Source organism: Bombus terrestris, unplaced genomic scaffold, assembly GCF_910591885.1.
Source record: "Bombus terrestris unplaced genomic scaffold, iyBomTerr1.2, whole genome shotgun sequence".
Lineage (NCBI taxonomy): Eukaryota > Metazoa > Arthropoda > Insecta > Hymenoptera > Apidae > Bombus > Bombus terrestris.
Window position 1 is genome coordinate 3,486,541 of NW_025963549.1, and position 288,358 is coordinate 3,774,898.

Below are 288,358 nucleotides of genomic sequence, written 5' to 3' on the forward strand. Positions count from 1 at the left end.
CGCAAGAGGGATTGGTGTTAGCTGAGGCTATAGTTTTCGAGCGCAGCGAGCGAGGGACGCGTAAAGGTGTGTCACAAACCAACGGTTTGGCACATAGAGACATTGATATATTCGCACCAGCTCGAGGAACCGCAAGTCTTTATCGAATTGCGTACTGACAAAAGTTTACAGTTTATCAATAGTTTTACATAAGTAGTAATATTTGCACATAGTACAGTGCAACGTGTGGTCCGAAATCGCTGACAAAATTAGGCAAAGCAGGAAATATATGCAAGGCAATATAAGGTATATGTATAGCTCGGAAATTGTAATCGTTGCTCGCTCGCTCCGCTTGCTCGTAAAAATCTAGTCCAACCTCACAACCGATCCGACACGTTAGCAAATTTGAAATAAGTCGCCTCATTATCCAATAACGAACGCAAGAGGGCTTGGTTTTAGCTTAGGCTACAGTTTTCGAGCGCAGCGAGCGAGGGACGCGTAAAGGTGTGTCACAAACCAACGGTTTGGCACATAGGGACATTGAAATATTCGCACCAGCTCGAGGAACCGCAAGTCTTTATCGAATTGCGTACTGACAAAAGTTTAGAGTTTATCAATAGTTTTACATAAGTAGTAATTTTTGCACATAGTACAGTGCAACGTGTGGTCCGAAATCGCTGACAAAATTAGGCAATAACAGGAAATATATGCAAGGCATTATAAGGTATATGTATAGCGTGGAAATTGTAATCGATGCTCGCTCGCTCCGCTCGCTCGTATAAATCTAGTCCAACCTCACAACCGATCCGACACGTTAGCAAATTTGAAATAAGTCGCCTCCTTATCGAATAACGAACGCAAGCGTGCTTGGTTTTAGGTTAGGCTATAGTTTTCGAGCTAGCGCAGCGAGCGAGGGACGCGTAAAGGTGTGTCACAAACCAACGGCTTGGCACATAGGGACATTGAAATATTCGCACCAGCCCGAGGAGCCGGAAGTCTTTATCGAATTGCGTACTGACGAAAGTTTACAGCTTACCAATAGTTTTACATAAATAGTAATATTTCCACATAGTACAGTGCAACGTGTGGTCCGAAATCGCTGACAAAATTAGGCAATAACAGGAAATATATGCAAGGCAATATAAGGTACATGTATAGCTCGGAAGTTGTAATCGTTGCTCGCTCGCTCCGCTCGCTCGTAAAAATCTAGTCCAACCTCACAACCGAACTGACACGTTAGCAAATTTGAAATAAGTCGCCTCCATATCGAATAGCGAACGCAAGAGGGATTGGTTTTAGGTTAGTCTATAGTTTTCGAGCGAGCGCAGCGAGCGAGGGACGCGTAAAGGTGTGTCACAAACCAGCGGTTTGGCACATAGGGACATTGAAATATTAGCACCAGCTCGAGGAACCGCAAGTCTTTATCGAATTGCGTACTGACAAAAGTTTACAGTTTATCAATAGTTTTACATAAATAGTAAAATTTCCACATAGTACAGTGCAACGTGTTGTCCGAAATCGCTGACAAAATTAGGCAATAACAGGAAATATATGCAAGGCAATATAAGGTATATGTATAGCATGGAAATTGTAATCGTTGCTCGCTCGCTCCGCTTGCTCGTAAAAATCTAGTCCAACCTCACAACCGATCCGACACGTTAGCAAATTTGAAATAAGTCGCCTCATTATCCAATAACGAACGCAAGAGGGCTTGGTTTTAGGTTAGACTATAGTTTTCGAGCGCAGCGAGCGAGGGACGCGTAAAGGTGTGTCACAAACCAACGGTTTGGCACATAGGGACATTGAAATATTCGCACCAGCTCGAGGAACCGCAAGTCTTTATCGAATTGCGTACTGACAAAAGTTTACAGTTTATCAATAGTTTTACATAAATAGTAAAATTTCCATATAGTACAGTGCAACGTGTTGTCCGAAATCGCTGACAAAGTTAGGCAATAACAAGAAATATATGCAAGGCAATATAAGGTATATGTATATCATGGAAATTGTAATCGTTGCTCGCTCGCTCCGCTTGCTCGTATAAATCTAATCCAACCTCACAACCGATCCGACACGTTAGCAAATTTGAAATAAGTCGCCTCATTATCCAATAACGAACGCAAGAGGGCTTGGTTTTAGGTTAGACTATAGTTTTCGAGCGAGCGCGGGACGCGTAAAGGTGTGTCACAAACCAACGGTTTGGCACATAGGGACATTGAAATATTCGCACCAGCTCGAGGAACCGCAAGTCTTTATCGAATTGCGTACTGACAAAAGTTTACAGTTTATCAATAGTTTTACATAAGTAGTAATATTTGCACATAGTACAGTGCAACGTGTTGTCCGAAATCGCTGACAAAATTAGGCAAAGCAGGAAATATATGCAAGGCAATATAAGGTATATGTATAACTCGGAAATTGTAATCGTTGCTCGCTCGCTCCGCTCGCTCGTAAAAATCTAGTCCAACCTCACAACCGATCCGACACGTTAGCAAATTCGAAATAAGTCGCCTTCTTATCGAAGAACGAACGCAAGAGGGATTGGTTTTAGCTGAGGATATAGTTTTCGAGCGCAGCGAGCGAGAGACGCGTAAAGGTGTGTCACAAACCAACGGTTTGGCACATAGAGACATTGAAATATTCGCACCAGCTCGAGGAACCGCAAGTCTTTATCGAATTGCGTACTGACAAAAGTTTACAGTTTATCAATAGTTTTACATAAGTAGTAATATTTGCACATAGTACAGTGCAACGTGTGGTCCGAAATCGCTGACAAAATTAGGCAATAACAGGAAATATATGCAAGGCAATATAAGGTACATGTATAGCTCGGAAGTTGTAATCGTTGCTCGCTCGCTCCGCTCGCTCGTAAAAATCTAGTCCAACCTCACAACCGAACTGACACGTTAGCAAATTTGAAATAAGTCGCCTCCATATCGAATAACGAACGCAAGAGGGATTGGTTTTAGGTTAGTCTATAGTTTTCGAGCGAGCGCAGCGAGCGAGGGACGCGTAAAGGTGTGTCACAAACCAACGGTTTGGCACATAGGGACATTGAAATATTAGCACCAGCTCGAGGAACCGCAAGTCTTTATCGAATTGCGTACTGACAAAAGTTTACAGTTTATCAATAGTTTTACATAAGTAGTAATATTTCCACATAGTACAGTGCAACGTGTGGTCCGAAATCGCTGACACAATTAGGCAATAACAGGAAATATATGCAAGGCAATATAAGGTACATGTATAGATCGGAAGTTGTAATCGTTGCTCGCTCGCTCCGCTCGCTCGTAAAAATCTAGTCCAACCTCACAACCGAACTGACACGTTAGCAAATTTGAAATAAGTCGCCTCCATATCGAATAACGAACGCAAGAGGGATTGGTTTTAGGTTAGTCTATAGTTTTCGAGCGAGCGCAGCGAGCGAGGGACGCGTAAATGTGTGTCACAATCCAACGGTTTGGCACATAGGGACATTCAAATATTCGCACCAGCCCGAGGAGCCGGAAGTCTTTATCGAATTGGGTACTGACGAAAGTTTACAGAGTATCAATAGCTTTACATAAATAGTAATATTTCCACATAGTACAGTGCAACGTGTGGTCCGAAATCGCTGACAAAATTAGGCAAAGCAGGAAATATATGCAAGGCAATATAAGGTACGTGTATAGCTTGGAAGTTGTAATCGTTGCTCGCTCGCTCCGCTCGCTCGTAAGAATCTAGTCCAACCTCACAACCGCTCCGACACGTTAGCAAATTCGAAATAAGTCGCCTTCTTATAGAATAACGAACGCAAGAGGGATTGGTTTTAGGTTAGGCTATAGTTTTCGAGCGCAGCGAGCGAGGGACGCGTAAAGGTGTGTCACAAACCAACGGTTTGGCACATAGGGACATTGAAATATTCGCACCAGCCCGCGGAACCGCAAGTATTTATCGAATTGCGTACTGACGAAAGTTTACAGTTTATCAATAGCTTTACATAAATAGTAATATTTCCACATAGTACAGTGCAACGTGTGGTCCGAAATCGCTGACAAAATTAGGCAAAGCAGGAAATATATGCAAGGCAATATAAGGTATATGGATAGCTCGGAAATTGTAATCGTTGCTCGCTCGCTCCGCTCGCTCGTAAAAATCTAGTCCAATATCACAACCGATCCGACACGTTAGCAAATTCGAAATAACTCGCCTTCTTATCGAATAGCGAACGCAAGAGGGATTGGTTTTAGGTTAGGCTATAGTTTTCGAGCGCAGCGAGCGAGGGACGCGTAAAGGTGTGTCACAAACCAACGGTTTGGCACATAGGGACATTGAAATATTCGCACCAGCCCGAGGAACCGCAAGTATTTATCGAATTGCGTACTGACGAAAGTTTACAGTTTATCAATAGCTTTACATAAATAGTAATATTTCCACATAGTACAGTGCAACGTGTGGTCCGAAATCGCTGACAAAATTAGGCAAAGCAGGAAATATATGCAAGGCAATATAAGGTACATGTATAGCTTGGAAGTTGTAATCGTTGCTCGCTCGCTCCGCTCGCTCGTAAGAATCTAGTCCAACCTCACAACCGCTCCGACACGTTAGCAATTTCGAAATAAGTCGCCTTCTTATAGAATAACGAACGCAAGAGGGATTGGTTTTAGGTTAGGCTATAGTTTTCGAGCGCAGCGAGCGAGGGACGCGTAAAGGTGTGTCACAAACCAACGGTTTGCCACATAGGGACATTGAAATATTCGCACCAGCCCGCGGAACCGCAAGTATTTATCGAATTGCGTACTGACGAAAGTTTACAGTTTATCAATAGCTTTACATAAATAGTAATATTTCCACATAGTACAGTGCAACGTGTGGTCCGAAATCGCTGACAAAATTAGGCAAAGCAGGAAATATATGCAAGGCAATATAAGGTATATGGAGAGCTCGGAAATTGTAATCGTTGCTCGCTCGCTCCGCTCGCTCGTAAAAATCTAGTCCAATATCACAACCGATCCGACACGTTAGCAAATTCGAAATAAGTCGCCTTCTTATCGAATAGCGAACGCAAGAGGGATTGGTTTTAGGTTAGGCTATAGTTTTCGAGCGCAGCGAGCGAGGGACGCGTAAAGGTGTGTCACAAACCAACGGTTTGGCACATAGGGACATTCAAATATTCGCACCAGCCCGAGGAGCCGGAAGTCTTTATCGAATTGGGTACTGACGAAAGTTTACCGTTTATCAATAGTTTTACATAAAGAGTAATATTTCCACATAGTACAGTGCAACGTGTGGTCCGAAATCGCTGACAAAATTAGGCAAAGCAGGAAATATATGCAAGGCAATATAAGGTATATGGATAGCTCGGAAATTGTAATCGTTGCTCGCTCGCTCCGCTCGCTCGTAAAAATCTAGTCCAACCTCACAACCGCACCGACACGTTCGCAAATTTGGAATAAGTCGCCTTCTTATCGAATAACGGTCGCAAGAGGGATTGGTTTTAGGTTAGGCTATAGTTTTCGAGCGCAGCGAGCGAGGGACGCGTAAAGGTGTGTCACAAACCAACGGTTTGCCACATAGAGACATTGAAATATTCGCACCAGCCCGAGGAGCCGGAAGTCTTTATCGAATTGCGTACTGACAAAAGTTTACAGCTTATCAATAGTTTTACATAAGTAGTAATATTTCCACATAGTACAGTGCAACGTGTGGTCCGAAATCGCTGACAAAATTAGGCAATAACAGGAAATATATGCAAGGCCATATAAGGTATATGTATAGCATGGAAATTTTTATCGTAGCTGACTCGCTCCGCTCGCTCGTATAAATCTAGTCCAACCTCACAACCGATCCGACACGTTAGCAAATTTGAAATAAGTCGCCTCCTTATCGAATAACGAACGCAAGCGGGCTTGGTTTTAGGTTAGGCTATAGTTTTCGAGCGAGCGCAGCGAGCGAGGGACGCGTAAAGGTGTGTCACAAACCAACGGCTTGGCACATAGGGACATTGAAATATTCGCACCAGCCCGAGGAGCCGGAAGTCTTTAACGAATTGGGTACTGACGAAAGTTTACAGTTTATCAATAGTTTTACATAAATAGTAATATTTCCACATAGTACAGTGCAACACGTGGTCCGAAATCGCTGACAAAATTAGGCAATAACAGGAAATAAATGCAAGGCAATACAAGGTACATGTATAGCTTGGAAGTTGTAATCGTTGCTCGCTCGCTCCGCTCGCTCGTAAGAATCTAGTCCAACCTCACAACCGCTCCGACACGTTAGCAAATTCGAAATAAGTCGCCTTCTTATCGAATAACGAACGCAAGAGGGATTGGTTTTAGGTTAGGCTATAGTTTTCGAGCGCAGCGAGCGAGGGACGCGTAAAGGTGTGTCACAAACCAACAGTTTGGCACATAGGGACATTGAAATATTCGCACCAGCCCGAGGAACCGCAAGTATTTATCGAATTGCATACTGACGAAAGTTTACAGTTTATCAATAGCTTTACATAAATAGTAATATTTCCACATAGTACAGTGCAACGTGTGGTCCGAAATCGCTGACAAAATTAGGCAATAACAGGAAATATATGCAAGGCCATATAAGGTATATGTATAGCATGGAAATTTTTATCGTAGCTGACTCGCTCCGCTCGCTCGTATAAATCTAGTCCAACCTCACAACCGATCCGACACGTTGGCAAATTTGAAATAGGTCGCCTCCTTATCGAATAACGAACGCAAGCGGGCTTGATTTTAGGTTAGGCCATAGTTTTCGAGCGAGCGCAGCGAGCGAGGGACGCGTAAAGGTGTGTCACAAACCAACGGCTTGGCACATAGGGACATTGAAATATTCGCACCAGCCCGAGGAGCCGGAAGTCTTTATCGAATTGGGTACTGACGAAAGTCTACAGTTTATCAATAGTTTTACATAAATAGTAATATTTCCACATAGTACAGTGCAACACGTGGTTCGAAATCGCTGACAAAATTAGGCAATAACAGGAAATATATGCAAGGCAATATAAGGCACATGTATAGCTTGGAAGTTGTAATCGTTGCTCGCTCGCTCCGCTCGCTCGTAAGAATCTAGTCCAACCTCACAACCGCTCCGACACGTTAGCAAATTCGAAATAAGTCGCCTTCTTATCGAATAACGAACGCAAGAGGGATTGGTTTTAGGTTAGGCTATAGTTTTCGAGCGCAGCGTGCGAGGGACGCGTAAAGGTGTGTCACAAACCAACGGTTTGGCACATAGGGACATTGAAATATTCGCACCAGCCCGCGGAACCGCAAGTATTTATCGAATTGCGTACTGACGAAAGTTTACAGTTTATCAATAGCTTTACATAAATAGTGTTATTTCCACACAGTACAGTGCAACGTGTGGTCCGAAATCGCTGACAAAATTAGGCAAAGCAGGAAATATATGCAAGGCAATATAAGGTATATGGATAGCTCGGAAATTGTAATCATTGCTCGCTCGCTCCGCTCGCTCGTAAAAATCTAGTCCAATATCACAACCGATCCGACACGTTAGCAAATTCGAAATAACTCGCCTTCTTATCGAATAGCGAACGCAAGAGGGATTGGTTTTAGGTTAGGCTATAGTTTTCGAGCGCAGCGAGCGAGGGACGCGTAAAGGTGTGTCACAAACCAACGGTTTGGCACATAGGGACATTGAAATATTCGCACCAGCCCGAGGAACCGCAAGTATTTATCGAATTGCGTACTGACGAAAGTTTACAGTTTATCAATAGCTTTACATAAATAATAATATTTCCACATAGTACAGTGCAACGTGTTGTCCGAAATCGCTGACAAAATTAGGCAATAACAGGAAATATATGCAAGGCAATATAAGGTATATGTATAGCATGGAAATTGTAATCGTTGCTCGCTCGCTCCGCTTGCTCGTATAAATCTAGTCCAACTTCACAACCGATCCGACACGTTAGCAAATTTGAAATAAGTCGCCTCATTATCGAATAACGAACGCAAGAGGGCTTGGTTTTAGGTTAGGCTATAGTTTTCGAGCGAGCGCAGCGAGCGAGGGTCGCGTAAATGTGTGTCACAATCCAACGGTTTGGCACATAGGGACATTCAAATATTCGCACCAGCCCGAGGAGCCGGAAGTCTTTATCGAATTGGGTACTGACGAAAGTTTACAGTTTATCAATAGTTTTACATAAATAGTAATATTTCCACATAGTACAGTGCAACGTGTGCTCCGAAATCGCTGACAAATTTAGGCAAAGCAGGAAATATATGCAAGGCAATATAAGGTATATGGATAACTCGGAAATTGTAATCGTTGCTCGCTCGCTCCGCTCGCTCGTAAAAATCTAGCCCAACCTCACAACCGCTCCGACACGTTAGCAAATTCGAAATAAGTCGCCTTCTTATCGAATAACAAACGCAAGAGGGCTCGGTTTTAGGTTACACTATAGTTTTCGAGCGAGCGCAGCGAGCGAGGGTCGCGTAAATGTGTGTCACGATCCAACGGTTTGGCACATAGGAACATTCAAATATTCGCACCAGCCCGAGGAGCCGGAAGTCTTTATCGAATTGGGTACTGACGAAAGTTTACAGTTTATCAATAGTTTTACATAAATAGTAATATTTCCACATAGTACAGTGCAACGTGTGCTCCGAAATCGCTGACAAAATTAGGCAAAGCAGGAAATATATGCAAGGCAATATAAGGTATATGGATAGCTCGGAAATTGTAATCGTTGCTCGCTCGCTCCGCTCGCTCGTAAAAACCTAGTCCAACCTCACAACCGCTCCGACACGTTAGCAAATTCGAAATAAGTCGCCTTCTTATCGAATAACGAACGCAAGAGGGATTGGTTTTAGGTTAGGCTATAGTTTTCGAGCGCAGCGAGCGAGGGACGCGTAAAGGTGTGTCACAAACCAACGGTTTGCCACATAGAGACATTGAAATATTCGCACCAGCCCGAGGAGCCGGAAGTCTTTATCGAATTGCGTACTGACAAAAGTTTACAGCTTATCAATAGTTTTACATAAGTAGTAATATTTCCACATAGTACAGTGCAACGTGTGGTCCGAAATCGCTGACAAAATTAGGCAATAACAGGAAATATATGCAAGGCCATATAAGGTATATGTATAGCATGGAAATTTTTATCGTAGCTGACTCGCTCCGCTCGCTCGTATAAATCTAGTCCAACCTCACAACCGATCCGACACGTTAGCAAATTTGAAATAAGTCGCCACCTTATCGAATAACGAACGCAAGCGGGCTTGGTTTTAGGTTAGGCTATAGTTTTCGAGCGAGCGCAGCGAGCGAGGGACGCGTAAAGGTGTGTCACAAACCAACGGCTTGGCACATAGGGACATTGAAATATTCGCACCAGCCCGAGGAGCCGGAAGTCTTTAACGAATTGGGTACTGACGAAAGTTTACAGTTTATCAATAGTTTTACATAAATAGTAATATTTCCACATAGTACAGTGCAACACGTGGTCCGAAATCGCTGACAAAATTAGGCAATAACAGGAAATAAATGCAAGGCAATACAAGGTACATGTATAGCTTGGAAGTTGTAATCGTTGCTCGCTCGCTCCGCTCGCTCGTAAGAATCTAGTCCAACCTCACAACCGCTCCGACACGTTAGCAAATTCGAAATAAGTCGCCTTCTTATCGAATAACGAACGCAAGAGGGATTGGTTTTAGGTTAGGCTATAGTTTTCGAGCGCAGCGAGCGAGGGACGCGTAAAGGTGTGTCACAAACCAACAGTTTGGCACATAGGGACATTGAAATATTCGCACCAGCCCGAGGAACCGCAAGTATTTATCGAATTGCATACTGACGAAAGTTTACAGTTTATCAATAGCTTTACATAAATAGTAATATTTCCACATAGTACAGTGCAACGTGTGGTCCGAAATCGCTGACAAAATTAGGCAAAGCAGGAAATATATGCAAGGCAATATAAGGTATATGGATAGCTCGGAAATTGTAATCGTTGCTCGCTCGCTCCGCTCGCTCGTAAAAATCTAGTCCAATATCACAACCGATCCGACACGTTAGCAAATTCGAAATAAGTCGCCTTCTTATCGCAGAGCGAACGCAAGAGGGATTGGTTTTAGGTTAGGCTATAGTTTTCGAGCGCAGCGAGCGAGGGGCGCGTAAAGGTGTGTCACAAACCAACGGTTTGGCACATAGAGACATTGAAATATTCGCACCAGCCCGAGGAGCCGGAAGTCTTTATCGAATTGGGTACTGACGAAAGTTTACCGTTTATCAATAGTTTTACATAAATAGTAATATTTCCACATAGTACAGTGCAACGTGTGGTCCGAAATCGCTGACAATATTAGGCAATAACAGGAAATATATGCAAGGCCATATAAGGTATATGTATAGCATGGAAATTTTTATCGTAGCTGACTCGCTCCGCTCGCTCGTAAAAATCTAGTCCAACCTCACAACCGATCCGACACGTTAGCAAATTTGAAATAAGTCGCCTCCTTATCGAATAACGAACGCAAGCGGGCTTGGTTTTAGGTTAGGCTATAGTTTTCGAGCGAGCGCAGCGAGCGAGGGACGCGTAAAGGTGTGTCACAAACCAACGGCTTGGCACATAGGGACATTGAAATATTCGCACCAGCCCGAGGAGCCGGAAGTCTTTATCGAATTGGGTACTGACAAAAGTTTACAGTTTATCAATAGTTTTACATAAATAGTAATATTTCCACATAGTACAGTGCAACGTGTGGTCCGAAATCGCTGACAAAATTAGGCAATAACAGGAAATATATGCAAGGCCATATAAGGTATATGTATAGCATGGAAATTTTTATCGTAGCTGACTCGCTCCGCTCGCTCGTATAAATCTAGTCCAACCTCACAACCGATCCGACACGTTGGCAAATTTGAAATAGGTCGCCTCCTTATCGAATAACGAACGCAAGCGGGCTTGATTTTAGGTTAGGCCATAGTTTTCGAGCGAGCGCAGCAAGCGAGGGACGCGTAAAGGTGTGTCACAAACCAACGGCTTGGCACATAGGGACATTGAAATATTCGCACCAGCCCGAGGAGCCGGAAGTCTTTATCGAATTGGGTACTGACGAAAGTCTACAGTTTATCAATAGTTTTACATAAATAGTAATATTTCCACATAGTACAGTGCAACACGTGGTTCGAAATCGCTGACAAAATTAGGCAATAACAGGAAATATATGCAAGGCAATATAAGGCACATGTATAGCTTGGAAGTTGTAATCGTTGCTCGCTCGCTCCGCTCGCTCGTAAGAATCTAGTCCAACCTCACAACCGCTCCGACACGTTAGCAAATTCGAAATAAGTCGCCTTCTTATCGAATAACGAACGCAAGAGGGATTGGTTTTAGGTTAGGCTATAGTTTTCGAGCGCAGCGGGCGAGGGACGCGTAAAGGTGTGTCACAAACCAACGGTTTGGCACATAGGGACATTGAAATATTCGCACCAGCCCGCGGAACCGCAAGTATTTATCGAATTGCGTACTGACGAAAGTTTACAGTTTATCAATAGCTTTACATAAATAGTGTTATTTCCACACAGTACAGTGCAACGTGTGGTCCGAAATCGCTGACAAAATTAGGCAAAGCAGGAAATATATGCAAGGCAATATAAGGTATATGGATAGCTCGGAAATTGTAATCATTGCTCGCTCGCTCCGCTCGCTCGTAAAAATCTAGTCCAATATCACAACCGATCCGACACGTTAGCAAATTCGAAATAACTCGCCTTCTTATCGAATAGCGAACGCAAGAGGGATTGGTTTTAGGTTAGGCTATAGTTTTCGAGCGCAGCGAGCGAGGGACGCGTAAAGGTGTGTCACAAACCAACGGTTTGGCACATAGGGACATTGAAATATTCGCACCAGCCCGAGGAACCGCAAGTATTTATCGAATTGCGTACTGACGAAAGTTTACAGTTTATCAATAGCTTTACATAAATAATAATATTTCCACATAGTACAGTGCAACGTGTTGTCCGAAATCGCTGACAAAATTAGGCAATAACAGGAAATATATGCAAGGCAATATAAGGTATATGTATAGCATGGAAATTGTAATCGTTGCTCGCTCGCTCCGCTTGCTCGTATAAATCTAGTCCAACTTCACAACCGATCCGACACGTTAGCAAATTTGAAATAAGTCGCCTCATTATCGAATAACGAACGCAAGAGGGCTTGGTTTTAGGTTAGGCTATAGTTTTCGAGCGAGCGCAGCGAGCGAGGGTCGCGTAAATGTGTGTCACAATCCAACGGTTTGGCACATAGGGACATTCAAATATTCGCACCAGCCCGAGGAGCCGGAAGTCTTTATCGAATTGGGTACTGACGAAAGTTTACAGTTTATCAATAGTTTTACATAAATAGTAATATTTCCACATAGTACAGTGCAACGTGTGCTCCGAAATCGCTGACAAATTTAGGCAAAGCAGGAAATATATGCAAGGCAATATAAGGTATATGGATAACTCGGAAATTGTAATCGTTGCTCGCTCGCTCCGCTCGCTCGTAAAAATCTAGCCCAACCTCACAACCGCTCCGACACGTTAGCAAATTCGAAATAAGTCGCCTTCTTATCGAATAACAAACGCAAGAGGGCTCGGTTTTAGGTTACACTATAGTTTTCGAGCGAGCGCAGCGAGCGAGGGTCGCGTAAATGTGTGTCACGATCCAACGGTTTGGCACATAGGAACATTCAAATATTCGCACCAGCCCGAGGAGCCGGAAGTCTTTATCGAATTGGGTACTGACGAAAGTTTACAGTTTATCAATAGTTTTACATAAATAATAATATTTCCACATAGTACGGTGCAACGTGTGGTCCGAAATCGCTGACAAAATTAGGCAAAGCAGGAAATATATGCAAGGCAATATAAGGTATATGGATAGCTCGGAAATTGTAATCGTTGCTCGCTCGCTCCGCTCGCTCGTAAAAATCTAATCCAACCTCACAACCGATCCGACACGTTAGCAAATTTGAAATAAGTCGCCTCCTTATCGAATAACGAACGCAAGAGGGCTTGGTTTTAGGTTAGGCTATACTTTTCGAGCGAGCGCAGCGAGCGAGGGACGCGTAAAGGTGTGTCACAAACTAACGGCTTGGCACATAGGGACATTGAAATATTCGCACCAGCCCGAGGAACCGGAAGTCTTTATCGAATTGGGTACTGACGAAAGTTTACAGTTTATCAATAGTTTTACATAAATAGTAATATTTCCACATAGTACAGTGCAACGTGTGCTCCGAAATCGCTGACAAAATTAGGCAAAGCAGGAAATATATGCAAGGCAATATAAGGTATATGGATAGCTCGGAAATTGTAATCGTTGCTCGCTCGCTCCGCTCGCTCGTAAAAATCTAGCCCAACCTCACAACCGCTCCGACACGTTAGCAAATTCGAAATAAGTCGCCTTCTTATCGAATAACGAACGCAAGAGGGATTGGTTTTAGGTTAGGCTATAGTTTTCGAGCGCAGCGAGCGAGGGACGCGTAAAGGTGTGTCACAAACCAACGGTTTGGCACATAGAGACATTGAAATATTCGCACCAGCCCGAGGAGCCGGAAGTCTTTATCGAATTGCGTACTGACAAAAGTTTACAGTTTATCAATAGTTTTACATAAATAGTAATATTTCCACATAGTACAGTGCAACGTGTGGTCCGAAATCGCTGACAAAATTAGGCAAAGCAGGAAATATATGCAAGGCAATATAAGGTATATGGATAGCTCGGAAATTGTAATCGTTGCTCGCTCGCTCCGCTCGCTCGTAAAAATCTAGTCCAATATCACAACCGATCCGACACGTTAGCAAATTCGAAATAAGTCGCCTTCTTATCGCAGAGCGAACGCAAGAGGGATTGGTTTTAGGTTAGGCTATAGTTTTCGAGCGCAGCGAGCGAGGGGCGCGTAAAGGTGTGTCACAAACCAACGGTTTGGCACATAGAGACATTGAAATATTCGCACCAGCCCGAGGAGCCGGAAGTCATTATCGAATTGGGTACTGACGAAAGTTTACCGTTTATCAATAGTTTTACATAAATAGTAATATTTCCACATAGTACAGTGCAACGTGTGGTCCGAAATCGCTGACAATATTAGGCAATAACAGGAAATATATGCAAGGCCATATAAGGTATATGTATAGCATGGAAATTTTTATCGTAGCTGACTCGCTCCGCTCGCTCGTAAAAATCTAGTCCAACCTCACAACCGATCCGACACGTTAGCAAATTTGAAATAAGTCGCCTCCTTATCGAATAACGAACGCAAGCGGGCTTGGTTTTAGGTTAGGCTATAGTTTTCGAGCTAGCGCAGCGAGCGAGGGACGCGTAAAGGTGTGTCACAAACCAACGGCTTGGCACATAGGGACATTGAAATATTCGCACCAGCCCGAGGAGCCGGAAGTCTTTATCGAATTGGGTACTGACGAAAGTCTACAGTTTATCAATAGTTTTACATAAATAGTAATATTTCCACATAGTACAGTGCAACGTGTGGTCCGAAATCGCTGACAAAATTAGGCAAAGCAGGAAATATATGCAAGGCAATATAAGGTATATGGATAGCTCGGAAATTGTAATCGTTGCTCGCTCGCTCCGCTCGCTCGTAAAAATCTAGTCCAATATCACAACCGATCCGACACGTTAGCAAATTCGAAATAACTCGCCTTCTTATCGAATAGCGAACGCAAGAGGGATTGGTTTTAGGTTAGGCTATAGTTTTCGAGCGCAGCGAGCGAGGGACGCGTAAAGGTGTGTCACAAACCAACGGTTTGGCACATAGGGACATTGAAATATTCGCACCAGCCCGAGGAACCGCAAGTATTTATCGAATTGCGTACTGACGAAAGTTTACAGTTTATCAATAGCTTTACATAAATAATAATATTTCCACATAGTACAGTGCAACGTGTTGTCCGAAATCGCTGACAAAATTAGGCAATAACAGGAAATATATGCAAGGCAATATAAGGTATATGTATAGCATGGAAATTGTAATCGTTGCTCGCTCGCTCCGCTTGCTCGTATAAATCTAGTCCAACTTCACAACCGATCCGACACGTTAGCAAATTTGAAATAAGTCGCCTCATTATCGAATAACGAACGCAAGAGGGCTTGGTTTTAGGTTAGGCTATAGTTTTCGAGCGAGCGCAGCGAGCGAGGGTCGCGTAAATGTGTGTCACAATCCAACGGTTTGGCACATAGGGACATTCAAATATTCGCACCAGCCCGAGGAGCCGGAAGTCTTTATCGAATTGGGTACTGACGAAAGTTTACAGTTTATCAATAGTTTTACATAAATAGTAATATTTCCACATAGTACAGTGCAACGTGTGCTCCGAAATCGCTGACAAATTTAGGCAAAGCAGGAAATATATGCAAGGCAATATAAGGTATATGGATAACTCGGAAATTGTAATCGTTGCTCGCTCGCTCCGCTCGCTCGTAAAAATCTAGCCCAACCTCACAACCGCTCCGACACGTTAGCAAATTCGAAATAAGTCGCCTTCTTATCGAATAACAAACGCAAGAGGGCTCGGTTTTAGGTTACACTATAGTTTTCGAGCGAGCGCAGCGAGCGAGGGTCGCGTAAATGTGTGTCACGATCCAACGGTTTGGCACATAGGAACATTCAAATATTCGCACCAGCCCGAGGAGCCGGAAGTCTTTATCGAATTGGGTACTGACGAAAGTTTACAGTTTATCAATAGTTTTACATAAATAATAATATTTCCACATAGTACGGTGCAACGTGTTGTCCGAAATCGCTGACAAAATTAGGCAATAACAGGAAATATATGCAAGGCAATATAAGGTATATGTATAGCATGGAAATTGTAATCGTTGCTCGCTCGCTCCGCTTGCTCGTATAAATCTAGTCCAACCTCACAACCGATCCCACACGTTAGCAAATTCGAAATAAGTCGCCTTCTTATCGCAGAGCGAACGCAAGAGGGATTGGTTTTAGGTTAGGCTATAGTTTTCGAGCGCAGCGAGCGAGGGGTGCGTAAAGGTGTGTCACAAACCAACGGTTTGGCACATAGAGACATTGAAATATTCGCACCAGCCCGAGGAGCCGGAAGTCTTTATCGAATTGCGTACTGACAAAAGTTTACAGTTTATCAATAGTTTTACATAAATAGTAATATTTCCACATAGTACAGTGCAACGTGTGGTCCGAAATCGCTGACAAAATTAGGCAAAGCAGGAAATATATGCAAGGCAATATAAGGTATATGGATAGCTCGGAAATTGTAATCGTTGCTCGCTCGCTCCGCTCGCTCGTAAAAATCTAGTCCAATATCACAACCGATCCGACACGTTAGCAAATTCGAAATAAGTCGCCTTCTTATCGCAGAGCGAACGCAAGAGGGATTGGTTTTAGGTTAGGCTATAGTTTTCGAGCGCAGCGAGCGAGGGGCGCGTAAAGGTGTGTCACAAACCAACGGTTTGGCACATAGAGACATTGAAATATTCGCACCAGCCCGAGGAGCCGGAAGTCTTTATCGAATTGGGTACTGACGAAAGTTTACCGTTTATCAATAGTTTTACATAAATAGTAATATTTCCACATAGTACAGTGCAACGTGTGGTCCGAAATCGCTGACAATATTAGGCAATAACAGGAAATATATGCAAGGCCATATAAGGTATATGTATAGCATGGAAATTTTTATCGTAGCTGACTCGCTCCGCTCGCTCGTAAAAATCTAGTCCAACCTCACAAGCGATCCGACACGTTAGCAAATTTGAAATAAGTCGCCTCCTTATCGAATAACGAACGCAAGCGGGCTTGGTTTTAGGTTAGGCTATAGTTTTCGAGCGAGCGCAGCGAGCGAGGGACGCGTAAAGGTGTGTCACAAACCAACGGCTTGGCACATAGGGACATTGAAATATTCGCACCAGCCCGAGGAGCCGGAAGTCTTTATCGAATTGGGTACTGACGAAAGTTTACAGTTTATCAATAGTTTTACATAAATAGTAATATTTCCACATAGTACAGTGCAACACGTGGTCCGAAATCGCTGACAAAATTAGGCAATAACAGGAAATATATGCAAGGCAATACAAGGTACATGTATAGCTTGGAAGTTGTAATTGTTGCTCGCTCGCTCCGCTCGCTCGTAATAATCTAGTCCAACCTCACAACCGCTCCGACACGTTAGCAAATTCGAAATAAGTCGCCTTCTTATCGAATAACGAACGCAAGGGGGATTGGTTTTAGGTTAGGCTATAGTTTTCGAGCGCAGCGAGCGAGGGACGCGTAAAGGTGTGTCACAAACCAACGGTTTGGCACATAGGGACATTGAAATATTCGCACCAGCCCGAGGAACCGCAAGTTTTTATCGAATTGCGTACTGACGAAAGTTTACAGTTTATCAATAGCTTTACATAAATAGTAATATTTCCACATAGTACAGTGCAACGTGTGGTCCGAAATCGCTGACAAAATTAGGCAAAGCAGGAAATATATGCAAGGCAATATAAGGTATATGGATAGCTCGGAAATTGTAATCGTTGCTCGCTCGCTCCGCTCGCTCGTAAAAATCTAGTCCAATATCACAACCGATCCGACACGTTAGCAAATTCGAAATAAGTCGCCTTCTTATCGAATAGCGAACGCAAGAGGGATTGGTTTTAGGTTAGGCTATAGTTTTCGAGCGCAGCGAGCGAGGGGCGCGTAAAGGTGTGTCACAAACCAACGGTTTGGCACATAGAGACATTGAAATATTCGCACCAGCCCGAGGAGCCGGAAGTCTTAATCGAATTGCGTACTGACAAAAGTTTACAGTTTATCAATAGTTTTACATAAATAGTAATATTTCCACATAGTACAGTGCAACGTGTGGTCCGAAATCGCTGACAAAATTAGGCAATAACAGGAAATATATGCAAGGCCATATAAGGTATATGTATAGCATGGAAATTTTTATCGTAGCTGACTCGCTCCGCTCGCTCGTATAAATCTAGTCCAACCTCACAACCGATCCGACACGTTGGCAAATTTGAAATAGGTCGCCTCCTTATCGAATAACGAACGCAAGCGGGCTTGATTTTAGGTTAGGCTATAGTTTTCGAGCGAGCGCAGCGAGCGGGGGACGCGTAAAGGTGTGTCACAAACCAACGGCTTGGCACATAGGGACATTGAAATATTCGCACCAGCCCGAGGAGCCGGAAGTCTTTATCGAATTGGGTACTGACGAAAGTTTACAGTTTATCAATAGTTTTACATAAATAGTAATATTTCCACATAGTACAGTGCAACACGTGGTTCGAAATCGCTGACAAAATCAGGCAATAACAGGAAATATATGCAAGGCAATATAAGGCACATGTATAGCTTGGAAGTTGTAATCGTTGCTCGCTCGCTCCGCTCGCTCGTAAGAATCTAGTCCAACCTCACAACCGCTCCGACACGTTAGCAAATTCGAAATAAGTCGCCTTCTTATCGAATAACGAACGCAAGAGGGATTGGTTTTAGGTTAGGCTATAGTTTTCGAGCGCAGCGGGCGAGGGACGCGTAAAGGTGTGTCACAAACCAACGGTTTGGCACATAGGGACATTGAAATATTCGCACCAGCCCGAGGAACCGTGAGTCTTTATCGAATTGCCTACTGACAAAAGTTTACAGTTTAGCAATAGTTTTACATAAATAGTAATATTTCCACATAGTACAGTGCAACGTGTGGTCCGAAATCGCTGACAAAATTAGGCAAAGCAGGAGATATATGCAAGGCAATATAAGGTATATGTATAGCATGGAAATTGTAATCGTTGCTCGCTCGCTCCGCTTGCTCGTATAAATCTAGTCCAACTTCACAACCGATCCGACACGTTAGCAAATTTGAAATAAGTCGCCTCCTTATCGAATAACGAACGCAAGAGGGCTTGGTTTTAGGTTAGGCTATACTTTTCGAGCGAGCGCAGCGAGCGAGGGTCGCGTAAATGTGTGTCGAAAATCCAACGGTTTGGCACATAGGGACATTCAAATATTCGCACCAGCCCGAGGAGCCGGAAGTCTTTATCGAATTGGGTACTGACGAAAGTTTACAGTTTATCAATAGTTTTACATAAATAGTAATATTTCCACATAGTACAGTGCAACGTGTGCTCCGAAATCGCTGACAAAATTAGGCAACGCAGGAAATATATGCAAGGCAATATAAGGTATATGGATAACTCGGAAATTGTAATCGTTGCTCGCTCGCTCCGCTCGCTCGTATAAATCTAGTCCAACCTCACAACCGATCCGACACGTTGGCAAATTTGAAATAGGTCGCCTCCTTATCGAATAACGAACGCAAGCGGGCTTGATTTTAGTTTAGGCTATAGTTTTCGAGCGAGCGCAGCGAGCGGGGGACGCGTAAAGGTGTGTCACAAACCAACGGCTTGGCACATAGGGACATTGAAATATTCGCACCAGCCCGAGGAGCCGGAAGTCTTTATCGAATTGGGTACTGACGAAAGTTTACAGTTTATCAATAGTTTTACATAAATAGTAATATTTCCACATAGTACAGTGCAACACGTGGTTCGAAATCGCTGACAAAATTAGGCAATAACAGGAAATATATGCAAGGCAATATAAGGCACATGTATAGCTTGGAAGTTGTAATCGTTGCTCGCTCGCTCCGCTCGCTCGTAAGAATCTAGTCCAACCTCACAACCGCTCCGACACGTTAGCAAATTCGAAATAAGTCGCCTTCTTATCGAATAACGAACGCAAGAGGGATTGGTTTTAGGTTAGGCTATAGTTTTCGAGCGCAGCGGGCGAGGGACGCGTAAAGGTGTGTCACAAACCAACGGTTTGGCACATAGGGACATTGAAATATTCGCACCAGCCCGAGGAACCGTGATTCTTTATCGAATTGCCTACTGACAAAAGTTTACAGTTTAGCAATAGTTTTACATAAATAGTAATATTTCCACATAGTACAGTACAATGTGCGGTCCGAAATCGCTGACAAAATTAGGCAATAACAGGAAATATATGCAAGGCCACATAAGGTATATGTATAGCATGGAAATTTTTATCGTAGCTGACTCGCTCCGCTTGCTCGTATAAATCTAGTCCAACCTCACAACCGCTCCGACACGTTAGCAAATTCGAAATAAGTCGCCTTCTTATCGAATATCGAACGCAAGAGGGATTGGTTTTAGGTTAGGCTATAGTTTTCGAGCGCAGCGAGCGAGGGACGCGTAAAGGTGTGTCACAAACCAACGGTTTGGCACATAGAGACATTCAAATATTCGCACCAGCCCGAGGAGCCGGAAGTCTTTATCGAATTGGGTACTGACGAAAGTTTACCGTTTATCAATAGTTTTACATAAATAGTAATATTTCCACATAGTACAGTGCAACGTGTGGTCCGAAATCGCTGACAAAATTAGGCAAAGCAGGAGATATATGCAAGGCAATATAAGGTATATGTATAGCATGGAAATTGTAATCGTTGCTCGCTCGCTCCGCTTGCTCGTATAAATCTAGTCCAACTTCACAACCGATCCGACACGTTAGCAAATTTGAAATAAGTCGCCTCATTATCGAATAACGAACGCAAGAGGGCTTGGTTTTAGGTTAGGCTATACTTTTCGAGCGAGCGCAGCGAGCGAGGGTCGCGTAAATGTGTGTCGAAAATCCAACGGTTTGGCACATAGGGACATTCAAATATTCGCACCAGCCCGAGGAGCCGGAAGTCTTTATCGAATTGGGTACTGACGAAAGTTTACAGTTTATCAATAGTTTTACATAAATAGTAATATTTCCACATAGTACAGTGCAACGTGTGCTCCGAAATCGCTGACAAAATTAGGCAACGCAGGAAATATATGCAAGGCAATATAAGGTATATGGATAACTCGGAAATTGTAATCGTTGCTCGCTCGCTCCGCTCGCTCGTAAAAATCTAGCCCAACCTCACAACCGCTCCGACACGTTAGCAAATTCGAAATAAGTCGCCTTCTTATCGAATAACAAACGCAAGAGGGCTCGGTTTTAGGTTAGACTATAGTTTTCGAGCGAGCGCAGCGAGCGAGGGTCGCGTAAATGTGTGTCACGATCCAACGGTTTGGCACATAGGAACATTCAAATATTCGCACCAGCCCGAGGAGCCGGAAGTCTTTATCGAATTGGGTACTGACGAAAGTTTACAGTTTATCAATAGTTTTACATAAATAATAATATTTCCACATAGTACGGTGCAACGTGTTGTCCGAAATCGCTGACAAAATTAGGCAATAACAGGAAATATATGCAAGGCAATATAAGGTATATGTATAGCATGGAAATTGTAATCGTTGCTCGCTCGCTCCGCTTGCTCGTATAAATCTAGTCCAACCTCACAACCGATCCGACACGTTAGCAAATATGAAATACGTAGCCCCATTATCGAATAACGAACGCAAGAGGGCTTGGTTTTAGGTTAGACTATAGTTTTCGAGCGAGCGCAGCGAGCGAGGGTCGCGTAAATGTGTGTCACAATCCAACGGTTTGGCACATAGGGACATTCTAATATTCGCACCAGCCCGAGGAGCCGGAAGTCTTTATCGAATTGGGTACTGACGAAAGTTTACCGTTTATCAATAGTTTTACATAAATAGTAATATTTCCACATAGTACAGTGCAACGTGTGGTCCGAAATCGCTGACAAAATTAGGCAAAGCAGGAAATATATGCAAGGCAATATAAGGTATATGGATAGCTCGGAAATTGTAATCGTTGCTCGCTCGCTCCGCTCGCTCGTAAAACTCTAATCCAACCTCACAACCGCTCCGACACGTTAGCAAATTCGAAATAAGTCGCCTTCTTATCGAATAACGAACGCAAGAGAGATTGGTTTTAGGTTAGGCTATAGTTTTCGAGCGCAGCGAGCGAGGGACGCGTAAAGGTGTGTCACAAACCAACGGCTTGGCACATAGGGTCATTGAAATATTCGCACCAGCCCGAGGAGCCGGAAGTCTTTATCGAACTGGGTACTGACGAAAGTTTACAGTTTATCAATAGTTTTACATAAATAGTAATATTTCCACATAGTACAGTGCAACGTGTGGTCCGAAATCGGTGACAAAATTAGGCAATAACAGGAAATATATGCAAGGCCATATAAGGTATATGTATAGCATGGAAATTTTTATCGTAGCTGACTCGCTCCGCTCGCTCGTATAAATCTAGTCCAACTTCACAACCGATCCGACACGTTAGCAAATTTGAAATAAGTCGCCTCCTTATCGAATAACGAACGCAAGAGGGCTTGGTTTTAGGTTAGGCTATACTTTTCGAGCGAGCGCAGCGAGCGAGGGACGCGTAAAGGTGTGTCACAAACCAACGGCTTGGCACATAGGGACATTGAAATATTCGCACCAGCCCGAGGAGCCGGAAGTCTTTATCGAATTGGGTACTGACGAAAGTTTACCGTTTATCAATAGTTTTACATAAATAGTAATATTTCCACATAGTACAGTGCAACGTGTGGTCCGAAATCGGTGACAAAATTAGGCAAAGCAGGAAATATATGCAAGGCAATAGAAGGTATATGTATAGCATGGAAATTGTAATCGTTGCTCGCTCCGCTTGCTCGTATAAATCTAGTCCAACTTCACAACCGATCCGACACGTTAGCAAATTTGAAATAAGTCGCCTCCTTATCGAATAACGAACGCAAGAGTGCTTGGTTTTAGGTTAGGCTATACTTTTCGAGCGAGCGCAGCGAGCGAGGGTCGCGTAAATGTGTGTCGAAAATCCCACGGTTTGGCACATAGGGACATTCAAATATTCGCACCAGCCCGAGGAGCCGGAAGTCTTTATCGAATTGGGTACTGACGAAAGTTTACCGTTTATCAATAGTTTTACATAAATAGTAATATTTCCACATAGTACAGTGCAACGTGTGGTCCGAAATCGCTGACAAAATTAGGCAAAGCAGGAGATATATGCAAGGCAATATAAGGTATATGTATAGCATGGAAATTGTTATCGTTGCTCGCTCGCTCCGCTTGCTCGTATAAATCTAGTCCAACTTCACAACCGATCCGACACGTTAGCAAATTTGAAATAAGTCGCCTCCTTATCGAATAACGAACGCAAGAGGGCTTGGTTTTAGGTTAGGCTATACTTTTCGAGCGAGCGCAGCGAGCGAGGGACGCGTAAAGGTGTGTCACAAACTAACGGCTTGGCACATAGGGACATTGAAATATTCGCACCAGCCCGAGGAACCGGAAGTCTTTATCGAATTGGGTACTGACGAAAGTTTACAGTTTATCAATAGTTTTACATAAATAGTAATATTTCCACATAGTACAGTGCAACGTGTGGTCCGAAATCGCTGACAAAATTAGGCAAAGCAGGAAATATATGCAAGGCAATATAAGGTATATGGATAGCTCGGAAATTGTAATCGTTGCTCGCTCGCTCCGCTCGCTCGTAAAAATCTAGTCCAATATCACAACCGATCCGACACGTTAGCAAATTCGAAATAAGTCGCCTTCTTATCGCAGAGCGAACGGAAGAGGGATTGGTTTTAGGTTAGGCTATAGTTTTCGAGCGCAGCGAGCGAGGGGCGCGTAAAGGTGTGTCACAAACCAACGGTTTGGCACATAGAGACATTGAAATATTCGCACCAGCCCGAGGAGCCGGAAGTCTTTATCGAATTGGGTACTGACGAAAGTTTACCGTTTATCAATAGTTTTACATAAATAGTAATATTTCCACATAGTACAGTGCAACGTGTGGTCTGAAATCGCTGACAATATTAGGCAATAACAGGAAATATATGCAAGGCCATATAAGGTATATGTATAGCATGGAAATTTTTATCGTAGCTGACTCGCTCCGCTCGCTCGTAAAAATCTAGTCCAACCTCACAACCGATCCGACACGTTAGCAAATTTGAAATAAGTCGCCTCCTTATCGAATAACGAACGCAAGCGGGCTTGGTTTTAGGTTAGGCTATAGTTTTCGAGCGAGCGCAGCGAGCGAGGGACGCGTAAAGGTGTGTCACAAACCAACGGCTTGGCACATAGGGACATTGAAATATTCGCACCAGCCCGAGGAGCCGGAAGTCTTTATCGAATTGGGTACTGACGAAAGTTTACAGTTTATCAATAGTTTTACATAAATAGTAATATTTCCACATAGTACAGTGCAACACGTGGTCCGAAATCGCTGACAAAATTAGGCAATAACAGGAAATATATGCAAGGCAATACAAGGTACATGTATAGCTTGGAAGTTGTAATTGTTGCTCGCTCGCTCCGCTCGCTCGTAAGAATCTAGTCCAACCTCACAACCGCTCCGACACGTTAGCAAATTCGAAATAAGTCGCCTTCTTATCGAATAACGAACGCAAGAGGGATTGGTTTTAGGTTAGGCTATAGTTTTCGAGCGCAGCGAGCGAGGGACGCGTAAAGGTGTGTCACAAACCAACGGTTTGGCACATAGGGACATTGAAATATTCGCACCAGCCCGAGGAACCGCAAGTTTTTATCGAATTGCGTACTGACGAAAGTTTACAGTTTATCAATAGCTTTACATAAATAGTAGTATTTCCACATAGTACAGTGCAACGTGTGGTCCGAAATCGCTGACAAAATTAGGCAAAGCAGGAAATATATGCAAGGCAATTTAAGGTATATGGATAGCTCGGAAATTGTAATCGTTGCTCGCTCGCTCCGCTCGCTCGTAAAAATCTAGTCCAATATCACAACCGATCCGACACGTTAGCAAATTCGAAATAAGTCGCCTCCTTATCGAATAACGAACGCAAGAGGGCTTGGTTTTAGGTTAGGCTATAGTTTTCGAGCGCAGCGAGCGAGGGACGCGTAAAGGTGTGTCACAAACCAACGGTTTGGCACATAGAGACATTCAAATATTCGCACCAGCCCGAGGAGCCGGAAGTCTTTATCGAATTGGGTACTGACGAAAGTTTACCGTTTATCAATAGTTTTACATAAATAGTAATATTTCCACATAGTACAGTGCAACGTGTGGTCCGAAATCGCTGACAAAATTAGGCAAAGCAGGAGATATATGCAAGGCAATATAAGGTATATGTATAGCATGGAAATTGTTATCGTTGCTCGCTCGCTCCGCTTGCTCGTATAAATCTAGTCCAACTTCACAACCGATCCGACACGTTAGCAAATTTGAAATAAGTCGCCTCCTTATCGAATAACGAACGCAAGAGTGCTTGGTTTTAGGTTAGGCTATACTTTTCGAGCGAGCGCAGCGAGCGAGGGTCGCGTAAATGTGTGTCGAAAATCCAACGGTTTGGCACATAGGGACATTCAAATATTCGCACCAGCCCGAGGAGCCGGAAGTCTTTATCGAATTGGGTACTGACGAAAGTTTACCGTTTATCAATAGTTTTACATAAATAGTAATATTTCCACATAGTACAGTGCAACGTGTGGTCCGAAATCGCTGACAAAATTAGGCAAAGCAGGAGATATATGCAAGGCAATATAAGGTATATGTATAGCATGGAAATTGTTATCGTTGCTCGCTCGCTCCGCTTGCTCGTATAAATCTAGTCCAACTTCACAACCGATCCGACACGTTAGCAAATTTGAAATAAGTCGCCTCCTTATCGAATAACGAACGCAAGAGGGCTTGGTTTTAGGTTAGGCTATACTTTTCGAGCGAGCGCAGCGAGCGAGGGTCGCGTAAATGTGTGTCGAAAATCCAACGGTTTGGCACATAGGGACATTCAAATATTCGCACCAGCCCGAGGAGCCGGAAGTCTTTATCGAATTGGGTACTGACGAAAGTTTACAGTTTATCAATAGTTTTACATAAATAGTAATATTTCCACATAGTACAGTGCAACGTGTGCTCCGAAATCGCTGACAAAATTAGGCAAAGCAGGAAATATATGCAAGGCAATATAAGGTATATGGATAACTCGGAAATTGTAATCGTTGCTCGCTCGCTCCGCTCGCTCGTAAAAATCTAGCCCAACCTCACAACCGCTCCGACACGTTAGCAAATTCGAAATAAGTCGCCTTCTTATCGAATAACAAACGCAAGAGGGCTCGGTTTTAGGTTAGACTATAGTTTTCGAGCGAGCGCAGCGAGCGAGGGTCGCGTAAATGTGTGTCACGATCCAACGGTTTGGCACATAGGAACATTCAAATATTCGCACCAGCCCGAGGAGCCGGAAGTCTTTATCGAATTGGGTACTGACGAAAGTGTACAGTTTATCAATAGTTTTACATAAATAATAATATTTCCACATAGTACGGTGCAACGTGTTGTCCGAAATCGCTGACAAAATTAGGCAATAACAGGAAATATATGCAAGGCAATATAAGGTATATGTATAGCATGGAAATTGTAATCGTTGCTCGCTCGCTCCGCTTGATCGCATAAATCTAGTCCAACCTTACAACCGATCCGACACGTTAGCAAATATGAAATACGTAGCCCCATTATCGAATAACGAACGCAAGAGGGCTTGGTTTTAGGTTAGACTATAGTTTTCGAGCGAGCGCAGCGAGCGAGGGTCGCGTAAATGTGTGTCACAATCCAACGGTTTGGCACATAGGGACATTCAAATATTCGCACCAGCCCGAGGAGCCGGAAGTCTTTATCGAATTGGGTACTGACGAAAGTTTACAGTTTATCAATAGTTTTACATAAATAGTAATATTTCCACATAGTACAGTGCAACGTGTGGTCCGAAATCGCTGACAAAATTAGGCAAAGCAGGAAATATATGCAAGGCAATATAAGGTATATGGATAGCTCGGAAATTGTAATCGTTGCTCGCTCGCTCCGCTCGCTCGTAAAAATCTAATCCAACCTCACAACCGATCCGACACGTTAGCAAATTTGAAATAAGTCGCCTCCTTATCGAATAACGAACGCAAGAGGGCTTGGTTTTAGGTTAGGCTATACTTTTCGAGCGAGCGCAGCGAGCGAGGGACGCGTAAAGGTGTGTCACAAACCAACGGCTTGGCACATAGGGACATTGAAATATTCGCACCAGCCCGAGGAGCCGGAAGTCTTTATCGAATTGGGTACTGACGAAAGTTTACCGTTTATCAATAGTTTTACATAAATAGTAATATTTCCACATAGTACAGTGCAACGTGTGGTCCGAAATCGCTGACAAAATTAGGCAAAGCAGGAAATATATGCAAGGCAATATAAGGTATATGGATAGCTCGGAAATTGTAATCGTTGCTCGCTCGCTCCGCTCGCTCGTAAAAATCTAATCCAACGTCACAACCGCTCCGACACGTTAGCAAATTCGAAATAAGTCGCCTTCTTATCGAATAACGAACGCAAGAGGGATTGGTTTTAGGTTAGGCTATAGTTTTCGAGCGCAGCGAGCGAGGGACGCGTAAAGGTGTGTCACAAACCAACGGCTTGGCACATAGGGTCATTGAAATATTCGCACCAGCCCGAGGAGCCGGAAGTCTTTATCGAACTGGGTACTGACGAAAGTTTACAGTTTATCAATAGTTTTACATAAATAGTAATATTTCCACATAGTACAGTGCAACGTGTGGTCCGAAATCGGTGACAAAATTAGGCAATAACAGGAAATATATGCAAGGCCATATAAGGTATATGTATAGCATGGAAATTTTTATCGTAGCTGACTCGCTCCGCTCGCTCGTATAAATCTAGTCCAACTTCACAACCGATCCGACACGTTAGCAAATTTGAAATAAGTCGCCTCCTTATCGAATAACGAACGCAAGAGGGCTTGGTTTTAGGTTAGGCTATACTTTTCGAGCGAGCGCAGCGAGCGAGGGACGCGTAAAGGTGTGTCACAAACCAACGGCTTGGCACATAGGGACATTGAAATATTCGCACCAGCCCGAGGAGCCGGAAGTCTTTATCGAATTGGGTACTGACGAAAGTTTACCGTTTATCAATAGTTTTACATAAATAGTAATATTTCCACATAGTACAGTGCAACGTGTGCTCCGAAATCGCTGACAAAATTAGGCAAAGCAGGAAATATATGCAAGGCAATATAAGGTATATGGATAGCTCGGAAATTGTAATCGTTGCTCGCTCGCTCCGCTCGCTCGTAAAAATCTAGCCCAACCTCACAACCGCTCCGACACGTTAGCAAATTCGAAATAAGTCGCCTTCTTATCGAATAACAAATGCAAGAGGGCTCGGTTTTAGGTTAGACTATAGTTTTCGAGCGAGCGCAGCGAGCGAGGGTCGCGTAAATGTGTGTCACGATCCAACGGTTTGGCACATAGGAACATTCAAATATTCGCACCAGCCCGAGGAGCCGGAAGTCTTTATCGAATTGGGTACTGACGAAAGTTTACAGTTTATCAAAAGTTTTACATAAATAATAATATTTCCACATAGTACGGTGCAACGTGTTGTCCGAAATCGCTGACAAAATTAGGCAATAACAGGAAATATATGCAAGGCATTATAAGGTATATGTATAGCATGGAAATTGTAATCGTTGCTCGCTCGCTCCGCTTGCTCGTATAAATCTAGTCCAACCTCACAACCGATCCGACACGTTAGCAAATATGAAATACGTCGCCCCATTATCGAATAACGAACGCAAGAGGGCTTGGTTTTAGGTTAGACTATAGTTTTCGAGCGAGCGCAGCGAGCGAGGGTCGCGTAAATGTGTGTCACAATCCAACGGTTTGGCACATAGGGACATTGAAATATTCGCACCAGCCCGAGGAGCCGGAAGTCTTTATCGAATTGGGTACTGACGAAAGTTTACCGTTTATCAATAGTTTTACATAAATAGTAATATTTCCACATAGTACAGTGCAACGTGTGGTCCGAAATCGCTGACAAAATTAGGCAAAGCAGGAGATATATGCAAGGCAATATAAGGTATATGTATAGCATGGAAATTGTAATCGTTGCTCGCTCGCTCCGCTTGCTCGTATAAATCTAGTCCAACTTCACAACCGATCCGACACGTTAGCAAATTTGAAATAAGTCGCCTCCTTATCGAATAACGAACGCAAGAGGGCTTGGTTTTAGGTTAGGCTATACTTTTCGAGCGAGCGCAGCGAGCGAGGGTCGCGTAAATGTGTGTCGAAAATCCAACGGTTTGGCACATAGGGACATTCAAATATTCGCACCAGCCCGAGGAGCCGGAAGTCTTTATCGAATTGGGTACTGACGAAAGTTTACAGTTTATCAATAGTTTTACATAAATAGTAATATTTCCACATAGTACAGTGCAACGTGTGCTCCGAAATCGCTGACAAAATTAGGCAAAGCAGGAAATATATGCAAGGCAATATAAGGTATATGGATAACTCGGAAATTGTAATCGTTGCTCGCTCGCTCCGCTCGCTCGTAAAAATCTAGCCCAACCTCACAACCGCTCCGACACGTTAGCAAATTCGAAATAAGTCGCCTTCTTATCGAATAACAAATGCAAGAGGGCTCGGTTTTAGGTTAGACTATAGTTTTCGAGCGAGCGCAGCGAGCGAGGGTCGCGTAAATGTGTGTCACGATCCAACGGTTTGGCACATAGGAACATTCAAATATTCGCACCAGCCCGAGGAGCCGGAAGTCTTTATCGAATTGGGTACTGACGAAAGTTTACAGTTTATCAAAAGTTTTACATAAATAATAATATTTCCACATAGTACGGTGCAACGTGTTGTCCGAAATCGCTGACAAAATTAGGCAATAACAGGAAATATATGCAAGGCATTATAAGGTATATGTATAGCATGGAAATTGTAATCGTTGCTCGCTCGCTCCGCTTGCTCGTATAAATCTAGTCCAACCTCACAACCGATCCGACACGTTAGCAAATATGAAATACGTCGCCCCATTATCGAATAACGAACGCAAGAGGGCTTGGTTTTAGGTTAGACTATAGTTTTCGAGCGAGCGCAGCGAGCGAGGTTCGCGTAAATGTGTGTCACAATCCAACGGTTTGGCACATAGGGACATTCAAATATTCGCACCAGCCCGAGGAGCCGGAAGTCTTTATCGAATTGGGTACTGATGAAAGTTTACCGTTTATCAATAGTTTTACATAAATAGTAATATTTCCACATAGTATAGTGCAACGTGTGGTCCGAAATCGCTGACAATATTAGGCAATAACAGGAAATATATGCAAGGCCATATAAGGTATATGTATAGCATGGAAATTTTTATCGTAGCTGACTCGCTCCGCTCGCTCGTAAAAATCTAGTCCAACCTCACAACCGATCCGACACGTTAGCAAATTTGAAATAAGTCGCCTCCTTATCGAATAACGAACGCAAGCGGGCTTGGTTTTAGGTTAGGCTATAGTTTTCGAGCGAGCGCAGCGAGCGAGGGACGCGTAAAGGTGTGTCACAAACCAACGGCTTGGCACATAGGGACATTGAAATATTCGCACCAGCCCGAGGAGCCGGAAGTCTTTATCGAATTGGGTACTGACGAAAGTTTACCGTTTATCAATAGTTTTACATAAATAGTAATATTTCCACATAGTACAGTGCAACGTGTGGTCCGAAATCGCTGACAAAATTAGGCAAAGCAGGAGATATATGCAAGGCAATATAAGGTATATGTATAGCATGGAAATTGTAATCGTTGCTCGCTCGCTCCGCTTGCTCGTATAAATCTAGTCCAACTTCACAACCGATCCGACACGTTAGCAAATTTGAAATAAGTCGCCTCCTTATCGAATAACGAACGCAAGAGGGCTTGGTTTTAGGTTAGGCTATACTTTTCGAGCGAGCGCAGCGAGCGAGGGTCGCGTAAATGTGTGTCGAAAATCCAACGGTTTGGCACATAGGGACATTCAAATATTCACACCAGCCCGAGGAGCCGGAAGTCTTTATCGAATTGGCTACAGACAAAAGTATACAGTTTATTAATAGTTTTACATAAATAGTAATATTTCCACATAGTACAGTGCAACGTGTGCTCCGAAATCGCTGACAAAATTAGGCAAAGCAGGAAATATATGCAAGGCAATATAAGGTATATGGATAACTCGGAAATTGTAATCGTTGCTCGCTCGCTCCGCTCGCTCGTAAAAATCTAGCCCAACCTCACAACCGCTCCGACACGTTAGCAAATTCGAAATAAGTCGCCTTCTTATCGAATAACAAATGCAAGAGGGCTCGGTTTTAGGTTAGACTATAGTTTTCGAGCGAGCGCAGCGAGCGAGGGTCGCGTAAATGTGTGTCACGATCCAACGGTTTGGCACATAGGAACATTCAAATATTCGCACCAGCCCGAGGAGCCGGAAGTCTTTATCGAATTGGGTACTGACGAAAGTTTACAGTTTATCAAAAGTTTTACATAAATAATAATATTTCCACATAGTACGGTGCAACGTGTTGTCCGAAATCGCTGACAAAATTAGGCAATAACAGGAAATATATGCAAGGCATTATAAGGTATATGTATAGCATGGAAATTGTAATCGTTGCTCGCTCGCTCCGCTTGCTCGTATAAATCTAGTCCAACCTCACAACCGATCCGACACGTTAGCAAATATGAAATACGTCGCCCCATTATCGAATAACGAACGCAAGAGGGCTTGGTTTTAGGTTAGACTATAGTTTTCGAGCGAGCGCAGCGAGCGAGGGTCGCGTAAATGTGTGTCACAATCCAACGGTTTGGCACATAGGGACATTCAAATATTCGCACCAGCCCGAGGAGCCGGAAGTCTTTATCGAATTGGGTACTGACGAAAGTTTACAGTTTATCAATAGTTTTACATAAATAGTAATATTTCCACATAGTACAGTGCAACGTGTGGTCCGAAATCGCTGACAAAATTAGGCAAAGCAGGAAATATATGCAAGGCAATATAAGGTATATGGATAGCTCGGAAATTGTAATCGTTGCTCGCTCGCTCCGCTCGCTCGTAAAAATCTAATCCAACCTCACAACCGCTCCGACACGTTAGCAAATTCGAAATAAGTCGCCTTCTTATCGAATAACGAACGCAAGAGGGATTGGTTTTAGGTTAGGCTATAGTTTTCGAGCGCAGCGAGCGAGGGACGCGTAAAGGTGTGTCACAAACCAACGGCTTGGCACATAGGGTCATTGAAATATTCGCACCAGCCCGAGGAGCCGGAAGTCTTTATCGAACTGGGTACTGACGAAAGTTTACAGTTTATCAATAGTTTTACATAAATAGTAATATTTCCACATAGTACAGTGCAACGTGTGGTCCGAAATCGGTGACAAAATTAGGCAATAACAGGAAATATATGCAAGGCCATATAAGGTATATGTATAGCATGGAAATTTTTATCGTAGCTGACTCGCTCCGCTCGCTCGTATAAATCTAGTCCAACTTCACAACCGATCCGACACGTTAGCAAATTTGAAATAAGTCGCCTCCTTATCGAATAACGAACGCAAGAGGGCTTGGTTTTAGGTTAGGCTATACTTTTCGAGCGAGCGCAGCGAGCGAGGGACGCGTAAAGGTGTGTCACAAACTAACGGCTTGGCACATAGGGACATTGAAATATTCGCACCAGCCCGAGGAACCGCAAGTCTTTATCGAATTGCGTACTGACAAAAGTTTACAGTTTATCAATAGTTTTACATAAATAGTAATATTTCCACATAGTACAGTGCAACGTGTGGTCCGAAATCGGTGACAAAATTAGGCAAAGCAGGAGATATATGCAAGGCAATATAAGGTATATGTATAGCATGGAAATTGTAATCGTTGCTCGCTCGCTCCGCTTGCTCGTATAAATCTAGTCCAACCTCACAACCGATCCGGCACGTTAGCAAATTTGAAATAAGTCGCCTCCTTATCGAATAACGAACGCAAGAGGGCTTGGTTTTAGGTTAGGCTATACTTTTCGAGCGAGCGCAGCGAGCGAGGGTCGCGTAAATGTGTGTCACAATCCAACGGTTTGGCACATAGGGACATTCAAATATTCGCACCAGCCCGAGGAGCCGGAAGTCTTTATCGAATTGCGTACTGACGAAAGTTTACAGTTTACCAATAGTTTTACATAAATAGTAATATTTCCACATAGTACAGTGCAACGTGTGGTCCGAAATCGCTGACAAAGTTAGGCAATAACAGGAAATATATGCAAGGCAATATAAGGTATATGTATAGCGTGGAAACTGTAATCGTTGCTGGCTCGCTCCGCTCGCTCGTAAAAATCTAGCCCAACCTCACAACCGCTCCGACACGTTAGCAAATTCGAAATAAGTCGCCTTCTTATCGAATAACGAACGCAAGAGGGATTGGTTTTAGGTTAGGCTATAGTTTTCGAGCGCAGCGAGCGAGGGACGCGTAAAGGTGTGTCACAAACCAACGGTTTGGCACATAGAGACATTGAAATATTCGCACCAGCCCGAGGAGCCGGAAGTCTTTATCGAATTGCGTACTGACAAAAGTTTACAGTTTATCAATAGTTTTACATAAATAGTAATATTTCCACATAGTACAGTGCAACGTGTGGTCCGAAATCGCTGACAATATTAGGCAATAACAGGAAATATATGCAAGGCAATATAAGGTATATGTATAGCATGGAAATTTTTATCGTAGCTGACTCGCTCCGCTCGCTCGTATAAATCTAGTCCAACCTCACAACCGATCCGACACGTTAGCAAATTTCAAATAAGTCGCCTCCTTAACGAATAACGAACGCAAGAGGGCTTGGATTTAGGTTAGGCTATACCTTCCGAGCGAGCGCAGCGAGCGAGGGACGCGTAAAGGTGTGTCACAAACTAACGGCTTGGCACATAGGGACATTGAAATATTCGCACCAGCCCGAGGAACCGCAAGTCTTTATCGAATTGCGTACTGACGAAAGTGTACAGTTTATCAATAGCTTTACATAAATAGTAATATTTCCACATAGTACAGTGCAACGTGTGGTCCGAAATCGCTGACAAAATTAGGCAAAGCAGGAAATATATGCAAGGCAATATAAGGTATATGGATAGCTCGGAAATTGTAATCGTTGCTCGCTCGCTCCGCTCGCTCGTAAAAATCTAGTTCAATATCACAACCGATCCGACACGTTAGCAAATTTGAAATAAGTCGCCTCCTTATCGAATAACGAACGCAAGAGGGATTGGTTTTAGGTTAGGCTATAGTTTTCGAGCGCAGCGAGCGAGTGATGCGTAAAGGTGTGTCACAAACCAACGGTTTGGCACATAGGGACATAGAATATTCGCACCAGCCCGAGGAACCGCAAGTCTTTATCGAATTGCGTACTGACGAAACCTTACAGTTTATCAATAGCTTTACATAAATAGTAATATTTCCACATAGTACAGTGCAACGTGTGGTCCGAAATCGCTGACAAAATTAGGCAATAACAGGAAATATATGCAATGCCATATAAGGTATATGTATAGCATGGAAATTTTTATCGTAGCTGACTCGCTCCGCTCGCTCGTATAATTCTAGTCCCACCTCACAACCGATCCGACACGTTAGCAAATTTGAAATAAGTCGCCTCATTATCGAATTACGAACGCAAAAGGGCTTGGTTTTAGGTTAGACTATAGTTTTCGAGCGAGCGCAGCGAGCGAGGGTCGCGTAAATGTGTGTCACAATCCAACGGTTTGGCACATAGGGACATTTAAATATTCGCACCAGCCCGAGGAGCCGGAAGTCTTTATCGAATTGGGTACTGACGAAAGTTTACAGTTTACCAATAGTTTTACATAAATAGTAATATTTCCACATAGTACAGTGCAACACGTGGTCCGAAATCGCTGACAAAATTAGGCAATAACAGGAAATATATGCAAGGCAATACAAGGTACATGTATAGCTTGGAAGTTGTAATTGTTGCTCGCTCGCTCCGCTCGCTCGTAAGAATCTAGTCCAACCTCACAACCGCTCCGACACGTTAGCAAATTCGAAATAAGTCGCCTTCTTATCGAATAACGAACGCAAGAGGGATTGGTTTTAGGTTAGGCTATAGTTTTCGAGCGCAGCGAGCGAGGGACGCGTAAAGGTGTGTCACAAACCAACGGTTTGGCACATAGGGACATTGAAATATTCGCACCAGCCCGAGGAACCGTGAGTCTTTATCGAATTGCCTACTGACAAAAGTTTACAGTTTAGCAATAGTTTTACATAAATAGTAATATTTCCACATAGTGCAGTACAATGTGTGGTCCGAAATCGCTGACAAAATTAGGCAATAACAGGAAATATATGCAAGGCCACATAAGGTATATGTATAGCATGGAAATTTTTATCGTAGCTGACTCGCTCCGCTTGCTCGTATAAATCTAGTCCAACCTCACAACCGCTCCGACACGTTAGCAAATTCGAAATAAGTCGCCTTCTTATCGAATATCGAACGCAAGAGGGATTGGTTTTAGGTTAGGCTATAGTTTTCGAGCGCAGCGAGCGAGGGACGCGTAAAGGTGTGTCACAAACCAACGGTTTGGCACATAGAGACATTCAAATATTCGCACCAGCCCGAGGAGCCGGAAGTCTTTATCGAATTGGGTACTGACGAAAGTTTACCGTTTATCAATAGTTTTACATAAATAGTAATATTTCCACATAGTACAGTGCAACGTGTGGTCCGAAATCGCTGACAAAATTAGGCAAAGCAGGAGATATATGCAAGGCAATATAAGGTATATGTATAGCATGGAAATTGTAATCGTTGCTCGCTCGCTCCGCTTGCTCGTATAAATCTAGTCCAACTTCACAACCGATCCGACACGTTAGCAAATTTGAAATAAGTCGCCTCATTATCGAATAACGAACGCAAGAGGGCTTGGTTTTAGGTTAGGCTATACTTTTCGAGCGAGCGCAGCGAGCGAGGGTCGCGTAAATGTGTGTCGAAAATCCAACGGTTTGGCACATAGGGACATTCAAATATTCGCACCAGCCCGAGGAGCCGGAAGTCTTTATCGAATTGGGTACTGACGAAAGTTTACAGTTTATCAATAGTTTTACATAAATAGTAATATTTCCACATAGTACAGTGCAACGTGTGCTCCGAAATCGCTGACAAAATTAGGCAAAGCAGGAAATATATGCAAGGCAATATAAGGTATATGGATAACTCGGAAATTGTAATCGTTGCTCGCTCGCTCCGCTCGCTCGTAAAAATCTAGCCCAACCTCACAACCGCTCCGACACGTTAGCAAATTCGAAATAAGTCGCCTTCTTATCGAATAACAAATGCAAGAGGGCTCGGTTTTAGGTTAGACTATAGTTTTCGAGCGAGCGCAGCGAGCTAGGGTCGCGTAAATGTGTGTCACAATCCAATGGTTTGGCACATAGGAACATTCAAATATTCGCACCAGCCCGAGGAGCCGGAAGTCTTTATCGAATTGGGTACTGACGAAAGTTTACAGTTTATCAAAAGTTTTACATAAATAATAATATTTCCACATAGTACGGTGCAACGTGTTGTCCGAAATCGCTGACAAAATTAGGCAATAACAGGAAATATATGCAAGGCATTATAAGGTATATGTATAGCATGGAAATTGTAATCGTTGCTCGCTCGCTCCGCTTGCTCGTATAAATCTAGTCCAACCTCACAACCGATCCGACACGTTAGCAAATATGAAATACGTCGCCCCATTATCGAATAACGAACGCAAGAGGGCTTGGTTTTAGGTTAGACTATAGTTTTCGAGCGAGCGCAGCGAGCGAGGGTCGCGTAAATGTGTGTCACAATCCAACGGTTTGGCACATAGGGACATTCAAATATTCGCACCAGCCCGAGGAGCCGGAAGTCTTTATCGAATTGGGTACTGACGAAAGTTTACAGTTTATCAATAGTTTTACATAAATAGTAATATTTCCACATAGTACAGTGCAACGTGTGGTCCGAAATCGCTGACAAAATTAGGCAAAGCAGGAAATATATGCAAGGCAATATAAGGTATATGGATAGCTCGGAAATTGTAATCGTTGCTAGCTCGCTCCGCTCGCTCGTAAAAATCTAGTCCAACTTCACAACCGATCCGACACGTTAGCAAATTTGAAATAAGTCGCCTCCTTATCGAATAACGAACGCAAGAGGGCTTGGTTTTAGGTTAGGCTATACTTTTCGAGCGAGCGCAGCGAGCGAGGGACGCGTAAAGGTGTGTCACAAACCAACGGCTTGGCACATAGGGACATTGAAATATTCGCACCAGCCCGAGGAGCCGGAAGTCTTTATCGAACTGGGTACTGACGAAAGTTTACAGTTTATCAATAGTTTTACATAAATAGTAATATTTCCACATAGTACAGTGCAACGTGTGGTCCGAAATCGGTGACAAAATTAGGCAATAACAGGAAATATATGCAAGGCCATATAAGGTATATGTATAGCATGGAAATTTTTATCGTTGCTCGCTCCGCTTGCTCGTATAAATCTAGTCCAACTTCACAACCGATCCGACACGTTAGCAAATTTGAAATAAGTCGCCTCCTTATCGAATAACGAACGCAAGAGGGCTTGGTTTTAGGTTAGGCTATACTTTTCGAGCGAGCGCAGCGAGCGAGGGACGCGTAAAGGTGTGTCACAAACTAACGGCTTGGCACATAGGGACATTGAAATATTCGCACCAGCCCGAGGAACCGCAAGTCTTTATCGAATTGCGTACTGACAAAAGTTTACAGTTTATCAATAGTTTTACATAAATAGTAATATTTCCACATAGTACAGTGCAACGTGTGGTCCGAAATCGGTGACAAAATTAGGCAAAGCAGGAGATATATGCAAGGCAATATAAGGTATATGTATAGCATGGAAATTGTAATCGTTGCTCGCTCGCTCCGCTTGCTCGTATAAATCTAGTCCAACCTCACAACCGATCCGGCACGTTAGCAAATTTGAAATAAGTCGCCTCCTTATCGAATAACGAACGCAAGAGGGCTTGGTTTTAGGTTAGGCTATACTTTTCGAGCGAGCGCAGCGAGCGGGGGTCGCGTAAATGTGTGTCACAATCCAACGGTTTGGCACATAGGGACATTCAAATATTCGCACCAGCCCGAGGAGCCGGAAGTCTTTATCGAATTGCGTACTGACGAAAGTTTACAGTTTACCAATAGTTTTACATAAATAGTAATATTTCCACATAGTACAGTGCAACGTGTGGTCCGAAATCGCTGACAAAGTTAGGCAATAACAGGAAATATATGCAAGGCAATATAAGGTATATGTATAGCGTGGAATTTGTAATCGTTGCTGGCTCGCTCCGCTCGCTCGTAAAAATCTAGCCCAACCTCACAACCGCTCCGACACGTTAGCAAATTCGAAATAAGTCGCCTTCTTATCGAATAACGAACGCAAGAGGGATTGGTTTTAGGTTAGGCTATAGTTTTCGAGCGCAGCGAGCGAGGGACGCGTAAAGGTATGTCACAAACCAACGGTTTGGCACATAGAGACATTGAAATATTCGCACCAGCCCGAGGAGCCGGAAGTCTTTATCGAATTGCGTACTGACAAAAGTTTACAGTTTATCAATAGTTTTACATAAATAGTAATATTTCCACATAGTACAGTGCAACGTGTGGTCCGAAATCGCTGACAATATTAGGCAATAACAGGAAATATATGCAAGGCCATATAAGGTATATGTATAGCATGGAAATTTTTATCGTAGCTGACTCGCTCCGCTCGCTCGTATAAATCTAGTCCAACCTCACAACCGATCCGACACGTTAGCAAATTTCAAATAAGTCGCCTCCTTAACGAATAACGAACGCAAGAGGGCTTGGATTTAGGTTAGGCTATACCTTCCGAGCGAGCGCAGCGAGCGAGGGACGCGTAAAGGTGTGTCACAAACTAACGGCTTGGCACATAGGGGCATTGAAATATTCGCACCAGCCCGAGGAACCGCAAGTCTTTATCGAATTGCGTACTGACGAAAGTTTACAGTTTATCAATAGCTTTACATAAATAGTAATATTTCCACATAGTACAGTGCAACGTGTGGTCCGAAATCGCTGACAAAATTAGGCAAAGCAGGAAATATATGCAAGGCAATATAAGGTATATGGATAGCTCGGAAATTGTAATCGTTGCTCGCTCGCTCCGCTCGCTCGTAAAAATCTAGTTCAATATCACAACCGATCCGACACGTTAGCAAATTTGAAATAAGTCGCCTCCTTATCGAATAACGAACGCAAGAGGGCTTGGTTTTAGGTTAGGCTATACTTTTCGAGCGAGCGCAGCGAGCGAGGGTCGCGTAAATGTGTGTCGAAAATCCAACGGTTTGGCACATAGGGACATTCAAATATTCGCACCAGCCCGAGGAGCCGGAAGTCTTTATCGAATTGGGTACTGACGAAAGTTTACAGTTTATCAATAGTTTTACATAAATAGTAATATTTCCACATAGTACAGTGCAACGTGTGCTCCGAAATCGCTGACAAAATTAGGCAAAGCAGGAAATATATGCAAGGCAATATAAGGTATATGGATAACTCGGAAATTGTAATCGTTGCTCGCTCGCTCCGCTCGCTCGTAAAAATCTAGCCCAACCTCACAACCGCTCCGACACGTTAGCAAATTCGAAATAAGTCGCCTTCTTATCGAATAACAAATGCAAGAGGGCTCGGTTTTAGGTTAGACTATAGTTTTCGAGCGAGCGCAGCGAGCTAGGGTCGCGTAAATGTGTGTCACAATCCAATGGTTTGGCACATAGGAACATTCAAATATTCGCACCAGCCCGAGGAGCCGGAAGTCTTTATCGAATTGGGTACTGACGAAAGTTTACAGTTTATCAAAAGTTTTACATAAATAATAATATTTCCACATAGTACGGTGCAACGTGTTGTCCGAAATCGCTGACAAAATTAGGCAATAACAGGAAATATATGCAAGGCATTATAAGGTATATGTATAGCATGGAAATTGTAATCGTTGCTCGCTCGCTCCGCTTGCTCGTATAAATCTAGTCCAACCTCACAACCGATCCGACACGTTAGCAAATATGAAATACGTCGCCCCATTATCGAATAACGAACGCAAGAGGGCTTGGTTTTAGGTTAGACTATAGTTTTCGAGCGAGCGCAGCGAGCGAGGGTCGCGTAAATGTGTGTCACAATCCAACGGTTTGGCACATAGGGACATTCAAATATTCGCACCAGCCCGAGGAGCCGGAAGTCTTTATCGAATTGGGTACTGACGAAAGTTTACAGTTTATCAATAGTTTTACATAAATAGGAATATTTCCACATAGTACAGTGCAACGTGTGGTCCGAAATCGCTGACAAAATTAGGCAAAGCAGGAAATATATGCAAGGCAATATAAGGTATATGGATAGCTTGGAAGTTGTAATTGTTGCTCGCTCGCTCCGCTCGCTCGTAAAAATCTAATCCAACCTCACAACCGCTCCGACACGTTAGCAAATTCGAAATAAGTCGCCTTCTTATCGAATAACGAACGCAAGAGGGATTGGTTTTAGGTTAGGCTATAGTTTTCGAGCGCAGCGAGCGAGGGACGCGTAAAGGTGTGTCACAAACCAACGGCTTGGCACATAGGGTCATTGAAATATTCGCACCAGCCCGAGGAGCCGGAAGTCTTTATCGAACTGGGTACTGACGAAAGTTTACAGTTTATCAATAGTTTTACATAAATAGTAATATTTCCACATAGTACAGTGCAACGTGTGGTCCGAAATCGGTGACAAAATTAGGCAATAACAGGAAATATATGCAAGGCCATATAAGGTATATGTATAGCATGGAAATTTTTATCGTAGCTGACTCGCTCCGCTCGCTCGTATAAATCTAGTCCAACTTCACAACCGATCCGACACGTTAGCAAATTTGAAATAAGTCGCCTCCTTATCGAATAACGAACGCAAGAGGGCTTGGTTTTAGGTTAGGCTATACTTTTCGAGCGAGCGCAGCGAGCGAGGGACGCGTAAAGGTGTGTCACAAACTAACGGCTTGGCACATAGGGACATTGAAATATTCGCACCAGCCCGAGGAACCGCAAGTCTTTATCGAATTGCGTACTGACAAAAGTTTACAGTTTATCAATAGTTTTACATAAATAGTAATATTTCCACATAGTACAGTGCAACGTGTGGTCCGAAATCGGTGACAAAATTAGGCAAAGCAGGAGATATATGCAAGGCAATATAAGGTATATGTATAGCATGGAAATTGTAATCGTTGCTCGCTCGCTCCGCTTGCTCGTATAAATCTAGTCCAACCTCACAACCGATCCGGCACGTTAGCAAATTTGAAATAAGTCGCCTCCTTATCGAATAACGAACACAAGAGGGCTTGGTTTTAGGTTAGGCTATACTTTTCGAGCGAGCGCAGCGAGCGAGGGTCGCGTAAATGTGTGTCACAATCCAACGGTTTGGCACATAGGGACATTCAAATATTCGCACCAGCCCGAGGAGCCGGAAGTCTTTATCGAATTGCGTACTGACGAAAGTTTACAGTTTACCAATAGTTTTACATAAATAGTAATATTTCCACATAGTACAGTGCAACGTGTGGTCCGAAATCGCTGACAAAGTTAGGCAATAACAGGAAATATATGCAAGGCAATATAAGGTATATGTATAGCGTGGAATTTGTAATCGTTGCTGGCTCGCTCCGCTCGCTCGTAAAAATCTAGCCCAACCTCACAACCGCTCCGACACGTTAGCAAATTCGAAATAAGTCGCCTTCTTATCGAATAACGAACGCAAGAGGGATTGGTTTTAGGTTAGGCTATAGTTTTCGAGCGCAGCGAGCGAGGGACGCGTAAAGGTGTGTCACAAACCAACGGTTTGGCACATAGAGACATTGAAATATTCGCACCAGCCCGAGGAGCCGGAAGTCTTTATCGAATTGCGTACTGACAAAAGTTTACAGTTTATCAATAGTTTTACATAAATAGTAATATTTCCACATAGTACAGTGCAACGTGTGGTCCGAAATCGCTGACAATATTAGGCAATAACAGGAAATATATGCAAGGCCATATAAGGTATATGTATAGCATGGAAATTTTTATCGTAGCTGACTCGCTCCGCTCGCTCGTATAAATCTAGTCCAACCTCACAACCGATCCGACACGTTAGCAAATTTCAAATAAGTCGCCTCCTTAACGAATAACGAACGCAAGAGGGCTTGGATTTAGGTTAGGCTATACCTTCCGAGCGAGCGCAGCGAGCGAGGGACGCGTAAAGGTGTGTCACAAACTAACGGCTTGGCAGATAGGGGCATTGAAATATTCGCACCAGCCCGAGGAACCGCAAGTCTTTATCGAATTGCGTACTGACGAAAGTGTACAGTTTATCAATAGCTTTACATAAATAGCAATATTTCCACATAGTACAGTGCAACGTGTGGTCCGAAATCGCTGACAAAATTAGGCAAAGCAGGAAATATATGCAAGGCAATATAAGGTATATGGATAGCTCGGAAATTGTAATCGTTGCTCGCTCGCTCCGCTCGCTCGTAAAAATCTAGTTCAATATCACAACCGATCCGACACGTTAGCAAATTTGAAATAAGTCGCCTCCTTATCGAATAACGAACGCAAGAGGGATTGGTTTTAGGTTAGGCTATAGTTTTCGAGCGCAGCGAGCGAGTGATGCGTAAAGGTGTGTCACAAACCAACGGTTTGGCACATAGGGACATAGAATATTCGCACCAGCCCGAGGAACCGCAAGTCTTTATCGAATTGCGTACTGACGAAAGTTTACAGTTTATCAATAGCTTTACATAAATAGTAATATTTCCACATAGTACAGTGCAACGTGTGGTCCGAAATCGCTGACAAAATTAGGCAAAGCAGGAAATATATGCAAGGCAATATAAGGTATATGGATAGCTCGGAAATTGTAATCGTTGCTCGCTCGCTCCGCTCGCTCGTAAAAATCTAGTTCAATATCACAACCGATCCGACACGTTAGCAAATTTGAAATAAGTCGCCTCATTATCGAATTACGAACGCAAAAGGGCTTGGTTTTAGGTTAGACTATAGTTTTCGAGCGAGCGCAGCGAGCGAGGGTCGCGTAAATGTGTGTCACAATCCAACGGTTTGGCACATAGGGACATTTAAATATTCGCACCAGCCCGAGGAGCCGGAAGTCTTTATCGAATTGGGTACTGACGAAAGTTTACAGTTTACCAATAGTTTTACATAAATAGTAATATTTCCACATAGTACAGTGCAACGTGTGGTCCGAAATCGCTGACAAAATTAGGCAAAGCAGGAGATATATGCAAAGCAATATAAGGTATATGTATAGCATGGAAATTGTAATCGTTGCTCGCTCGCTCCGCTCGCTCGTAAGAATAAGTCCAACCTCACAACCGCTCGGACACGTTAGCAAATTCGAAATAAGTCGCCTTCTTATCGAATAACGAAAGCAAGAGGGATTGGTTTTAGGTTAGGCTATAGTTTTCGAGCGCAGCGAGCGAGGGACGCGTAAAGGTGTGTCACAAACCAACGGTTTGGCACATAGGGACATTGAAATATTCGCACCAGCCCGAGGAACCGCAAGTCTTTATCGAATTGCGTACTGACGAAAGTTTACAGTTTATCAATAGCTTTACATAAATAGTAATATTTCCACATAGTACAGTGCAACGTGTAGTGCGAAATCGCTGACAAAATTAGGCAAAGCAGGAAATATATGCAAGGCAATATAAGGTATATGTATAGCATGGAAATTGTAATCGTTGCTCGCTCGCTCCGCTTGCTCGTATAAATCTAGTCCAACCTCACAACCGCTCCGACACGTTAGCAAATTCGAAATAAGTCACCTTCTTATCGAATATCGAACGCAAGAGGGATTGGTTTTAGGTTAGGCTATAGTTTTCGAGCGCTGCGAGCGAGGGACGCGTAAAGGTGTGTCACAAACCAACGGTTTGGCACATAGAGACATTGAAATATTCGCACCAGCCCGAGGACCCGGAAGTCTTTATCGAACTGCGTACTGACAAAAGTTTACAGTTTACCAATAGTTTTACATAAATAGTAATATTTCCACATAGTACAGTGCAACGTGTGGTCCGAAATCGCTGACAAAATTAGGCAATAACAGGAAATATATGCAAGGCAATATAAGGTATATGTATAGCGTGGAAATTGTAATCGATGCTCGCTCGCTCCGCTCGCTCGTAAAAATCTAGTCCAACCTCACAACCGTTCCGGCATTTTCGCAAATTCGAAAACTGTCGCCTCCTTATCGAATAGCGAACATAAGAGGGATTGGTTTTAGGTTAGACTATAGATTTCGAGCGAGCACAGGGAGCGAGGGACGCATAAAGGTGTGTCACAAACCAACGGTTTGGCACATAGGGACATTGAAATATTCGCATCAGCCCGAGGAACCGCGAGTCTTTATCGAATTGCCTACTGACAAAAGTTTACAGTTTAGCAATAGTTTTACATAAATAGTAATATTTCCACATAGTACAGTACAATGTGTGGTCCGAAATCGCTGACAAAATTAGGCAATAACAGGAAATATATGCAAGGCCACATAAGGTATATGTATAGCATGGAAATTTTTATCGTAGCTGACTCGCTCCGCTCGCTCGTATAAATCTAGTCCAACCTCACAACCGATCCGACACGTTAGCAAATTTGAAATAAGTCGCCTCCTTATCGAATAACGAACGCAAGCGGGCTTGGTTTTAGGTTAGGCTATACTTTTCGAGCGAGCGCAGCGAGCGAGGGACGCGTAAAGGTGTGTCACAAACCAACGGCTTGGCACATAGGGACATTGAAATATTCGCACCAGCCCGAGGAGCCGGAAGTCTTTATCGAATTGGGTACTGACGAAAGTTTACCGTTTATCAATAGTTTTACATAAATAGTAATATTTCCACATATTACAGTGCAACGTGTGGTCCGAAATCGCTGACAAAATTAGGCATAGCAGGAAATATATGCAAGGCAATATAAGGTATATGTATAGCATGGAAATTTTTATCGTAGCTGACTCGCTCCGCTCGCTCGTATAAATCTAGTCCAACCTCACAATCGATCCGACACGTTAGCAAATTTGAAATAAGTCGCCTCCTTATCGAATAACGAACGCAAGCGGGCTTGGTTTTAGGTTAGGCTATAGTTTTCGAGCGAGCGCAGCGAGCGAGGGACGCGTAAAGGTGTGTCACAAACCAACGGCTTGGCACATAGGGACATTGAAATATTCGCACCAGCCCGAGGAACCGCAAGCCTTTATCAAATTGGGTACTGACGAAAGTTTACCGTTTATCAATAGTTTTACATAAATAGTAATATTTCCACATAGTACAGTGCAACGTGTGGTCCGAAATCGCTGCCAAATTAGGCAAAGCAGGAAATATATGCAAGGCAATATAAGGTATATGTATAGCATGGAAATTGTAATCGTTGCTCGCTCGCTCCGCTTGCTCGTATAAATCTAGTCCAACTTCACAACCAATCCGACACGTTAGCAAATTGGAAATAAGTCGCCTCCTTATCGAATAACGAACGCAAGATGGCTTGGTTTTAGGTTAGGCTATACTTTTCGAGCGAGCGCAGCGAGCGAGGGACGCGTAAAGGTGTGTCACAAACTAACGGCTTGGCACATAGGGACATTGAAATATTCGCAACAGCCCGAGGAACCGCAAGTCTTTATCGAATTGCGTACTGACGAAAGTTTACAGTTTATCAATAGCTTTACATAAATAGTAATATTTCCACATAGTACAGTGCAACGTGTGGTCCGAAATCGCTGACAAAATTAGGCAAAGCAGGAAATATATGCAAGGCAATATAAGGTATATGGATAGCTCGGAAATTGTAATCGTTGCTCGCTCGCTCCGCTCGCTCGTAAAAATCTAATCCAATATCACAACCGATCCGACACGTTAGCAAATTCGAAATAAGTCGCCTTCTTATCGAATAACGAACGCAAGAGGGATTGGTTATAGGTTAGGCTATAGTTTTCGAGCGCAGCGAGCGAGGGACGCGTAAAGGTGTGTCACAAACCAACGGTTTGGCACATAGGGACAGTCAAATATTCGCACCAGCCCGAGGAGCCGGAATTCTTTATCGAATTGGGTACTGACGAAAGTTTACCGTTTATCAATAGTTTTACATAAATAGTAATATTTCCACATATTACAGTGCAACGTGTGGTCCGAAATCGCTGACAAAATTAGGCAAAGCAGGAAATATATGCAAGGCAATATAGGGTATATGTATAGCATGGAAATTTTTATCGTAGCTGACTCGCTCCGCTCGCTCGTATAAATCTAGTCCAACCTCACAACCGATTCGACACGTTAGCAAATTTGAAATAAATCGCCTCCTTATCGAATAACGAACGCAAGCGGGCTTGGTTTTAGGTTAGGCTATAGTTTTCGAGCGAGCGCAGCGAGCGAGGGACGCGTAAAGGTGTGTCACAAACCAACGGCTTGGCACATAGGGACATTGAAATATTCGCACCAGCCCGAGGAACCGCAAGTCTTTATCGAATTGGGTACTGACGAAAGTTTACCGTTTATCAATAGTTTTACATAAATAGTAATATTTCCACATATTACAGTGCAACGTGTGGTCCGAAATCGCTGACAAAATTAGGCAAAGCAGGAAATATATGCAAGGCAATATAAGGTATATGTATAGCATGGAAATTTTTATCGTAGCTGACTCGCTCCGCTCGCTCGTATAAATCTAGTCCAACCTCACAACCGATCCGACACGTTAGCAAATTTGAAATAAGTCGCCTCCTTATCGAATAACGAACGCAAGCGGGCTTGGTTTTAGGTTAGGCTATAGTTTTCGAGCGAGCGCAGCGAGCGAGGGACGCGTAAAGGTGTGTCACAAACCAACGGCTTGGCACATAGGGACATTGAAATATTCGCACCAGCCCGAGGAACCGCAAGCCTTTATCAAATTGGGTACTGACGAAAGTTTACCGTTTATCAATAGTTTTACATAAATAGTAATATTTCCACATAGTACAGTGCAACGTGTGGTCCGAAATCGCTGCCAAATTAGGCAAAGCAGGAAATATATGCAAGGCAATATAAGGTATATGTATAGCATGGAAATTGTAATCGTTGCTCGCTCGCTCCGCTTGCTCGTATAAATCTAGTCCAACTTCACAACCAATCGGACACGTTAGCAAATTTGAAATAAGTCGCCTCCTTATCGAATAACGAACGCAAGGTGGCTTGGTTTTAGGTTAGGCTATACTTTTCGAGCGAGCGCAGCGAGCGAGGGACGCGTAAAGGTGTGTCACAAACTAACGGCTTGGCACATAGGGACATTGAAATATTCGCAACAGCCCGAGGAACCGCAAGTCTTTATCGAATTGCGTACTGACAAAAGTTTACAGTTTATCAATAGTTTTACATAAATAGTAAAATTTCCATATAGTACAGTGCAACGTGTTGTCCGAAATCGCTGACAAAATTAGGCAATAACAGGAAATATATGCAAGGCAATATAAGGTATATGTATAGCATGGAAATTGTAATCGTTGCTCGCTCGCTCCGCTTGCTCGTATAAATCTAGTCCAACCTCACAACCGCTCCGACACGTTAGCAAATTCGAAATAAGTCGCCTTCTTATCGAATATCGAACGCAAGAGGGATTGGTTTTAGGTTAGGCTATAGTTTTCGAGCGCAGCGAGCGAGGGACGCGTAAAGGTGTGTCACAAACCAACGGTTTGGCACATAGAGACATTGAAATATTCGCACCAGCCCGAGGACCCGGAAGTCTTTATCGAACTGCGTACTGACAAAAGTTTACAGTTTACCAATAGTTTTACATAAATAGTAATATTTCCACATAGTACAGTGCAACGTGTGGTCCGAAATCGCTGACAAAATTAGGCAATAACAGGAAATATATGCAAGGCAATATAAGGTATATGTATAGCGTGGAAATTGTAATCGATGCTCGCTCGCTCCGCTCGCTCGTAAAAATCTAGTCCAACCTCACAACCGTTCCGACACGTTAGCAAATTCGAAATAAGTCGCCTCCTTATCGAATAGCGAACGCAAGAGGGATTGGTTTTAGGTTAGACTATAGATTTCGAGCGAGCGCAGGGCGCGAGGGACGCATAAAGGTGTGTCACAAACCAACGGTTTGGCACATAGGGACATTGAAATATTCGCACCAGCCCGAGGAACCGCGAGTTTTATCGAATTGCCTACTGACAAAAGTTTACAGTTTAGCAATAGTTTTACATAAATAGTAATATTTCCACATAGTACAGTACAATGTGTGGTCCGAAATCGCTGACAAAATTAGGCAATAACAGGAAATATATGCAAGGCCACATAAGGTATATGTATAGCATGGAAATTTTTATCGTAGCTGACTCGCTCCGCTTGCTCGTATAAATCTAGTCCAACCTCACAACCGCTCCGACACGTTAGCAAATTCGAAATAAGTCGCCTTCTTATCGAATATCGAACGCAAGAGGGATTGGTTTTAGGTTAGGCTATAGTTTTCGAGCGAGCGCAGCGAGCGAGGGACGCGTAAAGGTGTGTCACAAACCAACGGCTTGGCACATAGGGACATTGAAATATTCGCACCAGCCCGAGGAACCGCAAGTCTTTATCAAATTGGGTACTGACGAAAGTTTACCGTTTATTAATAGTTTTACATAAATAGTAATATTTCCACATAGTACAGTGCAACGTGTGGTCCGATATCGCTGCCAAATTAGGCAAAGCAGGAAATATATGCAAGGCAATGTAAGGTATATGTATAGCATGGAAATTGCAATCGTTGCTCGCTCGCTCCGCTTGCTCGTATAAATCTAGTCCAACTTCACAACCGATCCGACACGTTAGCAAATTTGAAATAAGTCGCCTCCTTATCGAATAACGAACGCAAGATGGCTTGGTTTTAGGTTAGGCTATACTTTTCGAGCGAGCGCAGCGAGCGAGGGACGCGTAAAGGTGTGTCACAAACTAACGGCTTGGCACATAGGGACATTGAAATATTCGCAACAGACCGAGGAACCGCAAGTCTTTATCGAATTGCGTACTGACAAAAGTTTACAGTTTATCAATAGTTTTACATAAATAGTAAAATTTCCATATAGTACAGTGCAACGTGTTGTCCGAAATCGCTGACAAAATTAGGCAATAACAGGAAATATATGCAAGGCCACATAAGGTATATGTATAGCATGGAAATTTTTATCGTAGCTGACTCGCTCCGCTTGCTCGTATAAATCTAGTCCAACCTCACAACCGCTCCGACACGTTAGCAAATTCGAAATAAGTCGCCTTCTTATCGAATATCGAACGCAAGAGGGAATGGTTTTAGGTTAGGCTATAGTTTTCGAGCGAGCGCAGCGAGCGAGGGACGCGTAAAGGTGTGTCACAAACCAACGGCTTGGCACATAGGGACATTGAAATATTCGGACCAGCCCGAGGAACCGCAAGTCTTTATCAAATTGCGTACTGACGAAAGTTTACAGTTTATCAATACCTTTACATAAATAGTAATATTTCCACATAGTACAGTGCAACGTGTGGTCCGAAATCGCTGACAAAATTAGGCAATAACAGGAAATATATGCAAGGCCACATAAGGTATATGTATAGCATGGAAATTTTTATCGTAGCTCACTCGCTCCGCTCGCTCGTATAAATCTAGTCCAACCTCACAACCGATCCGACACGTTAGCAAATTTGAAATAAGTCGCCTCCTTATCGAATAACGAACGCAAGCGGGCTTGGTTTTAGGTTAGGCTATAGTTTTCGAGCGAGCGCAGCGAGCGAGGGACGCGTAAAGGTGTGTCAAAACCAACGGCTTGGCACATAGGGACATTGAAATATTCGCACCAGCCCGAGGAACCGCAAGTCTTTATCGAATTGGGTACTGACGAAAGTTTACCGTTTATCAATAGTTTTACATAAATAGTAATATTTCCACATATTACAGTGCAACGTGTGGTCCGAAATCGCTGACAAAATTAGGCAAAGCAGGAAATATATGCAAGGCAATATAAGGTATATGTATAGCATGGAAATTTTTATCATAGCTGACTCGCTCCGCTCGCTCGTATAAATCTAGTCCAACCTCACAACCGATCCGACACGTTAGCAAATTTGAAATAAGTCGCCTCCTTATCGAATAACGAACGCAAGCGGGCTTGGTTTTAGGTTAGGCTATAGTTTGCGAGCGAGCGCAGCGAGCGAGGTGCGCGTAAAGATATGTCACAAACCAACGGTTTGGCACATAGAGACATTGAAATATTCGCACCAGCCCGAGGACCCGGAAGTCTTTATCGAATTGCCTACTGACAAAAGTTTACAGTTTATCAATAGTTTTACATAAATAGTAATATTTCCACATAGTACAGTGCAACGTGTGCTCCGAAATCGCTGACAAAATTAGGCAAAGCAGGAAATATATGCAAGGCAATATAAGGTATATGGATAGCTCGGAAATTGTAATCGTTGCTCGCTCGCTCCGCTCGCTCGTAAAAATCTAGTCCAACCTCACAACCGATCCGACACGTTAGCAAATTTGAAATAAGTCGCCTCCTTATCGAATAGCGAACGCAAGAGGGATTGGTTTTAGGTTAGCCTATAGTTTTCGAGCGAGCGAGCGAGGGACGCGTAAAGGTGTGTCACAGACCAACGGTTTGGCACATAGAGACATTGAAATATTCGCACCAGCCCGAGGAGCCGGAAGTCTTTATCGAACTGCGTACTGACAAAAGTTTACAGTTTACCAATAGTTTTACATAAATAGTAATATTTCAACATAGTACAGTGCAACGTGTGGTCCGAAATCGCTGACAAAATTAGGCAAAGCAGGAGATATATGCAAGGCAATATAAGGTATATGTATAGCATGGAAATTGTAATCGTTGCTCGCTCGCTCCGCTTGCTCGTATAAATCTAGTCCAACCTCAGAACCGATCCGACACGTTAGCAAATTTGAAATAAGTCGCCTCCTTATCGAATAACGAACGCAAGATGGCTTGGTTTTAGGTTAGGCTATACTTTTCGAGCGAGCGCAGCGAGCGAGGGACGCGTAAAGGTGTGTCACAAACGAACGGCTTGGCACATAGGGACATTGAAATATTCGCACCAGATCGAGGAACCGCAAGTCCTTATCGAATTGCGTACTGACAAAAGTTTACAGTTTATCAATAGTTTTAAATAAGTAGTAAAATTTCCATATAGTACAGTGCAACGTGTTGTCCGAAATCGCTGACAAAATTAGGCAATAACAGGAAATATATGCAAGGCCACATAAGGTATATGTATAGCATGGAAATTTTTATCGTAGCTGACTCGCTCCGCTTGCTCGTATAAATCTAGTCCAACCTCACAACCGCTCCGACACGTTAGCAAATTCGAAATAAGTCGCCTTCTTATCGAATATCGAACGCAAGAGGGATTGGTTTTAGGTTAGGCTATAGTTTTCGAGCGAGCGCAGCGAGCGAGGGACGCGTAAAGGTGTGTCACAAACCAACGGCTTGGCACATAGGGACATTGAAATATTCGGACCAGCCCGAGGAACCGCAAGTCTTTATCAAATTGCGTACTGACGAAAGTTTACAGTTTATCAATACCTTTACATAAATAGTAATATTTCCACATAGTACAGTGCAACGTGTGGTCCGAAATCGCTGACAAAATTAGGCAATAACAGGAAATATATGCAAGGCCACATAAGGTATATGTATAGCATGGAAATTTTTATCGTAGCTGACTCGCTCCGCTCGCTCGTATAAATCTAGTCCAACCTCACAACCGATCCGACACGTTAGCAAATTTGAAATAAGTCGCCTCCTTATCGAATAACGAACGCAAGCGGGCTTGGTTTTAGGTTAGGCTATAGTTTTCGAGCGAGCGCAGCGAGCGAGGGACGCGTAAAGGTGTGTCAAAACCAACGGCTTGGCACATAGGGACATTGAAATATTCGCACCAGCCCGAGGAACCGCAAGTCTTTATCGAATTGGGTACTGACGAAAGTTTACCGTTTATCAATAGTTTTACATAAATAGTAATATTTCCAGATATTACAGTGCAACGTGTGGTCCGAAATCGCTGACAAAATTAGGCAAAGCAGGAAATATATGCAAGGCAATATAAGGTATATGTATAGCATGGAAATTTTTATCGTAGCTGACTCGCTCCGCTCGCTCGTATAAATCTAGTCCAACCTCACAACCGATCCGACACGTTAGCAAATTTGAAATAAGTCGCCTCCTTATCGAATAACGAACGCAAGCGGGCTTGGTTTTAGGTTAGGCTATAGTTTTCGAGCGAGCGCAGCGAGCGAGGGACGCGTAAAGGTGTGTCACATACCAACGGCTTGGCACATAGGGACATTGAAATATTCGCACCAGCCCGAGGAACCGCAAGTCTTTATCGAATTGGGTACTGACGAAAGTTTACAGTTTATCAATAGTTTTACATAAATAGTAATATTTCCACATAGTACAGTGCAACGTGTGGTCCGAAATCGCTGCCAAATTAGGCAAAGCAGGAAATATATGCAAGGCAATATAAGGTATATGTGTAGCATGGATATTGTAATCGTTGCTCGCTCGCTCCGCTCGCTCGTATAAATCTAGTCCAACCTCACAACCGATCCGACACGTTAGCAAATTTGAAATAAGTCGCCTCCTTATCGAATAACGAACGCAAGAGGGATTGGTTTTAGTTTAGGCTATAGTTTTCGAGCGCAGCGAGCGAGGGACGCGTAAAGGTGTGTCACAAACTAACGGCTTGGCACATAGGGACATTGAAATATTCGCACCAGCCCGAGGAACCGCAAGTCTTTTTCGAATTGCGTACTGACAAAAGTTTACAGTTTATCAATAGTTTTACATAAATAGTAAAATTTCCATACAGTACAGTGCAACGTGTGCTCCGAAATCGCTGACAAAATTAGGCAAAGCAGGAAATATATGCAAGGCAATATAAGGTATATGTATAGCATGGAAAGTGTAATCGTTGCTCGCTCGCTCCGCTTGCTCGTATAAATCTAGTCCAACCTCACAACCGCTCCGACACGTTAGCAAATTCGAAATAAGTCGCCTTCTTACCGAATATCGAACGCAAGAGGGATTGGTTTTAGGTTAGGCTATAGTTTTCGAGCGCAGCGAGCGAGGGACGCGTAAAGGTGTGTCACAAACCAACGGTTTGGCACATAGAGACATTGAAATATTCGCACCAGCCCGAGGACCCGGAAGTCTTTATCGAATTGCCTACTGACAAAAGTGTATAGTTTATCAATAGTTTTACATAAATAGTAATATTTCCACATAGTACAGTGCAACGTGTGGTCCGAAATCGCTGACAAAATTAGGCAATAACAGGAAATATATGCAAGGCAATATAAGGTATATGTATAGCGTGGAAATTGTAATCGATGCACGCTCGCTCCGCTCGCTCGTAAAAATCTAGTCCAACCTCACAACCGTTCCGACACGTTAGCAAATTCGAAATAAGTCTCCTCCTTATCGAATAGCGAACGCAAGAGGGATTGGTTTTAGGTTAGACTATAGATTTCGAGCGAGCGCAGGGAGCGAGGGACGCATAAAGGTGTGTCACAAACCAACGGTTTGGCACATAGGGACATTGAAATATTCGCACCAGCCCGAGGAACCGCGAGTCTTTATCGAATTGCCTACTGACAAAAGTTTACAGTTTAGCAATAGTTTTACATAAATAGTAATATTTCCACATAGTACAGTACAATGTGTGGTCCGAAATCGCTGACAAAATTAGGCAATAACAGGAAATATATGCAAGGCCACATAAGGTATATGTATAGCATGGAAATTTTTATCGTAGCTGACTCGCTCCGCTTGCTCGTATAAATCTAGTCCAACCTCACAGGCGCTCCGACACGTTAGCAAATTCGAAATAAGTCGCCTCCTTATCGAATAACGAACGCAAGAGGGCTTGGTTTTAGGTTAGGCTATACTTTTCGAGCGAGCGCAGCGAGCGAGGGACGCGTAAAGGTGTGTCACAAACTAACGGCTTGGCACATAGGGACATTGAAATATTCGCACCAGCCCGAGGAACCGCAAGTCTTTATCGAATTGCGTACTGACAAAAGTTTACAGTTTATCAATAGTTTTACATAAATAGTAAAATTTCCATATAGTACAGTGCAACGTGTTGTCCGAAATCGCTGACAAAATTAGGCAATAACAGGAAATATATGCAAGGCAATATAAGGTATATGTATAGCATGGAAATTGTAATCGTTGCTCGCTCGCTCCGCTTGCTCGTATTAATCTAGTCCAACCTCACAACCGATCCGACACGTTAGCAAATTTGAAATAAGTCGCCTCATTATCGAATAACGAACGCAAAAGGGCTTGGTTTTAGGTTAGACTATAGTTTTCGAGCGAGCGCAGCGAGCGAGGGTCGCGTAAATGTGTGTCACAATCCAACGGTTTGGCACATAGGGAAATTCAAATATTCGCACCAGCCCGAGGAGCCGGAAGTCTTTATCGAATTGGGTACTGACGAAAGTTTACAGTTTATCAATAGGTTTACATAAATAGTAATATTTCCACATAGTACAGTGCAACGTGTGCTCCGAAATCGCTGACAAAATTAGGCAAAGCAGGAAATATATGCAAGGCAATATAAGGTATATGGATAGCTCGGAAATTGTAATCGTTGCTCGCTCGCTCCGCTCGCTCGTAAAAATCTAGCCCAACCTCACAACCGCTCCGACACGTTAGCAAATTCGAAATAAGTCGCCTTCTTATCGAATATCGAACGCAAGAGGGATTGGTTTTAGGTTAGGCTATAGTTTTCGAGCGCAGCGAGCGAGGGACGCGTAAAGGTGTGTCACAAACCAACGGTTTGGCACATAGAGACATTGAAATATTCGCACCAGCCCGAAGGAGCCGGAAGTCTTTATCGAACTGCGTACTGACAAAAGTTTACAGTTTACCAATAGTTTTACATAAATAGTAATATTTCCACATAGTACAGTGCAACGTGTGGTCCGAAATCGCTGACAAAATTAGGCAATAACAGGAAATATATGCAAGGCAATATAAGGTATATGTATAGCGTGGAAATTGTAATCGATGCTCGCTCGCTCCGCTCGCTCGTATAAACCTAGTCCAACCTCACAACCGATCCGACACGTTAGCAAATTTGAAATAAGTCGCCTCCTTATCGCATAACGAACGCAAGCGGGCTTGGTTTTAGGTTAGGCTATAGTTTTCGAGCGAGCGCAGCTAGCGAGGGACGCGTAAAGGTGTGTCACAAACCAACGGCTTGGCACATAGGGACATTGAAATATTCGCACCAGCCCGAGGAGCCGGAAGTCTTTATCGAATTGGGTACTGGCGAAAGTTTACAGTTTATCAATAGTTTTACATAAATAGTAATATTTCCACATAGTGCAGTGCAACACGTGGTCCGAAATCGCTGACAAAATTAGGCAATAACAGGAAATATATACAAGGCAATATAAGGTACATGTATAGCTTGGAAGTTGTAATCGTTGCTCGCTCGCTCCGCTCGCTCGTAGGAATCTAGTCCAACCTCACAACCGCTCCGACACGTTAGCAAATTCGAAATAAGTCGCCTTCTTATCGAATAGCGAACGCAAGAGGGATTGGTTTTAGGTTAGGCTATAGTTTTCGAGCGAGCGCAGCGAGCGAGGGACGCGTAAAGGTGTGTCACAAACTAACGGCTTGGCACATAGGGACATTGAAATATTCGCACCAGTCCGAGGAACCGCAAGTCTTTATCGAATTGCGTACTGACAAAAGTTTAGAGTTTATCAATAGTTTTACATAAATAGTAATATTTCCACATATTACAGTGCAACGTGTGGTCCGAAATCGCTGACAAAATTAGGCAAAGCAGGAAATATATGCAAGGCAATATAAGGTATATGTATAGCATGGAAATTTTTATCATAGCTGACTCGCTCCGCTCGCTCGTATAAATCTAGTCCAACCTCACAACCGATCCGACACGTTAGCAAATTTGAAATAAGTCGCCTCCTTATCGAATAACGAACGCAAGCGGGCTTGGTTTTAGGTTAGGCTATAGTTTTCGAGCGAGCGCAGCGAGCGAGGTGCGCGTAAAGGTGTGTCACAAACCAACGGTTTGGCACATAGAGACATTGAAATATTCGCACCAGCCCGAGGACCCGGAAGTCTTTATCGAATTGCCTACTGACAAAAGTGTATAGTTTATCAATAGTTTTACATAAATAGTAATATTTCCACATAGTACAGTGCAACGTGTGCTCCGAAATCGCTGACAAAATTAGGCAAAGCAGGAAATATATGCAAGGCAATATAAGGTATATGGATAGCTCGGAAATTGTAATCGTTGCTCGCTCGCTCCGCTCGCTCGTAAAAATCTAGTCCAACCTCACAACCGTTCAGACACGTTAGCAAATTTGAAATAAGTCGCCTCCTTATCGAATAGCGAACGCAAGAGGGATTGGTTTTAGGTTAGACTATAGTTTTCGAGCGAGCGAGCGAGGGACGCGTAAAGGTGTGTCACAGACCAACGGTTTGGCACATAGAGACATTGAAATATTCGCACCAGCCCGAGGAGCCGGAAGTCTTTATCGAACTGCGTACTGACAAAAGTTTACAGTTTACCAATAGTTTTACATAAATAGTAATATTTCAACATAGTACAGTGCAACGTGTGGTCCGAAATCGCTGACAAAATTAGGCAAAGCAGGAGATATATGCAAGGCAATATAAGGTATATGTATAGCATGGAAATTGTAATCGTTGCTCGCTCGCTCCGCTTGCTCGTATAAATCTAGTCCAACCTCAGAACCGATCCGACACGTTAGCAAATTTGAAATAAGTCGCCTCCTTATCGAATAACGAACGCAAGATGGCTTGGTTTTAGGTTAGGCTATACTTTTCGAGCGAGCGCAGCGAGCGAGGGACGCGTAAAGGTGTGTCACAAACGAACGGCTTGGCACATAGGGACATTGAAATATTCGCACCAGATCGAGGAACCGCAAGTCCTTATCGAATTGCGTACTGACAAAAGTTTACAGTTTATCAATAGTTTTAAATAAGTAGTAAAATTTCCATATAGTACAGTGCAACGTGTTGTCCGAAATCGCTGACAAAATTAGGCAATAACAGGAAATATATGCAAGGCCACATAAGGTATATGTATAGCATGGAAATTTTTATCGTAGCTGACTCGCTCCGCTTGCTCGTATAAATCTAGTCCAACCTCACAACCGCTCCGACACGTTAGCAAATTCGAAATAAGTCGCCTTCTTATCGAATATCGAACGCAAGAGGGATTGGTTTTAGGTTAGGCTATAGTTTTCGAGCGAGCGCAGCGAGCGAGGGACGCGTAAAGGTGTGTCACAAACCAACGGCTTGGCACATAGGGACATTGAAATATTCGGACCAGCCCGAGGAACCGCAAGTCTTTATCAAATTGCGTACTGACGAAAGTTTACAGTTTATCAATACCTTTACATAAATAGTAATATTTCCACATAGTACAGTGCAACGTGTGGTCCGAAATCGCTGACAAAATTAGGCAATAACAGGAAATATATGCAAGGCCACATAAGGTATATGTATAGCATGGAAATTTTTATCGTAGCTGACTCGCTCCGCTCGCTCGTATAAATCTAGTCCAACCTCACAACCGATCCGACACGTTAGCAAATTTGAAATAAGTCGCCTCCTTATCGAATAACGAACGCAAGCGGGCTTGGTTTTAGGTTAGGCTATAGTTTTCGAGCGAGCGCAGCGAGCGAGGGACGCGTAAAGGTGTGTCAAAACCAACGGCTTGGCACATAGGGACATTGAAATATTCGCACCAGCCCGAGGAACCGCAAGTCTTTATCGAATTGGGTACTGACGAAAGTTTACCGTTTATCAATAGTTTTACATAAATAGTAATATTTCCAGATATTACAGTGCAACGTGTGGTCCGAAATCGCTGACAAAATTAGGCAAAGCAGGAAATATATGCAAGGCAATATAAGGTATATGTATAGCATGGAAATTTTTATCGTAGCTGACTCGCTCCGCTCGCTCGTATAAATCTAGTCCAACCTCACAACCGATCCGACACGTTAGCAAATTTGAAATAAGTCGCCTCCTTATCGAATAACGAACGCAAGCGGGCTTGGTTTTAGGTTAGGCTATAGTTTTCGAGCGAGCGCAGCGAGCGAGGGACGCGTAAAGGTGTGTCACATACCAACGGCTTGGCACATAGGGACATTGAAATATTCGCACCAGCCCGAGGAACCGCAAGTCTTTATCGAATTGGGTACTGACGAAAGTTTACCGTTTATCAATAGTTTTACATAAATAGTAATATTTCCACATAGTACAGTGCAACGTGTGGTCCGAAATCGCTGCCAAATTAGGCAAAGCAGGAAATATATGCAAGGCAATATAAGGTATATGTATAGCATGGATATTGTAATCGTTGCTCGCTCGCTCCGCTCGCTCGTATAAATCTAGTCCAACCTCACAACCGATCCGACACGTTAGCAAATTTGAAATAAGTCGCCTCCTTATCGAATAACGAACGCAAGAGGGATTGGTTTTAGTTTAGGCTATAGTTTTCGAGCGCAGCGAGCGAGGGACGCGTAAAGGTGTGTCACAAACTAACGGCTTGGCACATAGGGACATTGAAATATTCGCACCAGCCCGAGGAACCGCAAGTCTTTTTCGAATTGCGTACTGACAAAAGTTTACAGTTTATCAATAGTTTTACATAAATAGTAAAATTTCCATACAGTACAGTGCAACGTGTGCTCCGAAATCGCTGACAAAATTAGGCAAAGCAGGAAATATATGCAAGGCAATATAAGGTATATGTATAGCATGGAAAGTGTAATCGTTGCTCGCTCGCTCCGCTTGCTCGTATAAATCTAGTCCAACCTCACAACCGCTCCGACACGTTAGCAAATTCGAAATAAGTCGCCTTCTTACCGAATATCGAACGCAAGAGGGATTGGTTTTAGGTTAGGCTATAGTTTGCGAGCGCAGCGAGCGAGGTGCGCGTAAAGATATGTCACAAACCAACGGTTTGGCACATAGAGACATTGAAATATTCGCACCAGCCCGAGGACCCGGAAGTCTTTATCGAATTGCCTACTGACAAAAGTGTATAGTTTATCAATAGTTTTACATAAATAGTATTATTTCCACATAGTACAGTGCAACGTGTGGTCCGAAATCGCTGACAAAATTAGGCAATAACAGGAAATATATGCAAGGCAATATAAGGTATATGTATAGCGTGGAAATTGTAATCGATGCACGCTCGCTCCGCTCGCTCGTAAAAATCTAGTCCAACCTCACAACCGTTCCGACACGTTAGCAAATTCGAAATAAGTCTCCTCCTTATCGAATAGCGAACGCAAGAGGGATTGGTTTTAGGTTAGACTATAGATTTCGAGCGAGCGCAGGGAGCGAGGGACGCATAAAGGTGTGTCACAAACCAACGGTTTGGCACATAGGGACATTGAAATATTCGCACCAGCCCGAGGAACCGCGAGTCTTTATCGAATTGCCTACTGACAAAAGTTTACAGTTTAGCAATAGTTTTACATAAATAGTAATATTTCCACATAGTACAGTACAATGTGTGGTCCGAAATCGCTGACAAAATTAGGCAATAACAGGAAATATATGCAAGGCCACATAAGGTATATGTATAGCATGGAAATTTTTATCGTAGCTGACTCGCTCCGCTTGCTCGTATAAATCTAGTCCAACCTCACAGGCGCTCCGACACGTTAGCAAATTCGAAATAAGTCGCCTCCTTATCGAATAACGAACGCAAGAGGGCTTGGTTTTAGGTTAGGCTATAGTTTTCGAGCGAGCGCAGCGAGCGAGGGACGCGTAAAGGAGTGTCACAGACTAACGGCTTGGCACATAGGGACATTGAAATATTCGCACCAGCCCGAGGAACCGCAAGTCTTTATCGAATTGCGTACTGACAAAAGTTTACAGTTTATCAATAGTTTTACATAAATAGTAAAATTTCCATATAGTACAGTGCAACGTGTTGTCCGAAATCGCTGACAAAATTAGGCAATAACAGGAAATATATGCAAGGCAATATAAGGTATATGTATAGCATGGAAATTGTAATCGTTGCTCGCTCGCTCCGCTTGCTCGTATAAATCTAGTCCAACCTCACAACCGATCCGACACGTTAGCAAATTTGAAATAAGTCGCCTCATTATCGAATAACGAACGCAAAAGGGCTTGGTTTTAGGTTAGACTATAGTTTTCGAGCGAGCGCAGCGAGCGAGGGTCGCGTAAATGTGTGTCACAATCCAACGGTTTGGCACATAGGGAAATTCAAATATTCGCACCAGCCCGAGGAGCCGGAAGTCTTTATCGAATTGGGTACTGACGAAAGTTTACAGTTTATCAATAGGTTTACATAAATAGTAATATTTCCACATAGTACAGTGCAACGTGTGCTCCGAAATCGCTGACAAAATTAGGCAAAGCAGGAAATATATGCAAGGCAATATAAGGTATATGGATAGCTCGGAAATTGTAATCGTTGCTCGCTCGCTCCGCTCGCTCGTAAAAATCTAGCCCAACCTCACAACCGCTCCGACACGTTAGCAAATTCGAAATAAGTCGCCTTCTTATCGAATATCGAACGCAAGAGGGATTGGTTTTAGGTTAGGCTATAGTTTTCGAGCGCAGCGAGCGAGGGACGCGTAAAGGTGTGTCACAAACCAACGGTTTGGCACATAGAGACATTGAAATATTCGCACCAGCCCGAAGGAGCCGGAAGTCTTTATCGAACTGCGTACTGACAAAAGTTTACAGTTTACCAATAGTTTTACATAAATAGTAATATTTCCACATAGTACAGTGCAACGTGTGGTCCGAAATCGCTGACAAAATTAGGCAATAACAGGAAATATATGCAAGGCAATATAAGGTATATGTATAGCGTGGAAATTGTAATCGATGCTCGCTCGCTCCGCTCGCTCGTATAAACCTAGTCCAACCTCACAACCGATCCGACACGTTAGCAAATTTGAAATAAGTCGCCTCCTTATCGCATAACGAACGCAAGCGGGCTTGGTTTTAGGTTAGGCTATAGTTTTCGAGCGAGCGCAGCTAGCGAGGGACGCGTAAAGGTGTGTCACAAACCAACGGCTTGGCACATAGGGACATTGAAATATTCGCACCAGCCCGAGGAGCCGGAAGTCTTTATCGAATTGGGTACTGGCGAAAGTTTACAGTTTATCAATAGTTTTACATAAATAGTAATATTTCCACATAGTGCAGTGCAACACGTGGTCCGAAATCGCTGACAAAATTAGGCAATAACAGGAAATATATACAAGGCAATATAAGGTACATGTATAGCTTGGAAGTTGTAATCGTTGCTCGCTCGCTCCGCTCGCTCGTAGGAATCTAGTCCAACCTCACAACCGCTCCGACACGTTAGCAAATTCGAAATAAGTCGCCTTCTTATCGAATAGCGAACGCAAGAGGGATTGGTTTTAGGTTAGGCTATTTTTTCGAGCGCAGCGAGCGAGGAACGCGTAAAGGTGTGTCACAAACCAACGGTTTGGCACATAGGGACATTCAAATATTCGCACCAGCCCGAGGAGCCGGAAGTCTTTATCGAATTGGGTACTGACGAAAGTTTACAGTTTATCAATAGGTTTACATAAATAGTAATATTTCCACATAGTACAGTGCAACGTGTGCTCCGAAATCGCTGACAAAATTAGGCAAAGCAGGAAATATATGCAAGGCAATATAAGGTATATGGATAGCTCGGAAATTGTAATCGTTGCTCGCTCGCTCCGCTCGCTCGTAAAAATCTAGCCCAACCTCACAACCGCTCCGACACGTTAGCAAATTCGAAATAAGTCGCCTTCTTATCGAATATCGAACGCAAGAGGGATTGGTTTTAGGTTAGGCTATAGTTTTCGAGCGCAGCGAGCGAGGGACGCGTAAAGGTGTGTCACAAACCAACGGTTTGGCACATAGAGACATTGAAATATTCGCACCAGCCCGAGGAGCCGGAAGTCTTTATCGAACTGCGTACTGACAAAAGTTTACAGTTTACCAATAGTTTTACATAAATAGTAATATTTCCACATAGTACAGTGCAACGTGTGGTCCGAAATCGCTGACAAAATTAGGCAAAGCAGGAGATATATGCAAGGCAATATAAGGTATATGGATAGCTCGGAAATTGTAATCGTTGCTCGCTCGCTCCGCTCGCTCGTAAAAATCTAGTCCAACCTCACAACCGTTCAGACACGTTAGCAAATTTGAAATAAGACGCCTCCTTATCGAATAACGAACGCAAGAGGGCTTGGTTTTAGGTTAGGCTATAGTTTTCGAGCGAGCGCAGCGAGCGAGGGACGCGTAAAGGTGTGTCACAAACTAACGGCTTGGCACATAGGGACATTGAAATATTCGCACCAGTCCGAGGAACCGCAAGTCTTTATCGAATTGCGTACTGACAAAAGTTTAGAGTTTATCAATAGTTTTACATAAATAGTAATATTTCCACATAGTACAGTGCAACGTGTGGTCCGAAATCGCTGACAAAATTAGGCAATAACAGGAAATATATGCAAGGCCATATAAGGTATATGTATAGCATGGAAATTTTTATCGTAGCTGACTCGCTCCGCTCGCTCGTATAAATCTAGTCCAACCTCAAAACCGATCCGACACGTTAGCAAATTTGAAATAAGTCGCCTCCTTATTGCATAACGAACGCAAGCGGGCTTGGTTTTAGGTTAGGCTATAGTTTTCGAGCGAGCGCAGCTAGCCAGGGACGCGTAAAGGTGTGTCACAAACCAACGTTAGCAAATTTGAAATAAGTCGCCTCCTTATCGAATAACGAACGCAAGATGGCTTGGTTTTAGGTTAGGCTATACTTTTCGAGCGAGCGCAGCGAGCGAGGGACGCGTAAAGGTGTGTCACAAACTAACGGCTTGGCACATAGGGACATTGAAATATTCGCAACAGCCCGAGGAACCGCAAGTCTTTATCGAATTGCGTACTGACAAAAGTTTACAGTTTATCAATAGTTTTATATAAATAGTAAAATTTCCATATAGTACAGTGCAACGTGTTGTCCGAAACCGCTGACAAAATTAGGCAATAACAGGAAATATATGCAAGGCAATATAAGGTATATGTATAGCATGGAAATTGTAATCGTTGCTCGCTCGCTCCGCTTGCTCGTATAAATCTAGTCCAACCTCACAACCGCTCCGACACGTTAGCAAATTCGAAATAAGTCGCCTTCTTATCGAATATCAAACGCAAGAGGGATTGGTTTTAGGTTAGGCTATAGTTTTCGAGCGAGCGCAGCGAGCGAGGGACGCGTAAAGGTGTGCCACAAACCAACGGCTTGGCACATAGGGACATTGAAATATTCGCTCCAGCCCGAGGAACCGCAAGTCTTTAACAAATTGCGTACTGACGAAAGTTTACAGTTTATCAATACCTTTACATAAATAGTAAAATTTCCATATAGTACAGTGCAACGTGTTGTCCGAAATCGCTGACAAAATTGGGCAATAACAGGAAATATATGCAAGGCAATATAAGGTATATGTATAGCATGGAAATTGTAATCGTTGCTCGCTCGCTCCGCTTGCTCGTATAAATCTAGTCCAACCTCACAACCGCTCCGACACGTTAGCAAATTCGAAATAAGTCGCCTTCTTATAGAATATCGAACGCAAGAGGGATTGGTTTTAGGTTAGGCTATAGTTTTCGAGCGCAGCGAGCGAGGGACGCGTAAAGGTGTGTCACAAACCAACGGTTTGGCACATAGAGACATTGAAATATTCGCACCAGCCCGAGGACCCGGAAGTCTTTATCGAACTGCGTACTGACAAAAGTTTACAGTTTACCAATAGTTTTACATAAATAGTAATATTTCCACATAGTACAGTGCAACGTGTGGTCCGAAATCGCTGACAAAATTAGGCAATAACAGGAAATATATGCAAGGCAATATAAGGTATATGTATAGCGTGGAAATTGTAATCGATGCTCGCTCGCTCCGCTCGCTCGTAAAAATCTAGTCCAACCTCACAACCGTTCCGACACGTTAGCAAATTCGAAATAAGTCGCCTCCTTATCGAATAGCGAACGCAAGAGGGATTGGTTTTAGGTTAGACTATAGATTTCGAGCGAGCGCAGGGAGCGAGGGACGCATAAAGGTGTGTCACAAACCAACGGTTTGGCACATAGGGACATTGAAATATTCGCACCAGCCCGAGGAACCGTGAGTCTTTATCGAATTGCCTACTGACAAAAGTTTACAGTTTAGCAATAGTTTTACATAAATAGTAATATTTCCACATAGTACAGTACAATGTGTGGTCCGAAATCGCTGACAAAATTAGGCAATAACAGGATATATATGCAAGGCAATATAAGGTATATGTATAGCATGGAAATTGTAATCGTTGCTCGCTCGCTCCGCTTGCTCGTATAAATCTAGTCCAACCTCACAACCGCTCCGACACGTTAGCAAATTCGAAATAAGTCGCCTCCTTATCGAATAGCGAACGCAAGAGGGATTGGTTTTAGGTTAGACTATAGATTTCGAGCGAGCGCAGGGAGCGAGGGACGCATAAAGGTGTGTCACAAACCAACGGTTTGGCACATAGGGATATTGAAATATTCGCACCAGCCCGAGGAACCGCGAGTCTTTATCGAATTGCCTACTGACAAAAGTTTACAGTTTAGCAATAGTTTTACATAAATAGTAATATTTCCACATAGTACAGTACAATGTGTGGTCCGAAATCGCTGACAAAATTAGGCAATAACAGGAAATATATGCAAGGCCACATAAGGTATATGTATAGCATGGAAATTTTTATCGTAGCTGACTCGCTCCGCTTGCTCGTATTAATCTGGTCCAACCTCACAACCGATCCGACACGTTAGCAAATTTGAAATAAGTCGCCTCATTATCGAATAACGAACGCAAAAGGGCTTGGTTTTAGGTTAGACTATAGTTTTCGAGCGAGCGCAGCGAGCGAGGGTCGCGTAAATGTGTGTCACAAACCAACGGTTTGGCACATAGGGAAATTCAAATATTCGCACCAGCCCGAGGAGCCGGAAGTCTTTATCGAATTGGGTACTGACGAAAGTTTACAGTTTATCAATAGGTTTACATAAATAGTAATATTTCCACATAGTACAGTGCAACGTGTGCTCCGAAATCGCTGACAAAATTAGGCAAAGCAGGAAATATATGCAAGGCAATATAAGGTATATGTATAGCATGGAAATTGTAATCGTTGCTCGCTCGCTGCGCTTGCTCGTATAAATCTAGTCCAACCTCACAACCGTTCAGACACGTTAGCAAATTCGAAATAAGTCGCCTTCTTATCGAATATCGAACGCAAGAGGGATTGGTTTTAGGTTAGGCTATAGTTTTCGAGCGCAGCGAGCGAGGGCCGCGTAAAGGTGTGTCACAAACCAACGGTTTGGCACATAGAGACATTGAAATATTCGCACCAGCCCGAGGACCCGAAAGTCTTTATCGAACTGCGTACTGACAAAAGTTTACAGTTTACCAATAGTTTTACATAAATAGTAATATTTCCACATAGTACAGTGCAACGTGTGGTCCGAAATCGCTGACAAAATTAGGCAATAACAGGAAATATATGCAAGGCAATATAAGGTATATGTATAGCGTGGAAATTGTAATCGATGCTCGCTCGCTCCGTTCGCTCGTAAAAATCTAGTCCAACCTCACAACCGTTCCGACACGTTAGCAAATTCGAAATAAGTCGCCTCCTTATCGAATAGCGAACGCAAGAGGGATTGGTTTTAGGTTAGACTATAGATTTCGAGCGAGCGCAGGGAGCGAGGGACGCATAAAGGTGTGTCACAAACCAACGGCTTGGCACATAGGGACATTGAAATATTCGCACCAGCCCGAGGAACCGCAAGTCTTTATCAAATTGCGTACTGACGAAAGTTTACAGTTTATCAATACCTTTACATAAATAGTAAAATTTCCATATAGTACAGTGCAACGTGTTGTCCGAAATCGCTGACAAAATTAGGCAATAACAGGAAATATATGCAAGGCAATATAAGGTATATGTATAGCATGGAAATTGTAATCGTTGCTCGCTCGCTCCGCTTGCTCGTATAAATCTAGTCCAACCTCACAACCGCTCCGACACGTTAGCAAATTCGAAATAAGTCGCCTTCTTATCGAATATCGAACGCAAGAGGGATTGGTTTTAGGTTAGGCTATAGTTTTCGAGCGCAGCGAGCGAGGGACGCGTAAAGGTGTGTCACAAACTAACGGTTTGGCACATAGAGACGTTGAAATATTCGCACCAGCCCGAGGAGCCGGAAGTCTTTATCGAACTGCGTACTGACAAAAGTTTACAGTTTACCAATAGTTTTACATAAATAGTAATATTTCCACATAGTACAGTGCAACGTGTGGTCCGAAATCGCTGACAAAATTAGGCAATAACAGGAAATATATGCAAGGCAATATAAGGTATATGTATAGCGTGGAAATTGTAATCGATGCTCGCTCGCTCCGCTCGCTCGTAAAAATCTAGTCCAACCTCACAACCGTTCAGACACGTTAGCAAATTTGAAATAAGTCGCCTCCTTATCGAATAGCGAACGCAAGAGGGATTAGTTTTAGGTTAGACTATAGTTTTCGAGCAAGCGAGCGAGGGACGCGTAAAGGTGTGTCACAGACCAACGGTTTGGCACATAGAGACATTGAAATATTCGCACCAGCCCGAGGAGCCGGAAGTCTTTATCGAACTGCCTACTGACAAAAGTTTACAGTTTACCAATAGTTTTACATAAATAGTAATATTTCCACATAGTACAGTGCAACGTGTGGTCCGAAATCGCTGACAAAATTAGGTAAAGCAGGAGATATATGCAAGGCCACATAAGGTATATGTATAGCATGGAAATTTTTATCGTAGCTGACTCGCTCCGCTTGCTCGTATAAATCTAGTCCAACCTCACAACCGCTCCGACACGTTAGCAAATTCGAAATAAATCGCCTTCTTATCGAATATCGAACGCAAGAGGGATTGGTTTTAGGTTAGGCTATAGTTTTCGAGCGAGCGCAGCGAGCGAGGGACGCGTAAAGGTGTGTCACAAACCAACGGTTTGGCACATAGGGACATTCAAATATTCGCACCAGCCCGAGGAGCCGGAAGTCTTTATCGAATTGGGTACTGACGAAAGTTTACCGTTTATCAATAGTTTTACATAAATAGTAATATTTCCACATAGTACAGTGAAACGTGTGGTCCGAAATCGCTGACAAAATTAGGCAAAGCAGGAAATATATGCAAGGCAATATAAGGTATATGTATAGCATGGAAATTGTAATCGTTGCTCGCTCGCTCCGCTTGCTTGTATAAATCTAGTCCAACTTCACAACCGATCCGACACGTTAGCAAATGTGAAATAAGTCGCCTCCTTATCGAATAACGAACGCAAGAGGGCTTGGTTTTAGGTTAGGCTATACTTTTCGAGCGAGCGCAGCGAGCGAGGGACGCGTAAAGGTGTGTCACAAACTAACGGCTTGGCACATAGGGACATTGAAATATTCGCATCAGCCCGAGGAACCGCAAGTCTTTATCGAATTGCGTACTGACAAAAGTTTACAGTTTATCAATAGTTTTACATAAATAGTAAAATTTCCATATAGTACAGTGCAACGTGTTGTCCGAAATCGCTGACAAAATTAGGCAATAACAGGAAATATATGCAAGGCAATATAAGGTATATGTATAGCATGGAAATTGTAATCGTTGCTCGCTCGCTCCGCTTGCTCGTATTAATCTAGTCCAACCTCACAACCGATCCGACATGTTAGCAAATTTGAAATAAGTCGCCTCATTATCGAATAACGAACGCAAAAGGGCTTGGTTTTAGGTTAGACTATAGTTTTCGAGCGAGCGCAGCGAGCGAGGGTCGCGTAAATGTATGTCACAATCCAACGGTTTGGCACATAGGGAAATTCAAATATTCGCACCAGCCCGAGGAGCCGGAAGTCTTTATCGAATTGGGTACTGACGAAAGTTTACAGTTTATCAATAGGTTTACATAAATAGTAATATTTCCACATAGTACAGTGCAACGTGTGCTCCGAAATCGCTGACAAAATTAGGCAAAGCAGGAAATATATGCAAGGCAATATAAGGTATATGGATAGCTCGGAAATTGTAATCGTTGCTCGCTCGCTCCGCTCGCTCGTAAAAATCTAGTCCAACCTCACAACCGTTCAGACACGTTAGCAAATTTGAAATAAGTCGCCTCCTTATCGAATAGCGAACGCAAGAGGGATTGGTTTTAGGTTAGACTATAGTTTTCGAGCGAGCGAGCGAGGGACGCGTAAAGGTGTGTCACAGACCAACGGTTTGGCACATAGAGACATTGAAATATTCGCACCAGCCCGAGGAGCCGGAAGTCTTTATCGAACTGCGTACTGACAAAAGTTTACAGTTTACCAATAATTTTACATAAATAGTAATATTTCCACATAGTACAGTGCAACGTGTGGTCCGAAATCGCTGACAAAATTAGGCAAAGCAGGAGATATATGCAAGGCAATATAAGGTATATGTATAGCATGGAAATTGTAATCGTTGCTCGCTCGCTCCGCTTGCTCGTATAAATCTAGTCCGACCTCACAACCGATCCGACACGTTAGCAAATTTGAAATAAGTCGCCTCCTTATCGAATAACGAACGCAAGAGGGCTTGGTTTTAGGTTAGGCTATACTTTTCGAGCGAGCGCACCGAGCGAGGGACGCGTAAAGGTGTGTCACAAACTAACGGCTTGGCACATAGGGACATTGAAATATTCGCACCAGCCCGAGGAACCGCAAGTCTTTATCGAATTGCGTACTGACAAAAGTTTACAGTTTATCAATAGTTTTACATAAATAGTAAAATTTCCATATAGTACAGTGCAACGTGTGCTCCGAAATCGCTGACAAAATTAGGCAAAGCAGGAAATATATGCAAGGCAATATAAGGTATATGGATAGCTCGGAAATTGTAATCGTTGCTCGCTCTCTCCGCTCGCACGTAAAAATCTAGCCCAACCTCACAACCGCTCCGACACGTTAGCAAATTCGAAATAAGTCGCCTTCTTATCGAATATCGAACGCAAGAGGGATTGGTTTTAGGTTAGGCTATAGTTTTCGAGCGCAGCGAGCGAGGGACGCGTAAAGGTGTGTCACAAACTAACGGTTTGGCACATAGAGACGTTGAAATATTCGCACCAGCCCGAAGAGCCGGAAGTCTTTATCGAACTGCCTACTGACAAAAGTTTACAGTTTATCAATAGTTTTACAGAAATAGTAATATTTCCACATAGTACAGTGGATCGTGAGGTCCGAAATCGCTGACAAAATTAGGCAAAGCAGGAGATATATGCAAGGCAATATAAGGTATATGTATCGCATGGAAATTGTAATCGTTGCTCGCTCGCTCCGCTCGCTCGTATAAAACTAGTCCAACCTCACAACCGATCCGACACGTTAGCAAATTTGAAATAAGTCGCCTCCTTATCGCATAACGAACGCAAGCGGGCTTGGTTTTAGGTTAGGCTATAGTTTTCGAGCGAGCGCAGCGGGCGAGGGACACGTAAAGGTGTGTCACAAACCAACGGCTTGGCACATAGGGACATTGAAATATTCGCACCAGCCCGAGGAGCCGGAAGTCTTTATCGAATTGGGTACTGACGAAAGTTTACAGTTTATCAATAGTTTTACATAAATAGTAATATTTCCACATAGTACAGTGCAACACGTGGTCCGAAATCGCTGACAAAATTAGGCAATAACAGGAAATATATGCAAGGCAATATAAGGTACATGTATAGCTTGGAAGTTGTAATCGTTGCTCGCTCGCTCCGCTCGCTCGTAAGAATCTAGTCCAACCTCACAACCGCTCCGACACGTTAGCAAATTCGAAATAAGTCGCCTTCTTATCGAATAGCGAACGCAAGAGGGATTGGTTTTAGGTTAGGCTATAGTTTTCGAGCGCAGCGAGCGAGGGACGCGTAAAGGTGTGTCACAAACCAACGGTTTGGCACATAGAGACATTGAAATATTCGCACCAGCCCGAGGAGCCGGAAGTCTTTATCGAACTGCGTACTGACAAAAGTTTACAGTTTACCAATAGTTTTACATAAATAGTAATATTTCCACATAGTACAGTGCAACGTGTGGTCCGAAATCGCTGACAAAATTAGGCAAAGCAGGAGATATATGCAAGGCAATATAAGGTATATGTACAGCATGGAAATTGTAATCGTTGCTCGCTCGCTCCGCTTGCTCGTATAAATCTAGTCCAACCTCACAACCGATCCGACACGTTAGCAAATTTGAAATAAGTCGCCTCCTTATCGAATAACGAACGCAAGAGGGCTTGGTTTTAGGTTAGGCTATAGTTTTCGAGCGAGCGGAGCTAGCGAGGGACGCGTAAAGGTGTGTCACAAACCAACGGTTTGGCACATAGGGACATTCAAATATTCGCACCAGCCCGAGGAGCCGGAAGTCCTTATCGAATTGCGTACTGACAAAAGTTTACAGTTTATCAATAGTTTTACATAAATAGTAATATTTCCACATAGTACAGTGCAACGTGTTGTCCGAAATCGCTGACAAAATTAGGCAATAACAGGAAATATATGCAAGGCAATATAAGGTATATGTATAGCATGGAAATTGTAATCGTTGCTCGCTCGCTCCGCTTGCTCGTATAAATCTAGTCCAACCTCACAACCGCTCCGACACGTTAGCAAATTCGAAATAAGTCGCCTTCTTATCGAATATCGAACGCAAGAGGGATTGGTTTTAGGTTAGGCTATAGTTTTCGAGCGCAGCGAGCGAGGGACGCGTAAAGGTGTGTCACAAACCAACGGTTTGGCACATAGAGACATTGAAATATTCGCACCAGCCCGAGGACCCGGAAGTCTTTATCGAACTGCGTACTGACAAAAGTTTACAGTTTACCAATAGTTTTACATAAATAGTAATATTTCCACATAGTACAGTGCAACGTGTGGTCCGAAATCGCTGACAAAATTAGGTAAAGCAGGAGATATATGCAAGGCCACATAAGGTATATGTATAGCATGGAAATTTTTATCGTAGCTGACTCGCTCCGCTTGCTCGTATAAATCTAGTCCAACCTCACAACCGCTCCGACACGTTAGCAAATTCGAAATAAGTCGCCTTCTTATCGAATATCGAACGCAAGAGGGATTGGTTTTAGGTTAGGCTATAGTTTTCGAGCGAGCGCAGCGAGCGAGGGACGCGTAAAGGTGTGTCACAAACCAACGGCTTGGCACATAGGGACATTGAAATGTTCGCTCCAGCCCGAGGAACCGCAAGTCTTTATCAAATTGCGTACTGACGAAAGTTTACAGTTTATCAATACCTTTACATAAATAGTAAAATTGCCATATAGTACAGTGCAACGTGTTGTCCGAAATCGCTGACAAAATTAGGCAATAACAGGAAATATATGCAAGGCAATATAAGGTATATGTATAGCATGGAAATTGTAATCGTTGCTCGCTCGCTGCGCTTGCTCGTATAAATCTAGTCCAACCTCACAACCGTTCAGACACGTTAGCAAATTTGAAATAAGTCGCCTCCTTATCGAATAGCGAACGCAAGAGGGATTGGTTTTAGGTTAGACTATAGTTTTCGAGCGAGCGAGCGAGGGACGCGTAAAGGTGTGTCACAGACCAACGGTTTGGCACATAGAGACATTGAAATATTCGCACCAGCCCGAGGAGCCGGAAGTCTTTATCGAACTGCGTACTGACAAAAGTTTACAGTTTACCAATAATTTTACATAAATAGTAATATTTCCACATAGTACAGTGCAACGTGTGGTCCGAAATCGCTGACAAAATTAGGCAAAGCAGGAGATATATGCAAGGCAATATAAGGTATATGTATAGCATGGAAATTGTAATCGTTGCTCGCTCGCTCCGCTTGCTCGTATAAATCTAGTCCGACCTCACAACCGATCCGACACGTTAGCAAATTTGAAATAAGTCGCCTCCTTATCGAATAACGAACGCAAGAGGGCTTGGTTTTAGGTTAGGCTATACTTTTCGAGCGAGCGCAGCGAGCGAGGGACGCGTAAAGGTGTGTCACAAACTAACGGCTTGGCACATAGGGACATTGAAATATTCGCACCAGCCCGAGGAACCGCAAGTCTTTATCGAATTGCGTACTGACAAAAGTTTACAGTTTATCAATAGTTTTACATAAATAGTAAAATTTCCATATAGTACAGTGCAACGTGTGCTCCGAAATCGCTGACAAAATTAGGCAAAGCAGGAAATATATGCAAGGCAATATAAGGTATATGGATAGCTCGGAAATTGTAATCGTTGCTCGCTCTCTCCGCTCGCACGTAAAAATCTAGCCCAACCTCACAACCGCTCCGACACGTTAGCAAATTCGAAATAAGTCGCCTTCTTATCGAATAGCGAACGCAAGAGGGATTGGTTTTAGGTTAGGCTATAGTTTTCGAGCGCAGCGAGCGAGGGACGCGTAAAGGTGTGTCACAAACTAACGGTTTGGCACATAGAGACGTTGAAATATTCGCACCAGCCCGAGGAGCCGGAAGTCTTTATCGAACTGCGTACTGACAAAAGTTTACAGTTTACCAATAGTTTTACATAAATAGTAATATTTCCACATAGTACAGTGCAACGTGTGGTCCGAAATCGCTGACAAAATTAGGCAAAGCAGGAGATATATGCAAGGCAATATAAGGTATATGTATCGCATGGAAATTGTAATCGTTGCTCGCTCGCTCCGCTCGCTCGTATAAAACTAGTCCAACCTCACAACCGATCCGACACGTTAGCAAATTTGAAATAAGTCGCCTCCTTATCGCATAACGAACGCAAGCGGGCTTGGTTTTAGGTTAGGCTATAGTTTTCGAGCGAGCGCAGCTAGCGAGGGACACGTAAAGGTGTGTCACAAACCAACGGCTTGGCACATAGGGACATTGAAATATTCGCACCAGCCCGAGGAGCCGGAAGTCTTTATCGAATTGGGTACTGACGAAAGTTTACAGTTTATCAATAGTTTTACATAAATAGTAATATTTCCACATAGTACAGTGCAACACGTGGTCCGAAATCGCTGACAAAATTAGGCAATAACAGGAAATATATGCAAGGCAATATAAGGTACATGTATAGCTTGGAAGTTGTAATCGTTGCTCGCTCGCTCCGCTTGCTCGTATAAATCTAGTCCAACCTCACAACCGCTCCGACACGTTAGCAAATTCGAAATAAGTCGCCTTCTTATCGAATATCGAACGCAAGAGGGATTGGTTTTAGGTTAGGCTATAGTTTTCGAGCGCAGCGAGCGAGGGACGCGTAAAGGTGTGTCACAAACTAACGGTTTGGCACATAGAGACGTTGAAATATTCGCACCAGCCCGAGGAGCCGGAAGTCTTTATCGAACTGCGTACTGACAAAAGTTTACAGTTTACCAATAGTTTTACATAAATAGTAATATTTCCACATAGTACAGTGCAACGTGTGGTCCGAAATCGCTGACAAAATTAGGCAATAACAGGAAATATATGCAAGGCAATATAAGGTATATGTATAGCGTGGAAATTGTAATCGATGCTCGCTCGCTCCGCTCGCTCGTAAAAATCTAGTCCAACCTCACAACCGTTCAGACACGTTAGCAAATTTGAAATAAGTCGCCTCCTTATCGAATAGCGAACGCAAGAGGGATTAGTTTTAGGTTAGACTATAGTTTTCGAGCAAGCGAGCGAGGGACGCGTAAAGGTGTGTCACAGACCAACGGTTTGGCACATAGAGACATTGAAATATTCGCACCAGCCCGAGGAGCCGGAAGTCTTTATCGAACTGCGTACTGACAAAAGTTTACAGTTTACCAATAGTTTTACATAAATAGTAATATTTCCACATAGTACAGTGCAACGTGTGGTCCGAAATCGCTGACAAAATTAGGTAAAGCAGGAGATATATGCAAGGCCACATAAGGTATATGTATAGCATGGAAATTTTTATCGTAGCTGACTCGCTCCGCTTGCTCGTATAAATCTAGTCCAACCTCACAACCGCTCCGACACGTTAGCAAATTCGAAATAAGTCGCCTTCTTATCGAATATCGAACGCAAGAGGGATTGGTTTTAGGTTAGGCTATAGTTTTCGAGCGAGCGCAGCGAGCGAGGGACGCGTAAAGGTGTGTCACAAACCAACGGCTTGGCACATAGGGACATTGAAATGTTCGCTCCAGCCCGAGGAACCGCAAGTCTTTATCAAATTGCGTACTGACGAAAGTTTACAGTTTATCAATACCTTTACATAAATAGTAAAATTGCCATATAGTACAGTGCAACGTGTTGTCCGAAATCGCTGACAAAATTAGGCAATAACAGGAAATATATGCAAGGCAATATAAGGTATATGTATAGCATGGAAATTGTAATCGTTGCTCGCTCGCTGCGCTTGCTCGTATAAATCTAGTCCAACCTCACAACCGTTCAGACACGTTAGCAAATTTGAAATAAGTCGCCTCCTTATCGAATAGCGAACGCAAGAGGGATTGGTTTTAGGTTAGACTATAGTTTTCGAGCGAGCGAGCGAGGGACGCGTAAAGGTGTGTCACAGACCAACGGTTTGGCACATAGAGACATTGAAATATTCGCACCAGCCCGAGGAGCCGGAAGTCTTTATCGAACTGCGTACTGACAAAAGTTTACAGTTTACCAATAATTTTACATAAATAGTAATATTTCCACATAGTACAGTGCAACGTGTGGTCCGAAATCGCTGACAAAATTAGGCAAAGCAGGAAATATATGCAAGGCAATATAAGGTATATGTATAGCATGGAAATTGTAATCGTTGCTCGCTCGCTCCGCTTGCTCGTATAAATCTAGTCCGACCTCACAACCGATCCGACACGTTAGCAAATTTGAAATAAGTCGCCTCCTTATCGAATAACGAACGCAAGAGGGCTTGGTTTTAGGTTAGGCTATACTTTTCGAGCGAGCGCAGCGAGCGAGGGACGCGTAAAGGTGTGTCACAAACTAACGGCTTGGCACATAGGGACATTGAAATATTCGCACCAGCCCGAGGAACCGCAAGTCTTTATCGAATTGCGTACTGACAAAAGTTTACAGTTTATCAATAGTTTTACATAAATAGTAAAATTTCCATATAGTACAGTGCAACGTGTGCTCCGAAATCGCTGACAAAATTAGGCAAAGCAGGAAATATATGCAAGGCAATATAAGGTATATGGATAGCTCGGAAATTGTAATCGTTGCTCGCTCTCTCCGCTCGCACGTAAAAATCTAGCCCAACCTCACAACCGCTCCGACACGTTAGCAAATTCGAAATAAGTCGCCTTCTTATCGAATATCGAACGCAAGAGGGATTGGTTTTAGGTTAGGCTATAGTTTTCGAGCGCAGCGAGCGAGGGACGCGTAAAGGTGTGTCACAAACTAACGGTTTGGCACATAGAGACGTTGAAATATTCGCACCAGCCCGAGGAGCCGGAAGTCTTTATCGAACTGCGTACTGACAAAAGTTTACAGTTTACCAATAGTTTTACATAAATAGTAATATTTCCACATAGTACAGTGCAACGTGTGGTCCGAAATCGCTGACAAAATTAGGCAAAGCAGGAGATATATGCAAGGCAATATAAGGTATATGTATCGCATGGAAATTGTAATCGTTGCTCGCTCGCTCCGCTCGCTCGTATAAATCTAGTCCAACCTCACAACCGATCCGACACGTTAGCAAATTTGAAATAAGTCGCCTCCTTATCGCATAACGAACGCAAGCGGGCTTGGTTTTAGATTAGGCTATAGTTTTCGAGCGAGCGCAGCTAGCGAGGGACACGTAAAGGTGTGTCACAAACCAACGGCTTGGCACATAGGGACATTGAAATATTCGCACCAGCCCGAGGAGCCGGAAGTCTTTATCGAATTGGGTACTGACGAAAGTTTACAGTTTATCAATAGTTTTACATAAATAGTAATATTTCCACATAGTACAGTGCAACACGTGGTCCGAAATCGCTGACAAAATTAGGCAATAACAGGAAATATATGCAAGGCAATATAAGGTACATGTATAGCTTGGAAGTTGTAATCGTTGCTCGCTCGCTCCGCTCGCTCGTAAGAATCTAGTCCAACCTCACAACCGCTCCGACACGTTAGCAAATTCGAAATAAGTCGCCTTCTTATCGAATAGCGAACGCAAGAGGGATTGGTTTTAGGTTAGGCTATAGTTTTCGAGCGCAGCGAGCGAGGGACGCGTAAAGGTGTGTCACAAACCAACGGTTTGGCACATAGAGACATTGAAATATTCGCACCAGCCCGAGGAGCCGGAAGTCTTTATCGAACTGCGTACTGACAAAAGTTTACAGTTTACCAATAGTTTTACATAAATAGTAATATTTCCACATAGTACAGTGCAACGTGTGGTCCGAAATCGCTGACAAAATTAGGCAAAGCAGGAGATATATGCAAGGCAATATAAGGTATATGTATAGCATGGAAATTGTAATCGTTGCTCGCTCGCTCCGCTTGCTCGTATAAATCTAGTCCAACCTCACAACCGATCCGACACGTTAGCAAATTTGAAATAAGTCGCCTCCTTATCGAATAACGAACGCAAGAGGGCTTGGTTTTAGGTTAGGCTATAGTTTTCGAGCGAGCGGAGCTAGCGAGGGACGCGTAAAGGTGTGTCACAAACCAACGGCTTGGCACATAGGGACATTGAAATATTCGCACCAGCCCGAGGAGCCGGAAGTCTTTATCGAATTGGGTACTGACGAAAGTTTACAGTTTATCAATAGTTTTACATAAATAGTAATATTTCCACATAGTACAGTGCAACACGTGGTCCGAAATCGCTGACAAAATTAGGCAATAACAGGAAATATATGCAAGGCAATATAAGGTACATGTATAGCTCGGAAATTGTAATCGTTGCTCGCTCGCTCCGCTCGCGCGTAAAAATCTAGCCCAACCTCACAACCGCTCCGACACGTTAGCAAATTCGAAATAAGTCGCCTTCTTATCGAATAACGAACGCAAGAGGGATTGGTTTTAGGTTAGGCTATAGTTTTCGAGCGCAGAGAGCGAGGGACGCGTAAAGGTGTGTCACAAACCAACGGTTTGGCACATAGAGACATTGAAATATTCGCACCAGCCCGAGGAGCCGGAAGTCTTTATCGAACTGCGTACTGACAAAAGTTTACAGTTTACCAATAGTTTTACATAAATAGTAATATTTCCACATAGTACAGTGCAACGTGTGGTCCGAAATCGCTGAAAAAATTAGGCAATAACAGGAAATATATGCAAGGCAATATAAGGTACATGTATAGCGTGGAAATTGTAATCGATGCTCGCTCGCTCCGCTCGCTCGTAAAAATCTAGTCCAACCTCACAACCGTTCAGACACGTTAGCAAATTTGAAATAAGTCGCCTCCGTATCGAATAGCGAACGCAAGAGGGATTGGTTTTAGGTTAGACTATAGTTTTCGAGCAAGCGAGCGAGGGACGCGTAAAGGTGTGTCACAGACCAACGGTTTGGCACATAGAGACATTGAAATATTCGCACCAGCCCGAGGAGCCGGAAGTCTTTATCGAACTGCGTACTGACAAAAGTTTACAGTTTACCAATAGTTTTACATAAATAGTAATATTTCCACATAGTACAGTGCAACGTGTGGTCCGAAATCGCTGACAAAATTAGGCAATAACAGGAAAAATATGCAAGGCTACATAAGGTATATGTATAGCATGGAAATTTTTATCGTAGCTGACTCGCTCCGCTCGCTCGTATAAATCTAGTCCAACCTCACAACCGATCCGACACGTGGGCAAATTTGAAATAAGTCGCCTCCTTATCGCATAACGAATGCAAGCGGGCTTGGTTTTAGGTTAGGCTATAGTATTCGAGCGAGCGCAGCTAGCGAGGGACGCGTAAAGGTGTGTCACAAACCAACGGCATGGCACATAGGGACATTGAAATATTCGCACCAGCCCGAGGAGCCGGAAGTCTTTATCGAATTGGGTACTGACGAAAGTTTACAGTTTATCAATAGTTTTACATAAATAGTAATATTTCCACATAGTACAGTGCAACACGTGGTCCGAAATCGCTGACAAAATTAGGCAATAACAGGAAATATATGCAAGGCAATATAAGGTATATGGATAGCTCGGAAATTGTAATCGTTGCTCGCTCGCTCCGCTCGCGCGTAAAAATCTAGCCCAACCTCACAACCGCTCCGACACGTTAGCAAATTCGAAATAAGTCGCCTTCTTATCGAATAACGAACGCAAGAGGGATTGGTTTTAGGTTAGGCTATAGTTTTCGAGCGCAGCGAGCGAGGGACGCGTAAAGGTGTGTCACAAACCAACGGTTTGGCACATAGAGACATTGAAATATTCGCACCAGCCCGAGGAGCCGGAAGTCTTTATCGAAATGCGTACTGACAAAAGTTTACAGTTTACCAATAGTTTTACATAAATAGTAATATTTCCACATAGTACAGTGCAACGTGTGGTCCGAAATCGCTGACAAAATTAGGCAATAACAGGAAATATATGCAAGGCAATATAAGGTATATGTATAGCGTGGAAATTGTAATCGATGCTCGCTCGCTCCGCTCGCTCGTAAAAATCTAGTCCAACCTCACAACCGTTCCGACACGTTAGCAAATTTGAAATAAGTCGCCTCATTATCGAATAACGAACGCAAGAGGGATTGGTTTTAGGTTAGGCTATAGTTTTCGAGCGCAGCGAGCGAGGGACGCGTAAAGGTGTGTCACAAACCAACGGTTTGGCACATAGGGACATTCAAATATTCGCACCAGCCCGAGGAGCCGGAAGTCCTTATCGAATTGGGTACTGACAAAAGTTTACAGTTTATCAATAGTTTTACATAAATAATAATATTTCCACATAGTACAGTGCAACACGTGGTCCGAAATCGCTGACAAAATTAGGCAATAACAGGAAATATATGCAAGGCAATATAAGGTACATGTATAGCTCGGAAATTGTAATCGTTGCTCGCTCGCTCCGCTCGCGCGTAAAAATCTAGCCCAACCTCACAACCGCTCCGACACGTTAGCAAATTCGAAATAAGTCGCCTGCTTATCGAATAACGAACGCAAGAGGGATTGGTTTTAGGTTAGGCTATAGTTTTCGAGCGCAGCGAGCGAGGGACGCGTAAAGGTGTGTCACAAACCAACGGTTTGGCACATAGAGACATTGAAATATTCGCACCAGCCCGAGGAGCCGGAAGTCTTTATCGAACTGCGTACTGACAAAAGTTTACAGTTTACCAATAGTTTTACATAAATAGTAATATTTCCACATAGTACAGTGCAACGTGTGGTCCGAAATCGCTGAAAAAATTAGGCAATAACAGGAAATATATGCAAGGCAATATAAGGTACATGTATAGCGTGGAAATTGTAATCGATGCTCGCTCGCTCCGCTCGCTCGTAAAAATCTAGTCCAACCTCACAACCGTTCAGACACGTTAGCAAATTTGAAATAAGTCGCCTCCTTATCGAATAGCGAACGCAAGAGGGATTGGTTTTAGGTTAGACTATAGTTTTCGAGCAAGCGAGCCAGGGACGCGTAAAGGTGTGTCACAGACCAACGGTTTGGCACATAGAGACATTGAAATATTCGCACCAGCCCGAGGAGCCGGAAGTCTTTATCGAACTGCGTACTGACAAAAGTTTACAGTTTACCAATAGTTTTACATAAATAGTAATATTTCCACATAGTACAGTGCAACGTGTGGTCCGAAATCGCTGACAAAATTAGGCAATAACAGGAAATATATGCAAGGCAATATAAGGTATATGTATAGCGTGGAAATTGTAATCGATGCTCGCTCGCTCCGCTCGCTCGTAAAAATCTAGTCCAACCTCACAACCGTTCCGACACGTTAGCAAATTTGAAATAAGTCGCCTCATTATCGAATAACGAACGCAAGAGGGATTGGTTTTAGGTTAGGCTATAGTTTTCGAGCGCAGCGAGCGGGGGACGCGTAAAGGTGTGTCACATACCAACGGTTTGGCACATAGAGACATTGAAATATTCGCACCAGCCCGAGGAGCCGGAAGTCTTTATCGAACTGCGTACTGACAAAAGTTTACAGTTTACCAATAGTTTTACATAAATAGTAATATTTCCACATAGTACAGTGCAACGTGTGGTCCGAAATCGCTGACAAAATTAGGCAATAACAGGAAATATATGCAAGGCAATATAAGGTACATGTATAGCTTGGAAGTTGTAATCGTTGCTCGCTCGCTCCGCTCGCTCGTAAGAATCTAGTCCAACCTCACAACCGCTCCGACACATTAGCAAATTCGAAATAAGTCGCCTTCTTATCGAATAGCGAATGCAAGAGGGATTGGTTTTAGGTTAGGCTATAGTTTTCGAGCGCAGCGAGCGAGGGACGCGTAAAGGTGTGTCACAAACCAACGGTGTGGCACATAGGGACATTCAAATATTCGCACCAGCCCGAGGAGCCGGAAGTCTTTATCGAACTGCGTACTGACAAAAGTTTACAGTTTACCAATAGTTTTACATAAATAGTAATATTTCCACATAGTACAGTGCAACGTGTGGTCCGAAATCGCTGACAAAATTAGGCAATAACAGGAAATATATGCAAGGCAATATAAGGTACATGTATAGCGTGGAAATAGTAATCGATGCTCGCTCGCTCCGCTCGCTCGTAAAAATCTAGTCCAACCTCACAACCGTTCAGACACGTTAGCAAATTTGAAATAAGTCGCCTCCTTATCGAATAGCGAACGCAAGAGGGATTGGTTTTAGGTTAGACTATAGTTTTCGAGCAAGCGAGCGAGGGACGCGTAAAGGTGTGTCACAGACCAACGGTTTGGCACATAGAGACATTGAAATATTCGCACCAGCCCGAGGTGCCGGAAGTCTTTATCGAACTGCGTACTGGCAAAAGTTTACAGTTTACCAATAGTTTTACATAAATAGTAATATTTCCACATAGTACAGTGCAACGTGTGGTCCGAAATCGCTGACAAAATTAGGCAATAACAGGAAAAATATGCAAGGCCACATAAGGTACATGTATAGCATGGAAATTTTTATCGTAGCTGACTCGCTCCGCTCGCTCGTATAAATCTAGTCCAACCTCACAACCGATCCGACACGTGGGCAAATTTGAAATAAGTCGCCTCCTTATCGCATAACGAACGCAAGCGGGCTTGGTTTTAGGTTAGGCTATAGTATTCGAGCGAGCGCAGCTAGCGAGGGACGCGTAAAGGTGTGTCACAAACCAACGGCTTGGCACATAGGGACATTGAAATATTCGCACCAGCCCGAGGAGCCGGAAGTCTTTATCGAATTGGGTACTGACGAAAGTTTACAGTTTATCAATAGTTTTACATAAATAGTAATATTTCCACATAGTACAATGCAACACGTGGTCCGAAATCGCTGACAAAATTAGGCAATAACAGGAAATATATGCAAGGCAATATAAGGTATATGGATAGCTCGGAAATTGTAATCGTTGCTCGCTCGCTCCGCTCGCGCGTAAAAATCTAGCCCAACCTCACAACCGCTCCGACACGTTAGCAAATTCGAAATAAGTCGCCTTCTTATCGAATAACGAACGCAAGAGGGATTGGTTTTAGGTTAGGCTATAGTTTTCGAGCGCAGCGAGCGAGGGACGCGTAAAGGTGTGTCACAAACCAACGGTTTGGCACATAGAGACATTGAAATATTCGCACCAGCCCGAGGAGCCGGAAGTCTTTATCGAAATGCGTACTGACAAAAGTTTACAGTTTACCAATAGTTTTACATAAATAGTAATATTTCCACATAGTACAGTGCAACGTGTGGTCCGAAATCGCTGACAAAATTAGGCAATAACAGGAAATATATGCAAGGCAATATAAGGTATATGTATAGCGTGGAAATTGTAATCGATGCTCGCTCGCTCCGCTCGCTCGTAAAAATCTAGTCCAACCTCACAACCGTTCCGACACGTTAGCAAATTTGAAATAAGTCGCCTCATTATCGAATAACGAACGCAAGAGGGATTGGTTTTAGGTTAGGCTATAGTTTTCGAGCGCAGCGAGCGAGGGACGCGTAAAGGTGTGTCACAAACCAACGGTTTGGCACATAGGGACATTCAAATATTCGCACCAGCCCGAGGAGCCGGAAGTCCTTATCGAATTGGGTACTGACGAAAGTTTACAGTTTATCAATAGTTTTACATAAATAATAATATTTCCACATAGTACAGTGCAACACGTGGTCCGAAATCGCTGACAAAATTAGGCAATAACAGGAAATATATGCAAGGCAATATAAGGTACATGTATAGCTCGGAAATTGTAATCGTTGCTCGCTCGCTCCGCTCGCGCGTAAAAATCTAGCCCAACCTCACAACCGCTCCGACACGTTAGCAAATTCGAAATAAGTCGCCTGCTTATCGAATAACGAACGCAAGAGGGATTGGTTTTAGGTTAGGCTATAGTTTTCGAGCGCAGCGAGCGAGGGACGCGTAAAGGTGTGTCACAAACCAACGGTTTGGCACATAGAGACATTGAAATATTCGCACCAGCCCGAGGAGCCGGAAGTCTTTATCGAACTGCGTACTGACAAAAGTTTACAGTTTACCAATAGTTTTACATAAATAGTAATATTTCCACATAGTACAGTGCAACGTGTGGTCCGAAATCGCTGAAAAAATTAGGCAATAACAGGAAATATATGCAAGGCAATATAAGGTACATGTATAGCGTGGAAATTGTAATCGATGCTCGCTCGCTCCGCTCGCTCGTAAAAATCTAGTCCAACCTCACAACCGTTCAGACACGTTAGCAAATTTGAAATAAGTCGCCTCCTTATCGAATAGCGAACGCAAGAGGGATTGGTTTTAGGTTAGACTATAGTTTTCGAGCAAGCGAGCCAGGGACGCGTAAAGGTGTGTCACAGACCAACGGTTTGGCACATAGAGACATTGAAATATTCGCACCAGCCCGAGGAGCCGGAAGTCTTTATCGAACTGCGTACTGACAAAAGTTTACAGTTTACCAATAGTTTTACATAAATAGTAATATTTCCACATAGTACAGTGCAACGTGTGGTCCGAAATCGCTGACAAAATTAGGCAATAACAGGAAAAATATGCAAGGCTACATAAGGTATATGTATAGCATGGAAATTTTTATCGTAGCTGACTCGCTCCGCTCGCTCGTATAAATCTAGTCCAACCTCACAACCGATCCGACACGTGGGCAAATTTGAAATAAGTCGCCTCCTTATCGCATAACGAATGCAAGCGGGCTTGGTTTTAGGTTAGGCTATAGTATTCGAGCGAGCGCAGCTAGCGAGGGACGCGTAAAGGTGTGTCACAAACCAACGGCATGGCACATAGGGACATTGAAATATTCGCACCAGCCCGAGGAGCCGGAAGTCTTTATCGAATTGGGTACTGACGAAAGTTTACAGTTTATCAATAGTTTTACATAAATAGTAATATTTCCACATAGTACAGTGCAACACGTGGTCCGAAATCGCTGACAAAATTAGGCAATAACAGGAAATATATGCAAGGCAATATAAGGTATATGTATAGCGTGGAAATTGTAATCGATGCTCGCTCGCTCCGCTCGCTCGTAAAAATCTAGTCCAACCTCACAACCGTTCCGACACGTTAGCAAATTTGAAATAAGTCGCCTCATTATCGAATAACGAACGCAAGAGGGATTGGTTTTAGGTTAGGCTATAGTTTTCGAGCGCAGCGAGCGAGGGACGCGTAAAGGTGTGTCACATACCAACGGTTTGGCACATAGAGACATTGAAATATTCGCACCAGCCCGAGGAGCCGGAAGTCTTTATCGAACTGCGTACTGACAAAAGCTTACAGTTTACCAATAGTTTTACATAAATAGTAATATTTCCACATAGTACAGTGCAACGTGTGGTCCGAAATCGCTGACAAAATTAGGCAATAACAGGAAATATATGCAAGGCAATATAAGGTACATGTATAGCTTGGAAGTTGTAATCGTTGCTCGCTCGCTCCGCTCGCTCGTAAGAATCTAGTCCAACCTCACAACCGCTCCGACACATTAGCAAATTCGAAATAAGTCGCCTTCTTATCGAATAGCGAATGCAAGAGGGATTGGTTTTAGGTTAGGCTATAGTTTTCGAGCGCAGCGAGCGAGGGACGCGTAAAGGTGTGTCACAAACCAACGGTTTGGCACATAGGGACATTCAAATATTCGCACCAGCCCGAGGAGCCGGAAGTCTTTATCGAACTGCGTACTGACAAAAGTTTACAGTTTACCAATAGTTTTACATAAATAGTAATATTTCCACATAGTACAGTGCAACGTGTGGTCCGAAATCGCTGACAAAATTAGGCAATAACAGGAAATATATGCAAGGCAATATAAGGTACATGTATAGCGTGGAAATTGTAATCGATGCTCGCTCGCTCCGCTCGCTCGTAAAAATCTAGTCCAACCTCACAACCGTTCAGACACGTTAGCAAATTTGAAATAAGTCGCCTCCTTATCGAATAGCGAACGCAAGAGGGATTGGTTTTAGGTTAGACTATAGTTTTCGAGCAAGCGAGCGAGGGACGCGTAAAGGTGTGTCACAGACCAACGGTTTGGCACATAGAGACATTGAAATATTCGCACCAGCCCGAGGAGCCGGAAGTCTTTATCGAACTGCGTACTGACAAAAGTTTACAGTTTACCAATAGTTTTACATAAATAGTAATATTTCCACATAGTACAGTGCAACGTGTGGTCCGAAATCGCTGACAAAATTAGGCAATAACAGGAAAAATATGCAAGGCCACATAAGGTACATGTATAGCATGGAAATTTTTATCGTAGCTGACTCGCTCCGCTCGCTCGTATAAATCTAGTCCAACCTCACAACCGATCCGACACGTGGGCAAATTTGAAATAAGTCGCCTCCTTATCGCATAACGAACGCAAGCGGGCTTGGTTTTAGGTTAGGCTATAGTATTCGAGCGAGCGCAGCTAGCGAGGGACGCGTAAAGGTGTGTCACAAACCAACGGCTTGGCACATAGGGACATTGAAATATTCGCACCAGCCCGAGGAGCCGGAAGTCTTTATCGAATTGGGTACTGACGAAAGTTTACAGTTTATCAATAGTTTTACATAAATAGTAATATTTCCACATAGTACAGTGCAACACGTGGTCCGAAATCGCTGACAAAATTAGGCAATAACAGGAAATATATGCAAGGCAATATAAGGTATATGGATAGCTCGGAAATTGTAATCGTTGCTCGCTCGCTCCGCTCGCGCGTAAAAATCTAGCCCAACCTCACAACCGCTCCGACACGTTAGCAAATTCGAAATAAGTCGCCTTCTTATCGAATAACGAACGCAAGAGGGATTGGTTTTAGGTTAGGCTATAGTTTTCGAGCGCAGCGAGCGACGGACGCGTAAAGGTGTGTCACAAACCAACGGTTTGGCACATAGAGACATTGAAATATTCGCACCAGCCCGAGGAGCCGGAAGACTTTATCGAAATGCGTACTGACAAAAGTTTACAGTTTACCAATAGTTTTACATAAATAGTAATATTTCCACATAGTACAGTGCAACGTGTGGTCCGAAATCGCTGACAAAATTAGGCAATAACAGGAAATATATGCAAGGCAATATAAGGTATATGTATAGCGTGGAAATTGTAATCGATGCTCGCTCGCTCCGCTCGCTCGTAAAAATCTAGTCCAACCTCACAACCGTTCCGACACGTTAGCAAATTTGAAATAAGTCGCCTCATTATCGAATAACGAACGCAAGAGGGATTGGTTTTAGGTTAGGCTATAGTTTTCGAGCGCAGCGAGCGAGGGACGCGTAAAGGTGTGTCACATACCAACGGTTTGGCACATAGAGACATTGAAATATTCGCACCAGCCCGAGGAGCCGGAAGTCTTTATCGAACTGCGTACTGACAAAAGTTTACAGTTTACCAATAGTATTACATAAATAGTAATATTTCCACATAGTACAGTGCAATGTGTGGTCCGAAATCGCTGACAAAATTAGGCAATAACAGGAAATATATGCAAGGCAATATAAGGTACATGTATAGCTTGGAAGTTGTAATCGTTGCTCGCTCGCTCCGCTCGCTCGTAAGAATCTAGTCCAACCTCACAACCGCTCCGACACGTTAGCAAATTCGAAATAAGTCGCCTTCTTATCGAATAGCGAATGCAAGAGGGATTGGTTTTAGGTTAGGCTATAGTTTTCGAGCGCAGCGAGCGAGGGACGCGTAAAGGTGTGTCACAAACCAACGGTTTGGCACATAGGGACATTCAAATATTCGCACCAGCCCGAGGAGCCGGAAGTCTTTATCGAACTGCGTACTGACAAAAGTTTACAGTTTACCAATAGTTTTACATAAATAGTAATATTTCCACATAGTACAGTGCAACGTGTGGTCCGAAATCGCTGACAAAATTAGGCAATAACAGGTAATATATGCAAGGCAATATAAGGTACATGTATAGCGTGGAAATTGTAATCGATGCTCGCTCGCTCCGCTCGCTCGTAAAAATCTAGTCCAACCTCACAACCGTTCAGACACGTTAGCAAATTTGAAATAAGTCGCCTCCTTATCGAATAGCGAACGCAAGAGGGATTGTTTTTAGGTTAGACTATAGTTTTCGAGCAAGCGAGCGAGGGACGCGTAAAGGTGTGTCACAGACCAACGGTTTGGCACATAGAGACATTGAAATATTCGCACCAGCCCGAGGAGCCGGAAGTCTTTATCGAACTGCGTACTGACAAAAGTTTACAGTTTACCAATAGTGTTACATAAATAGTAATATTTCCACATAGTACAGTGCAACGTGTGGTCCGAAATCGCTGACAAAATTAGGCAATAACAGGAAATATATGCAAGGCCACATAAGGTATATGTATAGCATGGAAATTTTTATCGTAGCTGACTGGCTCCGCTCGCTCGTATAAATCTAGTCCAACCTCACAACCGATCCGACACGTTGGCAAATTTGAAATAAGTCTCCTCCTTATCGCATAACGAACGCAAGAGGGATTGGTTTTAGGTTAGGCTATAGTTTTCGAGCGCAGCGAGCGAGGGACGCGTAAAGGTGTGTCACAAACCAACGGTTTGGCACATAGAGACATTGGAATATTCGCACCAGCCCGAGGAGCCGGAAGTCTTTATCGAAATGCGTACTGACAAAAGTTTACAGTTTACCAATAGTTTTACATAAATAGTAATATTTCCACATAGTACAGTGCAACGTGTGGTCCGAAATCGCTGACAAAATTAGGCAATAACAGGAAATATATGCAAGGCAATATAAGGTATATGTATAGCGTGGAAATTGTAATCGATGCTCGCTCGCTCCGCTCGCTCGTAAAAATCTAGTCCAACCTCACAACCGTTCCGACACGTTAGCAAATTTGAAATAAGTCGCCTCATTATCGAATAACGAACGCAAGAGGGATTGGTTTTAGGTTAGGCTATAGTTTTCGAGCGCAGCGAGCGAGGGACTCGTAAAGGTGTGTCACAGACCAACGGTTTGGCACATAGAGACATTGAAATATTCGCACCAGCCCGAGGAGCCCCAAGTCTTTATCGAATTGGGTACTGACGAAAGTTTACCGTTTATCAATAGTTTTACATAAATAGTAATATTTCCACATAGTACAGTGCAACGTGTGCTCCGAAATCGCTGACAAAATTAGGCAAAGCAGGAAATATATGCAAGGCAATATAAGGTATATGGATAGCTCGGAAATTGTAATCGTTGCTCGCTCGCTCCGCTCGCGCGTAAAAATCTAGCCCAACCTCACAACCGCTCCGACACGTTAGCAAATTCGAAATAAGTCGCCTTCTTATCGAATAACGAACGCAAGAGGGATTGGTTTTAGGTTAGGCTATAGTTTTCGAGCGCAGCGAGCGAGGGACGCGTAAAGGTGTGTCACAAACCTACGGTTTGGCACATAGAGACATTGAAATATTCGCACCAGCCCGAGGAGCCGGAAGTCTTTATCGAACTGCGTACTGACAAAAGTTTACAGTTTACCAATAGTTTTACATAAATAGTAATATTTCCACATAGTACAGTGCAACGTGTGGTCCGAAATCGCTGACAAAATTAGGCAATAACAGGAAATATATGGAATGCAATATAAGGTACATGTATAGCGTGGAAATTGTAATCGATGCTCGCTCGCTCCGCTCGCTCGTGAAAATCTAGTCCAACCTCACAACCGTTCAGACACGTTAGCAAATTTGAAATAAATCGCCTTCTTATCGAATAACGAACGCAAGAGGGATTGGTTTTAGGTTAGGCTATAGTTTTCGAGCGCAGCGAGCGAGGGACGCGTAAAGGTGTGTCACAAACCAACGGTTTGGCACATAGAGACATTGAAATATTCGCACCAGCCCGAGGAGCCGGAAGTCTTTATCGAACTGCGTACTGACAAAAGTTTACAGTTTACCAATAGTTTTACATAAATAGTAATATTTCCACATAGTACAGTGCAACGTGTGGTCCGAAATCGCTGACAAAATTAGGCAATTACAGGAAATATATGCAAGGCAATATAAGGTACATGTATAGCGTGGAAATTGTAATCGATGCTCGCTCGCTCCGCTCGCTCGTAAAAATCTAGTCCAACCTCACAACCGTTCAGACACGTTAGCAAATTTGAAATAAGTCGCCTCCTTATCGAATAGCGAACGCAAGAGGGATTGTTTTTAGGTTAGACTATAGTTTTCAAGCAAGCGAGCGAGGGACGCGTAAAGGTGTGTCACAGACCAACGGTTTGGCACATAGAGACATTGAAATATTCGCACCAGCCCGAGGAGCCGGAAGTCTTTATCGAACTGCGTACTGACAAAAGTTTACAGTTTACCAATAGTGTTACATAAATAGTAATATTTCCACATAGTACAGTGCAACGTGTGGTCCGAAATCGCTGACAAAATTAGGCAATAACAGGAAATATATGCAAGGCCACATAAGGTATATGTATAGCATGGAAATTTTTATCGTAGCTGACTGGCTCCGCTCGCTCGTATAAATCTAGTCCAACCTCACAACCGATCCGACACGTTGGCAAATTTGAAATAAGTCTCCTCCTTATCGCATAACGAACGCAAGAGGGATTGGTTTTAGGTTAGGCTATAGTTTTCGAGCGCAGCGAGCGAGGGACGCGTAAAGGTGTGTCACAAACCAACGGTTTGGCACATAGAGACATTGGAATATTCGCACCAGCCCGAGGAGCCGGAAGTCTTTATCGAAATGCGTACTGACAAAAGTTTACAGTTTACCAATAGTTTTACATAAATAGTAATATTTCCACATAGTACAGTGCAACACGTGGTCCGAAATCGCTGACAAAATTAGGCAATAACAGGAAATATATGCAAGGCAATATAAGGTACATGTATAGCTTGGAAGTTGTAATCGTTGCTCGCTCGCTCCGCTCGCTCGTAAGAATCTAGTCCAACCTCACAACCGTTCAGACACGTTAGCAAATTCGAAATAAGTCGCCTTCTTATCGAATAGCGAATGCAAGAGGGATTGGTTTTAGGTTAGACTATAGTTTTCGAGCAAGCGAGCGAGGGACGCGTAAAGGTGTGTCACAGACCAACGGTTTGGCACATAGAGACATTGAAATATTCGCACCAGCCCGTGGAGCCGGAAGTCTTTATCGAACTGCGTACTGACAAAAGTTTACAGTTTACCAATAGTTTTACATAAATAGTAATATTTCCACATAGTACAGTGCAACGTGTGGTCCGAAATCGCTGACAAAATTAAGCAAAGCAGGAGATATATGCAAGGCAATATAAGGTATATGCATAGCATGGAAATTTTTATCGTAGCTGACTCGCTCCGCTCGCTCGTATAAATCTAGTCCAACCTCACAACCGATCCGACACGTTAGCAAATTTGAAATAAGTCGCCTCCTTATCGCATAACGAACGCAAGCGGGCTTGGTTGTAGGTTAGGCTATAGTTTTCGAGCGAGCGCAGCTAGCGAGGGACGCGTAAAGGTGTGTCACAAACCAACGGCTTGGCACATAGGGACATTGAAATATTCGCACCAGCCCGAGGAACCGCAAGTCTTTATCGAATTGGGTACTGACGAAAGTTTACAGTTTACCAATAGTTTTACATAAATAGTAATATTTCCACATAGTACAGTGCAACACGTGGTCCGAAATCGCTGACAAAATTAGGTAATAACAGGAAATATATGCAAGGCAATATAAGGTACATGTATAGCTTGGAAGTTGTAATCGTTGCTCGCTCGCTCCGCTCGCTCGTAAGAATCTAGTCCAACCTCACAACCGCTCCGACACGTTAGCAAATTCGAAATAAGTCGCCTTCTTATCGAATAGCGAATGCAAGAGGGATTGGTTTTAGGTTAGGCTATAGTTTTCGAGCGCAGCGAGCGAGGGACGCGTAAAGGTGTGTCACAAACCAACGGTTTGGCACATAGGGACATTCAAATATTCGCACCAGCCCGAGGAGCCGGAAGTCTTTATCGAATTGGGTACTGACGAAAGTTTACCGTTTATCAATAGTTTTACATAAATAGTAATATTTCCACATAGTACAGTGCAACGTGTGCTCCGAAATCGCTGACAAAATTAGGCAAAGCAGGAAATATATGCAAGGCAATATGAGGTATATGGATAGCTCGGAAATTGTAATCGTTGCTCGCTCGCTCCGCTCGCGCGTAAAAATCTAGCCCAACCTCACAACCGCTCCGACACGTTAGCAAATTCGAAATAAGTCGCCTTCTTATCGAATAACGAACGCAAGAGGGATTGGTTTTAGGTTAGGCTATAGTTTTCGAGCGCAGCGAGCGAGGGACGCGTAAAGGTGTGTCACAAACAAACGGTTTGGCACATAGAGACATTGAAATATTCGCACCAGCCCGAGGAGCCGGAAGTATTTATCGAACTGCGTACTGACAAAAGTTTACAGTTTACCAATAGTTTTACATAAATAGTAATATTTCCACATAGTACAGTGCAACGTGTGGTCCGAAATCGCTGACAAAATTAGGCAATAACAGGAAATATATGCAAGGCAATATAAGGTATATGTATAGCGTGGAAATTGTAATCGATGCTCGCTCGCTCCGCTCGCTCGTAAAAATCTAGTCCAACCTCACAACCGTTCAGACACGTTAGCAAATTTGAAATAAGTCGCCTCCTTATCGAATAGCGAACGCAAGAGGGATTGGTTTTAGGTTAGACTATAGTTTTCGAGCAAGCGAGCGAGGGACGCGTAAAGGTGTGTCACAGACCAAGGGTTTGGCACATAGAGACATTGAAATATTTGCACCAGCCCGAGGAGCCGGAAGTCTTTATCGAACTGCGTACTGACAAAAGTTTACAGTTTACCAATAGTTTTACATAAATAGTAATATTTCCACATAGTGCAGTGCAACGTGTGGTCCGAAATCGCTGACAAAATTAGGCAATAACAGGAAATATATGCAAGGCAATATAAGGTATATGTATAGCGTGGAAATTGTAATCGATGCTCGCTCGCTCCGCTCGCTCGTAAAAATCTAGTCCAACCTCACAACCGTTCAGACACGTTAGCAAATTTGAAATAAGTCGCCTCCGTATCGAATAGCGAACGCAAGAGGGATTGGTTTTAGGTTAGACTATAGTTTTCGAGCAAGCGAGCGAGGGACGCGTAAAGGTGTGTCACAGACCAACGGTTTGGCACATAGAGACATTGAAATATTCGCACCAGCCCGAGGAGCCGGAAGTCTTTATCGAAATGCGTACTGACAAAAGTTTACAGTTTACCAATAGTTTTACATAAATAGTAATATTTCCACATAGTACAGTGCAACGTGTGGTCCGAAATCGCTCACAAAATTAGGCAATAACAGGAAATATATGCAAGGCAATATAAGGTATATGTATAGCTTGGCAATTGTAATCGTTGCTCGCTCGCTCCGCTCGCTCGTAAAAATCTAGTCCAACCTCACAACCGCTCCGACGCGTTAGCAGATTCGAAATAAGTTGCCTTCTTATCGAATAACGAACGCAAGAGGGATTGGTTTCAGGTTAGGCTATAGTTTTCGAGCGCAGCGAGCGAGGGACGCGTAAAGGTGTGTCACAAACCAACGGTTTGGCACATAGGGACATTGAAATATTCGCACCAGCCCGAGGAACCGCAAGTCTTTATCGAATTGCGTACTGACGAAAGTTTACAGTTTATCAATAGCTTTACATAAATAGTAATATTTCCACATAGTACAGTGCAACGTGTGGTCCGAAATCGCTGACAAAATTAGGCAAAGCAGGAAATATATGCAAGGCAATATAAGGTATATGGATAGCTCGGAAATTGTAATCGTTGCTCGCTCGCTCCGCTCGCTCGTAAAAATCTAGTCCAACCTCACAACCGCTCCGAAACGTTAGCAAATTCGAAATAAGTCGCCTTCTTATCGAATAACGAACGCAAGAGGGCTTGGTTTTAGGTTAGGCTATAGTTTTCGTGCGAGCGCAGCGAGCGAGGGACGCGTAAAGGTGTGTCACAAACCAACGGTTTGGCACATAGAGACATTGAAATATTCGCACCAGCCCGAGGAGCCGGAAGTCTTTATCGAACTGCGTACTGACAAAAGTTTACAGTTTACCAATAGTTTTACATAAATAGTAATATTTCCACATAGTACAGTGCAACGTGTGGTCCGAAATCGCTGACAAAATTAGGCAATTACAGGAAATATATGCAAGGCAATATAAGGTATATGTATAGCGTGGAAATTGTAATCGATGCTCGCTCGCTCCGCTCGCTCGTAAAAATCTAGTCCAACCTCACAACCGTTCCGACACGTTAGCAAATTTGAAATAAGTCGCCTCCTTATCGAATAGCGAACGCAAGAGGGATTGGTTCTAGGTTAGACTATAGTTTTCGAGCGAGCGCAGGGAGCGAGGGGCGCATAAAGGTGTGTCACAAACCAACGGTTTGGCACATAGGGACATTGAAATATTCGCACCAGCCCGAGGAACCGCAAGTCTTTATCGAATTGCCTACTGACAAAAGTTTACAGTTTAGCAATAGTTTTACATAAGTAGTAATATTTCCACATAGTACAGTACAATGTGTGGTCCGAAATCGCTGACAAAATTTGGCAATACTAGGAAATATATGCAAGGCCACATAAGGTATATGTATAGCATGGAAATTTTTATCGTAGCTGACTCGCTCCGCTCGCTCGTATAAATCTAGTCCAACCTCACAACCGATCCGACACGTTAGCAAATTTGAAATAAGTCGCCTCCTTATCGAATAGCGAACGCAAGAGGGATTGGTTCTCGGTTAGACTATAGTTTTCGAGCGAGCGCAGGGAGCGAGGGGCGCATAAAGGTGTGTCACAAACCAACGGTTTGGCGCATAGGGACATTGAAATATTCGCACCAGCCCGAGGAGCCGGAAGTATTTATCGAACTGCGTACTGACAAAAGTTTACAGTTTACCAATAGTTTTACATAAATAGTAATATTTCCACATAGTACAGTGCAACGTGTGGTCCGAAATCGCTGACAAAATTAGGCAATAACAGGAAATATATGCAAGGCAATATAAGGTATATGTATAGCGTGGAAATTGTAATCGATGCTCGCTCGCTCCGCTCGCTCGTAAAAATCTAGTCCAACCTCACAACCGTTCAGACACGTTAGCAAATTTGAAATAAGTCGCCTCCTTATCGAATAGCGAACGCAAGAGGGATTGGTTTTAGGTTAGACTATAGTTTTCGAGCAAGCGAGCGAGGGACGCGTAAAGGTGTGTCACAAACCAACGGCTTGGCACATAGGGACATTGAAATATTCGCACCAGCCCGAGGAACCGCAAGTCTTTATCAAATTGCGTACTGACGAAAGTTTACAGTTTATCAATACCTTTACATAAATAGTAATATTTCCACATAGTACAGTGCAACGTGTGCTCCGAAATCGCTCACAAAATTAGGCAAAGCAGGAAATATATGCAAGGCAATATAAGGTATATGGATAGCTCGGAAATTGTAATCGTTGCTCGCTCGCTCCGCTCGCTCGTAAAAATCTAGCCCAACCTCACAGCCGCTCCGACACGTTAGCAAATTCGAAATAAGTCGCCTTCTTATAGAATAACGAACGCAAGAGGGCTTGGTTTTAGGTTAGGCTATACTTTTCGAGCGAGCGCAGCGAGCGAGGGACGCGTAAAGGTGTGTCACAAACCAACGGTCTGGCACATAGAGACATTGAAATATTCGCACCAGCCCGAGGAGCCGGAAGCCTTTATCGAAATGCGTACTGACAAAAGTTTACAGTTTACCAATAGTTTTACATAAATAGTAATATTTCCACATAGTACAGTGCAACGTGTGGTCCGAAATCGCTCACAAAATTAGGCAATAACAGGAAATATATGCAAGGCAATATAAGGTATATGTATAGCGTGGAAATTGTAATCGTTGCTCGCTCGCTCCGCTCGCTCGTAAGAATCTAGTCCAACCTCACAACCGCTCCGACGCGTTAGCAGATTCGAAATAAGTTGCCTTCTTATCGAATAACGAACGCAAGAGGGATTGGTTTCAGGTTAGGCTATAGTTTTCGAGCGCAGCGAGCGAGGGACGCGTAAAGGTGTGTCACAAACCAACGGTTTGGCACATAGGGACATTGAAATATTCGCACCAGCCCGAGGAACCGCAAGTCTTTATCGAATTGCGTACTGACGAAAGTTTACAGTTTATCAATAGCTTTACATAAATAGTAATATTTCCACATAGTACAGTGCAACGTGTGGTCCGAAATCGCTGACAAAATTAGGCAAAGCAGGAAATATATGCAAGGCAATATAAGGTATATGGATAGCTCGGAAATTGTAATCGTTGCTCGCTCGCTCCGCTCGCTCGTAAAAATCTAGTCCAACCTCACAACCGCTCCGACACGTTAGCAAATTCGAAATAAGTCGCCTTCTTATCGAATAACGAACGCAAGAGGGCTTGGTTTTAGGTTAGGCTATACTTTTCGAGCGAGCGCAGCGAGCGAGGGACGCGTAAAGGTGTGTCACAAACTAACGGCTTGGCACATAGGGACATTGAAATATTCGCACCAGCCCGAGGATCCGCAAGTCTTTATCGAATTGCGTACTGACAAAAGTTTACAGTTTATCAATAGTTTTACATAAATAGTAAAATTTCCATATAGTACAGTGCAACGTGTTGTCCGAAATCGCTGACAAAATTAGGCAATAACAGGAAATATATGCAAGGCAATATAAGGTATATGTATAGCATGGAAATTGTAATCGTTGCTCGCTCGCACCGCTTGCTCGTATAAATCTAGTCCAACCTCACAACCGATCCGACACGTTAGCAAATTTGAAATAAGTCGCCTCATTATCGAATAACGAACGCAAAAGGGCTTGGTTTTAGGTTAGACTATAGTTTTCGAGCGAGCGCAGCGAGCGAGGGTCGCGTAAAGGTGTGTCACAAACCAACGGTTTGGCAGATAGAGACATTGAAATATTCGCACCAGCCCGAGGAGCCGGAAGTCTTTATCGAACTGCGTACTGACGAAAGTTTACAGTTTACCAATAGTTTTACATAAATAGTAATATTTCCACATAGTACAGTGCAACGTGTGGTCCGAAATCGCTGACAAAATTAGGCAATTACAGGAAATATATGCAAGGCAATATAAGGTATATGTATAGCGTGGAAATTGTAATCGATGCTCGCTCGCTCCGCTCGCTCGTAAAAATCTAGTCCAACCTCACAACCGTTCCGACACGTTAGCAAATTTGAAATAAGTCGCCTCCTTATCGAATAGCGAACGCAAGAGGGATTGGTTCTAGGTTAGACTATAGTTTTCGAGCGAGCGCAGGGAGCGAGGGGCGCATAAAGGTGTGTCACAAACCAACGGTTTGGCACATAGGGACATTGAAATATTCGCACCAGCCCGAGGAACCGCAAGTCTTTATCGAATTGCCTACTGACAAAAGTTTACAGTTTAGCAATAGTTTTACATAAATAGTAATATTTCCACATAGTACAGTACAATGTGTGGTCCGAAATCGCTGACAAAATTAGGCAATAACAGGAAATATATGCAAGGCCACATAAGGTATATGTATAGCATGGAAATTTTTATCGTAGCTGACTCGCTCCGCTCGCTCGTATAAATCTAGTCCAACCTCACAACCGATCCGACACGTTAGCAAATTTGAATTAAGTCGCCTCATTATCGAATAACGAACGCAAAAGGGCTTGGTTTTAGGTTAGACTATAGTTTTCGAGCGAGCGCAGCGAGCGAGGGTCGCGTAAATGTGTGTCACAATCCAACGGTTTGGCACATAGGGACATTCAAATATTCGCACCAGCCCGAGGAGCCGGAAGTCTTTATCGAATTGGGTACTGACGAAAGTTTACAGTTTATCAATAGTTTTACATAAGTAGTAATATTTCCACATAGTACAGTGCAACGTGTGCTCCGAAATCGCTGACAAAATTAGGCAAAGCAGGAAATATATGCAAGGCAATATAAGGTATATGGATAGCTCGGAAATTGTAATCGTTGCTCGCTCGCTCCGCTCGCTCGTAAAAACCTAGCCCAACCTCACAACCGCTCCGACACGTTAGCAAATTCGAAATAAGTCGCCTTCTTATCGAATATCGAACGCAAGAGGGATTGGTTTTAGGTTAGGCTATAGTTTTCGAGCGCAGCGAGCGAGGGACGCGTAAAGGTGTGTCACAAACCAACGGTTTGGCACATGGTGACATTGAAATATTCGCACCAGCCCGAAGAGACGGAAGTCATTATCGAACTGCCTACCGACAAAAGTTTACAGTTTACCAATAGTTTTACATAAATAGTAATATTTCCACATAGTACAGTGCAACGTGTGGTCCGAAATCGCTCACAAAATTAGGCAATAACAGGAAATATATGCAAGGCCATATAAGGTATATGTATAGCATGGAAATTTTTATCGTAGCTGACTCGCTCCGCTCTCTCGTAAAAATCTAGTCCAACCTCACAACCGTTCCGACACGTTAGCAAATTTGAAATAAGTCGCCTCCTTATCGAATAGCGAACGCAAGAGGGATTGGTTCTAGGTTAGACTATAGTTTTCGAGCGAGCGCAGGGAGAGAGGGGCGCATAAAGGTGTGTCACAAACTAACGGCTTGGCACATAGGGACATTGAAATATTCGCACCAGCCCGAGGAGCCGGAAGTCTTTATCGAACTGCGTACTGACAAAAGTTTACAGTTTACCAATAGTTTTACATAAATAGTAATATTTCCACATAGTACAGTGCAACGCGTGGTCCGATATCGCTGACAAAATTAGGCAAAGCAGGAAATATATGCAAGGCAATATAAGGTATATGGATAGCTCGGAAATTGTAATCGTTGCTCGCTCGCTCCGCTCGCTCGTAAAAATCTAGTCCAATATCACAACCGATCCGACACGTTAGCAAATTCGAAATAAGTCGCCTTCTTATCGAATAACGAACGCAAGAGGGATTGGTTTTAGGTTAGGCTATAGTTTTCGAGCGCAGCGAGCGAGGGACGCGTAAATGTGTGTCACAAACCAACGGTTTGGCACATAGGGACATTCAAATATTCGCACCAGCCCGAGGAGCCGGAAGTCTTTATCGAATTGGGTACTGACGAAAGTTTACCGTTTATCAATAGTTTTACATAAATAGTAATATTTCCACATAGTACAGTGCAACGTGTGGTCCGAAATCGCTGACAAAATTAGGCAAAGCAGGAAATATATGCAAGGCAATATAAGGTATATGGATAGCTCGGAAGTTGTAATCGTTGCTCGCTCGCTCCGCTGGCTCGTAAAAATCTAGTCCAACCTCACAACCGCTCCGACACGTTAGCAAATTCGAAATAAGTCGCCTTCTTATCGAATAACGAACGCAAGGGGGCTTGGTTTTAGGTTAGGCTATACTTTTCGAGCGAGCGCAGCGAGCGAGGGACGCGTAAAGGTGTGTCACAAACTAACGGCTTGGCACATAGGGACATTGAAATATTCGCACCAGCCCGAGGAGCCGGAAGTCTTTATCGAACTGCGTACTGACAAAAGTTTACAGTTTACCAATAGTTTTACATAAATAGTAATATTTCCACATAGTACAGTGCAACGCGTGGTCCGATATCGCTGACAAAATTAGGCAAAGCAGGAAATATATGCAAGGCAATATAAGGTATATGTATAGCATGGAAATTGTAATCGTTGCTCGCTCGCTCCGCTTGCTCGTATAAATCTAGTCCAACCTCACAACCGCACCGACACGTTCGCAAATTTGGAATAAGTCGTCTTCTTATCGAATATCGGCCGCAAGAGGGATTGGTTTTAGGTTAGGCTATAGTTTTCGAGCGTAGCGAGCGGGGGACGCGTAAAGGTGTGTCACAAACCAACGGTTTGGCACATAGAGACATTGAAATATTCGCACCAGCCCGAGGAGCCGGAAGTCTTTATCGAACTGCGTACTGACAAAAGTTTACAGTTTACCAATAGTTTTACATAAATAGTAATATTTCCACATAGTACAGTGCAACGTGTGGTCCGAAATCGCTGACAAAATTAGGCAATTACAGGAAATATATGCAAGGCAATATAAGGTATATGTATAGCGTGGAAATTGTAATCGATGCTCGCTCGCTCCGCTCTCTCGTAAAAATCTAGTGCAACCTCACAACCGTTCCGACACGTTAGCAAATTTGAAATAAGTCGCCTCCTTATCGAATAGCGAACGCAAGAGGGATTGGTTCTAGGTTAGACTATAGTTTTCGAGCGCAGCGAGCGAGGGACGCGTAAATGTGTGTCACAAACCAACGGTTTGGCACATAGGGACATTCAAATATTCGCACCAGCCCGAGGAGCCGGAAGTCTTTATCGAATTGGGTACTGACGAAAGTTTACCGTTTATCAATAGTTTTACATAAATAGTAATATTTCCACATAGTACAGTACAATGTGTGGTCCGAAATCGCTGACAAAATTAGGCAATAACAGGAAATATATGCAAGGCCACATAAGGTATATGTATAGCATGGAAATTTTTATCGTAGCTGACTCGCTCCGCTCGCTCGTATAAATCTAGTCCAACCTCACAACCGATCCGACACGTTAGCAAATTTGAAATCAGTCGCCTCCTTATCGAATAACGAACGCAAGCGGGCTTGGTTTTAGGTTAGGCTATAGTTTTCGAGCGAGCGCAGCGAGCGAGGGACGCGTAAAGGTGTGTCACAAACCAACGGCTTGGCACATAGGGACATTGAAATATTCGCACCAGCCTGAGGAACCGCAAGGCTTTATCAAATTGCGTACTGACGAAAGTTTACAGTTTATCAATACCTTTACATAAATAGTAATATTTCCACATAGTACAGTGCAACGTGTGGTCCGAAATCGCTGACAAAATTAGGCAAAGCAGGAAATATATGCAAGGCAATATAAGGTATATGGATAGCTCGGAAATTGTAATCGTTGCTCGCTCGCTCCGCTCGCTCGTAAAAATCTAGTCCAATATCACAACCGATCCGACACGTTAGCAAATTCGAAATAAGTCGCCTTCTTATCGAATAACGAACGCAAGAGGGATTGGTTTTAGGTTAGGCTATAGTTTTCGAGCGCAGCGAGCGAGGGACGCGTAAAGGTGTGTCACAAACCAACGGTTTGGCACATAGGGACATTCAAATATTCGCACCAGCCCGAGGAGCCGGAAGTCTTTATCGAATTGGGTACTGACGAAAGTTTACCGTTTATCAATAGTTTTACATAAATAGTAAAATTTCCATATAGTACAGTGCAACGTGTTGTCCGAAATCGCTGACAAAATTAGGCAATAACAGGAAATATATGCAAGGCAATATAAGGTATATGTATAGCATGGAAATTGTAATCGTTGCTCGCTCGCACCGCTTGCTCGTATAAATCTAGTCCAACCTCACAACCGATCCGACACGTTAGCCAATTTGAATTAAGTCGCCTCATTATCGAATAACGAACGCAAAAGGGCTTGGTTTTAGGTTAGACTATAGTTTTCGAGCGAGCGCAGCGAGCGAGTGTCGCGTAAATGTGTGTCACAATCCAACGGTTTGGCACATAGGGACATTCAAATATTCGCACCAGCCCGAGGAGCCGGAAGTCTTTATCGAACTGCGTACTGACAAAAGTTTAGAGTTTACCAATAGTTTTACATAAATAGTAATATTTCCACATAGTTCAGTGCAACGCGTGGTCCGAAATCGCTGACAAAATTAGGCAAAGCAGGAAATATATGCAAGGCAATATAAGGTATATGTATAGCATGGAAATTGTAATCGTTGCTCGCTCGCTCCGCTTGCTCGTATAAATCTAGTCCAACCTCACAACCGCTCCGACACGTTAGCAAATTCGAAATAAGTCGCCTTCTTATCGAATATCGAACGCAAGAGGGATTGGTTTTAGGTTAGGCTATAGTTTTCGAGCGCAGCGAGCGAGGGACGCGTAAAGGTGTGTCACAAACCAACGGTTGGGCACATAGAGACATTGAAATATTCGCACCAGCCCGAGGAGCCGGAAGTCTTTATCGAACTGCGTACTGACAAAAGTTTACAGTTTAGCAATAGTTTTACATAAATAGTAATATTTTACATAGTACAGTACAATGTGTGGTCCGAAATCGCTGACAAAATTAGGCAATAACAGGAAATATATGCAAGGCCACATAAGATATATGTATAGCATGGAAATTTTTATCGTAGCTGACTCGCTCCGCTCGCTCGTATAAATCTAGTCCAACCTCACAACCGATCCGACACGTTAGCCAATTTGAATTAAGTCGCCTCATTATCGAATAACGAACGCAAAAGGGCTTGGTTTTAGGTTAGACTATAGTTTTCGAGCGAGCGCAGCGAGCGAGTGTCGCGTAAATGTGTGTCACAATCCAACGGTTTGGCACATAGGGACATTCAAATATTCGCACCAGCCCGAGGAGCCGGAAGTCTTTATCGAATTGGGTACTGACGAATGTTTACCGTTTATCAATAGTTTTACATAAATAGTAAAATTTCCATATAGTACAGTGCAACGTGTTGTCCGAAATCGCTGACAAAATTAGGCAATAACAGGAAATATATGCAAGGCAATATAAGGTATAAGTATAGCATGGAAATTGTAATCGTTGCTCGCTCGCTCCGCTTGCTCGTATAAATCTAGTCCAACCTCACAACCGCTCCGACACGTTAGCAAATTCGAAATAAGTCGCCTTCTTATCGAATAACGAACGCAAGGGGGCTTGGTTTTAGGTTAGGCTATACTTTTCGAGCGAGCGCAGCGAGCGAGGGACGCGTAAAGGTGTGTCACAAACTAACGGCTTGGCACATAGGGACATTGAAATATTCGCACCAGCCCGAGGAGCCGGAAGTCTTTATCGAACTGCGTACTGACAAAAGTTTACAGTTTACCAATAGTTTTACATAAATAGTAATATTTCCACATAGTACAGTGCAACGCGTGGTCCGATATCGCTGACAAAATTAGGCAAAGCAGGAAATATATGCAAGGCAATATAAGGTATATGTATAGCATGGAAATTGTAATCGTTGCTCGCTCGCTCCGCTTGCTCGTATAAATCTAGTCCAACCTCACAACCGCTCCGACACGTTAGCAAATTCGAAATAAGTCGCCTTCTTATCGAATATCGAACGCAAGAGGGATTGGTTTTAGGTTAGGCTATAGTTTTCGAGCGCAGCGAGCGGGGGACGCGTAAAGGTGTGTCACAAACCAACGGTTTGGCACATAGAGACATTGAAATATTCGCACCAGCCCGAGGAGCCGGAAGTCTTTATCGAACTGCGTACTGACAAAAGTTTACAGTTTACCAATAGTTTTACATAAATAGTAATATTTCCACATAGTACAGTGCAACGTGTGGTCCGAAATCGCTGACAAAATTAGGCAATTACAGGAAATATATGCAAGGCAATATAAGGTATATGTATAGCGTGGAAATTGTAATCGATGCTCGCTCGCTCCGCTCTCTCGTAAAAATCTAGTCCAACCTCACAACCGTTCCGACACGTTAGCAAATTTGAAATAAGTCGCCTCCTTATCGAATAGCGAACGCAAGAGGGATTGGTTCTAGGTTAGACTATAGTTTTCGAGCGAGCGCAGGGAGAGAGGGGCGCATAAAGGTGTGTCACAAACCAACGGTTTGGCACATAGGGACATTGAAATATTCGCACCAGCCCGAGGAACCGCAAGTCTTTATCGAACTGCCTACTGACAAAAGTTTACAGTTTAGCAATAGTTTTACATAAATAGTAATATTTCCACATAGTACAGTACAATGTGTGGTCCGAAATCGCTGACAAAATTAGGCAATAACAGGAAATATATGCAAGGCCACATAAGGTATATGTATAGCATGGAAATTTTTATCGTAGCTGACTCGCTCCGCTCGCTCGTATAAATCTAGTCCAACCTCACAACCGATCCGACACGTTAGCAAATTTGAAATCAGTCGCCTCCTTATCGAATAACGAACGCAAGCGGGCTTGGTTTTAGGTTAGGCTATAGTTTTCGAGCGAGCGCAGCGAGCGAGGGACGCGTAAAGGTGTGTCACAAACCAACGGCTTGGCACATAGGGACATTGAAATATTCGCACCAGCCTGAGGAACCGCAAGGCTTTATCAAATTGCGTACTGACGAAAGTTTACAGTTTATCAATACCTTTACATAAATAGTAATATTTCCACATAGTACAGTGCAACGTGTGGTCCGAAATCGCTGACAAAATTAGGCAAAGCAGGAAATATATGCAAGGCAATATAAGGTATATGGATAGCTCGGAAATTGTAATCGTTGCTCGCTCGCTCCGCTCGCTCGTAAAAATCTAGTCCAATATCACAACCGATCCGACACGTTAGCAAATTCGAAATAAGTCGCCTTCTTATCGAATAACGAACGCAAGAGGGCTTGGTTTTAGGTTAGGCTATACTTTTCGAGCGAGCGCAGCGAGCGAGGGACGCGTAAAGGTGTGTCACAAACCAACGGTTTGGCACATAGGGACATTCAAATATTCGCACCAGCCCGAGGAGCCGGAAGTCTTTATCGAATTGGGTACTGACGAAAGTTTACCGTTTATCAATAGTTTTACATAAATAGTAATATTTCCACATAGTACAGTGCAACGTGTGGTCCGAAATCGCTGACAAAATTAGGCAAAGCAGGAAATATATGCAAGGCAATATAAGGTATATGGATAGCTCGGAAGTTGTAATCGTTGCTCGCTCGCTCCGCTCGCTCGTAAAAATCTAGTCCAATATCACAACCGATCCGACACGTTAGCAAATTTGAAATAAGTCGCCTCCTTATCGAATAACGAACGCAAGAGGGCTTGGTTTTAGGTTAGGCTATACTTTTCGAGCGAGCGCAGCGAGCGAGGGACGCGTAAAGGTGTGTCACAAACTAACGGCTTGGCACATAGGGACATTGAAATATTCGCACCAGCCCGAGGATCCGCAAGTCTTTATCGAATTGCGTACTGACAAAAGTTTACAGTTTATCAATAGTTTTACATAAATAGTAAAATTTCCATATAGTACAGTGCAACGTGTTGTCCGAAATCGCTGACAAAATTAGGCAATAACAGGAAATATATGCAAGGCAATATAAGGTATATGTATAGCATGGAAATTGTAATCGTTGCTCGCTCGCACCGCTTGCTCGTATAAATCTAGTCCAACCTCACAACCGATCCGACACGTTAACCAATTTGAATTAAGTCGCCTCATTATCGAATAACGAACGCAAAAGGGCTTGGTTTTAGGTTAGACTATAGTTTTCGAGCGAGCGCAGCGAGCGAGTGTCGCGTAAATGTGTGTCACAATCCAACGGTTTGGCACATAGGGACATTCAAATATTCGCACCAGCCCGAGGAGCCGGAAGTCTTTATCGAACTGCGTACTGACAAAAGTTTACAGTTTACCAATAGTTATACATAAATAGTAATATTTCCACATAGTTCAGTGCAACGCGTGGTCCGAAATCGCTGACAAAATTAGGCAAAGCAGGAAATATATGCAAGGCAATATAAGGTATATGTATAGCATGGAAATTGTAATCGTTGCTCGCTCGCTCCGCTTGCTCGTATAAATCTAGTCCAACCTCACAACCGCTCCGACACGTTAGCAAATTCGAAATAAGTCGCCTTCTTATCGAATATCGAACGCAAGAGGGATTGGTTTTAGGTTAGGCTATAGTTTTCGAGCGCAGCGAGCGAGGGACGCGTAAAGGTGTGTCACAAACCAACGGTTGGGCACATAGAGACATTGAAATATTCGCACCAGCCCGAGGAGCCTGAAGTCTTTATCGAACTGCGTACTGACAAAAGTTTACAGTTTAGCAATAGTTTTACATAAATAGTAATATTTTACATAGTACAGTACAATGTGTGGTCCGAAATCGCTGACAAAATTAGGCAATAACAGGAAATATATGCAAGGCCACATAAGATATATGTATAGCATGGAAATTTTTATCGTAGCTGACTCGCTCCGCTCGCTCGTATAAATCTAGTCGAACCTCACAACCGATCCGACACGTTAGCCAATTTGAATTAAGTCGCCTCCTTATCGAATAACGAACGCAAGCGGGCTTGGTTTTAGGTTAGGCTATAGTTTTCGAGCGAGCGCAGCGAGCGAAGGACGCGTAAAGGTGTGTCACAAACCAACGGCTTGGCACATAGGGACATTGAAATATTCGCACCAGCCCGAGGAACCGCAAGTCTTTATCAAATTGCGTACTGACGAAAGTTTACAGTTTATCAATACCTTTACATAAATAGTAATATTTCCACATAGTACAGTGCAACGTGTGGTCCGAAATCGCTGACAAAATTAGGCAAAGCAGGAAATATATGCAAGGCAATATAAGGTATATGGATAGCTCGGAAATTGTAATCGTTGCTCGCTCGCTCCGCTCGCTCGTAAAAATCTAGTCCAATATCACAACCGATCCGACACGTTAGCAAATTCGAAATAAGTCGCCTTCTTATCGAATAACGAACGCAAGAGGGATTGGTTTTAGGTTAGGCTATAGTTTTCGAGCGCAGCGAGCGAGGGACGCGTAAAGGTGTGTCACAAACCAACGGTTTGGCACATAGGGACATTCAAATATTCGCACCAGCCCGAGGAGCCGGAAGTCTTTATCGAATTGGGTATTGACGAATGTTTACCGTTTATCAATAGTTTTACATAAATAGTAAAATTTCCATATAGTACAGTGCAACGTGTTGTCCGAAATCGCTGACAAAATTAGGCAATAACAGGAAATATATGCAAGGCAATATAAGGTATATGTATAGCATGGAAATTGTAATCGTTGCTCGCTCGCTCCGCTTGCTCGTATAAATCTAGTCCAACCTCACAACCGATCCGACACGTTAGCAAATTTGAAATAAGTCGCCTCATTATCGAATAACGAACGCAAAAGGGCTTGGTTTTTGGTTAGACTATAGTTTTCGAGCGAGCGCAGCGAGCGAGGGACGCGTAAAGGTGTGTCACAAACCAACGGTTTGGCACATAGGGACATTGAAATATTCGCACCAGCCCGAGGAACCGCAAGTCTTTATCAAATTGCGTACTGACAAAAGTTTACAGTTTACCAATAGTTTTACATAAATAGTAATATTTCCACATAGTACAGTGCAACGTGTGGTCCGAAATCGCTGACATAATTAAGCAAAGCAGGAGATATATGCAAGGCAATATAAGGTATATGTATAGCATGGAAATTGTAATCGTTGCTCGCTCGCTCCGCTTGCTCGTATAAATCTAGTCCAACCTCACAACCGATCCGACACGTTAGCAAATTTGAAATAAGTCGCCTCCTTATCGAATAACGAACGCAAGAGGGCTTGGTTTTAGGTTAGGCTATAGTTTTCGAGCGAGCGCAGCGGGCGAGGGACGCGTAAAGGTGTGTCACAAACTAACGGCTTGGCACATAGGGACATTGAAATATTCGCACCAGCCCGAGGAACCGCAAGTCTTTCTCGAATTGCGTACTGACAAAAGTTTACAGTTTATCAATAGTTTTACATAAATAGTAATATTTCCACATAGTACAGCGCAACGTGTGGTCCGAAATCGCTGACAAAATTAGGCAATAACAGGAAATATATGCAAGGCCATATAAGGTATATGTATAGCATGGAAATTTTTATCGTAGCTGGCTCGCTCCGCTCGCTCGTATAAATCTAGTCCAACCTCACAACCGATCCGACACGTTAGCAAATTTGAAATAAGTCGCCTCCTTATCGAATAACGAACGCAAGCGGGCTTGGTTTTAGGTTAGGCTATAGTTTTCGAGCGAGCGCAGCGAGCGAGGGACGCGTAAAGGTGTGTCACAAACCAACGGCTTGGCACATAGGGACATTGAAATATTCGCACCAGCCCGAGGAGCCGGAAGTCTTTATCGAATTGGGTACTGACGAAAGTTTACAGTTTACCAATAGTTTTACATAAATAGTAATATTTCCACATAGTACAGTGCAACGCGTGGTCCGAAATCGCTGACAAAATTAGGCAATAACAGGAAATATATGCAAGGCAATATAAGGTACATGTATAGCTTGGAAGTTGTAATCGTTGCTCGCTCGCTCCGCTCGCTCGTAAGAATCTAGTCCAACCTCACAACCGCTCCGACACGTTAGCAAATTCGAAATAAGTCGCCTTCTTATCGAATAACGAACGCAAGAGGGATTGGTTTTAGGTTAGGCTATAGTTTTCGAGCGCAGCGAGCGAGGGACGCGTAAAGGTGTGTCAGAAACCAACGGTTTGGCACATAGGGACATTGAAATATTCGCACCAGCCCGAGGAACCGCAAGTCTTTATCAAATTGCGTACTGACGAAAGTTTACAGTTTATCAATACCTTTACATAAATAGTAATAATTCCACATAGTACAGTGCAACGTGTGGTCCGAAATCGCTGACAAAATTAGGCAAAGCAGGAGATATATGCAAGGCAATATAAGGTATATGTATAGCATGGAAATTGTAATCGTTGCTCGCTCGCTCCGCTTGCTCGTATAAATCTAGTCCAACCTCACAACCGATCCGACACGTTAGCAAATTTGAAATAAGTCGCCTCCTTATCGAATAACGAACGCAAGAGGGCTTGGTTTTAGGTTAGGCTATAGTTTTCGAGCGAGCGCAGCGGCCGAGGGACGCGTAAAGGTGTGTCACAAACTAACCGCTTGGCACATAGGGGCATTGAAATATTCGCACCAGCCCGAGGAACCGCAAGTCTTTATCGAATTGCGTACTGACAAAAGTTTACAGTTTATCAATAGTTTTACATAAATAGTAATATTTCCACATAGTACAGCGCAACGTGTGGTCCGAAATCGCTGACAAAATTAGGCAATAACAGGAAATATATGCAAGGCCATATAAGGTATATGTATAGCATGGAAATTTTTATCGTAGCTGGCTCGCTCCGCTCGCTCGTATAAATCTAGTCCAACCTCACAACCGATCCGACACGTTAGCAAATTTGAAATAAGTCGCCTCATTATCGAATAACGAACGCAAGAGGGATTGGTTTTAGGTTAGGCTATAGTTTTCGAGCGCAGCGAGCGAGGGACGCGTAAAGGTGTGTCACAAACTAACGGCTTGGCACAAAGGGACATTGAAATATTCGCACCAGCCCGAGGAACCGCAAGTCTTTATCGAATTGCGTACTGACAAAAGTTTACAGTTTATCAATAGTTTTACATAAATAGTAAAATTTCCATATAGTACAGTGCAACGTGTTGTCCGAAATCGCTGATAAAATTAGGCAATAACAGCAAATATACGCAAGGCAATATAAGGTATATGTATAGCATGGAAATTGTAATCGTTGCTCGCCCGCTCCGCTTGCTCGTATAAATCTAGTCCAACCTCACAACCGATCCGACACGTTAGCAAATTTGAAATAAGTCGCCTCATTATCGAATAACGAACGCAAGAGGGCTTGGTTTTAGGTTAGACTATAGTTTTCGAGCGAGCGCAGGGAGCGAGGGTCGCGTAAATGTGTGTCACAATCCAACGGTTTGGCACATAGGGACATTCAAATATTCGCACCAGCCCGAGGAGCCGGAAGTCTTTATCGAATTGGGTACTGACGAAAGTTTACAGTTTATCAATAGTTTTACATAAATAGTAATATTTCCACATAGTACAGTGCAACGTGTGGTCCGAAATCGCTGACAAAATTAGGCAAAGCAGGAAATATATGCAAGGCAATATAAGGTATATGGATAGCTCGGAAATTGTAATCGTTGCTCGCTCGCTCCGCTCGCTCGTAAAAATCTAGTACAATATCACAACCGATCCGACACGTTAGCAAATTCGAAATAAGTCGCCTTCTTATCGAATAGCGAACGCAAGAGGGATTGGTTTTAGCTTAGACTATAGTTTTCGAGCGAGCGCAGCGAGCGAGGGTCGCATAAAGGTGTGTCACAAACCAACGGTTTGGCACATAGGGACATTGAAATATTCGCACCAGCCAGAGGAACCGCAAGTCTTTATCGAATTGCGTACTGACAGAAGTTTACAGTTTAGCAATAGTTTTACATAAATAGTAATATTTCCACATAGTACAGTACAATGTGTGGTCCGAAATCGCTGACAAAATTAGGCAATAGCAGGAAATATATGCAAGGCCATATAAGGTATACGTATAGCGTGGAAATTGTAATCGTTGCTCGCTCGCTCCAATCGCTCGTATAAATCGAGGTCCAACCTCACAACCGATCCGACACGTTAGCAAATTTGAAATAAGTCGCCTCCTTATCGAATAACGCACGCGAGCGGGCTTGGTTTTAGGTTAGGCTATAGTTTTCGAGCGAGCGCAGCGAGCGAGGGACGCGTAAGGGTGTGTCACAAACTAACGGTTTGGCACATAGAGACATTGAAATATTCGCACCAGCCCGAGGAGCCGGAAGTCTTTATCGAACTGCGTACTGACAATAGTTTACAGTTTACCAATAGTTTTACATAAATAGTAATACTTCCACATAGTACAGTGCAACGTGTGGTCCGAAATCGCTGACAAAATTAGGCAAAGCAGGAGATATATGCAAGGCAATATAAGGTATATGTATAGCATGGAAATTGTAATCGTTGCTCGCTCGCTCCGCTTGCTCGTATAAATCTAGTCCAACCTCACAACCGATCCGACACGTTAGCAAATTTGAAATAAGTCGCCTCATTATCGAATAACGCAAGAGGGCTTGGTTTTAGGTTAGACTATAGTTTTCGAGCGAGCGCAGGGAGCGAGGGTCGCGTAAATGTGTGTCACAATCCAACGGTTTGGCACATAGGGACATTCAAATATTCGCACCAGCCCGAGGAGCCGGAAGTCTTTATCGAATTGGGTACTGACGAAAGTTTACAGTTTATCAATAGTTTTACATAAATAGTAATATTTCCACATAGTACAGTGCAACGTGTGGTCCGAAATCGCTGACAAAATTAGGCAAAGCAGGAAATATATGCAAGGCAATATAAGGTATATGGATAGCTCGGAAATTGTAATCGTTGCTCGCTCGCTCCGCTCGCTCGTAAAAATCTAGTACAATATCACAACCGATCCGACACGTTAGCAAATTCGAAATAAGTCGCCTTCTTATCGAATAGCGAACGCAAGAGGGATTGGTTTTAGCTTAGACTATAGTTTTCGAGCGAGCGCAGCGAGCGAGGGACGCATAAAGGTGTGTCACAAACCAACGGTTTGGCACATAGGCACATTGAAATATTCGCACCAGCCAGAGGAACCGCAAGTCTTTATCGAATTGCGTACTGACAGAAGTTTACAGTTTAGCAATAGTTTTACATAAATAGTAATATTTCCACATAGTACAGTACAATGTGTGGTCCGAAATCGCTGACAAAATTAGGCAATAGCAGGAAATATATGCAAGGCCATATAAGGTATACGTATAGCGTGGAAATTGTAATCGTTGCTCGCTCGCTCCAATCGCTCGTATAAATCGAGGTCCAACCTCACAACCGATCCGACACGTTAGCAAATTTGAAATAAGTCGCCTCCTTATCGAATAACGCACGCGAGCGGGCTTGGTTTTAGGTTAGGCTATAGTTTTCGAGCGAGCGCAGCGAGCGAGGGACGCGTAAGGGTGTGTCACAAACTAACGGTTTGGCACATAGAGACATTGAAATATTCGCACCAGCCCGAGGAGCCGGAAGTCTTTATCGAACTGCGTACTGACAATAGTTTACAGTTTACCAATAGTTTTACATAAATAGTAATACTTCCACATAGTACAGTGCAACGTGTGGTCCGAAATCGCTGACAAAATTAGGCAAAGCAGGAGATATATGCAAGGCAATATAAGGTATATGTATAGCATGGAAATTGTAATCGTTGCTCGCTCGCTCCGCTTGCTCGTATAAATCTAGTCCAACCTCACAACCGATCCGACACGTTAGCAAATTTGAAATAAGTCGCCTCATTATCGAATAACGCAAGAGGGCTTGGTTTTAGGTTAGACTATAGTTTTCGAGCGAGCGCAGGGAGCGAGGGTCGCGTAAATGTGTGTCACAATCCAACGGTTTGGCACATAGGGACATTCAAATATTCACACCAGCCCGAGGAGCCGGAAGTCTTTATCAAATTGGGTACTGACGAAAGTTTACAGTTTATCAATAGTTTTACATAAGTAGTAATATTTCCACATAGTACAGTGCAACGTGTGGTCCGAAATCGCTGACAAAATTAGGCAATAACAGGAAATATATGCAAGGCAATATAAGGTGTATGTATAGCGTGGAAATTTTTATCGTAGCTGACTCGCTCCGCTCGCTCGTATAAATCTAGTCCAACCTCACAACCGATCCGACACGTTAGCAAATTTGAAATAAGTCGCCTCCTTATCGAATAACGAACGCAAGCGGGCTTGGTTTTAGGTTAGGCTATAGTTTTCGAGCGAGCGCAGCGAGCGAGGGACGCGTAAAGGTGTGTCACAAACCAACGATTTGGCACATAGGGACATTGAAATATTCGCACCAGCCCGAGGAACCGCAAGTCTTTATCGAATTTCGTACTGACAAAAGTTTACAGTTTATCAATAGCTTTACATAAATAGTAAAATTTCCATATAGTACAGTGCAACGTGTTGTCCGAAATCGCTGATAAAATTAGGCAATAACAGCAAATATATGCAAGGCAATATAAGGTATATGTATAGCATGGAAATTGTAATCGTTGCTCGCTCGCTCCGCTTGCTCGTATAAATCTAGTCCAACCTCACAACCGATCCGACACGTTAGCAAATTTGAAATAAGTCGCCTCATTATCGAATAACGAACGCAAGAGGGCTTGGTTTTAGGTTAGACTATAGTTTTCGAGCGAGCGCAGGGAGCGAGGGTCGCGTAAATGTGTGTCACAATCCAACGGTTTGGCACATAGGGACATTCAAATATTCGCACCAGCCCGAGGAGCCGGAAATCTTTATCGAATTGGGTACTGACGAAATTTTACAGTTTATCAATAGTTTTACATAAATAGTAATATTTCTACATAGCACAGTGCAACGTGTGGTCCGAAATCGCTGACAAAATTAGGCAAAGCAGGAAATATATGCAGGGCAATATAAGGTATATGGATAGCTCGGAAATTGTAATCGTTGCTCGCTCGCTCCGCTCGCTCGTAAATATCTAGTCCAATATCACAACTGATCCGACACGTTAGCAAATTCGAAATAAGTCGCCTTCTTATCGAATAACGAACGCAAGAGGGATTGGTTTTAGTTTAGGCTATAGTTTTCGAGCGCAGCGAGCGAGGGCCGCGTAAGGGTGTGTCACAAACTAACAGTTTGGCACATAGAGACATTGAAATATTCGCACCAGCCCGAGGAGCCGGAAGTCTTTATCGAACTGCGTACTGACAATAGTTTACAGTTTACCTATAGTTTTACATAAATAGTAATACTTCCACATAGTACAGTGCAACGTGTGGTCCGAAATCGCTGACAAAATTAGGCAATGCAGGAAATATATGCAAGGCAATATAAGGTATATGGATAGCTCGGAAATTGTAATCGTTGCTCGCTCGCTCCGCTCGCTCGTAAAAATCTAGTCCAATATCACAACCGATCCGACACGATAGCAAATTCGAAATAAGTCGCCTTCTTATCGAATAACGAACGCAAGAGGGATTGGTTTTAGGTTAGGCTATAATTTTCGAGCGCAGCGACCTAGGGACGCGTAAAGGTGTGTCACAAACCAACGGTTTCGCACTTAGTGACATTGAAATATTCGCACAAGCCCGAGGAACCGCAAGTCTTTATCGAATTGCGTACTGACAGAAGTTTGCAGTTTAGCAATAGCTTTACATAAATGGTAAAATTTCCATATAGTACAGTGCAACGTGTTGTCCGAAAGCGCTGACAAAATTAGGCAATAACAGGAAATATATGCAAGGCAATATAAGGTATATGTATAGCATGGAAATTGTAATCGTTGCTCGCTCGCTCAGCTTGCTCGTATAAATCTAGTCCAACTTCACAACCGATCCGACACGTTAGCAAATTTGAAATAAGTCGCCACCTTATCGAATAACGAACGCAAGAGGGCTTGGTTTTAGGTTAGGCTATAGTTTTCGAGCGAGCGCAGCGAGCGAGGGACGCGTAAAGGTGTGTCACAAACTAACGGCTTGGCACATAGGGACATTGAAATATTCGCACCAGCCCGAGGAACCGCAAGTCTTTATCGAATTGCCTACTGACAAAAGTTTACAGTTTATCAGTAGTTTTACATAAATGGTAAAATTTCCATATAGTACAGTGCAACGTGTTGTCCGAAATCGCTGACAAAATTAGGCAATAACAGGAAATATATGCAAGGCAATATATGGTATATGGATAGCTCGGAAATTGTAATCGTTGCTCGCTCGCTCCGCTCGCTCGTAAAAATCTAGTCCAACCTCACAACCGCTCCGACACGTTAGCAAATTCGAAATAAGTCGCCTCCTTATCGAATAACTAACGCAAGAGGGATTGGTTTTAGGTTAGGCTATAGTTTTCGAGCGCAGCGAGCGAGGGACGCGTAAAGGTGTGTCACAAACTAACGGCTTGGCACATAGGGACATTGAAATATTCGCACCAGCCCGAGGAACCGCAAGTCTTTATCGAATTGCGTACTGACAGAAGTTTACAGTTTAGCAATAGTTTTACATAAATAGTAATATTTCCACATAGTACAGTACAATGTGTGGTCCAAAATCGCTGACAAAATTAGGCAATAGCAGGAAATATATGCAAGGCCACATAAGGTATATGTATAGCATGGAAATTTTTATCGTAGCTGACTCGCTCCGCTCGCTCGTATAAATCTAGTCCAACCTCACAACCGATCCGACACGTTAGCAAATTTGAAATAAGTCGCCTCCTTATCGAATAACGCACGCAAGCGGGCTTGGTTTTAGGTTAGGCTATAGTTTTCGGGCGAGCGCAGCGAGCGAGGGACGCGTAAGGGTGTGTCACAAACTAACGGTTTGGCACATAGAGACATTGAAATATTCGCACCAGCCCGAGGAGCCGGAAGTCTTTATCGAACTGCGTACTGACAATAGTTTACAGTTTACCAATAGTTTTACATAAATAGTAATACTTCCACATAGTACAGTGCAACGTGTGGTCCGAAATCGCTGACAAAATTAGGCAAAGCAGGAGATATATGCAAGGCAATATAAGGTATATGTATAGCATGGAAATTGTAATCGTTGCTCGCTCGCTCCGCTTGCTCGTGTAAATGTAGTCCAACCTCACAACCGATCCGACACGTTAGCAAATTTGAAATAAGTCGCCTCCTTATCGAATAACGAACGCAAGAGGGCTTGGTTTTGGGTTAGGCTATAGTTTTCGAGCGAGCGCAGCGAGCGAGGGACGCGTAAAGGTGTGTCACAGACTAACGGCTTGGCACATAGGGACATTGAAATATTCGCACCAGCCCGAGGAACCGCAAGTCTTTATCGAATTGCGTACTGACAAAAGTTTACAGTTTATCAATAGTTTTACATAAATAGTAAAATTTCCATATAGTACAGTGCAACGTGTTGTCCGATATCGCTGATAAAATTAGGCAATAACAGCAAATATATGCAAGGCAATATAAGGTATATGTATAGCATGGAAATTGTAATCGTTGCTCGCTCGCTCCGCTTGCTCGTATAAATCTAGTCCAACCTCACAACCGATCCGACACGTTAGCAAATTTGAAATAAGTCGCCTCATTATCGAATAACGAACGCAAGAGGGCTTGGTTTTAGGTTAGACTATAGTTTTCGAGCGAGCGCAGGGAGCGAGGGTCGCGTAAATGTGTGTCACAATCCAACGGTTTGGCACATAGGGACATTCAAATATTCGCACCAGCCCGAGGAGCCGGAAATCTTTATCGAATTGGGTACTGACGAAAGTTTACAGTTTATCAATAGTTTTACATAAATAGTAATATTTCTACATAGTACAGTGCAACGTGTGGTCCGAAATCGCTGACAAAATTAGGCAAAGCAGGAAATATATGCAAGGCAATATAAGGTATATGAATAGCTCGGAAATTGTAATCGTTGCTCGCTCGCTCCGCTCGCTCGTAAATATCTAGTCCAATATCACAACCGATCCGACACGTTAGCAAATTCGAAATAAGTCGCCTTCTTATCGAATAACGAACGCAAGAGGGATTGGTTTTAGTTTAGGCTATAGTTTTCGAGCGCAGCGAGCGAGGGCCGCGTAAAGGTATGTCACAAACCAACGGTATGGCACATAGGGTCATTCAAATATTCGCACCAGCCCGAGGAGCCGGAAGTCTTTATCGAATTGGGTACTGACGAAAGTTTACCGTTTATCAATAGTTTTACATAAATAGTAATATTTCCACATAGTACAGTGCAACGTGTGGTCCGAAATCGCTGACAAAATTAGGCAAAGCAGGAAATATGTGCAAGGCAATATAAGGTATATGTATAGCATGGAAATTGTAATCGTTGCTCGCTCGCTCCGCTTGCTCGTATAAATCTAGTCCAACCTCACAACCGATCCGACACGTTAGCAAATTTGAAATAAGTCGCCTCATTATCGAATAACGAACGCAAGAGGGCTTGGTTTTAGGTTAGACTATAGTTTTCGAGCGAGCGCAGCGAGCGAGCGTCGCGTAAATGTGTGTCACAATCCAACGGTTTGGCACATAGGGACATTCAAATATTCGCACCAGCCCGAGGAGCCGGAAGTCTTTATCGAATTGGGTACTGACGAAAGTTTACAGTTTATCAATAGTTTTACATAAATAGTAATATTTCCACATAGTACAGTACAATGTGTGGTCCGAAATCGCTGACAAAATTAGGCAATAACAGGAAATATATGCAAGGCCATATAAGGTATATGTATAGCATGGAAATTTTTATCGTAGCTGACTCGCTCCGCTCGCTCGTATAAATCTAGTCCAACCTCACAACCGATCCGACACGTTAGCAAATTTGAAATAAGTCGCCTCCTTATCGAATAACGAACGCAAGCGGGCTTGGTTTTAGGTTAGGCTATAGTTTTCGAGCGAGCGCAGCGAGCGAGGGACGCGTAAAGGTGTGTCACAAACCAACGGCTTGGCACATAGGGACATTGAAATATTCGCACCAGCCCGAGGGGCCGGATGTCTTTATCGAATTGCGTACTGACGAATGTTTACAGTTTACCAATAGTTTTACATAAATAGCAATATTTCCACATAGTACAGTGCAACGCGTGGTCCGAAATCGCTGACAAAATTAGGCAAAGCAGGAGATATATGCAAGGCAATATAAGGTATATGTATAGCATGGAAATTGTAATCGTTGCTCGCTCGCTCCGCTTGCTCGTGTAAATGTAGTCCAACCTCACAACCGATCCGACACGTTAGCAAATTTGAAATAAGTCGCCTCCTTATCGAATAACGAACGCAAGAGGGCTTGGTTTTGGGTTAGGCTATAGTTTTCGAGCGAGCGCAGCGAGCGAGGGACGCGTAAAGCTGTGTCACAAACTAACGGCTTGGCACATAGGGACATTGAAATATTCGCACCAGCCCGAGGAACCGCAAGTCTTTATCGAATTGCGTACTGACAAAAGTTTACAGTTTATCAATAGTTTTACATAAATAGTAAAATTTCCATATAGTACAGTGCAACGTGTTGTCCGAAATCGCTGATAAAATTAGGCAATAACAGCAAATATATGCAAGGCAATATAAGGTATATGTATAGCATGGAAATTGTAATCGTTGCTCGCTCGCTCCGCTTGCTCGTATAAATCTAGTCCAACCTCACAACCGATCCGACACGTTAGCAAATTTGAAATAAGTCGCCTCATTATCGAATAACGAACGCAAGAGGGCTTGGTTTTAGGTTAGACTATAGTTTTCGAGCGAGCGCAGGGAGCGAGGGTCGCGTAAATGTGTGTCACAATCCAACGGTTTGGCACATAGGGACATTCAAATATTCGCACCAGCCCGAGGAGCCGGAAATCTTTATCGAATTGGGTACTGACGAAAGTTTACAGTTTATCAATAGTTTTACATAAATAGTAATATTTCTACATAGTACAGTGCAACGTGTGGTCCGAAATCGCTGACAAAATTAGGCAAAGCAGGAAATATATGCAAGGCAATATAAGGTATATGAATAGCTCGGAAATTGTAATCGTTGCTCGCTCGCTCCGCTCGCTCGTAAATATCTAGTCCAATATCACAACCGATCCGACACGTTAGCAAATTCGAAATAAGTCGCCTTCTTATCGAATAACGAACGCAAGAGGGATTGGTTTTAGTTTAGGCTATAGTTTTCGAGCGCAGCGAGCGAGGGCCGCGTAAAAGTATGTCACAAACCAACGGTATGGCACATAGGGTCATTCAAATATTCGCACCAGCCCGAGGAGCCGGAAGTCTTTATCGAATTGGGTACTGACGAAAGTTTACCGTTTATCAATAGTTTTACATAAATAGTAATATTTCCACATAGTACAGTGCAACGTGTGGTCCGAAATCGCTGACAAAATTAGGCAAAGCAGGAAATATATGCAAGGCAATATAAGGTATATGTATAGCATGGAAATTGTAATCGTTGCTCGCTCGCTCCGCTTGCTCGTATAAATCTAGTCCAACCTCACAACCGATCCGACACGTTAGCAGGATTGAAATAAGTCGCCTCATTATCGAATAACGAACGCAAGAGGGCTTGGTTTTAGGTTAGACTATAGTTTTCGAGCGAGCGCAGCGAGCGAGCGTCGCGTAAATGTGTGTCACAATCCAACGGTTTGGCACATAGGGACATTCAAATATTCGCACCAGCCCGAGGAGCCGGAAGTCTTTATCGAATTGGGTACTGACGAAAGTTTACAGTTTATCAATAGTTTTACATAAATAGTAATATTTCCACATAGTACAGTACAATGTGTGGTCCGAAATCGCTGACAAAATTAGGCAATAACAGGAAATATATGCAAGGCCATATAAGGTATATGTATAGCATGGAAATTTTTATCGTAGCTGACTCGCTCCGCTCGCTCGTATAAATCTAGTCCAACCTCACAACCGATCCGACACGTTAGCAAATTTGAAATAAGTCGCCTCCTTATCGAATAACGAACGCAAGCGGGCTTGGTTTTAGGTTAGACTATAGTTTTCGAGCGAGCGCAGCGAGCGAGGGACGCGTAAAGGTGTGTCACAAACCAACGGCTTGGCACATAGGGACATTGAAATATTCGCACCAGCCCGAGGGGCCGGATGTCTTTATCGAATTGCGTACTGACGAATGTTTACAGTTTACCAATAGTTTTACATAAATAGCAATATTTCCACATAGTACAGTGCAACGCGTGGTCCGAAATCGCTGACAAAATTAGGCAATAACAGGAAATATATGCAAGGCAATATATGGTATATGGATAGCTCGGAAATTGTAATCGTTGCTCGCTCGCTCCGCTCGCTCGTAAAAATCTAGTCCAACCTCACAACCGCTCCGACACGTTAGCAAATTCGAAATAAGTGGCCTTCTTATCGAATAACGAACGCAAGAGGGATTGGTTTTAGGTTAGGCTATAGTTTTCGAGCGCAGCGAGCGAGGGACGCGTAAGGGTGTGTCACAAACTAACGGTTTGGCACATAGAGACATTGAAATATTCGCACCAGCCCGAGGAGCCGGAAGTCTTTATCGAACTGCGTACTGACAATAGTTTACAGTTTACCTATAGTTTTACATAAATAGTAATACTTCCACATAGTACAGTGCAACGTGTGGTCCGAAATCGCTGACAAAATTAGGCAAAGCAGGAGATATATGCAAGGCAATATAAGGTATATGTATAGCATGGAAATTGTAATCGTTGCTCGCTCGCTCCGCTTGCTCGTGTAAATGTAGTCCAACCTCACAACCGATCCGACACGTTAGCAAATTTGAAATAAGTCGCCTCCTTATCGAATAACGAACGCAAGAGGGCTTGGTTTTGGGTTAGGCTATAGTTTTCGAGCGAGCGCAGCGAGCGAGGGACGCGTAAAGGTGTGTCACATACTAACGGCTTGGCACATAGGGACATTAAAATATTCGCACCAGCCCGAGGAACCGCAAGTCTTTATCGAATTGCGTACTGACAAAAGTTTACAGTTTATCAATAGTTTTACATAAATAGTAAAATTTCCATATAGTACAGTGCAACGTGTTGTCCGAAATCGCTGATAAAATTAGGCAATAACAGCAAATATATGCAAGGCAATATAAGGTATATGTATAGCATGGAAATTGTAATCGTTGCTCGCTCGCTCCGCTTGCTCGTATAAATCTAGTCCAACCTCACAACCGATCCGACACGTTAGCAAATTTGAAATAAGTCGCCTCATTATCGAATAACGAACGCAAGAGGGCTTGGTTTTATGTTAGACTATAGTTTTCGAGCGAGCGCAGGGAGCGAGGGACGCGTAAAGGTGTGTCACAAACCAACGGTTTGGCACATAGGGACATTGAAATATTCGCACCAGCCCGAGGAACCGCAAGTCTTTATCAAATTGCGTACTGACGAAAGTTTACAGTTTATCAATACCTTTACATAAATAGTAATATTTCCACATAGTACAGTGCAACGTGTGGTCCGAAATCGCTGACAAAATTAGGCAAAGCAGGAGATATATGCAAGGCAATATAAGGTATATGTATAGCATGGAAATTGTAATCGTTGCTCGCTCGCTCCGCTTGCTCGTATAAATCTAGTCCAACCTCACAACCGATCCGACACGTTAGCAAATTTGAAATAAGTCGCCTCCTTATCGAATAACGAACGCAAGAGGGCTTGGTTTTAGGTTAGGCTATAGTTTTCGAGCGAGCGCAGCGGCCGAGGGACGCGTAAAGGTGTGTCACAAACTAACCGCTTGGCACATAGGGGCATTGAAATATTCGCACCAGCCCGAGGAACCGCAAGTCTTTATCGAATTGCGTACTGACAAAAGTTTACAGTTTATCAATAGTTTTACATAAATAGTAATATTTCCACATAGTACAGCGCAACGTGTGGTCCGAAATCGCTGACAAAATTAGGCAATAACAGGAAATATATGCAAGGCCATATAAGGTATATGTATAGCATGGAAATTTTTATCGTAGCTGGCTCGCTCCGCTCGCTCGTATAAATCTAGTCCAACCTCACAACCGATCCGACACGTTAGCAAATTTGAAATAAGTCGCCTCCTTATCGAATAACGAACGCAAGAGGGCTTGGTTTTAGGTTAGGCTATAGTTTTCGAGCGAGCGCAGCGGCCGAGGGACGCGTAAAGGTGTGTCACAAACTAACCGCTTGGCACATAGGGGCATTGAAATATTCGCACCAGCCCGAGGAACCGCAAGTCTTTATCGAATTGCGTACTGACAAAAGTTTACAGTTTATCAATAGTTTTACATAAATAGTAATATTTCCACATAGTACAGCGCAACGTGTGGTCCGAAATCGCTGACAAAATTAGGCAATAACAGGAAATATATGCAAGGCCATATAAGGTATATGTATAGCATGGAAATTTTTATCGTAGCTGGCTCGCTCCGCTCGCTCGTATAAATCTAGTCCAACCTCACAACCGATCCGACACGTTAGCAAATTTGAAATAAGTCGCCTCCTTATCGAATAACGAACGCAAGCGGGCTTGGTTTTAGGTTAGGCTATAGTTTTCGAGCGAGCGCAGCGAGCCAGGGACGCGTAAAGGTGTGTCACAAACCAACGGCTTGGCACATAGGGACATTGAAATATTCGCACCAGCCCGAGGGGCCGGAAGTCTTTATCGAATTGCGTACTGACGAAAGTTTACAGTTTACCAATAGTTTTACATAAATACGCAATATTTCCACATAGTACACTGCATCGCGAGGTCCGAAATCGCTGACAAAATTAGGCAATAACAGGAAATATATGCAAGGCAATATATGGTATATGGATAGCTCGGAAATTGTAATCGTTGCTCGCTCTCTCCGCTCGCTCGTAAAAATCTAGTCCAACCTCACAACCGCTCCGACACGTTAGCAAATTCGAAATAAGTCGCCTCCTTATCGAATAACGAACGCAAGAGGGATTGGTTTTAGGTTAGGCTATAGTTTTCGAGCGCAGCGAGCGAGGGACGCGTAAAGGTGTGTCACAAACTAACGGCTTGGCACAAAGGGACATTGAAATATTCGTACCAGCCCGAGGAACCGCAAGTCTTTATCGAATTGCGTACTGACAAAAGTTTACAGTTTATCAATAGTTTTACATAAATAGTAAAATTTCCATATAGTACAGTGCAACGTGTTGTCCGAAATCGCTGATAAAATTAGGCAATAACAGCAAATATACGCAAGGCAATATAAGGTATATGTATAGCATGGAAATTGTAATCGTTGCTCGCCCGCTCCGCTTGCTCGTATAAATCTAGTCCAACCTCACAACCGATCCGACACGTTAGCAAATTTGAAATAAGTCGCCTCATTATCGAATAACGAACGCAAGAGGGCTTGGTTTTAGGTTAGACTATAGTTTTCGAGCGAGCGCAGGGAGCGAGGGTCGCGTAAATGTGTGTCACAATCCAACGGTTTGGCACATAGGGACATTCAAATATTCGCACCAGCCCGAGGAGCCGGAAGTCTTTATCGAATTGGGTACTGACGAAAGTTTACAGTTTATCAATAGTTTTACATAAATAGTAATATTTCCACATAGTACAGTGCAACGTGTGGTCCGAAATCGCTGACAAAATTAGGCAAAGCAGGAAATATATGCAAGGCAATATAAGGTATATGGATAGCTCGGAAATTGTAATCGTTGCTCGCTCGCTTCGCTCGCTCGTAAAAATCTATTACAATATCACAACCGATCCGACACGTTAGCAAATTCGAAATAAGTCGCCTTCTTATCGAATAGCGAACGCAAGAGGGATTGGTTTTAGCTTAGACTATAGTTTTCGAGCGAGCGCAGCGAGCGAGGGACGCATAAAGGTTTGTCACAAACCAACGGTTTGGCACATAGGCACATTGAAATATTCGCACCAGCCAGAGGAACCGCAAGTCTTTATCAAATTGCGTACTGACAGAAGTTTACAGTTTAGCAATAGTTTTACATAAATAGTAATATTTCCACATAGTACAGTACAATGTGTGGTCCGAAATCGCTGACAAAATTAGGCAATAGCAGGAAATATATGCAAGGCCATATAAGGTATACGTATAGCGTGGAAATTGTAATCGTTGCTCGCTCGCTCCAATCGCTCGTATAAATCGAGGTCCAACCTCACAACCGATCCGACACGTTAGCAAATTTGAAATAAGTCGCCTCCTTATCGAATAACGAACGCAAGAGGGCTTGGTTTTAGGTTAGGCTATAGTTTTCGAGCGAGCGCAGCGGCCGAGGGACGCGTAAAGTTGTGTCACAAACTAACCGCTTGGCACATAGGGGCATTGAAATATTCGCACCAGCCCGAGGAACCGCAAGTCTTTATCGAATTGCGTACTGACAAAAGTTTACAGTTTATCAATAGTTTTACATAAATAGTAATATTTCCACATAGTACAGCGCAACGTGTGGTCCGAAATCGCTGACAAAATTAGGCAATAACAGGAAATATATGCAAGGCCATATAAGGTATATGTATAGCATGGAAATTTTTATCGTAGCTGGCTCGCTCCGCTCGCTCGTATAAATCTAGTCCAACCTCACAACCGATCCGACACGTTAGCAAATTTGAAATAAGTCGCCTCCTTATCGAATAACGAACGCAAGCGGGCTTGGTTTTAGGTTAGGCTATAGTTTTCGAGCGAGCGCAGCGAGCCAGGGACGCGTAAAGGTGTGTCACAAACCAACGGCTTGGCACATAGGGACATTGAAATATTCGCACCAGCCCGAGGGGCCGGAAGTCTTTATCGAATTGCGTACTGACGAAAGTTTACAGTTTACCAATAGTTTTACATAAATACGCAATATTTCCACATAGTACACTGCATCGCGAGGTCCGAAATCGCTGACAAAATTAGGCAATAACAGGAAATATATGCAAGGCAATATATGGTATATGGATAGCTCGGAAATTGTAATCGTTGCTCGCTCTCTCCGCTCGCTCGTAAAAATCTAGTCCAACCTCACAACCGCTCCGACACGTTAGCAAATTCGAAATAAGTCGCCTCCTTATCGAATAACGAACGCAAGAGGGATTGGTTTTAGGTTAGGCTATAGTTTTCGAGCGCAGCGAGCGAGGGACGCGTAAAGGTGTGTCACAAACTAACGGCTTGGCACAAAGGGACATTGAAATATTCGTACCAGCCCGAGGAACCGCAAGTCTTTATCGAATTGCGTACTGACAAAAGTTTACAGTTTATCAATAGTTTTACATAAATAGTAAAATTTCCATATAGTACAGTGCAACGTGTTGTCCGAAATCGCTGATAAAATTAGGCAATAACAGCAAATATACGCAAGGCAATATAAGGTATATGTATAGCATGGAAATTGTAATCGTTGCTCGCCCGCTCCGCTTGCTCGTATAAATCTAGTCCAACCTCACAACCGATCCGACACGTTAGCAAATTTGAAATAAGTCGCCTCATTATCGAATAACGAACGCAAGAGGGCTTGGTTTTAGGTTAGACTATAGTTTTCGAGCGAGCGCAGCGAGCGAGGGTCGCGTAAATGTGTGTCACAATCCAACGGTTTGGCACATAGGGACATTCAAATATTCGCACCAGCCCGAGGAGCCGGAAGTCTTTATCGAATTGGGTACTGACGAAAGTTTACAGTTTATCAATAGTTTTACATAAATAGTAATATTTCCACATAGTACAGTGCAACGTGTGGTCCGAAATCGCTGACAAAATTAGGCAAAGCAGGAAATATATGCAAGGCAATATAAGGTATATGGATAGCTCGGAAATTGGAATCGTTGCTCGCTCGCTCCGCTCGCTCGTAAAAATCTAGTACAATATCACAACCGATCCGACACGTTAGCAAATTCGAAATAAGTCGCCTTCTTATCGAATAGCGAACGCAAGAGGGATTGGTTTTAGCTTAGACTATAGTTTTCGAGCGAGCGCAGCGAGCGAGGGACGCATAAAGGTGTGTCACAAACCAACGGTTTGGCACATAGGCACATTGAAATATTCGCACCAGCCAGAGGAACCGCAAGTCTTTATCGAATTGCGTACTGACAGAAGTTTACAGTTTAGCAATAGTTTTACATAAATAGTAATATTTCCACATAGTACAGTACAATGTGTGGTCCGAAATCGCTGACAAAATTAGGCAATAGCAGGAAATATATGCAAGGCCATATAAGGTATACGTATAGCGTGGAAATTGTAATCGTTGCTCGCTCGCTCCAATCGCTCGTATAAATCGAGGTCCAACCTCACAACCGATCCGACACGTTAGCAAATTTGAAATAAGTCGCCTCCTTATCGAATAACGCACGCAAGCGGGCTTGGTTTTAGGTTAGGCTATAGTTTTCGAGCGAGCGCAGCGAGCGAGGGACGCGTAAGGGTGTGTCACAAACTAACGGTTTGGCACATAGAGACATTGAAATATTCGCACCAGCCCGAGGAGCCGGAAGTCTTTATCGAACTGCGTACTGACAATAGTTTACAGTTTACCAATAGTTTTACATAAATAGTAATACTTCCACATAGTACAGTGCAACGTGTGGTCCGAAATCGCTGACAAAATTAGGCAAAGCAGGAGATATATGCAAGGCAATATAAGGTATATGTATAGCATGGAAATTGTAATCGTTGCTCGCTCGCTCCGCTTGCTCGTGTAAATGTAGTCCAACCTCACAACCGATCCGACACGTTAGCAAATTTGAAATAACTTGCCTCCGTATCGAATAACGAACGCAAGAGGGCTTGGTTTTGGGTTAGGCTATAGTTTTCGAGCGAGCGCAGCGAGCGAGGGACGCGTAAGGGTGTGTCACAAACTAACGGTTTGGCACATAGAGACATTGAAATATTCGCACCAGCCCGAGGAGCCGGAAGTCTTTATCGAACTGCGTACTGACAATAGTTTACAGTTTACCAATAGTTTTACATAAATAGTAATACTTCCACATAGTACAGTGCAACGTGTGGTCCGAAATCGCTGACAAAATTAGGCAAAGCAGGAGATATATGCAAGGCAATATAAGGTATATGTATAGCATGGAAATTGTAATCGTTGCTCGCTCGCTCCGCTTGCTCGTGTAAATCTAGTCCAACCTCACAACCGATCCGACACGTTAGCAAATTTGAAATAAGTCGCCTCATTATCGAATAACGCAAGAGGGCTTGGTTTTAGGTTAGACTATAGTTTTCGAGCGAGCGCAGGGAGCGAGGGTCGCGTAAATGTGTGTCACAATCCAACGGTTTGGCACATAGGGACATTCAAATATTCACACCAGCCCGAGGAGCCGGAAGTCTTTATCAAATTGGGTACTGACGAAAGTTTACAGTTTATCAATAGTTTTACATAAGTAGTAATATTTCCACATAGTACAGTGCAACGTGTGGTCCGAAATCGCTGACAAAATTAGGCAATAACAGGAAATATATGCAAGGCAATATAAGGTATATGTATAGCGTGGAAATTTTTATCGTAGCTGACTCGCTCCGCTCGCTCGTATAAATCTAGTCCAACCTCACAACCGATCCGACACGTTAGCAAATTTGAAATAAGTCGCCTCCTTATCGAATAACGAACGCAAGCGGGCTTGGTTTTAGGTTAGGCTATAGTTTTCGAGCGAGCGCAGCGAGCGAGGGACGCGTAAAGGTGTGTCACAAACCAACGATTTGGCACATAGGGACATTGAAATATTCGCACCAGCCCGAGGAACCGCAAGTCTTTATCGAATTTCGTACTGACGAAAGTTTACAGTTTATCAATAGCTTTACATAAATAGTAAAATTTCCATATAGTACAGTGCAACGTGTTGTCCGAAATCGCTGATAAAATTAGGCAATAACAGCAAATATATGCAAGGCAATATAAGGTATATGTATAGCATGGAAATTGTAATCGTTGCTCGCTCGCTCCGCTTGCTCGTATAAATCTAGTCCAACCTCACAACCGATCCGACACGTTAGCAAATTTGAAATAAGTCGCCTCATTATCGAATAACGAACGCAAGAGGGCTTGGTTTTAGGTTAGACTATAGTTTTCGAGCGAGCGCAGGGAGCGAGGGTCGCGTAAATGTGTGTCACAATCCAACGGTTTGGCACATAGGGACATTCAAATATTCGCACCAGCCCGAGGAGCCGGAAATCTTTATCGAATTGGGTACTGACGAAATTTTACAGTTTATCAATAGTTTTACATAAATAGTAATATTTCTACATAGCACAGTGCAACGTGTGGTCCGAAATCGCTGACAAAATTAGGCAAAGCAGGAAATATATGCAGGGCAATATAAGGTATATGGATAGCTCGGAAATTGTAATCGTTGCTCGCTCGCTCCGCTCGCTCGTAAATATCTAGTCCAATATCACAACTGATCCGACACGTTAGCAAATTCGAAATAAGTCGCCTTCTTATCGAATAACGAACGCAAGAGGGATTGGTTTTAGTTTAGGCTATAGTTTTCGAGCGCAGCGAGCGAGGGCCGCGTAAGGGTGTGTCACAAACTAACGGTTTGGCACATAGAGACATTGAAATATTCGCACCAGCCCGAGGAGCCGGAAGTCTTTATCGAACTGCGTACTGACATTAGTTTACAGTTTACCTATAGTTTTACATAAATAGTAATACTTCCACATAGTACAGTGCAACGTGTGGTCCGAAATCGCTGACAAAATTAGGCAATGCAGGAAATATATGCAAGGCAATATAAGGTATATGGATAGCTCGGAAATTGTAATCGTTGCTCGCTCGCTCCGCTCGCTCGTAAAAATCTAGTCCAATATCACAACCGATCCGACACGATAGCAAATTCGAAATAAGTCGCCTTCTTATCGAATAACGAACGCAAGAGGGATTGGTTTTAGGTTAGGCTATAATTTTCGAGCGCAGCGACCTAGGGACGCGTAAAGGTGTGTCACAAACCAACGGTTTCGCACTTAGTGACATTGAAATATTCGCACAAGCCCGAGGAACCGCAAGTCTTTATCGAATTGCGTATTGACAGAAGTTTGCAGTTTAGCAATAGCTTTACATAAATGGTAAAATTTCCATATAGTACAGTGCAACGTGTTGTCCGAAAGCGCTGACAAAATTAGGCAATAACAGGAAATATATGCAAGGCAATATAAGGTATATGTATAGCATGGAAATTGTAATCGTTGCTCGCTCGCTCCGCTCGCTCGTAAAAATCTAGTCCAACCTCACAACCGCTCCGACACGTTAGCAAATTCGAAATAAGTCGCCTCCTTATCGAATAACGAACGCAAGAGGGATTGGTTTTAGGTTAGGCTATAGTTTTCGAGCGCAGCGAGCGAGGGACGCGTAAAGGTGTGTCACAAACTAACGGCTTGGCACATAGGGACATTGAAATATTCGCACCAGCCCGAGGAACCGCAAGTCTTTATCGAATTGCGTACTGACAGAAGTTTACAGTTTAGCAATAGTTTTACATAAATAGTAATATTTCCACATAGTACAGTACAATGTGTGGTCCAAAATCGCTGACAAAATTAGGCAATAGCAGGAAATATATGCAAGGCCATATAAGGTATATGTATAGCATGGAAATTTTTATCGTAGCTGACTCGCTCCGCTCGCTCGTATAAATCTAGTCCAACCTCACAACCGATCCGACACGTTAGCAAATTTGAAATAAGTCGCCTCCTTATCGAATAACGCACGCAAGCGGGCTTGGTTTTAGGTTAGGCTATAGTTTTCGGGCGAGCGCAGCGAGCGAGGGACGCGTAAGGGTGTGTCACAAACTAACGGTTTGGCACATAGAGACATTGAAATATTCGCACCAGCCCGAGGAGCCGGAAGTCTTTATCGAACTGCGTACTGACAATAGTTTACAGTTTACCAATAGTTTTACATAAATAGTAATACTTCCACATAGTACAGTGCAACGTGTGGTCCGAAATCGCTGACAAAATTAGGCAAAGCAGGAGATATATGCAAGGCAATATAAGGTATATGTATAGCATGGAAATTGTAATCGTTGCTCGCTCGCTCCGCTTGCTCGTGTAAATGTAGTCCAACCTCACAACCGATCCGACACGTTAGCAAATTTGAAATAAGTCGCCTCCTTATCGAATAACGAACGCAAGAGGGCTTGGTTTTGGGTTAGGCTATAGTTTTCGAGCGAGCGCAGCGAGCGAGGGACGCGTAAAGGTGTGTCACAAACTAACGGCTTGGCACATAGGGACATTGAAATATTCGCACCAGCCCGAGGAACCGCAAGTCTTTATCGAATTGCGTACTGACAAAAGTTTACAGTTTATCAATAGTTTTACATAAATAGTAAAATTTCCATATAGTACAGTGCAACGTGTTGTCCGAAATCGCTGATAAAATTAGGCAATAACAGCAAATATATGCAAGGCAATATAAGGTATATGTATAGCATGGAAATTGTAATCGTTGCTCGCTCGCTCCGCTTGCTCGTATAAATCTAGTCCAACCTCACAACCGATCCGACACGTTAGCAAATTTGAAATAAGTCGCCTCATTATCGAATAACGAACGCAAGAGGGCTTGGTTTTAGGTTAGACTATAGTTTTCGAGCGAGCGCAGGGAGCGAGGGTCGCGTAAATGTGTGTCACAATCCAACGGTTTGGCACATAGGGACATTCAAATATTCGCACCAGCCCGAGGAGCCGGAAATCTTTATCGAATTGGGTACTGACGAAAGTTTACAGTTTATCAATAGTTTTACATAAATAGTAATATTTCTACATAGTACAGTGCAACGTGTGGTCCGAAATCGCTGACAAAATTAGGCAATGCAGGAAATATATGCAAGGCAATATAAGGTATATGAATAGCTCGGAAATTGTAATCGTTGCTCGCTCGCTCCGCTCGCTCGTAAATATCTAGTCCAATATCACAACCGATCCGACACGTTAGCAAATTCGAAATAAGTCGCCTTCTTATCGAATAACGAACGCAAGAGGGATTGGTTTTAGTTTAGGCTATAGTTTTCGAGCGCAGCGAGCGAGGGCCGCGTAAAGGTATGTCACAAACCAACGGTATGGCACATAGGGTCATTCAAATATTCGCACCAGCCCGAGGAGCCGGAAGTCTTTATCGAATTGGGTACTGACGAAAGTTTACCGTTTATCAATAGTTTTACATAAATAGTAATATTTCCACATAGTACAGTGCAACGTGTGGTCCGAAATCGCTGACAAAATTAGGCAAAGCAGGAAATATATGCAAGGCAATATAAGGTATATGTATAGCATGGAAATTGTAATCGTTGCTCGCTCGCTCCGCTTGCTCGTATAAATCTAGTCCAACCTCACAACCGATCCGACACGTTAGCAAGTTTGAAATAAGTCGCCTCATTATCGAATAACGAACGCAAGAGGGCTTGGTTTTAGGTTAGACTATAGTTTTCGAGCGAGCGCAGCGAGCGAGCGTCGCGTAAATGTGTGTCACAATCCAACGGTTTGGCACATAGGGACATTCAAATATTCGCACCAGCCCGAGGAGCCGGAAGTCTTTATCGAATTGGGTACTGACGAAAGTTTACAGTTTATCAATAGTTTTACATAAATAGTAATATTTCCACATAGTACAGTACAATGTGTGGTCCGAAATCGCTGACAAAATTAGGCAATAACAGGAAATATATGCAAGGCCATATAAGGTATATGTATAGCATGGAAATTTTTATCGTAGCTGACTCGCTCCGCTCGCTCGTATAAATCTAGTCCAATCTCACAACCGATCCGACACGTTAGCAAATTTGAAATAAGTCGCCTCCTTATCGAATAACGAACGCAAGCGGGCTTGGTTTTAGGTTAGACTATAGTTTTCGAGCGAGCGCAGCGGGCGAGGGACGCGTAAAGGTGTGTCACAAACCAACGGCTTGGCACATAGGGACATTGAAATATTCGCACCAGCCCGAGGGGCCGGATGTCTTTATCGAATTGCGTACTGACGAATGTTTACAGTTTACCAATAGTTTTACATAAATAGCAATATTTCCACATAGTACAGTGCAACGCGTGGTCCGAAATCGCTGACAAAATTAGGCAATAACAGGAAATATATGCAAGGCAATATATGGTATATGGATAGCTCGGAAATTGTAATCGTTGCTCGCTCGCTCCGCTCGCTCGTAAAAATCTAGTCCAACCTCACAACCGCTCCGACACGTTAGCAAATTCGAAATAAGTGGCCTTCTTATCGAATAACGAACGCAAGAGGGATTGGTTTTAGGTTAGGCTATAGTTTTCGAGCGCAGCGAGCGAGGGACGCGTAAGGGTGTGTCACAAACTAACGGTTTGGCACATAGAGACATTGAAATATTCGCACCAGCCCGAGGAGCCGGAAGTCTTTATCGAACTGCGTACTGACAATAGTTTACAGTTTACCTATAGTTTTACATAAATAGTAATACTTCCACATAGTACAGTGCAACGTGTGGTCCGAAATCGCTGACAAAATTAGGCAAAGCAGGAGATATATGCAAGGCAATATAAGGTATATGTGTAGCATGGAAATTGTAATCGTTGCTCGCTCGCTCCGCTTGCTCGTGTAAATGTAGTCCAACCTCACAACCGATCCGACACGTTAGCAAATTTGAAATAAGTCGCCCCCTTATCGAATAACGAACGCAAGAGGGCTTGGTTTTGGGTTAGGCTATAGTTTTCGAGCGAGCGCAGCGAGCGAGGGACGCGTAAAGGTGTGTCACATACTAACGGCTTGGCACATAGGGACATTAAAATATTCGCACCAGCCCGAGGAACCGCAAGTCTTTATCGAATTGCGTACTGACAAAAGTTTACAGTTTATCAATAGTTTTACATAAATAGTAAAATTTCCATATAGTACAGTGCAACGTGTTGTCCGAAATCGCTGATAAAATTAGGCAATAACAGCAAATATATGCAAGGCAATATAAGGTATATGTATAGCATGGAAATTGTAATCGTTGCTCGCTCGCTCCGCTTGCTCGTATAAATCTAGTCCAACCTCACAACCGATCCGACACGTTAGCAAATTTGAAATAAGTCGCCTCATTATCGAATAACGAACGCAAGAGGGCTTGGTTTTATGTTAGACTATAGTTTTCGAGCGAGCGCAGGGAGCGAGGGTCGCGTAAATGTGTGTCAGAATCCAACTATTTGGCACATAGGGACATTCAAATATTCGCACCAGCCCGAGGAGCCGGAAGTCTTTATCGAATTGGGTACTGACGAAAGTTTACAGTTTATCAATAGTTTTACATAAATAGTAATATTTCCACATAGTACAGTGCAACGTGTGGTCCGAAATCGCTGACAAAATTAGGCAAAGCAGGAAATATATGCAAGGCAATATAAGGTATATGTATAGCATGGAAATTGTAATCGTTGCTCGCTCGCTCCGCTTGCTCGTATAAATCTAGTCCAACCTCACAACCGATCCGACACGTTAGCAAGTTTGAAATAAGTCGCCTCATTATCGAATAACGAACGCAAGAGGGCTTGGTTTCAGGTTAGACTATGGTTTTCGAGCGAGCGCAGCGAGCGAGCGTCGCGTAAATGTGTGTCACAATCCAACGGTTTGGCACATAGGGACATTCAAATATTCGCACCAGCCCGAGGAGCCGGAAGTCTTTATCGAATTGGGTACTGACGAAAGTTTACAGTTTATCAATAGTTTTACATAAATAGTAATATTTCCACATAGTACAGTGCAACGTGTGGTCCGAAATCGCTGACAAAATTAGGCAATAACAGGAAATATATGCAAGGCAATATAAGGTATATGTATAGCGTGGAAATTTTTATCGTAGCTGACTCGCTCCGCTCGCTCGTATAAATCTAGTCCAACCGCACAACCGATCCGACACGTTAGCAAATTTGAAATAAGTCGCCTCCTTTTCGAATAATGAACGCAAGCGGGCTTGGTTTTAGGTTAGGCTATAGTTTTCGAGCGCAGCGACCGAGGGACGCGTAAAGGTGTGTCACAAACCAACGGTTTGGCACATAGGGACATTCAAATATTCGCACCAGCCCGAGGAGCCGGAAGTCTTTATCGAATTGGGTACTGACGAAAGTTTACCGTTTATCAATAGTTTTACATAAATAGTAATATTTCCACATAGTACAGTGCAACGTGTGGTCCGAAATCGCTGACAAAATTAGGCAATGCAGGAAATATATGCAAGGCAATATAAGGTATATGGATAGCTCGGAAATTGTAATCGTTGCTCGCTCGCTCCGCTCGCTCGTAAAAATCTAGTCCAACTTCACAACCGATCCGACACGTTAGCAAATTTGAAATAAGTCGCCACCTTATCGAATAACGAACGCAAGAGGGCTTGGTTTTAGGTTAGGCTATAGTTTTCGAGCGAGCGCAGCGAGCGAGGGACGCGTAAAGGTGTGTCACAAACTAACGGCTTGGCACATAGGGACATTGAAATATTCGCACCAGCCCGAGGAACCGCAAGTCTTTATCGAATTGCGTACTGACAAAAGTTTACAGTTTATCAGTAGTTTTACATAAATGGTAAAATTTCCATATAGTACAGTGCAACGTGTTGTCCGAAATCGCTGACAAAATTAGGCAATAACAGGAAATATATGCAAGGCAATATAAGGTATATGTATAGCATGGAAATTGTAATCGTTGCTCGCTCGCTCCGCTTGCTCGTATAATTCTAGTCCAACCTCACAACCGATCCGACACGTTAGCAAATTTGAAATAAGTCGCCTCATTATCGAATAACGAACGCAAGAGGGCTTGGCTTTAGGTTAGACTATAGTTTTCGAGCGAGCGCAGGGAGCGAGGGTCGCGCAAATGTGTGTCACAATCCAACGGTTTGGCACATAGGGACAATCAAATATTCGCACCAGCCCGAGGAACCGCAAGTCTTTATCGAATTGCGTACTGACGAAAGTTTACAGTTTTTCAATAGTTTTACATAAATAGTAATATTTTCACATAGTACAGTGCAACGCGTGGTCCGAAATCGCTGACAAAATTAGGCAATAACAGGAAACATATGCAAGACAATATAAGGTACATGTATAGCTTGGAAGTTGTAATCGCTGCTCGCTCGCTCCGCTCGCTCGTAAGAATCTAGTCCAACCTCACAACCGCTCCGACACGTTAGTAAATTCGAAATAAGTCGCCTTCTTATCGAATAACGAACGCAAGAGGGATTGGTTTTAGGTTAGGCTATAGTTTTCGAGCGCAGCGAGCGAGGGACGCGTAAAGGTGTGTCACAAACCAACGGTTTGGCACATAGGGACATTGAAATATTCGCACCAGCCCGAGGAACCGCACGTCTTTATCCAATTGCGTACTGACGAAAGTTTACAGTTTATCAATAGCTTTACATAAATAGTAATATATCCACATAGTACAGTGCAACGTGTGGTCCGAAATCGCTGACAAAATTAGGCAAAGCAGGAAATATATGCATTGCAATATAAGGTATATGGATAGCTCGGAAATTGTAATCGTTGCTCGCTCGCTCCGCTCGCTCGTAAAAATCTAGTCCAATATCACAACCGATCCGACACGTTAGCAAATTCGAAATAAGTCGCCTTCTTATCGAATAACGAACGCAAGAGGGATTGGTTTTAGGTTAGGCTATAGTTTTCGAGCGCAGCGAGCGAGGGACGCGTAAAGGTGTGTCACAAACCAACGGTTTGGCACATAGGGTCATTCAAATATTCGCACCAGCCCGAGGAGCCGGAAGTCTTTATCGAATTGGGTACTGACGAAAGTTTACCGTTTATCAATAGTTTTACATAAATAGTAATATTTCCACATAGTACAGTGCAACGTGTGGTCCGAAATCCCTGACAAAATTAGGCAAAGCAGGAAATATATGCAAGGCAATATAAGGTATATGTATAGCATGGAAATTGTAATCGTTGCTCGCTCGCTCCGCTTGCTCGTATAAATCTAGTCCAACCTCACGACCGATCCGACACGTTAGCAAGTTTGAAATAAGTCGCCTCATTATCGAATGACGAACGCAAGAGGGCTTGGTTTTAGGTTAGACTATAGTTTTCGAGCGAGCGCAGCGAGCGAGCGTCGCGTAAATGTGTGTCACAATCCAACGGTTTGGCACATAGGGACATTCAAATATTCGCACCAGCCCGAGGAGCCGGAAGCCTTTCTCGAATTGGGTACTGACGAAAGTTTACAGTTTATCAATAGTTTTAGATAAATAGTAATATTTCCACATAGTACAGTGCAACGTGTGGTCCGAAATAGCTGACAAAATTAGGCAATAACAGGAAATATATGCAAGGCAATATAAGGTATATGTATAGCGTGGAAATTGTAATCGATGCTCGCTCGCTCCGCTCGCTCGTAAAAATCTAGTACAACCTCAAAACCGTTCCGACACGTTAGCAAATTTGAAATAAGTCGCCTCCTTATCGAATAGCGAACGCAAGACGGATTGGTTTTAGGTTAGACTATAGTTTTCGAGCGAGCGCAGCGAGCGAGGGACGCATAAAAGTGTGTCACAAACCAACGGTTTGGCACATAGGGACATTGAAATATTCGCACCAGCCCGAGGAACCGCAAGTCTTTATCGAATTGCGTACTGACAGAAGTATACACTTTAGCAATAGTTTTACATAAATAGTAAAATTTCCATATAGTACAGTGCAACGTGTTGTCCGAAATCGCTGATAAAGTTAGGCAATAACAGCAAATATATGCAAGGCAATATAAGGTATATGGATAGCTCGGAAATTGTAATCGTTGCTCGCTCGCTCCGCTTGCTCGTATAAATCTAGTCCAACCTCACAACCGATCCGACACGTTAGCAAATTTGAAATAAGTCGCCTCATTATCGAATAACGAACGCAAGAGGGCTTGGTTTTAGGTTAGACTATAGTTTTCAAGCGAGCGCAGGGAGCGAGGGTCGCGCAAATGTGTGTCACAATCCAACGGTTTGGCACATAGGGACAATCAAATATTCGCACCAGCCCGAGGAACCGCAAGTCTTTATCGAATTGCGTACTGACGAAAGTTTACAGTTTAGCAATAGTTTTACATAAATAGTAATATTTCCACATAGTACAGTACAATGTGTGGTCCGAAATCGCTGACAAAATTAGGCAATAACAGGAAATATATGCAAGGGCATATAAGGTATATGTATAGCATGGAAATTTTTAACGTAGCTGACTCGCTCCGCTCGCTCGTATAAATCTAGTACAACCTCACAACCGATCCGACACGTTAGCAAATTTGAAATAAGTCGCCTCCTTATCGAATAACGAACGCAAGCGGGCTTGGTTTTAGGTTAGGCTATAGTTTTCGAGCGAGCGCAGCGAGCGAGGGACGCGTAAAGGTGTGTCACAAACCAACGGCTTGGCACATAGGGACATTGAAATATTCGCACCAGCCCGAGGAGCCGGAAGTCTTTATCGAACTGCGTACTGACAATAGTTTACAGTTTACCAATAGTTTTACATAAATAGTAATACTTCCACATAGTACAGTGCAACGTGTGGTCCGAAATCGCTGACACAATTAGGCAAAGCAGGAGATATATGCAAGGCAATATAAGGTATATGTATAGCATGGAAATTGTAATCGTTGCTCGCTCGCTCCGCTCGCTCGTAAGAATCTAGTCCAACCTCACAACCGCTCCGACACGTTAGTAAATTCGAAATAAGTCGCCTTCTTATCGAATAACGAACGCAAGAGGGATTGGTTTTAGGTTAGGCTATAGTTTTCGAGCGCAGCGAGCGAGGGACGCGTAAAGGTGTGACACAAACCAACGGTTTGGCACATAGAGACATTGAAATATTCGCACCAGCCCGAGGAGCCGGAAGTCTTTATCGAACTGCGTACTGACAATAGTTTACAGTTTACCAATAGTTTTACATAAATAGTAATACTTCCACATAGTACAGTGCAACGTGTGGTCCGAAATCGCTGACACAATTAGGCAAAGCAGGAGATATATGCAAGGCAATATAAGGTATATGTATATCATGGAAATTGTAATCGTTGCTCGCTCGCTCCGCTTGCTCGTATAATTCTAGTCCAACCTCACAACCGATCCGACACGTTAGCAAATTTGAAATAAGTCGCCTCATTATCGAATAACGAACGCAAGAGGGCTTGGCTTTAGGTTAGACTATAGTTTTCGAGCGAGCGCAGGGAGCCAGGGTCGCGCAAATGTGTGTCACAATCCAACGGTTTGGCACATAGGGACAATCAAATATTCGCACCAGCCCGAGGAACCGCAAGTCTTTATCGAATTGCGTACTGACGAAAGTTTACAGTTTAGCAATAGTTTTACATAAATAGTAATATTTCCACATAGTACAGTACAATGTGTGGTCCGAAATCGCTGACAAAATTAGGCAATAACAGGAAATATATGCAAGGGCATATAAGGTATATGTATAGCATGGAAATTTTTAACGTAGCTGACTCGCTCCGCTCGCTCGTATAAATCTAGTACAACCTCACAACCGATCCGACACGTTAGCAAATTTGAAATAAGTCGCCTCCTTATCGAATAACGAACGCAAGCGGGCTTGGTTTTAGGTTAGGCTATAGTTTTCGAGCGAGCGCAGCGAGCGAGGGACGCGTAAAGGTGTGTCACAAACCAACGGCTTGGCACATAGGGACATTGAAATATTCGCACCAGCCCGAGGGGCCGGAAGTCTTTATCGAATTGCGTACTGACGAAAGTTTACAGTTTAGCAATAGTTTTACATAAATAGCAATATTTCCACATAATACAGTGCAACGTGTGGTCCGAAATCGCTGACAAAATTAGGCAATAACAGTAAATATATGCAAGGCCATATAAGGTATATGTATAGCATTGAAATTTTTATCGTAGCTGACTCGCTCCGCTCGCTCGTAAATATCTAGTCCAACCTCACAACCGCTCCGACACGTTAGCAAATTCGAAATAAGTCGCCTTCTTATCGAATAACGAACGCAAGAGGGATTGGTTTTAGGTTAGGCTATAGTTTTCGAGCGCAGCGAGCGAGGGACGCGTAAAGGTGTGACACAAACCAACGGTTTGGCACATAGAGACATTGAAATATTCGCACCAGCCCGAGGAGCCGGAAGTCTTTATCGAACTGCGTACTGACAATAGTTTACAGTTTACCAATAGTTTTACATAAATAGTAATACTTCCACATAGTACAGTGCAACGTGTGGTCCGAAATCGCTGACACAATTAGGCAAAGCAGGAGATATATGCAAGGCAATATAAGGTATATGTATAGCATGGAAATTGTAATCGTTGCTCGCTCGCTCCGCTCGCTCGTAAGAATCTAGTCCAACCTCACAACCGCTCCGACACGTTAGTAAATTCGAAATAAGTCGCCTTCTTATCGAATAACGAACGCAAGAGGGATTGGTTTTAGGTTAGGCTATAGTTTTCGAGCGCAGCGAGCGAGGGACGCGTAAAGGTGTGTCACAAACCAACGGTTTGGCACATAGGGACATTGAAATATTCGCACCAGCCCGAGGAACCGCAAGTCTTTATCGAATTGCGTACTGACAGAAGTTTACAGTTTATCAATAGTTTTACATAAATAGTAAAATTTCCATATAGTACAGTGCAACGTGTTGTCCGAAATCGCTGATAAAGTTAGGCAATAACAGCAAATATATGCAAGGCAATATAAGGTATATGTATAGCATGGAAATTGTAATCGTTGCTCGCTCGCTCCGCTTGCTCGTATAAATCTAGTCCAACCTCACAACCGATCCGACACGTTAGCAAATTTGAAATAAGTCGCCTCATTATCGAATAACGAACGCAAGAGGGCTTGGTTTTAGGTTAGACTATAGTTTTCGAGCGAGCGCAGGGAGCGAGGGTCGCGTAAATGTGTCACAATCCAACGGTTTGGCACATAGGGACATTCAAATATTCGCACCAGCCCGAGGAGCCGGAAGCCTTTATCGAATTGGGTACTGACGAAAGTTTACAGTTTATCAATAGTTTTACATAAATAGTAATATTTCCACATAGTACAGTGCAACGTGTGGTCCGAAATCGCTGACAAAATTAGGCAATAACAGTAAATATATGCAAGGCCATATAAGGTATATGTATAGCATTGAAATTTTTATCGTATCTGACTCGCTCCGCTCGCGCGTATAAATCTAGTCCAACCTCACAACCGATCCGACACGTTGGCAAATTTGAAATAAGTCGCCTCCTTATCGAATAACGAACGCAAGCGGGCTTGGTTTTAGGTTAGGCTATAGTTTTCGAGCGAGCGCAGCGAGCGAGGGACACGTAAAGGTGTGTCACAAATAAACGGCTTGGCACATAGGGACATTGAAATATTCGCATCAGCCCGAGGAGCCGGAAGTCTTTATCGAATTGGGTACTGACGAAAGTTTACAGTTTTTCAATAGTTTTACATAAATAGTAATATTTCCACATAGTACAGTGCAACGCGTGTTCCGAAATAGCTGACAAAATTAGGCAATAACAGGAAACATATGCAAGGCAATATAAGGTACATGTATAGCTTGGAAGTTGTAATCGCTGCTCGCTCGCTCCGCTCGCTCGTAAGAATCTAGTCCAACCTCACAACCGCTCCGACACGTTAGTAAATTCGAAATAAGTCGCCTTCTTATCGAAAAACGAACGCAAGAGGGATTGGTTTTAGGTTAGGCTATAGTTTTCGAGCGCAGCGAGCGAGGGACGCGTAAAGGTGTGTCACAAACCAACGGTTTGGCACATAGGGACATTGAAATATTCGCACCAGCCCGAGGAACCGCAAGTCTTTATCCACTTGGGTACTGACGAAAGTTTACAGTTTATCAATAGCTTTACATATATAGTAATATATCCACATAGTACAGTGCAACGTGTGGTCCGAAATCGCTGACAAAATTAGGCAAAGCAGGAAATATATGCAAGGCAATATAAGGTATATGTATAGCTTGGAAATTGTAATCGTTGCTCGCTCCCTCCGCTCGCTCGTAAAAATCTACTCCAGCCTCACAACCGATCCGACACGTTAGCAAATTCGAAATAAGTCGCCTCCTTATCGAATAACGAACGCAAGAGGGATTGGTTTTAGGTTAGGCTATAGTTTTCGAGCTCAGCGAGCGAGGGACGCGTAAAGGTGTGTCACAAACCAACGGTTTGGCACATAGGGACATTGAAATATTCGCACCAGCCCGAGGAGCCGGAAGTCTTTATCGAATTGCGTACTGACGAAAGTTTACAGTTTATCAATAGTTTTACATAAATAGTAATATTTCCACATAGTACGGTGCAATGTGTGGTCCGAAATCGCTGACAAAATTAGGCAATAACAGGAAATATATGCAAGGCAATATAAGGTATATGTATAGCGTGGAAATTGTAACCGTTGCTCGCTCGCTCCCCTCGCTCGTAAAAATCTAGTCCAACCTCACAACCGATCCGACACGTTAGTAAATTTGAAATAAGTCGCCTCCTTATCGAATAACGAACGCAAGAGGGATTGGTTTTAGGTTAGGCTATATTCTTCGAGCGAGCGCAGCAAGCGAGGGACGCGTAAAGGTGTGTCACAAACTAACGGTTTGGCACATAGGGACATTGAAATATTCGCACCAGCCTGAGGAACCGCAAGTATTTATCGAATTGCGTACTGACAAAAGTTTACAGTTTACCAATAGTTTTACATAAATAGTAATATTTTCACATAGTACAGTGCAACGTGTTGTCCGAAATCGCCGACAAAATTAGGCAATAACAGGAAATATATGCAAGGCAATATAAGGTATATTTGTAGCTTGGAAGTTGTAATCGTTGCTCGCTCGCTCCGCTCGCTCGTAAAAATCTAGTCCAACTTCACAACCGATCCGACACGTTAGCAAATTTGAAATAAGTCGCCTCCATATCGAATAACGAACGCAAGAGGGATTGGTTTTAGGTTAGTCTATAGTTTACGAGCGAGCGCAGCGAGCGAGGATCGCGTAAATGTGTGTCACAAACCAACGGTTTGGCACATAGGGACATTGAAATATTCGCACCAGCCCGAGGAGCCGGAAGTCTTTATCGAATTGCGTACTGACGAAAGTTTACAGTTTATCAATAGTTTTATATAAATAGTAATATTTCCACATAGTACGGTGCAATGTGTGGTCCGAAATCGCTGACAAAATTAGGCAATAACAGGAAATATATGCAAGACAATATAAGGTATATGTATAGCGTGGAAATTGTAACCGTTGCTCGTTCGCTCCCCTCGCTCGTAAAAATCTAGTCCAACCTCACAACCGATCCGACACGTTAGTAAATTTGAAATAAGTCGCCTCCTTATCGAATAACGAACGCAAGAGGGATTGGTTTTAGGTTAGGCTATATTCTTCGAGCGAGCGCAGCAAGCGAGGGACGCGTAAAGGTGTGTCACAAACTAACGGTTTGGCACATAGGGACATTGAAATATTCGCACCAGCCTGAGGAACCGCAAGTATTTATCGAATTGCGTACTGACAAAAGTTTACAGTTTACCAATAGTTTTACATAAATAGTAATATTTTCACATAGTACAGTGCAACGTGTTGTCCGAAATCGCCGACAAAATTAGGCAATAACAGGAAATATATGCAAGGCAATATAAGGTATATTTATAGCTTGGAAGTTGTAATCGTTGCTCGCTCGCTCCGCTCGCTCGTAAAAATCTAGTCCAACTTCACAACCGATCCGACACGTTAGCAAATTTGAAATAAGTCGCCTCCATATCGAATAACGAACGCAAGAGGGATTGGTTTTAGGTTAGTCTATAGTTTACGAGCGAGCGCAGCGAGCGAGGATCGCGTAAATGTGTGTCACAAACCAACGGTTTGGCACATAGGGACATTGAAATATTCGCACCAGCCCGAGGAGCCGGAAGTCTTTATCGAATTGCGTACTGACGAAAGTTTACAGTTTATCAATAGTTTTATATAAATAGTAATATTTCCACATAGTACGGTGCAATGTGTGGTCCGAAATCGCTGACAAAATTAGGCAATAACAGGAAATATATGCAAGACAATATAAGGTATATGTATAGCGTGGAAATTGTAACCGTTGCTCGTTCGCTCCCCTCGCTCGTAAAAATCTAGTCCAACCTCACAACCGATCCGACACGTTAGTAAATTTGAAATAAGTCGCCTCCTTATCGAATAACGAACGCAAGAGGGATTGGTTTTAGGTTAGGCTATATTCTTCGAGCGAGCGCAGCAAGCGAGGGACGCGTAAAGGTGTGTCACAAACCAACGGTATGGCACATAGGGACATTGAAATATTCGCACCAGCCCGAGGAACCGCAAGTATTTATCGAATTGCGTACTGACAAAAGTTTACAGTTTACCAATAGTTTTACATAAATAGTAATATTTTCACATAGTACAGTGCAACGTGTTGTCCGAAATCGCTGACAAAATTAGGCAATAACAGGAAATATATGCAAGGCAATATAAAGTATATGTATAGCTTGGAAATTGTAATCGTTGCTCGCTCCTCCGCTCGCTCGTAAAAATCTACTCCAACTACACAACCGATCCGACACGTTAGCAAATTCGAAATAAGTCGCCTCCTTATCGAATAACGAACGCAAGAGGGATTGGTTTTATGTTAGGCTATAGTTTTCGAGCGAGCGCAGCGAACGAGGGACGCGTAAAGGTGTGTCACAAACCAACGGTTTGGCACATAGGCACATTGAAATATTCGCACCAGCCCTAGGAGCCGGAAGTCTTTATCGAATTGCGTACTGACGAAAGTTTACAGTTTACCAATAGTTTTACATAAATGGTAATATTTCCACATAGTACAGTGCAACGTGTGGTCCGAAATCGCTGACAAAATTAGGCAATAACAGGAAATATATGCAAGGCAATGTAAGGTATATGTATAGCTTGGAAGTTGTAATCGTTGCTCGCTCGCTCCGCTCGCTCGTAAAAATCTAGTCCAACTTCACAACCGATCCGACACGTTAGCAAATTTGAAATAAGTCGCCTCCATATCGAATAACGAACGCAAGAGGGATTGGTTTTAGGTTAGTCTATAGTTTTCGAGCGAGCGCAGCGAGCGAGGGACGCGTAAAGGTGTGTCACAAACCAACGGTTTGGCACATAGGGACATTGAAATATTCGTACCAGCTCGAGGAACCGCAAGTCTTTATCGCATTGCGTGCTGACAAAAGTTTACAGTTTATCAATAGTTTTACATAAGTAGTAATATTTCCACATAGTACAGTGCAACGTGTGGTCCGAAATCGCTGACAAAATTAGGCAAAGCAGGAAATATATGCAAGGCAATGTAAGGTATATGTATAGCGTGGAGATTGTAATCGTTGCTCGCTCGTACCTCTCGCGCGTAAAAATCTAGTCCAACCTCACCACCGATCCGACACGTTAGCAAATTCGAAATAAGTCGCCTCCTTATCGAATAACGAACGCAAGAGGGATTGGTTTTAGGTTAGGCTATAGTTTTCGGGCGCAGCGAGCGAGGGACGCGTAAAGGTGTGTCACAAACCATCGGTTTGGCACATAGGGACATTGAAATATTCGCACCAGCCCGAGGAACCGCAAGTATTTATCGAATTGCGTACTGACAAAAGTTTACAGTTTACCAATAGTTTTACATAAATAGTAATATTTTCACATAGTACAGTGCAACGTGTGGTCCGAAATCGCTGACAAAATTAGGCAATAACAGGAAATATATGCAAGGCAATGTAAGGTATATGTATAGCGTGGAGATTGTAATCGTTGCTCGCTCGTACCGCTCGCTCGTAAAAATCTATTCCAACCTCACAACCGATCCGACACGTTAGTAAATTGGAAATAAGTCGCCTCCATATCGAATAACGAACGCAAGAGGGATTGGTTTTAGGCTAGTCTATAGTTTTCGAGCGAGCGCAGCGAGCGAGGGTCGCGTAAATGTGTGTCACAATCCAACGGTTTGGCACATAGGGACATTGAAATATTCGCACCAGCTCGAGGAACCGCAAGTCTTTATCGAATTGCGTACTGACAAAAGTGTACAGTTTACCAATAGTTTCACATAAATAGTAATATTTTCACATAGTACAGTGCAACGTGTGGTCCGAAATCGCTAACAAAATTAGGCAATAACAGGAAATATATGCAAGGCAATATAAGGTATATGTATAGCGTGGAAATTGTAATCGTTGCTTGCTCGCTCCGCTCGCTCGTAAAAATCTAGTCCAACCTCACAACCGATCCGACACGTTAGTAAATTTGAAATATGTCGCCTCCTTATCGAATAACGAACGCAAGAGCGATTGGTTTTAGGTTAGGCTATATTCTTCGAGCGAGCGCAGTGAGCGAGGGACGCGTAAAGGTGTGTCACAAACAAACGGTTTGGCACATAGGGACATTGAAATATTCGCACCAGCCCGAGGAACCGGAAGTATTTATCGAATTGCGTACTGACAAAAGTTTACAGTTTACCAATAGTTTTACATAAATAGTAATATTTTCACATAGTACAGTGCAACGTGTGGTCCGAAATCGCTGACAAAATTAGGCAATAACAGGAAATATATGCAAGGCAATATAAGGTATATGTATAGCTTGGAAGTTGAAATCGTTGCTCGTTCGCTCCGCTCGCTCGTAAAAATCTAGTCCAACTTCACAACCGATCCGACACGTTAGCAAATTTGAAATAAGTCGCCTCCATATCGAATAACGAACGCAAGAGGGATTGGTTTTAGGTTAGTCTATAGTTTTCGAGCGAGCGCAGCGAGCGAGGGACGAGTAAAGGTGTGTCACAAACCAACGGTTTGGCACATAGGGACATTGAAATATTCGTACCAGCTCGAGGAACCGCAAGTCTTTATCGAATTGCGTACTGACAAAAGTTTACAGTTTATCAATAGTTTTACATAAGTAGTAATATTTCCACATAGTACAGTGCAACGTGTGGTCCGAAATCGCTGACAAAATTAGGCGAAGCAGGAAATATATGCAAGGCAATGTAAGGTATATGTATAGCGTGGAGGTTGTAATCGTTGCTCGCTCGTACCCCTCGCGCGTAAAAATCTAGTCCAACCTCACAACCGAACCGAAACGTTAGCAAATTCGAAATAAGTCGCCTCCTTATCGAATAACGAACGCAAGAGGGATTGGTTTTAGGTTAGGCTATAGTTTTCGGGCGCAGCGAGCGAGGGACGCGTAAACGTGTGTCACAAACCAACGGTTTGGCACATAGGGACATTGAAATATTCGCACCAGCCCGAGGAACCGCAAGTATTTATCGAATTGCGTACTGACAAAAGTTTACAGTTTACCAATAGTTTTACATAAATAGTAATATTTTCACATAGTACAGTGCAACGTGTGGTCCGAAATCGCTGACAAAATTAGGCAATAACAGGAAATATATGCAAGGCAATGTAAGGTATATGTATAGCGTGGAGATTGTAATCGTTGCTCGCTCGTACCGCTCGCTCGTAAAAATCTAGTCCAACCTCACAACCGATCCGACACGTTAGTAAATTTGAAATAAGTCGCCTCCATATCGAATAACGAACGCAAGAGGGATTGGTTTTAGGTTAGTCTTTAATTTTCGAGCGAGCGCAGCGAGCGAGGGTCGCGTAAATGTGTGTCACAATCCAACGGTTTGGCACATAGGGACATTGAAATATTCGCACCAGCTCGAGGAACCGCAAGTCTTTATCGAATTGCGTACTGACGAAAGTATACAGTTCACCAATAGTTTTACATAAATAGTAATATTTCCACATAGTACAGTGCAACGTGTGGTCCGAAGTCGCTGACAAAATTAGGCAATAATAGGAAATATATGCAAGGCAATATAAAGTATATGTATAGCTTGGAAATTGTATTCGTTGCTCGCTCCCTCCGCTCGCTCGTAAAAATCTACCCCAACTACACAACCGATCCGACACGTTAGCAAATTCGAAATAAGTCGCCTCCTTATCGAATAACGAACGCAAGAGGGATTGGTTTTATGTTAGGCTATAGTTTTCGAGCGAGCGCAGCGAGCGAGGGACGCGTAAAGGTGTGTCACAAACCAACGGTTTGGCACATAGGGACATTGAAATATTCGCACCAGCCCTAGGAGCGGGAAGTCTTTATCGAATTGCGTACTGACGAAAGTATACAGTTCACCAATAGTTTTACATAAATAGTAATATTTCCACATGGTACAGTGCAACGTGTGGTCCGAAATCACTGACAAATTTAGGCAATAACAGGAAATATATGCAAGGCAATATAAGGTATATCTATAGCTTGGAAGTTGTAATCGTTGCTCGCTCGCTCCGCTCGCTCGTAAAAATCTAGTCCAACCTCACAACCGATCCGACACGTTAGCAAATTTGAAATAAGTCGCCTCCATATCGAATAACGAACGCAAGAGGGATTGGTTTTAGGTTAGTCTACAGTTTTCGAGCGAGCGCAGCGAGCGAGGGTCGCGTAAATGTGTGTCACAATCCAACGGTTTGGCACATAGGGACATTGAAATATTCGCACCAGCCCGAGGAGCCGGAAGTCTTTATCGAATTGCGTACTGACGAAAGTTTACAGTTTACCAATAGTTTTACATAAATAGTAATATTACCACATAGTACAGTGCAACGTGTGGTCCGAAATCGCTGACAAAATTAGGCAATAACAGGAAATATATGCAAGGCAATATAAAGTATATGTATAGCTTGGAAATTGTAATCGTTGCTCGCTCCCTCCGCTGGCTCGTAAAAATTTAATCCAGCCTCACAACCGATCCGACACGTTAGTAAATTCGAAATAAGTCGCCTCCTTATCGAATAACGAACGCAAGAGGGATTGGTTTTAGGTTAGGCTATAGCTTTCGAGCTCAGCGAGCGAGGGACGCGTAAAGGTGTGTCACAAACCAGCGGTTTGGCACATAGGGACATTGAAATATTCGCACCAGCCCGAGGAACCGCAAATATTTATCGAATTGCGTACTCACAAAAGTTTACAGTTTACCAATAGTTTTACATAAATAGTAATATTTTCACATAGTACAGTGCAACGTGTGGTCCGAAATCGCTGACAAAGTTACGCAATAGCAGGAAATATATGCAAGGCAATATAAGGTATTTGTATAGCTTGGAAGTTGTAATTGTTGCTCGCTCGCTCCGCTCGCTCGTAAAAATCTAGTCCAACCTCACAACCGATCCGACACGTTAGCAAATTTGAAATAAGTCGCCTCCATATCGAATAACGAACGCAAGAGGGATTGGTTTTAGGTTAGTCTATAGTTTACGAGCGAGCGCAGCGACCGAGGGTCGCGTAAATGTGTGTCACAATCCAACGGTTTGGCACATAGGGACATTGAAATATTCGCACCAGCCCTAGGAGCCGGAAGTCTTTATCGAATTGCGTACTGACGAAAGTTTACAGTTTACCAATAGTTTTACATAAATAGTAATATTTCCACATAGTACAGTGCAACGTGTGGTCCGAAATCGCTGACAAGGTTAGGCAATAACAGGAAATATATGCAAGGCAATATAAGGTATATGTATAGCTTGGAAGTTGTAATCGTTGCTCGCTCGCTCCGCTCGCTCGTAAAAATCTAGTCCAACCTCACAACCGATCCGACACGTTAGCAAATTCGAAATAAGTCGCCTCCTTATCGAATAACGAACGCAAGAGGGATTGGTTTTAGGTTAGGCTATAGTTTTCGGGCGCAGCGAGCGAGGGACGCGTAAAGGTGTGTCACAAACCAACGGTTTGGCACATAGGGACATTGAAATATTCGCACCAGCCCGAGGAACCGCAAGTATTTATCGAATTGCGTACTGACAAAAGTTTACAGTTTACCAATAGTTTTACATAAATAGTAATATTTCCACATAGTACAGTGCAACGTGTGGTCCGAAGTCGCTGACAAAATTAGGCAATAATAGGAAATATATGCAAGGCAATATAAAGTATATGTATAGCTTGGAAATTGTATTCGTTGCTCGCTCCCTCCGCTCGCTCGTAAAAATCTACCCCAACTACACAACCGATCCGACACGTTAGCAAATTCGAAATAAGTCGCCTCCTTATCGAATAACGAACGCAAGAGGGATAGGTTTTATGTTAGGCTATAGTTTTCGAGCGAGCGCAGCGAGCGAGGGACGCGTAAAGGTGTGTCACAAACCAACGGTTTGGCACATAGGGACATTGAAATATTCGCACCAGCCCTAGGAGCGGGAAGTCTTTATCGAATTGCGTACTGACGAAAGTATACAGTTCACCAATAGTTTTACATAAATAGTAATATTTCCACATGGTACAGTGCAACGTGTGGTCCGAAATCACTGACAAATTTAGGCAATAACAGGAAATATATGCAAGGCAATATAAGGTATATCTATAGCTTGGAAGTTGTAATCGTAGCTCGCTCGCTCCGCTCGGGTCGTAAAAATCTAGTCCAACCTCACAACCGATCCGACACGTTAGCAAATTTGAAATAAGTCGCCTCCATATCGAATAACGAACGCAAGAGGGATTGGTTTTAGGTTAGTCTACAGTTTTCGAGCGAGCGCAGCGAGCGAGGGTCGCGTAAATGTGTGTCACAATCCAACGGTTTGGCACATAGGGACATTGAAATATTCGCACCAGCCCGAGGAGCCGGAAGTCTTTATCGAATTGCGTACTGACGAAAGTTTACAGTTTACCAATAGTTTTACATAAATAGTAATATTACCACATAGTACAGTGCAACGTGTGGTCCGAAATCGCTGACAAAATTAGGCAATAACAGGAAATATATGCAAGGCAATATAAAGTATATGTATAGCTTGGAAATTGTAATCGTTGCTCGCTCCCTCCGCTGGCTCGTAAAAATTTAATCCAGCCTCACAACCGATCCGACACGTTAGTAAATTCGAAATAAGTCGCCTCCTTATCGAATAACGAACGCAAGAGGGATTCGTTTTAGGTTAGGCTATAGCTTTCGAGCTCAGCGAGCGAGGGACGCGTAAAGGTGTGTCACAAACCAGCGGTTTGGCACATAGGGACATTGAAATATTCGCAACAGCCCGAGGAACCGCAAATATTTATCGAATTGCGTACTCACAAAAGTTTACAGTTTACCAATAGTTTTACATAAATAGTAATATTTTCACATAGTACAGTGCAACGTGTGGTCCGAAATCGCTGACAAAGTTACGCAATAGCAGGAAATATATGCAAGGCAATATAAGGTATTTGTATAGCTTGGAAGTTGTAATTGTTGCTCGCTCGCTCCGCTCGCTCGTAAAAATCTAGTCCAACCTCACAACCGATCCGACACGTTAGCAAATTTGAAATAAGTCGCCTCCATATCGAATAACGAACGCAAGAGGGATTGGTTTTAGGTTAGTCTATAGTTTACGAGCGAGCGCAGCGACCGAGGGTCGCGTAAATGTGTGTCACAATCCAACGGTTTGGCACATAGGGACATTGAAATATTCGCACCAGCCCTAGGAGCCGGAAGTCTTTATCGAATTGCGTACTGACGAAAGTTTACAGTTTACCAATAGTTTTACATAAATAGTAATATTTCCACATAGTACAGTGCAACGTGTGGTCCGAAATCGCTGACAAGGTTAGGCAATAACAGGAAATATATGCAAGGCAATATAAGGTATATGTATAGCTTGGAAGTTGTAATCGTTGCTCGCTCGCTCCGCTCGCTCGTAAAAATCTAGTCCAACCTCACAACCGATCCGACACGTTAGCAAATTCGAAATAAGTCGCCTCCTTATCGAATAACGAACGCAAGAGGGATTGGTTTTAGGTTAGGCTATAGTTTTCGGGCGCAGCGAGCGAGGGACGCGTAAAGGTGTGTCACAAACCAACGGTTTGGCACATAGGGACATTGAAATATTCGCACCAGCCCGAGGAACCGCAAGTATTTATCGAATTGCGTACTGACAAAAGTTTACAGTTTACCAATAGTTTTACATAAATAGTAATATTTTCACATAGTACAGTGCAACGTGTGGTCCGAAATCGCTGACAAAATTAGGCAATAACAGGAAATATATGCAAGGCAATGTAAGGTATATGTATAGCGTGGAGATTGTAATCGTTGCTCGCTCGTACCGCTCGCTCGTAAAAATCTAGTCCAACCTCACAACCGATCCGACACGTTAGTAAATTTGAAATAAGTCACCTCCATATCGAATAACGAACGCAAGAGGGATTGGTTTTAGGTTAGTCTATAATTTTCGAGCGAGCGCAGCGAGCGAGGGTCGCGTAAATGTGTGTCACAATCCAACGGTTTGGCACATAGGGACATTGAAATATTCGCACCAGCTCGAGGAACCGCAAGTCTTTATCGAATTGCGTACTGACGAAAGTATACAGTTCACCAATAGTTTTACATAAATAGTAATATTTCCACATAGTACAGTGCAACGTGTGGTCCGAAGTCGCTGACAAAATTAGGCAATAATAGGAAATATATGCAAGGCAATATAAAGTATATGTATAGCTTGGAAATTGTAATCGTTGCTCGCTCCCTCCGCTCGCTCGTAAAAATCTACCCCAACTACACAACCGATCCGACACGTTAGCAAATTCGAAATAAGTCGCCTCCTTATCGAATAACGAACGCAAGAGGGATTGGTTTTATGTTAGGCTATAGTTTTCGAGCGAGCGCAGCGAGCGAGGGACGCGTAAAGGTGTGTCACAAACCAACGGTTTGGCACATAGGGACATTGAAATATTCGCACCAGCCCTACTAGCGGGAAGTCTTTATCGAATTGCGTACTGACGAAAGTATACAGTTCACCAATAGTTTTACATAAATAGTAATATTTCCACATGGTACAGTGCAACGTGTGGTCCGAAATCACTGACAAATTTAGGCAATAACAGGAAATATATGCAAGGCAATATAAGGTATATGTATAGCTTGGAATTTGTAATCGTTGCTCGCTCGCTCCGCTCGCTCGTAAAAATCTAGTCCAACCTCACAACCGATCCGACACGTTAGCAAATTTGAAATAAGTCGCCTCCATATCGAAAAACGAACGCAAGAGGGATTGGTTTTAGGTTAGTCTACAGTTTTCGAGCGAGCGCAGCGAGCGAGGGTCGCGTAAATGTGTGTCACAATCCAACGGTTTGGCACATAGGGACATTGAAATATTCGCACCAGCCAGAGGAGCCGGAAGTCTTTATCGAATTGCGTACTGACGAAAGTTTACAGTTTACCAATAGTTTTACATAAATAGTAATATTACCACATAGTACAGTGCAACGTGTGGTCCGAAATCCCTGACAAAATTAGGCAATAACAGGAAATATATGCAAGGCAATATAAAGTATATGTATAGCTTGGAAATTGTAATCGTTGCTCGCTCCCTCCGCTGGCTCGTAAAAATTTAATCCAGCCTCACAACCGATCCGACACGTTAGTAAATTTGAAATAAGTCGCCTCCATATCGAATAACGAACGCAAGAGGGATTGGTTTTAGGTTAGTCTATAGTTTACGAGCGAGCGCAGCGACCGAGGGTCGCGTAAATGTGTGTCACAATCCAACGGTTTGGCACATAGGGACATAGAAATATTCGCACCAGCCCGAGGAACCGCAAGTCTTTATCGAATTGCGTACTGACAAAAGTTTACAGTTTACCAATAGTTTTACATAAATAGTAATATTTCCACATAGTACCGTGCAAAGTGTGGTCCGAAATAGCTGACAAAATTAGGCAACAGCAGGAAATATATGCAAGGCAATATAAAGTATATGTATAGCTTGGAAATTGTAATCGTTGCTCGCTCCCTCCGCTCGCTCGTAAAAATCTACTCCAGCCTCACAACCGATCCGACACGTTTGCAAATTTGAAATAAGTCGCCTCCATATCGAATAACGAACGCAAGAGGGATTGGTTTTAGGTTAGTCTATAGTTTTCGAGCGAGCGCAGCGAGCGAGGTACGCGTAAAGGTGTGTCACAAACCAATGGTTTGGCACATAGGTACTTTGAAATATTCGCACCAGCTCGAGGAACCGCAAATCTTTATCGAATTGCGTACTGACAAAAGTTTACAGTTTATCAGTAGTTTTACATAAGTAGTAATATTTCCACATACTACAGTGCAACGTGTGGTCCGAAATCGCTGACAAAATTAGGCGAAGCAGGAAATATATGCAAGGCAATGTAAGGTATATGTATAGCGTGGAGATTGTAATCGTTGCTCGCTCGTACCGCTCGCTCGTAAAAATCTAGTCCAACTTCACAACCGATCCGACACGTTAGCAAATTCGAAATAAGTCGCCTCCTTATCGAATAACGAACGCAAGAGGGATTGGTTTTAGGTTAGTCTACAGTTTTCGAGCGAGCGCAGCGAGCGAGGGACGCGTAAAGGTGTGTCACAAGCCAACAGTTTGGCACATAGGGACATTGAAATATTCGCACCAGCTCGAGGAACCGCAAGTCTTTATCGAATTGCGTACTGACAAAAGTTTACAGTTTACCAATAGTTTTACATAAATAGTAACATTTTCACATAGTACAGTGCAACGTGTGGTCCGAAATCGCTGACAAAATAAGGCAACAACAGGAAATATATGCAAGGCAATATAAGGTATATGTATATCTTGGAAGTTGTAATCGTTGCTCGCTCGCTCCGCTCGCTCGTAAAAATCTAGTCCAACCTCACAACCGATCCGACACGTTAGCAAATTTGAAATAAGTCGCCTCCATATCGAATAACGAACGCAAGAGGGATTGGTTTTAGGTTAGTCTATAGTTTTCGAGCGAGGGCAGCGAGCGAGGGTCGCGTAAATGTGTGTCACAATCCAACGGTTTGGCACATAGGGACATTGAAATATTCGCACAAGCCCGAGGAGCCGGAAGTCTTTATCTAATTGCGTACTGACGAAAGTTTACAGTTTATCAATAGTTTTACATAAATAGTAATATTTCCACATAGTACGGTGCAATGTGTGGTCCGAAATCGCTGACAAAATTAGGCAATAACAGGAAATATATGCAAGACAATATAAGGTATATGTATAGCGTGGAAATTGTAACCGTTGCTCGCTCGCTCCCCTCGCTCGTAAAAATCTAGTCCAACCTCACAACCGATCCGACCCGTTAGTAAATTTGAAATAAGTCGCCTCCTTATCGAATAACGAACGCAAGAGGGATTGGTTTTAGGTTAGGCTACTTTCTTCGAGCGAGCGCAGCGAGCGAGGGTCGCGTAAATGTGTGTCACAATCCAACGGTTTGGCACATAGGGACATTGAAATATTCGCACCAGCTCGAGGAACCGCAAGTCTTTATCGAATTGCGTAGTGACAAAAGTGTACAGTTTACCAATAGTTTTACATAAATAGTAATATTTTCACATTGTACACTGCAACGTGTTGTCCGAAATCGCTGACAAAATTAGGCAATAACAGGAAATATATGCAAGGCAATATAAGGTATATGTATAGCTTGGAAGTTGTAATCGTTGCTCGCTCGCTCCGCTCGCTCGTAAAAATCTAGTCCAACCTCACAACCGATCCGACACGTTAGCAAATTTGAAATAAGTCGCCTCCATATCGAATAACGAACGCAAGAGGGATTGGTTTCAGGTTAGTCTATAGTTTTCGAGCGAGGGCAGCGAGCGAGGGTCGCGTAAATGTGTGTCACAATCCAACGGTTTGGCACATAGGGACATTGAAATATTCGCACCAGCCCGAGGAGCCGGAAGTCTTTATCGAATTGCGTACTGACGAAAGTTTACAGTTTATCAATAGTTTTACATAAATAGTAATATTTCCACATAGTACGGTGCAATGTGTGGTCCGAAATCGCTGACAAAATTAGGCAATAACAGGAAATATATGCAAGACAATATAAGGTATATGTATAGCGTGGAAATTGTAACCGTTGCTCGCTCGCTCCCCTCGCTCGTAAAAATCTAGTCCAACCTCACAACCGATCCGACACGTTAGCAAATTTGAAATAAGTCGCCTCCATATCGAATAACGAACGCAAGAGGGATTGGTTTTAGGTTAGTCTATAGTTTTCGAGCGAGCGCAGCGAGCGAGGGACGAGTAAAGGTGTGTCACAAACCAACGGTTTCGCACATAGGGACATTGAAATATTCGTACCAGCTCGAGGAACCGCAAGTCTTTATCGAATTGCGTACTGACAAAAGTTTACAGTTTATCAATAGTTTTACATAAGTAGTAATATTTCCACATAGTACAGTGCAACGTGTGGTCCGAAATCGCTGACAAAATTAGGCAAAGCAGGAAATATATGCAAGGCAATGTAAGGTATATGTATAGCGTGGAGGTTGTAATCGTTGCTCGCTCGTACCGGTCGCGCGTAAAAATCTAGTCCAACCTCACAACCGATCCGAAACGTTAGCAAATTCGAAATAAGTCGCCTCCTTATCGAATAACGAACGCAAGAGGGATTGGTTTTAGGTTAGGTTATAGTTTTCGTACGCAGCGAGCGAGTGACGCGTAAAGGTGTGTCACAAACCAACGGTTTGGCACATAGGGACATTGAAATATTCGCACCAGCCCGAGGAACCGCAAGTATTTATCGAATTGCGTACTGACAAAAGTTTACAGTTTACCAATAGTTTTACATAAATAGTAATATTTTCATATAGTACAGTGCAACGTGTGGTCCGAAATCGCTGACAAAATTAGGCAATAACAGGAAATATATGCAAGGCAATGTAAGGTATATGTATAGCGTGGAGATTGTAATCGTTGCTCGCTCGTACCGCTCGCTCGTAAAAATCTAGTCCAACCTCACAACCGATCCGACACGTTAGTAAATTTGAAATAAGTCGCCTCCATATCGAATAACGAACGCAAGAGGGATTGGTTTTAGGTTAGTCTATAGTTTTCGAGCGAGCGCAGCGAGCGAGGGTCGCGTAAATGTGTGTCACAATCCAACGGTTTGGCACTTAGGGACATTGAAATATTCGCACCAGCTCGAGGAACCGCAAGTCTTTATCGAATTGCGTACTGACAAAAGTGTACAGTTTACCAATAGTTTTACATAAATAGTAATATTTTCACATAGTACACTGCAACGTGTTGTCCGAAATCGCTGACAAAATTAGGCAATAACAGGAAATATATGCAAGGCAATATAAGGTATATGTATAGCTTGGAAGTTGTAATCGTTGCTCGCTCGCTCCGCTCGCTCGTAAAAATCTAGTCCAACCTCACAACCGATCCGACACGTTAGCAAATTTGAAATAAGTCGCCTCCATATCGAATAACGAACGCAAGAGGGATTGGTTTCTGGTTAGTCTATAGTTTTCGAGCGAGGGCAGCGAGCGAGGGTCGCGTAAATGTGTGTCACAATCCAACGGTTTGGCACATAGGGACATTGAAATATTCGCACCAGCCCGAGGAGCCGGAAGTATTTATCGAATTGCGTACTGACGAAAGTTTGCAGTTTATCAATAGTTTTACATAAATAGTAATATTTCCACATAGTACGGTGCAATGTGTGGTCCGAAATCGCTGACAAAATTAGGCAATAACAGGAAATATATGCAAGACAATATAAGGTATATGTATAGCGTGGAAATTGTAACCGTTGCTCGCTCGCTCCACTCGCTCGTAAAAATCTAGTCCAACCTCACAACCGATCCGACACGTTAGCAAATTTGAAATAAGTCGCCTCCATATCGAATAACGAACGCAACAGGGATTGGTTTTAGGTTAGTCTATAGTTTTCGAGCGAGCGCAGCGAGCGAGGGACGCGTAAATGTGTGTCACAAACCAACGGTTTGGCACATAGGGACATTGAAATATTCGTACCAGCTCGAGGAACCGCAAGTCTTTATCGAATTGTGTACTGACAAAAGTTTACAGTTTACCAATAGTTTTACATAAATAGTAATATTTTCACATAGTACAGTGCAACGTGTGGTCCGAAATCGCTGACAAAATTAGGCAATAACAGGAAATATATGCAAGGCAATGTAAGGTATATGTATAGCGTGGAGATTGTAATCGTTGCTCGCTCGTACCGCTCGCTCGTAAAAATCTAGTCCAACCTCACAACCGATCCGACACGTTAGTAAATTGGAAATAAGTCGCCTCCATATCGAATAACGAACGCAAGAGGGATTGGTTTTAGGCTAGTCTATAGTTTTCGAGCGAGCGCAGCGAGCGAGGGTCGCGTAAATGTGTGTCACAATCCAACGGTTTGGCACATAGGGACATTGAAATATTCGCACCAGCTCGAGGAACCGCAAGTCTTTATCGAATTGCGTACTGACAAAAGTGTACAGTTTACCAATAGTTTTACATAAATAGTAATATTTTCACATAGTACAGTGGAACGTGTGGTCCGAAATCGCTAACAAAATTAGGCAATAACAGGAAATATATGCAAGGCAATATAAGGTATATGTATAGCGTGGAAATTGTAATCGTTGCTTGCTCGCTCCGCTCGCTCGTAAAAATCTAGTCCAACCTCACAACCGATCCGACACGTTAGTAAATTTGAAATAAGTCGCCTCCTTATCGAATAACGAACGCAAGAGGGATTGGTTTTAGGTTAGGCTATTTTCTTCGAGCGAGCGCAGCGAGCGAGGGACGCGTAAAGGTGTGTCACAAACCAATGGTTTGGCACATAGGGACATTGAAATATTCGCACCAGCCCGAGGAACCGCAAGTATTTATCGAATTGCGTACTGACAAAAGTTTACAGTTTACCAATAGTTTTACATAAATAGTAATATTTTCACATAGTACAGTGCAACGTGTGGTCCGAAATCGCTGACAAAATTATGCAATAACAGGAAATATATGCAAGGCAATATAAGGTATATGTATAGCTTGGAAGTTGTAATCGTTGCTCGCTCGCTCCGCTCGCTCGTAAAAATCTAGTCCAACCTCACAACCGATCCGACACGTTAGTAAATTTGAAATAAGTCGCCACCTTATCGAATAACGAACGCAAGAGCGCTTGGTTTTAGGTTAGACTATAGTTTTCGAGCGAGCGCAGCGAGCGAGGGTCGCGTAAACGTGTGTCACAATCCAACGGTTTGGCACATAGGGACATTGAAATATTCGCACCAGCCCGAGGAGCCGGAAGTCTTTATCGAAATGCGTACTGACGAAAGTTTACAGTTTATCAATAGTTTTACATAAATAGTAATATTTCCACATAGTACGGTGCAATGTGTGGTCCGAAATAGCTGACATAATTAGGCAATAACAGGAAATATATGCAAGACAATATAAGGTATATGTATAGCGTGGAAATTGTAACCGTTGTTCGCTCGCTCCGCTCGCTCGTAAAAATCAAGTCCAACCTCACAACCGATCCGACACGTTAGTAAATTTGAAATAAGTCGCCTCCTTATCGAATAACGAACGCAAGAGGGCTTGGTTTTAGGTTAGACTATAGTTTTCGAGCGAGCGCAGCGAGCGAGGGTCGCGTAAATGTGTGTCACAATCCAACGGTTTGGCACATAGGGACATTGAAATATTCGCACCAGCCCGAGGAGCCGGAAGCCTTTATCGAAATGCGTACTGACGAAAGTTTACAGTTTATCAATAGTTTTACATAAATAGTAATATTTCCACATAGTACGGTGCAATGTGTGGTCCGAAATAGCTGACATAATTAGGCAATAACAGGAAATATATGCAAGACAATATAAGGTATATGTATAGCGTGGAAATTGTAACCGTTGTTCGCTCGCTCCGCTCGCTCGTAAAAATCAAGTCCAACCTCACAACCGATCCGACACGTTAAGAAATTTGAAATGAGTCGCCTCCATATCGAATAACAAACGCAAGAGGGATTGGTTTTAGGTTAGTCTACAGTTTTCGAGCGAGCGCAGCGAGCGAGGGACGCGTAAAGGTGTGTCACAAACCAACAGTTTGGCACATAGGGACATTGAAATATTCGCACCAGCTCGAGGAACCGCAAGTCTTTATCGAATTGCGTACTGACAAAAGTGTACAGTTTACCAATAGTTTTACATAAATAGTAATATTTTCACATAGTACACTGCAACGTGTGGTCCGAAATCGCTGACAAAATTAGGCAATAACAGGAAATATATGCAAGGCAATATAAGGTATATGTATAGCTTGGAAGTTGTAATCGTTGCTCGCTCGCTCCGCTCGCTCGTAAAAATCTAGTCCAACCTCACAACCGATCCGACACGTTAGCAAATTTGAAATAAGTCGCCTCCATATCGAATAACGAACGCAAGAGGGATTGGTTTCAGGTTAGTCTATAGTTTTCGAGCGAGGGCAGCGAGCGAGGGTCGCGTAAATGTGTGTCAGAATCCAACGGTTTGGCACATAGGGACATTGAAATATACGCACCAACCCGAGGAGCCGGAAGTCTTTATCGAATTGCGTACTGACGAAAGTTTACAGTTTACCAATAGTTTTACATAAGTAGTAATATTTCCACATAGTACAGTGCAACGTGTGGTCCGAAATCGCTGACAAAATTAGGCAAAGCAGGAAATATATGCAAGGCAATGTAAGGTATATGTATAGCGTGGAGATTGTAATCGTTGCTCGCTCGTACCGCTCGCTCGTAAAAATCTAGTCCAACCTCACAACCGATCCGACACGTTAGTAAATTTGAAATAAGTCGCCTCCTTATCGAATAACGAACGCAAGAGGGCTTGGTTTTAGGTCAGACTATAGTTTTCGAGCGAGCGCAGCGAGCGAGGGTCGCGTAAATGTGTGTCAGAATCCAACGGTTTGGCACATAGGGACATTGAAATATTCGCACCAGCCCGAGGAGCCGGAAGCCTTTATCGAATTGCGTACTGACGAAAGTTTACAGTTTACCAATAGTTTTACATAAGTAGTAATATTTCCACATAGTACAGTGCAACGTGTGGTCCGAAATCGCTGACAAAATTAGGCAAAGCAGGAAATATATGCAAGGCAATGTAAGGTATATGTATAGCGTGGAGATTGTAATCGTTGCTCGCTCGTACCGCTCGCTCGTAAAAATCTAGTCCAACCTCACAACCGATCCGACACGTTAGTAAATTGGAAATAAGTCGCCTCCTTATCGAATAACGAACGCAAGAGCGATTGGTTTTAGGTTAGGCTATATTCTTCGAGCGAGCGCAGCGAGCGAGGGACGCGTAAAGGTGTGTCACAAACCAATGGTTAGGCACATAGGGACATTGAAATATTCGCACCAGCCCGAGGAACCGCAAGTATTTATCGAATTGCGTACTGACAAACGTTTACAGTTTACCAATAGTTTTACATAAATAGTAATATTTTCACATAGTACAGTGCAACGTGTGGTCCGAAATCGCTGACAAAATTATGCAATAACAGGAAATATATGCAAGGCAATATAAGGTATATGTATAGCGTGGAGGTTGTAATCGTTGCTCGCTCGTACCGCTCGCGCGTAAAAATCTAGTCCAACCTCACAACCGATCCGAAACGTTAGCAAATTCGAAATAAGTCGCCTCCTTATCGAATAACGAACGCAAGAGGGATTGGTTTTAGGTTAGGCTATAGTTTTCGGGCGCAGCGAGCGAGGGACGCGTAAAGGTGTGTCAGAATCCAACGGTTTGGCACATAGGGACATTGAAATATTCGCACCAGCCCGAGGAGCCGGAAGTCTTTATCGAAATGCGTACTGACGAAAGTTTACAGTTTATCAATAGTTTTACATAAATAGTAATATTTCCACATAGTACGGTGCAATGTGTGGTCCGAAATAGCTGACATAATTAGGCAATAACAGGAAATATATGCAAGACAATATAAGGTATATGTATAGCGTGGAAATTGTAACCGTTGTTCGCTCGCTCCGCTCGCTCGTAAAAATCAAGTCCAACCGCACATCCGATCCGACACGTTAGCAAATTTGAAATGAGTCGCCTCCATATCGAATAACGAACGCAAGAGGGATTGGTTTTAGGTTAGTCTACAGTTTTCGAGCGAGCGCAGCGAGCGAGGGACGCGTAAAGGTGTGTCACAAACCAACAGTTCGGCTCATAGGGACATTGAAATATTCGCACCATCCCGAGGAACCGCAAGTATTTATCGAATTGCGTACTGACAAAAGTTTACAGTTTACCAATAGTTTTACATAAATAGTAATATTTTCACGTAGTACAGTGCAACGTGTGGTCCGAAATCGCAGACAAAATTAGGCAATAACAGGAAATATATGCAAGGCAATATAAAGTATGAGTATAGCTTGGAAATTGTAATCGTTGCTCGCTCCCTCCGCTCGCTCTTAAAAATCTACTCCAACTACACAACCGATCCGACACGTTAGCAAATTCGAAATAAGTCGCCTCCTTATCGAATAACGAACGCAAGAGGGATTGGTTTTAGGTTAGTCTATAGTTTTGGAGCGAGCGCAGCGAGCGAGGGTCGCGTAAATCTGTGTCACAATCCAACGGTTTGGCACATAGGGACATTGAAATATTCGCACCAGCCCGAGGAGCCGGAAGTCTTTATCGAATTGCGTACTGACGAAAGTTTACAGTTTATCAATAGTTTTACATAAATAGTAATATTTCCACCTAGTACGGTGCAATGTGTGGTCCGAAATATCTGACATAATTAGGCAATAACAGGAAATATATGCAAGACAATATAAGGTATATGTATAGCGTGGAAATTGTAACCGTTGTTCGCTCGCTCCGCTCGCTCGTAAAAATCAAGTCCAACCGCACATCCGATCCGACACGTTAGCAAATTTGAAATGAGTCGCCTCCATATCGAATAACGAACGCAAGAGGGATTGGTTTTAGGTTAGTCTACAGTTTTCGAGCGAGCGCAGCGAGCGAGGGACGCGTAAAGGTGTGTCACAAACCAACAGTTCGGCTCATAGGGACATTGAAATATTCGCACCATCCCGAGGAACCGCAAGTATTTATCGAATTGCGTACTGACAAAAGTTTACAGTTTACCAATAGTTTTACATAAATAGTAATATTTTCACGTAGTACAGTGCAACGTGTGGTCCGAAATCGCAGACAAAATTAGGCAATAACAGGAAATATATGCAAGGCAATATAAAGTATATGTATAGCTTGGAAATTGTAATCGTTGCTCGCTCCCTCCGCTCGCTCTTAAAAATCTACTCCAACTACACAACCGATCCGACACGTTAGCAAATTCGAAATAAGTCGCCTCCTTATCGAATAACGAACGCAAGAGGGATTGGTTTTAGGTTAGTCTACAGTTTTCGAGCGAGCGCAGCGAGCGAGGGACGCGTAAAGGTGTGTCACAAACCAACAGTTTGGCACATAGGGACATTGAAATATTCGCACCAGCTCGAGGAACCGCAAGTCTTTATCGAATAGCGTACTGACAAAAGTGTACAGTTTACCAATAGTTTTACATAAATAGTAATATTTTCACATAGTACACTGCAACGTGTGGTCCGAAATCGCTGACAAAATTAGGCAATAACAGGAAATATATGCAAGGCAATATAAGGTATATGTATAGCTTGGAAGTTGTAATCGTTGCTCGCTCGCTCCGCTCGCTCGTAAAAATCTAGTCCAACCTCACAACCGATCCGACACGTTAGCAAATTTGAAATAAGTCGCCTCCATATCGAATAACGAACGCAAGTGGGATTGGTTTCAGGTTAGTCTATAGTTTTCGAGCGAGGGCAGCGAGCGAGGGTCGCGTAAATGTGTGTCACAATCCAACGGTTTGGCACATAGGGACATTGAAATATTCGCACCAGCCCGAGGAGCCGGAAGCCTTTATCGAATTGCGTACTGACGAAAGTTTACAGTTTACCAATAGTTTTACATAAGTAGTAATATTTCCACATAGTACAGTGCAACGTGTGGTCCGAAATCGCTGACAAAATTAGGCAAAGCAGGAAATATATGCAAGGCAATGTAAGGTATATGTATAGCGTGGAGATTGTAATCGTTGCTCGCTCGTACCGCTCGCTCGTAAAAATCTAGTCCAACCTCACAACCGATCCGACACGTTAGTAAATTTGAAATAAGTCGCCTCCTTATCGAATAACGAACGCAAGAGGGATTGGTTTTAGGTTAGGCTATAGTTTTCGGGCGCAGCGAGCGAGGGACGCGTAAAGGTGTGTCACAAACCAACGGTTTGGCACATAGGGACATTGAAATATTCGCACCAGCCCGAGGAACCGCAAGTATTTATCGAATTGCGTACTGACAAAAGTTTACAGTTTACCAATAGTTTTACATAAATAGTAATATTTTCACATAGTACAGTGCAGCGTGTGGTCCGAAATCGCTGACAAAATTAGGCAATAACAGGAAATATATGCAAGGCAATGTAAGGTATATGTATAGCGTGGAGATTGTAATCGTTGCTCGCTCGTACCGCTCGCTCGTAAAAATCTAGTCCAACCTCACAACCGATCCGACACGTTAGTAAATTTGAAATAAGTCGCCTCCATATCGAATAACGAACGCAAGAGGGATTGGTTTTAGGTTAGTCTATAGTTTTCGAGCGAGCGCAGCGAGCGAGGGTCGCGTAAATGTGTGTCACAATCCAACGGTTTGGCACATAGGGACATTGAAATATTCGCACCAGCTCGAGGAACCGCAAGTCTTTATCGAATTGCGTACTGACAAAAGTGAACAGTTTACCAATAGTTTTACATAAATAGTAATATTTTCACATAGTACACTGCAACGTGTTGTCCGAAATCGCTGACAAAATTAGGCAATAACAGGAAATATATGCAAGGCAATATAAGGTATATGTATAGCTTGGAAGTTGTAATCGTTGCTCGCTCGCTCCGCTCGCTCGTAAAAATCTAGTCCAACCTCACAACCGATCCGACACGTTAGCAAATTTGAAATAAGTCGCCTCCATATCGAATAACGAACGCAAGAGGGATTGGTTTCAGGTTAGTCTATAGTTTTCGAGCGAGGGCAGCGAGCGAGGGTCGCGTAAATGTGTGTCACAATCCAACGGTTTGGCACATAGGGACATTGAAATATTCGCACCAGCCCGAGGAGCCGGAAGTCTTTATCGAATTGCGTACTGACAAAAGTTTACAGTTTACCAATAGTTTTACATAAATAGTAATATTTCCACATAGTACAGTGTAACGTGTGGTCCGAAATCGCTGACAAAATTATGCAATAACAGGAAATATATGCAAGGCAATATAAGGTATATGTATAGCTTGGAAGCTGTAATCGTTGCTCGCTCGCTCCGCTCGCTCGTAAAAATCTAGTCCAACTTCACAACAGATCCGACACGTTAGCAAATTTGAAATAAGTCGCCTCCATATCGAATAACGAACGCAAGAGGGATTGGTTTTAGGTTAGTCTATAGTTTTCGAGCGAGCGCAGCGAGCGAGGGACGCGTAAAGGTGTGTCACAAACCAACGGTTTGGCACATAGGGACATTGAAATATTCGTACCAGCTCGAGGAACCGCAAGTCTTTATCGAATTGCGTACTGACAAAAGTTTACAGTTTATCAATAGTTTTACATAAGTAGTAATATTTCCACATAGTACAGTGCAACGTGTGGTCCGAAATCGCTGACAAAATTAGGCAAAGCAGGAAATATATGCAAGGCAATGTAAGGTATATGTATAGCGTGGAGGTTGTAATCGTTGCTCGCTCGTACCGCTCGCGCGTAAAAATCTAGTCCAACCTCACAACCGATCCGAAACGTTAGCAAATTCGAAATAAGTCGCCTCCTTATCGAATAACGAACGCAAGAGGGATTGGTTTTAGGTTAGGCTATAGTTTTCGGGCGCAGCGAGCGAGGGACGCGTAAAGGTGTGTCACAAACCAACGGTTTGGCACATAGGGACATTGAAATATTCGCACCAGCCCGAGGAACCGCAAGTATTTATCGAATTGCGTACTGACAAAAGTTTACAGTTTACCAATAGTTTTACATAAATAGTAATATTTTCACATAGTACAGTGCAACGTGTGGTCCGAAATCGCTGACAAAATTAGGCAATAACAGGAAATATATGCGAGGCAATGTAAGGTATATGTATAGCGTGGAGATTGTAATCGTTGCTCGCTCGTACCGCTCGCTCGTAAAAATCTAGTCCAACCTCACAACCGATCCGACACGTTAGTAAATTTGAAATAAGTCGCCTCCTTATCGAATAACGAACGCAAGAGGGCTTGGTTTTAGGTTAGACTATAGTTTTCGAGCGAGCGTAGCGAGCGAGGGTCGCGTAAATGTGTGTCAGAATCCAACGGTTTGGCACATAGGGACATTGAAATATACGCACCAACCCGAGGAGCCGGAAGTCTTTATCGAATTGCGTACTGACAAAAGTTTACAGTTTACCAATAGTTTTACATAAATAGTAATATTTCCACATAGTACAGTGCAACGTGTGGTCCGAAATCGCTGACAAAATTAGGAAATAACAGGAAATATATGCAAGGCAATATAAGGTATATTTATAGCTTGGAAGTTGTAATCGTTGCTCGCTCGCTCCGCTCGCTCGTAAAAATTTAGTCCAACCTCACAACCGATCCGACACGTTAGCAAATTTGAAATAAGTCGCCTCCATATCGAATAACGAACGCAAGAGGGATTGGTTTCAGGTTAGTCTATAGTTTTCGAGCGAGGGCAGCGAGCGAGGGTCGCGTAAATGTGTGTCACAATCCAACGGTTTGGCACATAGGGACATTGAAATATTCGCACCAGCCCGAGGAGCCGGAAGCCTTTATCGAACTGCGTACTGACGAAAGTTTACAGTTTACCAATAGTTTTACATAAGTAGTAATATTTCCACATAGTACAGTGCAACGTGTGGTCCGAAATCGCTGACAAAATTAGGCAAAGCAGGAAATATATGCAAGGCAATGTAAGGTATATGTATAGCGTGGAGATTGTAATCGTTGCTCGCTCGCACCGCTCGCTCGTAAAAATCTAGTCCAACCTCACAACCGATCCGACACGTTAGTAAATTTGAAATAAGTCGCCTCCTAATCGAATAACGAACGCAAGAGGGATTGGTTTTAGGTTAGGCTATTTTCTTCGAGCGAGCGCAGCGAGCGAGGGACGCGTAAAGGTGTGTCACAAACCAACGGTTTGGCACATAGGGACATTGAAATATTCGCACCAGCCCGAGGAACCGCAAGTATTTATCGAATTGTGTACTGACAAAAGTTTACAGTTTACCAATAGTTTTACATAAATAGTAATATTTCCACATAGTACGGTGTAATGTGTGGTCCGAAATAGCTGACATAATTAGGCAATAACAGGAAATATATGCAAGACAATATAAGGTATATGTATAGCGTGGAAATTGTAACCGTTGTTCGCTCGCTCCGCTCGCTCGTAAAAATCAAGTCCAACCGCACATCCGATCCGACACGTTAGCAAATTTGAAATGAGTCGCCTCCATATCGAATAACGAACGCAAGAGGGATTGGTTTTAGGTTAGTCTACAGTTTTCGAGCGAGCGCAGCGAGCGAGGGACGCGTAAAGGTGTGTCACAAACCAACAGTTCGGCTCATAGGGACATTGAAATATTCGCACCATCCCGAGGAACCGCAAGTATTTATCGAATTGCGTACTGACAAAAGTTTACAGTTTACCAATAGTTTTACATAAATAGTAATATTTTCACGTAGTACAGTGCAACGTGTGGTCCGAAATCGCAGACAAAATTAGGCAATAACAGGAAATATATGCAAGGCAATATAAAGTATATGTATAGCTTGGAAATTGTAATCGTTGCTCGCTCCCTCCGCTCGCTCTTAAAAATCTACTCCAACTACACAACCGATCCGACACGTTAGCAGATTCGAAATAAGTCGCCTCCTTATCGAATAACGAACGCAAGAGGGATTGGTTTTATGTTAGGCTATAGTTTTCGAGCGAGCGCAGCGAGCGAGGGACGCGTAAAGGTGTGTCACAAACCAACGGTTTGGCACATAGGGACATTGAAATATTCGCACCAGCCCTTGGAGCCGGAAGTCTTTATCGAATTGCGTACTGACGAAAGTTTACAGTTTACCAATAGTTTTACATAAATAGTAATATTTCCACATAGTACAGTGCAACGTGTGGTCCGAAATCGCTGACAAATTTAGCCAATAACAGGAAATATATGCAAGGCAATATAAGGTATATGTATAGCTTGGAAGTTGTAATCGTTGCTCGCTCGCTCCGCTCGCTCGTAAAAATCTAGTCCAACCTCACAACCGATCCGACACGTTAGCAAATTTGAAATAAGTCGCCTCCATATCGAATAACGAACGCAAGAGGGATTGGTTTTAGGTTAGTCTATAGTTTTCGAGCGAGCGCAGCGAGCGAGGGACGCGTAAAGGTGTGTCACAAACCAACGGTTTGGCACATAGAGACATTGAAATATTCGCACCAACTCGAGGAACCGCAAGTCTTTATCGAATTGCGTACTGACGAAAGTTTACAGTTTATCAATAGTTTTACATAAATAGTAATATTTCCACATAGTACGGTGCAATGTGTTGTCCGAAATCGCTGGCAAAATTAGGCAATAACAGGAAATATATGCAAGGCAATATAAGGTATTAGTGTAGCTTGGAAGTTGTAATCGTTGCTCGCTCGCTCCGCTCGCTCGTAAAAATCTACTCCAGCCTCACAACCGATCGGACACGTTAGCAAATTCGAAATAAGTCGCCTCCTTATCGAATAACGAACGCAAGAGGGATTGGTTTTAGGTTAGGCTATAGTTTTCGAGCTCAGCGAGCGAGGGACGCGTAAAGGTGTGTCACAAACCAACGGTTTGGCATATAGGGACATTGAAATATTCGCACCAGCCCGAGGAACCGCAAGTGTTTATCGAATTGCGTACTGATAAAAGTTTACAGTTTATCAATAGTTTTACATAAATAGTAATATTTCCACATAGTACGGTGCAATGTGTTGTCCGAAATCGCTGGCAAAATTAGGCAATAACAGGAAATATATGCAAGGCAATATAAGGTATTAGTGTAGCTTGGAAGTTGTAATCGTTGCTCGCTCGCTCCGCTCGCTCGTAAAAATCTAGTCCAACCTCACAACCGATCCGACACGTTAGCAAATTTGAAATAAGTCGCCTCCATATCGAATAACGAACGCAAGAGGGATTGGTTTTAGGTTAGTCTACAGTTTTCGAGCGAGAGCAGCGAGCGAGGGACGCGTAAAGGTGTGTCACAAACCAACAGTTTGGCACATAGGGACATTGAAATATTCGCACCAGCTCGAGGAACCGCAAGTCTTTATCGAATTGCGTACTGACGAAAGTTTACAGTTTACCAATAGTTTTACATAAATAGTAATATTTTCACATAGTACAGTGCAACGTGTGGTCCGAAATCGCTGACAAAATTAGGCAATAACAGGAAATATATGCAAGGCAATATAAGGTATATGTATAGCTTGGAAGTTGTAATCGTTGCTCGCTCGCTCCGCTCGCTCGTAAAAATCTAGTCCAACCTCACAACCGATCCGACACATTAGCAAATTTGAAATAAGTCGCCTCCATATCGAATAACGAACGCAAGAGGGATTGGTTTTAGGTTAGTCTATAGTTTTCGAGCGAGGGCAGCGAGCGAGGGTCGGGTAAATGTGTGTCACAATGCAACGGTTTGGCACATAGGGACATTGAAATATTCGCACCATCCCGAGGAACCGCAAGTATTTTTCGAATTGCGTACTGACAAAAGTTTACAGTTTACCAATAGTTTTACATAAATAGTAATATTTTCACGTAGTACAGTGCAACGTGTGGTCCGAAATCGCAGACAAAATTAGGCAATAACAGGAAATATATGCAAGGCAATATAAGGTATATGTATAGCTTGGAAGTTGTAATCGTTGCTCGCTCGCTCCGCTCGCTCGTAAAAATCTAGTCCAACCTCACAACCGATCCGACACATTAGCAAATTTGAAATAAGTCTCCTCCTTATCGAATAACGAACGCAAGAGGGATTGGTTTTAGGTTAGGCTATATTCTTCGAGCCAGCGCAGCGAGCGAGGGACGCGTAAAGGTGTGTCACAAACGAACGGTTTGGCACATAGGGACATTGAAATATTCGCACCTGCCCGAGGAGCCGGAAGTCTTTATCGAATTGCGTACTGACAAAAGTTTACAGTTTATCAATAGTTTTACATAAATAGTAATATTTTCACGTAGTACAGTGCAACGTGTGGTCCGAAATCGCAGACAAAATTAGGCAATAACAGGAAATATATGCAAGGCAATATAAAGTATATGTATAGCTTGGAAATTGTAATCGTTGCTCGCTCCCTCCGCTCGCTCGTAAAAATCTACTCCAACTACACAACCGATCCGACACGTTAGCAAATTCGAAATAAGTCGCCTCCTTATCGAATAACGAACGCAAGAGGGATTGGTTTTATGTTAGGCTATAGTTTTCGAGCGAGCGCAGCGAGCGAGGGACGCGTAAAGGTGTGTCACAAACCAACGGTTTGGCACATAGGGACATTGAAATATTCGCACCAGCCCTTGGAGCCGGAAGTCTTTATCGAATTGCGTACTGACGAAAGTTTACAGTTTACCAATAGTTTTACATAAATAGTAATATTTCCACATAGTACAGTGCAACGTGTGGTCCGAAATCGCTGACAAGGTTAGGCAATAACAGGAAATATATGCAAGGCAATATAAGGTATATGTATAGCTTGGAAGTTGTAATCGTTGCTCGCTCGCTCCGCTCGCTCGTAAAAATCTAGTCCAACCTCACAACCGATCCGACACGTTAGCAAATTTGAAATAAGTCGCCTCCATATCGAATAACGAACGCAAGAGGGATTGGTTTTAGGTTAGTCTATAGTTTTCGAGCGAGCGCAGCGAGCGAGGGACGCGTAAAGGTGTGTCACAGACCAACGGTTTGGCACATAGGGACATTGAAATATTCGCACCAACTCGAGGAACCGCAAGTCCTTATCGAATTGCGTACTGACGAAAGTTTACAGTTTATCAATAGTTTTACATAAATAGTAATATTTCCACATAGTACGGTGCAATGTGTTGTCCGAAATCGCTGGCAAAATTAGGCAATAACAGGAAATATATGCAAGGCAATATAAGGTATTAGTGTAGCTTCGAAGTTGTAATCGTTGCTCGCTCGCTCCGCTCGCTCGTAAAAATCTAGTCCAACCTCACAACCGATCCGACACGTTAGCAAATTCGAAATAAGTCGCCTCCTTATCGAATAACGAACGCAAGAGGGATTGGTTTTATGTTAGTCTACAGTTTTCGAGCGAGAGCAGCGAGCGAGGGACGCGTAAAGGTGTGTCACAAACCAACAGTTTGGCACATAGGGACATTGAAATATTCGCACCAGCTCGAGGAACCGCAAGTCTTTATCGAATTGCGTACTGACGAAAGTTTACAGTTTACCAATAGTTTTACATAAATAGTAATATTTTCACATAGTACAGTGCAACGTGTGGTCCGAAATCGCTGACAAAATTAGGCAATAACAGGAAATATATGCAAGGCAATATAACGTATATGTATAGCTTGGAAATTGTAATCGTTGCTCGCTCCCTCCGCTCGCTCCCTCCGCTCGCTCGTAAAAATTTACTCCAGCCTCACAACCGATCCGACACGTTAGTAAATTCGAAATAAGTCGCCTCCTTATCGAATAACGAACGCAAGAGGGATTGGTTTTAGGTTAGGCTATAGTTTTCGAGCTCAGCGAGCGAGGGACGCGTAAAGGTGTGTCACAAACCAACGGTTTGGCGCATAGGGACATTGAAATATTCGCACCAGCCCGAGGAACCGCAAGTATTTATCGAATTGCGTACTGACAAAAGTTTACAGTTTACCAATAGTTTTACATAAATAGTAATATTTTCACGTAGTACAGTGCAACGTGTGGTCCGAAATCGCAGACAAAATTAGGCAATAACAGGAAATATATGCAAGGCAATATAAAGTATATGTATAGCTTGGAAGTTGTAAACGTTGCTCGCTCGCTCCGCTCGCTCGTAAAAATCTAGTCCAACCTCACAACCGATCCGACACATTAGCAAATTTGAAATACGTCGCCTCCATATCGAATAACGAACGCAAGAGTGATTGGTTTTAGGTTAGTCTACAGTTTTCGAGCGAGCGCAGCGAGCGAGGGACGCGTAAAGGTGTGTCACAAACCAACAGTTCGGCTCATAGGGACATTGAAATATTCGCACCATCCCGAGGAACCGCAAGTATTTATCGAATTGCGTACTGACAAAAGTTTACAGTTTACCAATAGTTTTACATAAATAGTAATATTTTCACGTAGTACAGTGCAACGTGTGGTCCGAAATCGCAGACAAAATTAGGCAATAACAGGATATATATGCAAGGCAATATAAAGTATATGTATAGCTTGGAAATTGTAATCGTTGCTCGCTCCCTCCGCTCGCTCTTAAAAATCTACTCCAACTACACAACCGATCCGACACGTTAGCAAATTCGAAATAAGTCGCCTCCTTATCGAATAACGAACGCAAGAGGGATTGGTTTTAGGTTAGGCTATATTCTTCGAGCCAGCGCAGCGAGCGAGGGACGCGTAAAGGTGTGTCACAAACCAACGGTTTGGCACATAGGGACATTGAAATATTCGCACCTGCCCGAGGAGCCGGAAGTCTTTATCGAATTGCGTACTGACTAAAGTTTACAGTTTATCAATAGTTTTACATAAATAGTAATATTTTCACATAGTACAGTGCAACGTGTGGTCCGAAATCGCTGACAAAATTAGGCAATAACAGGAAATATATGCAAGGCAATATAAAGTATATGTATAGCTTGGAAATTGTAATCGTTGCTCGCTCCCTCCGCTCGCTCGTAAAAATCTACTCCAACTACACAACCGATCCGACACGTTAGCAAATTCGAAATAAGTCGCCTCCTTATCGAATAACGAACGCAAGAGGGATTGGTTTTATGTTAGGCTATAGTTTTCGAGCGAGCGCAGCGAGCGAGGGTCGCGTAAAGGTGTGTCACAAACCAACGGTTTGGCACATAGGGACATTGAAATATTCGCACCAGCCCTTGGAGCCGGAAGTCTTTATCGAATTGCGTACTGACGAAAGTTTACAGTTTACCAATAGTTTTACATAAATAGTAATATTTCCACATAGTACAGTGCAACGTGTGGTCCGAAATCGCTGACAAGGTTAGGCAATAACAGGAAATATATGCAAGGCAATATAAGGTATATGTATAGCTTGGAAGTTGTAATCGTTGCTCGCTCGCTCCGCTCGCTCGTAAAAATCTGGTCCAACCTCACAACCGATCCGACACGTTCTCAAATTTGAAATAAGTCGCCTCCATATCGAATAACGAACGCAAGAGGGATTGGTTTTAGGTTAGTCTATAGTTTTCGAGCGAGCGCAGCGAGCGAGGGACGCGTAAAGGTGTGTCACAAACCAACGGTTTGGCACATAGGGACATTGAAATATTCGCACCAACTCGAGGAACCGCAAGTCCTTATCGAATTGCGTACTGACGAAAGTTTACAGTTTATCAATAGTTTTACATAAATAGTAATATTTCCACATAGTACGGTGCAACGTGTGGTCCGAAATCGCTGACAAAATTAGGCAATAACAGGAAATATATGCAAGGCAATATAAGGTATATGTATACCTTGGAAGTTGTAATCGTTGCTCGCTCGCTCCGCTCGCTCGTAAAAATCTAGTCCAACCTCACAACCGACCCGACACCTTAGCAAATTTGAAATAAGTCGCCTCCATATCGAATAACGAACGCAAGAGGGATTGGTTTTAGGTTAGTCTATAGTTTTCGAGCGAGGGCAGCGAGCGAGGGTCGGGTAAATGTGTGTCACAATGCAACGGTTTGGCACATAGGGACATTGAAATATTCGCACCATCCCGAGGAACCGCAAGTATTTTTCGAATTGCGTACTGACAAAAGTTTACAGTTTACCAATAGTTTTACATAAACAGTAATATTTTCACGTAGTACAGTGCAACGTGTGGTCCGAAATCGCAGACAAAATTAGGCAATAACAGGAAATATATGCAAGGCAATATAAAGTATATGTATAGCTTGGAAGTTGTAATCGTTGCTCGCTCGCTCCGCTCGCTCGTAAAAATCTAGTCCAACCTCACAACCGATCCGACACGTTAGCAAATATGAAATAAGTCGCCTCCATATCGAATAACGAACGCAAGAGGGATTGGTTTTAGGTTAGTCTATAGTTTTCGAGCGAGGGCAGCGAGCGAGGGTCGGGTAAATATGTGTCACAATGCAACGGTTTGGCACATAGGGACATTGAAATATTCGCACCATCCCGAGGAACCGCAAGTATTTATCGAATTGCGTACTGACAAAAGTTTACAGTTTACCAATAGTTTTACATAAATAGTAATATTTTCACGTAGTACAGTGCAACGTGTGGTCCGAAATCGCAGACAAAATTAGGCAATAACAGGAAATATATGCAAGGCAATATAAAGTATATGTATAGCTTGGAAGTTGTAATCGTTGCTCGCTCGCTCCGCTCGCTCGTAAAAATCTAGTCCAACCTCACAACCGATCCGACACATTAGCAAATTTGAAATAAGTCGCCTCCATATCGAATAACGAACGCAAGAGTGATTGGTTTTAGGTTAGTCTACAGTTTTCGAGCGAGCGCAGCGAGCGAGGGACGCGTAAAGGTGTGTCACAAACCAACAGTTCGGCTCATAGGGACATTGAAATATTCGCACCAGCCCTTGGAGCCGGAAGTCTTTATCGAATTGCGTACTGACGAAAGTTTACAGTTTACCAATAGTTTTACATAAATAGTAATATTTCCACATAGTACAGTGCAACGTGTGGTCCGAAATCGCTGACAAATTTAGGCAATAACAGGAAATATATGCAAGGCAATATAAGGTATATGTATAGCTTGGAAGTTGTAATCGTTGCTCGCTCGCTCCGCTCGCTCGTAAAAATCTAGTCCAACCTCACAACCGATCCGACACGTTAGCAAATTTGAAATAAGTCGCCTCCATATCGAATAACGAACGCAAGAGGGATTGGTTTTAGGTTAGTCTATAGTTTTCGAGCGAGCGCAGCGAGCGAGGGACGCGTAAAGGTGTGTCACAAACCAACGGTTTGGCACATAGGGACATTGAAATATTCGCACCAGCTCGAGGAACCGCAAGTCCTTATCGAATTGCGTACTGACGAAAGTTTACAGTTTATCAATAGTTTTACATAAATAGTAATATTTCCACATAGTACGGTGCAATGTGTTGTCCGAAATCGCTGGCAAAATTAGGCAATAACAGGAAATATATGCAAGGCAATATAAGGTATTAGTGTAGCTTCGAAGTTGTAATCGTTGCTCGCTCGCTGCGCTCGCTCGTAAAAATCTAGTCCAACCTCACAACCGATCCGACACGTTAGCAAATTTGAAATAAGTCGCCTCCATATCGAATAACGAACGCAAGAGGGATTGGTTTTAGGTTAGTCTACAGTTTTCGAGCGAGAGCAGCGAGCGAGGGACGCGTAAAGGTGTGTCACAAACCAACGGTTTGGCACATAGGGACATTGAAATATTCGCACCAGCTCGAGGAACCGCAAGTCTTTATCGAATTGCGTACTGACGAAAGTTTACAGTTTACCAATAGTTTTACATAAATAGTAATATTTTCACATAGTACAATGCAACGTGTGGTCCGAAATCGCTGACAAAATTAGGCAATACCCGGAAATATATGCAAGGCAATATAAGGTATATGTATAGCTTGGAAATTGCAATCGTTGCTCGCTCGCTCCGCTCGCTCGTAAAAATCTAGTCCAACCTCACAACCGATCCGACACGTTCCCAAATTTGAAATAAGTCGCCTCCATATCGAATAACGCACGCAAGATGGATTGGTTTTAGGTTTGGCTATAGTTTTCGAGCTAGCGCACCTTAGCGATGGACGCGTAAAGGTGTGTCACAAACCAACGGTTTGGCGCATAGGGACATTGCTATATTCGCACCAGCCCGAGGAACCGCAAGTATTTATCGAATTGCGTACTGACAAAAGTTTACAGTTTACCAATAGTTTTACATAAATAGTAATATTTTCACGTAGTACAGTGCAACGTGTGGTCCGAAATCGCAGACAAAATTAGGCAATAACAGGAAATATATGCAAGGCAATATAAAGTATATGTATAGCTTGGAAGTTGTAATCGTTGCTCGCTCGCTCCGCTCGCTCGTAAAAATCTAGTCCAACCTCACAACCGATCCGACACATTAGCAAATTTGAAATACGTCGCCTCCATATCGAATAACGAACGCAAGAGTGATTGGTTTTAGGTTAGTCTACAGTTTTCGAGCGAGCGCAGCGAGCGAGGGACGCGTAAAGGTGTGTCACAAACCAACAGTTCGGCTCATAGGGACATTGAAATATTCGCACCATCCCGAGGAACCGCAAGTATTTATCGAATTGCGAACTGACAAAAGTTTACAGTTTACCAATAGTTTTACATAAATAGTAATATTTTCACGTAGTACAGTGCAACGTGTGGTCCGAAATCGCAGACAAAATTAGGCAATAACAGGAAATATATGCAAGGCAATATAAAGTATATGTATAGCTTGGAAATTGTAATCGTTGCTCGCTCCCTCCGCTCGCTCTTAAAAATCTACTCCAACTACACAACCGATCCGACACGTTAGCAAATTCGAAATAAGTCGCCTCCTTATCGAATAACGAACGCAAGAGGGATTGGTTTTAGGTTAGGCTATATTCTTCGAGCCAGCGCAGCGAGCGAGGGACGCGTAAAGGTGTGTCACAAACCAACGGTTTGGCACATAGGGACATTGAAATATTCGCACCTGCCCGAGGAGCCGGAAGTCTTTATCGAATTGCGTACTGACTAAAGTTTACAGTTTATCAATAGTTTTACATAAATAGTAATATTTTCACATAGTACAGTGCAACGTGTGGTCCGAAATCGCTGACAAAATTAGGCAATAACAGGAAATATATGCAAGGCAATATAAAGTATATGTATAGCTTGGAAATTGTAATCGTTGCTCGCTCCCTCCGCTCGCTCGTAAAAATCTACTCCAACTACACAACCGATCCGACACGTTAGCAAATTCGAAATAAGTCGCCTCCTTATCGAATAACGAACGCAAGAGGGATTGGTTTTATGTTAGGCTATAGTTTTCGAGCGAGCGCAGCGAGCGAGGGTCGCGTAAAGGTGTGTCACAAACCAACGGTTTGGCACATAGGGACATTGAAATATTCGCACCAGCCCTTGGAGCCGGAAGTCTTTATCGAATTGCGTACTGACGAAAGTTTACAGTTTACCAATAGTTTTACATAAATAGTAATATTTCCACATAGTACAGTGCAACGTGTGGTCCGAAATCGCTGACAAGGTTAGGCAATAACAGGAAATATATGCAAGGCAATATAAGGTATATGTATAGCTTGGAAGTTGTAATCGTTGCTCGCTCGCTCCGCTCGCTCGTAAAAATCTGGTCCAACCTCACAACCGATCCGACACGTTTGCTAATTTGAAATAAGTCGCCTCCATATCGAATAACGAACGCAAGAGGGATTGGTTTTAGGTTAGTCTATAGTTTTCGAGCGAGCGCAGCGAGCGAGGGACGCGTAAAGGTGTGTCACAAACCAACGGTTTGGCACATAGGGACATTGAAATATTCGCACCAACTCGAGGAACCGCAAGTCCTTATCGAATTGCGTACTGACGAAAGTTTACAGTTTATCAATAGTTTTACATAAATAGTAATATTTCCACATAGTACGGTGCAACGTGTGGTCCGAAATCGCTGACAAAATTAGGCAATAACAGGAAATATATGCAAGGCAATATAAGGTATATGTATACCTTGGAAGTTGTAATCGTTGCTCGCTCGCTCCGCTCGCTCGTAAAAATCTAGTCCAACCTCACAACCGACCCGACACCTTAGCAAATTTGAAATAAGTCGCCTCCATATCGAATAACGAACGCAAGAGGGATTGGTTTTAGGTTAGTCTATAGTTTTCGAGCGAGGGCAGCGAGCGAGGGTCGGGTAAATGTGTGTCACAATGCAACGGTTTGGCACATAGGGACATTGAAATATTCGCACCATCCCGAGGAACCGCAAGTATTTTTCGAATTGCGTACTGACAAAAGTTTACAGTTTACCAATAGTTTTACATAAATAGTAATATTTTCACGTAGTACAGTGCAACGTGTGGTCCGAAATCGCAGACAAAATTAGGCAATAACAGGAAATATATGCAAGGCAATATAAAGTATATGTATAGCTTGGAAGTTGTAATCGTTGCTCGCTCGCTCCGCTCGCTCGTAAAAATCTAGTCCAACCTCACAACCGATCCGACACGTTAGCAAATATGAAATAAGTCGCCTCCATATCGAATAACGAACGCAAGAGGGATTGGTTTTAGGTTAGTCTATAGTTTTCGAGCGAGGGCAGCGAGCGAGGGTCGGGTAAATGTGTGTCACAATGCAACGGTTTGGCACATAGGGACATTGAAATATTCGCACCATCCCGAGGAACCGCAAGTATTTATCGAATTGCGTACTGACAAAAGTTTACAGTTTACCAATAGTTTTACATAAATAGTAATATTTTCACGTAGTACAGTGCAACGTGTGGTCCGAAATCGCAGACAAAATTAGGCAATAACAGGAAATATATGCAAGGCAATATAAAGTATATGTATAGCTTGGAAGTTGTAATCGTTGCTCGCTCGCTCCGCTCGCTCGTAAAAATCTAGTCCAACCTCACAACCGATCCGACACATTAGCAAATTTGAAATAAGTCGCCTCCATATCGAATAACGAACGCAAGAGTGATTGGTTTTAGGTTAGTCTACAGTTTTCGAGCGAGCGCAGCGAGCGAGAGACGCGTAAAGGTGTGTCACAAACCAACAGTTCGGCTCATAAGGACATTGAAATATTCGCACCATCCCGAGGAACCGCAAGTATTTATCGAATTGCGTACTGACAAACGTTTACAGTTTACCAATAGTTTTACATAAATAGTAATATTTCCACATAGTACAGTGCAACGTGTGGTCCGAAATCGCTGACAAGGTTAGGCAATAACAGGAAATATATGCAAGGCAATATAAGGTATATGTATAGCTTGGAAGTTGTAATCGTTGCTCGCTCGCTCCGCTCGCTCGTAAAAATCTAGTCCAACCTCACAACCGATCCGACACGTTAGCAAATTTGAAATAAGTCGCCTCCATATCGAATAACGAACGCAAGAGGGATTGGTTTTAGGTTAGTCTATAGTTTTCGAGCGAGCGCAGCGAGCGAGGGACGCGTAAAGGTGTGTCACAAACCAACGGTTTGGCACATAGGGACATTGAAATATTCGCACCAGCTCGAGGAACCGCAAGTCCTTATCGAATTGCGTACTGACGAAAGTTTACAGTTTATCAATAGTTTTACATAAATAGTAATATTTCCACATAGTACGGTGCAATGTGTTGTCCGAAATCGCTGGCAAAATTAGGCAATAACAGGAAATATATGCAAGGCAATATAAGGTATTAGTGTAGCTTCGAAGTTGTAATCGTTGCTCGCTCGCTGCGCTCGCTCGTAAAAATCTAGTCCAACCTCACAACCGATCCGACACGTTAGCAAATTTGAAATAAGTCGCCTCCATATCGAATAACGAACGCAAGAGGGATTGGTTTTAGGTTAGTCTACAGTTTTCGAGCGAGAGCAGCGAGCGAGGGACGCGTAAAGGTGTGTCACAAACCAACAGTTTGGCACATAGGGACATTGAAATATTCGCACCAGCTCGAGGAACCGCAAGTCTTTATCGAATTGCGTACTGACGAAAGTTTACAGTTTACCAATAGTTTTACATAAATAGTAATATTTTCACATAGTACAATGCAACGTGTGGTCCGAAATCGCTGACAAAATTAGGCAATAACAGGAAATATATGCAAGGCAATATAAGGTATATGTATAGCTTGGAAGTTGTAATCGTTGCTCGCTCGCTCCGCTCGCTCGTAAAAATCTAGTCCAACCTCACAACCGATCCGACACATTAGCAAATTTGAAATAAGTCGCCTCCATATCGAATAACGAACGCAAGAGGGATTGGTTTTAGGTTAGTCTATAGTTTTCGAGCGAGGGCAGCGAGCGAGGGTCGGGTAAATGTGTGTCACAATGCAACGGTTTGGCACATAAGGACATTGAAATATTCGCACCATCCCGAGGAACCGGAAGTATTTAACGAATTGCCTACTGACAAACGTTTACAGTTTACCAATAGTTTTACACAAATAGTAATATTTTCACGTAGTACAGTGCAACGTGTGGTCCGAAATCGCAGACAAAATTAGGCAATAACAGGAAATATATGCAAGGCAATATAAAGTATATGTATAGCTTGGAAGTTGTAATCGTTGCTCGCTCGCTCCGCTCGCTCGTAAAAATCTAGTCCAACCTCACAACCGATCCGACACATTAGCAAATTTGAAATAAGTCGCCTCCATATCGAATAACGAACGCAAGAGTGATTGGTTTTAGGTTAGTCTACAGTTTTCGAGCGAGCGCAGCGAGCGAGAGACGCGTAAAGGTGTGTCACAAACCAAGAGTTCGGCTCATAGGGACATTGAAATATTCGCACCATCCCGAGGAACCGCAAGTATTTATCGAATTGCGTACTGACAAAAGTTTACAGTTTACCAATAGTTTTACATAAATAGTAATATTTTCACGTAGTACAGTGCAACGTGTGGTCCCAAATCGCAGACAAAATTAGGCAATAACAGGAAATATATGCAAGGCAATATAAAGTATATGTATAGCTTGGAAATTGTAATCGTTGCTCGCTCCCTCCGCTCGCTCTTAAAAATCTACTCCAACTACACAACCGATCCGACACGTTAGCAAATTCGAAATATGTCTCCACCTTATCGAATAACGAACGCAAGAGGGATTGGTTTTAGGTAGGGCTATAGTTTTCGAGCGAGCGCAGCGAGCGAGGGACGCGTAAAGGTGTGTCACAAACCATCGGTTTGGCACATAGGGACATTGAAATATTCGCACCAGCCCTTGGAGCCGGAAGTCTTTATCGAATTGCGTACTGACGAAAGTTTACAGTTTACCAATAGTTTTACATAAATAGTAATATTTCCACATAGTACAGTGCAACGTGTGGTCCGAAATCGCTGACAAGGTTAGGCAATAACTTGAAATATATGCAAGGCAATATAAGGTATATGTATAGCTTGGAAGTTGTAATCGTTGCTCGCTCGCTCCGCTCGCTCGTAAAAATCTAGTCCAACCTCACAACCGATCCGACACGCTCCCAAATTTGAAATAAGTCGCCTCCATATCGAATAACGAACGCAAGAGGGATTGGTTTTAGGTTTGGCTACAGTTTTCGAGCGAGCACAGCGAGCGAGGGACGCGTAAAGGTGTGTCACAAACCAACGGTTTGGCACATAGGGACATTGAAATATTCGCACCTGCCCGAGGAGCCGGAAGTCTTTATCGAATTGCCTACTGACAAAAGTTTACAGTTTATCAATAGTTTTACATAAATAGTAATATTTCCACATAGTACGGTGCAATGTGTGGTCCGAAATCGCTGACAAAATTAGGCAATAACAGGAAATATATGCAAGGCAATATAACGTATATGTATAGCTTGGAAATTGTAATCGTTGCTCGCTCCCTCCGCTCGCTCCCTCCGCTCGCTCGTAAAAATTTACTCCAGCCTCACAACCGATCCGACACGTTAGTAAATTCGAAATAAGTCGCCTCCTTATCGAATAACGCACGCAAGAGGGATTGGTTTTAGCTTTGGCTATAGTTTTCGAGCTAGCGAGCGAGGGACGCGTAAAGGTGTGTCACAAACCAACGGTTTGGCGCATAGGGACATTGAAATATTCGCACCAGCCCGAGGAACCGCAAGTATTTATCGAATTGCGTACTGACAAAAGTTTACAGTTTACCAATAGTTTTACATAAATAGTAATATTTTCACATAGTACAGTGCAACGTGTGGTCCGAAATCGCTGACAAAGTTACGCAATAGCAGGAAATATATGCAAGGCAATATAAGGTATATGTATAGCTTGGAAGTTGTAATCGTTGCTCGCTCGCTCCGCTCGCTCGTAAAAATCTAGTCCAACTTCACAACCGATCCGACACGTTAGCAAATTTGAAATAAGTCGCCTCCATATCGAATAACGAACGCAAGAGGGATTGGTTTTAGGTTAGTCTATAGTTTACGAGCGAGCGCAGCGAGCGAGGGTCGCGTAAATGTGTGTCACAATGCAACGGTTTGGCACATAGGGACATTGAAATATTCGCACCATCCCGAGGAACCGCAAGTATTTTTCGAATTGCGTACTGACAAAAGTTTACAGTTTACCAATAGTTTTACATAAATAGTAATATTTTCACGTAGTACAGTGCAACGTGTGGTCCGAAATCGCAGACAAAATTAGGCAATAACAGGAAATATATGCAAGGCAATATAAAGTATATGTATAGCTTGGAAGTTGTAATCGTTGCTCGCTCGCTCCGCTCGCTCGTAAAAATCTAGTCCAACCTCACAACCGATCCGACACGTTAGCAAATATGAAATAAGTCGCCTCCATATCGAATAACGAACGCAAGAGGGATTGGTTTTAGGTTAGTCTATAGTTTTCGAGCGAGGGCAGCGAGCGAGGGTCGGGTAAATGTGTGTCACAATGCAACGGTTTGGCACATAGGGACATTGAAATATTCGCACCATCCCGAGGAACCGCAAGTATTTATCGAATTGCGTACTGACAAAAGTTTACAGTTTACCAATAGTTTTACATAAATAGTAATATTTTCACGTAGTACAGTGCAACGTGTGGTCCGAAATCGCAGACAAAATTAGGCAATAACAGGAAATATATGCAAGGCAATATAAAGTATATGTATAGCTTGGAAGTTGTAATCGTTGCTCGCTCGCTCCGCTCGCTCGTAAAAATCTAGTCCAACCTCACAACCGATCCGACACATTAGCAAATTTGAAATAAGTCGCCTCCATATCGAATAACGAACGCAAGAGTGATTGGTTTTAGGTTAGTCTACAGTTTTCGAGCGAGCGCAGCGAGCGAGAGACGCGTAAAGGTGTGTCACAAACCAACAGTTCGGCTCATAGGGACATTGAAATATTCGCACCATCCCGAGGAACCGCAAGTATTTATCGAATTGCGTACTGACGAAAGTTTACAGTTTACCAATAGTTTTACATAAATAGTAATATTTCCACATAGTACAGTGCAACGTGTGGTCCGAAATCGCTGACAAAATTAGGCAATAACAGGAAATATATGCAAGGCAATATAAGGTATATGTATAGCTTGGAAGTTGTAATCGTTGCTCGCTCGCTCCGCTCGCTCGTAAAAATCTAGTCCAACCTCACAACCGATCCGACACGTTAGCAAATTTGAAATAAGTCGCCTCCATATCGAATAACGAACGCAAGAGGGATTGGTTTTAGGTTAGTCTATAGTTTTCGAGCGAGCGCAGCGAGCGAGGGACGCGTAAAGGTGTGTCACAAACCAACGGTTTGGCACATAGGGACATTGAAATATTCGCACCAGATCGAGGAACCGCAAGTCCTTATCGAATTGCGTACTGACGAAAGTTTACAGTTTATCAATAGTTTTACATAAATAGTAATATTTCCACATAGTACGGTGCAATGTGTTGTCCGAAATCGCTGGCAAAATTAGGCAATAACAGGAAATATATGCAAGGCAATATAAGGTATTAGTGTAGCTTCGAAGTTGTAATCGTTGCTCGCTCGCTGCGCTCGCTCGTAAAAATCTAGTCCAACCTCACAACCGATCCGACACGTTAGCAAATTTGAAATAAGTCGCCTCCATATCGAATAACGAACGCAAGAGGGATTGGTTTTAGGTTAGTCTACAGTTTTCGAGCGAGAGCAGCGAGCGAGGGACGCGTAAAGGTGTGTCACAAACCAACAGTTTGGCACATAGGGACATTGAAATATTCGCACCAGCTCGAGGAACCGTAAGTCTTTATCGAATTGCGTACTGACAAAAGTTTACAGTTTACCAATAGTTTTACATAAATAGTAATATTTTCACATAGTACAATGCAACATGTGGTCCGAAATCGCTGACAAAATTAGGCAATAACAGGAAATATATGCAAGGCAATATAAGGTATATGTATAGCTTGGAAGATGAGATCGTTGCTCGCTCGCTCCGCTCGCTCGTAAAAATCTAGTCCAACCTCACAACCGATCCGACACATTAGCAAATTTGAAATAAGTCGCCTCCATATCGAATAACGAACGCAAGAGGGATTGGTTTTAGGTTAGTCTATAGTTTTCGAGCGAGGGCAGCGAGCGAGGGTCGGGTAAATGTGTGTCACAATGCAACGGTTTGGCACATAAGGACATTGAAATATTCGCACCATCCCGAGGAACCGGAAGTATTTAACGAATTGCCTACTGACAAACGTTTACAGTTTACCAATAGTTTTACACAAATAGTAATATTTTCACGTAGTACAGTGCAACGTGTGGTCCGAAATCGCAGACAAAATTAGGCAATAACAGGAAATATATGCAAGGCAATATAAAGTATATGTATAGCTTGGAAGTTGTAATCGTTGCTCGCTCGCTCCGCTCGCTCGTAAAAATCTAGTCCAACCTCACAACCGATCCGACACATTAGCAAATTTGAAATAAGTCGCCTCCATATCGAATAACGAACGCAAGAGTGATTGGTTTTAGGTTAGTCTACAGTTTTCGAGCGAGCGCAGCGAGCGAGAGACGCGTAAAGGTGTGTCACAAACCAAGAGTTCGGCTCATAGGGACATTGAAATATTCGCACCATCCCGAGGAACCGCAAGTATTTATCGAATTGCGTACTGACAAAAGTTTACAGTTTACCAATAGTTTTACATAAATAGTAATATTTTCACGTAGTACAGTGCAACGTGTGGTCCCAAATCGCAGACAAAATTAGGCAATAACAGGAAATATATGCAAGGCAATATAAAGTATATGTATAGCTTGGAAATTGTAATCGTTGCTCGCTCCCTCCGCTCGCTCTTAAAAATCTACTCCAACTACACAACCGATCCGACACGTTAGCAAATTCGAAATAAGTCGCCTCCTTATCGAATAACGAACGCAAGAGGGATTGGTTTTAGGTAGGGCTATAGTTTTCGAGCGAGCGCAGCGAGCGAGGGACGCGTAAAGGTGTGTCACAAACCATCGGTTTGGCACATAGGGACATTGAAATATTCGCACCAGCCCTTGGAGCCGGAAGTCTTTATCGAATTGCGTACTGACGAAAGTTTACAGTTTACCAATAGTTTTACATAAATAGTAATATTTCCACATAGTACAGTGCAACGTGTGGTCCGAAATCGCTGACAAATTTAGGCAATAACAGGAAATATATGCAAGGCAATATAAGGTATATGTATAGCTTGGAAGTTGTAATCGTTGCTCGCTCGCTCCGCTCGCTCGTAAAAATCTAGTCCAACCTCACAACCGATCCGACACGTTAGCAAATTTGAAATAAGTCGCCTCCATATCGAATAACGAACGCAAGAGGGATTGGTTTTAGGTTAGTCTATAGTTTTCGAGCGAGCACAGCGAGCGAGGGACGCGTAAAGGTGTGTCACAAACCAACGGTTTGGCACATAGGGACATTGAAATATTCGCACCTGCCCGAGGAGCCGGAAGTCTTTATCGAATTGCCTACTGACAAAAGTTTACAGTTTATCAATAGTTTTACATAAATAGTAATATTTCCACATAGTACGGTGCAATGTGTGGTCCGAAATCGCTGACAAAATTAGGCAATAACAGGAAATATATGCAAGGCAATATAACGTATATGTATAGCTTGGAAATTGTAATCGTTGCTCGCTCCCTCCGCTCGCTCCCTCCGCTCGCTCGTAAAAATTTACTCCAGCCTCACAACCGATCCGACACGTTAGTAAATTCGAAATAAGTCGCCTCCTTATCGAATAACGAACGCAAGAGGGATTGGTTTTAGGTTAGGCTATAGTTTTCGAGCTCAGCGAGCGAGGGACGCGTAAAGGTGTGTCACAAACCAACGGTTTGGCGCATAGGGACATTGAAATATTCGCACCAGCCCGAAGAACCGCAAGTATTTATCGAATTGCGTACTGACAAAAGTTTACAGTTTACCAATAGTTTTACATAAATAGTAATATTTTCACATAGTACAGTGCAACGTGTGGTCCGAAATCGCTGACAAAGTTACGCAATAGCAGGAAATATATGCAAGGCAATATAAGGTATATTTATAGCTTGGAAGTTGTAATCGTTGCTCGCTCGCTCCGCTCGCTCGTAAAAATCTAGTCCAACTTCACAACCGATCCGACACGTTAGCAAATTTGAAATAAGTCGCCTCCATATCGAATAACGAACGCAAGAGGGATTGGTTTTAGGTTAGTCTATAGTTTACGAGCGAGCGCAGCGAGCGAGGGTCGCGTAAATGTGTGTCACAATCCAACGGTTTGGCACATAGAGACATTCAAATATTCGCACCAGCCTGAGGAGCCGGAAGTCTTTATCGAATTGCGTACTGACGAAAGTTTACAGTTTATCAACAGTTTTACATAAATAGTAATATTTCCACATAGTACAGTGCAACGTGTGGTCCGAAGTCGCTGACAAAATTAGGCAATAATAGGAAATATATGCAAGGCAATATAAAGTATATGTATAGCTTGGAAATTGTAATCGTTGCTCGCTCCCTCCGCTCGCTCGTAAAAATCTACTCCAACTACACAACCGATCCGACACGTTAGCAAATTCGAAATAAGTCGCCTCCTTATCGAATAACGAACGCAAGAGGGATTGGTTTTATGTTAGGCTATAGTTTTCGAGCGAGCGCAGCGAGCGAGGGACGCGTAAAGGTGTGTCACAAACCAACGGTTTGACACATAGGGACATTGAAATATTCGCACCAGCCCTTGGAGCCGGAAGTCTTTATCGAATTGCGTACTGACGAAAGTTTACAGTTTACCAATAGTTTTACATAAATAGTAATATTTCCACATAGTACAGTGCAACGTGTGGTCCGAAATCGCTGACAAATTTAGGCAATAACAGGAAATATATGCAAGGCAATATAACGTATATGTATAGCTTGGAAATTGTAATCGTTGCTCGCTCCCTCCGCTCGCTCGTAAAAATTTACTCCAGCCTCACAACCGATCCGACACGTTAGTAAATTCGAAATAAGTCGCCTCCTTATCGAATAACGAACGCAAGAGGGATTGGTTTAGGTTAGGCTATAGTTTTCGAGCTCAGCGAGCGAGGGACGCATAAAGGTGTGTCACAAACCAACGGTTTGGCGCATAGGGACATTGAAATATTCGCACCAGCCCGAGGAACCGCAAGTATTTATCGAATTGCGTACTGACAAAAGTTTACAGTTTACCAATAGTTTTACATAAATAGTAATATTTTCACATAGTACAGTGCAACGTGTGGTCCGAAATCGCTGACAAAATTAGGCAATAACAGGAAATATATGCAAGGCAATATAAGGTATATGTATAGCTTGGAAGTTGTAACCGTTGCTCGCTCGCTCCGCTCGCTCGTAAAAATCTAGTCCAACCTCACAACCGATCCGACACGTTAGCAAATTTGAAATAAGTCGCCGCCATATCGAATAACGAACGCAAGAGGGATTGGTTTTAGGTTAGTCTATAGTTTTCGAGCGAGCGCAGCGAGCGAGGGACGCGTAAAGGTGTGTCACAAACCAACGGTTTGGCACATAGGGACATTGAAATATTCGCACCAACTCGAGGAACCGCAAGTCTTTATCGAATTGCGTACTGACGAAAGTTTACAGTTTATCAATAGTTTTACATAAATAGTAATATTTCCACATAGTACGGTGCAATGTGTGGTCCGAAATCGCTGGCAAAATTAGGCAATAACAGGAAATATATGCAAGGCAATATAAGGTATATGTATAGCGTGGAAATTGTAACCGTTGTTCGCTCGCTCCGCTCGCTCGTAAAAATCTAGTCCAACCTCACAACCGATCCGACACGTTAGCAAATTTGAAATAAGTCGCCTCCATATCGAATAACGAACGCAAGAGGGATTGGTTTTAGGTTAGTCTATAGTTTTCGAGCGAGCGCAGCGAGCGAGGGACGCGTAATGGTGTGTCACAAACCAACGGTTTGGCACATAGGGACATTGAAATATTCGCACCAACTCGAGGAACCGCAAGTCTTTATCGAATTGCGTACTGACGAAAGTTTACAGTTTATCAATAGTTTTACATAAATAGTAATATTTCCACATAGTACGGTGCAATGTGTTGTCCGAAATCGCTGGCAAAATTAGGCAATAACAGGAAATATATGCAAGGCAATATAAGGTATTAGTGTAGCTTGGAAGTTGTAATCGTTGCTCGCTCGCTCCGCTCGCTCGTAAAAATCTAGTCCAACCTCACAACCGATCCGACACATTAGCAAATTTGAAATAAGTCGCCTCCATATCGAATAACGAACGCAAGAGGGATTGGTTTTAGGTTAGTCTATAGTTTACGAGCGAGCGCAGCGAGCGAGGGTCGCGTAAATGTGTGTCACAATGCAACGGTTTGGCACATAGGGACAATGAAATATTCGCACCAGCCCGAGGAACCGCAAGTATTTATCGAATTGCGTACTGACAAAAGTTTGCAGTTTACCAATAGTTTTACATAAATAGTAATATTTTTACATAGTACAGTGCATCGTGTGGTCCGAAATCGCTGACAAAGTTACGCAATAGCAGGAAATATATGCAAGGCAATATAAGGTATATGTATAGCGTGGAAAATGTAACCGTTGCTCGCTCGCTCCCCTCGCTCGTAAAAATCTAGTCCAACCTTACAACCGATCCGACACGTTAGTAAATTTGAAATAAGTCGCCTCCTTATCGAATAACAAACGCAAGAGGGATTGGTTTTAGGTTAGGCTATATTCTTCGAGCGAGCGCAGCGAGCGAGGGACGCGTAAAGGTGTGTCACAAACCAACGGTTTGGCACATAGGGACATTGAAATATTCGCACCTGCCCGAGGAGCCGGAAGTCTTTATCGAATTGCGTACTGACAAAAGTTTACAGTTTATCAATAGTTTTACATAAATAGTAATATTTCCACATAGTACGGTGCAATGTGTGGTCCGAAATCGCTGACAAAATTAGGCAATAACAGGAAATATATGCAAGGCAATATAACGTATATGTATAGCTTGGAAATTGTAATCGTTGCTCGCTCCCTCCGCTCGCTCGTAAAAATTTACTCCAGCCTCACAACCGATCCGACACGTTAGTAAATTCGAAATAAGTCGCCTCCTTATCGAATAACGAACGCAAGAGGGATTGGTTTTAGGTTAGGCTACAGTTTTCGAGCTCAGCGAGCGAGGGACGCGTAAAGGTGTGTCACAAACCAACGGTTTGGCGCATAGGGACATTGAAATATTCGCACCAGCCCGAGGATCCGCAAGTATTTATCGAATTGCGTACTGACAAAAGTTTACAGTTTACCAATAGTTTTACATAAATAGTAATATTTTCACATAGTACAGTGCAACGTGTGGTCCGAAATCGCTGACAAAATTAGGCAATAACAGGAAATATATGCAAGGCAATATAAGGTATATGTATAGCTTGGAAGTTGTAATCGTTGCTCGCTCGCTCCACTTGCTCGTAAAAATCTAGTCCAACCTCACAACCGATCCGACACGTTAGCAAATTTGAAATAAGTCGCCGCCATATCGAATAACGAACGCAAGAGGGATTGGTTTTAGGTTAGTCTATAGTTCTCGAGCGAGCGCAGCGAGCGAGGGACGCGTAAAGGTGTGTCACAAACCAACGGTTTGGCACATAGGGACATTGAAATATTCGCACCAACTCGAGGAACCGCAAGTCTTTATCGAATTGCGTACTGACCAAAGTTTACAGTTTATCAATAGTTTTACATAAATAGTAATATTTCCACATAGTACGGTGCAATGTGTGGTCCGAAATCGCTGGCAAAATTAGGCAATAACAGGAAATATATGCAAGGCAATATAAGGTATATGTATAGCGTGGAAGTTGTAATCGTTGCTCGCTCGCTCCGCTCGCTCGTAAAAATCTAGTCCAACTTCACAACCGATCCGACACGTTAGCAAATTTGAAATAAGTCGCCTCCATATCGAATAACGAACGCAAGAGGGATTGGTTTTAGGTTAGTCTATAGTTTACGAGCGAGCGCAGCGAGCGAGGGTCGCGTAAATGTGTGTCACAATCCAACGGTCTGGCACATAGGGACATTCAAATATTCGCACCAGCCCGAGGAACCGCAAGTATTTATCGAATTGCGTACTGACAAAAGTTTACAGTTTATCAATAGTTTTACATAAATAGTAATATTTCCACATAGTACGGTGCAATGTGTGGTCCGAAATCGCTGACAAAATTAGGCAATAACAGGAAATATATGCAAGGCAATATAACGTATATGTATAGCTTGGAAATTGTAATCGTTGCTCGCTCCCTCCGCTCGCTCGTAAAAATTTACTCCAGCCTCACAACCGATCCGACACGTTAGTAAATTCGAAATAAGTCGCCTCCTTATCGAATAACGAACGCAAGAGGGATTGGTTTTAGGTTAGGCTATAGTTTTCGAGCTCAGCGAGCGAGGGACGCGTAAAGGTGTGTCACAAACCAACGGTTTGGCGCATAGGGACATTGAAATATTCGCACCAGCCCGAGGAACCGCAAGTATTTATCGAATTGCGTACTGACAAAAGTTTACAGTTTACCAATAGTTTTACATAAATAGTAATATTTTCACATAGTACAGTGCAACGTGTGGTCCGAAAACGCTGACAAAGTTACGCAATAGCAGGAAATATATGCAAGGCAATATAAGGTATATTTATAGCTTGGAAGTTGTAATCGTTGCTCGCTCGCTCCGCTCGCTCGTAAAAATCTAGTCCAACTTCACAACCGATCCGACACGTTAGCAAATTTGAAATAAGTCGCCTCCATATCGAATAACGAACGCAAGAGGGATTGGTTTTAGGTTAGTCTATAGTTTACGAGCGAGCGCAGCGAGCGAGGGTCGCGTAAATGTGTGTCACAATCCAACGGTTTGGCACATAGGGACATTCAAATATTCGCACCAGCCTGAGGAGCCGGAAGTCTTTATCGAATTGCGTAGTGACGAAAGTTTACAGTTTATCAACAGTTTTACATAAATAGTAATATTTCCACATGGTACAGTGCAACGTGTGGTCCGACGTCGCTGACAAAATTAGGCAATAATAGGAAATATATGCAAGGCAATATAAAGTATATGTATAGCTTGGAAATTGTAATCGTTGCTCGCTCCCTCCGCTCGCTCGTAAAAATCTACTCCAACTACACAACCGATCCGACACGTTAGCAAATTCGAAATAAGTCGCCTCCTTATCGAATAACGAACGCAAGAGGGATTGGTTTTATGTTAGGCTATAGTTTTCGAGCGAGCGCAGCGAGCGAGGGACGCGTAAAGGTGTGTCACAAACCAACGGTTTGGCACATAGGGACATTGAAATATTCGCACCAGCCCTTGGAGCCGGAAGTCTTTATCGAATTGCGTACTGACGAAAGTTTACAGTTTACCAATAGTTTTACATAAATAGTAATATTTCCACATAGTACAGTGCAACGTGTGGTCCGAAATCGCTGACAAATTTAGGCAATAACAGGAAATATATGCAAGGCAATATAAGGTATATGTATAGCTTGGAAGTTGTAATCGTTGCTCGCTCGCTCCGCTCGCTCGTAAAAATCTAGTCCAACCTCACAACCGATCCGACACGTTCCCTAATTTGAAATAAGTCGCCTCCATATCGAATAACGCACGCAAGAGGGATTGGTTTTAAGATGGGCTATAGTTTTCGAGCGAGCGCAGCGAGCGAGGTACGCGTAAAGGTGTGTCACAAACCAACGGTTTGGCACATAGGGACATTGAAATATTCGCACCAACTCGAGGAACCGCAAGTCTTTATCGAATTGCGTACTGACGAAAGTTTACAGTTTATCAATAGTTTTACATAAATAGTAATATTTCCACATAGTACGGTGCAATGTGTTGTCCGAAATCGCTGGCAAAATTAGGCAATAACAGGAAATATATGCAAGGCAATATAAGGTATTAGTGTAGCTTGGAAGTTGTAATCGTTGCTCGCTCGCTCCGCTCGCTCGTAAAAATCTAGTCCAACCTCACAACCGATCCGACACATTAGCAAATTTGAAATAAGTCGCCTCCATATCGAATAACGAACGCGAGAGGGATTGGTTTTAGGTTAGTCTATAGTTTTCGAGCGAGGGCAGCGAGCGAGGGTCGCGTAAATGTGTGTCATAATGCAACGGTTTGGCACATAGGGACATTGAAATATTCGCACCAGCCCGAGGAACCGCAAGTATTTATCGAATTGCGTACTGACAAAAGTTTACAGTTTATCAATAGTTTTACATAAATAGTAATATTTCCACATAGTACGGTGCAATGTGTGGTCCGAAATCGCTGACAAAATTAGGCAATAACAGGAAATATATGCAAGGCAATATAAAGTATATGTATAGCTTGGAAATTGTAATCGTTGCTCGCTCGCTCCGCTCGCTCGTAAAAATCTAGTCCAACTTCACAACCGATCCGACACGTTAGCAAATTTGAAATAAGTCGCCTCCATATCGAATAACGAACGCAAGAGGGATTGGTTTTAGGTTAGTCTATAGTTTTCGAGCGAACGCAGCGAGCGAGGGACGCGTAAAGGTGTGTCACAAACCAACGGTTTGGCACATAGGGACATTGAAATATTCGCACCAGCCCTTGGAGCCGGAAGTCTTTATCGAATTGCGTACTGACGAAAGTTTACAGTTTACCAATAGTTTTACATAAATAGTAATATTTCCACATAGTACAGTGCAACGTGTGGTCCGAAATCGCTGACAAATTTAGGCAATAACAGGAAATATATGCAAGGCAATATAAGGTATATGTATAGCTTGGAAGTTGTAATCGTTGCTCGCTCGCTCCGCTCGCTCGTAAAAATCTAGTCCAACTTCACAACCGATCCGACACGTTAGCAAATTTGAAATAAGTCGCCTCCATATCGAATAACGAAAGCAAGAGGGATTGGTTTTAGGTTAGTCTATAGTTTTCGAGCGAGCGCAGCGAGCGAGGGACGCGTAAAGGTGTGTCACAAACCAACGGTTTGGCACATAGGGACATTGAAATATTCGCACCAGCCCTTGGAGCCGGAAGTCTTTATCGAATTGCGTACTGACGAAAGTTTACAGTTTACCAATAGTTTTACATAAATAGTAATATTTCCACATAGTACAGTGCAACGTGTGGTCCGAAATCGCTGACAAATTTAGGCAATAACAGGAAATATATGCAAGGCAATATAAGGTATATGTATAGCTTGGAAGTTGTAATCGTTGCTCGCTCGCTCCGCTCGCTCGTAAAAATCTAGTCCAACCTCACAACCGATCCGACACGTTAGCAAATTTGAAATAAGTCGCCTTCATATCGAATAACGAACGCAAGAGGGATTGGTTTTAGGTTAGTCTATAGTTTTCGAGCGAGCGCAGCGAGCGAGGGACGCGTAAAGGTGTGTCACAAACCAACGGTTTGGCACATAGGGACATTGAAATATTCGCACCAACTCGAGGAACCGCAAGTCTTTATCGAATTGCGTACTGACGAATGTTTACAGTTTATCAATAGTTTTACATAAATGGTAATATTTCCACATAGTACGGTGCAATGTGTTGTCCGAAATCGCTGGCAAAATTAGGCAATAACAGGAAATATATGCAAGGCAATATAAGGTATATGTATAGCTTGGAAGTTGTAATCGTTGCTCGCTCGCTCCGCTCGCTCGTAAAAATCTAGTCCAACCTCACAACCGATCCGACACATTAGCAAATTTGAAATAAGTCGCCTCCATATCGAATAACGAACGCAAGAGGGATTGGTTTTAGGTTAGTCTATAGTTTTCGAGCGAGGGCAGCGAGCGAGGGTCGCGTAAATGTGTGTCACAATGCTACGGTTTGGCACATAGGGAAATTGAAATATTCGCACCAGCCCGAGGAACCGCAAGTATTTATCGAATTGCGTACTGACAAAAGTTTACAGTTCACCAATAGTTTTACATAAATAGTAATATTTTTACATAGTACAGTGCATCGTGTGGTCCGAAATCGCTGACAAAATTAGGCAATAACAGGAAATATATGCAAGGCAATATAAGGTATATGTATAGCTTGGAAGTTGTAATCGTTGCTCGCTCGCTCCGCTCGCTCGTAAAAATCTAGTCCAACCTCACAACCGATCCGACACATTAGCAAATTTGAAATAAGCCGCCTCCATATCGAATAACGAACGCAAGAGGGATTGGTTTTAGGTTAGTCTATAGTTTTCGAGCGAACGCAGCGAGCGAGGGACGCGTAAAGGTGTGTCACAAACCAACGGTTTGGCACATAGGGACATTGAAATATTCGCACCAGCCCTTGGAGCCGGAAGTCTTTATCGAATTGCGTACTGACGAAAGTTTACAGTTTACCAATAGTTTTACATAAATAGTAATATTTCCACATAGTACAGTGCAACGTGTGGTCCGAAATCGCTGACAAATTTAGGCAATAACAGGAAATATATGCAAGGCAATATAAGGTATATGTATAGCTTGGAAGTTGTAATCGTTGCTCGCTCGCTCCGCTCGCCCGTAAAAATCTAGTCCAACCTCACAACCGATCCGACACGTTAGCAAATTTGAAATAAGTCGCCTCCATATCGAATAACGAACGCAAGAGGGATTGGTTTTAGGTTAGTCTATAGTTTTCGAGCGAACGCAGCGAGCGAGGGACGCGTAAAGGTGTGTCACAAACCAACGGTTTGGCACATAGGGACATTGAAATATTCGCACCAGCCCTTGGAGCCGGAAGTCTTTATCGAATTGCGTACTGACGAAAGTTTACAGTTTACCAATAGTTTTACATAAATAGTAATATTTCCACATAGTACGGTGCAATGTGTTGTCCGAAATCGCTGGCAAAATTAGGCAATAACAGGAAATATATGCAAGGCAATATAAGGTATATGTATAGCTTGGAAGTTGTAATCGTTGCTCGCTCGCTCCGCTCGCTCGTAAAAATCTAGTCCAACCTCACAACCGATCCGACACATTAGCAAATTTGAAATAAGTCGCCTCCATATCGAATAACGAACGCAAGAGGGATTGGTTTTAGGTTAGTCTATAGTTTTCGAGCGAGGGCAGCGAGCGAGGGTCGCGTAAATGTGTGTCACAATGCTACGGTTTGGCACATAGGGACATTGAAATATTCGCACCAGCCCGAGGAACCGCAAGTATTTATCGAATTGCGTACTGACAAAAGTTTACAGTTCACCAATAGTTTTACATAAATAGTAATATTTTTACATAGTACAGTGCATCGTGTGGTCCGAAATCCCTGGCAAAATTAGGCAATAACAGGAAATATATGCAAGGCAATATAAGGTATTAGTATAGCTTGGAAGTTGTAATCGTTGCTCCCTCGCTCCGCTCGCTCGTAAAAATCTACTCCAACCTCACAACCGATCCGACACGTTAGCAAATTTGAAATAAGTCGCCTCCATATCGAATAACGAACGCAAGAGGGATTGGTTTTAGGTTAGTCTACAGTTTTCGAGCGAGAGCAGCGAGCGAGGGACGCGTAAAGGTGTGTCACAAACCAACAGTTTGGCACATAGGGACATTGAAATATTCGCACCAGCTCGAGGAACCGCAAGTCTTTATCGAATTGCGTACTGACGAAAGTTTACAGTTTACCAATAGTTTTACATAAATAGTAATATTTTCACATAGTACAGTGCAACGTGTGGTCCGAAATCGCTGACAAAATTAGGCAAAGCAGGAAATATATGCAAGGCAATATAAGGTATATGTATAGCTTGGAAGTTGTAATCGTTGCTCGCTCGCTCCGCTCGCTCGTAAAAATCTAGTCCAACTGTTGAAAATAACAACGTGAGTTCTCGCTCGCCATCTATATGCTGACGGCTAGTTACAAAAGAAGTAACTAGAAGTTGTTCCTAGACACGGTCGATAGACCTGATCGATAGTTTTAGGACCCCTCTTGCCTTTTTTTTCATTCGTTTGTGACCCTTCTAAGTGTGTGCAATAAAGCTCTTTCTGCCTCGAGAAGTGTAGATTTATTATCTATATAACATAATAATAACTAACGCGATCCTACCTCTAAAACATAAAATAACAACAGGTTATGGGCCCAGGTTCGATAATTAGTTATTATTTTTATTGAAAATATTTTAAATAGTGAGAATATTGGGGAGCGCAGAAGATAACCTAAAAAAAAAAAAAAAAAAAAAGGGAACACGTGGTCGATGATTCAGTGTTGAATATCGTAAAGACGCCTTATCAAAAAAATTTTTGCTTGAATTATAATACAATAATTAGAAGAACATAAAAATGTCGAGCGGAATGAGTTCTAATATTGAAAAACTAAACAGAGAAAATTACGACACGTGGAAAATGCAAATGAAAGCAATACTCGTTAAGGATGACTTATGGGAATATGTGGATGGTACAATAAGTAAACCCCAAGCAGCGGATGAAGCCTCTCTATGGAATAAAAGGGATGGTAAAGCCCAAGCCGATATTATTCTTGCTGTGAGCTCGAGTGAGCTATGTCACGTGAAGCATTGCAAAACTTCACACGAAATATGGAATAAATTAAAGGAGGTTTACGAATCCAAAGGGCCCGCAAGGAAGGCCACGCTCCTGAAACAATTATTGTTCGCGAGAATGCCCGGAAATGAAAATATGTCCGATCATTTAAACAATTTTTTCAGCCACGTGGATAAGCTAAAGGAAATGGACATTGAAATCGCTGATGATCTGCTGTCAATCCTATTGTTATACAGCGTCCCGAACACGTATGAAAACTTTAGATGTGCGATCGAATCGCGGGATCAATTGCCTACTCCAGATGTACTCAGGACAAAGCTATTAGAAGAAGCTAATTCCCGTCGCAATTCGAATGCTGCGAGCGATCACCAGGAAGCCCTACAAGTGGAAGATTCAAACAAATACAAAAGGTATGACAAAAATAAAAATTTCTTAAATAAGAATGGACTTGCTAAAGCTAATAAGGCAAAACACATTGAATGTTTTTATTGTCACAAACGTGGACATAAGGCGAATCAATGTTTGAAGAAGAAAAGCGACGATCATAAAGCTCAACTAGCGCAAGTCCCTGAAATACCCAACACTGAACAATGCCTACATATTTCCAACATTCAGGACGAAGATAATCAGGGTAATAGTATTATTACTGATATCTCGTTGAATACAAATATGGAATTACCAAAGGAATGGTGCATTGACAGTGGTGCGACGTCACACATGTGCTGTGATATAAACTGTTTTGAATCCATAGAGCCAATCAAAAATCAAAGGGTAAGATTAGCGAATGACAAATTAGCACAAATCAAAGGTAAAGGTACTGCAATACTATTTAGTTACAAAAAAAATAAACTTGAAAAATTCCGATTGGAAAATGCATTGTATGTACCAGAATTAAAGGCAAATTTGATCTCGGTATCAAAAGTTACAGCTAAAGGAAAAAGAATCATGTTCACAAATATGACGGCCACAATACTTGGAGAGAAGGATGAGATCATTACCACCGCAAGTCGCAAAAGGGATTTGTATATTGTAGATACAAGACCTGAATATGTTGGTATGGTGTGTGAAAACAAAAATACACTTATGGACTGGCACTACAAATATGGACACTTGAACGAATCTGACCTGTGGAAATTAATAAATAAGAATATGGTAAACGGTCTACCTGACATAAGACGGAGTAAAATGAATGCTTGCGAAATATGTCTGAAAGGCAAACAGGCAGCAATCCCAATACCAAAGAGGTCCGAACCAAGAAAATTGGAAATATTGGAACTGATACATTCTGACGTATGTGGTCCTATAAAACAAGCATCTGTAGGCGGAGCAAGGTATTTTGCCACCTTTATAGATGACACTTCTAGGCTAGTGCATGTGTATATCCTCAAGACAAAGGATGAGGTTAAGAGCGCATTCTTGAAATTTAAAGCCTTAGTTGAAAGACAAACAGGAAAAAGGATAAAAGCCCTCAGAACTGACAATGGTTTAGAATATCTAGGAAAGGAGTTCACAAATGAATTGGAAAACTGTGGTATTCGCAGGGAATTTACAACTCCCCATACACCTCAGCAAAATGGAGTGGCTGAGCGAATGAACAGGACACTCGTGGAGATGGCACGATGTATGTTGATACAGTCAAACTTACCTATTCATTTTTGGGCGGAAGCTGTTAACACAGCATCATATATTAGAAATAGATGCCCAACAGTTCATGGTAAAACACCATATGAAATTTGGCACAAAAGGAAACCAAATGTGAATCATCTAAAAATTTTTGGCACTGAAGCTTATGCACTAAATAAGCGGCCCGACAAAGGTAAGTTTGAAGCAAGATCAACAAAATGCATTTTTCTTGGATACGCCGACGAAGCAAAAGCATTCAGATTATGGAATCCAAATAAAAGAAAGATTATAATAAGTAGAGATGTTTCCTTCCTAAAAAATATTGAATGCCACAATGATGAAACTGAAAATGAACATGAACAATTCAAATATGAATTGATAAACCAGAAACTTGACGAGGAAACCGCAGAAGAGATCCAAGAGCAAGAACATGATGATGATGAAAACCTGGATCAAAATGAAAATAGTGGCCAAGATAGATCTGTGGTTAAGAGGGGGCGAGGAAGACCAACTATAATACGTACAGGAAACGTAGGCAGGCCAAGAAAAATTTACCAAACAGTCCCAATAGATCAGGAAATGGTGCAATTAGTCAATGATAACTTGACCGAGTCAGTGGATGAATTGTTATCTGGACCCCATGCCGAAAAATGGAAGGAAGCCATGAAAACAGAGTATGACGGCTTGATTAAGAATGATGTTTGGGAATTGGTAAAATGCCCAGCGAATAGATCTCCAATTGGATCAAAATGGGTCTTAAAGACCAAATACAAGGAAAATGGAGAGGTTGAGCGCAGAAAGGCTAGATTAGTAGCGAGAGGTTTTGCTCAAAAACCGGGCATAGAATACAACGAAACCTTCGCTCCCGTGGCTCGATTGACTTCCATTAGAGTCATTATGGCTTTAGCTGCCAAATTGAAATTGGACCTATATCAATTAGATATAACCATGGCGTACACTTACGGCGACTTAAAGGAAGACATTTATATGCAACAAGCCAAGTATTTCGAGGTATCGGGCAAGGAAGATCATGTATATCACTTGAAGAAGTCATTATATGGATTGAAGCAATCGGGTAAACAATGGTTTGATAAATTGAATGGCTTCTTGAAAGAACTCAACCTTAGACAAATGGAAGAAGATCCTTGTGTTTATTCAAAAAGAGATGGAGATAAAATCCTCATACTGGCAGTTTATGTGGATGACTTGATAGTAGCAACTAACAACCATAAGTTGTTTAATCACTTAAAAGAGAACTTAATAAAAAGGTTCGAAATGAGAGACCTTGGAAAGTTGAATTTTTGTTTGGGTCTGCAATTTTACCAAAATAACGAAACCAAAGAGGTCAGGGTAAGTCAAGAGAAATACATTAAAGATATGGTGAAGAAATTCGGTCTAGGAGATGCTAAAATTGCACTTACTCCGTTAGAAGCGAAAATAAACCTTAGTAAAGACGACGACTCACCTGAATTTGACCCGAGCACCTATCGGTCATTGATCGGATCGCTAATGTATGCTGCCATAGCTACCAGACCTGACATAATGTATGCTGTGAGCGCGCTAAGTTGTTTTAATGACAACCCGAAAAGAAGTCATTGGTTATCCGCCAAAAGGGTTTTACGTTACCTTAAGGGAACGTCTAACATTGGTCTATGTTTCAGAGACACTGGTGACGATCTAACAGGATATACCGACTCCGACTGGGGAGGTGATATTGTCGATAGGAAATCTAGAACTGGCTTCATATTCAAATTATCAAATAGTGCCATATCATGGGAATCTAGAAAACAAAAAAGTGTGGCGATTTCCAGCACCGAGGCCGAATACATGGCGCTAACAGAAGCCACTAGAGAAGCCGTATACTTACGACGATTCCTAAACAAGTTCGATACAGTAGCTGAAGATAGAGCAACCAAAATATACTGCGACAACCAGAGTGCAGCTAAGCTGGTACAAAACCCAATGTTCCACGGTCGTACGAAACACATAGACGTCCGACATCACTATGTTCGTGAGATTTTCCAACAGGGGATCATTGGAATTTGCTACATGCCCTCGAATGAGATGCCAGCTGACTTGTTAACGAAAAGTTTGGGAAGGCCAAGTCATAATGCTCACCTAGAGACTATTGGTTTGACGAGCGCTCGAATTCCGTTGAGAGGGGGTGTTGAAAATAACAACGTGAGTTCTCGCTCGCCATCTATATGCTGACGGCTAGTTACAAAAGAAGTAACTAGAAGTTGTTCCTAGACACGGTCGATAGACCTGATCGATAGTTTTAGGACCCCTCTTGCCTTTTTTTTCATTCGTTTGTGACCCTTCTAAGTGTGTGCAATAAAGCTCTTTCTGCCTCGAGAAGTGTAGATTTATTATCTATATAACATAATAATAACTAACACGATCCTACCTCTAAAACATAAAATAACAACACCAACCTCACAACCGATCCGACACGTTAGCAAATTTGATATAAGTCGCCTCCATATCGAATAACGAACGCAAGAGGGATTGGTTTTAGGTTAGTCTATAGTTTTCGAGCGAGCGCAGCGAGCGAGGGACGCGTAAAGGTGTGTCACAAAGCAACGGCTTGGCACCTAGGGACATTGAAATATTCGCACCAGCCCGAGGAACCGCAAGTATTTATCGAATTGCGTACTGACAAAAGTTTACAGTTTACCAATAGCTTTACATAAGTAGTAATATTTCCACATAGTACAGTGCAACGTGTGGTCCGAAATCGCTGACAAAATTAGGCAAAGCAGGAAATATATGCAAGGCAATGCAAGGTATATGTATAGCGTGGAGTTTGTAATCGTTGCTCGCTCGTACCGCTCGCTCGTAAAAATCTAGTCCAACCTCACAACCGCTCCGACACGTTAGCAAATTTGATATAAGTCGCCTCCATATCGAATAACGAACGCAAGAGGGATTGGTTTTAGGATAGTCTATAGTTTTCGAGCGAGCGCAGCGAGCGAGGGACGCGTAAAGGTGTGTCACAAACCAACAGTTTGGCACATAGGGACATTGAAATATTCGCACCAGCTCGAGGAACCGCAAGTCTTTATCGAATTGCGTACTGACAAAAGTTTACAGTTTACCAATAGTTTTACATAAATAGTAATATTTTCACATAGTACAGTGCAACGTGTGGTCCGAAATCGCTGACAAAATTAGGCAATAACAGGAAATATATGCAAGGCAATATAAGGTATATGTATAGCTTGGAAGTTGTAATCGTTGCTCGCTCGCTCCGCTCGCTCGTAAAAATCTAGTCCAACCTCACAACCGATCCGACACGTTAGCAAATTTGATATAAGTCGCCTCCATATCGAATAACGAACGCAAGAGGGATTGGTTTTAGGTTAGTCTATAGTTTTCGAGCGAGCGCAGCGAGCGAGGGACGCGTAAAGGTGTGTCACAAAGCAACGGCTTGGCACCTAGGGACATTGAAATATTCGCACCAGCCCGAGGAACCGCAAGTATTTATCGAATTGCGTACTGACAAAAGTTTACAGTTTATCAATAGCTTTACATAAGTAGTAATATTTCCACATAGTACAGTGCAACGTGTGGTCCGAAATCGCTGACAAAATTAGGCAAAGCAGGAAATATATGCAAGGCAATGTAAGGTATATGTATAGCGTGGAGTTTGTAATCGTTGCTCGCTCGTACCGCTCGCTCGTAAAAATCTAGTCCAACCTCACAACCGATCCGACACGTTAGCAAATTTGATATAAGTCGCCTCCATATCGAATAACGAACGCAAGAGGGATTGGTTTTTGGTTAGTCTATAGTTTTTGAGCGAGCGCAGCGAGCGAGCGACGCGTAAAGGTGTGTCACAAACCAACAGTTTGGCACATAGGGACACTGAAATATTCGCACCAGCTCGAGGAACCGCAAGTCTTTATCGAATTGCGTACTGACAAAAGTTTACAGTTTACCAATAGTTTTACATAAACAGTAATATTTTCACATAGTACAGTGCAACGTGTGGTCCGAAATCGCTGACAAAATTAGGCAGTAACAGGAAATATATGCAAGGCAATATAAGGTATATGTATAGCTTGGAAGTTGTAATCGTTGCTCGCTCGCTCCGCTCGCTCGTAAAAATCTAGTCCAACCTCACAACCGATCCGACACGTTAGCAAATTTGATATAAGTCACCTCCATATCGAATAACGAACGCAAGAGGGATTGGTTTTAGGTTAGTCTATAGTTTTCGAGCGAGCGCAACGAGCGAGCGACGCGTAAAGGTGTGTCACAAACCAACAGTTTGGTACATAGGGACATTGAAATATTCGCACCAGCTCGAGGAACCGCAAGTCTTTATCGAATTGCGTACTGACAAAAGTTTACAGTTTACCAATAGTTTTACATAAATAGTAATATTTTCACATAGTACAGTGCAACGTGTGGTCCGAAATCGCTGACAAAATTAGGCAATAACAGGAAATATATGCAAGGCAATATACGGTATATGTATAGCTTGGAAGTTGTAATCGTTGCTCGCTCGCTCCGCTCGCTCGTAAAAATCTAGTCCAACCTCACAACCGATCCGACACGTTAGCAAATTTGAAATAAGTCGCCTCCATATCGAATAACGAACGCAAGAGGGATTGGTTTTAGGTTAGTCTATAGTTTTCGAGCGAGCGCAGCGAGCGAGGGACGCGTAAAGGTGTGTCACAAACCAACAGTTTGGCACATAGGGACATTGAAATATTCGCACCAGCTCGAGGAACCGCAAGTCTTTATCGAATTGCGTACTGACAAAAGTTTACAGTTTACCAATAGTTTTACATAAACAGTAATATTTTCACATAGTACAGTGCAACGTGTGGTCCGAAATCGCTGACAAAATTAGGCAGTAACATGAAATATATGCAAGACAATATAAAGAATATTTATTGCTTGGAAATTGTAATCGTTGCTCGCTCGCTCCGCTCGGTCGTAAAAATCTAGTCCAACCTCACAACCGTTCCGACACGTTGGCAAATTTGAAATAAGTCGCCTCCATATCGAATAACGAACGCAAGAGGGATTGATTTTAGGTTAGTCTATAGTTTTCGAGCGAGCGCAGCGAGCGAGCGACGCGTAAAGGTGTGTCACAAAGCAACGGCTTGGCACCTAGGGACATTGAAATATTCGCACCAGCCCGAGGAACCGCAAGTCTTTATCGAATTGCGTACTGACATAAGTTTACAGTTTATCAATAGTTTTACATAAGTAGTAATATTTCCACATAGTACAGTGCAACGTGTGGTCCGAAATCGCTGACAAAATTAGGCAATAACAGGAAATATATGCAAGACAATATAAGGTATATGTATAGCGTGGAAATCGTAACAGTTGCTCGCTCGCTCCCCTCGCTCGTAAAAATCTAGTCCAACCTCACAACCGATCCGACACGTTAGTAAATTTGAAATAAGTCGCCTCCTTATCGAATAACGAACGCAAGAGGGCTTGGTTTTAGGTTAGACTATAGTTTTCGAGCGAGCGCAGCGAGCGAGGGTCTCGTAAATGTGTGTCACAATCCAACGGTTTGGCACATAGGGACATTGAAATATTCGCAGCCCGAGGAGCCGGAAGTCTTTATCGAATTGCGTACTGACGAAAGTTTACAGTTTATCAATAGTTTGACATAAATAGTAATATTTCCACATAGTACGGTGCAATGTGTGGTCCGAAATCGCTGACAAAATTAGGCAATAACAGGAAATATATGCAAGGCAATATAAGGTATATGTATAGCGTGGAAATTGTAATCGTTGCTCGCTCGTACCGCTCGCTCGTAAAAATCTAGTCCAACCTCACAACCGATCCGACACGTTAGTAAATTTGAAATAAGTCGCCTCCTTATCGAATAACGAACGCAAGAGGGCTTGGTTTTAGGTTAGACTATAGTTTTCGAGCGAGCGCAGCGAGCGAGGGTCGCGTAAATGTGTGTCACAATCCAACGGTTTGGCACATAGGGACATTGAAATATTCGCACCAGCCCGAGGAACCGCAAGTCTTTATCGAATTGCGTACTGACAAAAGTTTACAGTTTATCAATAGTTTTACATAACTAGTAATATTTCCACATAGTACAGTGCAATGTGTGGTCCGAAATCGCTGACAAAATTAGGCAATAATAGGAAATATATGCAAGGCAATATAAGGTATATGTATAGCATTGAAATTGTAACCGTTGTTCGCTCGCTCCGCTCGCTCGTAAAAATCTAGTCCAACCTCACAACCGATCCGACACGTTAGTAAATTTGAAATAAGTCGCCTCCTTATCGAATAACGAACGCAAGAGGGATTGGTTTTAGGTTAGGCTATAGTTTTCGAGCGAGCGCAGCGAGCAACGGTCGCGTAAATGTGTGTCATAATCCAACGGTTTGGCACCTAGGGACATTGAAATATTCGCACCAGCCCGAGGAACCGCAAGTCTTTATCGAATTGCGTACTGACAAAAGTTTACAGTTTACCAATAGTTTTACATAAACAGTAATATTTTCACATAGTACAGTGCAATGTGTGGTCCGAAATCGCTGACAAAATTAGGCAAAGCAGGAAATATATGCAAGGCAATGCAAGGTATATGTATAGCGTGGAGTTTGTAATCGTTGCTCGCTCGTACCGCTCGCTCGTAAAAATCTAATCCAACCTCACAACCGATCCGACACGTTCCCAAATTTGAAATAAGTCGCCTCCATTTCCAATGACGAACGCAAGAGGGATTGGTTTTAGGTTTGGCTATAGTTTTCGAGCGAGCGCAGCGAGCGAGGGACGCGTAAAGGTGTGTCACAAACCAACCGTTTGGCACATAGGGACATTGAAATATTCGCACCAGCCCGAGGAGCTGGAAGTCTTTATCGAATTGCCTGCTGACAAAAGTTTACAGTTTATCAATAGTTTTACATAAACAGTAATATTTTCACATAGTACAGTGCAACGTGTGTTCCGAAATCGCTGACAAAATTAGGCAATAACAGGAAATATATGCAAGGCAATGCAAGGTATATGTATAGCGTGGAGTTTGTAATCGTTGCTCGCTCGTACCGCTCGCTCGTAAAAATCTAGTCCAACCTCACAACCGCTCCGACACGTTAGCAAATTTGATATAAGTCGCCTCCATATCGAATAACGAACGCAAGAGGGATTGGTTTTAGGATAGTCTATAGTTTTCGAGCGAGCGCAGCGAGCGAGGGACGCGTAAAGGTGTGTCACAAACCAACAGTTTGGCACATAGGGACATTGAAATATTCGCACCAGCTCGAGGAACCGCAAGTCTTTATCGAATTGCGTACTGACAAAAGTTTACAGTTTACCAATAGTTTTACATAAATAGTAATATTTTCACATAGTACAGTGCAACGTGTGGTCCGAAATCGCTGACAAAATTAGGCAATAACAGGAAATATATGCAAGGCAATATAAGGTATATGTATAGCTTGGAAGTTGTAATCGTTGCTCGCTCGCTCCGCTCGCTCGTAAAAATCTAGTCCAACCTCACAACCGATCCGACACGTTAGCAAATTTGATATAAGTCGCCTCCATATCGAATAACGAACGCAAGAGGGATTGGTTTTAGGTTAGTCTATAGTTTTCGAGCGAGCGCAGCGAGCGAGGGACGCGTAAAGGTGTGTCACAAAGCAACGGCTTGGCACCTAGGGACATTGAAATATTCGCACCAGCCCGAGGAACCGCAAGTCTTTATCGAATTGCGTACTGACAAAAGTTTACAGTTTATCAATAGCTTTACATAAGTAGTAATATTTCCACATAGTACAGTGCAACGTGTGGTCCGAAATCGCTGACAAAATTAGGCAATAACAGGAAATATATGCAAGGCAATATAAGGTATATGTATAGCGTGGAAATTGTAACCGTTGCTCGCTCGCTCCCCTCGCTCGTAAAAATCTAGTCCAACCTCACAACCGATCCGACACGTTAGTAAATTTGAAATAAGTCGCCTCCTTATCGAATAACGAACGCAAGAGGGCTTGGTTTTAGGTTAGACTATAGTTTTCGAGCGAGCGCAGCGAGCGAGGGTCTCGTAAATGTGTGTCACAATCCAACGGTTTGGCACATAGGGACATTGAAATATTCGCAGCCCGAGGAGCCGGAAGTCTTTATCGAATTGCGTACTGACGAAAGTTTACAGTTTATCAATAGTTTGACATAAATAGTAATATTTCCACATAGTACGGTGCAATGTGTGGTCGGAAATCGCTGACAAAATTAGGCAATAATAGGAAATATATGCAAGACAATATAAGGTATATGTATAGCGTGGAGATTGTAATCGTTGCTCGCTCGTACCGCTCGCTCGTAAAAATCTAGTCCAACCTCACAACCGCTCCGACACGTTAGCAAATTTGATATAAGTCGCCTCCATATCGAATAACGAACGCAAGAGGGATTGGTTTTAGGATAGTCTATAGTTTTCGAGCGAGCGCAGCGAGCGAGGGACGCGTAAAGGTGTGTCACAAACCAACAGTTTGGCACATAGGGACATTGAAATATTCGCACCAGCTCGAGGAACCGCAAGTCTTTATCGAATTGCGTACTGACAAAAGTTTACAGTTTACCAATAGTTTTACATAAACAGTAATATTTTCACATAGTACAGTGCAACGTGTGGTCCGAAATCGCTGACAAAATTAGGCAATAACAGGAAATATATGCAAGGCAATATAAGGTATATGTATAGCTTGGAAGTTGTAATCGTTGCTCGCTCGCTCCGCTCGCTCGTAAAAATCTAGTCCAACCTCACAACCGATCCGACACGTTAGCAAATTTGATATAAGTCGCCTCCATATCGAATAACGAACGCAAGAGGGATTGGTTTTAGGTTAGTCTATAGTTTTCGAGCGAGCGCAGCGAGCGAGGGACGCGTAAAGGTGTGTCACAAAGCAACGGCTTGGCACCTAGGGACATTGAAATATTCGCACCAGCCCGAGGAACCGCAAGTATTTATCGAATTGCGTACTGACAAAAGTTTACAGTTTATCAATAGCTTTACATAAGTAGTAATATTTCCACATAGTACAGTGCAACGTGTGGTCCGAAATCGCTGACAAAATTAGGCAAAGCAGGAAATATATGCAAGGCAATGCAAGGTATATGTATAGCGTGGAGTTTGTAATCGTTGCTCGCTCGTACCGCTCGCTCGTAAAAATCTAGTCCAACCTCACAACCGATCCGACACGTTAGCAAATTTGATATAAGTCGCCTCCATATCGAATAACGAACGCAAGAGGGATTGGTTTTTGGTTAGTCTATAGTTTTTGAGCGAGCGCAGCGAGCGAGCGACGCGTAAAGGTGTGTCACAAACCAACAGTTTGGCACATAGGGACACTGAAATATTCGCACCAGCTCGAGGAACCGCAAGTCTTTATCGAATTGCGTACTGACAAAAGTTTACAGTTTACCAATAGTTTTACATAAACAGTAATATTTTCACATAGTACAGTGCAACGTGTGGTCCGAAATCGCTGACAAAATTAGGCAGTAACAGGAAATATATGCAAGGCAATATAAGGTATATGTATAGCTTGGAAGTTGTAATCGTTGCTCGCTCGCTCCGCTCGCTCGTAAAAATCTAGTCCAACCTCACAACCGATCCGACACGTTAGCAAATTTGATATAAGTCACCTCCATATCGAATAACGAACGCAAGAGGGATTGGTTTTAGGTTAGTCTATAGTTTTCGAGCGAGCGCAACGAGCGAGCGACGCGTAAAGGTGTGTCACAAACCAACAGTTTGGTACATAGGGACATTGAAATATTCGCACCAGCTCGAGGAACCGCAAGTCTTTATCGAATTGCGTACTGACAAAAGTTTACAGTTTACCAATAGTTTTACATAAATAGTAATATTTTCACATAGTACAGTGCAACGTGTGGTCCGAAATCGCTGACAAAATTAGGCAATAACAGGAAATATATGCAAGGCAATATACGGTATATGTATAGCTTGGAAGTTGTAATCGTTGCTCGCTCGCTCCGCTCGCTCGTAAAAATCTAGTCCAACCTCACAACCGATCCGACACGTTAGCAAATTTGAAATAAGTCGCCTCCATATCGAATAACGAACACAAGAGGGATTGGTTTTAGGTTAGTCTATAGTTTTCGAGCGAGCGCAGCGAGCGAGGGACGCGTAAAGGTGTGTCACAAACCAACAGTTTGGCACATAGGGACATTGAAATATTCGCACCAGCTCGAGGAACCGCAAGTCTTTATCGAATTGCGTACTGACAAAAGTTTACAGTTTACCAATAGTTTTACATAAACAGTAATATTTTCACATAGTACAGTGCAACGTGTGGTCCGAAATCGCTGACAAAATTAGGCAGTAACAGGAAATATATGCAAGGCAATATAAGGTATATGTATAGCTTGGAAGTTGTAATCGTTGCTCGCTCGCTCCGCTCGGTCGTAAAAATCTAGTCCAACCTCACAACCGTTCCGACACGTTGGCAAATTTGAAATAAGTCGCCTCCATATCGAATAACGAACGCAAGAGGGATTGATTTTAGGTTAGTCTATAGTTTTCGAGCGAGCGCAGCGAGCGAGCGACGCGTAAAGGTGTGTCACAAAGCAACGGCTTGGCACCTAGGGACATTGAAATATTCGCACCAGCCCGAGGAACCGCAAGTCTTTATCGAATTGCGTACTGACATAAGTTTACAGTTTATCAATAGTTTTACATAAGTAGTAATATTTCCACATAGTACAGTGCAACGTGTGGTCCGAAATCGCTGACAAAATTAGGCAATAACAGGAAATATATGCAAGACAATATAAGGTATATGTATAGCGTGGAAATCGTAACAGTTGCTCGCTCGCTCCCCTCGCTCGTAAAAATCTAGTCCAACCTCACAACCGATCCGACACGTTAGTAAATTTGAAATAAGTCGCCTCCTTATCGAATAACGAACGCAAGAGGGCTTGGTTTTAGGTTAGACTATAGTTTTCGAGCGAGCGCAGCGAGCGAGGGTCTCGTAAATGTGTGTCACAATCCAACGGTTTGGCACATAGGGACATTGAAATATTCGCAGCCCGAGGAGCCGGAAGTCTTTATCGAATTGCGTACTGACGAAAGTTTACAGTTTATCAATAGTTTGACATAAATAGTAATATTTCCACATAGTACGGTGCAATGTGTGGTCCGAAATCGCTGACAAAATTAGGCAATAACAGGAAATATATGCAAGGCAATGTAAGGTATATGTATAGCGTGGAGATTGTAATCGTTGCTCGCTCGTACCGCTCGCTCGTAAAAATCTAGTCCAACCTCACAACCGATCCGACACGTTAGTAAATTTGAAATAAGTCGCCTCCTTATCGAATAACGAACGCAAGAGGGCTTGGTTTTAGGTTAGACTATAGTTTTCGAGCGAGCGCAGCGAGCGAGGGTCGCGTAAATGTGTGTCACAATCCAACGGTTTGGCACATAGGGACATTGAAATATTCGCACCAGCCCGAGGAACCGCAAGTCTTTATCGAATTGCGTACTGACAAAAGTTTACAGTTTATCAATAGTTTTACATAACTAGTAATATTTCCACATAGTACAGTGCAATGTGTGGTCCGAAATCGCTGACAAAATTAGGCAATAATAGGAAATATATGCAAGGCAATATAAGGTATATGTATAGCATTGAAATTGTAACCGTTGTTCGCTCGCTCCGCTCGCTCGTAAATATCTAGTCCAACCTCACAACCGATCCGACACGTTAGTAAATTTGAAATAAGTCGCCTCCTTATCGAATAACGTACGCAAGAGGGATTGGTTTTAGGTTAGGCTATAGTTTTCGAGCGAGCGCAGCGAGCAACGGTCGCGTAAATGTGTGTCATAATCCAACGGTTTGGCACCTAGGGACATTGAAATATTCGCACCAGCCCGAGGAACCGCAAGTCTTTATCGAATTGCGTACTGACAAAAGTTTACAGTTTACCAATAGTTTTACATAAACAGTAATATTTTCACATAGTACAGTGCAATGTGTGGTCCGAAATCGCTGACAAAATTAGGCAAAGCAGGAAATATATGCAAGGCAATGTAAGGTATATGTATAGCGTGGAGTTTGTAATCGTTGCTCGCTCGTACCGCTCGCTCGTAAAAATCTAATCCAACCTCACAACCGATCCGACACGTTAGCAAATTTGAAATAAGTCGCCTCCATTTCCAATGACGAACGCAAGAGGGATTGGTTTTAGGTTTGGCTATAGTTTTCGAGCGAGCGCAGCGAGCGAGGGACGCGTAAAGGTGTGTCACAAACCAACCGTTTGGCACATAGGGACATTGAAATATTCGCACCAGCTCGAGGAACCGCAAGTCTTTATCGAATTGCGTACTGACAAAAGTTTACAGTTTACCAATAGTTTTACATAAACAGTAATATTTTCACATAGTACAGTGCAACGTGTGTTCCGAAATCGCTGACAAAATTAGGCAATAACAGGAAATATATGCAAGGCAATGCAAGGTATATGTATAGCGTGGAGTTTGTAATCGTTGCTCGCTCGTACCGCTCGCTCGTAAAAATCTAGTCCAACCTCACAACCGCTCCGACACGTTAGCAAATTTGATATAAGTCGCCTCCATATCGAATAACGAACGCAAGAGGGATTGGTTTTAGGATAGTCTATAGTTTTCGAGCGAGCGCAGCGAGCGAGGGACGCGTAAAGGTGTGTCACAAACCAACAGTTTGGCACATAGGGACATTGAAATATTCGCACCAGCTCGAGGAACCGCAAGTCTTTATCGAATTGCGTACTGACAAAAGTTTACAGTTTACCAATAGTTTTACATAAACAGTAATATTTTCACATAGTACAGTGCAACGTGTGGTCCGAAATCGCTGACAAAATTAGGCAATAACAGGAAATATATGCAAGGCAATATAAGGTATATGTATAGCTTGGAAGTTGTAATCGTTGCTCGCTCGCTCCGCTCGCTCGTAAAAATCTAGTCCAACCTCACAACCGATCCGACACGTTAGCAAATTTGATATAAGTCGCCTCCATATCGAATAACGAACGCAAGAGGGATTGGTTTTAGGTTAGTCTATAGTTTTCGAGCGAGCGCAGCGAGCGAGGGACGCGTAAAGGTGTGTCACAAAGCAACGGCTTGGCACCTAGGGACATTGAAATATTCGCACCAGCCCGAGGAACCGCAAGTATTTATCGAATTGCGTACTGACAAAAGTTTACAGTTTATCAATAGCTTTACATAAGTAGTAATATTTCCACATAGTACAGTGCAACGTGTGGTCCGAAATCGCTGACAAAATTAGGCAATAACAGGAAATATATGCAAGGCAATATAAGGTATATGTATAGCGTGGAAATTGTAACCGTTGCTCGCTCGCTCCCCTCGCACGTAAAAATCTAGTCCAACCTCACAACCGATCCGACACGTTAGTAAATTTGAAATAAGTCGCCTCCTTATCGAATAACGAACGCAAGAGGGCTTGGTTTTAGGTTAGACTATAGTTTTCGAGCGAGCGCAGCGAGCGAGGGTCTCGTAAATGTGTGTCACAATCCAACGGTTTGGCACATAGGGACATTGAAATATTCGCAGCCCGAGGAGCCGGAAGTCTTTATCGAATTGCGTACTGACGAAAGTTTACAGTTTATCAATAGTTTGACATAAATAGTAATATTTCCACATAGTACGGTGCAATGTGTGGTCCGAAATCGCTGACAAAATTAGGCAATAACAGGAAATATATGCAAGGCAATGTAAGGTATATGTATAGCGTGGAGATTGTAATCGTTGCTCGCTCGTACCGCTCGCTCGTAAAAATCTAGTCCAACCTCACAACCGATCCGACACGTTAGTAAATTTGAAATAAGTCGCCTCCTTATCGAATAACGAACGCAAGAGGGCTTGGTTTTAGGTTAGACTATAGTTTTCGAGCGAGCGCAGCGAGCGAGGGTCGCGTAAATGTGTGTCACAATCCAACGGTTTGGCACATAGGGACATTGAAATATTCGCACCAGCCCGAGGAACCGCAAGTCTTTATCGAATTGCGTACTGACAAAAGTTTACAGTTTATCAATAGTTTTACATAACTAGTAATATTTCCACATAGTACAGTGCAATGTGTGGTCCGAAATCGCTGCCAAAATTAGGCAATAATAGGAAATATATGCAAGGCAATATAAGGTATATGTATAGCGTTGAAATTGTAACCGTTGTTCGCTCGCTCCGCTCGCTCGTAAATATCTAGTCCAACCTCACAACCGATCCGACACGTTAGTAAATTTGAAATAAGTCGCCTCCTTATCGAATAACGAACGCAAGAGGGATTGGTTTTAGGTTAGGCTATAGTTTTCGAGCGAGCGCAGCGAGCAACGGTCGCGTAAATGTATGTCATAATCCAACGGTTTGGCACCTAGGGACATTGAAATATTCGCACCAGCCCGAGGAACCGCAAGTCTTTATCGAATTGCGTACTGACAAAAGTTTACAGTTTACCAATAGTTTTACATAAACAGTAATATTTTCACATAGTACAGTGCAATGTGTGGTCCGAAATCGCTGACAAAATTAGGCAAAGCAGGAAATATATGCAAGGCAATGCAAGGTATATGTATAGCGTGGAGTTTGTAATCGTTGCTCGCTCGTACCGCTCGCTCGTAAAAATCTAATCCAACCTCACAACCGATCCGACACGTTAGCAAATTTGATATAAGTCGCCTCCATATCGAATAACGAACGCAAGAGGGATTGGTTTTAGGATAGTCTATAGTTTTCGAGCGAGCGCAGCGAGCGAGGGACGCGTAAAGGTGTGTCACAAACCAACCGTTTGGCACATAGGGACATTGAAATATTCGCACCAGCTCGAGGAACCGCAAGTCTTTATCGAATTGCGTACTGACAAAAGTTTACAGCTTACCAATAGTTTTACATAAACAGTAATATTTTCACATAGTACAGTGCAACGTGTGTTCCGAAATCGCTGACAAAATTAGGCAATAACAGGAAATATATGCAAGGCAATATAAGGTACATGTATAGCTTGGAAGTTGTAATCGTTGCTCGCTCGCTCCGCTCGCTCGTAAAAATCTAGTCCAACCTCACAACCGATCCGACACGTTAGCAAATTTGATATAAGTCGCCTCCATATCGAATAACGAACGCAAGAGGGATTGGTTTTAGGTTAGGCTATAGTTTTCGAGCGAGCGCAGCGGGCGAGGGACGCGTAAAGGTGTGTCACAAAGCAACGGCTTGGCACCTAGGGACATTGAAATATTCGCACCAGCCCGAGGAACCGCAAGTATTTATCGAATTGCGTACTGACAAAAGTTTACAGTTTACCAATAGCTTTACATAAGTAGTAATATTTCCACATAGTACAGTGGAACGTGTGGTCCGAAATCGCTGACAAAATTAGGCAAAGCAGGAAATATATGCAAGGCAATGCAAGGTATATGTATAGCGTGGAGTTTGTAATCGTTGCTCGCTCGTACCGCTCGCTCGTAAAAATCTAGTCCAACCTCACAACCGCTCCGACACGTTAGCAAATTTGATATAAGTCGCCTCCATATCGAATAACGAACGCAAGAGGGATTGGTTTTAGGATAGTCTATAGTTTTCGAGCGAGCGCAGCGAGCGAGGGACGCGTAAAGGTGTGTCACAAACCAACAGTTTGGCACATAGGGACATTGAAATATTCGCACCAGCTCGAGGAACCGCAAGTCTTTATCGAATTGCGTACTGACAAAAGTTTACAGTTTACCAATAGTTTTACATAAACAGTAATATTTTCACATAGTACAGTGCAACGTGTGGTCCGAAATCGCTGACAAAATTAGGCAATAACAGGAAATATATGCAAGGCAATATAAGGTATATGTATAGCTTGGAAGTTGTAATCGTTGCTCGCTCGCTCCGCTCGCTCGTAAAAATCTAGTCCAACCTCACAACCGATCCGACACGTTAGCAAATTTGATATAAGTCGCCTCCATATCGAATAACGAACGCAAGAGGGATTGGTTTTAGGTTAGTCTATAGTTTTCGAGCGAGCGCAGCGAGCGAGGGACGCGTAAAGGTGTGTCACAAAGCAACGGCTTGGCACCTAGGGACATTGAAATATTCGCACCAGCCCGAGGAACCGCAAGTATTTATCGAATTGCGTACTGACAAAAGTTTACAGTTTACCAATAGCTTTACATAAGTAGTAATATTTCCACATAGTACAGTCGAACGTGTGGTCCGAAATCGCTGACAAAATTAGGCAAAGCAGGAAATATATGCAAGGCAATGCAAGGTATATGTATAGCGTGGAGTTTGTAATCGTTGCTCGCTCGTACCGCTCGCTCGTAAAAATCTAGTCCAACCTCACAACCGCTCCGACACGTTAGCAAATTTGATATAAGTCGCCTCCATATCGAATAACGAACGCAAGAGGGATTGGTTTTAGGATAGTCTATAGTTTTCGAGCGAGCGCAGCGAGCGAGGGACGCGTAAAGGTGTGTCACAAACCAACAGTTTGGCACATAGGGACATTGAAATATTCGCACCAGCTCGAGGAACCGCAAGTCTTTATCGAATTGCGTACTGACAAAAGTTTACAGTTTACCAATAGTTTTACATAAACAGTAATATTTTCACATAGTACAGTGCAACGTGTGGTCCGAAATCGCTGACAAAATTAGGCAATAACAGGAAATATATGCAAGGCAATATAAGGTATATGTATAGCTTGGAAGTTGTAATCGTTGCTCGCTCGCTCCGCTCGCTCGTAAAAATCTAGTCCAACCTCACAACCGATCCGACACGTTAGCAAATTTGAAATAAGTCGCCTCCATATCGAATAACGAACGCAAGAGGGATTGGTTTTAGGTTAGTCTATAGTTTTCGAGCGAGCGCAGCGAGCGAGCGACGCGTAAAGGTGTGTCACAAACCAACAGTTTGGCACATAGGGACATTGAAATATTCGCACCAGCTCGAGGAACCGCAAGTCTTTATCGAATTGCGTACTGACAAAAGTTTACAGTTTACCAATAGTTTTACATAAATAGTAATATTTTCACATAGTACAGTGCAACGTGTGGTCCGAAATCGCTGACAAAATTAGGCAATAACAGGAAATATATGCAAGGCAATATACGGTATATGTATAGCTTGGAAGTTGTAATCGTTGCTCGCTCGCTCCGCTCGCTCGTAAAAATCTAGTCCAACCTCACAACCGATCCGACACGTTAGCAAATTTGAAATAAGTCGCCTCCATATCGAATAACGAACACAAGAGGGATTGGTTTTAGGTTAGTCTATAGTTTTCGAGCGAGCGCAGCGTGCGAGGGACGCGTAAAGGTGTGTCACAAACCAACAGTTTGGCAGATAGGGACATTGAAATATTCGCACCAGCTCGAGGAACCGCAAGTCTTTATCGAATTGCGTACTGACAAAAGTTTACAGTTTATCAATAGTTTTACATAAATAGTAATATTTCCACATAGTACAGTGCAACGTGTGGTCCAATATCGCTCACAAAATTAGGCAATAACAGGAAATATATGCAAGGCAATATCAGGTATATGTATAGCGTGGAAATTGTAAGCGTTGCTCGCTCGCTCCGCTCGCTCGTAAATATCTAGTCCATCCTCACAAGCGATCCGACACGTTAGTAAATTTGAAATAAGTCGCCTCCTTATCGAATAACGAACGCAAGAGGGATTGGTTTTAGGTTAGTCTATAGCTTTCGAGCGAGCGCAGCGAGCGAGCGACGCGTAAAGGTGTGTCACAAACCAACAGTTTGGCACATAGGGACATTGAAATATTCGCACCAGCTCGAGGAACCGCTAGTCTTTATCGAATTGCGTACTGACAAAAGTTTACAGTTTACCAATAGTTTTACATAAATAGTAATATTTTCACATAGTACAGTGCAACGTGTGGTCCGAAATCGCTGACAAAATTAGGCAATAACAGGAAATATATGCAAGGCAATATACGGTATATGTATAGCTTGGAAGTTGTAATCGTTGCTCGCTCGCTCCGCTCGCTCGTAAAAATCTAGTCCAACCTCACAACCGATCCGACACGTTAGCAAATTTGAAATAAGTCGCCTCCATATCGAATAACGAACACAAGAGGGATTGGTTTTAGGTTAGTCTATAGTTTTCGAGCGAGCGCAGCGAGCGAGGGACGCGTAAAGGTGTGTCACAAACCAACAGTTTGGCACATAGGGACATTGAAATATTCGCACCAGCTCGAGGAACCGCAAGTCTTTATCGAATTGCGTACTGACAAAGGTTTACAGTTTACCAATAGTTTTACATAAATATTAATATTTTCACATAGTACAGAGCAACGTGTGGTCCGAAATCGCTGACGAAATTAGGCAATAACAGAGAATATATGCAAGGCAATATTAGGTATATGTATAGCTTGGAAGTTGTAATCGTTGCTCGCTCGCTCCGCTCGGTCGTAAAAATCTAGTCCAACCTCACAACCGTTCCGACACGTTGGCAAATTTGGAATAAGTCGCCTCCATATCGAATAACGAACGCAAGAGGGATTGATTTTAGGTTAGTCTATAGTTTTCGAGCGAGCGCAGCGAGCGAGCGACGCGTAAAGGTGTGTCAGAAAACAACGGCTTGGCACCTAGGGACATTGAAATATTCGCACCAGCCCGAGGAACCGCAAGTATTTATCGAATTGCGTACTGACAAAAGTTTACAGTTTACCAATAGTTTTACATAAATATTAATATTTTCACATAGTACAGTGCAACGTGTGGTCCGAAATCGCTGACAAAATTAGGCAATAACAGAAAATATATGCAAGGCAATATAAGGTATATGTATAGCTTGGAAGTTGTAATCGTTGCTCGCTCGCTACGCTCGCTCGTAAATATCTAGTCCAACCTCACAACCGATCCGACACGTTAGTAAATTTGAAATAAGTCGCCTCCTTATCGAATAACGAACGCAAGAGGGATTGGTTTTAGGTTAGGCTATAGTTTTCGAGCGAGCGCAGCGAGCGACGGTCGCGTAAATGTGTGTCACAATCCAACGGCTTGGCACCTAGGGACATTGAAATATTCGCACCAGCCCGAGGAGCCGGATGTCTTTATCGAATTGCGTACTGACGAAAGTTTACAGTTTACCAATAGTTTTACATAAATAGTAATATTTTCACATAGTACAGTGCAACGTGTGGTCCGAAATCGCTGACAAATTTAGGCAATAACAGGAAATATATGCATGGCAATATAAGGTATATGTGTAGCTTGGAAATTGTAATCGTTGCTCGCTCGCTCCGCGCGCTCGTAAAAATCTAGTCCAACCTCACAACCGATCCGACACGTTAGCAAATTCGAAATAAGTCGCCACCTTATCGAATAACGAACGCAAGAGGGATTTGTTTTAGGTTAGACTATATTTTTCGAGCGAGCGCAGCGAGCGAGGGACGCGTAAAGGTGTGTCACAAAAGAACGGTTTGGCACATAGGGACATTGAAATATTCGCACCAGCCCGAGGAACCGCAAGTATTTATCGAACTGCGTACTGACAAAAGTTTACAGTTTACCAATAGTTTTACATAAATAGTAATATTTCCACATAGTACGGTACAATGTGTGGTACGAAATCGCAGACAAAATTGGGCAATAACAGGAAATATATGCAAGGCAATATAAGGTATATGTATAGCTTGGAAGTTATAATCGTTGCTCGCTCGCTCCGCTCGCTCGTAAAAATCTAGTCCAACCTCACAACCGTTCCGACACGTTGGCAAATTTGAAATAAGTCGCCTCCATATCGAATAACGAACGCAAGAGTGATTGGTTTTAGGTTAGTCTATAGTTTTCGAGCGAGCGCAGCGAGCGAGCGACGCGTAAAGGTGTGTCAGAAAACAACGGCTTGGCACCTAGGGACATTGAAATATTCGCACCAGCCCGAGGAACCGCAAGTATTTATCGAATTGCGTACTGACAAAAGTTTACAGTTTATCAATAGTTTTACATAAATAGTAATATTTCCACATAGTACAGTGCAACCTGTGGTCCAAAATCGCTCACAAAATTAGGCAATAACAGGAAATATATGCAAGGCAATATCAGGTATATGTATAGCGTGGAAATTGTAATCGTTGCTCGCTCGCACCGCTCGCTCGTAAAAATCTAGTCCAACCTCACAACCGATTCGACACATTAGTAACTTTGAAATAAGTCGCCTCCTTATCGAATAACGAACGCAAGAGGGATTGGTTTTAGGTTAGACTATATTTTTCGAGCGAGCGCAGCGAGCGAGGGACGCGTAAAGGTGTGTCACAAACCAACGGTTTGGCACATAGGGACATTGAAATATTCGCACCAGCCCGAGGAACCGCAAGTATTTATCGAATTGCGTACTGACAAAAGTTTACAGTTTACCAATAGTTTTTCATAAATAGTAATATTTCCACATAGTACAGTGCAACGTGTGGTCCGAAATCGCTGACAATATTAGGCAATAACAGGAAATATATGCAAGGCAATATAAGGTATATGTATAGCATGGAAATTGTAATCGTTGCTCGCTCGCTCCAATCGCTCGTATAAATCGAGGTCCAACCTCACAACCGATCCGACACGTTAGCAAATTTGAAATAAGTCGCCTCATTATCGAATAACGAACGCAAGAGGGGTTGGTTTTAGGTTAGACTATATTTTTCGAGCGAGCGCAGCGTGCGAGGGTCGCGTAAATGTGTGTCACAATCCAACGGTTTGGCACATAGGGACATTGAAATATTCGCACCAGCGCGAGGAGCCGCAAGTCTTTATCGAATTGCGTACTGACGAAAGCTTACAGTTTATCAATAGTTTTACATAAATAGTAATATTTCCACATAGTACGGTGCAATGTGTGGTCCGAAATCGCTGACAAAATTAGGCAGTGACAGGAAATATATGCAAGGCAATATAAGGTATACGTATAGCGTGGAAATTGTAATCGTTGCTCGCTCGCTCCAATCGCTCGTATAAATCGAGGTCCAACCTCACAACCGATCCGACACGTTAGCAAATTTGAAATAAGTCGCCTCATTATCGAATAACGAACGCACGAGGGCTTGGTTTTAGGTTAGACTATATTTTTCGAGCGAGCGCAGCGTGCGAGGTACGCGTAAATGTGTGTCACAATCCAACGGTTTGGCACATAGGGACATTGAAATATTCGCACCAGCCCGAGGAGCCGGAAGTCTTTATCGAATTGCGTACTGACGAAAGTTTACAGTTTACCAATAGTTTTACATAAATAGTAATATTTTCACATAGTACAGTGCAACGTGTGATCCGAAATCGCTGACAAAATTAGGCAATAACAGGAAATATATGCAAGGCAATATAAGGTATATGTATAGCTTGGAATTTGTAATCGTTGCTCGCTCGCTCCGCTCGCTCGTAAAAATCCAGTCCAACCTCACAACCGTCCGACACGTTGGCAAATTTGAAATAAGTCGCCTTCATATCGAATAACGAACGCAAGAGGGATTGGTTTTAGGTTAGTCTATAGTTCTCGAGCGAGCGCAGCGAGCGAGCGACGCGTAAAGGTGTGTCAGAAAACAACGGCTTGGCACCTAGGGACATTGAAATATTCGCACCAGCCCGAGGAACCGCAAGTATTTATCGAATTGCGTACTGACGAAAGTTTACAGTTTACCAATAGTTTTACATAAATAGTAATATTTTCACATAGTACAGTGCAACGTGTGGTCCGAAATCGCTGACAAAATTTGGTAATAACTGGAAATATATGCAAGGCAATATAAGGTATATGTGTAGCTTGGAAGTTGCAATCGTTGCTCGCTCGCTCCGCTCGCTCGGAAAAATCTAGTCCAACCTCACAACCGATCCGACACGTTCCCAAATTTGAAATAAGTCGCCTGCATATCGAATAACGAACGCAAGAGGGATTGGTTTTAGGTTAGCCTATAGTTTTCGAGCGAGCGCAGCGAGCGAGGGACGCGTAAAGGTGTGTCACAAACCAACAGTTTGGCACTTAGGGACATTGAAATATTCGCACCAGCTCGGGGAACCGCAAGTCTTTATCGAATTGCGTACTGACAAAAGTTTACAGTTTACCAATAGTTTTACATAAATAGTAATATTTCCACATAGTACAGTGCAACGTGTGGTCCGAAATCGCTGACAAAATTAGGCAATAACAGGAAATATATGCAAGGCAATATAAAGAATGTTTATTGCTTGGAAATTGTAACCGTTGCTCGCTCGCTCCGCTCGCACGTAAAAATCTACTCCAGCCTCACAACCGATCCGACACGTTAGCAAATTCGAAATAAGTCGCCTCCTTATCGAATAACGAACGCAAGAGGGATTGGTTCTAGGTTAGGCTATAGTTTTCGAGCGAGCGCAGCGAGCGAGGGACGCGTAAAGGTGTGTCAGAAAACAACGGTTTGGCACATAGGGACATTGAAATATTCGCACCAGCCCGAGGAACCGCAAGTCTTTATCGAATTGCGTACTTACAAAAGTTTACAGTTTACCAATAGTTTTACATAAATAGTAATATTTCCACATAGTACAGTGCAAAATGAGGTCCGAAATCGCTGACAAAATTAGGCAATAACACCCGGAAATATATGCAAGGCAATATAAGGTATATGTATAGCTTGGAATTTGAGATCGTTGCTCGCTCGCTCCGCTCGCTCGTAAAAATCTAGTCCAACCTCACAACAGATCCGACACGTTCGCAAATTATAAATAAGTCGCCTCCATATCGAATAAAGCACGCAAGATGGATTGGTTTTAGGTTTGGCTATAGTTTTCGAGCTAGCGCAGCGAGCGAGGTACGCGTAAAGGTGTGTCACAAACCAACGGTTTGGCACATAGGGACATTGAAATATTCGCACCAGCTCGAGGAACCGCAAGTCTTTATCGAATTGCGTACTGACAAAAGTTTACAGTTTATCAATAGTTTTACATAAATAGTAATATTTCCACATAGTACAGTGCAACGTGTGGTCCGAAATCGCTGACAAAGTTAGGCAATAACAGGAAATATATGCAAGGCAATATAAGGTATATGTATAGCGTGGAAATTGTAATCGTTGCTCGCTCGCTCCGCTCGCTCGTATAAATCTAGTCCAACCTCACAGCCGATCCGACACGTTAGCAAATTTGAAATAAGTCGCCTCCTTATCGAATAACGAACGCAAGAGGGATTGGTTCTAGGTTAGGCTATAGTTTTCGAGCGAGCGCAGCGAGCGAGGGACGCGTAAAGGTGTGTCAGAAAACAACGGTTTGGCACATAGGGACATTGAAATATTCGCACCAGCCCGAGGAACCGCAAGTCTTTATCGAATTGCGTACTGACAAAAGTTTGCAGTTTATCAATAGTTTTACATAAATAGTAATATTTCCACATAGTACAGTGCAACGTGTGGTCCAAAATCGCTCACAAAATTAGGCAATAACAGGAAATATATGCAAGGCAATATAAGGTATACGTATAGCGTGGAAATTGTAATCGTTGCTCGCTCGCTCCAATCGCTCGTATAAATCGAGGTCCAACCTCACAACCGATCCGACACGTTAGCAAATTTGAAATAAGTCGCCTCATTATCGAATAACGAACGCACGAGGGCTTGGTTTTAGGTTAGACTATATTTTTCGAGCGAGCGCAGCGAGCGAGGGTCGCGTAAATGTGTGTCACAATCCAACGGTTTGGCACATAGGGACATTGAAATATTCGCACCAGCCCGAGGAGCCGGAAGTCTTTATCGAATTGCGTACTGACGAAAGTTTACAGTTTACCAATAGTTTTACATAAATAGTAATATTTTCACATAGTACAGTGCAACGTGTGGTCCGAAATCGCTGACAAAATTAGGCAATAACAGGAAATATATGCAAGGCAATATAAGGTATATGTATAGCTTGGAAATTGTAATCGTTGCTCGCTCGCTCCGCTCGCTCGTAAAAATCTAGTCCAACCTCACAACCGATCCGACACGTTGGCAAATTTGAAATAAGTCGCCTCCATATCGAATAAAGAACGCAAGAGGGATTGGTTATAGGTTAGTCTATAGTTCTCGAGCGAGCGCAGCGAGCGAGCGACGCGTAAAGGTGTGTCAGAAAACAACGGCTTGGCACCTAGGGACATTGAAATATTCGCACCAGCCCGAGGAACCGCAAGTCTTTATCGAATTGCGTACTGACAAAAGTTTACAGTTTATCAATAGTTTTACATAAATAGTAATATTTCCACATAGTACAGTGCAACGTGTGGTGCGAAATCGCTGACAAAGTTAGGCAATAACAGGAAATATATGCAAGGCAATATAAGGTATATGTATAGCGTGGAAATTGTAATCGTCACTCGCTCGCTCCGCTCGCTCGGAAAAATCTAGTCCAACCTCACAACCGATCCGACACGTTAGCAAATTTGAAATAAGTCGCCTCCATATCGAATAACGAACGCAAGAGGGATTGGTTTTAGGTTAGTCTATAGTTTTCGAGCGAGCGCAGCGAGCGAGGGACGCGTAAAGGTGTGTCACAAACCAACAGTTTGGCACTTAGGGACATTGAAATATTCGCACCAGCTCGGGGAACCGCAAGTCTTTATCGAATTGCGTACTGACAAAAGTTTACAGTTTACCAATAGTTTTACATAAATAGTAATATTTCCACATAGTACAGTGCAACGTGTGGTCCGAAATCGCTGACAAAATGAGGTAGTAATAGGAAATATATGCAAGGCAATATAAAGGTTACAAGTATAGCTTGGAAATTGTGATCGTTGCGTGCTCCCTCCGCTCGCTCGTAAAAATCTACTCCAGCCTCACAACCGATCCGACACGTTAGCAAATTTGATATAAGTCGCCTCCATATCGAATAACGAACGCAAGAGGGATTGGTTTTAGGATAGTCTATAGTTTTCGAGCGAGCGCAGCGAGCGAGGGACGCGTAAAGGTGTGTCACAAACCAACAGTTTGGCACATAGGGACATTGAAATATTCGCACCAGCTCGAGGAACCGCAAGTCTTTATCGAATTGCGTACTGACAAAAGTTTACAGTTTACCAATAGTTTTACATAAATAGTAATATTTCCACATAGTACAGTGCAACGTGTGGTCCGAAATCGCTGACAAAATTAGGCAATAACAGGAAATATATGCAAGGCAATATAAGGTATATGTATAGCTTGGAAGTTGTAATCGTTGCTCGCTCGCTCCGCTCGCTCGTAAAAATCTAGTCCAACCTCACAACCGATCCGACACGTTAGCAAATTTGATATAAGTCGCCTCCATATCGAATAACGCACGCAAGAGGGATTGGTTTTAAGATGTACTATAGTTTTCGAGCGAGCGCAGCGTGCGAGGTACGCGTAAAGGTGTGTCACAAACCAACGGTTTGGCAGATAGGGACATTGAAATATTCGCACCAGCTCGAGGAACCGCAAGTCTTTATCGAATTGCGTACTGACAAAAGTTTACAGTTTATCAATAGTTTTACATAAATAGTAATATTTCCACATAGTACAGTGCAACGTGTGGTCCAATATCGCTCACAAAATTAGGCAATAACAGGAAATATATGCAAGGCAATATCAGGTATATGTATAGCGTGGAAATTGTAAGCGTTGCTCGCTCGCTCCGCTCGCTCGTAAATATCTAGTCCATCCTCACAAGCGATCCGACACGTTAGTAAATTTGAAATAAGTCGCCTCCTTATCGAATAACGAACGCAAGAGGGATTGGTTTTAGGTTAGGCTATAGTTTTCGAGCGAGCGCAGCGAGCAACGGTCGCGTAAATGTGTGTCACAATCCAACGGTTTGGCACCTAGGGACATTGAAATATTCGCACCAGCCCGAGGAACCGCAAGTATTTATCGAATTGCGTACTGACAAAAGTTTACAGTTTACCAATAGTTTTACATAAATAGTAATATTTTCACATAGTTCAGTGCAACGTGTGGTCCGAAATCGCTGACAAAATTAGGCAAAGCAGGAAATATATGCAAGGCAATATCAGGTATATGTATAGCGTGGAAATTGTAAGCGTTGCTCGCTCGCTCCGCTCGCTCGTAAATATCTAGTCCATCCTCACAACCGATCCGACACGTTAGCAAATTTGAAATAAGTCGCCTGCATATCGAATAACGAACGCAAGAGGGATTGGTTTTAGGTTAGTCTATAGTTTTCGAGCGAGCGCAGCGAGCGAGGGACGCGTAAAGGTGTGTCACAAACCAACAGTTTGGCACTTAGGGACATTGAAATATTCGCACCAGCTCGGGGAACCGCAAGTCTTTATCGAATTGCGTACTGACAAAAGTTTACAGTTTACCAATAGTTTTACATAAATAGTAATATTTCCACATAGTACAGTGCAACGTGTGGTCCGAAATCGCTGACAAAATTAGGCAATAACAGGAAATATATGCAAGGCAATATAAAGTATATGTATAGCTTGGAAATTGTAATCGTTGCTCGCTCCCTCCGCTCGCACGTAAAAATCTACTCCAGCCTCACAACCGATCCGACACGTTAGCAAATTCGAAATAAGTCGCCTCCTTATCGAATAACGAACGCAAGAGGGATTGGTTCTAGGTCAGGCTATAGCTTTCGAGCGAGCGCAGCGAGCGAGGGACGCGTAAAGGTGTGTCAGAAAACAATGGTTTGGCACATAGGGACATTGAAATATTCGCACCAGCCCGAGGAACCGCAAGTCTTTATCGAATTGCGTACTTACAAAAGTTTACAGTTTACCAATAGTTTTACATAAATAGTAATATTTTCACATAGTACAGTGCAACGTGTGGTCCGAAATCGCTGACAAAATTAGGCAATAACAGGAAATATATGCAAGGCAATATAAGGTATATGTATAGCTTGGAATTTGTAATCGTTGCTCGCTCGCTCCGCTCGCTCGTAAAAATCTAGTCCAACCTCACAACCGTCCGACACGTTCGCAAATTTGAAATAAGTCGCCTCCATATCGAATAAAGAACGCAAGAGGGATTGGTTTTAGGTTAGGCTATATTTTTCGAGCGAGCGCAGCGAGCGAGGTACGCGTAAAGGTGTGTCACGAACCAACGGTTTGGCACATAGGGACATTGAAATATTCGCACCAGCTCGAGGAACCGCAAGTCTTTATCGAATTGCGTACTGACAAAAGTTTACAGTTTATCAATAGTTTTACATAAATAGTAATATTTCCACATAGTACAGTGCAACGTGTGGTGCGAAATCGCTGACAAAGTTAGGCAATAACAGGAAATATATGCAAGGCAATATAAGGTATATGTATAGCGTGGAAATTGTAATCGTCCCTCGCTCGCTCCGCTCGCTCGTATAAATCTAGTCCAACCTCACAGCCGATCCGACACGTTAGCAAATTTGAAATAAGTCGCCACCTTATCGAATAACGAACGCAAGAGGGATTGGTTCTAGGTTAGGCTATAGTTTTCGAGCGAGCGCAGCGAGCGAGGGACGCGTAAAGGTGTGTCAGAAAACAACGGTTTGGCACATAGGGACATTGAAATATTCGCACCAGCCCGAGGAACCGCAAGTCTTTATCGAATTGCGTACTGACAAAAGTTTACAGTTTATCAATAGTTTTACATAAATAGTAATATTTCCACATAGTACAGTGCAACGTGTGGTCCAAAATCGCTCACAAAATTAGGCAATAACAGGAAATATATGCAAGGCAATATAAGGTATACGTATAGCGTGGAAATTGTAATCGTTGCTCGCTCGCTCCAATCGCTCGTATAAATCGAGGTCCAACCTCACAACCGATCCGACACGTTAGCAAATTTGAAATAAGTCGCCTCATTATCGAATAACGAACGCACGAGGGCTTGGTTTTAGGTTAGACTATATTTTTCGAGCGAGCGGTGCGAGCGAGGGTCGCGTAAATGTGTGTCACAATCCAACGGTTTGGCACATAGGGACATTGAAATATTCGCACCAGCCCGAGGAGCCGGAAGTCTTTATCGAATTGCGTACTGACGAAAGTTTACAGTTTACCAATAGTTTTACATAAATAGTAATATTTTCACATAGTACAGTGCAACGTGTGGTCCGAAATCGCTGACAAAATTAGGCAATAACAGGAAATATATGCAAGGCAATATAAGGTATATGTATAGCTTGGAATTTGAGATCGTTGCTCGCTCGCTCCGTTCGCTCGTAAAAATCTAGTCCAACCTCACAACCGATCCGACACGTTCGCAAATTTGAAATAAGTCGCCTCCATATCGAATAAAGAACGCAAGAGGGATTGGTTATAGGTTAGTCTATAGTTCTCGAGCGAGCGCAGCGAGCGAGCGACGCGTAAAGGTGTGTCAGAAAACAACGGCTTGGCACCTAGGGACATTGAAATATTCGCACCAGCCCGAGGAACCGCAAGTATTTATCGAATTGCGTACTGACAAAAGTTTACAGTTTGTCAATAGTTTTACATAAATAGTAATATTTCCACATAGTACAGTGCAACGTGTGGTGCGAAATCGCTGACAAAGTTAGGCAATAACAGGAAATATATGCAAGGCAATATAAGGTATATGTATAGCGTGGAAATTGTAATCGTCGCTCGCTCGCTCCGCTCGCTCGGAAAAATCTAGTCCAACCTCACAACCGATCCGACACGTTCGCAAATTTGAAATAAGTCGCCTGCATATCGAATAACGAACGCAAGAGGGATTGGTTTTAGGTTAGTCTATAGTTTTCGAGCGAGCGCAGCGAGCGAGGGACGCGTAAAGGTGTGTCACAAACCAACAGTTTGGCACATAGGGACATTGAAATATTCGCACCAGCTCGGGGAACCGCAAGTCCTTATCGAATTGCGTACTGACAAAAGTTTACAGTTTACCAATAGTTTTACATAAATAGTAATATTTCCACATAGTACAGTGCAACGTGTGGTCCGAAATCGCTGACAAAATGAGGTAGTAATAGGAAATATATGCAAGGCAATATAAAGTATATGTATAGCTTGGAAATTGTGATCGTTGCTCGCTCCCTCCGCTCGCTCGTAAAAATCTACTCCAGCCTCACAACCGATCCGACACGTTAGCAAATTTGATATAAGTCGCCTCCATATCGAATAACGAACGCAAGAGGGATTGGTTTTAGGTTAGTCTATAGTTTTCGAGCGAGCGCAGCGAGCGAGGGACGCGTAAAGGTGTGTCACAAACCAACAGTTTGGCACATAGGGACATTGAAATATTCGCACCAGCTCGAGGAACCGTAAGTCTTTATCGAATTGCGTACTGACAAAAGTTTACAGTTTACCAATAGTTTTACATAAATAGTAATATTTTCACATAGTACAGTGCAACGTGTGGTCCGAAATCGCTGACAAAATTAGGCAATAACAGGAAATATATGCAAGGCAATATAAGGTATATGTATAGCTTGGAAGTTGTAATCGTTGCTCGCTCGCTCCGCTCGCTCGTAAAAATCTAGTCCAACCTCACAACCGATCCGACACGTTAGCAAATTTGAAATAAGTCGCCTCCATATCGAATAACGAACGCAAGAGGGATTGGTTTTAGGTTAGTCTATAGTTTTCGAGCGAGCGCAGCGTGCGAGGGACGCGTAAAGGTGTGTCACAAACCAACAGTTTGGCAGATAGGGACATTGAAATATTCGCACCAGCTCGAGGAACCGCAAGTCTTTATCGAATTGCGTACTGACAAAAGTTTACAGTTTATCAATAGTTTTACATAAATAGTAATATTTCCACATAGTACAGTGCAACATGTGGTCCGATATCGCTCACAAAATTAGGTAATACCCGGAAATATATGCAAGGCAATATCAGGTATATGTATAGCGTGGAAATTGTAAGCGTTGCTCGCTCGCTCCGCTCGCTCGTAAATATCTAGTCCATCCTCACAAGCGATCCGACACGTTAGTAAATTTGAAATAAGTCGCCTCCTTATCGAATAACGAACGCAAGAGGGATTGGTTTTAGGTTAGGCTATAGTTTTCGAGCGAGCGCAGCGAGCAACGGTCGCGTAAATGTGTGTCACAATCCAACGGTTTGGCACCTAGGGACATTGAAATATTCGCACCAGCCCGAGGAACCGCAAGTATTTATCGAATTGCGTACTGACAAAAGTTTACAGTTTACCAATAGTTTTACATAAATAGTAATATTTTCACATAGTTCAGTGCAACGTGTGGTCCGAAATCGCTGACAAAATTAGGCAAAGCAGGAAATATATGCAAGGCAATATCAGGTATATGTATAGCGTGGAAATTGTAAGCGTTGCTCGCTCGCTCCGCTCGCTCGTAAATATCTAGTCCATCCTCACAAGCGATCCGACACGTTAGTAAATTTGAAATAAGTCGCCTCCTTATCGAATAACGAACGCAAGAGGGATTGGTTTTAGGTTAGTCTATAGCTTTCGAGCGAGCGCAGCGAGCGAGCGACGCGTAAAGGTGTGTCACAAACCAACAGTTTGGCACATAGGGACATTGAAATATTCGCACCAGCTCGAGGAACCGCAAGTCTTTATCGAATTGCGTACTGACAAAAGTTTACAGTTTACCAATAGTTTTACATAAATAGTAATATTTTCACATAGTACAGTGCAACGCGTGGTCCGAAATCGCTGACAAAATTAGGCAATAACAGGAAATATATGCAAGGCAATATACGGTATATGTATAGCTTGGAAGTTGTAATCGTTGCTCGCTCGCTCCGCTCGCTCGTAAAAATCTAGTCCAACCTCACAACCGATCCGACACGTTAGCAAATTTGAAATAAGTCGCCTCCATATCGAATAACGAACACAAGAGGGATTGGTTTTAGGTTAGTCTATAGTTTTCGAGCGAGCGCAGCGAGCGAGGGACGCGTAAAGGTGTGTCACAAACCAACAGTTTGGCACATAGGGACATTGAAATATTCGCACCAGCTCGAGGAACCGCAAGTCTTTATCGAATTGCGTACTGACAAAGGTTTACAGTTTACCAATAGTTTTACATAAATATTAATATTTTCACATAGTACAGAGCAACGTGTGGTCCGAAATCGCTGACAAAATTAGGCAATAACAGAGAATATATGCAAGGCAATATTAGGTATATGTATAGCTTGGAAGTTGTAATCGTTGCTCGCTCGCTCCGCTCGGTCGTAAAAATCTAGTCCAACCTCACAACCGTTCCGACACGTTGGCAAATTTGGAATAAGTCGCCTCCATATCGAATAACGAACGCAAGAGGGATTGATTTTAGGTTAGTCTATAGTTTTCGAGCGAGCGCAGCGAGCGAGCGACGCGTAAAGGTGTGCCAGAAAACAACGGCTTGGCACCTAGGGACATTGAAATATTCGCACCAGCCCGAGGAACCGCAAGTATTTATCGAATTGCGTACTGACAAAAGTTTACAGTTTATCAATAGTTTTACATAAATAGTAATATTTCCACATAGTACAGTGCAACCTGTGGTCCAAAATCGCTCACAAAATTAGGCAATAACAGGAAATATATGCAAGGCAATATCAGGTATATGTATAGCGTGGAAATTGTAATCGTTGCTCGCTCGCACCGCTCGCTCGTAAAAATCTAGTCCAACCTCACAACCGATTCGACACATTAGTAACTTTGAAATAAGTCGCCTCCTTATCGAATAACGAACGCAAGAGGGATTGGTTTTAGGTTAGACTATATTTTTCGAGCGAGCGCAGCGAGCGAGGGACGCGTAAAGGTGTGTCACAAACCAACGGTTTGGCACATAGGGACATTGAAATATTCGCACCAGCCCGAGGAACCGCAAGTATTTATCGAATTGCGTACTGACAAAAGTTTACAGTTTACCAATAGTTTTTCATAAATAGTAATATTTCCACATAGTACAGTGCAACGTGTGGTCCGAAATCGCTGACAATATTAGGCAATAACAGGAAATATATGCAAGGCAATATAAGGTATATGTATAGCATGGAAATTGTAATCGTTGCTCGCTCGCTCCAATCGCTCGTATAAATCGAGGTCCAACCTCACAACCGATCCGACACGTTAGCAAATTTGAAATAAGTCGCCTCATTATCGAATAACGAACGCAAGAGGGGTTGGTTTTAGGTTAGACTATATTTTTCGAGCGAGCGCAGCGTGCGAGGGTCGCGTAAATGTGTGTCACAATCCAACGGTTTGGCACATAGGGACATTGAAATATTCGCACCAGCGCGAGGAGCCGCAAGTCTTTATCGAATTGCGTACTGACGAAAGCTTACAGTTTATCAATAGTTTTACATAAATAGTAATATTTCCACATAGTACGGTGCAATGTGTGGTCCGAAATCGCTGACAAAATTAGGCAGTGACAGGAAATATATGCAAGGCAATATAAGGTATACGTATAGCGTGGAAATTGTAATCGTTGCTCGCTCGCTCCAATCGCTCGTATAAATCGAGGTCCAACCTCACAACCGATCCGACACGTTAGCAAATTTGAAATAAGTCGCCTCATTATCGAATAACGAACGCACGAGGGCTTGGTTTTAGGTTAGACTATATTTTTCGAGCGAGCGCAGCGTGCGAGGGTCGCGTAAATGTGTGTCACAATCCAACGGTTTGGCACATAGGGACATTGAAATATTCGCACCAGCCCGAGGAGCCGGAAGTCTTTATCGAATTGCGTACTGACGAAAGTTTACAGTTTACCAATAGTTTTACATAAATAGTAATATTTTCACATAGTACAGTGCAACGTGTGATCCGAAATCGCTGACAAAATTAGGCAATAACAGGAAATATATGCAAGGCAATATAAGGTATATGTATAGCTTGGAATTTGTAATCGTTGCTCGCTCGCTCCGCTCGCTCGTAAAAATCCAGTCCAACCTCACAACCGTCCGACACGTTGGCAAATTTGAAATAAGTCGCCTTCATATCGAATAACGAACGCAAGAGGGATTGGTTTTAGGTTAGTCTATAGTTCTCGAGCGAGCGCAGCGAGCGAGCGACGCGTAAAGGTGTGTCAGAAAACAACGGCTTGGCACCTAGGGACATTGAAATATTCGCACCAGCCCGAGGAACCGCAAGTATTTATCGAATTGCGTACTGACGAAAGTTTACAGTTTACCAATAGTTTTACATAAATAGTAATATTTTCACATAGTACAGTGCAACGTGTGGTCCGAAATCGCTGACAAATTTAGGCAATAACAGGAAATATATGCAAGGCAATATAAGGTATATGTGTAGCTTGGAAGTTGCAATCGTTGCTCGCTCGCTCCGCTCGCTCGGAAAAATCTAGTCCAACCTCACAACCGATCCGACACGTTCCCAAATTTGAAATAAGTCGCCTGCATATCGAATAACGCACGCAAGAGGGATTGGTTTTAGGTTAGGCTATAGTTTTCGAGCGAATCGCAGCGAGCGAGGGACGCGTAAAGGTGTGTCACAAACCAACAGTTTGGCACTTAGGGACATTGAAATATTCGCACCAGCTCGGGGAACCGCAAGTCTTTATCGAATTGCGTACTGACAAAAGTTTACAGTTTACCAATAGTTTTACATAAATAGTAATATTTCCACATAATACAGTGCAACGTGAGGTCCGAAATCCCTGACAAAATTAGGCAATAACAGGAAATATATGCAAGGCAATATAAAGAATGTTTATTGCTTGGTAACTGTAACCGTTGCTCGCTCGCTCCGCTCGCACGTAAAAATCTACTCCAGCCTCACAACCGATCCGACACGTTAGCAAATTCGAAATAAGTCGCCTCCTTATCGAATAACGAACGCAAGAGGGATTGGTTTTAGGTTAGGCTATAGCTTTCGAGCGAGCGCAGCGAGCGAGGGACGCGTAAAGGTGTGTCAGAAAACAACGGTTTGGCACATAGGGACATTGAAATATTCGCACCAGCCCGAGGAACCGCAAGTCTTTATCGAATTGCGTACTTACAAAAGTTTACAGTTTACCAATAGTTTTACATAAATAGTAATATTTTCACATAGTACAGTGCAACGTGTGGTCCGAAATCGCTGACAAAATTAGGCAATAACTGGAAATATATGCAAGGCAATATAAGGTATATGTATAGCTTGGAATTTGTAATCGTTGCTCGCTCGCTCCGCTCGCTCGTAAAAATCTAGTCCAACCTCACAACCGTCCGACACGTTGGCAAATTTGAAATAAGTCGCCTCCATATCGAATAAAGAACGCAAGAGGGATTGGTTTTAGGTTAGGCTATATTTTTCGAGCGAGCGCAGCGAGCGAGGTACGCGTAAAGGTGTGTCACGAACCAACGGTTTGGCACATAGGGACATTGAAATATTCGCACCAGCTCGAGGAACCGCAAGTCTTTATCGAATTGCGTACTGACGAAAGTTTACAGTTTATCAATAGTTTTACATAAATAGTAATATTTCCACATAGTACAGTGCAACGTGTGGTGCGAAATCGCTGACAAAGTTAGGCAATAACAGGAAATATATGCAAGGCAATATAAGGTATATGTATAGCGTGGAAATTGTAATCGTCGCTCGCTCGCTCCGCTCGCTCGTATAAATCTAGTCCAACCTCACAGCCGATCCGACACGTTAGCAAATTTGAAATAAGTCGCCACCTTATCGAATAACGAACGCAAGAGGGATTGGTTTTAGGTTAGGCTATAGTTTTCGAGCGAGCGCAGCGAGCGAGGGACGCGTAAAGGTGTGTCAGAAAACAACGGTTTGGCACATAGGGACATTGAAATATTCGCACCAGCCCGAGGAACCGCAAGTCTTTATCGAATTGCGTACTGACAAAAGTTTACAGTTTATCAATAGTTTTACATAAATAGTAATATTTCCACATAGTACAGTGCAACGTGTGGTCCAAAATCGCTCACAAAATTAGGCAATAACAGGAAATATATGCAAGGCAATATAAGGTATACGTATAGCGTGGAAATTGTAATCGTTGCTCGCTCGCTCCAATCGCTCGTATAAATCGAGGTCCAACCTCACAACCGATCCGACACGTTAGCAAATTTGAAATAAGTCGCCTCATTATCGAATAACGAACGCACGAGGGCTTGGTTTTAGGTTAGACTATATTTTTCGAGCGAGCGCAGCGTGCGAGGGTCGCGTAAATGTGTGTCACAATCCAACGGTTTGGCACATAGGGACATTGAAATATTCGCACCAGCCCGAGGAGCCGGAAGTCTTTATCGAATTGCGTACTGACGAAAGTTTACAGTTTACCAATAGTTTTACATAAATAGTAATATTTTCACATAGTACAGTGCAACGTGTGGTCCGAAATCGCTGACAAAATTAGGCAATAACAGGAAATATATGCAAGGCAATATAAGGTATATGTATAGCTTGGAATTTGTAATCGTTGCTCGCTCGCTCCGCTCGCTCGTAAAAATCTAGTCCAACCTCACAACCGTCCGACACGTTGGCAAATTTGAAATAAGTCGCCTCCATATCGAATAAAGAACGCAAGAGGGATTGGTTATAGGTTAGTCTATAGTTCTCGAGCGAGCGCAGCGAGCGAGCGACGCGTAAAGGTGTGTCAGAAAACAACGGCTTGGCACCTAGGGACATTGAAATATTCGCACCAGCCCGAGGAACCGCAAGTCTTTATCGAATTGCGTACTGACAAAAGTTTACAGTTTGTCAATAGTTTTACATAAATAGTAATATTTCCACATAGTACAGTGCAACGTGTGGTGCGAAATCGCTGACAAAGTTAGGCAATAACAGGAAATATATGCAAGGCAATATAAGGTATATGTATAGCGTGGAAATTGTAATCGTCCCTCGCTCGTTCCGCTCGCTCGGAAAAATCTAGTCCAACCTCACAACCGATCCGACACGTTCGCAAATTTGAAATAAGTCGCCTGCATGTCGAATAACGCACGCAAGAGGGATTGGTTTTAGGTTAGTCTATAGTTTTCGAGCGAGCGCAGCGAGCGAGGGACGCGTAAAGGTGTGTCACAAACCAACAGTTTGGCACTTAGGGACATTGAAATATTCGCACCAGCTCGGGGAACCGCAAGTCCTTATCGAATTGCGTACTGACAAAAGTTTACAGTTTACCAATAGTTTTACATAAATAGTAATATTTCCACATAGTACAGTGCAACGTGTGGTCCGAAATCGCTGACAAAATTAGGTAATAACAGGAAATATATGCAAGGCAATATAAAGAATATGTATAGCTTGGAAATTGTAATCGTTGCTCGCTCCCTCCGCTCGCTCGTAAAAATCTACTCCAGCCTCACAACCGATCCGACACGTTAGCAAATTTGATATAAGTCGCCTCCATATCGAATAACGAACGCAAGAGGGATTGGTTTTAGGATAGTCTATAGTTTTCGAGCGAGCGCAGCGAGCGAGGGACGCGTAAAGGTGTGTCACAAACCAACAGTTTGGCACATAGGGACATTGAAATATTCGCACCAGCTCGAGGAACCGCAAGTCTTTATCGAATTGCGTACTGACAAAAGTTTACAGTTTACCAATAGTTTTACATAAATAGTAATATTTTCACATAGTACAGTGCAACGTGTGGTCCGAAATCGCTGACAAAATTAGGCAATAACAGGAAATATATGCAAGGCAATATAAGGTATATGTATAGCTTGGAAGTTGTAATCGTTGCTCGCTCGCTCCGCTCGCTCGTAAAAATCTAGTCCAACCTCACAACCGATCCGACACGTTAGCAAATTTGAAATAAGTCGCCTCCATATCGAATAACGAACGCAAGAGGGATTGGTTTTAGGTTAGTCTATAGTTTTCGAGCGAGCGCAGCGTGCGAGGGACGCGTAAAGGTGTGTCACAAACCAACAGTTTGGCAGATAGGGACATTGAAATATTCGCACCAGCTCGAGGAACCGCAAGTCTTTATCGAATTGCGTACTGACAAAAGTTTACAGTTTATCAATAGTTTTACATAAATAGTAATATTTCCACATAGTACAGTGCAACGTGTGGTCCAATATCGCTCACAAAATTAGGCAATAACAGGAAATATATGCAAGGCAATATCAGGTATATGTATAGCGTGGAAATTGTAAGCGTTGCTCGCTCGCTCCGCTCGCTCGTAAATATCTAGTCCATCCTCACAAGCGATCCGACACGTTAGTAAATTTGAAATAAGTCGCCTCCTTATCGAATAACGAACGCAAGAGGGATTGGTTTTAGGTTAGGCTATAGTTTTCGAGCGAGCGCAGCGAGCAACGGTCGCGTAAATGTGTGTCACAATCCAACGGTTTGGCACCAAGGGACATTGAAATATTCGCACCAGCCCGAGGAACCGCAAGTATTTATCGAATTGCGTACTGACAAAAGTTTACAGTTTACCAATAGTTTTACATAAATAGTAATATTTTCACATAGTTCAGTGCAACGTGTGGTCCGAAATCGCTGACAAAATTAGGCAAAGCAGGAAATATATGCAAGGCAATATCAGGTATATGTATAGCGTGGAAATTGTAAGCGTTGCTCGCTCGCTCCGCTCGCTCGTAAATATCTAGTCCATCCTCACAAGCGATCCGACACGTTAGTAAATTTGAAATAAGTCGCCTCCTTATCGAATAACGAACGCAAGAGGGATTGGTTTTAGGTTAGTCTATAGCTTTCGAGCGAGCGCAGCGAGCGAGCGACGCGTAAAGGTGTGTCACAAACCAACAGTTTGGCACATAGGGACATTGAAATATTCGCACCAGCTCGAGGAACCGCAAGTCTTTATCGAATTGCGTACTGACAAAAGTTTACAGTTTACCAATAGTTTTACATAAATAGTAATATTTTCACATAGTACAGTGCAACGCGTGGTCCGAAATCGCTGACAAAATTAGGCAATAACAGGAAATATATGCAAGGCAATATACGGTATATGTATAGCTTGGAAGTTGTAATCGTTGCTCGCTCGCTCCGCTCGCTCGTAAAAATCTAGTCCAACCTCACAACCGATCCGACACGTTAGCAAATTTGAAATAAGTCGCCTCCATATCGAATAACGAACACAAGAGGGATTGGTTTTAGGTTAGTCTATAGTTTTCGAGCGAGCGCAGCGAGCGAGGGACGCGTAAAGGTGTGTCACAAACCAACAGTTTGGCACATAGGGACATTGAAATATTCGCACCAGCTCGAGGAACCGCAAGTCTTTATCGAATTGCGTACTGACAAAGGTTTACAGTTTACCAATAGTTTTACATAAATATTAATATTTTCACATAGTACAGAGCAACGTGTGGTCCGAAATCGCTGACAAAATTAGGCAATAACAGAGAATATATGCAAGGCAATATTAGGTATATGTATAGCTTGGAAGTTGTAATCGTTGCTCGCTCGCTCCGCTCGGTCGTAAAAATCTAGTCCAACCTCACAACCGTTCCGACACGTTGGCAAATTTGGAATAAGTCGCCTCCATATCGAATAACGAACGCAAGAGGGATTGATTTTAGGTTAGTCTATAGTTTTCGAGCGAGCGCAGCGAGCGAGCGACGCGTAAAGGTGTGCCAGAAAACAACGGCTTGGCACCTAGGGACATTGAAATATTCGCACCAGCCCGAGGAACCGCAAGTATTTATCGAATTGCGTACTGACAAAAGTTTACAGTTTACCAATAGTTTTACATAAATAGTAATATTTTCACATAGTTCAGTGCAACGTGTGGTCCGAAATCGCTGACAAAATTAGGCAAAGCAGGAAATATATGCAAGGCAATGTAAGGTATATGTATAGCTTGGAAATTGTAATCGTTGCTCGCTCGCTCCGCGCGCTCGTAAGAATCTAGTCCAACCTCACAACCGATCCGACACGTTAGCAAATTCGAAATAAGTCGCCACCTTATCGAATAACGAACGCAAGAGGGATTTGTTTTAGGTTAGACTATATTTTTCGAGCGAGCGCTGCGAGCGAGGGACGCGTAAAGGTGTGTCACAAACCAACGGTTTGGCACATAGGGACATTGAAATATTCGCACCAGCCCGAGGAGCCGGAAGTCTTTATCGAATTGCGTACTGACGAAAGTTTACAGTTTATCAATAGTTTTACATAAATATTAATATTTTCACATAGTACAGTGCAACGTGTGGTCCGAAATCGCTGACAAAATTAGGCAATAACAGAAAATATATGCAAGGCAATATAAGGTATATGTATAGCTTGGAAGTTGTAATCGTTGCTCGCTCGCTACGCTCGCTCGTAAATATCTAGTCCAACCTCACAACCGATCCGACACGTTAGTAAATTTGAAATAAGTCGCCTCCTTATCGAATAACGAACGCAAGAGGGATTGGTTTTAGGTTAGGCTATAGTTTTCGAGCGAGCGCAGCGAGCGACGGTCGCGTAAATGTGTGTCACAATCCAACGGCTTGGCACCTAGGGACATTGAAATATTCGCACCAGCCCGAGGAGCCGGATGTCTTTATCGAATTGCGTACTGACGAAAGTTTACAGTTTACCAATAGTTTTACATAAATAGTAATATTTTCACATAGTACAGTGCAACGTGTGGTCCGAAATCGCTGACAAATTTAGGCAATAACAGGAAATATATGCATGGCAATATAAGGTATATGTGTAGCTTGGAAGTTGTAATCGTTGCTCGCTCGCTCCGCGCGCTCGTAAAAATCTAGTCCAACCTCACAACCGATCCGACACGTTAGCAAATTCGAAATAAGTCGCCACCTTATCGAATAACGAACGCAAGAGGGATTTGTTTTAGGTTAGACTATATTTTTCGAGCGAGCGCAGCGAGCGAGGGACGCGTAAAGGTGTGTCACAAAAGAACGGTTTGGCACATAGTGACATTGAAATATTCGCACCAGCCCGAGGAACCGCAAGTATTTATCGAACTGCGTACTGACAAAAGTTTACAGTTTACCAATAGTTTTACATAAATAGTAATATTTCCACATAGTACGGTACAATGTGTGGTACGAAATCGCAGACAAAATTGGGCAATAACAGGAAATATATGCAAGGCAATATAAGGTATATGTATAGCTTGGAAGTTATAATCGTTGCTCGCTCGCTCCGCTCGCTCGTAAAAATCTAGTCCAACCTCACAACCGTTCCGACACGTTGGCAAATTTGAAATAAGTCGCCTCCATATCGAATAACGAACGCAAGAGTGATTGGTTTTAGGTTAGTCTATAGTTTTCGAGCGAGCGCAGCGAGCGAGCGACGCGTAAAGGTGTGTCAGAAAACAACGGCTTGGCACCTAGGGACATTGAAATATTCGCACCAGCCCGAGGAACCGCAAGTATTTATCGAATTGCGTACTGACAAAAGTTTACAGTTTATCAATAGTTTTACATAAATAGTAATATTTCCACATAGTACAGTGCAACCTGTGGTCCAAAATCGCTCACAAAATTAGGCAATAACAGGAAATATATGCAAGGCAATATCAGGTATATGTATAGCGTGGAAATTGTAATCGTTGCTCGCTCGCACCGCTCGCTCGTAAAAATCTAGTCCAACCTCACAACCGATTCGACACGTTAGTAACTTTGAAATAAGTCGCCTCCTTATCGAATAACGAACGCAAGAGGGATTGGTTTTAGGTTAGACTATATTTTTCGAGCGAGCGCAGCGAGCGAGGGACGCGTAAAGGTGTGTAACAAACCAACGGTTTGGCACATAGGGACATTGAAATATTCGCACCAGCCCGAGGAACCGCAAGTATTTATCGAATTGCGTACTGACAAAAGTTTACAGTTTACCAATAGTTTTACATAAATAGTAATATTTCCACATAGTACAGTGCAACGTGTGGTCCGAAATCGCTGACAATATTAGGCAATAACAGGAAATATATGCAAGGCAATATAAGGTATATGTATAGCATGGAAATTGTAATCGTTGCTCGCTCGCTCCAATCGCTCGTATAAATCGAGGTCCAACCTCACAACCGATCCGACACGTTAGCAAATTTGAAATAAGTCGCCTCATTATCGAATAACGAACGCAAGAGGGGTTGGTTTTAGGTTAGACTATATTTTTCGAGCGAGCGCAGCGTGCGAGGGTCGCGTAAATGTGTGTCACAATCCAACGGTTTGGCACATAGGGACATTGAAATATTCGCACCAGCGCGAGGAGCCGCAAGTCTTTATCGAATTGCGTACTGACGAAAGCTTACAGTTTATCAATAGTTTTACATAAATAGTAATATTTCCACATAGTACGGTGCAATGTGTGGTCCGAAATCGCTGACAAAATTAGGCAGTAACAGGAAATATATGCAAGGCAATATAAGGTATACGTATAGCGTGGAAATTGTAATCGTTGCTCGCTCGCTCCAATCGCTCGTATAAATCGAGGTCCAACCTCACAACCGATCCGACACGTTAGCAAATTTGAAATAAGTCGCCTCATTATCGAATAACGAACGCACGAGGGCTTGGTTTTAGGTTAGACTATATTTTTCGAGCGAGCGCAGCGTGCGAGGGTCGCGTAAATGTGTGTCACAATCCAACGGTTTGGCACATAGGGACATTGAAATATTCGCACCAGCCCGAGGAGCCGGAAGTCTTTATCGAATTGCGTACTGACGAAAGTTTACAGTTTACCAATAGTTTTACATAAATAGTAATATTTTCACATAGTACAGTGCAACGTGTGATCCGAAATCGCTGACAAAATTAGGCAATAACAGGAAATATATGCAAGGCAATATAAGGTATATGTATAGCTTGGAATTTGTAATCGTTGCTCGCTCGCTCCGCTCGCTCGTAAAAATCCAGTCCAACCTCACAACCGTCCGACACGTTGGCAAATTTGAAATAAGTCGCCTCCATATCGAATAACGAACGCAAGAGGGATTGGTTTTAGGTTAGTCTATAGTTCTCGAGCGAGCGCAGCGAGCGAGCGACGCGTAAAGGTGTGTCAGAAAACAACGGCTTGGCACCTAGGGACATTGAAATATTCGCACCAGCCCGAGGAACCGCAAGTATTTATCGAATTGCGTACTGACAAAAGTTTACAGTTTGTCAATAGTTTTACATAAATAGTAATATTTCCACATAGTACAGTGCAACGTGTGGTCCAAAATCGCTCACAAAATTAGGCAATAACAGGAAATATATGCAAGGCAATATCAGGTATATGTATAGCGTGGAAATTGTAATCGTTGCTCGCTCGCTCCGCTCGCTCGTAAAAATCTAGTCCAACCTCACAACCGATCCGACACGTTAGTAAATTTGAAACAAGTCGCCTCCTTATCGAATAACAAACGCAAGAGGGATTGGTTTTAGGTTAGACTATATTTTTCGAGCGAGCGCAGCGAGCGAGGGACGCGTAAAGGTGTGTCACAAACCAACGGTTTGGCACATAGGGACATTGAAATATTCGCACCAGCCCGAGGAACCGCAAGTATTTATCGAATTGCGTACTGACAAAAGTTTACAGTTTACCAATAGTTTTACATAAATAGTAATATTTCCACATAGTACAGTGCAACGTGTGGTCCGATATCGCTGACAAAATTAGGCAATAACAGGAAATATATGCAAGGCAATATAAGGTATATGTATAGCATGGAAATTGTAATCGTTGCTCGCTCGCTCCGCTCGCTCGTATAAATCGAGGTCCAACCTCACAACCGATCCGACACGTTAGCAAATTTGAAATAAGTCGCCTCATTATCGAATAACGAACGCAAGAGGGATTGGTTTTAGGTTAGGCTATAGTTTTCGAGCGAGCGCAGGGAGCGACGGTCGCGTAAATGTGTGTCACAATCCAACGGCTTGGCACCTAGGGACATTGAAATATTCGCACCAGCCCGAGGAACCGCAAGTATTTATCGAATTGCGTACTGACGAAAGTTTACAGTTTACCAATAGTTTTACATAAATAGTAATATTTTCACATAGTACAGTGCAACGTGTGGTCCGAAATCGCTGACAAATTTAGGCAATAACAGGAAATATATGCAAGGCAATATAAGGTATATGTGTAGCTTGGAAGTTGCAATCGTTGCTCGCTCGCTCCGCTCGCTCGGAAAAATCTAGTCCAACCTCACAACCGATCCGACACGTTAGCAAATTTGAAATAAGTCGCCTGCATATCGAATAACGAACGCAAGAGGGATTGGTTTTAGGTTAGTCTATAGTTTTCGAGCGAGCGCAGCGAGCGAGGGACGCGTAAAGGTGTGTCACAAACCAACAGTTTGGCACTTAGGGACATTGAAATATTCGCACCAGCTCGGGGAACCGCAAGTCTTTATCGAATTGCGTACTGACAAAAGTTTACAGTTTACCAATAGTTTTACATAAATAGTAATATTTCCACATAGTACAGTGCAACGTGTGGTCCGAAATCGCTGACAAAATTAGGCAATAACAGGAAATATATGCAAGGCAATATAATGTGTAAGTATAGCTTGGAAATTGTAATCGTTGCTCGCTCCCTCCGCTCGCTCGTAAAAATCTACTCCAGCCTCACAACCGATCCGACACGTTAGCAAATTCGAAATAAGTCGCCTCCTTATCGAATAACGAACGCAAGAGGGATTGGTTCTAGGTTAGGCTATAGCTTTCGAGCGAGCGCAGCGAGCGAGGGACGCGTAAAGGTGTGTCAGAAAACAACGGTTTGGCACATAGGGACATTGAAATATTCGCACCAGCCCGAGGAACCGCAAGTCTTTATCGAATTGCGTACTTACAAAAGTTTACAGTTTACCAATAGTTTTACATAAATAGTAATATTTTCACATAGTACAGTGCAACGTGTGGTCCGAAATCGCTGACAAAATTAGGCAATAACAGGAAATATATGCAAGGCAATATAAGGTATATGTATAGCTTGGAATTTGAGATCGTTGCTCGCTCGCTCCGTTCGATCGTAAAAATCTAGTCCAACCTCACAACCGTCCGACACGTTGGCAAATTTGAAATAAGTCGCCTCCATATCGAATAAAGAACGCAAGAGGGATTGGTTTTAGGTTAGGCTATAGTTTCCGAGCGAGCGCAGCGAGCGAGGTACGCGTAAAGGTGTGTCACGAACCAACGGTTTGGCACATAGGGACATTGTAATATTCGCACCAGCCCGAGGAACCGCAAGTCTTTATCGAATTGCGTACTGACAAAAGTTTACAGTTTATCAATAGTTTTACATAAATAGTAATATTTCCACATAGTACAGTGCAACGTGTGGTGCGAAATCGCTGACAAAGTTAGGCAATAACAGGAAATATATGCAAGGCAATATAAGGTATATGTATAGCGTGGAAATTGTAATCGTAGCTCGCTCGCTCCGCTCGCTCGTATAAATCTAGTCCAACCTCACAGCCGATCCGACACGTTAGCAAATTTGAAATAAGTCGCCACCTTATCGAATAACGAACGCAAGAGGGATTGGTTCTAGGTTAGGCTATAGTTTTCGAGCGAGCGCAGCGAGCGAGGGACGCGTAAAGGTGTGTCAGAAAACAACGGTTTGGCACATAGGGACATTGAAATATTCGCACCAGCCCGAGGAACCGCAAGTCTTTATCGAATTGCGTACTGACGAAAGTTTGCAGTTTATCAATAGTTTTACATAAATAGTAATATTTCCACATAGTACAGTGCAACGTGTGGTCCAAAATCGCTCACAAAATTAGGCAATAACAGGAAATATATGCAAGGCAATATAAGGTATACGTATAGCGTGGAAATTGTAATCGTTGCTCGCTCGCTCCAATCGCTCGTATAAATCGAGGTCCAACCTCACAACCGATCCGACACGTTAGCAAATTTGAAATAAGTCGCCTCATTATCGAATAACGAACGCACGAGGGCTTGGTTTTAGGTTAGACTATATTTTTCGAGCGAGCGCAGCGTGCGAGGGTCGCGTAAATGTGTGTCACAATCCAACGGTTTGGCACATAGGGACATTGAAATATTCGCACCAGCCCGAGGAGCCGGAAGTCTTTATCGAATTGCGTACTGACGAAAGTTTACAGTTTACCAATAGTTTTACATAAATAGTAATATTCTCACATAGTACAGTGCAACGTGTGGTCCGAAATCGCTGACAAATTTAGGCAATAACAGGAAATATATGCAAGGCAATATAAGGTATATGTGTAGCTTGGAAGTTGCAATCGTTGCTCGCTCGCTCCGCTCGCTCGGAAAAATCTAGTCCAACCTCACAACCGATCCGACACGTTAGCAAATTTGAAATAAGTCGCCTGCATATCGAATAACGAACGCAAGAGGGATTGGTTTTAGGTTAGTCTATAGTTTTCGAGCGAGCGCAGCGAGCGAGGGACGCGTAAAGGTGTGTCACAAACCAACAGTTTGGCACTTAGGGACATTGAAATATTCGCACCAGCTCGGGGAACCGCAAGTCTTTATCGAATTGCGTACTGACAAAAGTTTACAGTTTACCAATAGTTTTACATAAATAGTAATATTTCCACATAGTACAGTGCAACGTGTGGTCCGAAATCGCTGACAAAATTAGGCAATAACAGGAAATATATGCAAGGCAATATAAAGTATATGTATAGCTTGGAAATTGTAATCGTTGCTCGCTCCCTCCGCTCGCTCGTAAAAATCTACTCCAGCCTCACAACCGATCCGACACGTTAGCAAATTCGAAATAAGTCGCCTCCTTATCGAATAACGAACGCAAGAGGGATTGGTTCTAGGTCAGGCTATAGCTTTCGAGCGAGCGCAGCGAGCGAGGGACGCGTAAAGGTGTGTCAGAAAACAACGGTTTGGCACATAGGGACATTGAAATATTCGCACCAGCCCGAGGAACCGCAAGTCTTTATCGAATTGCGTACTTACAAAAGTTTACAGTTTACCAATAGTTTTACATAAATAGTAATATTTTCACATAGTACAGTGCAACGTGTGGTCCGAAATCGCTGACAAAATTAGGCAATAACAGGAAATATATGCAAGGCAATATAAGGTATATGTATAGCTTGGAATTTGTAATCGTTGCTCGCTCGCTCCGCTCGCTCGTAAAAATCTAGTCCAACCTCACAACCGTCCGACACGTTGGCAAATTTGAAATAAGTCGCCGCCATATCGAATAAAGAACGCAAGAGGGATTGGTTTTAGGTTAGGCTATATTTTTCGAGCGAGCGCAGCGAGCGAGGTACGCGTAAAGGTGTGTCACGAACCAACGGTTTGGCACATAGGGACATTGAAATATTCGCACCAGCTCGAGGAACCGCAAGTCTTTATCGAATTGCGTACTGACAAAAGTTTACAGTTTATCAATAGTTTTACATAAATAGTAATATTTCCACATAGTACAGTGCAACGTGTGGTGCGAAATCGCTGACAAAGTTAGGCAATAACAGGAAATATATGCAAGGCAATATAAGGTATATGTATAGCGTGGAAATTGTAATCGTCGCTCGCTCGCTCCGCTCGCTCGTATAAATCTAGTCCAACCTCACAGCCGATCCGACACGTTAGCAAATTTGAAATAAGTCGCCACCTTATCGAATAACGAACGCAAGAGGGATTGGTTCTAGGTTAGGCTATAGTTTTCGAGCGAGCGCAGCGAGCGAGGGACGCGTAAAGGTGTGTCAGAAAACAACGGTTTGGCACATAGGGACATTGAAATATTCGCACCAGCCCGAGGAACCGCAAGTCTTTATCGAATTGCGTACTGACAAAAGTTTGCAGTTTATCAATAGTTTTACATAAATAGTAATATTTCCACATAGTACAGTGCAACGTGTGGTCCAAAATCGCTCACAAAATTAGGCAATAACAGGAAATATATGCAAGGCAATATAAGGTATACGTATAGCGTGGAAATTGTAATCGTTGCTCGCTCGCTCCAATCGCTCGTATAAATCGAGGTCCAACCTCACAACCGATCCGACACGTTAGCAAATTTGAAATAAGTCGCCTCATTATCGAATAACGAACGCACGAGGGCTTGGTTTTAGGTTAGACTATATTTTTCGAGCGAGCGCAGCGTGCGAGGGTCGCGTAAATGTGTGTCACAATCCAACGGTTTGGCACATAGGGACATTGAAATATTCGCACCAGCCCGAGGAGCCGGAAGTCTTTATCGAATTGCGTACTGACGAAAGTTTACAGTTTACCAATAGTTTTACATAAATAGTAATATTTTCACATAGTACAGTGCAACGTGTGGTCCGAAATCGCTGACAAATTTAGGCAATAACAGGAAATATATGCAAGGCAATATAAGGTATATGTGTAGCTTGGAAGTTGCAATCGTTGCTCGCTCGCTCCGCTCGCTCGGAAAAATCTAGTCCAACCTCACAACCGATCCGACACGTTAGCAAATTTGAAATAAGTCGCCTGCATATCGAATAACGAACGCAAGAGGGATTGGTTTTAGGTTAGTCTATAGTTTTCGAGCGAGCGCAGCGAGCGAGGGACGCGTAAAGGTGTGTCACAAACCAACAGTTTGGCACTTAGGGACATTGAAATATTCGCACCAGCTCGGGGAACCGCAAGTCTTTATCGAATTGCGTACTGACAAAAGTTTACAGTTTACCAATAGTTTTACATAAATAGTAATATTTCCACATAGTACAGTGCAACGTGTGGTCCGAAATCGCTGACAAAATTAGGCAATAACAGGAAATATATGCAAGGCAATATAAAGTATATGTATAGCTTGGAAATTGTAATCGTTGCTCGCTCCCTCCGCTCGCTCGTAAAAATCTACTCCAGCCTCACAACCGATCCGACACGTTAGCAAATTCGAAATAAGTCGCCTCCTTATCGAATAACGAACGCAAGAGGGATTGGTTCTAGGTCAGGCTATAGCTTTCGAGCGAGCGCAGCGAGCGAGGGACGCGTAAAGGTGTGTCAGAAAACAACGGTTTGGCACATAGGGACATTGAAATATTCGCACCAGCCCGAGGAACCGCAAGTCTTTATCGAATTGCGTACTTACAAAAGTTTACAGTTTACCAATAGTTTTACATAAATAGTAATATTTTCACATAGTACAGTGCAACGTGTGGTCCGAAATCGCTGACAAAATTAGGCAATAACAGGAAATATATGCAAGGCAATATAAGGTATATGTATAGCTTGGAATTTGTAATCGTTGCTCGCTCGCTCCGCTCGCTCGTAAAAATCTAGTCCAACCTCACAACCGTCCGACACGTTGGCAAATTTGAAATAAGTCGCCTCCATATCGAATAAAGAACGCAAGAGGGATTGGTTTTAGGTTAGGCTATATTTTTCGAGCGAGCGCAGCGAGCGAGCGACGCGTAAAGGTGTGTCACGAACCAACGGTTTGGCACATAGGGACATTGAAATATTCGCACCAGCTCGAGGAACCGCAAGTCTTTATCGAATTGCGTACTGACAAAAGTTTACAGTTTATCAATAGTTTTACATAAATAGTAATATTTCCACATAGTACAGTGCAACGTGTGGTGCGAAATCGCTGACAAAGTTAGGCAATAACAGGAAATATATGCAAGGCAATATAAGGTATATGTATAGCGTGGAAATTGTAATCGTCGCTCGCTCGCTCCGCTCGCTCGTATAAATCTAGTCCAACCTCACAGCCGATCCGACACGTTAGCAAATTTGAAATAAGTCGCCACCTTATCGAATAACGAACGCAAGAGGGATTGGTTCTAGGTTAGGCTATAGTTTTCGAGCGAGCGCAGCGAGCGAGGGACGCGTAAAGGTGTGTCAGAAAACAACGGTTTGGCACATAGGGACATTGAAATATTCGCACCAGCCCGAGGAACCGCAAGTCTTTATCGAATTGCGTACTGACAAAAGTTTGCAGTTTATCAATAGTTTTACATAAATAGTAATATTTCCACATAGTACAGTGCAACGTGTGGTCCAAAATCGCTCACAAAATTAGGCAATAACAGGAAATATATGCAAGGCAATATAAGGTATACGTATAGCGTGGAAATTGTAATCGTTGCTCGCTCGCTCCAATCGCTCGTATAAATCGAGGTCCAACCTCACAACCGATCCGACACGTTAGCAAATTTGAAATAAGTCGCCTCATTATCGAATAACGAACGCACGAGGGCTTGGTTTTAGGTTAGACTATATTTTTCGAGCGAGCGCAGCGTGCGAGGGTCGCGTAAATGTGTGTCACAATCCAACGGTTTGGCACATAGGGACATTGAAATATTCGCACCAGCCCGAGGAGCCGGAAGTCTTTATCGAATTGCGTACTGACGAAAGTTTACAGTTTACCAATAGTTTTACATAAATAGTAATATTTTCACATAGTACAGTGCAACGTGTGGTCCGAAATCGCTGACAGAATTAGGCAATAACAGGAAATATATGCAAGGCAATATAAGGTATATGTATAGCTTGGAATTTGTAATCGTTGCTCGCTCGCTCCGCTCGCTCGTAAAAATCTAGTCCAACCTCACAACCGTCCGACACGTTGGCAAATTTGAAATAAGTCGCCTCCATATCGAATAAAGAACGCAAGAGGGATTGGTTTTAGGTTAGTCTATAGTTCTCGAGCGAGCGCAGCGAGCGAGCGACGCGTAAAGGTGTGTCAGAAAACAACGGCTTGGCACCTAGGGACATTGAAATATTCGCACCAGCCCGAGGAACCGCAAGTATTTATCGAATTGCGTACTGACAAAAGTTTACAGTTTGTCAATAGTTTTACATAAATAGTAATATTTCCACATAGTACAGTGCAACGTGTGGTGCGAAATCGCTGACAAAGTTAGGCAATAACAGGAAATATATGCAAGGCAATATAAGGTATATGTATAGCTTGGAAATTGTAATCGTCGCTCGCTCGCTCCGCTCGCTCGGAAAAATCTAGTCCAACCTCACAACCGATCCGACACGTTAGCAAATTTGAAATAAGTCGCCTGCATATCGAATAACGAACGCAAGAGGGATTGGTTTTAGGTTAGTCTATAGTTTTCGAGCGAGCGCAGCGAGCGAGGGACGCGTAAAGGTGTGTCACAAACCAACAGTTTGGCACTTAGGGACATTGAAATATTCGCACCAGCTCGGGGAACCGCAAGTCCTTATCGAATTGCGTACTGACAAAAGTTTACAGTTTACCAATAGTTTTACATAAATAGTAATATTTCCACATAGTACAGTGCAACGTGTGGTCCGAAATCGCTGACAAAATTAGGCAATAACAGGAAATATATGCAAGGCAATATAAAGTATATGTATAGCTTGGAAATTGTAATCGTTGCTCGCTCCCTCCGCTCGCTCGTAAAAATCTACTCCAGCCTCACAACCGATCCGACACGTTAGCAAATTCGAAATAAGTCGCCTCCTTATCGAATAACGAACGCAAGAGGGATTGGTTCTAGGTCAGGCTATAGCTTTCGAGCGAGCGCAGCGAGCGAGGGACGCGTAAAGGTGTGTCAGAAAACAACGGTTTGGCACATAGGGACATTGAAATATTCGCACCAGCCCGAGGAACCGCAAGTCTTTATCGAATTGCGTACTGACAAAAGTTTACAGTTTATCAATAGTTTTACATAAATAGTAATATTTCCACATAGTACAGTGCAACGTGTGGTGCGAAATCGCTGACAAAGTTAGGCAATAACAGGAAATATATGCAAGGCAATATAAGGTATATGTATAGCGTGGAAATTGTAATCGTCGCTCGCTCGCTCCGCTCGCTCGTATAAATCTAGTCCAACCTCACAGCCGATCCGACACGTTAGCAAATTTGAAATAAGTCGCCACCTTATCGAATAACGAACGCAAGAGGGATTGGTTCTAGGTTAGGCTATAGTTTTCGAGCGAGCGCAGCGAGCGAGGGACGCGTAATGGTGTGTCAGAAAACAACGGTTTGGCACATAGGGACATTGAAATATTCGCACCAGCCCGAGGAACCGCAAGTCTTTATCGAATTGCGTACTGACAAAAGTTTGCAGTTTATCAATAGTTTTACATAAATAGTAATATTTCCACATAGTACAGTGCAACGTGTGGTCCAAAATCGCTCACAAAATTAGGCAATAACAGGAAATATATGCAAGGCAATATAAGGTATATGTATAGCTTGGAATTTGTAATCGTTGCTCGCTCGCTCCGCTCGCTCGTAAAAATCTAGTCCAACCTCACAACCGTCCGACACGTTGGCAAATTTGAAATAAGTCGCCTCCATATCGAATAAAGAACGCAAGAGGGATTGGTTTTAGGTTAGTCTATAGTTCTCGAGCGAGCGCAGCGAGCGAGCGACGCGTAAAGGTGTGTCAGAAAACAACGGCTTGGCACCTAGGGACATTGAAATATTCGCACCAGCCCGAGGAACCGCAAGTATTTATCGAATTGCGTACTGACAAAAGTTTACAGTTTGTCAATAGTTTTACATAAATAGTAATATTTCCACATAGTACAGTGCAACGTGTGGTGCGAAATCGCTGACAAAGTTAGGCAATAACAGGAAATATATGCAAGGCAATATAAGGTATATGTATAGCGTGGAAATTGTAATCGTTGCTCGCTCCCTCCGCTCGCTCGTAAAAATCTACTCCAGCCTCACAACCGATCCGACACGTTAGCAAATTCGAAATAAGTCGCCTCCTTATCGAATAACGAACGCAAGAGGGATTGGTTCTAGGTCAGGCTATAGCTTTCGAGCGAGCGCAGCGAGCGAGGGACGCGTAAAGGTGTGTCAGAAAACAACGGTTTGGCACATAGGGACATTGAAATATTCGCACCAGCCCGAGGAACCGCAAGTCTTTATCGAATTGCGTACTTACAAAAGTTTACAGTTTATCAATAGTTTTACATAAATAGTAATATTTCCACATAGTACAGTGCAACGTGTGGTCCGAAATCGCTCACAAAATTAGGCAATAACAGGAAATATATGCAAGGCAATATCAGGTATATGTATAGCGTGGAAATTGTAATCGTTGCTCGCTCGCTCCGTTCGCTCGTAAAAATCTAGTCCAACCTCACAACCGATCCGACACGTTAGTAAATTTGAAATAAGTCGCCACCTTATCGAATAACGAACGCAAGAGGGATTGGTTTTAGGTTAGGCTATATTTTTCGAGCGAGCGCAGCGAGCGAGGTACGCGTAAAGGTGTGTCACGAACCAACGGTTTGGCACATAGGGACATTGAAATATTCGCACCAGCTCGAGGAACCGCAAGTCTTTATCGAATTGCGTACTGACAAAAGTTTACAGTTTATCAATAGTTTTACATAAATAGTAATATTTCCACATAGTACAGTGCAACGTGTGGTGCGAAATCGCTGACAAAGTTAGGCAATAACAGGAAATATATGCAAGGCAATATAAGGTATATGTATAGCGTGGAAATTGTAATCGTCGCTCGCTCGCTCCGCTCGCTCGTATAAATCTAGTCCAACCTCACAGCCGATCCGACACGTTAGCAAATTTGAAATAAGTCGCCACCTTATCGAATAACGAACGCAAGAGGGATTGGTTCTAGGTTAGGCTATAGTTTTCGAGCGAGCGCAGCGAGCGAGGGACGCGTAAAGGTGTGTCAGAAAACAACGGTTTGGCACATAGGGACATTGAAATATTCACACCAGCCCGAGGAACCGCAAGTCTTTATCGAATTGCGTACTGACAAAAGTTTGCAGTTTATCAATAGTTTTACATAAATAGTAATATTTCCACATAGTACAGTGCAACGTGTGGTCCAAAATCGCTCACAAAATTAGGCAATAACAGGAAATATATGCAAGGCAATATAAGGTATACGTATAGCGTGGAAATTGTAATCGTTGCTCGCTCGCTCCAATCGCTCGTATAAATCGAGGTCCAACCTCACAACCGATCCGACACGTTAGCAAATTTGAAATAAGTCGCCTCATTATCGAATAACGAACGCACGAGGGCTTGGTTTTAGGTTAGACTATATTTTTCGAGCGAGCGCAGGGAGCGAGGGTCGCGTAAATGTGTGTCACAATCCAACGGTTTGGCACATAGGGACATTGAAATATTCGCACCAGCCCGAGGAGCCGGAAGTCTTTATCGAATTGCGTACTGACGAAAGTTTACAGTTTACCAATAGTTTTACATAAATAGTAATATTTTCACATAGTACAGTGCAACGTGTGGTCCGAAATCGCTGACAAAATTAGGCAATAACAGGAAATATATGCAAGGCAATATAAGGTATATGTATAGCTTGGAATTTGTAATCGTTGCTCGCTCGCTCCGCTCGCTCGTAAAAATCTAGTCCAACCTCACAACCGTCCGACACGTTGGCAAATTTGAAATAAGTCGCCTCCATATCGAATAAAGAACGCAAGAGGGATTGGTTCTAGGTCAGGCTATAGCTTTCGAGCGAGCGCAGCGAGCGAGGGACGCGTAAAGGTGTGTCAGAAAACAACGGTTTGGCACATAGGGACATTGAAATATTCGCACCAGCCCGAGGAACCGCAAGTCTTTATCGAATTGCGTACTGACAAAAGTTTACAGTTTATCAATAGTTTTACATAAATAGTAATATTTCCACATAGTACAGTGCAACGTGTGGTGCGAAATCGCTGACAAAGTTAGGCAATAACAGGAAATATATGCAAGGCAATATAAGGTATATGTATAGCGTGGAAATTGTAATCGTCGCTCGCTCGCTCCGCTCGCTCGTATAAATCTAGTCCAACCTCACAGCCGATCCGACACGTTAGCAAATTTGAAATAAGTCGCCACCTTATCGAATAACGAACGCAAGAGGGATTGGTTCTAGGTTAGGCTATAGTTTTCGAGCGAGCGCAGCGAGCGAGGGACGCGTAATGGTGTGTCAGAAAACAACGGTTTGGCACATAGGGACATTGAAATATTCGCACCAGCCCGAGGAACCGCAAATCTTTATCGAATTGCGTACTGACAAAAGTTTGCAGTTTATCAATAGTTTTACATAAATAGTAATATTTCCACATAGTACAGTGCAACGTGTGGTCCAAAATCGCTCACAAAATTAGGCAATAACAGGAAATATATGCAAGGCAATATAAGGTATATGTATAGCTTGGAATTTGTAATCGTTGCTCGCTCGCTCCGCTCGCTCGTAAAAATCTAGTCCAACCTCACAACCGTCCGACACGTTAGCAAATTTGAAATAAGTCGCCACCTTATCGAATAACGAACGCAAGAGGGATTGGTTCTAGGTTAGGCTATAGTTTTCGAGCGAGCGCAGCGAGCGAGGGACGCGTAATGGTGTGTCAGAAAACAACGGTTTGGCACATAGGGACATTGAAATATTCGCACCAGCCCGAGGAACCGCAAGTCTTTATCGAATTGCGTACTGACAAAAGTTTGCAGTTTATCAATAGTTTTACATAAATAGTAATATTTCCACATAGTACAGTGCAACGTGTGGTCCAAAATCGCTCACAAAATTAGGCAATAACAGGAAATATATGCAAGGCAATATAAGGTATATGTATAGCTTGGAATTTGTAATCGTTGCTCGCTCGCTCCGCTCGCTCGTAAAAATCTAGTCCAACCTCACAACCGTCCGACACGTTGGCAAATTTGAAATAAGTCGCCTCCATATCGAATAAAGAACGCAAGAGGGATTGGTTTTAGGTTAGTCTATAGTTCTCGAGCGAGCGCAGCGAGCGAGCGACGCGTAAAGGTGTGTCAGAAAACAACGGCTTGGCACCTAGGGACATTGAAATATTCGCACCAGCCCGAGGAACCGCAAGTATTTATCGAATTGCGTACTGACAAAAGTTTACAGTTTGTCAATAGTTTTACATAAATAGTAATATTTCCACATAGTACAGTGCAACGTGTGGTGCGAAATCGCTGACAAAGTTAGGCAATAACAGGAAATATATGCAAGGCAATATAAGGTATATGTATAGCGTGGAAATTGTAATCGTCGCTCGCTCGCTCCGCTCGCTCGGAAAAATCTAGTCCAACCTCACAACCGATCCGACACGTTAGCAAATTTGAAATAAGTCGCCTGCATATCGAATAACGAACGCAAGAGGGATTGGTTTTAGGTTAGTCTATAGTTTTCGAGCGAGCGCAGCGAGCGAGGGACGCGTAAAGGTGTGTCACAAACCAACAGTTTGGCACTTAGGGACATTGAAATATTCGCACCAGCTCGGGGAACCGCAAGTCCTTATCGAATTGCGTACTGACAAAAGTTTACAGTTTACCAATAGTTTTACATAAATAGTAATATTTCCACATAGTACAGTGCAACGTGTGGTCCGAAATCGCTGACAAAATTAGGCAATAACAGGAAATATATGCAAGGCAATATAAAGTATATGTATAGCTTGGAAATTGTAATCGTTGCTCGCTCCCTCCGCTCGCTCGTAAAAATCTACTCCAGCCTCACAACCGATCCGACACGTTAGCAAATTCGAAATAAGTCGCCTCCTTATCGAATAACGAACGCAAGAGGGATTGGTTCTAGGTCAGGCTATAGCTTTCGAGCGAGCGCAGCGAGCGAGGGACGCGTAAAGGTGTGTCAGAAAACAACGGTTTGGCACATAGGGACATTGAAATATTCGCACCAGCCCGAGGAACCGCAAGTCTTTATCGAATTGCGTACTTACAAAAGTTTACAGTTTATCAATAGTTTTACATAAATAGTAATATTTCCACATAGTACAGTGCAACGTGTGGTCCGAAATCGCTCACAAAATTAGGCAATAACAGGAAATATATGCAAGGCAATATCAGGTATATGTATAGCGTGGAAATTGTAATCGTTGCTCGCTCGCTCCGTTCGCTCGTAAAAATCTAGTTCAACCTCACAACCGATCCGACACGTTAGTAAATTTGAAATAAGTCGCCACCTTATCGAATAACGAACGCAAGAGGGATTGGTTTTAGGTTAGGCTATATTTTTCGAGCGAGCGCAGCGAGCGAGGTACGCGTAAAGGTGTGTCACGAACCAACGGTTTGGCACATAGGGACATTGAAATATTCGCACCAGCTCGAGGAACCGCAAGTCTTTATCGAATTGCGTACTGACAAAAGTTTACAGTTTATCAATAGTTTTACATAAATAGTAATATTTCCACATAGTACAGTGCAACGTGTGGTGCGAAATCGCTGACAAAGTTAGGCAATAACAGGAAATATATGCAAGGCAATATAAGGTATATGTATAGCGTGGAAATTGTAATCGTCGCTCGCTCGCTCCGCTCGCTCGTATAAATCTAGTCCAACCTCACAGCCGATCCGACACGTTAGCAAATTTGAAATAAGTCGCCACCTTATCGAATAACGAACGCAAGAGGGATTGGTTCTAGGTTAGGCTATAGTTTTCGAGCGAGCGCAGCGAGCGAGGGACGCGTAAAGGTGTGTCAGAAAACAACGGTTTGGCACATAGGGACATTGAAATATTCACACCAGCCCGAGGAACCGCAAGTCTTTATCGAATTGCGTACTGACAAAAGTTTGCAGTTTATCAATAGTTTTACATAAATAGTAATATTTCCACATAGTACAGTGCAACGTGTGGTCCAAAATCGCTCACAAAATTAGGCAATAACAGGAAATATATGCAAGGCAATATAAGGTATACGTATAGCGTGGAAATTGTAAACGTTGCTCGCTCGCTCCAATCGCTCGTATAAATCGAGGTCCAACCTCACAACCGATCCGACACGTTAGCAAATTTGAAATAAGTCGCCTCATTATCGAATAACGAACGCACGAGGGCTTGGTTTTAGGTTAGACTATATTTTTCGAGCGAGCGCAGCGTGCGAGGGTCGCGTAAATGTGTGTCACAATCCAACGGTTTGGCACATAGGGACATTGAAATATTCGCACCAGCCCGAGGAGCCGGAAGTCTTTATCGAATTGCGTACTGACGAAAGTTTACAGTTTACCAATAGTTTTACATAAATAGTAATATTTTCACATAGTACAGTGCAACGTGTGGTCCGAAATCGCTGACAAAATTAGGCAATAACAGGAAATATATGCAAGGCAATATAAGGTATATGTATAGCTTGGAATTTGTAATCGTTGCTCGCTCGCTCCGCTCGCTCGTAAAAATCTAGTCCAACCTCACAACCGTCCGACACGTTGGCAAATTTGAAATAAGTCGCCTCCATATCGAATAAAGAACGCAAGAGGGATTGGTTTTAGGTTAGGCTATAATTTTCGAGCGAGCGCAGCGAGCGAGGTACGCGTAAAGGTGTGTCACGAACCAACGGTTTGGCACATAGGGTCATTGAAATATTCGCACCAGCTCGAGGAACCGCAAGTCTTTATCGAATTGCGTACTGACAAAAGTTTACAGTTTATCAATAGTTTTACATAAATAGTAATATTTCCACATAGTACAGTGCAACGTGTGGTGCGAAATCGCTGACAAAGTTAGGCAATAACTGGAAATATATGCAAGGCAATATAAGGTATATGTATAGCGTGGAAATTGTAATCGTCGCTCGCTCGCTCCGCTCGCTCGTATAAATCTAGTCCAACCTCACAGCCGATCCGACACGTTAGCAAATTTGAAATAAGTCGCCACCTTATCGAATAACGAACGCAAGAGGGATTGGTTCTAGGTTAGGCTATAGTTTTCGAGCGAGCGCAGCGAGCGAGGGACGCGTAATGGTGTGTCAGAAAACAACGGTTTGGCACATAGGGACATTGAAATATTCGCACCAGCCCGAGGAACCGCAAGTCTTTATCGAATTGCGTACTGACAAAAGTTTGCAGTTTATCAATAGTTTTACATAAATAGTAATATTTCCACATAGTACAGTGCAACGTGTGGTCCAAAATCGCTCACAAAATTAGGCAATAACAGGAAATATATGCAAGGCAATATAAGGTATACGTATAGCGTGGAAATTGTAATCGTTGCTCGCTCGCTCCAATCGCTCGTATAAATCGAGGTCCAACCTCACAACCGATCCGACACGTTAGCAAATTTGAAATAAGTCGCCTCATTATCGAATAACGAACGCACGAGGGCTTGGTTTTAGGTTAGACTATATTTTTCGAGCGAGCGCAGCGTGCGAGGGTCGCGTAAATGTGTGTCACAATCCAACGGTTTGGCACATAGGGACATTGAAATATTCGCACCAGCCCGAGGAGCCGGAAGTCTTTATCGAATTGCGTACTGACGAAAGTTTACAGTTTACCAATAGTTTTACATAAATAGTAATATTTTCACATAGTACAGTGCAACGTGTGGTCCGAAATCGCTGACAAAATTAGGCAATAACAGGAAATATATGCAAGGCAATATAAGGTATATGTATAGCTTGGAATTTGTAATCGTTGCTCGCTCGCTCCGCTCGCTCGTAAAAATCTAGTCCAACCTCACAACCGTCCGACACGTTAGCAAATTTGAAATAAGTCGCCACCTTATCGAATAACGAACGCAAGAGGGATTGGTTCTAGGTTAGGCTATAGTTTTCGAGCGAGCGCAGCGAGCGAGGGACGCGTAAAGGTGTGTCAGAAAACAACGGTTTGGCACATAGGGACATTGAAATATTCGCACCAGCCCGAGGAACCGCAAGTCTTTATCGAATTGCGTACTGACAAAAGTTTGCAGTTTATCAATAGTTTTACATAAATAGTAATATTTCCACATAGTACAGTGCAACGTGTGGTCCAAAATCGCTCACAAAATTAGGCAATAACAGGAAATATATGCAAGGCAATATAAGGTATACGTATAGCGTGGAAATTGTAATCGTTGCTCGCTCGCTCCAATCGCTCGTATAAATCGAGGTCCAACCTCACAACCGATCCGACACGTTAGCAAATTTGAAATAAGTCGCCTCATTATCGAATAACGAACGCACGAGGGCTTGGTTTTAGGTTAGACTATATTTTTCGAGCGAGCGCAGCGTGCGAGGGTCGCGTAAATGTGTGTCACAATCCAACGGTTTGGCACATAGGGACATTGAAATATTCGCACCAGCCCGAGGAGCCGGAAGTCTTTATCGAATTGCGTACTGACGAAAGTTTACAGTTTACCAATAGTTTTACATAAATAGTAATATTTTCACATAGTACAGTGCAACGTGTGGTCCGAAATCGCTGACAAAATTAGGCAATAACAGGAAATATATGCAAGGCAATATAAGGTATATGTATAGCTTGGAATTTGTAATCGTTGCTCGCTCGCTCCGCTCGCTCGTAAAAATCTAGTCCAACCTCACAACCGTCCGACACGTTGGCAAATTTGAAATAAGTCGCCTCCATATCGAATAAAGAACGCAAGAGGGATTGGTTTTAGGTTAGTCTATAGTTCTCGAGCGAGCGCAGCGAGCGAGCGACGCGTAAAGGTGTGTCAGAAAACAACGGCTTGGCACCTAGGGACATTGAAATATTCGCACCAGCCCGAGGAACCGCAAGTATTTATCGAATTGCGTACTGACAAAAGTTTACAGTTTGTCAATAGTTTTACATAAATAGTAATATTTCCACATAGTACAGTGCAACGTGTGGTCCAAAATCGCTCACAAAATTAGACAATAACAGGAAATATATGCAAGGCAATATCAGGTATATGTATAGCGTGGAAATTGTAATCGTTGCTCGCTCGCTCCGCTCGCTCGTAAAAATCTAGTCCAACCTCACAACCGATCCGACACGTTAGTAAATTTGAAACAAGTCGCCTCCTTATCGAATAACAAACGCAAGAGGCATTGGTTTTAGGTTAGACTATATTTTTCGAGCGAGCGCAGCGAGCGAGGGACGCGTAAAGGTGTGTCACAAACCAACGGTTTGGCACATAGGGACATTGAAATATTCGCACCAGCCCGAGGAACCGCAAGTCTTTATCGAATTGCGTACTGACAAAAGTTTACAGTTTACCAATAGTTTTACATAAACAGTAATATTTTCACATAGTACAGTGCAACGTGTGTTCCGAAATCGCTGACAAAATTAGGCAATAACAGGAAATATATGCAAGGCAATATAAGGTACATGTATAGCTTGGAAGTTGTAATCGTTGCTCGCTCGCTCCGCTCGCTCGTAAAAATCTAGTCCAACCTCACAACCGATCCGACACGTTAGCAAATTTGATATAAGTCGCCTCCTTATCGAATAACGAACGCAAGAGGGATTGGTTTTAGGTTAGGCTATAGTTTTCGAGCGAGCGCAGCGAGCGAGGGACGCGTAAAGGTGTGTCACAAAGCAACGGCTTGGCACCTAGGGACATTGAAATATTCGCACCAGCCCGAGGAACCGCAAGTATTTATCGAATTGCGTACTGACAAAAGTTTACAGTTTACCAATAGCTTTACATAAGTAGTAATATTTCCACATAGTACAGTGCAACGTGTGGTCCGAAATCGCTGACAAAATTAGGCAAAGCAGGAAATATATGCAAGGCAATGCAAGGTATATGTATAGCGTGGAGTTTGTAATCGTTGCTCGCTCGTACCGCTCGCTCGTAAAAATCTAGTCCAACCTCACAACCGCTCCGACACGTTAGCAAATTTGATATAAGTCGCCTCCATATCGAATAACGAACGCAAGAGGGATTGGTTTTAGGATAGTCTATAGTTTTCGAGCGAGCGCAGCGAGCGAGGGACGCGTAAAGGTGTGTCACAAACCAACAGTTTGGCACATAGGGACATTGAAATATTCGCACCAGCTCGAGGAACCGCAAGTCTTTATCGAATTGCGTACTGACAAAAGTTTACAGTTTACCAATAGTTTTACATAAATAGTAATATTTTCACATAGTACAGTGCAACGTGTGGTCCGAAATCGCTGACAAAATTAGGCAATAACAGGAAATATATGCAAGGCAATATAAGGTATATGTATAGCTTGGAAGTTGTAATCGTTGCACGCTCGCTCCGCTCGCTCGTAAAAATCTAGTCCAACCTCACAACCGATCCGACACGTTAGCAAATTTGAAATAAGTCGCCTCCATATCGAATAACGAACGCAAGAGGGATTGGTTTTAGGTTAGTCTATAGTTTTCGAGCGAGCGCAGCGAGCGAGCGACGCGTAAAGGTGTGTCACAAACCAACAGTTTGGCACATAGGGACATTGAAATATTCGCACCAGCTCGAGGAACCGCAAGTCTTTATCGAATTGCGTACTGACAAAAGTTTACAGTTTACCAATAGTTTTACATAAATAGTAATATTTTCACATAGTACAGTGCAACGTGTGGTCCGAAATCGCTGACAAAATTAGGCAATAACAGGAAATATATGCAAGGCAATATAAGGTATATGTATAGCTTGGAAATTGTAATCGTTGCTCGCTCGCTCCGCTCGCTCGTAAAAATCTAGTCCAACCTCACAACCGATCCGACACGTTAGCAAATTCGAAATAAGTCGCCTCCTTATCGAATAACGAACGCAAGAGGGATTGGTTCTAGGTTAGGCTATAGTTTTCGAGCGAGCGCAGCGAGCGAGGGACGCGTAAAGGTGTGTCACAAACCAACGGTTTGGCACATAGGGACATTGAAATATTCGCACCAGCCCGAGGAACCGCAAGTATTTATCGAATTGCATACTGACAAAGGTTTACAGTTTACCAATAGTTTTACATAAATAGTAATATTTCCACATAGTACAGTGCAACGTGTGGTCCAAAATCGCTCACAAAATTAGGCAATAACAGGAAATATATGCAAGGCAATATAAGGTATATGTATAGCGTGGAAATTGTAATCGTCGCTCGCTCGCTCCGCTCGCTCGTATAAATCTAGTCCAACCTCACAGCCGATCCGACACGTTAGCAAATTTGAAATAAGTCGCCACCTTATCGAATATCGAACGCAAGAGGGATTGGTTCTAGGTTAGGCTATAGTTTTCGAGCGAGCGCAGCGAGCGAGGGACGCGTAAAGGTGTGTCAGAAAACAACGGTTTGGCACGTAGGGACATTGAAATATTCGCACCAGCCCGAGGAACCGCAAGTATTTATCGAATTGCGTACTGACAAAAGTTTACAGTTTACCAATAGTTTTACATAAACAGTAATATTTTCACATAGTACAGTGCAACGTGTGGTCCGAAATCGCTGACAAAATTAGGCAATAACAGGAAATATATGCAAGGCAATATAAGGTATATGTATAGCTTGGAAGTTGTAATCGTTGCACGCTCGCTCCGCTCGCTCGTAAAAATCTAGTCCAACCTCACAACCGATCCGACACGTTAGCAAATTTGATATAAGTCGCCTCCATATCGAATAACGAACGCAAGAGGGATTGGTTTTAGGTTAGTCTATAGTTTTCGAGCGAGCGCAGCGAGCGAGCGACGCGTAAAGGTGTGTCACAAACCAACAGTTTGGCACATAGGGACATTGAAATATTCGCACCAGCTCGAGGAACCGCAAGTCTTTATCGAATTGCGTACTGACAAAAGTTTACAGTTTACCAATAGTTTTACATAAATAGTAATATTTTCACATAGTACAGTGCAACGTGTGGTCCGAAATCGCTGACAAAATTAGGCAATAACAGGAAATATATGCAAGGCAATATAAGGTATATGTATAGCTTGGAAGTTGTAATCGTTGCTCGCTCGCTCCGCGCGCTCGTAAAAATCTAGTCCAACCTCACAACCGATCCGACACGTTAGCAAATTCGAAATAAGTCGCTACCTTATCGAATAACGAACGCAAGAGGGATTGGTTCTAGGTTAGGCTATAGCTTTCGAGCGAGCGCAGCGAGCGAGGGACGCGTAAAGGTGTGTCACAAACCAACGGTTTGGCACATAGGGACATTGAAATATTCGCACCAGCCCGAGGAACCGCAAGTATTTATCGAATTGCATACTGACAAAGGTTTACAGTTTACCAATAGTTTTACATAAATAGTAATATTTCCACATAGTACAGTGCAACGTGTGGTCCAAAATCGCTCACAAAATTAGGCAATAACAGGAAATATATGCAAGGCAATATAAGGTATATGTATAGCGTGGAAATTGTAATCGTCGCTCGCTCGCTCCGCTCGCTCGTATAAATCTAGTCCAACCTCACAGCCGATCCGACACGTTAGCAAATTTGAAATAAGTCGCCACCTTATCGAATAACGAACGCAAGAGGGATTGGTTCTAGGTTAGGCTATAGTTTTCGAGCGAGCGCAGCGAGCGAGGGACGCGTAAAGGTGTGTCAGAAAACAACGGTTTGGCACATAGGGACATTGAAATATTCGCACCAGCCCGAGGAACCGCAAGTATTTATCGAATTGCGTACTGACAAAAGTTTACAGTTTACCAATAGTTTTACATAAATAGTAATATTTTCACATAGTACAGTGCAACGTGTAGTCGGAAATCGCTGACAAAATTAGGCAATAACAGGAAATATATGCAAGGCAATATAAGGTATATGTATAGCTTGGAAGTTGTAATCGTTGCTCGCTCGCTCCGCTCGCTCGTAAAAATCTAGTCCAACCTCACAGCCGATCCGACACGTTAGCAAATTTGAAATAAGTCGCTACCTTATCGAATAACGAACGCAAGAGGGATTGGTTCTAGGTTAGGCTATAGTTTTCGAGCGAGCGCAGCGAGCGAGGGACGCGTAAAGGTGTGTCAGAAAACAACGGTTTGGCACATAGGGACATTGAAATATTCGCACCAGCCCGAGGAACCGCAAGTCTTTATCGAATTGCGTACTGACAAAAGTTTACAGTTTACCAATAGTTTTACATAAATAGTAATATTTTCACATAGTACAGTGCAACGTGTGGTCCGAAATCGCTGACAAAATTAGGCAATAACAGGAAATATATGCAAGGCAATATAAGGTATATGTATAGCTTGGAATTTGTAATCGTTGCTCGCTCGCTCCGCTCGCTCGTAAAAATCTAGTCCAACCTCACAACCGATCCGACACGTTAGTAAATTTGAAATAAGTCGCCTCCTTATCGAATAACGAACGCAAGAGGGATTGGTTTTAGGTTAGACTATATTTTTCGAGCGAGCGCAGCGAGCGTGGGACGCGTAAAGGTGTGTCACAAACCAACGGTTTGGCACCTAGGGACATTGAAATATTCGCACCAGCCCGAGGAACCGCAAGTATTTATCGAATTGCGTACTGACAAAAGTTTACAGTTTACCAATAGTTTTACATAAATAGTAATATTTTCACATAGTACAGTGCAACGTGTTGTCGGAAATCGCTGACAAAATTAGGCAATAACAGGAAATATATGCAAGGCAATATAAGGTATATGTGTAGCTTGGAAGTTGTAATCGTTGCTCGCTCGCTCCGCTCGCTCGTAAAAATCTAGTCCAACCTCACAACCGATACGACACGTTGGCAAATTTGAAATAAGTCGCCTCCATATCGAATAACGAACGCAAGAGGGATTGGTTTTAGGTTAGTCTATAGTTTTCGAGCGAGCGCAGCGAGCGAGCGACGCGTAAAGGTGTGTCAGAAAACAACGGCTTGGCACCTAGGGACATTGAAATATTCGCACCAGCCCGAGGAACCGCAAGTATTTATCGAATTGCGTACTGACAAAAGTTTACAGTTTATCAATAGTTTTACATAAATAGTAATATTTCCACATAGTACAGTGCAACGTGTGGTCCGAAATCGCTCACAAAATTAGGCAATAACAGGAAATATATGCAAGGCAATATCAGGTATATGTATAGCGTGGAAGTTGTAATCGTTGCTCGCTCGCTCCGCTCGCTCGTAAAAATCTAGTTCAACCTCACAACCGATCCGACACGTTAGTAAATTTGAAATAAGTCGCCACCTTATCGAATAACGAACGCAAGAGGGATTGGTTTTAGGTTAGGCTATATTTTTCGAGCGAGCGCAGCGAGCGAGGTACGCGTAAAGGTGTGTCACAAACCAACGGTTTGGCACATTGGGACATTGAAATATTCGCACCAGCTCGAGGAACCGCAAGTCTTTATCGAATTGCGTACTGACAAAAGTTTACAGTTTATCAATAGTTTTACATAAATAGTAATATTTCCACATAGTACAGTGCAACGTGTGCTGCGAAATCGCTGACAAAGTTAGGCAATAACAGGAAATATATGCAAGGCAATATAAGGTATATGTATAGCGTGGAAATTGTAATCGTCGCTCGCTCGCTCCGCTCGCTCGTATAAACCTAGTCCAACCTCACAGCCAATCCGACACGTTAGCAAATTTGAAATAAGTCGCCACCTTATCGAATAACGAACGCAAGAGGGATTGGTTCTAGGTTAGGCTATAGTTTTCGAGCGAGCGCAGCGAGCGAGGGACGCGTAAAGGTGTGTCAGAAAACAACGGTTTGGCACATAGGGACATTGAAATATTCGCACCAGCCCGAGGAACCGCAAGTCTTTATCGAATTGCGTACTGACAAAAGTTTACAGTTTACCAATAGTTTTACATAAATAGTAATATTTTCACATAGTACAGTGCAACGTGTAGTCCGAAATCGCTGACAAAATTAGGCAATAACAGGAAATATATGCAAGGCAATATAAGGTATATGTATAGCTTGGAAATTGTAATCGTTGCTCGCTCGCTCCGCTCGCTCGTAAAAATCTAGTCCAACCTCACAACCGTTCCGACACGTTGGCAAATTTGAAATAAGTCGCCTCCATATCGAATAACGAACGCAAGAGGGATTGGTTTGAGGTTAGTCTATAGTTTTCGAGCGAGCGCAGCGAGCGAGCGACGCGTAAAGGTGTGTCAGAAAACAACGGCTTGGCACCTAGGGACATTGAAATATTCGCACCAGCCCGAGGAACCGCAAGTATTTATCGAATTGCGTACTGACAAAAGTTTACAGTTTCCCAATAGTTTTACATAAATAGTAATATTTCCACATAGTACAGTGCAACGTGTGGTCCGAAATCGCTGACAAAATTAGGCAATAACAGGAAATATATGCAAGGCAATATAAAGTATATGTATAGCTTGGAAATTGTAATCGTTGCTCGCTCCCTCCGCTCGCTCGTAAAAATCTACTCCAGCCTCAGAACCGATCCGACACGTTAGCAAATTCGAAATAAGTCGCCTCCTTATCGAATAACGAACGCAAGAGGGATTGGTTCTAGGTCAGGCTATAGCTTTCGAGCGAGCGCAGCGAGCGAGGGACGCGTAAAGGTGTGTCACAAACCAACGGTTTGGCACATAGGGACATTGAAATATTCGCACCAGCCCGAGGAACCGCAAGTATTTATCGAATTGCATACTGACAAAGGTTTACAGTTTACCAATAGTTTTACATAAATAGTAATAATTTCACAAGGTAGAGTGCAACGTGTGGTCCGAAATCGCTGACAAAATTAGGCAATAACAGGAAATATATGCAAGGCAATATAAGGTATATGTATAGCATGGAAATTGTAATCGTTGCTCGCTCGCTCCACTCGCTCGTATAAATCGAGGTCCAACCTCACAACCGATCCGACACGTTAGCAAATTTGAAATAAGTCGCCTCATTATCGAATAACGAACGCAAGAGTGCTTGGTTTTAGGTTAGACTATAGTTTTCGAGCGAGCGCAGCGAGCGAGGGTCGCGTAAATGTGTGTCACAATCCAACGGTTTGGCACATAGGGACATTGAAATATTCGCACCAGCCCGAGGAGCCGCAAGTCTTTATCGAATTGCGTACTGACGAAAGTTTACAGTTTATCAATAGTTTTACATAAATAGTAATATTTCCACATAGTACAGTGCAATGTGTGGTCCGAAATCGCTGACAAAATTAGGCAATAACAGGAAATATATGCAAGGGAATATAAGGTATACGTATAGCGTGGAAATTGTAAGCGTTGCTCGCTCGCTCCGCTCGCTCGTAAATATCTAGTCCAACCTCACAAGCGATCCGACACGTTAGTAAATTTGAAATAAGTCGCCTCCGTATCGAATAACGAACGCAAGAGGGATTGGTTTTAGGTTAGGCTATAGTTTTCGAGCGAGCGCAGCGAGCGAGCGACGCGTAAAGGTGTGTCAGAAAACAACGGCTTGGCACCTAGGGACATTGAAATATTCGCACCAGCCCGAGGAACCGCAAGTATTTATCGAATTGCGTACTGACAAAAGTTTACAGTTTATCAATAGTTTTACATAAATAGTAATATTTCCACATAGTACAGTGCAACGTGTGGTCCAAAATCGCTCACAAAATTAGGAAATAACCGGAAATATATGCAAGGCAATATCAGGTATATGTATAGCTTGGAAGTTGTAATCGTTGCTCGCTCGCTCCGCTCGCTCGTAAAAATCTAGTCCAACCTCACAACCGATCCGACACGTTCCCAAATTTGAAATAAGTCGCCTCCATATCGAATAACGAACGCAAGAGGGATTGGTTTTAGGTTAGGCTATAGTTTTCGAGCGAGCGCAGCGAGCGAGCGACGCGTAAAGGTGTGTCAGAAAACAACGGCTTGGCACCTAGGGACATTGAAATATTCGCACCAGCTCGAGGAACCGGAAGTCTTTATCGAATTGCGTACTGACGAAAGTTTACAGTTTGTCAATAGTTTTACATAAATAGTAATATTTCCACATAGTACAGTGCAACGTGTGGTCCAAAATCGCTGACAAAATTAGGCAATAACAGGAAATATATGCAAGGCAATATAAGGTATATGTATAGCGTGGAAATTGTAATCGTTGCTCGCTCGCTCCGCTCGCTCGTATAAATCGAGGTCCAACCTCACAACCGATCCGACACGTTAGCAAATTTGAAATAAGTCGCCTCATTATCGAATAACGAACGCAAGAGTGCTTGGTTTTAGGTTAGACTATATTTTTCGAGCGAGCGCATCGTGCGAGGGTCGCGTAAATGTGTGTCACAATCCAACGGTTTGGCACATAGGGACATTGAAATATTCGCACCAGCCCGAGGAGCCGCAAGTCTTTATCGAATTGCGTACTGACGAAAGTTTACAGTTTATCAATAGTTTTACATAAATAGTAATATTTCCACATAGTACGGTGCAATGTGTGGTCCGAAATCGCTGACAAAATTAGGCAATAACAGGAAATATATGCAAGGGAATATAAGGTATACGTATAGCGTGGAAATTGTAAGCGTTGCTCGCTCGCTCCGCTCGCTCTTAATTATCTAGTCCAACCTCACAAGCGATCCGACACGTTAGTAAATTTGAAATAAGTCGCCTCCGTATCGAATAACGAACGCAAGAGGGATTGGTTTTAGGTTAGGCTATATTTTTCGAGCGAGCGCAGCGAGCGAGGTACGCGTAAAGGTGTGTCACAAACCAACGGTTTGGCACATAGGGACATTGAAATATTCGCACCAGCTCGAGGAACCGCAAGTCTTTATCGAATTGCGTACTGACAAAAGTTTACAGTTTATCAATAGTTTTACATAAATAGTAATATTTCCACATAGTACAGTGCAACGTGTGGTGCGAAATCGCTGACAAAGTTAGGCAATAACAGGAAATATATGCAAGGCAATATAAGGTATATGTATAGCATGGAAATTGTAATCGTTGCTCGCTCGCTCCACTCGCTCGTATAAATCGAGGTCCAACCTCACAACCGATCCGACACGTTAGCAAATTTGAAATAAGTCGCCTCATTATCGAATAACGAACGCAAGAGTGCTTGGTTTTAGGTCAGACTATATTTTTCGAGCGAGCGCAGCGTGCGAAGGTCGCGTAAATGTGTGTCACAATCCAACGGTTTGGCACATAGGGACATTGAAATATTCGCACCAGCCCGAGGAGCCGGAAGTCTTTATCGAATTGCGTACTGACAAAAGTGTATAGTTTATCAATAGTTTTACATAAATAGTAATATTTCCACATAGTACAGTGCAATGTGTGGTCCGAAATCGCTGACAAAATTAGGCAATAACAGGAAATATATGCAAGGCAATATCAGGTATATGTATAGCGTGGAAATTGTAATCGTTGCTCGCTCGCTCCGCTCGCTCGTAAAAATCTAGTCCAACCTCACAACCGATCCGACACGTTGGCAAATTTGAAATAAGTCGCCTCCATATCGAATAACGAACGCAAGAGGGATTGGTTTTAGGTTAGTCTATAGTTTTAGAGCGAGCGCAGCGAGCGAGGGTCGCGTAAATGTGTGTCACAATCCAACGGTTTGGCACATAGGGACATTGAAATATTCGCACCAGCCCGAGGAGCCGGAAGTCTTTATCGAATTGCGTACTGACGAAAGTTTACAGTTTATCAATAGTTTTACATAAATATTAATATTTTCACATAGTACAGTGCAACGTGTGGTCCGAAATCGCTGACAAAATTAGGCAATAACAGGAAATATATGCAAGGCAATATAAGGTATATGTATAGCGTGGAAATTGTAATCGTTGCTCGCTCGCTCCGCTCGCTCGAAAAAATCTAGTCCAACCTCACAACCGATCCGACACGTTAGCAAATTCGAAATAAGTCGCTACCTTATCGAATAACGAACGCAAGAGGGATTGGTTCTAGGCTAGGCTATAGTTTTCGAGCGAGCGCAGCGAGCGAGGGACGCGCAAAGGTGTGTCACAAACCTACGGTTTGGCACATAGGGACATTGAAATATTCGCACCAGCCCGAGGAACAGCAAGTATTTGACCGAATAGCGTACTGACAAAAGTTTACAGTTTATCAATAGTTTTACATAAATAGTAATATTTCCACATAGTACAGTGCAACGTGTGGTCCGATATCGCTGACAAAATTAGGCAATAACAGGAAATATATGCAAGGCAATATAAGGTATATGTATAGCGTGGAAATTGTAATCGTTGCTCGCTCGCTCCCCTCGCTCGTAAAAATCTAGTCCAACCTCACAACCGATCCGACACGTTAGTAAATTTGAAATAAGTCGTCTCCTTATCGAATTACGGTCGCAAGAGGGATTGGTTTTAGGTTAGACTATAGTTTTCGAGCGAGCGCAGCGAGCGAGGTACGCGTAAAGGTGTGTCACAAACCAACGGTTTGGCACATAGGGACATTGAAATATTCGCACCAGCCCGAGAACCGGAAGTCTTTATCGAATTGCCTACAGACAAAAGTAGACAGTTTATCAATAGTTTTACATAAATAGTAATATTTCCACATAGTACAGTGCAACGTGTGGTGCGAAATCGCAGACAAAGTTAGGCAATAACAGGAAATATATGCAAGGCAATATAAGGTATATCTATAGCATGGAAATTGTAATCGTTGCTCGCTCGCTCCACTCGCTCGTATAAATCGAGGTCCAACCTCACAACCGATCCGACACGTTAGCAAATTTGAAATAAGTCGCCTCATTATCGAATAACGAACGCAAGAGTGCTTGGTTTTAGGTCAGACTATATTTTTCGAGCGAGCGCAGCGTGCGAAGGTCGCGTAAATGTGCGTCACAATCCAACGGTTTGGCACATAGGGACATTGAAATATTCGCACCAGCCCGAGGAGCTGCAAGTCTTTATCGAATTGCCTACTGACGAAAGTTTACAGTTTATCAATAGTTTTACATAAATAGTAATATTTCCACATAGTACAGTGCAACGTGTGGTCCGAAATCGCTGACAAAATTAGGCAATAACAGGAAATATATGCAAGGCAATATAAGGTATATGTATAGCGTGGAAATTGTAATCGTCGCTCGCTCGCTCCGCTCGCTCGTATAAATCTAGTCCAACCTCACAGCCGATCCGACACGTTAGCAAATTTGAAATAAGTCGCCACCTTATCGAATATCGAACGCAAGAGGGATTGGTTCTAGGTTAGGCTATAGTTTTCGAGCGAGCGCAGCGAGCGAGGGACGCGTAAAGGTGTGTCAGAAAACAACGGTTTGGCACGTAGGGACATTGAAATATTCGCACCAGCCCGAGGAACCGCAAGTATTTATCGAATTGCGTACTGACAAAAGTTTACAGTTTACCAATAGTTTTACATAAACAGTAATATTTTCACATAGTACAGTGCAACGTGTGGTCCGAAATCGCTGACAAAATTAGGCAATAACAGGAAATATATGCAAGGCAATATAAGGTATATGTATAGCTTGGAAGTTGTAATCGTTGCACGCTCGCTCCGCTCGCTCGTAAAAATCTAGTCCAACCTCACAACCGATCCGACACGTTAGCAAATTTGAAATAAGTCGCCTCCATATCGAATAACGAACGCAAGAGGGATTGGTTTTAGGTTAGTCTATAGTTTTCGAGCGAGCGCAGCGAGCGAGCGACGCGTAAAGGTGTGTCACAAACCAACGGTTTGGCACATAGGGACATTGAAATATTCGCACCAGCTCGAGGAACCGCAAGTCTTTATCGAATTGCGTACTGACAAAAGTTTACAGTTTACCAATAGTTTTACATAAATAGTAATATTTTCACATAGTACAGTGCAACGTGTGGTCCGAAATCGCTGACAAAATTAGGCAATAACAGGAAATATATGCAAGGCAATATAAGGTATATGTATAACTTGGAAGTTGTAATCGTTGCTCGCTCGCTCCGCGCGCTCGTAAAAATCTAGTCCAACCTCACAACCGATCCGACACGTTAGCAAATTCGAAATAAGTCGCTACCTTATCGAATAACGAACGCAAGAGGGATTGGTTCTAGGTCAGGCTATAGTTTTCGAGCGAGCGCAGCGAGCGAGGGACGCGTAAAGGTGTGTCACAAACCAACGGTTTGGCACATAGGGACATTGAAATATTCGCACCAGCCCGAGGAACCGCAAGTATTTATCGAATTGCATACTGACAAAGGTTTACAGTTTACCAATAGTTTTACATAAATAGTAATATTTCCACATAGTACAGTGCAACGTGTGGTCCAAAATCGCTCACAAAATTAGGCAATAACAGGAAATATATGCAAGGCAATATAAGGTATATGTATAGCGTGGAAATTGTAATCGTCGCTCGCTCGCTCCGCTCGCTCGTATAAATCTAGTCCAACCTCACAACCGATCCGACACGTTAGCAAATTTGAAATAAGTCGCCACCTTATCGAATAACGAACGCAAGAGGGATTGGTTCTAGGTTAGGCTATAGTTTTCGAGCGAGCGCAGCGAGCGAGGGACGCGTAAAGGTGTGTCAGAAAACAACGGTTTGGCACATAGGGACATTGAAATATTCGCACCAGCCCGAGGAACCGCAAGTATTTATCGAATTGCGTACTGACAAAAGTTTACAGTTTACCAATAGTTTTACATAAATAGTAATATTTTCACATAGTACAGTGCAACGTGTAGTCGGAAATCGCTGACAAAATTAGGCAATAACAGGAAATATATGCAAGGCAATATAAGGTATATGTATAGCTTGGAAGTTGTAATCGTTGCTCGCTCGCTCCGCTCGCTCGTAAAAATCTAGTCCAACCTCACAGCCGATCCGACACGTTAGCAAATTTGAAATAAGTCGCCACCTTATCGAATAACGAACGCAAGAGGGATTGGTTCTAGGTTAGGCTATAGTTTTCGAGCGAGCGCAGCGAGCGAGGGACGCGTAAAGGTGTGTCAGAAAACAACGGTTTGGCACATAGGGACATTGAAATATTCGCACCAGCCCGAGGAACCGCAAGTCTTTATCGAATTGCGTACTGACAAAAGTTTACAGTTTACCAATAGTTTTACATAAATAGTAATATTTTCACATAGTACAGTGCAACGTGTGGTCCGAAATCGCTGACAAAATTAGGCAATAACAGGAAATATATGCAAGGCAATATAAGGTATATGTATAGCTTGGAATTTGTAATCGTTGCTCGCTCGCTCCGCTCGCTCGTAAAAATCTAGTCCAACCTCACAACCGATCCGACACGTTAGTAAATTTGAAATAAGTCGCCTCCTTATCGAATAACGAACGCAAGAGGGATTGGTTTTAGGTTAGACTAGATTTTTACGAGCGAGCGGAGCGAGCGAGGGACGCGTAAAGGTGTGTCACAAACCAACGGTTTGGCACCTAGGGACATTGAAATATTCGCACCAGCCCGAGGAACCGCAAGTATTTATCGAATTGCGTACTGACAAAAGTTTACAGTTTACCAATAGTTTTACATAAATAGTAATATTTTCACATAGTACAGTGCAACGTGTAGTCGGAAATCGCTGACAAAATTAGGCAATAACAGGAAATATATGCAAGGCAATATAAGGTATATGTGTAGCTTGGAAGTTGAGATCGTTGCTCGCTCGCTCCGCTCGCTCGTAAAAATCTAGTCCAACCTCACAACCGTTCCGACACGTTGGCAAATTTGAAATAAGTCGCCTCCATATCGAATAACGAACGCAAGAGGGATTGGTTTTAGGTTAGTCTATAGTTTTCGAGCGAGCGCAGCGAGCGAGCGACGCGTAAAGGTGTGTCAGAAAACAACGGCTTGGCACCTAGGGACATTGAAATATTCGCACCAGCCCGAGGAACCGCAAGTATTTATCGAATTGCGTACTGACAAAAGTTTACAGTTTATCAATAGTTTTACATAAATAGTAATATTTCCACATAGTACAGTGCAACGTGTGGTCCAAAATCGCTCACAAAATTAGGCAATAACAGGAAATATATGCAAGGCAATATCAGGTATATGTATAGCGTGGAAGTTGTAATCGTTGCTCGCTCGCTCCGCTCGCTCGTAAAAATCTAGTTCAACCTCACAACCGATCCGACACGTTAGTAAATTTGAAATAAGTCGCCACCTTATCGAATAACGAACGCAAGAGGGATTGGTTTTAGGTTAGGCTATATTTTTCGAGCGAGCGCAGCGAGCGAGGTACGCGTAAAGGTGTGTCACAAACCAACGGTTTGGCACATTGGGACATTGAAATATTCGCACCAGCTCGAGGAACCGCAAGTCTTTATCGAATTGCGTACTGACAAAAGTTTACAGTTTATCAATAGTTTTACATAAATAGTAATATTTCCACATAGTACAGTGCAACGTGTGCTGCGAAATCGCTGACAAAGTTAGGCAATAACAGGAAATATATGCAAGGCAATATAAGGTATATGTATAGCGTGGAAATTGTAATCGTCGCTCGCTCGCTCCGCTCGCTCGTATAAACCTAGTCCAACCTCACAGCCAATCCGACACGTTAGCAAATTTGAAATAAGTCGCCACCTTATCGAATAACGAACGCAAGAGGGATTGGTTCTAGGTTAGGCTATAGTTTTCGAGCGAGCGCAGCGAGCGAGGGACGCGTAAAGGTGTGTCAGAAAACAACGGTTTGGCACATAGGGACATTGAAATATTCGCACCAGCCCGAGGAACCGCAAGTCTTTATCGAATTGCGTACTGACAAAAGTTTACAGTTTACCAATAGTTTTACATAAATAGTAATATTTTCACATAGTACAGTGCAACGTGTAGTCCGAAATCGCTGACAAAATTAGGCAATAACAGGAAATATATGCAAGGCAATATAAGGTATATGTATAGCTTGGAAGTTGTAATCGTTGCTCGCTCGCTCCGCTCGCTCGTAAAAATCTAGTCCAACCTCACAACCGTTCCGACACGTTGGCAAATTTGAAATAAGTCGCCTCCATATCGAATAACGAACGCAAGAGGGATTGGTTTGAGGTTAGTCTATAGTTTTCGAGCGAGCGCAGCGAGCGAGCGACGCGTAAAGGTGTGTCAGAAAACAACGGCTTGGCACCTAGGGACATTGAAATATTCGCACCAGCCCGAGGAACCGCAAGTATTTATCGAATTGCGTACTGACAAAAGTTTACAGTTTCCCAATAGTTTTACATAAATAGTAATATTTCCACATAGTACAGTGCAACGTGTGGTCCGAAATCGCTGACAAAATTAGGCAATAACAGGAAATATATGCAAGGCAATATAAAGTATATGTATAGCTTGGAAATTGTAATCGTTGCTCGCTCCCTCCGCTCGCTCGTAAAAATCTACTCCAGCCTCAGAACCGATCCGACACGTTAGCAAATTCGAAATAAGTCGCCTCCTTATCGAATAACGAACGCAAGAGGGATTGGTTCTAGGTCAGGCTATAGCTTTCGAGCGAGCGCAGCGAGCGAGGGACGCGTAAAGGTGTGTCACAAACCAACGGTTTGGCACATAGGGACATTGAAATATTCGCACCAGCCCGAGGAACCGCAAGTATTTATCGAATTGCATACTGACAAAGGTTTACAGTTTACCAATAGTTTTACATAAATAGTAATAATTTCACAAGGTAGAGTGCAACGTGTGGTCCGAAATCGCTGACAAAATTAGGCAATAACAGGAAATATATGCAAGGCAATATAAGGTATATGTATAGCATGGAAATTGTAATCGTTGCTCGCTCGTACCGCTCGCTCGTATAAATCGAGGTCCAACCTCACAACCGATCCGACACGTTAGCAAATTTGAAATAAGTCGCCTCATTATCGAATAACGAACGCAAGAGTGCTTGGTTTTAGGTTAGACTATATTTTTCGAGCGAGCGCAGCGTGCGAGGGTCGCGTAAATGTGTGTCACAATCCAACGGTTTGGCACATAGGGACATTGAAATATTCGCACCAGCCCGAGGAGCCGCAAGTCTTTATCGAATTGCGTACTGACGAAAGTTTACAGTTTATCAATAGTTTTACATAAATAGTAATATTTCCACATAGTACGGTGCAATGTGTGGTCCGAAATCGCTGACAAAATTAGGCAATAACAGGAAATATATGCAAGGGAATATAAGGTATACGTATAGCGTGGAAATTGTAAGCGTTGCTCGCTCGCTCCGCTCGCTCGTAAATATCTAGTCCAACCTCACAAGCGATCCGACACGTTAGTAAATTTGAAATAAGTCGCCTCCGTATCGAATAACGAACGCAAGAGGGATTGGTTTTAGGTTAGGCTATAGTTTTCGAGCGAGCGCAGCGAGCGAGCGACGCGTAAAGGTGTGTCAGAAAACAACGGCTTGGCACCTAGGGACATTGAAATATTCGCACCAGCCCGAGGAACCGCAAGTATTTATCGAATTGCGTACTGACAAAAGTTTACAGTTTATCAATAGTTTTACATAAATAGTAATATTTCCACATAGTACAGTGCAACGTGAGTTCCGAAATCGCTCACAAAATTAGGAAATAACTGGAAATATATGCAAGGCAATATCAGGTATATGTATAGCTTGGCAACTGGAATCGTTGCTCGCTCGCTCCGCTCGCTCGTAAAAATCTAGTCCAACCTCACAACCGATACGACACGTTCCCAAATTTGAAATAAGTCGCCTCCATATCGAATAACGAACGCAAGAGGGATTGGTTTTAGGTTAGGCTATAGTTTTCGAGCGAGCGCAGCGAGCGAGCAACGCGTAAAGGTGTGTCAGAAAACAACGGCTTGGCACCTAGGGACATTGAAATATTCGCACCAGCTCGAGGAACCGGAAGTCTTTATCGAATTGCGTACTGACGAAAGTTTACAGTTTGTCAATAGTTTTACATAAATAGTAATATTTCCACATAGTACAGTGCAACGTGTGGTCCAAAATCGCTGACAAAATTAGGCAATAACAGGAAATATATGCAAGGCAATATAAGGTATATGTATAGCGTGGAAATTGTAATCGTTGCTCGCTCGCTCCACTCGCTCGTATAAATCGAGGTCCAACCTCACAACCGATCCGACACGTTAGCAAATTTGAAATAAGTCGCCTCATTATCGAATAACGAACGCAAGAGTGCTTGGTTTTAGGTTAGACTATATTTTTCGAGCGAGCGCATCGTGCGAGGGTCGCGTAAATGTGTGTCACAATCCAACGGTTTGGCACATAGGGACATTGAAATATTCGCACCAGCCCGAGGAGCCGCAAGTCTTTATCGAATTGCGTACTGACGAAAGTTTACAGTTTATCAATAGTTTTACATAAATAGTAATATTTCCACATAGTACGGTGCAATGTGTGGTCCGAAATCGCTGACAAAATTAGGCAATAACAGGAAATATATGCAAGGGAATATAAGGTATACGTATAGCGTGGAAATTGTAAGCGTTGCTCGCTCGCTCCGCTCGCTCTTAATTATCTAGTCCAACCTCACAAGCGATCCGACACGTTAGTAAATTTGAAATAAGTCGCCTCCGTATCGAATAACGAACGCAAGAGGGATTGGTTTTAGGTTAGGCTATATTTTTCGAGCGAGCGCAGCGAGCGAGGTACGCGTAAAGGTGTGTCACAAACCAACGGTTTGGCACATAGGGACATTGAAATATTCGCACCAGCCCGAGAACCGCAAGTCTTTATCGAATTGCCTACAGACAAAAGTAGACAGTTTATCAATAGATTTACATAAATAGTAATATTTCCACATAGTACAGTGCAACGTGTGGTGCGAAATCGCTGACAAAGTTAGGCAATAACAGGAAATATATGCAAGGCAATATAAGGTATATGTATAGCATGGAAATTGTAATCGTTGCTCGCTCGCTCCACTCGCTCGTATAAATCGAGGTCCAACCTCACAACCGATCCGACACGTTAGCAAATTTGAAATAAGTCGCCTCATTATCGAATAACGAACGCAAGAGTGCTTGGTTTTAGGTCAGACTATATTTTTCGAGCGAGCGCAGCGTGCGAAGGTCGCGTAAATGTGTGTCACAATCCAACGGTTTGGCACATAGGGACATTGAAATATTCGCACCAGCCCGAGGAGCCGCAAGTCTTTATCGAATTGCGTACTGACGAAAGTTTATAGTTTATCAATAGTTTTACATAAATAGTAATATTTCCACATAGTACGGTGCAATGTGTGGTCCGAAATCGCTGACAAAATTAGGCAATAACAGGAAATATATGCAAGGCAATATCAGGTATATGTATAGCGTGGAAATTGTAATCGTTGCTCGCTCGCTCCGCTCGCTCGTAAAAATCTAGTCCAACCTCACAACCGATCCGACACGTTAGCAAATTTGAAATAAGTCGCCTCCATATCGAATAACGAACGCAAGAGGGATTGGTTTTAGGTTAGTCTATAGTTTTAGAGCGAGCGCAGCGAGCGAGGGTCGCGTAAATGTGTGTCACAATCCAACGGTTTGGCACATAGGGACATTGAAATATTCGCACCAGCCCGAGGAGCCGGAAGTCTTTATCGAATTGCGTACTGACGAAAGTTTACAGTTTATCAATAGTTTTACATAAATATTAATATTTTCACATAGTACAGTGCAACGTGTGGTCCGAAATCGCTGACAAAATTAGGCAATAACAGGAAATATATGCAAGGCAATATAAGGTATATGTATAGCGTGGAAATTGTAATCGTTGCTCGCTCGCTCCGCTCGCTCGAAAAAATCTAGTCCAACCTCACAACCGATCCGACACGTTAGCAAATTCGAAGTAAGTCGCCACCTTATCGAATAACGAACGCAAGAGGGATTGGTTCTAGGCTAGGCTATAGTTTTCGAGCGAGCGCAGCGAGCGAGGGACGCGCAAAGGTGTGTCACAAACCTACGGTTTGGCACATAGGGACATTGAAATATTCGCACCAGCCCGAGGAACAGCAAGTATTTGACCGAATAGCGTACTGACAAAAGTTTACAGTTTATCAATAGTTTTACATAAATAGTAATATTTCCACATAGTACAGTGCAACGTGTGGTCCGATATCGCTGACAAAATTAGGCAATAACAGGAAATATATGCAAGGCAATATAAGGTATATGTATAGCGTGGAAATTGTAAGCGTTGCTCGCTCGCTACCCTCGCTCGTAAAAATCTAGTCCAACCTCACAACCGATCCGACACGTTAGTAAATTTGAAATAAGTCGTCTCCTTATCGAATTACGGTCGCAAGAGGGATTGGTTTTAGGTTAGACTATAGTTTTCGAGCGAGCGCAGCGAGCGAGGTACGCGTAAAGGTGTGTCACAAACCAACGGTTTGGCACATAGGGACATTGTAATATTCGCACCAGCCCGAGAACCGGAAGTCTTTATCGAATTGCCTACAGACAAAAGTAGACAGTTTATCAATAGTTTTACATAAATAGTAATATTTCCACATAGTACAGTGCAACGTGTGGTGCGAAATCGCAGACAAAGTTAGGCAATAACAGGAAATATATGCAAGGCAATATAAGGTATATCTATAGCATGGAAATTGTAATCGTTGCTCGCTCGCTCCACTCGCTCGTATAAATCGAGGTCCAACCTCACAACCGATCCGACACGTTAGCAAATTTGAAATAAGTCGCCTCATTATCGAATAACGAACGCAAGAGTGCTTGGTTTTAGGTCAGACTATATTTTTCGAGCGAGCGCAGCGTGCGAAGGTCGCGTAAATGTGCGTCACAAACCAACGGTTTGGCACATAAGGACATTGAAATATTCGCACCAGCCCGAGGAGCTGCAATTATTTATCGAATTGCCTACTGACAAAAGTTTACAGTTTATCAATAGTTTTACATAAATAGTAATATTTCCACATAGTACGGTGCAATGTGTGGTCCGAAATCGCTGACAAAATTAGGCAATAACAGGAAATATATGCAAGGGAATATAAGGTATACGTATAGCGTGGAAATTGTAAGCGTTGCTCGCTCGCTCCGCTCGCTCGTAAATATCTAGTCCAACCTCACAAGCGATCCGACACGTTAGTAAATTTGAAATCAGTCGCCTCCGTATCGAATAACGAACGCAAGAGGGCTTGGTTTTAGGTTAGGCTATAGTTTTCGAGCGAGCGCAGCGAGCGAGCGACGCGTAAAGGTGTGTCAGAAAACAACGGCTTGGCACCTAGGGACATTGAAATATTCGCACCAGCCCGAGGAACCGCAAGTATTTATCGAATTGCGTACTGACAAAAGTTTACAGTTTATCAGTAGCTTTACATAAATAGTAATATTTCCACATAGTACAGTGCAACGTGTGGTCCGAAATCGCTCACAAAATTAGGCAATAACAGGAAATATATGCAAGGCAATATCAGGTATATGTATAGCGTGGAAATTGTAATCGTTGCTCGCTCGCTCCGCTCGCTCGTAAAAATCTAGTCCAACCTCACAACCGATCCGACACGTTAGCAAATTTGAAATAAGTCGCCTCATTATCGAATAACGAACGCAAGAGTGCTTGGTTTTAGGTCAGACTATAATTTTCGAGCGAGCGCAGCGATCGAGGGTCGCGTAAATGTGTGTCACAATCCAACGGTTAGGCACATAGGGTCATTGAAATATTCGCACCAGCCCGAGGAGCCGGAAGTCTTTATCGAATTGCGTACTGACGAAAGTTTACAGTTTATCAATAGTTTTACATAAATATTAATATTTTCACATAGTACAGTGCAACGTGTGGTCCGATATCGCTGACAAAATTAGGCAATAACAGGAAATATATGCAAGGCAATATAAGGTATATGTATAGCGTGGAAATTGTAACCGTTGCTCGCTCGCTCCCCTCGCACGTAAAAATCTAGTCCAACCTCACAACCGATCCGACACGTTAGTAAATTTGAAATAAGTCGCCTCCTTATCGAATAACGAACGCAAGAGGGCTTGGTTTTAGGTTAGGCTATAGTTTTCGAGCGCAGCGAGCGAGGGACGCGTACAGGTATGTCACCAACCAACGGTTTGGCACATAGGGACATTGAAATATTCGCACCAGCCCGAGGAACCGCATGTCTTTATCGAATTGCGTACTGACAAAACTTTACAGTTTATCAATAGTTTTACATAAATAGTAATATTTCCACATAGTACAGTGGAATGTGTGGTCCGAAATCGCTGACAAAATTAAGCAATAACAGGAAATATATGCAAGGCAATATAAGGTATATGTATAGCATGGAAATTGTAATCGTTGCTCGCTCGCTCCACTCGCTCGTATAAATCGAGGTCCAACCTCACAACCGATCCGACACGTTAGCAAATTTGAAATAAGTCGCCTCATTATCGAATAACGAACGCAAGAGTGCTTGGTTTTAGGTCAGACTATATTTTTCGAGCGAGCGCAGCGTGCGAAGGTCGCGTAAATGTGTGTCACAATCCAACGGTTTGGCACATAGGGACATTGAAATATTCGCACCAGCCCGAGGAGCCGCAAGTCTTTATCGAATTGCGTACTGACGAAAGTTTATAGTTTATCAATAGTTTTACATAAATAGTAATATTTCCACATAGTACGGTGCAATGTGTGGTCCGAAATCGCTGACAAAATTAGGCAATAACAGGAAATATATGCAAGGCAATATCAGGTTTATGTATAGCTTGGAAATTGTAATCGTTGCTCGCTCGCTCCGCTCGCTCGTAAAAATCTAGTCCAACCTCACAACCGATCCGACACGTTCCCCAATTTGAAATAAGTCGCCTCCATATCGAATAACGAACGCAAGAGGGATTGGTTTTAGGTTAGTCTATAGTTTTAGAGCGAGCGCAGCGAGCGAGGGTCGCGTAAATGTGTGTCACAATCCAACGGTTTGGCACATAGGGACATTGAAATATTCGCACCAGCCCGAGGAGCCGGAAGTCTTTATCGAATTGCGTACTGACGAAAGTTTACAGTTTATCAATAGTTTTACATAAATATTAATATTTTCACATAGTACAGTGCAACGTGTGGTCCGAAATCGCTGACAAAATTAGGCAATAACAGAAAATATATGCAAGGCAATATAAGGTATATGTATAGCGTGGAAATTGTAATCGTTGCTCGCTCGCTCCGCTCGCTCGAAAAAATCTAGTCCAACCTCACAACCGATCCGACACGTTAGCAAATTCGAAGTAAGTCGCCACCTTATCGAATAACGAACGCAAGAGGGATTGGTTCTAGGCTAGGCTATAGTTTTCGAGCGAGCGCAGCGAGCGAGGGACGCGCAAAGGTGTGTCACAAACCTACGGTTTGGCACATAGGGACATTGAAATATTCGCACCAGCCCGAGGAACAGCAAGTATTTGACCGAATAGCGTACTGACAAAAGTTTACAGTTTATCAATAGTTTTACATAAATAGTAATATTTCCACATAGTACAGTGCAACGTGTGGTCCGATATCGCTGACAAAATTAGGCAATAACAGGAAATATATGCAAGGCAATATAAGGTATATGTATAGCGTGGAAATTGTAAGCGTTGCTCGCTCGCTACCCTCGCTCGTAAAAATCTAGTCCAACCTCACAACCGATCCGACACGTTAGTAAATTTGAAATAAGTCGCCTCCTTATCGAATTACGAGCGCAAGAGGGATTGGTTTTAGGTTAGACTATAGTTTTCGAGCGAGCGCAGCGAGCGAGGTACGCGTAAAGGTGTGTCACAAACCAACGGTTTGGCACATAGGGACATTGTAATATTCGCACCAGCCCGAGAACCGGAAGTCTTTATCGAATTGCCTACAGACAAAAGTAGACAGTTTATCAATAGATTTACATAAATAGTAATATTTCCACATAGTACAGTGCAACGTGTGGTGCGAAATCGCAGACAAAGTTAGGCAATAACAGGAAATATATGCAAGGCAATATAAGGTATATCTATAGCATGGAAATTGTAATCGTTGCTCGCTCGCTCCACTCGCTCGTATAAATCGAGGTCCAACCTCACAACCGATCCGACACGTTAGCAAATTTGAAATAAGTCGCCTCATTATCGAATAACGAACGCAAGAGTGCTTGGTTTTAGGTCAGACTATATTTTTCGAGCGAGCGCAGCGTGCGAAGGTCGCGTAAATGTGCGTCACAATCCAACGGTTTGGCACACAAGGACATTGAAATATTCGCACCAGCCCGAGGAGCTGCAATTATTTATCGAATTGCCTACTGACGAAAGTTTACAGTTTATCAATAGTTTTACATAAATAGTAATATTTCCACATAGTACGGTGCAATGTGTGGTCCGAAATCGCTGACAAAATTAGGCAATAACAGGAAATATATGCAAGGGAATATAAGGTATACGTATAGCGTGGAAATTGTAAGCGTTGCTCGCTCGCTCCGCTCGCTCGTAAATATCTAGTCCAACCTCACAAGCGATCCGACACGTTAGTAAATTTGAAATCAGTCGCCTCCGTATCGAATAACGAACGCAAGAGGGCTTGGTTTTAGGTTAGGCTATAGTTTTCGAGCGAGCGCAGCGAGCGAGCGACGCGTAAAGGTGTGTCAGAAAACAACGGCTTGGCACCTAGGGACATTGAAATATTCGCACCAGCCCGAGGAACCGCAAGTATTTATCGAATTGCGTACTGACAAAAGTTTACAGTTTATCAATAGTTTTACATAAATAGTAATATTTCCACATAGTACAGTGCAACGTGTGGTCCGAAATCGCTCACAAAATTAGGCAATAACAGGAAATATATGCAAGGCAATATCAGGTATATGTATAGCGTGGAAATTGTAATCGTTGCTCGCTCGCTCCGCTCGCTCGTAAAAATCTAGTCCAACCTCACAACCGATCCGACACGTTAGCAAATTTGAAATAAGTCGCCTCATTATCGAATAACGAACGCAAGAGTGCTTGGTTTTAGGTCAGACTATAATTTTCGAGCGAGCGCAGCGATCGAGGGTCGCGTAAATGTGTGTCACAATCCAACGGTTTGGCACATAGGGTCATTGAAATATTCGCACCAGCCCGAGGAGCCGGAAGTCTTTATCGAATTGCGTACTGACGAAAGTTTACAGTTTATCAATAGTTTTACATAAATATTAATATTTTCACATAGTACAGTGCAACGTGTGGTCCGAAATCGCTGACAAAATTAGGCAATAACAGGAAATATATGCAAGGCAATATAAGGTATATGTATAGCGTGGAAATTGTAAGCGTTGCTCGCTCGCTACCCTCGCTCGTAAAAATCTAGTCCAACCTCACAACCGATCCGACACGTTAGTAAATTTGAAATAACTCGCCTCCTTATCGAATAACGAACGCAAGAGGGCTTGGTTTTAGGTTAGGCTATAGTTTTCGAGCGCAGCGAGCGAGGGACGCGTACAGGTATGTCACCAACCAACGGTTTGGCACATAGGGACATTGAAATATTCGCACCAGCCCGAGGAACCGCATGTCTTTATCGAATTGCGTACTGACAAAACTTTACAGTTTATCAATAGTTTTACATAAATAGTAATATTTCCACATAGTACAGTGGAATGTGTGGTCCGAAATCGCTGACAAAATTAAGCAATAACAGGAAATATATGCAAGGCAATATAAGGTATATGTATAGCGTGGAAATTGTAATCGTTGCTCGCTCGCTCCGTTCGCTCGTAAAAATCTAGTCCAACCTCACAACCAATCCGACACGTTAGTAAATTTGAAATAAGTCGCCTCCTTATCGAATAACGAACGCAAGAGGGATTGGTTTTAGGTTAGGCTATAGTTTCCGAGCGAGCGCAGCGAGCGAGGTACGCGTAAAGGTGTGTCACAAACCAACGGTTTGGCACATAGGGACATTGTTATATTCGCACCAGCCCGAGGAGCCGGAAGTCTTTATCGAATTGCCTACAGACAAAAGTATACAGTTTATCAATAGTTTTACATAAATAGTAATATTTCCACATAGTACAGTGGAATGTGTGGTCCGAAATCGCTGACAAAATTAAGCAATAACAGGAAATATATGCAAGGCAATATAAGGTATATGTATAGCTTGGAAGTTGTAATCGTTGCTCGCTCGCTCCGCTCGCTCGTAAAAATCTAGCCCAACCTCACAACCGATCCGTCACGTTAGCAAATTTGAAATAAGTCGCCTCCATATCGAATAACGAACGCAAGAGGGATTGGTTTTAGGTTAGTCTATAGTTTTCGAGCGAGCGAAGCGAGCGAGGGACGCGTAAAGGTGTGTCACAAACCAACAGTTTGGCACATAGGGACATTGAAATATTCGCACCAGCTCGAGGAACCGCAAGTCTTTTTCGAATTGCGTACTGACAAAAGTTTACAGTTTACCAATACTTTTACATAAATAGTAATATTTCCACATAGTACAGTGCAACGTGTGGTCCGAAATCGCTGACAAAAGTAGGCAATAACAGGAAATATATGCAAGGCAATATCAGGTATATGTATAGCGTGGAAATTGTAATCGTTGCTCGCTCGCTCCACTCGCTCGTATAAATCGAGGTCCAACCTCACAACCGATCCGACACGTTAGCAAATTTGAAATAAGTCGCCTCATTATCGAATAACGAACGCAAGAGGGCTTGGTTTTAGGTTAGACTATATTTTTCGAGCGAGCGCAGCGAGCGAGGGACGCGTAAAGGTGTGTCACAAACCTACGGTTTGGCACATAGGGACATTGAAATATTCGCACCAGACCGAGGAACAGCAAGTATTTGACCGAATTGCGTACTGACAAAAGTTTACAGTTTATCAATAGTTTTACATAAATAGTAATATTTCCACATAGTACAGTGCAACGTGTGGTCCGATTTCGCTGACAAAATTAGGCAATAACAGGAAATATATGCAAGGCAATATAAGGTATATGTATAGCATGGAAATTGTAATCGTTGCTCGCTCGCTCCGCTCGCTCGTAAAAATCTACTCCAGCCTCACAACCGATCCGACACGTTAGCAAATTCGAAATAAGTCGCCTCCTTATCGAATAACGAACGCAAGAGGGATTGGTTTTAGGTTAGGCTATAGTTTTCGAGCGCAGCGAGCGAGGGACGCGTAAAGGTACGTCACCAACCAACGGTTTGGCACATAGGGACATTGAAATATTCGCACCAGCCCGAGGAACCGCAAGTCTTTATCGAATTGCGTACTGACAAAACTTTGCAGTTTATCAATAGTTTTACATAAATAGTAATATTTCCACATAGTACAGTGGAATGTGTGGTTCGAAATCGCTGACAAAATTAGGCAATAACAGGAAATATATGCAAGGCAATATAAGGTATATGTATAGCGTGGAAATTGTAATCGTTGCTCGCTCCCTCCACACGCTCGTAAATATCTACTCCAGCCTCACAACCGATCCGACACGTTAGCAAATTCGAAATAAGTCGCCTCCTTATCGAATAACGAACGCAAGAGGGATTGGTTTTAGGTTAGGCTATAGTTTTCGAGCGCAGCGAGCGAGGGACGCGTAAAGGTATGTCACCAACCAACGGTTTGGCACATAGGGACATTGAAATATTCGCACCAGCCCGAGGAACCGCAAGTCTTTATCGAATTGCGTACTGACAAAACTTTGCAGTTTATCAATAGTTTTACATAAATAGTAATATTTCCACATAGTACAGTGGAATGTGTGGTTCGAAATCGCTGACAAAATTAGGCAATAACAGGAAATATATGCAAGGCAATATAAGGTATATGTATAGCGTGGAAATTGTAATCGTTGCTCGCTCGCTCGTAAAGATCTAGTCCAACCTCACAACCGATCCGACACGTTAGCAAATTCGAAATAAGTCGCCTCCTTATCGAATAACGAACGCAAGAGGGATTGGTTTTAGGTTCGGCTATAGTTTTCGAGCGCAGCGAGCGAGGGACGCGTAAAGGTATGTCACCAACCAACAGTTTGGCACATAGGGACATTGAAATATTCGCACCAGCCCGAGGAGCCGGAAGTCTTTATCGAATTGCGTACTGACGAAAGTTTACAGTTTATCAATAGTTTTACATGAATAGTAATATTTCCACATAGTACAGTGCAACGTGTGGTCCGAAGTCGCTGACAAAATTAGGCAATAACAGGAACTATATGCAAGGCAATATAAGGTATATGTATAGCGTGGAAATTGTAATCGTCGCTCGCTCCCTCCACACGCTCGTAAATATCTACTCCAGCCTCACAACCAATCCGACACGTTAGCAAATTCGAAATAAGTCGCCTCCTTATCGAATAATGAACGCAAGAGGGATTGGTTTTAGGTTAGGCTATAGTTTTCGAGCGCAGCGAGCGAGGGACGCGTAAAGGTATGTCACCAACCAACAGTTTGGCACATAGGGACATTGAAATATTCGCACCAGCCCGAGGAGCCGGAAGTCTTTATCGAATTGCGTACTGACGAAAGTTTACAGTTTATCAATAGTTTTACATGAATAGTAATATTTCCACATAGTACAGTGCAACGTGTGGTCCGAAGTCGCTGACAAAATTAGGCAATAACAGGAACTATATGCAAGGCAATATAAGGTATATGTATAGCGTGGAAATTGTAATCGTTGCTCGCTCCCTCCGCTCGCTCGTAAAAATCTACTCCAGCCTCACAACCGATCCGACACGTTAGCAAATTCGAAATAAGTCGCCTCCTTATCGAATAACGAACGCAAGAGGGATTGGTTTTAGGTTAGGCTATAGTTTTCGAGCGCAGCGAGCGAGGGACGCGTAAAGGTATGTCACCAACCAACGGTTTGGCACATAGGGACATTGAAATATTCGCACCAGCCCGAGGAACCGCAAGTCTTTATCGAATTGCGTACTGACAAAACTTTACAGTTTATCAATAGTTTTACATAAATAGTAATATTTCCACATAGTACAGTGGAATGTGTGGTCCGAAATCGCTGACAAAATTAAGCAATAACAGGAAATATATGCAAGGCAATATAAGGTATATGTATAGCTTGGAAGTTGTAATCGTTGCTCGCTCGCTCCGCTCGCTCGTAAAAATCTAGCCCAACCTCACAACCGATCCGTCACGTTAGCAAATTTGAAATAAGTCGCCTCCATATCGAATAACGAACGCAAGAGGGATTGGTTTTAGGTTAGTCTATAGTTTTCGAGCGAGCGAAGCGAGCGAGGGACGCGTAAAGGTGTGTCAGAAAACAACGGCTTGGCACCTAGGGACATTGAAATATTCGCACCAGCCCGAGGAGCCGCAAGTATTTATCGAATTGCGTACTGACAAAAGTTTACAGTTTATCAATAGTTTTACATAAATAGTAATATTTCCACATAGTACAGTGCAACGTGTGGTCCAAAATCGCTCACAAAATTAGGCAATAACAGGAAATATATGCAAGGCAATATCAGGTATATGTATAGCGTGGAAATTGTAATCGTTGCTCGCTCGCTCCGCTCGCTCGTAAAAATCTAGTCCAACCTCACAACCGATCCGACACGTTAGTAAATTTGAAATAAGTCGCCTCCTTATCGAATAACGAACGCAAGAGGGATTGGTTTTAGGTTAGACTATATTTTTCGAGCGAGCGCAGCGAGCGAGGGACGCGTAAAGGTGTGTCACAATCCAACGGTTTGGCACATAGGGACATTGAAATATTCGCACCAGCCCGAGGAACCGCAAGTATTTATCGAATTGCGTACTGACAAAAGTTTACAGTTTACCAATAGTTTTACATAAATAGTAATATTTCCACATAGTACAGTGCAACGTGTGGTCCGAAATCGCTGACAAAATTAGGCAATAACAGGAAATATATGCAAGGCAATATAAGGTATATGTATAGCTTGGCAACTGGAATCGTTGCTCGCTCGCTCCGCTCGCTCGTATAAATCTAGTCCAACCTCACAGCCGATCCGACACGTTAGCAAATTTGAAATTAGTCGCCTCATTATCGAATAACGAACGCAAGATGGCTTGGTTTCAGGTTAGGCTATAGTTTTCGAGCGAGCGCAGCGAGCGAGGGTCGCGTAAATGTGTGTCACAATCCAACGGTTTGGCACATAGGGACATTGAAATATTCGCACCAGCCCGAGGAGCCGGAAGTCTTTATCGAATTGCGTACTGACAAAACTTTACAGTTTATCAATAGTTTTACATAAATAGTAATATTTCCACATAGTACAGTGGAATGTGTGGTTCGCAATCGCTGACAAAATTAGGCAATAACAGGAAATATATGCAAGGCAATATAAGGTATATGTATAGCGTGGAAATTGTAATCGTTGCTCGCTCGCTCCGTTCGCTCGTAAAAATCTAGTCCAACTTCACAAGCGATCCGACACGTTAGCAAATTCGAAATAAGTCGCCTCCTTATCGAATAACGAACGCAAGAGGGATTGGTTTTAGGTTAGGCTATAGTTTTCGAGCGCAGCGAGCGAGGGACGCGTAAAGGTATGTCACCAACCAACGGTTTGGCACATAGGGACATTGAAATATTCGCACCAGCCCGAGGAACCGCAAGTCTTTATCGAATTGCGTACTGACAAAACTTTACAGTTTATCAATAGTTTTACATAAATAGTAATATTTCCACATAGTACAGTGGAATGTGTGGTCCGAAATCGCTGACAAAATTAAGCAATAACAGGAAATATATGCAAGGCAATATAAGGTATATGTATAGCTTGGAAGTTGTAATCGTTGCTCGCTCGCTCCGCTTGCTCGTAAAAATCTAGCCCAACCTCACAACCGATCCGTCACGTTAGCAAATTTGAAATAAGTCGCCTCCATATCGAATAACGAACGCAAGAGGGATTGGTTTTAGGTTAGTCTATAGTTTTCGAGCGAGCGAAGCGAGCGAGGGACGCGTAAAGGTGTGTCACAAACCAACAGTTTGGCACATAGGGACATTGAAATATTCGCACCAGCTCGAGGAACCGCAAGTCTTTATCGAATTGCGTACTGACAAAAGTTTACAGTTTACCAATACTTTTACATAAATAGTAATATTTCCACATAGTACAGTGCAACGTGTGGTCCGAAATCGCTGACAAAAGTAGGCAATAACAGGAAATATATGCAAGGCAATATCAGGTATATGTATAGCGTGGAAATTGTAATCGTTGCTCGCTCGCTCCGTTCGCTCGTAAAAATCTAGTACAACTTCACAAGCGATCCGACACGTTAGTAAATTTGAAATAAGTCGCCTCCGTATCGAATAACGAACGCAAGAGGGATTGGTTTTAGGTTAGGCTATTGTTTTCGAGCGAGCGCTGCGAGCGGGCGACGCGTAAAGGTGTGTCAGAAAACAACGGTTGGACACATAAGGACATTGAAATATTCGCACCAGCCCGAGGAGCCGCAAGTATTTATCGAATTGCGTACTGACAAAAGTTTACAGTTTATCAATAGTTTTACATAAATAGTAATATTTCCACATAGTACAGTGCAACGTGTGGTCCAAAATCGCTCACAAAATTAGGCAATAACAGGAAATATATGCAAGGCAATATCAGGTATATGTATAGCGTGGAAATTGTAATCGTTGCTCGCTCGCTCCGCTCGCTCGTAAAAATCTAGTCCAACCTCACAACCGATCCGACACGTTAGTAACTTTGAAATAAGTCGCCTCCTTATCGAATAACGAACGCAAGAGGGATTGGTTTTAGGTTAGACTATATTTTTCGAGCGAGCGCAGCGAGCGAGCGACGCGTAAAGGTGTGTCAGAAAACAACGGCTTGGCACCTAGGGACATTGAAATATTCGCACCAGCCCGAGGAGCCGCAAGTATTTATCGAATTGCGTACTGACAAAAGTTTACAGTTTATAAATAGTTTTACATAAATAGTAATATTTCCACATAGTACAGTGCAACGTGTGGTCCAAAATCGCTCACAAAATTAGGCAATAACAGGAAATATATGCAAGGCAATATCAGGTATATGTATAGCGTGGAAATTGTAATCGTTGCTCGCTCGCTCCGCTCGCTCGTAAAAATCTAGTCCAACCTCACAACCGATCCGACACGTTAGTAACTTTGAAATAAGTCGCCTCCTTATCGAATAACGAACGCAAGAGGGATTGGTTTTAGGTTAGACTATATTTTTCGAGCGAGCGCAGCGAGCGAGGGACGCGTAAAGGTGTGTCACAATCCAACGGTTTGGCACATAGGGACATTGAAATATTCGCACCAGCCCGAGGAACCGCAAGTCTTTATCGAATTGCGTACTGACAAAAGTTTACAGTTTACCAATAGTTTTACATAAATAGTAATATTTCCACATAGTACAGTGCAACGTGTGGTCCGAAATCGCTGACAAAATTAGGCAATAACAGGAAATATATGCAAGGCAATATAAGGTATATGTATAGCATGGAAATTGGAATCGTTGCTCGCTCGCTCCGCTCGCTCGTATAAATCTAGTCCAACCTCACAGCCGATCCGACACGTTAGCAAATTTGAAATTAGTCGCCTCATTATCGAATAACGAACGCAAGATGGCTTGGTTTCAGGTTAGGCTATAGTTTTCGAGCGAGCGCAGCGAGCGAGGGTCGCGTAAATGTGTGTCACAATCCAACGGTTTGGCACATAGGGACATTGAAATATTCGCACCAGCCCGAGGAGCCGGAAGTCTTTATCGAATTGCGTACTGACAAAAGTTTACAGTTTATCAATAGTTTTACATAAATAGTAATATTTCCACATAGTACAGTGGAATGTGTGGTTCGAAATCGCTGACAAAATTAGGCAATAACAGGAAATATATGCAAGGCAATATAAGGTATATGTATAGCGTGGAAATTGTAATCGTTGCTCGCTCGCTCCGTTCGCTCGTAAAAATCTAGTCCAACTTCACAAGCGATCCGACACGTTAGTAAATTTGAAATAAGTCGCCTCCGTATCGAATAACGAACGCAAGAAGGATTGGTTTTAGGTTAGGCTATAGTTTTCGAGCGAGCGCAGCGAGCGAGCGACGCGTAAAGTTGTGTCAGAAAACAACGGCTTGGCACCTAGGGACATTGAAATATTCGCACCAGCCCGAGGAACCGCAAGTATTTATCGAATTGCGTACTGACAAAAGTTTACAGTTTATCAATAGTTTTACATAAATAGTAATATTTCCACATAGTACAGTGCAACGTGTGGTCCAAAATCGCTCACAAAATTAGGCAATAACAGGAAATATATGCAAGGCAATATCAGGTATATGTATAGCGTGGAAATTGTAATCGTTGCTCGCTCGCTCCGCTCGCTCGTAAAAATCTAGTCCAACCTCACAAACGATCCGACACGTTAGTAACTTTGAAATAAGTCGCCTCCTTATCGAATAACGAACGCAAGAGGGATTGGTTTTAGGTTAGACTATATTTTTCGAGCGAGCGCAGCGAGCGAGGGACGCGTAAAGGTGTGTCACAAACCAACGGTTTGGCACATAGGGACATTGAAATATTCGCACCAGCCCGAGGAACCGCAAGTATTTATCGAATTGCGTACTGACAAAAGTTTACAGTTTACCAATAGTTTTACATAAATAGTAATATTTCCACATAGTACAGTGCAACGTGTGGTCCGAAATCGCTGACAAAATTAGGCAATAACAGGAAATATATGCAAGGCAATATAAGGTATATGTATAGCATGGAAATTGTAATCGTTGCTCGCTCGCTCCGCTCGCTCGTATAAATCGAGGTCCAACCTCACAACCGATCCGACACGTTAGCAAATTTGAAATAAGTCGCCTCATTATCGAATAACGAACGCAAGAGGGCTTGGTTTTAGGTTAGACTATATTTTTCGAGCGAGCGCAGCGAGCGAGGGTCGCGTAAATGTGTGTCACAATCCAACGGTTTGGCACATAGGGACATTGAAATATTCGCACCAGCCCGAGGAGCCGCAAGTCTTTATCGAATTGCGTACTGACGAAAGTTTACAGTTTATCAATAGTTTTACATAAATAGTAATATTTCCACATAGTACGGTGCAATGTGTGGTCCGAAATCGCTGACAAAATTAGGCAATAACAGGAAATATATGCAAGGCAATATAAGGTATGTGTATAGCGTGGAAATTGTAAGCGTTGCTCGCTCGCTCCGCTCGCTCGTAAATATCTAGTCCAACCTCACAAGCGATCCGACACGTTAGTAAATTTGAAATAAGTCCCCTCCGTATCGAATAACGAACGCAAGAGGGATTGGTTTTAGGTTAGGCTATAGTTTTCGAGCGAGCGCAGCGAGCGAGCGACGCGTAAAGGTGTGTCAGAAAACAACGGCTTGGCACCTAGGGACATTGAAATATTCGCACCAGCCCGAGGAACCGCAAGTATTTATCGAATTGCGTACTGACAAAACTTTACAGTTTATCAATAGTTTTACATAAATAGTAATATTTCCACATAGTACAGTGGAATGTGTGGTCCGAAATCGCTGACAAAATTAAGCAATAACAGGAAATATATGCAAGGCAATATAAGGTATATGTATAGCTTGGAAGTTGTAATCGTTGCTCGCTCGCTCCGCTCGCTCGTAAAAATCTAGCCCAACCTCACAACCGATCCGTCACGTTAGCAAATTTGAAATTAGTCGCCTCCATATCGAATAACGAACGCAAGAGGGATTGGTTTTAGGTTAGTCTATAGTTTTCGAGCGAGCGAAGCGAGCGAGGGACGCGTAAAGGTGTGTCACAAACCAACAGTTTGGCACATAGGGACATTGAAATATTCGCACCAGCTCGAGGAGCCGCAAGTATTTATCGAATTGCGTACTGACAAAAGTTTACAGTTTATCAATAGTTTTACATAAATAGTAATATTTCCACATAGTACAGTGCAACGTGTGGTCCAAAATCGCTCACAAAATTAGCCAATAACAGGAAATATATGCAAGGCAATATCAGGTATATGTATAGCGTGGAAATTGTAATCGTTGCTCGCTCGCTCCGCTCGCTCGTAAAAATCTAGTCCAACCTCACAACCGATCCGACACGTTAGTAACTTTGAAATAAGTCGCCTCCTTATCGAATAACGAACGCAAGAGGGATTGGTTTTAGGTTAGACTATATTTTTCGAGCGAGCGCAGCGAGCGAGGGACGCGTAAAGGTGTGTCACAATCCAACGGTTTGGCACATAGGGACATTGAAATATTCGCACCAGCCCGAGGAACCGCAAGTTTTTATCGAATTGCGTACTGACAAAAGTTTACAGTTTACCAATAGTTTTACATAAATAGTAATATTTCCACATAGTACAGTGCAACGTGTGGTCCGAAATCGCTGACAAAATTAGGCAATAACAGGAAATATATGCAAGGCAATATAAGGTA